Raw genomic sequence first — 288,358 nt, 5'->3', positions numbered from 1 at the left:
TTACGTCGCCAAAGAAAAATAAGAGCGAATGTGGACAGGATATGCCAACATATCAGACTGGAAGAAAGGAATTAATAATAATCAAAAGAAGCTCCTGCTAATGAAAGTAAGTAACCCTCCATAGACTGCCACTCAATGAATAGTACGATGCCAGTAGTGAGTTACAAACTTTAAATTCTATTACAAGGCGTGAAAAGTGCACTCATGTTGGAAGTTTCAGGGCACTGTTGTGTTTCAGTTAGGTCCACAAGAAGCTACCACCCGTTTTTACAACCAAATCAACTGTTTAATTTCAGGTTTGCTAACGTTTGGTATTGCGTAAAAAGCGAACAACAGAGGTTTAAAGGAAGATAGGAAAAAACGAATGCAGCAACAGAACTAAAACTATGCATCGGCGACAGTTGCAAGTAGCTGTGTCACGTGATTGCTGGTAATGATCTCCGTGGCGTAGCTTGTTAATTTGCTCGCTTGGTTTCAGGAATCATGTACCTTAATACGATGGGGATCTGATTTATTCCATGACTGTACCTGACACCTACAAGGAAAGGCGTTTCTTAAAAGTAAGATTCCACAATAAGGCAATAATACTTCTTGCAGCACCGTCCTACCACGTTCCCTGATCTCACAGTATGTTTGTTTCCCTTTTGTTTGTGAGGTTTTGTGGAAGATTACGTGTACGAGACTCTTCTTCAGCTACTCTGCGTGAACGCTGACGCCACAAAGCAACAGCAGTGAATGCAGTAACAACAGTCATACGAGCAAAAGTACCTGTTTAACTAAACCCTGGATGTGGTGCGTTCAGTGGAGCGCATATCGAGCATTTGTGAAAGTTAAATAAAGGCTTTGATCCTTAACACCATTATACCCCCAGGTTCTACGTACACACATGTAAATGACATTGTAAAACTGGGTATTTATTTCGGAAGCAAAGAATTTGTATACAAGTTGATTCTTGCAGTAAAAATTATCAATGTGTCACTCTTGACATTAATGTTATTAACGGTATCTCGCCGCTGTTTTCCTTATTTTAAGGAGTCACTGTATTTTGTACACAACGATGGTCCCAAAATATATATTTTAGACAAAACAGCGAACAACTTTGTAGTTCTTTGTGGTCGCCTGTTTTCTGTCTTCATTCACTAGAAGTTACTGTCCACTGAAGCGAAAAAATCGTCCGAAACACGCTGTGTATCAATCTAATGATCATGTGCAATGTGCATTGACCTACAAATTATGTGCTGCGCACTTCTTTACCTGCAGTATGCCGCAATTTTCATTTGTTTCTCAATTGATAGCGGACTGCCAATTTAACGCCTGCCTGGATCTGTCTAAAATTCGAAACTATTCTCCACTTAGTTACAAGCATAATTTAGAGTCCATCGTTAAATGGAGAATTCTCTGACTAAATGAAGATTAACGATTGCCTACTGTTCGTACTTAGAATAAAAGCTGTAAACCTGATCACAAAAGCTGTAATTTCAAAGCGTTATTGTAACTGCAGTAAACATCAAGGGAAAGGCTGTAGGACGCTTGTCACTGGGGTCTTCACATTTAATTTATTTCCATTCCGTTCCGTAGCCCTGCTGGCATTCCCGGCGTCACGCATGACGGAAGCTCATCAGTAATGCGTCATTATACTCCACGTCGGCCTTCTGCCAGTGTTGTTTCTACAGCGATGGCCAACGGTACAAGGTGAGAACGTTATGGCCCTTCCAACCAACCTGTCACTGAAACAGCTCACAGTTCATCTATGCTCTTAGAATCACCTGCCAGTGTTGAAACATAAACTGATATTTTTTGTGATCTTTCAAGATGCTTGATTGTGTAGATCATGTCACCCTCCTAGAAAAACTCAAATGTTACGCAGTAGACGGCTTTACACACAATTTGTTTGAACCGTACATAACTAACAGAATGCCAAAAGTTGTGGCATATAATTTCCGCAATGTCAGAAAGCCAGAACATTTTAGTAACTAAAAAAAAAAAAATACAAATGAAGTCCCACAGGGTTTTGTTGTGGGTCCATTCCTACTTCTTATAAATGTTAATGACCTTCCACTTAACATTCAACAATCAAAATAGGTACTTTTTGCAGACGATCCTAGTGTTATGGTAAATTCCGTTAGATAGAAAGCAACAGAACAGTTAGTAAATGATATTTTCCAAAGAATTATTAAGTGGATCTCTGAAAATAGACTCTCTTTAAATTTTGTAAAACAACACCTCATTCACTTCTGTACAACAAACAGAGTCACACCAAATGCTGATGTAGCACAGGAGTCGGTAAACAGTGTAGAATGCAACAAATTTTTGGAGGTACGTATTGGTGGAAACTTGAACTAGAAGAAGCATATTACTGAGCTTCTGAAACAATTAAAAGTTCAGCTACTTTCGCTCTTCGATAATTGCTAACCTTGAAAGCAGTTGTATCACCCTACTGATATATTTTGCATACTTCCACTCCGCTATGTCGTACGGAATAATTTTCTGGGGTAATTCAACACCCAGAGATAAAGTATTCATTGCACAAAAGCGAGCAGCAGGAGGAATATGTCGTGCTTACCCAAGGGTGACATATACGTAGCTTTTGAAAGAGCTAGGCATTTCAGCTGCTTCGTTACAATACATATATTAGGTAATGAAATTTGTCATACCTACTTCATAACAATTTGAGAAAAACAGTGATGCCCATTCCTACAACACTAGAGGGAAAAGTGATGTTTATTATCCATTGTTAACGCTGTCAGTGGCTAAGAGAGAAGTTCAATATGCAGCAATGAAAAACTTTTCATCAACTGCCGAACAATATAAAATGTCCGACAGGTAGCGAAGCAAGTTTTAAATCTAATTTGAACAACTCCTCCTATCCTGTTCATGAATTTCTACTTAAAAACTCTAGCCAGAAGAAAATCTAGTTTTTTCAGGGTGATAGTTATTGAACTATAGGAAAAAGAACGTAAATTAGTTAGAAACTACGGCGTGCACACATCTTATTCAACATGTAAGCGTCACCACATGTATTTGGATTTAGGTTATGACATGTTCGATATGCCTGCCATCACCGGCGATGTTGTAGCGCCGACGAACAGCGAAATTCTGCATGACCCGCTAATGTATGAGAACATCGATTCTGTCGCCGCCCTCCTGAATGGCTATTTTCATCTGAGCCACGGTTTTGGAGTTATTACTGTACACCTTGTCTTTAATACAGCACGCCCTAAAATAGTCGCATGAGTTCAGATCCACGGAACATGGCGGCCAATCCAGGCGCATGCCAGTGTTCTCTGGGTACCCCAAAGCCAGAACGCGTTCCTCTAGTGCTCCTCCTGGACATCAAATGGTTCAAATGGCTCTGAGCACTATGGGACTTAACATCTTAGGTCATCAGTCCCCTAGAACTTAGAACTAGTTATACCTAACTAACCTAACGACATCACACATATCCATGCCCGAGGCAGGATTCGAACCTGCGACCGTAGCAGTCGCGCAGTTCCGGACTGCGCGCCTAGAACCGCAAGACCACCGCGGCCGGCTCTCTGGACATCAAACACTCCCCTTCTTCGATGGGGTCGAGCTCCGTTTTGCATGAATCACATCTTGAGGAAATCGGGGTCACTTTGGATAATGGGGATGAAATCATCTTCCAAAACCTTCACGCACCTCACGGTAATCACCATGGCATCAAGGAAAATCGCACAGATTATTCCGTGACTGGACACGCAAAATGGTTCAGATGGCTCTGAGCACTATGGGACTTAACATCTGAGGTCATCAGTGCCCTAGAATTTAGAACTACTTAAACCTAACCAACCTAAGGACAACACACACATCCATGGCCGAGGCAGGATTCGAACCTGGACACGCACCCCACACAGTCACCCGCTGAGGGTGAAGAGACTTCTCGATCGCGAAATGCGGATTCTTAGTCCCCCAAAGGCGCCAATTTCGCTTATTGACGAACCCACTCAAATGAAAGTAGGCTTCGTCGCTAAACCAAACTATATTCACATACCAATTCCCATCATGCCCCGATGTCAACTGTGCTGTTTGGACGTCCTAACGCAAACCGTTCAGAATTTATGGCGATTTTATCTCATATAATTCAATAATTGTCTACCTGTAAGTGTAGTTGCACGTTTAGGAATGAAATGTCAATTTGTTCATCGATGTTAATACTAATCAAGCTTACATATCCTGTAAAGTGACTCGTTCTACATCATTTCTATAACTGAAACGTTGAGATGATCTATGGATTGTGCAATTAACTAACTAAGTAATCCCCCCTCCGCAGACATTCGGACAAATCACTGACACTGTGTCCAGTAGAGTTCAAGCCGTCACAGAAAAGATAGCTGGACACTTCCCTTGTTAATGTACACTAACAGGTGCCCGGGTACTTTTGATCGGTTAGTGTACCGCTTTCGGTTAACTTTTAAGGGGGGTAGGACGTCAAACGGGCCGACTTGGAGCAGGAGAGGCACGACAGGATATTTTAATTTCCACTGTCTATACTTTTACAAAAAAATTCATAAAACTTTGTCAGCATGACCAGGAAGGATTCAGAATTCACACTCATAGAAGTGGAAGTTCGAAAACATAACGAAATGATTTTTTTTACATGTGAAATTTCTTCATTTTTTCACGTACTACCATACTTAAAGGTGTATGAATCCCTAGAATTTTCCAAATCTATTAAAAACTGTGGTAAAAAGTGAGGTAAATAACTAAAAAATTTGTTTTTTTTCTTTTCTAAACATGAAGTTTAAAATATAACATTTCATCCTTTTTTCATAAATTAAATAAATTCTAGAGTTTCATACATCTGTGAGTATGCATGCTGTGCAAAATTCATCGAAGAATCTCTCTAACTTATGAAGAAAAGTGTACCTATAGCAACAAACGCAGCCATTAGTAAGTGAAAAAATTATGACATTGCGCACGTAACAAAAATGTATTTCGTTATGTTTTCGAACTTTCACTGCAATGAATGTGAATCCTGAGTCCTTCCTGGTATTGCTGACAAAGTTTTATGAATTTATTTGTAAAATAAAAGACACTGGAAATTAAACTGTCCTGTGATGCCTCTTCTGCTCCAAGTCGGGCCGTTTGACGTCCTACCCCCCTTAGAAGCTTTTTTTCCGGTCAGTTTTCGCCCTTCTCTAGCTTCACCCCTGGTGACGGACTATCTCTCCAGCCCCTCGGTACAGCCCTGCGTAAGAGGTAAATAGGTACATTTTTTCCACAATACAATAAATATTAACTATCTGTGACGCAGCGGACAGCGTCCGTCAAACAGTAACAAACGACCCGTGTCACGGAAATGGCTTCCTGTCGGGTAGGTGGGGCAAGAACAGGTTGTGGCAGCTGCCCTGGAGCGTCACTTCCTGCCCCGCCGCGCGACCGTAACTCAGAAATGCCTATAATGTAGGTATTCATTAGTGGAACACAGACACACTTCGTATTCATGTCATAAATGACGGCCGCGTGCGTGTCTGTGTTTTCAATAATGAAACGACGCATACCTACAGGACAGCAGAAGAATTTCTCCGTGTCCGAGGCGGTCTAATCGGTCCAAATTATATTGTTAGGCGCCGGGATAACAGTCACGAGCTATGAATAATTCCCCCCCCCCCCCCCCCGCCTCCCCTCGCCGTCTCCAGCTTTCAATGAATACCTGATGAGGGCGTTGGACGGCGCCGGCCGCGACCCGAAGAAAACGGAGCAGCAGAAGCCCCGAAATGGGTCGTTAGGGCTGTGGCGGGGAGTCCTCCGACCCGGCAAGCCGCGGGCTGTTGGCCGCCACCGCGCGGCACTTAGCCAGGAATCCCTGGGCGCTGGCGGGGTGGCTTTCCGGGAAAGAGGCGACTCCCGAGGACGACCTGTCCTACGGCACTTGTGGTCGCCGTGGCAGCCCTCGGGTCAGTAATGGAACTGGGCCCGCGCGCCTTCTGCCGTATAAACGCCTCCTGCATAAGAATCGTTCCTTTCCCCTGGCGGTTACAAAGTAATGAGGGAAACAACGTGTGGGCCTTTATCCCCTGGCCTACCTTCCCTCATTTACGTGCAACGCCACACCTAATCACCATTGTGCTGCTGGTCACGGCTTGCACAGATGGCCGGGGATCTTCACTCTCCCTACAAGAGTTTCGAATTCATTGCTCAAATTACTTAACCAAAACACAGTTAAATAGTCAAATAACCACATTTCCATCGGGTCGGTTATCAGTATTTTGTTTTTACTGTTTGGCAGAGCCTTCACCTTAGTCAGTTGGTGTTAAGGTGAAAATCGTCCCAGACGCATTACCATTCGTTCAGATAGCCCTTGCATTACTGATTTATCGTAGTGCAAAATGGCTCATGAACGATTTGTAAAGAGCTGTGTTTAGAGCTCAGCTGTGTACTAGTGCGAAATGTTGGCAATGGGGAGGGCAGAAATGGAACGATTAACTGAATGAAAATATGGTGAAGGATATCAGACGTATTAATCGAGTAATCAGTGAAGAAGATCTCCGTAGTTTCGCCGAGAGAACAAGAAAAGGAAAGAATGGCAGAAGGAACACACTGAAGTTAGAATGGTTGGGCAGATATTATGGCATTGTACAGCGTGCGCAGTACTCGGAAACATGGCCAAAATTCAAACTCACAATTTACACGAAAACTGATATAAATGTATAGTTTATGTTAGGGAGCAAATAATAGTCTTTCGGAAAATTTCACAAAGGGATCTGTAACTTTGCTTCTCTGATTTGCTTGGGAAGTCAATTTTCTATGAAAATCCTAAATACGCATCGTTACGACAGTTTCTCGAATGTACGTTTCCTTATTTCTTCTGTTTTCCTGACTAGATTTTGTCCACTAGTGGAATGGAAGTACGACGGAGGGCGCTATAGATTTTATCTGTCGTTGACGAGCGAAGTACTATAGAAAATGTGTGAAATTAAGTAATTCATCTTTTCTTCTCAACCATCAAGTTTCCTTGAAAAAACTATTTTATTTCTATGATCTTCGAGATTACAAAAGAAAATGCTTTCCTTGTCTGTGAAGCATTCGTGACTCCTTAGTCAAGTAATCTGAGACGATTCTGCCTCCACGCATGCACTTTTTTCTGAATAACTTATATGTCGTGATACTTTCTGCAGCAATCTCTAATCTAATCCGATGTATCAAAAACAGGAAGTGAATAAGTTGAACTTCCTTTCCTTTTATGTAATTATGTATCTAATAGTTATTATGTATATTCATTGTATATTTATCATAAAAAATGTTAATATTGATCAAGTTTTAGACTTCTGTTATATTTTATATCACAAAAAACGAACATTTAGTGTGAATATAAGTGGCAATCCTAACTTTTACTTTACGTAAGGATTATTATTTAGAGTAAACCAACATTTACATTATGCGTACGCCTGTATCAAGTGATATTGCGGGAAATGGTAGTGCTGCTGATGTGAAGTTTTCACGGAATGGATTGGTAATCAGGGGCTCGTATTCTTAGCCAATCAAACGATTGTAATAATACTTATAAAATGTATTTCTTGTGCAAACACACAAAATGAAACAATGCCTATTGACATTAACAAACAAAAAGTAGGGTAAATTATAATGTCAGTTGTGTTGGTTGCAGGATTCTATTGCGAGTCTTTTACGGGATATAATGTTTTTAAAAGTATCCATACCGACAATTCTACAATACGCTAGTTATATGGATTCTGGCTATTAACGAGACAACTGACCATCACTCGAAATGATCACCGGCAGCGACAATACACGCTTTCAGTCTGATATGGAACGACTGCTGCACACGTGTTGGCATTTCAGCGGAGATGTCCGAGCAGGCTGCAGTAATACGTCGTTACGTATCACCGGGTTACTTGGTTTGACGATGTAGAAAGCGTCTTTCAGGTTTCCGCGCAGGAAAAAGACTACAGGCGTCAAATCCAGGGAACGGGATAGTCAAGGTACAGATTCTCTACGTCCAATTGAAACGATCTCTCTCTCTCTCTCTCTCTCTCTCTCTCTCTCTCTCTCTATGAGTTTATTATGAATTTATAGTTCACAAAAAGATTCTGGGACATAACTATTAAGCGAAGCTTTCCCACTGTGCCACGGTAAAGGAAATTACTGAGTGTTGTACACATCCATGACGGGCGAGAGAAACATCCATAGAGGGCAAAAATAAACAAAACATACGAGAAAATGAAATTAATTATTACTAATAACAAATGCGAACTAAGCATTCGTTTACGTCGCCGTCCAATAATTTCTTGGGGCAGAAGACCAGCAGGCTAGTGAAACGACGCCATCCCCATTATTCGAAGGTAATTGACCGCAGTAGGCTAATAGATGTTATCACAGGAATCAATGAGGCTTTGTATCCCACAGAGAAAAGCACCGCTGACTGGTAAGAGAAAGTTAAGTACATAATCACGGCTTGTTTCTTTACCGACACTATCATTGTTTATTTCCATTTCGTTCTCTTAGCAAATCTCTCTGGCCAAACGATATCATTACTATTTTAACTACAAAACATATTTTTCTACATAGAAAAGAACAGAAAACATCATTTTACTATAAATACTGTTTTGAGATCACTTTGGGGCAAGGCATAAATGTCTTTCGTAAATAAGGATCATATATAACGTTTCACCATCCAGTTATTTGGAAAAATTCATGAAGTCACAGTATAGAACTTCGTACCTTATGGGCCGAGCAGCCATCATGTTGATACCTGAAGTTCCTCCTAGCCTGCAGAGGAAACTCTTCTAGCATCAGTTGGGTGGCTGCGATACTTAATCGCGTTCAGCATTTCGCCTATGGAATATTGGTGTATGAGCTGATAGTTCACCATCCCAAACACACGTTTATACTCCATGGACGCTGAAGTTCCACCTGACGAAGCCAATGGGTATTGTCAAGAGACCAATAGTGCATGTTTTGCTGGTTTACCTGATCATGATTCGTAAATGTGGCTTCATCACTAAACAAGATGCATGATAAATCAGGAGTGTCCTGTCTTAATCCTCATGTACACCAATTAACACGAATCTCATAATTGTTTCCTTGCAGCACTTGACGGAGAGAGATTTGATAATGATACAACCTATGTCGATGAAGAATGCGTAGGACACTAGCCTAACTCATGCCACTTCCTCTTGCAATTAAGCAGGAGCTGAAGTACGGATCGACTGCAACTGTAGCAAGAATATTAATTCCCTCCCCCCTTCTGTCATCACTTGTTTCCTTCTGTTAGCTTGTTTTGGTGTTACCTTACGGTATCTCGTAAACGACTTGCACTAGAATCTAACAACAAACACCACTGTCAGTCTACTTTTCACTACTTTCGGGTTGTTGTCAATAGGTATTGTTCCATTTAAAGGAAGTGTGTGTTTGCACAAATAAACCTTTCTAAGTGTTATAAGAATCTGCTTACTACCTAACAATACGAGAAGCTGACTACTATTCCATTATGTGGAAACCGCACGTGATTAGCACTGTACATTTCCGCAATATATGCCGTGCAAGACTTAGGTGATCTCCCTGTATATTAACAGTTTGTGAAAATGTTGTAAGCCGGCCGCTGTGGCCGAGTGGTTCTAGGCGCTACAGTCTGGAACCGAGATGCTGCTACGGTCGCAGGTTCGAATCCTGCCTCGGGCATGGATGTGTGTGATGTCCTTAGGTCAGTTAGGTTTAAGTAGCTCTAAGTCTAGGGGACTGACGACCTCAGATCTTAAGTTCCATGGTGTTTAGAGCCATTTGAACCGTTTTTTGAAAATGTTATATATACCTCCAGGAGTATCGTCCATTTTACCATGCACCACAGCTTCCATCGCTAGAGGTCAGCACGGACAAGAGAGACGCTATCTGCATTTGCACCTCATCTGATGGATTTTTATCTGTGGGTATGAAAACACTGTAAACGACTTTAACCCATTCGGTATATAGGCGGTAGATTTATCCCTGACTTGAATGTTCTCGTAGTTAACAGTTCATTTACAGAGAACGTAGAGGCCTATCATATATTCATGATACGTTTGTCAACTTACAATTTTCTGTAAATGTGATCGTTGAATTGATTTTGATATATTATTTGCTGTAGAATTCTTCCTCAGCTTTCTGAATTCCTGTGAAGTCCTCTTACATATTTCCGTCATATCTTGCGTATTGTTAAATGTAAAACACGCAGTTAGTTTACCAACTGTAAGTTTATACACTTTACTGTTAAATCAAGTAAACATGCTAGATCTTTCAATGTAACAAGCGTTGCATCATGTACTTTTAAACATTTTTAAGAGATGTGTAGATTGATTGACTGATTTTGTACTGAATATTAATTATGATATGATGATGATGATGTCCCATACTCCGACGAGCGTGGGGAACGATGCGGGGGGCCCGCACCGCCGACTAGGCAAGGTCGTAGCGGAGGTGGTTTGCCATTGCCTTCCTCCGACCGTAATGGGGATGAATGATGGTGATAAAGACAACACAACACCCAGTCATCTCGAGGCAGGGAAAAAAATCCCTGACGCCACCGGGAATCAATCCCGGGACCCCATGCGGGGGAAGCGAGAACGCTACCGCAAGACCGCGAGCTGCGGACAATTATGATATATCTGATACAATGAAAGGGGTCTCTTCCACTTTTTTTCTCCATTTATCTTTCCTTGTTATTACGTTTATGGTTTCTGTGTCACATGAAAAAGTTCTTGGAAAAGGAAGAGGTATGGAGCGCGCATGTTAATAATTCATTTTGAATACCAGTAACCCTTTTTCCTTCCTCTCCTTGTCCCTGAATGGTATCTGTAAGTGGGAACATGTTGGTGAATGAGTTTGATACATGCCGGTTGTGCGTTATAGTTTCTTTTCTCTCGCGTACATAATACCAACATTTTAGAGCTCCTCAGTTTAGCACTCTCTTCTTCGGTACAACTGGCTAGAGGGTGCCCCACTCTGCTTAAGAAAAAAAGAAAAAAAAGGTCCTCGCGGCAACGTCAGAATCCGCCGCCGAACTGTGAGTAAGGAACATGGCGTGGTACAGTTTCATTCGAGTCAGTCAGGTTTAGCGTTAAGGAATCATTCAGCTATTTCATTTATCGGTTGTGATATGTTTTTGATTTTATTCGCGATGTAACTAATCTGCTGTGACTTGGAAATAAGCAAACTTAATATTGCTCTTTGTTCTCATCGGAAGCAGCCCTTACCTTCAGCACTTGTGCCTGTTAACTTGAATCTTTTCATGTGTATCTAAAAATTAATTTCTCTTAATTCGCAAGCCTTATATTTCGTGGGAACAAATATTTTAAATAAAATTTTCGGGATGGGAAGAGTTTAGTGAACTTCTGTGACGAATCTCAGTTTTATATCCGCGTTGTGAAATTTTGTTACTGATTAGAACGGTAATCGTCTTCAGCCAACTACCTAAGGTTCTCGTGTGTGTTTCCTTTAAATCATAGCGGATTTTGCAATCTTTTCCATGTGTTGGCTTTTAAATCTTTGTTTCATGCGATCACGACATGGTTGAAAGTAATGATTTCGTGATCATTGACAGCAACAGACCAATGTAGTGTACGAAGAACGAACCCCTCTTTGTGTGGCAGGAACCAAGTTTAGATGATTTTGAATGTTGCAGATTTTATTAACAACTTTATATGGCCAAAATACCAATGCAGAGAAGTGCAACTTCCATTTTGAAACACTTCAACGGTCATTTTCCTATCAGGATACAAACAAACGGCGTCTAAATCAAGAGAATAGGTAAGAAATTTTGTCCTTATACTGATAACGTCCGTAAGGATACGCGAACTTATGGGATATTAACATTATAACGACGAAGTGTCTTACCTGTTCTCCTCATCTGGAGACGTCATGTTTGTATCCTGATACGCAGATGACTTCTTAAGCGGTTTAAACTAGTAAACACTCTTTTCTACTTTGCGATCTGGGCCAGATAAACAGCATTGAAGTTAACAGATCGCTGTCTCCGTTTTGACTATGACGAGGTAATTATAATTAAGTGAAGTTACTGAATTTAGTGACTTTTGTTGGGACCACATCTCGTCCTTGCATACAATTTCAACACCTGACGTGCTGCCCAGGGAAAAATAAGCATTAAAAGCTTGCTCTTGTCACATATGTTTCAAGATTCTAACCAACCTAGAAACATACTCATCCTAACAGTTATAATTAATCATCTGCAAATGACATAAATACTGATGTAAAGTTATTCACTACACTGTCCTGACCCACTAATACAAAAATGTACTTATACTCTACAACCTGTAGATATGCAGAAGAGGAAAAGCTCACTAAAGATTTTTCGCAAGATACAGAAATGAAAGCGTATTACGTGAAACTAAGTGTTTTAATTAGTAATATGTGTTATCGACTTTGTGTGCGCGCTCTGCGAACCCACTGTAGGCAATATTTAAACATTTATGTAGTGCATTGACGCCTTCGATTTGATTTAAGGCATTGCCGCCACAGCTGGTCATTGTAGCCAGCAGGCACACGAGGCAGTCAGCGTGTGTCGGGACGTTTGTCCGGAAAGGCCATGAAGGCCCGACGGTACCGACCGGCCGCCGCGTCATCCTCAGCCCACAGGCGACGCTGGATGCGGATATGGAGGGCAAGTCGTCAGCGCACCGCTCTCCCAGCCGCATGTCAGTTTATGAGACTGAAGCCGCTACTTCTCAATCAAATATATCCTCATTTTGCCTCACAAGGTCTGGTTGCACCCCGCTTCTCAAACACAACTTAACTGATCTGTGCTTCTTTTGTAAGATTGTCTTTCCTGACATTTCGGCGCCAATACTTATAAACTTTATTGCAGTACTTCTGAACTTACGTGTATAATAAGTAACAATCAAGAATTAGTTATGGCCACTCACGTACGATTAATAGTTGTCAAATGTAAAGTGAAACTGGCTATTTTCATTGAAGAATTTTTAGAATGTACGAGACTACATTTTTGGATTTGTATTACGTTGTCGGAACTCGCTTTGCTACTTACGTAGTTAAGGTATTCAGGTACGATTGCTGCATCGTTGACAGTGAAAGGCTGCAGCCTATGTACTGCCGAAAGGTGGGTGTGTCGTCCTGAATTTTCAATGCACCATGCACGTTTTTATTTCGTAATGCGCCATGTACATGTATACTCAATGCGGTCCAATATCATTACAAAAACAGTAGCAATATATCGATAAAGTACGAAGTCGTTTACACTTGCAAATAATTTATAACGGTTCCCTTTTTTTTCGAACGAGGAGACTCCTTTCTCGAGATCTGCTTGCGTGGTATCGCATTAGCAAAACTTCACAGTAGATAAAGCTCCGTACTTCGCTCTTTACGGAACAAGGTAGTTAGTTGCGAAAGTAACTTCTGGAGTAGCGCAACACAATGTTACAAGGCCATCGCAGTTCATGAAGTAGAGAAATGATAAAACAGGAACATCCCGCAAGAAATTCGAGGCAGTTCACGAATGATGCAGTTGTACTTAGAAGAAACTGCAACAACAGAAAACTGCATCGAAATTCAGGGAGACCTGGAAGAGTATCGACGACTGATGTGGCGAGTGGCAGTTATCGCCAACGTAATTTGTGTATGGCAAATTTAACTTAAATAAAATTGCAGCTGTACAGTAATCATTTATTCACGACCGATTTCGCTGTGTTAAAGCAGCATCTTCAGGCAGTAGTGCATAGAAAGGAAGGCATCCCTGTAATCTATATATCTAAAAAGTAATTAAGTACAGCAAATAAAAGCAAACCTGAGTCAAAGCACTTGCAGTAGTGTCACATAGATTAACACACACACACACACACACACACACACACACACACACACACACACACACACATGCACACACACACACATACACACACACCGCCCCCAACATTGGTAGTCACAGAATTCAACCCCATGAAAAGGGGAAGTCGTCGACAAATAATAACTAGCAGAGCACTTGGGTGAATAGTATAGCGGATGAGGTACTAAAGCAAAGACATATGTAGTTAATGCAATAAATATGGTTAAAGTGTAATGCAAGGAGCATAAAATAAGATACATCCAGAAGAGCGCCTGTCTGAGGAACCAGCCCAGTTACTACAAAGATAAAAATACCCCAGAATGATAAAATTATGCAAGATTAAAAATCAAGTAGCGAGAAGTTAATTAAGCTGTTGGATCTACAAATGCAGCCATATGCAAATTGAATGCAGATGAAGGAGTAACTGTATTAAAAACCTTATGAGGTTATTAACTTTATTTAAGACCCCTACCAAAAACTAGTAAGAACCGAGAATGAACATCAAGTAATAGGGGACCCCATTTATAGAGGTAAATCTAGGAACCAGATGAACAGATTAATGAATTACCTAATATAACGTGAATGTCCATATAACCAATACACAAAATTTCTATACCCTGTAGTTGCGCGAGGGTAAAGCAGTAGAGGCGGGCAGATGTATACTAAATTGGCATGGATCGCCATACGACCGAAGACGCTAGTGTACGATGAAAGATCACAACACGTGATAAGTGCGGTGGGATTTTGAAGGTTTGGGAGCGCCTTAACGATCGAACATTGTATCTAAGAACCAAAGAACGCTGTAAAGACGAAGCCGTATCATCAGGAGAGGACGCTGTATTAGTGGGAGTGATAGAAATATAAATAGTGAAGGAAGAAGGAACCAAAGGTGAATACCAAAGTCGTGGAATCCAAGGAATCACACATTCCACTTTTAACTAATCGGAATTACTTAGAATACCGCTGTATCTTAGCTCCATTTGGTTATTTAATGTATAGAGTGGGAGTATGAACATCAACAAAAGCAAAACGAGGAAAAAGGAATGTAGTCGAATTAAGCCGTGTGATGCTGAGGGAATTAGACTAGGTAATGAGACACTTAAAGTAGTAAATGAGTTTTGCTATTTGGGGAGCAAAATAACTGATGATGGTCGAAGTAGAAAGGATATAAAATGTAGACTGGCAATGGCAAGGAAAGCGTTTCTGAAAAAGAGAAATTTGTTAACATCGAGTATAGATTTAAGTGTCAGGCAGTCGTTTCTCAAAATATTTGTATGGAGTGTAGCCATGTATGGAAGTGAAACATGGACGATAAATAGTTTGGACAAGAAGAGAACAGAAGCTTTCGAAATGTGGAGCTACAGAAGAATGCTGAAGATTAGATGGGTAGATCACATAACTAATGAGGAAGTATTGAAAAGGATTGGGGAGAAGAGAAGTTTGTGGCACTACTTGACCAGAAGAAGGGATCGGTTCGTAGGACATGTTCTGAGCCATCAAGGCACCACCAATTTAGTATTGGAAGACAGTGTGGAGGGTAAAAATCGTAGAGGGAGACCAAGAGATGAATACACTAAGCAGATTCAGAAGGATGTGGGTTGCAGTAAGTACTGGGAAATGAAGCAGCTTGCAGAGGATAGAGTAGCATGGAGAGCTGTATCAAACCACTGTCTCGACTGAAGACCACAACAACAACAACAGTGGGAGTAGGTTCTTACAGTGAATAATCTCAACTTCCTCAAGGACGTTGGGAACCAGACCTTTCTCCTGACTCTACGTAGTAGATAAATTGTACTTCAGTTTTGTGAATACATGTCACATTTGGCGGGGTGTGCGCTTCAGCATGACCTCGAGGTGGCCAAATGACCTACCAGTGTGGCTGATAGATCTCATTGGACAAGTTGTAAGTATTGTGTGTAAATAGGCGGGTAGAATCATTGATGTTCTTTTATACTATTTGTTACAAATGACTGACACTAGCAACAATCGTGAAATATTTAGAAAAATCCGTATGGAGCGAATTGACATGTACGCAATTGTAGGAAAATCAGATGTGATGCTGGGATCCTAAGGTAACTCATCCACGGAAAAAGTGGCTTCTAAAACAATCGTTCGAGCAACTTCTTAGTATTGCTGATGAATATCGAATCTCTTATCCAGTAAATTTATATAGGAAGTAGAGAATATCGAAAGAGTAACTGCGTTTTTCGTCACAGGTTCGTATAGGGTGTGTGGTGTCACCGCCAGACACCACACTTGCTGGGTGGTAGCCTTTAAATCGGCCGCGGTCCGTTAGTATACGTCGGACCCGCGTGTCGCCACTATCAGTGATTGCAGACCGAGCGCCGCCACACGACAGGTCTAGAGAGACTTCCTAGCACTCGCCCCAGTTGTACAGCCGACTTTGCTAGCGATGGTTCACTGACAAATTACGCTCTCATTTGCCGAGACGATAGTTAGCATAGCCTTCAGCTACGTCATTTGCTACGACCTAGCAAGGCGCCATTACTAGTTACTATTGATGCTGTAAAACATGTACTGTCAAGAGCGATGTTCACAAATTATGCATTAAAGTTAAGTATTCCAGCAGCTACGTACGTTTTTGGCTATTCTCATTTCCGTGTCCTGTTCCAGACCTCACGCCAGCCTGCGTGAGCTTAAACGCGTGCCTTTCGGCCTCCTCCTAGTGTATTGGCTGTCTTGCCAATCCACAACAGGGTGAACTTCTCACTCTGCCACTCTCGTGAAAGAAGAGATGTGCATTTACTGTTTAACTTCCGAGTGCTGAGTTCCAGGAGAAGCTATTCAGTACAATACATACACTCCTGGAAATTGAAATAAGAACACCGTGAATTCATTGTCCCAGGAAGGGGAAACTTTATTGACACATTCCTGGGGTCAGATACATCACATGATCACACTGACAGAACCACAGGCACATAGACACAGGCAACAGAGCATGCACAATGTCGGCACTAGTACAGAGTATATCCACCTTTCGCAGCAATGCAGGCTGCTATTCTCCCATGGAGACGATCGTAGAGATGCTGGATGTAGTCCTGTGGAACGGCTTGCCATGCCATTTCCACCTGGCGCCTCAGTTGGACCAGCGTTCGTGCTGGACGTGCAGACCGCGTGAGACGACGCTTCATCCAGTCCCAAACATGCTCAATGGGGGACAGATCCGGAGATCTTGCTGGCCAGGGTAGTTGACTTACACCTTCTAGAGCACGTTGGGTGGCACGGGATACATGCGGACGTGCATTGTCCTGTTGGAACAGCAAGTTCCCTTGCCGGTCTAGGAATGGTAGAACGATGGGTTCGATGACGGTTTGGATGTACCGTGCACTATTCAGTGTCCCCTCGACGATCACCAGTGGTGTACGGCCAGTGTAGGAGATCGCTCCCCACACCATGATGCTGGGTGTTGGCCCTGTGTGCCTCGGTCGTATGCAGTCCTGATTGTGGCGCTCACCTGCACGGCGCCAAACACGCATACGACCATCATTGGCACCAAGGCAGAAGCGACTCTCATCGCTGAAGACGACACGTCTCCATTCGTTCCTCCATTCACGCCTGTCGCGACACCACTGGAGGCGGGCTGCACGATGTTGGGGCGTGAGCGGAAGACGGCCTAACGGTGTGCGGGACCGTAGCCCAGCTTCATGGAGACGGTTGCGAATGGTCCTCGCCGATACCCCAGGAGCAACAGTGTCCCTAATTTGTTGGGAAGTGGCGGTGCGGTCCCCTACGGCACTGCGTAGGATCCTACGGTCTTGGCGTGCATCCGTGCGTTGCTGCGGTCCGGTCCCAGGTCGACGGGCACGTGCACCTTCCGCCGACCACTGGCGACAACATCAATGTACTGTGGAGACCTCACGCCCCACGTGTTGAGCAATTCGGCGGTACGTCCACCCGGCCTCCCGCATGCCCACTATACGCCCTCGCTCAAAGTCCGTCAACTGCACATACGGTTCACGTCCACGCTGTCGCGGCATGCTACCAGTGTTAAAGACTGCGATGGAGCTCCGTATGCCACGGCAAACTGGCTGACACTGACGGCGGCGGTGCACAAATGCTGCGCAGCTAGCGCCATTCGACGGCCAACACCGCGGTTCCTGGTGTGTCCGCTGTGCCGTGCGTGTGATCATTGCTTGTACAGCCCTCTCGCAGTGTCCGGAGCAAGTATGGTGGGTCTGACACACCGGTGTCAATGTGTTCTTTTTTCCATTTCCAGGAGTGTATTTCTACGCACACGCAGCAAAATGAAGATTGTGGAAATATCAGAGAAATTATAGTATACTACTGGCCATTAAAATTGCTACACCACGAAGATGACGCGCTACAGACGCGAAATTTGACCGACAGTAAGGAGATACTGTGATAAGCAAATGATAAGCTTATCAGAGCATTCACACAAGGTTGGTACCGGTGGCGATACCTACAACGTGCTGACATGAGGAAAATTTCCAAACTATTTCTCATACACAAACAGCAGTTGACCGGCGTTGCCTGGTGAAACGTTGTTGTGATGCCTCGTGTAAGGAGGAGAAATGTGTACCATCACGTTTCCGACTTTGATAAAGGTCGGATTGTAGCCTATCGTGATTGCGGTTTATCGTATCGCAACATTACTGCTCACCTTGGTCGAGATCCACTGACTGTTAGCAGAATATGGAATCGGTGGGTTCAAGAGAGTAATACGGAACGCCATGCTGGATCCCAACGGCCTCGTATCACTAGCAGTCGAGATGACAGGCATCTTATCCGCATGGCTGTAACGGATCGTGCAGCCATGTCTCGATCCCTGAGTCAACAGATGGGGACGTTTGCAAGACAACAACCATCTGCACGAACAGTTAGACGACGTTTGCAGCAGCATGGACTATCAGCTCGGAGGCCATGGCTGCGGTTACCCTTGACGCTGCATCACAGACAGGAGCGCCTGCGATGGTGTACTCAACGACGAATCTGGGTGCATGAATGGCAAAACGTAATTTTTTCGGATGAATCCAGGTTCTGTTTACAGCATCACGATGGTCGCATCCGTGTTTGGCGACATCGTGGTGAACGCACATTGGAAGCGTGTATTCGTCATCGCCCTACTGGCGTATCACCAGGCGTGATGGTATGGGGTGCCATTGGTTACACGTCTGTGTCACTTCTTGTTCGCACTGACGGCACTTTGAACAGTGGACGTTACATTTCAGATGTGTTACGACCCGTGGCTCTACCCTTCATTCGATCCCTGCGAAACCCTACATTTCAGCAGGGTAATGCACGACCGCATGTTGCAGGTCCTGTACGGTCCTTTCTGGATACAGAAAATGTTCGATTGCTGCCCTGGCCAGCACATACTCCAGATCTCTCACCAACTGAAAACGTCTGGTCAATGGTGGCACAGCAACTGGCTCGTCACAATACGCCAGTCACTACTCTTGATGAACTGTGGTATCGTGTTGAAGCTGCATGGGCAGCTGTACCTGTACACGCCATCCAAGCTCTGTTTGACTCAATGCCCAGGCGTATCAAGGCCGTAAATACGGCCACAGGTGGTTGTTCTGGGTAGTGGTTTCTCAGGATCTATGCACCCAAATTGCGTGAAAATGTAATCACATGTCAGTTCTAGAATAATATATCTGTCCAATGAATACCCGTTTATTATCTGCATTTGTTCTTGGTGTAGCAATTTTAATGGCCAGTAGTGTAAATATGGAGGTTTATCAGCAGCAGTTCTTCCCATACCCCATTAACGAAATTTCACATAGTTATTTGGTAGCGCCCGAAGATAAAGCTTTAAGATTCGAAAGCGGTTCTGGAATAAATTACGAAAATCACCGGCAACTGCGGAGGATTTTTACTCTATAAACGAATCATCAAAAAAGGGGGAAATGAATCATTGTGGGAGCTAACTTCTGCTTCACACCATAATGTGGTTATTAGATACATGTAGACGTGCATGGAAATGTTACTAATGATTAATGTACTTTATGAATGGATGACGCTGGAAAAAATGGGGTGTTCTAACGTGGGAACGGCGCCAGCCCATTAACCGCGATCTCCGTTCAAACGAAGAAATCTGTAAAAGCCGAGGCGTGTTTATTTGGGCGTGCAGAGACGTATAATGGGTATACATTAATGAGCGTTGATCAGCCTTTACGCTTCTCTATGCTACAGTATTTTTATTTCATTATCCAGATGATAACAAAGCAAAATAGATGTACGTAATTTTTGTTACGAACACTGCTAAAGGAATTACATAGACAGGAAGGAATTAAAATTATGAAAGAAGAGAGAAGATTTGCAATTCAGCCTTGATGCATGCGGGCAGGATCAGTTATACAGCAAAGACGAGAACCTAACACCGACTGATTTTTCTTCATAGGAGGTACATTAAACGATATTGTCAAAGTTCTCGCAATATACCACTCATTTAAAAATATATAAGAAAGAAGACAGACAATTGCAAATTAATCCATGCAAATTTTAAAAATGGATTTAGGCTACATATTTAAGTACGTTCCATATCTCCTCCTAAACCAATTTACCGATTTCAACCAAGGTTGGTGCACATGTAACTTACTGTCTGGAAAGAACCACTGTGGGGATAAGAATCACACAACTTCGGAAGGGTTTGGGGGTGAGGGTGGAAAAGCAGTGTAGCCCACGATACATGAATACCAATAGTTCAGTCATCCAGTATTTGAGAATGAGGGCACTTGGAGCCTTGCAACAAAATGTACACATTATATCAAACCTTTACGAAACTTTTTCTCGCCGACGGCCCCAAGAAAATGATGAAAGATATAAAGTATAGGCTTACTACGTTTTCGCTGTTCATGGAGTTAAAATGCCGCATGAAGCATCACGTTTTAATTTATCGCTTCTTTACTACTAACTGTATTCGTGACACATTTTGCAGACAATGCAGACAATATTCACATACACCACTGAACGCACCAGAAAAATTATCATACGACACTTAGTTCAGGAGATAAACACCGAGATGCCTGAGAAACTACCAAACCAAGCAAGACGTTTAAATTCATTACCTCGTTGCTACTTACTCAATTCCTAACACTTTTCGCCGGCATTGTTTACATCCGCCACTAAATGTACCTGCGAACATGTAGCACGGTACGGCTCACAGTTCAGGAGGTCTGCCAGGCTAGCAGCTCGGTCTAACACGCTGTTTCCCGAGCGGGAAGGCATTCCGGTCCACTGCACCAATGCACCCTGCGGATTAGTGTCGAGGTCTGGTGTGCCGGCTAATCTGTGGGTGGTTTTTAAGGCAGTTTTCCATCTGCCTCACCGCATGTGGGCTGGTTGCCCTTATTCTGTCTCAGTTACACTATGTCGGCGACTGCTGCGCGAACAGTCTCCACATATGCATACACCATAATTACTCTACCACGCAAACATTTGGGGTTACACTCGTCTTGTATGAGACCCCCGGGGGGTCGGGGAGGTGGGTGGCCCACTGGGGCCGAACCACGCAATAGCCCTGGGTTCAGTGTGGTGTGTGTGTGTGTGGGGGGGGGGGGGGGCGGCGGCGATGGGGAGGATGGACTGCTGTGAGCTGTTGTGGGGTTGTGAACCAATGAGGGCTATGGCGGGACGAAGCCTCTCCGTCGTTTCTAAGTCTCTCGTTCAATACACAATCCACACACATAGTTCAGGAAGTATGACATCAAATACAGTGATGCGTGTAAAACAGCTGCATCATGCATAACGTATTCATTTATTACTTCTTTACTACTGACCTGTTCATAACACATCTCACATGCAGCAGACATGTATGACACTGGATGTACCTGCACAATTGTATTATCTACAGCACGTATTTCGGGACATATGACGTTATAAACATTGAGCTGCGCGAGAATGAAATTGCTGGGCGGAACTCACTAGACACACAGGTGAAACGTGTGACAGATACTTGTCTAATATGTTAAATGTGAGTAAATTATATTTGACAAGTGCGTGTGAAAAAATCCACGGGTAAAAAGGTCATCATAAACCTCTGGAAAAATTTCAGTCAAAATTGGTACACATAATAGTCACAATCTGGATAGAAATACCAGCCGGCCGGAGTGGCCGTGCGGTTCTAGGCGCTACAGTCTGGAGCCGAGCGACCGCTACGGTCGCAGGTTCGAATCCTGCCTCGGGCATGGATGTGTGTAATGTCCTTAGGTTAGTTAGGTTTAATTAGTTCTAAGTTCTAGGCGACTGATGACGTCAGAAGTTAAGTCGCATAGTGCTCAGAGCCATTTGAACCATTTTTTTTGATAGAAATACTCCAGGGTTGAGAACCACCAGCTTCCCATCGAGGTGAACGTGATAATGTGGAGAGACACTGGGGGAGAAGGAGATGAATAGATAGCGAGGGGGAAGGAGGAGAGAGACATAGAAAGAGGAGGAAATGGACGGATTTAGTGAAGGGGGAAGGGGATGGAGAGAGGGAAAAGGAGGCAATGGGTAGAGAAAAAACGTAGGAGATGGGCAGAGACGGGAGAAAGAAGAGATGGCAGGGAGAGGGCCAGGAGGAGATGAACACAAAGAGGGGGAGGAGGAAAGGGACCGCGAAAGAAGAGCTGGAAAGAAAGAGAAGACAGCTGGAGGTGGACGAAGAGAAAATGGAAATGGAGGCAGAGAAGGGAACAGAGGTGAAAGTCTAATAGATGAGTGGAGTAAATACATACGTGGGCAATGCCGAGTATTCAGCTAATAATTATGAAAAGTTAATATAACTGTTTCCGAAACAATAATTGTAGCCTCTTTGTACTCAAACACACCAATAGTAAGTTTTTACAATAGTTTTCTTCTTCCTTGCAGACTGTGTGGCAAGGGGGAAACAGCGTAAACATTTTTGAGGGAATCAACAACGAAGCACATTACAACTATTTCCCATTTAAATCTTATTTTTTGGGTAAACTGCATATGCTAAAACATTATATTTACTGTTCTTCGTTTACTTTACCTAGGTATATTTTTTCTGAATTTTTTTTGTTTGCTGTAAAATTGGGAACAACTTTTGATGGTGTTATTTTAGCTATGATACCCAAAAAATCATCTATTTTTGAGCTCCTTTAGACAAGTGTTTATTTCAAAGAGGACGGGACCACATTAATATACGCGCTGAATGAATATCACTTCTTTTTCAGAGGACAATTTCTTGAATTTTAGAGATCTTTAAAGGAGATTTTAATTCCGTATTTCTTTTTGTAATTTACTAAGGTGATCGGTCATATTATCCGTATAGGGTTAAAAAATTCTGTTGCGGTAGTTATTTTGTGATAAATGTGTTTACACTATGCTCATTCTGTACACAGTTGATGAACTAGTGAAATGCAACTAGTTAATCGGTTTGTCTGACTGGTTCTGAAAATGACGACTTGCACCTGTGTTGCGTTCCTAATTCTCTGTTTTTGTGTGCAGCACGTATCTGGAAGAATTCACTGGTGTTATACCGTTGCCCGAGGGGAGCCCAATCATAGTTTCCACGACTGCATCCTGTCAGTTAAGTACCACAGGGCGAACCTGTCATAGAAGCTCGCTAGTCAGGGGCTTCTATCGTTAGCCAATAAAAAGAGTGTAATAATACTTAGAATGTATATTTTTTGTGAAATCACACATTCATTTAAACGTAACAATGCATATTGTCATTAACAAACTAGAAGTAGGGTAAATTATAATGTCAGTCGTGTTTGTTGCAGGCTTCTAGTGCGAGTCGTTTGAGAGATATAGTAGTTTGCAAAGGTCCCACACCGACACTTGTACAGTTCCTGTAATAGCACACACTGAAGAACAACACAACTGCATAAACTAGTTCTGTGGATCCCGACCAGTAAGGAGGCTACTGATCATCGCAGATTCTGTTCAAAGTGACCACCGGCTGCGGCTATACACATTCCCATTTTGGTATGGGATCGATGAAAGGAGGAAGTACAAAAATGTTCCGGGAGACTCAGGAATACAGAAATACAAATCGCTGAGAAAGTGCATGGAAGCTGAGACGAAATGGCTGCATGAAAAATGTGAAGAATTCGAAAAAGAAAGGATTGTCGGTGGGACTGACTCAGCATACAGGAAGATAAAAACAACCTTCGATGACATTAAAAGCAAGAGTGCAACGGGAATCCCGCTTTTAAACGAAGACGAGAGAGCGGATAGGTGGAAAGAATACAGTGAGAGCCTCGATGTGGGAGTAGATTTGTCGGATGTGATAGAAGGAGAAACAGGAGTCGATTCAGAGGAGATAGGGGACCCGGTATTAGGATCAGAATTTAAAAGAGCTTTGGAGGACTTAAGATCAAATAAGACAGAAGGGATAGGTAACAATCCATCAGAATTTCTAAAATCGTTGAGGGAAGTGGCAACAAAACGACTATCCACGTTGGTGTGTAGAACGTGTGAGTTTGGCGACGTACCATCGTCTTTCGGAAAAACATCATCCACACAATTCCGAAGACGGCAAGAGCTGAAAAATGCGAGTATTATCGCACAATCAGCTTAACAGCTCATGTATCCAAGTTGCTGAAAAGAATAATATACATAAGAATGGAAAAGAAAATAGAGGATGCGCGAGATGGCTATCAGTTTGGCTTTAGGAAAGGTAAAGGCACGAGAGAGACAATTCTGACGTTGCGGTTATTAATAGAAGAAAGACTAAAGAAAAATCAAGACACGTTCATAGGATTTGTGGACCTGGAAAAAGCGTTCGACAGTGTAAAATGATGCACGATGTTCGAAATTCTGAGAGTAATAGGGGTGACTATACGGAGAGACGGGTATTATACAATATGCACAACAGCCAAGAGGGAATAATAAGAGTGAACGACCAAGAACGAAGTGCTCGTATTAAAAAGGGTGTAAGACAAGGATGCAGTCTTCCACCCCTACTGTTGAATCTTTACATCGAAGAAGCAGTGATGGAAATAAAGGAAAGGTTCAGGAGTAGAATTAAAGTTCAAGGTGAAAGGATATCAATGATACGATTCGATGATGAAATTGCTATCCTGAGTGAAAGTGAAGAAGAATTACACGATCTGCTGAATGGAATGAACAGTCTAATGAGTACAGAGTATGGACTGCGAGTAAATCGAAGAAAGACGAAGGTAATGAGAAGTAGTAGAAATGAGAACTGCGAAAAACTTAATATCAGGATTGATGGTCACGAAGTAGATGAAGTTAAGCAATTCTGCTACCTAGGCAGTAAAATAACGAGTGACGGACGGAGCAAGGACGACATCAAAAGGAGACTAGCAATGGCAAAAAGGGCATTCCTGGCCAAGAGAAGTCTAATAATATCAAATATCGGCCTTAATGTGAGGAAGAAACTTCTGAAAATATACGTCTGGAGTACAGCATTGTATGGTAGTGAGACGTGGAATGTGGGAAAACCGGAACAGAAGAGAATCGAAGCATTTGAGACGTGGTGCTACAGATGAATGTTGAAAATTAGGGGGACTAATAAGGCAAGGAATAAGGAGGTTCTGTGCAGAATCCGAGAGGAAAGGAATATGTGTAAAACAGTGATAAGGAGATAAGGAGAAGGGACAGGATGATAGGCCATGAGAGAATGACTTCCGTGGTACTAGAGGGAGCTGTAGAGGGCAAAAACTGTAGAGGAAGACAGAGATAGGAATGCATCCAACAAATCATAGAGGACATAGATTGCAAATGCTACTCCGAGATGAGGAGGTTAGCACAGGAGAGGAATTCGCGGCGGGCCGCGTCAAACCAGTCAGAAGACTGATGGAAAAAAAAAAAAGATCGGAACGACTGCTGCCCACGTAATAGCATTTCAGCGGAGATGTCCAAGCAGACTGCGGTAATACGTTGTTGGTATATTCTTGTAGACACCGTCTTTTAGCTTTCCCCACAGAAAGAAATCTACAGGCGGCAAATGCGGGGAAAGGGACGGCCAAGTACACGTCCTCTGCTTGGAACGCAACGACTTCGAAACAATTCGTGAAGACATACTGTAGTATTTCGCGCACTATGGGCCTGACAGCCATCATTTTGTTATCACAGGTCCCTCCTAGTCCTCAGATGAACGTCTTCTGGGTGCATCTGCGGAAGATGGTCTATTAGAAGGCTGAGATATGTGTGTGCGCCGGCCGGAGTGGCCGTGCGGTTCTAGGCGCTACAGTCTGGAACCGAGCCACCGCTACGGTCGCAGGTTCGAATGTTGCCTCGGGCATGGATGTGTGTGATGTCCTTAGGTTAGATAGGTTCAATTAGTTCTGAGTTCTATTCGACTTATGACCTCAGAAGTTAAGTCGCATAGTGCTCAGAGCCATTTGAGCCATATGTGTGTGCGATCAATGTTCTGCCTATGAAAAATGGCTATGCTCTATGAATGGGAAAAATTGACCCTTAAGAAGAGAGACGAAAAGAGAATAGAAGCATGTGAAATGAATTTCTTTATATATGTGGCTGGATAAACTCTGATGGAGAAAACAGATAGGATGACATCCGAACTGAACAGAATATGCAGAATATAACCGATATGTTGTTGTGGCCTTCAGTCTGAAGACTGGTTTGATGTAGCTCTCCATGCTACCGTATCTTGTGCGAGCCTCTTCATCTCCGAATAACTACTGCGTTTACCATTCTTCTGACTCTGAATACTGCATTCACCTCTTGATCTCCTTCTACAATTTTTACCCCCCCATTTCCCCGCAATACTAAATTGGGTATCTCTTAATGTCTCAGAATGTTTCCTATCAACCAATCGCTTCTTCTAGTCATGTTGGGTCACAAATTTATTTCCTAGGCAATTCTGCTCTGTACGTCATCATTAGTTACGTGATCTACCCACTTAATCTTCAGCATTCTTATTTAGCGCCACATTTCAAAAGCATCTATTCCCTTTTTGTCTACACCGTTTATCGTCAATGATTCACTTCCATACATGGCTACATCCCACACAACCATTATGAGAGAAGACTTCCTAACACTAACTAACACTAACTATACTCGATTTAACATATTTCTTTTCTTCAGAAACGATTTTCTTGCCATTTTATATCCTCTATACTGCGGCCATCACTATTTATATTTATTTTCTGCCCACATATCAAAACTCATCCACTGCTTTAAGTATCACATTCCCTAATCTAATACTCTCAATATCGCCTGATATAATTCATCTACATTCCATTATTCTTATTTTGCTCTTATTGATGTTCACCTTAAATCGTCTTTTCGAGACACTGTCCATTCCGTTCAACTACTCTTTCAAAGCCTTTGCTGTCTCTGACCGTGTCATCAGCAAACCTCAAGGCTTTTATTTCTTCTTACTGAACTTTGATTCCTCCTACAAATTTTTCTTTTATTTCATTTTCTGCTTACCCGTTGTACAGATCGAATAACATCTGCGGTAGGCTAAAATCCTGTCTCACCCCTTTATCAACAATTGGTTCCCTTTCATAACCCACGACACTTATAACTGCCCCCTGGCTTCTGTTCAAGGTATAAATAATCTTTCACTCCCTGTATTTTGCCCCTGCTGCATTCAAAATTTTAAATTGGCGTAATAAAACAATATCAATTAAGACTGAAAGAAAATATAGACCGTATGCCAGGTCCAAGAATCACTAAAGCCACAGAACAACATATACCAAGAGGCAAAAGATCTTTAGCACCGCCGGCCGCGGTAGTCTCGCGGTTCTAGGCGCTCAGTCCGGAACCGCGAGACTGCTACGGTCGCAGGTTCGAATCCTGCCTCGGGCATGGATGTGTGTGATGTCCTTAGGTTAGTTAGGTTTAAGTAGTTCTAAGTTCTAGGGGACTGATTATCACAGATGTTAAGTCCCATAGTGCTCAGAGCCATTTGAACCATCTTTAGCACCAATGAAGAGATGGCTTGACCTTTTTTTGAAGGAGACGACATACGTCTCGTCACTGTCGTCCTGTTGCCAAAGTCTACATTGGAGATTGAAGTTCAAACTCAGTGTGTGCACTTCTTTATGTATCTCGGAGATTTGCCGGGAATCATCATTTTAGAGTTCGGGTGATCGTCTTCTTGTTCTGATGCTACTACAGGAATTCTTAAGCTTTAAAAGCGCGGGTGATTACAGGAAAGTACTTACGGGAAACCGTCATTATAATTGCAGCAGCGCCATCACCGAACAATGTACTCTCTCCGGAATACCTTCAGTACGTGCTGGCCTGAGACGCCAGCGAACAGAAGAAAAGCTCCGCTGCGTTGGCCACCGAGACGCGTGTAACGCAGCATGACGCCATCAAGGGCCGCAGCCGGCTGGTACAATCGGAGATGCCGACTCACGATGCTAAGGAAGGGCCTAAAATAGTTACGCTGCGTCATCCTCGAGATGACCGCCGATTTGTAATTCGAACGGAATCTTCGCGGAAATAAAATGCCGCTATATAATCAGAATTCTTGTGGGGTCTACTGTTGCGATAAGACACGCTTTTTTATGCACAGTGGTACAGTAATCCCCTCAAGTTTCCATCAGATTATGGAATCTAGCGGTTTCACCTCGTTAACTGTGGAAAAGGCCCTACTTAAATTTTGCATATACTAATTTGTACAGAAACCAGATGGCAGTTATAAGAGTCGAGGGGCATGAAAGGGAAGCAGTGGTTGGGAATGGAGTGAGACAGGGTTGTAGCCTCTCCCCGATGTTATTCAATCTGTATATTGAGCAAGCAATAAAGGAAACAAAAGAAAAATTCGGAGTAGGTATTAAAATCCATGGAGAAGAAATAAAAACTTTGAGGTTCGCCGATGACATTGTAATTCTGTCAGAGACAGCAAAGGACTTGGAAGAGCAGTTGAACGGAATGGATAGTGTCTTGAAAGGAGGATATAAAATGAACATCAACATAAGCAAAACGAGGATAATGGAATGTAGTCAAATTAAGTCGGGTGATGCTGAGGGAATTAGATTAGGAAATGAAACAAAGTAGTAAAGGAGTTTTGCTATTTGAGGAGCAAAATCACTGATGATGGTCGAAGTACAGAGGATATAAAATGTAGACTGTCAATGGCAAGGAAAGCGTTTCTGAAGAAGAGAAATTTGTTAACATCGAGTATAGATTTAAGTGTCAGGAAGTCGTTTCTGAAAGTATTTGTATGGAGTGTAGCCATGTATGGAAGTGAGACGTGGACGATAAATAGTTTGGGCAAGAAGAGAATAGAAGCTTTCGAAATGTGATGCTACAGAAGAATGCTGAAGATTAGATGGGTATATCACGTAACTAATGATGAAGTATTGAATAGAATTGGGGAGGAGTATGTGGCACAACTTGACAAAAAGAAGGGACCGGTTAGTAGGACATGTTCTGAGGCATCAAGGGATCACAAATTTCGCATTGGAGGGCAGCGTGGAGGGTAAAAATCGTAGGGGGAGACCAAGAGATGAATACACTAAGCAGATTCAGAAGGATGTGGGTTGCAGTAAGTACTGGGAGATGAAGAAACTTGCACAGGACAGGGTAGCATGGAGAGCTGCATCAAACCAGTCTCATGACTGAAGACCACAACAACAACAACGATGTCACGAAACGTGGTATCCTGGAACAAAGATTTTCGTGACAGTCGGGTCACAATTTGAAAATAATTGTGCCATCCATAAACATAATCTCGTACTAACTAAAATACGGATAAACTGCTCACAACAGAAAGTATTTAATTTTTGAAGAACAACATTTTCCCACCTGGCTGTGCATAAAAATTATGTTTTTCACTACCGGTTTCGGGCATTGCCCATCGTCACATGTGTCTGAAAACATAGCAACACACTGTAGCAAAAACAGCTAAACACATATCGGGTACCTGTTTTGGACACACCATTACCCAAACATTACATTTATATATGGCTACAGTTAAAAATTTTACGAAACACACTCGTCAAACATCCTCTTCTACAATATAAAGATGCATAGCATGAAAGTGCTTATGGAAAAAATACTATTACGGCGTTCTTTAAATGCCACATCCAGCCAAAAGCACTAAGAAAACAAATCATGCAATATATTCTCCGAATCACACTGTATACATTCATTCAAAGAAATATCTTGTGTTCAATTTCCGTTGAACATTTCGAACTGTCAGTCAGGGAATAAAAATACAGGCATCTTACAACTGTCGACGCAATTTCAAAAATGTTTATCTCCTAGTAACAGTAACAGTAAAGAATAATGCTAATAATCGATGTTACACATAAGCATCTTTATGGAATGTTTAGCACGTATGTCGAGACGTATTTCGTGGACTGAACAAAATTATGTACCTCTTATATATTCAATAAAATATTGTTAATCGATGTAATACTATGTCGAATAGCACTTCAGCTCGTGAAGTAGAAAAATGTGTGAAAATATGTCCACATTCCTCACGTAAAACACAGTGTTCACAATTGCAACATGTGACAAATGTGGAGAAATGACGAATGCAATCAGTTGTGGCCAAAACAACCTTTTCAGGTGTCATAAATAACCGTGCGCATATAGAGAATAATTGAAACAGTGACAGCAAGACATAAGGTGAAAACGAATAACATTAAGATGTCAGCCTGTATACGAAGTTGTACATGAAATATATCTTTTACCGCACAGTGTTTGTCTATGGGATTGTGTAATTTTTCATGGTTGTTGATGGCACAGCACAACCGTCTCTTACAGTACCACCATTATTTGAAAAAATAGACAGGTGAGACAATTAGAAGAGGTAATCCTTACCATAGCATAAACTCATCAATTTTCATTGGAATCCACGTACATAACGAATACATTTAATATAAAGCAAAAGAAATTTACATAGTTCATTCGTATAAGATTGTCGTTTGTTGTTGCGTTGCTCAGTCACAAAACTAGTTTGATGCAACTCGTCATGCTACTCTACCCTGTTCGAGCCTTTTCATCTCCGAATAACTACTGCAATATCCATCCTTCTGAATCGATTTGCTATTTTCAGCTCTTGATCTCCCCCTACGACTTTTACCCCCTACACTTCCCTCCAACACTAAATTGATGATCCCTTGGTGTCTCAGAATGTGTCCTATCAACCGATCTACTCTTTTGCTTGAGTTGTGCCACAAATTCCTAGTCTTCCCAATACTAATCAGTACCTTCTCATTAGTTATGTGATCGACCCATCTAATCTTCAACATTCTTGTGCAGCACCACATTTCGAAAGCTTCTATTCTTTGTGTCTAAACTGTTTATCGGCCATGTTTCATTTCCATACATATCTACACTCCAGACAAATATCTTCAGAATAGACTTCCTAGAACTTAATTAAATCTATATGTCAACAAATGTATCTTCTTCAGAAATTCTTTGCTTGTCATTACAGGCCAAATTTCACATCCTCTCTACTTCGGCCATGGCAGTTATTTTGCTTCCCAAATAGCAAAACTCATCTACTACTTTAATTGTCTCGTTTTCTAACCTAATTTCCCTAGCATCAACTGTTTTAATTCAACTATATTCCATTATCCTTGTTTTGCTTTTGTTGATGTTCGTCTTACATTCTCTTTTGAAGACGTTGTCCATTCCGTTCAATTGCTCTTCCAAGTCTTTTGCTGTTTCTGACAGAATTACAATGTCAACGGCTAATCTTAAAGTTTTTATTTCTTCTCCTTGAACTTTAATTATGCTCCAAAATCTTCTTTGATTTTCTTTACTGCTTGTTCAATGTACACGCTGAATAATTTAGGGGACAGGCTACAACCCTGTCTCTCTTCCTTCTCAACCTTCCCTTCCCTTTCATGTTCCCCGACTCTTATAACTGTACAAGTTGTAAACAGCCCTTCACTATCTACATTTTACCCCTAGAGCCTTCAGAATTTCAAAGAGAGTATACCAGTCAACATTATCCAAAGCTTTCTCTAAGTCTACAAATGCCATAACATAGATCTGTGTTTCCTTAACCTATCTTCTAAGATAAGTTGTAGGGTCAGTATTGCCTCGCGTGTTTCTGCATATCTCCGGAGTCCAAATTGATCTTCCACGAGTTCGGTTTCCACCAGTTTTTCCATTTTTCTGTAGTGAATTTGTATTAGTAATGTGAATCGGAGACTTATTAAACTGATAGTACCGTAATTTTTACACCTGTCATCAACTGCTTTCTTTGGAATTGGAATTCCTATATTCTTCTTGAAGTCTGAGGGCATTTCGGCTGTTTCACACATCTTGTACACCGGGTGGAAGAGTTTTCTCATGGCTGGCTCTCCCAAGGCTATCAGCAGTTCTCACGGAATGTCGTCTACCACCGTTGCCTTGTTTCGACTTAAGATTCTTCAGAGCTTTGTCAAATTCTTCTCACAGTATTGTATCTCCAATCTTTGAAGTTTATCTCCCTCATATAGACCTTCTTCAAACTTTCAACTTTTGCACCGTTGCCTAAGACTGGTTTACCGTCTGAGCTCTTGATATTCTGTTTTCCCCAAAGGCCTCTTTAATTTCCCTGTAGGTGGTATCTATCTTTCCCCTAGTGAAATATGCTTCTAACTTTTTCATTTGTCCTCCAGCCATTCCTGCTTAACCATTTTGCACTTCTTGTCTTTCACATTTTTTAAACGTCTGTACTCCCTTTCGTCTGCTTCATTTGCTGCATTTTTAAATGTTCTCCTTTCATCAATTAAGTTCAATATCTCTTGTGTTATCCAAAGATTTCTATTAGGCCTTGTCTCTTTACCAATCAGATCCTCTGCTGCCTTCACTATTTCATCTCTTAAAGCTACCCATTCGTCTTCTACTGTATTTTTTTCCCCTGTTCTAGTCGTCTGTTGCCTAATTCACTCTCTGAAACTCCTAACAACCTCTGGTTCTTTCAACTTATCCAGGTTCCGTCTCCTTAATTTTCTACCTCCTTGCTATTTCTTCACTTTTACTCAACAGTTTATAACCAACAAATTGTGGTCAGAGACCACATCTGTGTCGTCGTAACTGCCGTCTGCCTCACGTCTGCTGTGCAGCGAGCTACGTTAATTTAAGTATTAACAATATTTTTCTTACTTGTCGCTTCTTCTTCCGTGTGTTTTTGCTTTTAGGAAGCTTTAATTGTCGAGTGCTAGTAATAGTGTTCCATAGATTTCGTGTTTGTTTTGAATACAGTCAGGGAGAGTACCTTTAGTTAGCCATAGTGCCAGTAATGCTAGTGTTCGTTTTCAATACAGTCCAGAGACGGGTAGTGCTATTTTCACTGTTTTCTAAAAGAAGTGTCCAGTAACCTCAGTTTAGTCAACTATCAGCCGCCTTTAGTGAATTAGCAGTCTAATTAAAAGTTGATTAACTCTCTACAGTAAATTGATTTCTTAGGATGGATAGGATGTGTGACTGCTGTGTACGGACGCAGGAGGAGCTGGCCACTGTTCACGAACAACTGAACGTGTTGATGGCCGCAGTCAGCCCGCTTCAGGCTGCTGTCTCGGAGTGTAGCGGCAGTGGGGAGTCTGGTGCGTCGCATGGTAAACCCCAGGTGTTACATGCTTCACCCACTGTCCTTGCTGTCGAGACATCTTCGCGGGTATCGGGCGCGGTTGGGCCACCCTCTCCCCAAGGGGAGTGGCGGGTTCAGCGGCGTTCGCGGCGCACGAGGCGGAGGGTCAATGTGGAGGCTGGCCGTGTGGCATCGCCCGCTCTGCCTGCGAGTGGACATGTGGCCGCTCCTTCAGCAAGGTCCGAGCAGGCACACGGGGGGAGGGGTTTATTAGTGATTGGGAGCTCCAACGTTAGGCGGGTGATGGAGCCCCTTAGGGAAATAGCGGAAAGGTCGAGGAAGGACAGTGTTCACTCTGTCTGCTTGCCGGGGGGTCTCATCCGAGATGTGGAGGAGGCCCTGCCGGCGGCGATAGAGAGCACTGGGTGCACCCGGCTGAAAATTGTTGCTCATGTCGGCACCAATGACTCCTGCCGTCTGGGTTCAGAGGTCATCCTCAGTTCATACAGGCGGTTGGCGGAGATGGTGAAGGCGGAAAGCCTCGCTCACGGGGTGGAATCTGAGCTAACTATTTGTAGTATCGTTCCCAGAACCGATCGCGGTCCTCTGGTTTGGAGCCGAGTGGAAGGCTTAAAGCAGAGGCTCAGACGATTCTGCGGAGATAGGTCAGGCGTGCACTACACGCTGGAAGCGACTACAAGGGTAGCGGAGTACGTGTGGAGTGCACATGTGGGTTTTTTAGGTTAGAGAACTCCCTCCCTAGGCCCGACAAGACGCCTCCTGAGACGCGGCAAGGTAGTAGTAGGCAAAATGCAACAGGGAATAACAATATTAAAGTGCTAACAGTAAACTGCAGGAGTGTATATAGAAAGGTCCCAAAACTGCCTCTCATTAATAAACGGCCACAATGCCCACATAGTACTAGGGTCATAAGGTTGGCTGAAACCAGACGTAAACAGTAATGAAATTCTAAACTCAGATTGGAATGTATACCGCAGAGACAGGCTGGACAGTGAAGGGTGTTTATAGCGATAAGAAGTGCAATAGTATCGAAGGAAAATGACGGAGATACGAAATGTGAAATAATTTGGGTGAAGGTCACGGTTAAAGCAGGTTCAAACTTGGTAATTGGATGTCTCTATAGGCCCCCTGGCTCAGCAGCCGTTGTGGCAGAGCACCTGAAGGAAAATTTGGAAAATATTTCGAGTAGATTTTTCCACCATTTATAGTTCTGGGTGGAGATTTTAATTTGCCGGATATAGACTGGGAGACTCAAACGTTCATAACGGGTGGCAGGGACCAAGAATCGAGTGCAATTTTTTTAAAAGCTTTATCTGAAAACTACCTTGAGCAGTTAAACAGAGAACCGACTGGTAGTGATAACATGTTAGACTTTCTGGTGACAAACAGACCCGAACTATTTGAAACAGTTAACGCAGAACAGGGAATCAGCGATCATAAAGTGGTTACTGCATCGATGTTTTCAGCTGTAAATAGAAATATTAAAAAAGGTAGGAAGATTTTTCTGTTTAGCAAGTGACAAAAAGCAGATTTCAGAGTACTTGACGGCTCAACACAAAAGTTTTGTCTCAAGTACAGATAGTGTTGAGGATCAGTGGACAAAGTTCAAAACCATCGTACAATATGTGTTAGGTGAGTACGTGCCAAGCAAGATCGTAAGAGATGGAAAAGAGCCAACGTGGTACAACAACAGAGTTAGAAAACTGCTGCGGAACCAAAGGGAACTTCACAGCAAACATAAACATAGCCAAAGCCTTGCAGACAAACAAAAATTACGCGAAGCGAAATGTAGTGTGAGGAGGGCTATGATAGAGGCGTTCAATGAATTCGAAAGTAAAGTTCTATGTACTGACTTGGCAGAAAATCCTAAGAAATTTTGGTCTTATGTCAAAGCGGTAGGTGGATCAAAACAAAATGTCCAGACACTCTGTGACCAAAATGGTACTGAAACAGAGGATTACAGTCTAAAGGCCGAAATACTAAATGTCTTTTTCCAAAGCTGTTTCACAGAGGAAGACTGCACTGTAGTTCCTTCTCTAGATTGTCGCACAGATGACAAAATGGTAGATATCGAAATAGACGACAGAGGAATAGAGAAATAATTAAAATCGCTCAAAAGAGGAAAGGCCGCTGGACCTGATGGGATACCAGTTGGATTTTACACAGAGTACGCGAAGGAACTTGCCCCCCTTCTTGCAGCGGTGTACCGTAGGTCTCTAGAAGAGCGTAGCGTTCCAAAGGATTCGAAAAGGGCACAGGTCATCCCCGTTTTCAAGAAGGGACGTCGAACAGATGTGCAGAACTGTAGACCTATATCTCTAACGTCGATCAGTTGTAGAATTTTGGAACACGTATTGCGTTCGAGTATAATGACTTTTCTGGAGACTAGATATCTACTCTGTAGTAATCAGCATGGGTTTCGAAAAAGACGATCGTGTGAAACCCAGCTCGCGCTATTCGTCCACGAGACTCAGAGGGCCGTAGACACGGGTTCCCAGGTAGATGCCGTGTTTCTTGACTTCCGCAAGGCGTTCGATACAGTTCCCCACAGTCGTTTGATGAACAAAGTAAGAGCATATGGACTATCAGACCAATTGCGTGATTGAATTGAAGAGTTCCTAGATAACAGAACGCAGCATGTCATTCCCAATCGAGAGAAGTCTTCCGAAGTATGATTTCAGGTGTGCCGCAGGGGAGTGTCTTAGGATCGTTGCTATTCACAATATATATAAATGACCTTGCGGATAACATAGGAAGTTCAGTGAGGCTTTCTGCGGACGATGCTGTGGTATATCGAGAGGTTGTAACAATGGAAAATTTTACTGAAATGCAGGAGGATCTGCAGCGAATTGACGCATGGTGCAGGGAATCTCAATGTAGACAAGTGTAATGCGCTGCGAATACATAGAAAGAGAGATCCCTTATCATTTAGCTACAATATAGTAGGTCAGCAACTGGAAGCAGTTAATTCCATAAATTATCTGGGAGTACGCATTAGGATGATTCCGTTAGTACGAGTGAATGTAATAACGCAGAAGGAACACTGTACTCAATGTGAAATCGGTTTGAACACCGCAGTATTTTATTATACGTGGTTCTTTTGGAGGTGTTTGCCCTTGCCTTCCACAAACGTTTGAACTGACTTACCAAGCGGGCCGATATCACAACAAGAACTACGAAACGCACACAAATAAGTTTAGGAGGTAAGGAAGGATATCAGCAAAATAACAAAAAATTGTACGATTGACAAACGATTGAATTCCAGATCTTTGACTTTGTACCTTGGCACTCACTGGTTAAGCCATCAAGAAACACGTGTTTTACGTTATATCAGTTGCCCACTCACTCATTTCTTCGTTAATTCGTTGTGCTCCACAAATGACATCACGTTCACTGCACTCAGTAACGTAAAATATGCAGCCGAAATGCACGAAACAAAGTTAAGTACCGATATATGGTTCAAGCAAAGTTTTGACGTGTACGATTAGCATGTAAGGTTACTCCAACGATACGAATGACTTTAACAGTTTGGCTGAGTTGAATTATATTATATTAACTAATTCCTTTATCGTGTCATTTCATCTCGTTTATCTTTTTTCTTATTTGCATCTGCTTCTACTGTATAAAAATCAACCCGAAGGTTGTTGTGATCAGCACAGTGTTTTACTAGTCATTGTGCTGTTGGAGATAGTATGCCGCTGTTTTCCTGTAACTTCTGAACTTACAGGAGGAACCTTCATTTAATACTGTCTCAGAATCACAGTGCAGCTCGGCGTTTTTCGCATAAACAAACGTCTTCGAAGGTGAAAGAAGTGGTAAGTGGCAAAAAAAGTGTTATAACTGAAAAGGGACTGAATGATAGACCTTTTGAACTTATGTAGCACTCGCAGCTATCGTGCGTCAGTGTATATTGTTTAGCAGAGAGGATTTTCGTCTTACTATTTGTTAAGGATTCTTTCAGTACAAAACGTTAATCGTGTGATAGTATGAAAACTGATATTTTCTTCTCGAATCACTTCATTCGCTAGAAGTAAGTAGCGTATTACTTTAGTTCTAGATTCCTCATTGAAAAATGCCGTTTGAGTTTTTGTAACACGAATTCCGCAAGAGATTCAGTATGTTTCACCTGGGCCAGTGCCACTTTATATTTTTTTCTAATTTAATGATACTCTCTCGTACTCAAGAAAACCTATAACAGTTAGTGGAAGTTTTTTTCCTGAGAGTTTCTTCGAACAATATTCCATTGCAGGTTAGGACTATAGAAGTATTTCATGGACGTTCTTTCTCGCAGACGAACAGCTAATTTTTCGCGTATTAATAAGTAACCGATGCTATCATGTTACGTTATTCGCTGTTCTCTTCATAAAGAGGGACGCTTCTTTCACTAGACGTTAGTAGACCTTATGTTGTCCACCATTATCAGCAGGTGACATATATTTTTTTCTTACGGTCATGCGTTCTTTTCCTATCACAACAATGTTCACAAGAAGCTTCTGTTGGAGTTTGGTAGACCAATTTGTTGTCACCTTTATTGGCAACTGTTTACTTACATTCGTGCTTTCTTTGCCTATCACAGTTTTGCCTTTTGACGACCCGTGCTGGCCATTCAATCGAAGCCTGGGGCGTTTTGAGTCTAGAAATTCTCTTGTTTCTAGGATAACCAATATGCTGCCCAAAATTCCGGACTTCTCTGTGTGCCTTAGGTTTTAATGGTCCTACAGACTGCCTACAGTATTAGTGTTGGGACGATTAGTTCGCTAACTTCCAAGGAAGTGGACTACGTTCACTTACCATTTTAAACTTTCCGTATTTTATAATCGATTTGCGTTTCGTTCTATCTTCCCTCTGTACTGTACATGGCATTTTATGAGAACGAATCATAGACTTTCACACTTTCCTATCTAAATATTCCTCGCATTTCGTTGAAATGCGGTGCTGAATTACATTCCTTAATACTTTAAACTATGTTGAAGCGCCAAACAAACTGGTATAGGCATGCGCATTCAAATACAGAGATGTGTAAACAGGCAGAATATGGCGCTCTTGTCGGCAATGCCTATATAAGACAACAAGTGTCTGGCGCAGTTGTTAGTTCTACTACTGCTACAATGGCAGGTTATCAAGATGTGAGTGAGTGAACGTGGCGCTATGGCCGGCGCAGGAGTGATGGGACATAGCATCTCCGAGGCAACGATGAAATGGGGATGTTCCCGTACGACCATTTGAGGGGTGTACCGTGAATATCAGGAATCCGGTAAAACATCAAATCTCCGACATCGCTGCGATCGGAAGAAGATCCTGCAAGAACGAGACCAACGACGACTAATGAGAATCGCTCAACGTGACAGAAGTGCAACCCCTCCGCAAACTGCTGCAGATTTCAATGCTGGGCCATCAGCAAGTGTCACCGTGCGAACCATTCAACGAAACATCATCGATATGGGCTACCAGAGCCTAAGGCCCACGCGTGTAACCCTCATGTCTGCACGACACAAAGCTTTACGCCTCGCCCGGGCCCGTCGACATCGACATTGGACTGTTGATGACTGGAAACATGTTGCCTGGTCGGACGAGTCTCATTTCAATTTGTATCGAGCGGATGGGAGTGTACGGGTATGGAGACAATATCATGAATCCATGGACCCTGCATGTCAGCAAGGAACTGTTCAATCTGGCGGAGGCTCTGTAAAGGTGTAGTTCGTGTGCAGTTGGAGTTATATCGGATCCCTCATACGTCTAGATACGACTCTGACAGGTGACACGTACGTAAACATCCCGTCTCATCACCTGCACCCATTCATGTCCATTGTGCTTTCCGACGGACTTAGGCAATTCCAGCAGAGCAATGCGACACCACACACGTCCAGAATTGCTCCAGGAACACTCCTTTGAGTTTAAGCACTTTCTGACGACAAGTGCATTAACTTGTAGTGGATCGATCAGTATCTTGAGGAAGCGCGTGATTTCCCTCATGCTCCTATTCCGTCCAGCATCAGACTATTTTCTCATCTGAGCACCCGTACCGCATGCCCAGTCATCACATGATACGACGAACCGGTCCCAGGCGGATCCACAATAACACCGGTTGCAACCTCTGACAGGTGTTGGTAACGACATCGCACCTCACACGAGCATGCAGCATTCTCCGTGGGTCCTCACAGTGCTATCTGATCCAGTGATCGCCCAATATGCAGGGTGTTCCAAGAGGAATAGTCACTATTCACAAATATGAAAGGAGCGATCATTCGAATGGAAAGAGTCCCGTAATCACCAAAAGAAGAAAAAATTGTCCAGTAAACATGGGCTCTAACTTGCATACCTTCAGCGCTATGAGCACATGTTCAGTAGGAGAAATTTTTCACTGTAGCGAAGATAAAGAAGCACTTTAAGCCCGTCTTTGCTGGACTTTTCTTGTTATGGTCCATATTACCACCTCTAAAAATGTGGGAAACAAAGAACTTGCAATACAAGAGATTTGGTTCACAGAATCTAAGATGAAATAGTGCTCATAGTTCTCAAGCTATACGTTTTAAAAGCCCATGTTTATTACACTTTTTATTTCAAATTATGGTTCCTGTAACATCTCTGAATAATGACCGTTCGTCCTTGGGCATCCAGTGTACCCTGTAAGGTCTCATAACGTTATCACGTGCTTCAACACTAATGCTTCTGAAGGCAATTCTAACCGTCACAGATCATTGCAACTCAAATCACTTACATACCTGAACCCGATGATACGTGAGCACAACAGACAAGTATTTTGTCATCCCCAGGAAGCATCTCATATCGTGTAACAATCCCGCGAGGTAGAGTGTCACTCACAGATGATTAGATCCCATGGAATTCCCAAACGGGAGAGAAGGGAGGAGGATGGTGTTAGTTTCACCTGTTGTTCGAAGCAGTCTCAGATATTTTCTGTGGATTTGGGTGATTAAGTGAATCAAAGATGGTGTGATAGGGAGGTGTGTTCGTAAAGCTAGGAACGTATGTGTGCAGCCCTGTGAACACGGCTGATATCGGAAATTTCTCCAGCATACCCGTCACTAAGATGCAAAAGACAGGGCAACACTTGGTCGCGAGGATGTTGAAATAAATACCGTGGTTCATGGTCACGGTGACCTGAATGTACGAGCGTACACCACAGTACGAAAATCACCACGAAAACATCACAGAACCAACCACATTTGGGGTTAAACGCGTCGTTGGACTGGCGATGTACTCGACAGCTCGCATCATTTGAAAAGAGACAAAATCGCGACACTCCGTCACAGTACACGCCTCCAGTCAGCTACTGCCCGGTTTTTGCGTTGTTTAGACCACTGAAGACGTACAGCTTTGTGTTGACCTCTTTATCTCAGAGTAGCACTTCCGCCCTACGTCCTAAATTATTTATTGGATGATCTCGAGTCTCTCTCTTTCCCTACAGGTTCTGCCTTTTACAACTCCCTCTTATGCGATAGATGTTATTCCCTGGTGCGTCAGCACATTTCCTGTCATCCTGTCCCACCTTCATGTCAGTTTTTCCACATGTTCCTTTCTTCACTGATACTGTGAAGAACCTTCTCGTAACTTATCCTATCAGTCCACCACCCTGGACGGCAGATGATGGCTAAAGTGATCGCTACAGCAAAAATCTACTAATACCAGTATTCCTGGCTCCTGTTTTGATCAGAATCGAGGTAGAATCTTCCTACATGTCGCTCAGGGGCCTGAAGATGTCGTAGTAAAACGCTGAAACTGGTAGCCAAACAAAACAAGTTTGGAAACTAGAGGGCTCCAAGGTCCATGACATCCTGTATCGAACAGCCGAGTCCTACAACCATCTCTAAAAAGATGGACATACAGAGTCTTCCTGCTTCTGTCACGCCATCGGATGGTTCCTCCTCTCGAATACGCCTTCAATGTATTCTTTCCACCTATCCGCCTTCCTGTGTTTAACAGTGGAATTTCCATTGCACTGCTATGCTGACACCCTCGCTTTTAGTTTCACCAAAGATTGTTTTGTCTCTTGAAACAGTCCATTTGAAACCAGTTCTTTTTCTATGTCTTCACAGTTTTCTCCTGCAGCCACTTTGCACTGGTTTTCCTGCACTGCCTACTTATTCCATTCTTAAGTGACTCATATTCCTGTTTTCTTGTCTTTCCCCAGCGTTTCTGTGCTTCCAACTTTCGCCGACCAGTTGAAGTATTTCTTCTGTTACCCAAGGTTCTTCGCTGATTCCTTGCTTGGACCCATGTTTTTCTTTCCATATTCTGTGACTGTCCTTTTTACAGATGTCCATCCCTCTTCAACGGAACTGTTTACTGAGGCATTCATTATCACGGCTTCTTTACCTTCAGAGAACTTCAAGCGCCTCAAATCGTTTCTTAGTACTTTAGTATCTCATTTCTTTGGACACTGATTCTTCCGGACAAGTCTGAAAAAATTCAGTCCACCTTCATCAATACTAGATTGTGATCCGTGTTTGCATCGTCGCTTGAATCCAATATCTGATTTCCGATTCTCTGTCTGTCCATGATATAATACAATTGGATTCTTCCCGTGTCTCTAGACCTCTTTCAAGTATAATTCCTCATCTTGTGATTCGTGAACACAGTATTCACTATTACCGTCTGAAATTTACGGCAGGACTGAATGCATTTCTTCTCCTCTCCCATACCCATTACCGCAATTCTTTCTTCTACTCCTTCCCCACCAACCGCATTACGAGTCCCCTTGACTATTAGATTTTCATCTCCGTTTGCATAATGAATTAGCCGTTCAGTAGCCTCATGTACTTCCTCTATCTTTTCATCTTCCGGGACGTCGGTATGCATTCTAAATTACTATTGTCGGCGTCGGTTTGCTGTGAATCTGGTGAGAACAACCCTGTCACTGAACTTTTCACAACAGTTCATTCTGTGCCCTACTTTCCTATTCATAATGAATACTACTCCCGTTATACCGTTGTCTACTACTATTGATATTATTTTATATTCGCCTGATCAGAAACCCATCTCTTATTTCAATTACACTTCACTGGCCCCCACTACATCGAGACGTAGCTCTTGCATTTCGGGAGTCGGATTCTGCATGTTTCCTACCACGTTCAGACTTCTGACATTCCACCGTCCGACTCGCAGTATGTTACTTTTTCTTTGGCTGTGCAATACTTTTTTCGTAGTTACCTCCCGCTTCGCAAACCCCTCCCCTAGCTGCGAATGAGGAACTAATACGAATTTTTTTTGGCAATGATCATCATGACATTTTCTAAATTACAGGCCACATTTTCTGTTGATACCCTCAGTGTGTCTTTAATGCCGTTGTTTCCATTGCTTTCCACATCCTCATGCCTTTAGTCATTGCTGATTCTTCTGCATTTTATGGTCGATTTCCCATGCGAAGGGCAATAGGGTATCGTCAAGACGTTGACAGAACGGAGATGACTTCTTACAGCAGAAACATTCAGCAGTCGTTACTGATGATTTTTACTCAAAATTTAAGCAGCTGCTTGGAGCGCACCCAGGACCGAAGACTTCGTCTGTTAATCAAAGACGCTGACCCTAGACCAAAGGTCCTGCAAGGTGTCCGATCCCAGACGGCCATTGCACGTCGTTTCCTTCGCACTGTTCATACGGAAACTGGTTAAGATGCATATGCATTCACTTAAAATAACTATGACTGTCAGATCTGAAACCTGTTTTCATCGATAAGACGTGAACCTCACCTCCTGTCCTTCTCAGGATCTTTTAGGACCACCGTTCTTATGGTGTATTCCATGGCCGCGATTGGTACACTGTTCGTTCTAGGTTCGTTGAGCAGTGTGCAGTGACACATCAACAAATGGGACAACTTCATTCACGGTATGATCATGGGCACAGACAAATACGACAGCTCCTCTTTGTCACATTTGCACGTGACCCAGCTTACTGCGTTAATTCTGTGGTGTCACAGATCGATACCACCCTCATCCCCGTCTCAAAGTTGGCAGTGGAAAAGCACGTTTCCGACAGATGCTAACAAAAGTCGTGCGACAACCGAGCAGATCCAATGATGCGCGCCCGGTGAGCCATGCCTCCAGCAGCTCTGGCTATGAGCACCCTCTGTTGTGGCAGCAGCTGTATGGACCAGTCTTCGACAGTCTTTAGCCTTCGACAGTTCGGTCATGCATTCATAGTGGGAGTCTCATATTGCACGATGCTCTATAATTTGATTATTGAAACAGCTGGTCTTTGTTTAAGCTTTTGTAAAGTTCCTTCGCAACACTTGGAGACAGCTACAAGTTAGTAAAATTTTTGTTTACTGTATTTAAGTGTTCGCTAATCATTTCTGCTTTTGTCCAGCTTCCCTACGACGACAGCTGCTACATTCCTCTGTTGCCCAGCTCTAGTTACCCTTGTCTACGAAGTAGTACACAAAAAACTCGAAACAAGTACCTAAACAACATTTCCCTGCAACGATTTATGTTAGTGATGGAGGGCCAAAAATCATCTGGTACCATTCAACATCATTTACAGCGCTTAAAGCCTCTAGTGTGTTTTTTGAAGAATGTGACTAATACTTGTCTGGTAAGTCTAGTTGTACAAAGTTATGTATACCTCGCGTGATTTCTTCGAGTTGTTTCACTTTCATTTATCATTGAGTCTACTAGCATGAAAAAGAGAGTTTTATCTTTGTTCGCATACCTTCCACAGATTTTGTGAATGTATTCTACAGTATATTCTTATAGTATCAACATCTTTACCTTGCAGTAATCTACAAGACATTCACTATGAAGATATCACATGCTCTCGATGTTAATGTGCAATCTCTCCTGGCAAATGCCGGGGTGTTTCCTTTAAAGGGAGCGACCAATTTCCTTCCACTTCCTTGCATCATTACAAGCTTGTACACCGCCCCTAATGACCTCGATGTCGACAGGATGTTGATTCCTAATCTCCTTTCCTTCCTAGAATCGATGTACTACTTTGCACACAATTGCAGAAAATAAATAATAGTTCAAATTGAGAGAAACAGGCCTTTCACCTCGCTCCCTTCCTCCCAGCCACTACCAATTACTGGCCGTCGTTATACAACGTTAGCAAGCAACAGCGATAATTTTTAGAGTACCGGTCTATAAGAAGTCAGAAGCAAAAACACTGGCCCAACGTGGCACTGACCACAGCGTTGCCATTACCAGGGTACGCAACAACTAGCACGTGAGACAGAGACCACAGCACACTGGCGACTGCGAAGTACTGTCCGTATCATTCTGTAGAGAACACATCACGCAGCCGCCAATCTTGCTTGCACGCCACTGTAACATAGGGCTTTTACGTTACGGGACGTTTCATTTCTCCAAGGACATTCTCTACGAATTGAGGCGATAAAGGGCTGTAGATAGGTGTCCACTGGACGGTGTCTGATTAAATCTCGCAATGATGCAGTGAGAGGAGACAGTGCGAGAGCGAAAGCTGTCTGTTGGGATGTATCACGAGGAGGGGCGAGGGAGTCAGGAAGCCCGTTGGTAGCAAGGGGTCAGCGGCAGGGATGGGTGACCTGCGGTGCTGTGCCGCTGGCAGCTTTCCCTGCAGATGGCCACACTTTAGCGCCTGGCGAAAGCGTATGACCCCAGTGGAGGGCCATTCGCCGACGACCGCCTTGCAATCACGTCACGTACACACATACCCGTTCTCTCTCTCTCTCTCTCTCACGCACACAAACTCACTCACACACACACACACACACATACACTCACTCACTCACTCACACACACACACACACACACACTCACACACACACACACACACACACACACACACACACACACACACACACACACACACACGTACACGCACATGCACGCATGTACACTCGTACGCACTGTTGCTTCCAACTAGAGGACAATACTGGCCTCCTTTAAAAAGTACTATGTTTCCAGACGAAGTTTTCTCTCTTCTGCAGAGTTAGAGCTGTCTTAAACCTGCCAGAATTTGCGAAATTATTTCTTCGACTTAATACGGCTGTAGATTGCCGGTAGTATCTGATCCTTCACAAATACGTGCGTGCATGTCCGAAGGACATTGTCGAGTACTCTACACACACACTGTTAATACAGACACTGCGAACCTATAATCTTAATGTTACAGTGCAATGTTTCGTGCAGTCACCGAATAAATATCTAAGAAAAGTGTTCAACGATTGTGGAACGGCAAGAACAAGCCTACGAGGGATTCAGAAATTTGAAATTGAGAGCTTATAGGGCTACTTTACTACAATGCGCAACAGTATTAAAAGGTCATTTTTTTCTAAACATCGTAATCCCCATCCATTGTGACGCTTCCTCTGTAACGGTGCAAAAGCTTGTCGTCCTGCGACGTCACCTTCGGACCCTACGACCCTACGACCAAATTTCACCACAATTCTGTCCAGTGCCACCGTGGACATATCACTCGATCGAAAGGCCGTAGCACCACCTCTTACGCACATTTCACCCCTTTATTTTGACGTCTCTGTGACGGAGATCAGAACCGGGATGCCCAGCGTTGAAATCACGCTGTTATTTTGTGAGCGGCCGGGGAAAACATTTCAGCCACTCCACCGCTCTGAATCGGCACGTACAGGCCACAGGGGGTGGTATAGAAATCGTCAATGACACCACCCCCTTTCATGGGGAGTCGATTCCCGCACATTTCGTGGTCGAAAATGACAGCTAGCACCCTCGGGTGGTTCAACCCTTCTCTATGGACAATGTGGGGCTGCGTATCAATTGAATGTGATCGTACCCGTTTGGAGTGCAGCCGACCAGGATTCTTGCTTTCTTGTACAGATTGGAACCACTAGGGACGGTTCAGAACCATTCGACGAAATCTGAACGTAATCCATAACACCTAGGAACGTTTCTGATTTTTTCGCTAGGGGATGTGAGATTGACACCTGAACACTACTGGGCATTAAAACTGTTACACCAAAAAGAAATGCAGATGATAAACGGGTATTCATTGCACAATTATATTATACTAGAACTGCCATGTGATTACATTTTCACGCAATTTGGGTGCATAGATCCTAAGAAACCAGTACCCAGAACGACCACCTCTGGCCCTAATAAAGGCCTTGATACTCCAGGGCATTGAGTGCAACAGAGCTTGGATGGCGTGTACGGGTACACCTGCCCATGCAGCTTCAACACGATACCACAGTTCATCAAGAGTAGTGCCTGGCATATTGTGACGAGCCAGTTGCTCGGCCACCATTGACAAGACGTTTTCAGTTGGTGAGAGATCTGGAGGACGTGCTGGCCAGAGCAGCAGTCGAACATTTTCTGTATCCAGAAAGGCCCGTACAGGACTTGCAACATGCAGTCGTGCATTATCCTGCTGAAATGTAGGGTTTCGCAGGGATCGAATGAAAGGTAGAGCCACGGGTCGTAACACATCTGAAATGTAACGTCCACTGTTCAAAGTGCCGTCAGTGCGAACAAGAAGTGACCGAGACGTGTAACCAATGGCACCCCATACCATCACGCCGGGTGATACACCAGTATGGCGATGACGAATACACGCTTCCAATGTGCGTTCGCCGCGATGTCGCCAAACGCGGATGCGGCCATCATGATGCTCTAAACAGAACCCGGATTCATTCGAAAAAATGACGTTTTATCATTCCTGCACCCAGGTTCGTCTTTGAATACACTATCGCAGGCGCGTCTGTGATGCAGCGTCAAGGGTAACATCAGCCATGGTCTCTGAGCTGATAGTCCATGCTGCTGCAAACGTTGTCGAACTGTTAGTGCAGATGGTTGTTGTCTTGCAAACGTCCCCATTTGTTGCCTCAGGGATCGAGACGTGACTGCACGATCCGTTACAGCCATGAGGATAAGATGCCTCTCATCTCGACTGCTAGTGATACGAGGCCGTTGGCATCCAGCACGGCGTTCCGTATTAACCTCCCGAACCCACCGATTCCATATTCTGCTAACAGTCATTGGATCTCGACCAACGCTAGCAGCAATGTCACGATACGATAAACCGCAATCCGACCTTTATCAAAGTCGGAAACGTGATGGTACGCATTTCTCCTTCTTACACGAGGCATCACAACAATATTTCACCAGGCAACGCCGGTCAACTGCTGTTTGTGTATGTTAAATCGGTTGGAAACTTTCTTCATGTCAGCACGTTGTAGGTGTCGCCACCGGCGCCAACCTTGTGTGAATGCTCTGAAAAGCTAATCATTTGCATATCACAGCATCTTCTTCCTGTCGGTTAAATTTCGTGTCTGTAGCACGTCACCTTCATGGTGTAGCAATTTTAATGGCCAGTTGTGTATAAATAGAACGCCAAAGCGTCTCTCTAAGACCCGTAGTTTCTTCACTAAGAGTTTTAGACATGCGCCTGTACAGACAGACGACGTGTGGGACGTCCTAGGCGCTGGCAGACCGGCAACCCCTTTGACATCCTCCGATTCCGGATGGCCTACCGTCAGGCGCGAGGACGGCAGCATAGGCTGCCAGCCGGCACTGGTAGTCTTCCCTGCGGCATTTTCTGCCTAATCTGAGAGGTGGCGTGTCTCTCAGACTTTTTCCTCGCCCTCTTGTAAGAAGACCGCGTGATTTCAACATTAGATGTCGCGGCTCTGACCTCCATCGCAGAGGCGTCATAGAAGTGGTGAACTGTAGGTGAGATGGGGCGACACGTTCTCTGTCGTATCGGGTATAATCGTAATGAAATTTTGTGCCAATATGACAGTATTAACCGACCTTAAATGTCACATGAACTTCTGAGCTGTGGCCTTTTTTGCTAGTGTCGACACCTCACCGTCTGAAGCGCCGTGAAGTCTGAGGGAGATGTTGCAGAGCGACACTTCTTTCACCATTACAGAGGAAGGATGTAAGCATCTTTGAGCCAAATTTCAAACTTAAGTGTCGCAATGGGGAGGAAAAAACGATCCTTTAATTTTGTTGTACAGTGTAAAAGGCACAGATGGAGGTGAACAGGAGATGCGTACGGAATTCTGCAAGTTGTATACAATCTGACAAGAAGTGGGTCCCAAGTTTTAGAGACGCGTTCTTTGGTGCGACGAAGTGAGTTTTAAGGTGATCAAACACAAATATGTCTACTGGTATTCTACGAAGCCCCATGTGTTCATGGCAGGACAGGATTTTCAGTTGTGGTTTAAGAGAGCCTAATTTTTTAATGTACTATCAGCTCTGTAAATTACCTAGACATGCATCAAGAAGTGTTGTCAAAACTGCAAAATATTCCAATATTTGAACATGTACAGCTGGTTAAGAAAAATTGTTATGGCGCCAAAACGGGACACCCCGCATTATGGACTTACAGCAAGAGTCTTCCTACAGCAAACTTTTGATCAATGGATTGGCAGATGGTGTGCTACTGAATGGCCTCTACGAACCCCATATATCACAAATGTTCAAATGTGTGTGAAATCTTATGGGACTTAACTGCTAAGGTCATCAGTTCCTAAGTTCACACACTACTTAACCTAAATTATCCTAAGGACAAGCACACACACCCATGCCCGAGGGAGGACTCGAACCTCCATATATCACACCCAAGAATATTTCAGTCTGTAGCGTCCTCAAAAATGAGGTTTGTTCCATCAGGATTAATGATGTTGATCATTTGAAGAAATGAATCTAATTGGAATTTGAGAAGCTACTGTCCTGGAAGACTTACTACAAAATTTGTAGATTAGTGTGGGAAAGATGCCATGTTTGCTTCGAACAGCACTGAAACGACTTTTATCATCTTTTGAATGTTCCGTCAACCCCATATTTATTTCTCTGTTGATGAAGAATTCGGATTTTCATTTAGTAAGTATTGCAGCATCAAACGCATTTTATACAGCTGACTTATGGCCCACCCCGTATGTTAACGGATCACACCTGAAACTCCTCCGGTTTGCTGATAATATTATAAAGCTCTATTCGAGTGCAGGTAAGTTTCAATAACAAATAGTGGCACTTATACAGAAAGCGTGAAAAACAGCTCATGAAAATTCATTACAATAAGTCACAAAGAATGTATAATGAACACACCGACAAGAAAACAGTGCAAATTAATAGGAAGTCATATAAGTATTTCGCATGTTTCTGTTCTTGTGGCGGTTTAAAACTAACAATACGTTTGAAAGACAGACGCCTGTCGGCTTAAGTCACTTGGTTAGTTACAGATATTCAGTCACGGCTCGCATCTTCTTGCCAGAACGAAGTATTGTTGCCAACTCGAGAATGTGCAAATCCCTGAAGCCAATCTTTATGCACGATGGTTCCAGTACGTCGGCTGTTCAATGTAAAATATCAAAGCAAATACATCTTCAGCCGTCTACATTCCCTATTTCATTTTATTCATGCTACAAGTTGCGGCGCTACATTACGCCATCTTCAGGCCTCTGTGTAAAGACAGCAGATATAACATGATAAACTACATAAAAAATGGTACACTTTTAAATTTATAAATCAAATTATAAACAGTGCTTAAACGTAGTAAAAGCATAACTAAAACCAAAGTGTACAGGCAATGACATCAAAGTTAAAAATAAATTAAGGAATAAAACTATAGAACAGTTACACACTGTATGAATGTAAACTAGGGAGCAAGATATATATGGCATAAAATACACTCCTGGAAATGGAAAAAAGAACACATTGACACCGGTGTGTCAGACCCACCATACTTGCTCCGGACACTGCGAGAGGGCTGTACAAGCAATGATCACACGCACGGCACAGCGGACACACCAGGAACCGCGGTGTTGGCCGTCGAATGGCGCTAGCTGCGCAGCATTTGTGCACCGCCGCCGTCAGTGTCAGCCAGTTTGCCGTGGCATACGGAGCTCCATCGCAGCCTTTAACACTGGTAGCATGCCGCAACAGCGTGGACGTGAACCGTATGTGCAGTTGACGGACTTTGAGCGAGGGCGTATAGTGGGCATGCGGGAGGCCGGGTGGACGTACCGCCGAATTGCTCAACACGTGGGGCGTGAGGTCTCCACAGTACATCGATGTTGTCGCCAGTGGTCGGCGGAAGGTGCACGTGCCCGTCGACCTGGGACCGGACCGCAGCGACGCACGGGTGCACGCCAAGACCGTAGCATCCTACGCAGTGCCGTAGGGGACCGTACCGCCACTTCCCAGCAAATTAGGGACGCTGTTGCTCCTGGGGTATCGGCGAGGACCATTCGCAACCGTCTCCATGAAGCTGGGCTACGGTCCCGCACACCGTTAGGCCGTCTTTCGCTCACGCCCCAACATCGTGCAGCCCGCCTCCAGTAGTGTCGCGACAGGCGTGAATGGAGGGACGAATGGAGACGTGTCGTCTTCAGCGATGAGAGTCGCTTCTGCCTTGGTGCCAATGATGGTCGTATGCGTGTTTGGCGCCGTGCAGGTGAGCGCCACAATCAGGACTGCATACGACCGAGGCACACAGGGCCAACACCCGGCATCATGGTGTGGGGAGCGATCTCCTACACTGGCCGTACACCACTGGTGATCGTCGAGGGGACACTGAATAGTGCACGGTACATCCAAACCGTCATCGAACCCATCGTTCTACCATTCCTAGACCGGCAAGGGAACTTGCTGTTCCAACAGGACAATGCACGTCCGCATGTATCCCGTGCCATCCAACGTGCTCTAGAAGGTGTAAGTCAACTACCCTGGCCAGCAAGATCTCCGGATCTGTCCCCCATTGAGCATGTTTGGGACTGGATGAAGCGTCGTCTCACGCGGTCTTCACGTCCGGCACGAACGCTGGTCCAACTGAGGCGCCAGGTGGAAATGGCATGGCAAGCCGTTCCACAGGACTACATCCAGCATCTCTACGATCGTCTCCATGGGAGAATAGCAGCCTGCATTGCTGCGAAAGGTGGATATACTCTGTACTAGTGCCGACATTGTGCATGCTCTGTTGCCTGTGTCTATGTGCCTGTGGTTCTGTCAGTGTGATCATGTGATGTATCTGACCCCAGGAATATGTCAATAAAGTTTCCCCTTCCTGGGACAATGAATTCACGGTGTTCTTATTTCAATTTCGAGGAGTGTAGTAAGGAAAACATAGTAATCGATTGCCAGACTTACATGTTATGCATAGATAACCACGGTGTCACATATTCACAAACAACCAGTATGTATTGCTAATGTCAATGCCCGTGAATCAACTGAAGCAAAACAATCAAAGTCATATACTGATGAGTACAAACCCAAGGTAAAATATTTATTTATATGTTGTTACATAATAGTAAAATGTAAAACCACTTATTGGAGGTCAACCTCACATTAACTACCTGTATCACCATGTACCATATACTAACAATAACTAATAAAATAAGAACATAAAATTACATCAACATAATCTATCAATCAGAGATTCATAAGGAGCCACATACTTAATAAAGACGTTTTTAATGAGCAAAACTGTGAAGCTGATGTAATATACAGTAATGCATTCCCACAAAGCAGTCAGAATTGAACGTCATATGGAAAAAGTCATAACCAACATTATCATGAAAGTGGGAAATCTGATGGAAAGCTGGCGTGTGGCTAGGCGATATACCAAACTGTAAACTGTGAAGTAACTCCAAATAAAAGTACTACAGTATACCATATACACAGAAAATCAGAAAGACACACATTTATCAGAAAAACCAGCGTCACAGAGAAGCTGAAAAAGCTGAGGTGGCAGATCCTTGGAAGAGAGACGCCAACTGTCCGTAGAAATGGTACTTAAAAAGTTTCGATAATCTAGGAATGTACTACAGCCCCAAAACAACACACCTGTAGCGACAGCGAAGACGACATCGAACTACACTCATGGAAATTGAAATAAGAACACCGTGAATTCATTGTCCCAGGAAGGGGAAACTTTATTGACACATTCCTGGGGTCAGATACATCACATGATCACACTGACAGAACCACAGGCACATAGACACAGGCAACAGAGCATGCACAATGTCGGCACTAGTACAGTGTATATCCACCTTTCGCAGCAATGCAGGCTGCTATTCTCCCATGGAGACGATCGTAGAGATGCTGGATGTAGTCCTGTGGAACGGCTTGCCATGCCATTTCCACCTGGCGCCTCAGTTGGACCAGCGTTCGTGCTGGACGTGCAGACCGCGTGAGACGACGCTTCATCCAGTCCCAAACATGCTCAATGGGGGACAGATCCGGAGACCTTGCTGGCCAGGGTAGTTGACTTACACCTTCTAGAGCACGTTGGGTGGCACGGGATACATGCGGACGTGCATTGTCCTGTTGGAACAGCAAGTTCCCTTGCCGGTCTAGGAATGGTAGAACGATGGGTTTGATGACGGTTTGGATGTACCGTGCACTATTCAGTGTCCCCTCGACGATCACCAGTGGTGTACGGCTAGTGTAGGAGATCGCTCCCCACACCATGATGCCGGGTGTTGGCCCTGTGTGCCTCGGTCGTATGCAGTCCTGATTGTGGCGCTCACCTGCACGGCGCCAAACACGCATACGACCATCATTGGCACCAAGGCAGAAGCGACTCTCATCGCTGAAGACGACACATCTCCATTCGTCCCTCCATTCACGCCTGTCGCGACACCACTGGAGGCGGGCTGCACGATGTTGGGGCGTGAGCGGAAGACGGCCTAACGGTGTGCGGGACCGTAGCCCAGCTTCATGGAGACGGTTGCGAATGGTCCTCGCCGATACCCCAGGAGCAACAGTATCCCTAATTTGCTGGGAAGTGGCGGTGCGGTCCCCTACGGCACTGCGTAGGATGCTACGGTCTTGGCGTGCATCCGTGCGTCGCTGCGGTCCGGTCCCAGGTCGACGGGCACGTGCACCTTCCGCCGACCACTGGCGACAACATCGATGTACTGTGGAGACCTCACGCCCCACGTGTTGAGCAATTCGGCGGTACGTCCACCCGGCCTCCCGCATGCCCACTATACGCCCTCGCTCAAAGTCCGTCAACTGCACATACGGTTCACGTCCACGCTGTCGCGGCATGCTACCAGTGTTAAAGACTGCGATGGAGCTCCGTATGCCACGGCAAACTGGCTGACACTGACGGCGGCGGTGCACAAATGCTGCGCAGCTAGCGCCATTCGACGGCCAACACCGCGGTTCCTGGTGTGTCCGCTGTGCCGTGCGTGTGATCATTGCTTGTACAGCCCTCTCGCAGTGTCCGGAGCAAGTATGGTGGGTCTGACACACCGGTGTCAATGTGCTCTTTTTTCCATTTCCAGGAGTGTATTTACAACTAGCACTGCGCCATCTAAGCAGCTATTCCTCGCACGATCCACACACCGACGGAACGGTAATAAGACCTAATACGTGTTGCAATGGGAACTACTCTATACCGTGCACGCAACATTAGTTTTTAGAATACACACTATATGATCAAAAGTATCCGGACACCTCCAAAAACATACGTTGCTCGTAATAGGTACAGTGTGCTGCCAGGTACTCCATATCAGCGACCTCAGTAGTCGTTAGACATCGTGAGAGAGCGGAACGGGGCGCTCCGCGGAACTCACGGACTTCTAACGTGGTCAGGTGATTGGGTGTCACTTGTGTCATACGTCTGCAAGCGAGATTTACACACTCCTAAACATCCCTAGGTCCACTATTTCCGATGTGATAGTGAACTGGAAACGTGAAAGGACACGTGCAGCACAAAAGAGTACAGGCCGATAATTGAAGAGATTCGTAATGTGTAATAGGCAGACACCTATCCAGACCATCAGACAGGAATTCCAAACTGCATCAGGATCCACTGCAAGTTCTATGACAGTTAGGCAGGAGGTGAGAAAACTTGGATTTCATGGTCGAGCAGCTGCTCATAAGCAACACATCACGCCGGTAAATGCCAAACGACGCCTCGTTTGGAGTAAGGAGCATAAACATTGGACGACTGAACAGTGGAAAAACGTTGTGTGAAGTGACAAATCACGGTACACAATGTGGCGATCAGATGACAGGGTGTGGGTATGACGAATGACCGGTGAACGTCATCTGCCAGAGTGTCTAGTGCCAAAAGTAAAATTCGGAGGTGGTGGTGCTATGGTAAAATATGGTCGTGTTTTTCATGGAGGGGGTTTGCACCCCTTGTTTTACGTGGCACTATCACAACACAGGCGTACATTGATGTTTTAAGCACCTTCTTCCTTCTCACTGTTGAAGAGCAATTCTGGAATGGCAATTGTATCTTTCAACACGATCGATCACCTGTACATGTTGCACGGCCTGTGGTTACATGACAGTAACAACCCTGTAATGGACTGGCCTGTACAAGTACTGACCTGAATCCTGTAGAACACCTTTGATATGTTTTGTTACGCTGACTTCGTTCCAGGTCTCACCGACCGACATTGATACCTCTCCTCAGTGCAGTACTCCGTGAACAATGGGCTGCCATTTCCCAAGAAACCTTCCAGCACCTGATTGAACGTATGCCTGCGAGAGTGGAAGCTGTCATCAAGGTTAAGGGTGGGCCAACACCATTATACAGGGTGGTCAGAAAATGTCTGAAACGCTTGTCGTGATGTTGTAGGGCAGATTGCACTGAGACATAAATGTTAAGAAAAAAAGGCGATACGTTGCGCCGTTTCCGAGATATTTAGCATTGAAATTAGCCAAGAAGGTCGTTGGGCGCGCGAATTCAAGTTTCTGCTAACCAAACAAAGCACTCGTTTGGTAACACCGCTCTTGGCAGGCCGCTTGAATGTGCGCACGCGACGCCCCGATTGGCTACATTCAGTGTTTAATAACTCGGAAACGGTGCAAGGTATCGAATTTTTTCTTAACATTTATGTCACGGTGCAACCTGCCCTGCAACACCCCTCAGTTGGATCGAGTTGGCCTTTGGCCGGGCTGCGGTGAGGACGCGCTGTTTGTGTCCCTGCCTTGGAGCGAGCGCTCGTGTTGGTTACATCTACTCCGCCGTTTCGCGCGTGCCGTACTCAGCATATAGATCACCATGGCGCACCAATAAAGAAAATCAACGCTCAAATTTACGTTCCGCAACAAATTTGCGCGACCCAAAGAACTTGAAGTCTAACGAATCCTACGAGAAGAGGCAAAACTCCCGGCGACCGACATTCTTGGCCTTCACTTGTCCACTGTGAGCAGCATCGTATATGTCAATATCATCAACGACGCAAAAAGTGAACGCCTTCGGGAGACGAAACAGGGCCTCCGTTTCTGCCATGCTGATGGCAATGTAAAGACTGTGCACGTCGATTACTCTGGCATGGGATTTCGCACGACCAGACTTTTCGAACTTCCATTCGAACTACCGGCGGAGGACGTCGTGTCAGCCCTGCGCCCCTACGGCACAGTGCATAATCATGTTGTTGTTGTTGTTGTTGTTGTGGTATTCAGTCCTGAGACTGGTTTGATATAGCTCTCCATGCTACTCTATCCTGTGCAAGCTTCTTCATCTCCCAGTACCTACTGCAACCTACATCCTACTGAGTCTGCTTAGTGTATTCATCTCTTGGCCTCCCTCTACGATTTTTACCCTCCACGCTGCGCTCCAATACTAAATTGGTGATCCCTTGATGCCTCAGAACATGTCCTACCAGCCGATCCCTTCTTCTAGTCAAGTTGTGCCACAAACCTCTCTTCTCCCCAATCCTATTCAATACCTCCTCATTAGTTATGTGATCTACCCATCTAATCTTCAGCATTCTTCTGTAGCACCACATTTCGAAAGCTTCTATTCTCTTCTTGTCCAAACTACTTATCGTCCATGTTTCACTTCCATACATGGCTACACTCCATACAAATACTTTCAGAAACAACTTCCTGACACTTAAATCTGTACTCGATGTTAACAAATTTCTCTTCTTCAGAAACGCTTTCCTTACCATTGCCAGTCTACATTTTATGTCTTCTCTACTTCGACCATCATCAGTTATTTTGCTTCCCAAATAGCAAAACTCCTTTACTACTTGAAGTGTCTCATTTCCTAATCTAATTCCCTCAGCATCACCCGACTTAATTCGACTACATTCCATTATCCACGTTTTGCTTTTGTTGATGCTCATCTTATATCCTCACTTCAAGACACTATCCATTCCGTTCAACTGCTCTTCCAAGTCCTTTGCTGTCTCAGACAGAATTACAATGTCATCAGCGAACCTCAAAGTTTTTATTTGTTTTCCCTGGATTTTAATATCTACTCCGAATTTTTCTTTTGTTTCCTTCACTGCTTGCTCAATATACAGATTGAATAACATTGGGGAACCCTGTCTCACTCCGTTCCCAACCACTGCTTCCCTTTCATGTCCCTCGACCCGTATAACTGCCATCTGATTTCTGTACAAATTGTAAATAGCCTTTTGCTCCCTGTATTTTACCCCTGTCACCTTCAGAATTTGAAAGAGAGTATTCCAATCAACATTGTCAAAAGCTTTCTCTAAGTCTACAAATGCTAGAAATGTAGGTTTTTTAATGAATATATATATATATATATATATATATATATATATATATATATATATATATATATAATGTAAAATGAATGGATGAAAATGGGGAAGAAATGGCTTTAAATATTTTTGTTATTTACTCTTTCAGAACGAACTTTGTTGTAGAACTCTTTTTTTTACGTGTGGTAATAAAAATTCATTTAGACAGAATTAAGCACATTTAAAATTACATGAACATTAGCAGCCCTCTCATGCTGATAAATTCAAACTAACTGATTAATAACATTTATGACTTTGAAAATTATTTAAATTAAATTTTTTACGTATTTCGGCCTTGGCACACATTTTCTAAATTCAGTGGGTTTTTAAATATTTACTGAATTCTTTCCCGGCGTTAGCTATGGAACACAAGACTGTCTCTGTTTGCATAAAATGGTTAAATATTGCCAAGCCGACCTGAACGTTTAATCATCATTGACAAAACACACTTCACTATACGTTTAAGTTATTTGCTTTAGAAATTGAAAGAACCAACAGATTAACAACTTCAACGTTAATTATCCGCCTATGAATGCACAAATGTAAAACCAGTAATAAATTCCGTCAGCCTCAGGATCGCTGTAAAAGAAAAATATTTCGTAATTCACTGCTAATTTTACCTGCTCCCGGTTTACGGGTTTGGTTAATTTTATAGCGGAACAATTTTTTAAATGTGCCGCCGCTGCAAATCGGTCGCGGCATAGCACAGCAACACCAACGATAATCGCTAAAAGTGCTGAAAATTCTTTAAGAAATATTATGGATGACATGGGCAAGCTAATTTGCATTAGTAATACACAATTGTGATAAATTATAATGTATTTAGACCACAACAATAATTAAAATTACACACCTTTATAATTTCTCCTCTAATTGCGGCTAAAGACAGATACAGACAAAAGAAGTCTACTCATGCATATAATGCTACGTCACAGGTTCCTCTCTCTCTCAGCTCTCGAGGAAGACGATAAAGAATGCACATTATGTAGTGCTATTTATACTATTACTGATTATTAATATCTCTTTGTAATCTTACAACATTATTTTCCTCTGTGGCTATATTTTACATTTTTTCATCGCAGATATTAACATACTTCGTAATTACATTATGAGTATAGAAATATTACAATCATAAATACTTCGAGATTATTATTACAGAAAATATTACAATAATAACCAACGTCCTTTTTACAAAATTAAATAATATTTTTTGTTAAACAACTACAGTACATACGAATTGCTTCATAGCCGCGTACATAGTACAATTAAACGCCATTTCAGTTTATTAACAGTGTGTTTGCTGCCAGGGAACGTTACAGTTTGCCTTTCCTTAATCTTTCTTCTAAGATAAGTCGTAGGATCAGAATTGCCTTACGTGTTCCAACATTTCTACGAAATACAAACTGATCTCCCCCGAGGTCGGCTTCTAGCAGTTTTTCCATTCGTCTGTAAAGAATTCGCGTTAGTATTTTGCAGCTGTGACTCATTAAACTGATAGTTCGGTAATTTTCACATCTGTCAACAGCTGCTTTCTTTGGGATTGGAATTATTATATTCTTCTTGAAGTCTGAGGGTATTTCGCCTGTCTTGTACATCTTGCTCACCAGATGGTAGAGTTTTGTCAGGAATGGCTCTCCCAAGGTTGTCAGTAGTTCTAATGGAATGTTGTCTACTCCGGGGGCCTTGTTTCGACTCAGATCATTCAGTGCTCTGTCAAACTCTTCACGCAGTATCATATCTCCCATTTCATCTTCATCTACATCCTCTTCCATTTCCATAATATTGTCCTCAAGTACATCGCCCTTGTATAGGCCCTCTATATACTCCTTCCACCTTTCTGCTTTCCCTTCTTTGCTTAGAACTGGGTTTCCATCAGAGCCCCTGATATTCATGCAAGTGGTTCTCCTTTCTCCAAAGGTCTCTTTAATTTTCCTGTAGGCAGTAGCTATCTTACCCCTAGTGAGATAAGCCTCTACATCCTTACATTTGTCCTCTAGCCATCCCTGCTTAGCCATTTTGCACTTCCTGTCAATATCATTTTTGAGGCGTTTGTATTCCTTTTTGCCTGCTTCATTTACTGCATTTTTATATTTTCCTCTTTTATCAATTAAATTCAATATTTCTTCTGTTATCCAAGGATTTCTACTAGCCCTCGTCTTTATACCTACTTGATACTCTGCTGCCTTCACTACTTCATCCCTCAGAGCTACCCATTCTTCTTCTACTGTATTTCTTTCCCCCATTCCTGTCAATTGTTCCCTTATGCTCTCCCTGAAACTCTGTACAACCTCTGATTTAGTCAGTTTTTCCAGGTCCCATCTCCTTAAATTCCCACCTTTTTGCAGTTTCTTCAGTTTTAATCTACAGTTCATAAGCAATAGATTGTGGTCAGAGTCCACATCTGCCCCTGGAAATGTCTTACAAATTTAAACCTGGCTCCTAAATCTCTCTCTTAGCATTATATAATCTATCTGATACCTTCTAGTATCTCCAGGATTCTTCCATGTATACAACCTTCTTTTATGATTCTTGAACCAAGTGTTAGCTATGATTAAGTTATGCTCTGTGCAAAATTCTACCAGACGGCTTCCTCTTTCATTTCTTAACCCCAATCCATATTCACCTACTATGTTTCCTTCTCTCCCTTTTCCTACTCTCGAATTCCAGTAACCCATGACTATTAAATTTTCGTCTCCCTTCACTACCTGAATAATTTCTTTTATCTCATCATACATTTCATCAATTTCTTCATCCTCTGCAGAGCTAGTTGGCATATAAACTTGTACTACTGTAGTAGGCGTGGGATTCGTGTCTATCTTGGCCACAATAATGCGTTCACTATGCTGTTTGTAGTACCTTACGCGCACTCCTATTTTTTTATTCATTATTAAACCTACTCCTGCATTGCCCCTATTTGATTTTGTATTTATAACCCTGTATTCACCTGACCAAAAGTCTTGTTCCTCCTGCCACCGAACTTCACTAATTCCCACTATATCTAACTTTAACCTATCCATTTCCCTTTTTAAATTTTCTAACCTACCTGCCCGATTAAGGGATCTGACATTCCACGCTCCGATCCATAGAACGCCAGTTTTCTTTCTCTTGATAACGACATCCTCTTTAGTAGTCCCCGCCCGGAGATCCAAATGGGGGAGTATTTTACTTCTGGAATATTTTATCCAAGAGGACACCATCATCATTTAATCATACAGTAAAGCTGCATGCCCTCGGGAAAAATTACGGCTGTAGTTTCCCCTTGCTTTGAGCCGTTCGCAGTACCAGCACAGCAAGGCCGTTTTGGTTAGTGTTACAAGGCCAGATCAGTCAATCATCCAGACTGTTGCCCCTGCAACTATTGAAAAGGCTGCTGCTCCTCTTCAGGAACCACACGTTTGTCTGGCCTCTCAACAGATACCCCTCAAATGGTTCAAATGGCTCTGAGCACTATGGGACTCAACTGCTGTGGTCATAAGTCCCCTAGAACTTAGAACTACTTAAACCTAACTAACCTAAGGACAGCACACAACACCCAGCCATCACGAGGCAGAGAAAATCCCTGACCCCGCCGGGAATCGAACCCGGGAACCCGGGAGATACCCCTCCGTGCTGAACGGAGTCCGCCAGGTCCGAATATAACTTAAGAGACATGTACTTCCATATCTGAATATCGGTGGTTGCCGTGTCATCGTCATCTACAACGGGCAACCAAAGACCTGCTCTGGTTGTGGGAAGGAGGGACGTCTCAGATCCGAATGTATCCAACGTCGAATCACGCGCCTGCCGCCGGCTGACAAGGACCCGCCATCGCTGCCGACGCTGCTTCCTGTGACTTATATAGCAGCCCTCACGGCCGCTACAACTTCACCACGACAGCCGATATCCAATGTTGAGTTGCCGCTCCATCCTCCAACACAGGGCGATGACGACACATCCGTTCTACATGTTACGGATTCAACGATGGCGCCGCCCCCGTCGATGGATGACGCGTTACGTGACGATAGCCTGGCAGTAGACTCGCTTATTGTGCCAACAGCAGCCTTTGTGCCGGAACGTCGTGAGTCGTTGCCATCGTCTGACACAGAAGGACACACCAGGAAGCAACGCTCTCCGAAGCGAGGGAAGCGGAGTCGGAGAGCGACTTCCGAACGGGATGCGACACAGCCTCCAGAGGAAATGCAATCCGAAAAAAAAAGGAAGTAGGTTACAGTACGCTTGTTCACCCACTGCTTGAATACTGCTCAGCAGTGTGGGATCCGTACCACATAGGGTTCATAGAAGAGATAGAGAAGATCCAACGGAGAGCAGCGTGCTTCGTTACAGGATCATTTAGTAATCGCGAAAGCGTTACGGAGATGATAGATAAACTCCCGTGGAAGACTCTGCAGGAGAGACGCTCAGTAGCTCGGTACGGGCTTTACTTAAAGTTTCGAGAACATACCTTCACCGAAGAATCAAGCAGTATATTGCTCCCTCCTACGTATATCTCGCGAAGAGACCATGAGGATAAAATCTGAGAGATTAGAGCCCACACAGAAGCATACCGACAATCCTTCTTTCCACGAACCATACGAGACTGGAATAGAAGGGAGAACCGATAGAGGTACTCAAGGCACCCTCCGCCACACACCGTCAGGTGGCTTGCGGAGCATGGATGTAGATGTAGATGTAGACGAGTACTTCACCTTCAATGACGACACTACAACAGAGGCAGTCGCCATTTGCTGCAGTGTGGCACCGCCGAACTGAGGACAAATCACACATATCCATAGTGGCGCAATCGGATGCCAGTATGCAGGACAGATGCTGCCCACCACATTCTATAGTGCAGACCCCCATGCCGTGCCCTGAGGAAGCTAGGGAAGCCGATCCTGCTCCGAGTTCCCCGGCGTGGGCAGATGACCACGACGACGACGGCACCATGCAAGTTACGCGAACAGGGCCCACGCCATTGGCGCTGACTGTCTAGAAACGACTACAGGTGAGGTTTGGGAGGATGCGGAGGAGCCAATACATCGGAAGCTCCATAGACATTTCCAATCTCAATGGATGACTTAGCACCTGCGGTTGGACAACAAACCTCAATACGATAAGGGCGGCAGTGAAGATCCAGTTGCTGCGTGAGATGCTTCGTTCTTCGGTTGTTGACATTCCTGTGTTGCAAGAAGTGTATATAGCGGCTCTCCCCGTCTTTTGTGGTTATGTGACACCGGCGGACCGAAATGGCAGCGGTACGGCAATACTAGTGCGCGACGGAATTGCCATCGAAGAAGTGACTTACCTTCCGTCAGGCAGGGGGCTGGCGATCACAGCACTGGGCACGCGCATAATTAACATTTACGCTCCATCAGGAACTGACCAACACCGCGAGCGTTCGAAGTTCTACTCGGAGGATATCACCCCCCTCTTTATTAGTCGCTTCGATCAGTGTATCTTCGGCGGCAACTTTACCTGTGTACTCCACCCCAAAGACCAAGTCCCACATTTCTCGCCGGCCGCGGTGGTCTAGCGGTTCTAGGCGCTCAGTCTGGAACTGCGGGACTGCTACGGTCGCAGGTTCGAACCCTGCCTCGGGCATGGATGTTTGTGATGTTCTTAGATTAGTTAGGTTTAAGTAGTTCTAAGTTCTAGGGGACTGATGACCACAGATGATAAGTCCCATAGTGCTCAGAGCCATTTGAACCATTTGAACCACATTTCTCGATTAGTCAAGAACTTCGGCTAATGGTTCAAGATTTGCTTCTCACCGACACTAGGGAGAAAATGCATGATGACCGTCCCGGACCCACATACCTTACTAGTCGCTAAGCCAGTCACCTAGACCGCATTTATGTCTCACGAGCTCTAGCGCTGGGAGTGTTGGACGCCGAACGTTGGCCGCTTGCCTTCTCCGATCATAGCGCTTTCATATGCACGGTTATTCTACAGCAGCAGCGGATATGGCGCAGCCGTGGACCCTGGAAGCTGAATGTGGCACACCTTCAGGACCCGGAATGCCGTCAGATTATCGCTAGCACATGGATGGAGTGCGAACGTCGTCTTCCCCGATATCCTTCGACTCTAGCATGGTGGATGGAATGTGCAAAACCAGCGTTTCGGCTTGCGCTAACACAATATGGAAAAGACATCGCAGCGTGGCATCGTCACACGTTGGACTTATATTACACAATGCTCTGCGAACTCGCCACCCAACCACCGTCACCAGACCGATAAATGGAAAGCCGTCGAATTAAATGTAAAATATTGTCTCTTACAAGGCAACGTTTGGAGGGGGTCGTCGTGGGGTCGCAACGTCAAGACCGAGCGGGAGGAGAAAACCCGCCTATGCATCACATCGTGCACGACACCCGCCGATGCCGACAGCAGCTGATCACGGATCTCATTTTGCCCGATGGTAGGGTCGTAATGACTCAGGCGGCGGTTGCAGAAGCCTGTCACCGGTTTTACGAAGAGGTGACTACGGAGGACGCGGACGATCACGACATACTGCAGCACGTGTCGCACACCCTCGACAACGCAGCAGCGGCGTCACTTTTAGGTGGACTGACACGGGACATCGAGGATGCGCTTAACAAGGGAGCACTCAACAAGTCGCCCGGGCCAGACGGACTGCCGCTCGAGTTTTTTCGGACTTTCCGCGATCTCATGATGCCCCGATGGATCACCATGTACCAGGAACTGATGATCCCCGGTTCCCACGTGCCACCTGGATTCGTGGAAGGTCTCCTCATACCGATACACAAGCGTTCCAGAGGTCGGATGGTTGAGGACTTCAGGCCAATTACAATGCTAAACTCGAACTATAAAATCTTCGCCCGACTACTCGTCAACCGCATAAATCAGGTTCTGCCACTACTCCTATCCATGGAGCAAACGACACAGGGCGGAGTGACCAACATGCAAACGGCAACCAGCGAATGCAGGGATTTAATATTCATCGCCACATTCTGTCGCCTTCGAGCTGCTCTGATCTCCATTGACTTCGACCACGCGTTCGACAGAGTTCACCACAAGTTCCTTCTGTCAGTTATGGCCCGCTTGGGCTTCCCGCTTGACTTTCTTGACATCTTTCAGCGACTTTTCTGCAGAGCTGCATCCCGTGTACTGGTGAATGGATGGATTGCGGGTCCTTTGCCGATCCGACGGTCAGTTCGCCAAGGATGCCCACTCTCCACGATCCTTTACGCGATCGCACTAGAACCACTTGTCGGAGGATTGAAAAACAGGCTCTCGGGCGTGTCGTTAGGGGATCACACCTTTCACTGCAGAATATATGCTGATGACCTTCTATTACTTGTCCGATCTGGTGAGGAGGTACGATCGGTGTTACAATGGATCAATCGGTACGGATTGGCAATGGGCAGCGTCATGAATGTGGCCAAGTCGGCAACGATGCCCATTGGGAGATGTCTACAGGATGGCGCGTTAGCCCCACTCCCAATAGTCAACAAGATCCGGTTCTTGGGCATAACATTTACACAGGATGTGCGCCGCACAGTTGCCATGAACTGTAAACGATTGCTACAGGCGATACGCACAGAAGTTCGCCGTAACCTATTTCGACGGATGGACCTCCTACAGCGTGTGGAACACCTCACCCTTCATTTGGCGACTAAGATGATCCACATGGCTCAGGTTCTACCATTATCGATAGCGATGGCGCACAGACTGCAAGCAGCATTTGGATATTACCTTACTGGTCGACTCCTATTCAAAGTCCGCTACGAAACACTCATCCTCCCTCCGCGTGAAGGACTGGGACTTACAAATGTACGAGCGAGAGCTACAGCGTTATACTTGTGCACAGTGATGAAGTTGTGGACCCATCAAGATGCTTCCCTTACGGGATGTCTGTTAGAGGAATTGATGCGGACGTCTCTTCTGCCACCTGTCACGATTGCGCACATTGCTGCCTCACTCTCGCACCTCTCGCCAGACCTTCCCAACACTCGCACTCCCAAGGCGATACACATTTACAGTTTCCTGCTAAGGTCCATCCCTCGCAATGTGACTGAGAGGAAAAGCCCGACCACCCTATGGCCAGCAGTGTTGAGAGCTGTCCAGAAGCCGTTCCTCCCCACGCGGGTACGAGCAACGTGGTACCAGGTTGTGAACGGGAAAGTTGTAACACGACATAGGCTGCATGCAATTGGGATGACGGATTGCCACCTTTGCCCACGTTGACACCTTGTGGATATTGATGAACACCGCTTAACACGTGGATCGGCGTTAGAGGTATGGCTGCGAGTGCAGAAGATCCTTGCCTGTTATACCTGCGTATCGCGCCTCTCACAATTGAGGCACGGATTCTCCTTTGTCCGGAGGATACTTATTTCCCGCAAGCGAAGACTCACGCTCTCACATGGTTTAAATGCAAGTCCATGTACAACTTCTTTCGAGATGATGAGAAGATGGTACTTGATTACTGGCAATTTCTCCAGAACAGTCATAGCACACTTGAGCGTACAACCCGATACCAACAGCTATTTGCGAACTATTTGCGCAGTGTCTTCGATAACTCCCCTCACAGTGGGGGAGTACCGGGCAGGGGATGACCGCCGTTATGGAACTCGACACGCTGCGAAATGTTTATCAACTTGGAACATGGAATCTGTACGCAGATGGACCATGCACATGGAATGGCGTGCATGACTAGCTTACATTTTTCTTTCTGTATTATCTATCATTATACGATTAGTTTTAAATTCCATTTCATAGTGTCGAAGGTACTCCTGTTCTGTTATTGCTATAATGTAAACTCTAATTTTGCTTGTCGTAACTGACAGACGCCTTTTTTCTAAAAAAAAAAAAAAAGTCTCTAGTACGAATTTCGCTGGTGCTACTTTTTTTTTTTTTACTCCCTTGTGATTCTAACAATAGATTTGTTATGACTGCAAATCTTCAATATTTAATGATTCATGTATTATTTACATAATATTTATCCTGTAAAAAGGATGATAGAGTACTTGCCAGGGAAAAAAATTATAAAAAAAGCTGGATAGAGCGTCTGCCATTTAAGCAGGAGTCACGGTTGGGGCACACATTTTCAACTGTCCCCGTTGACTTATATCACCGCCTGTATGGTTCAAATGGCTCTGAGCACTATGGAACGTAAATTCTGAGGTCATCAGTCCCCTAGAACGTAGAACTACTTAAACCTAACTAACCTAAGGACATCACACACATCCATGCCCGAGGCAGGATTCGAACCTGCGACCGTAGCGGTCGCGCGGTTCCAGACTGTAGCGCCTAGAACCGCTCGGACACTCCGGCCGGCTCGCCTGTATGCAGCCACGGGTTTTCATTTCATTGCAACCATACTGAATTCCAGTATTACCGATGGAGGGCGCCACGAACTTGTAAGTCATTTTCAGCCAGGTGTTCGGATACTTTTGATCACATAGTGTACACAGAATATCAGAAACACATTCATTCAATCAGAAGAACCAAACGCAATTGCCGCTATATGACATGTAAGCGTTATATAGGTTTAAGACAGAGGATAGTGTGATCTAAGACCAGAAAAAGATATCAATAAAATTTTCGTACAGTAGAGAATAAATCCCCATGTCGTGTATTAAATACTGGATTATAGTGAGGGGGATATCGACATGCTAATGAGGACAAAAGTTATGGTGTGAGTATTTATGCTTCGGAACCAGGTGTATGTAATTACCTGTGACGTAGTTTACCCAAAATATGCAAGCAACACATCACGAGGCAATATCAGTAAAGATGGACAAACGAATAGGCCCAGTAGATGAATGAAAAAGGAAGATGATGAAAAACAAACATACAGGGAACAATATATTTAGGCTGTACACCTACTCAGTATAGAATTAGAAATAACGTAGAAACACCTGTATGGGATGTACTAGAGCAGAATGCGAGGGACGGGCATATCAGTAATGAGGCCAACCAATGTATCAAATGTTTCTCATATATCTCAACAAATCAGCTCTAAAACAAAAACTGTGTCACTGTATACTACACAATGTATAATTTGTCAGTTGCTACCTTCATGAATATTTGGTTAAAGGAGAACATGGGTGTCAAGAGATAAACCAGAACACTATGTCGCATATTATCCGAACAACCACAAAAACTAATAAAACTGCAGACGCGCGGAAACAAACAACTGTCATGTAACATGAATCAGCGTAAGAGGGAAGAACAAGCAATACGGACACCGTAATGCCAACAAATGTAGTGTAGTAACCATCATGGTTACAGTCCAAAGAATGAAAGCAAGCAAGTGAGTAGATCAAGGCGACGTTCACTTACGTAATACGAGACTTGTGAAAATCTGGAAGGGTTCTTCAAGAAGACACAAAACATATATTTTGTTCCATGAATAGTAAGGGCTGTAGTGCAGCTTAGAAAAATGACATTAATAACCAAATAGGAAACACGTGTGAATAATTACCCCTGTGTGTAATGAAGACCAGTAAAACAATATCACGTGCAGCTACACGCCGATAGTACAAAACTGTTAGCGAGAAGGACAAAAATTACGGTTTACAACTATGCATCGTTCGTAAAATGGTATCCCACATATACAGTACACTCGAAAGCACTGCAAACATCAATAGTAATTCATAACCAGAAAACTACGTCAATGTATTTTAATACACTGGCAAACACAAAATTAAACCAAGTCACCGTACTTAATGCGGAACAATCCTAAAGGAAAGAAGCAGGACACACATACCACAAAGAATTGACTTGGTATAGAGACATACTTTATGAAGACCAATCTTAAAAGACCAACAGTGGTCATGGTATACGAGAAAACATGTGTGAATGAATGCAACGCACACGGACACGAACCAAAAACGAAGGATCAGAAAAGAAAATGTAACCACATTATACTGAGGACAACCCATATAAAGAGGATACACGCGTTAGAAACCACCGATAATACATGAACGATACATTGAAAAGAGTTTAAACCAGAGACATGAAACTCATGTCATCGACACGTAAAATGATAAAGAAGTGGTAATGTTGTAAATATTTAGGCTTGCTACTCTATGAGCATTTTCAGTAGATTATATCAGTTTCAGTGTGTCGTGTGAGACGGTTTCTTCGAACTACTCTTACTGACTCAACAATCTCCACTAGTTTGTGCTACGACTTCTAATACGTCATGTTTACGTGTCCCCCCCCCCCCTCCTTTTCAACTAAGTTTCTTTGTTTGGTCACCTGCGTTTCTACGGGGCTTGCTGAGTTAGAATTTTTTGTCTCTACAACATTGCGTTGTCTTTATCACATTACGTGTTGATGACATGGGTTTCATGATTTGTTTTAACCTATTTACATTGCAACGATGTATTTATTATTAGTCGTTCGTAATACAAGTGTTCTATTTATACGGGTTGTTCTCAGTCTGATATGGATACACTTTCTTTTCTGAGCCTTCTTTTTTGGTTCGTGTCAGTGTGTTGAGCATTTATTCATATAAGTTGTTACTATACGATGACCACTGTTGACGGCTTGTGCTGCCTTTAAGATTGGTCCACATAAAGTACAGGGGCTTGGGTTCCAATTATGGGTGCAAGCTAACGTAAGGTGGCCACATTTCGGACTGCCAAAAAGAGGACATGTTCCATGTTTTAGGATGAAAAAAGAGGACATTTTCTATTTCTTAAAGTTATTTCATAAGAAACAAAAAAATAAAAACAGCACACACATCTCACATACCTACAACACTTTAGGACTCATGTACTGGTACTGACTCACCTCTCTCAATTATCATGATCTTGGTCTTTTTCTTATTCACTGGAAACTCTAGTTTCTTACTTTCTCTCTTTATCCAGTAGTCACTTCATTTCGACTTGTGCTTCTTGCACACCATGGTAGCATCAGCGGATCACAAATTACGGATTCTTCGTTCTCCAATTCGGATACTACCAGTTCAGCCATAACGATAATGCTCGAAAAAACATATGACATGTAGATGAAGAACCGTGGAAGCAGCAGGTGTTGTGAACCGGAGGGGGATATTGTCACAGAGTTTGAGCGTTGTGCACGACAAGTGTGCGTAAACTAATGAAGAAAAACTTCAATTGCATCATCAATATAATGGCGACGAAATTTAATTGACGAAATAATGAGTGCGAAGGCGATGCCAGCGAACTTCACAACAATTCTGGAATCAAAATAGGTTTCGAATTATCGATAGGAATCGACCATTCCTACAGCTCCGAAGCTTCATATTATACAAAGCTCCTCAAGTCTTGCTGCAGCTCTGAGTCTAGTGCTGAATGTTCTAGGTCTCGGGTGAACACTTGATAGTGCGGTAGAGTACAGTAAGTAGAGCCACCAGAAAGTCGGCGACGAGAACGCTAATCTGTGTGAAGTAGTTTACGATAACACACAAGAAAACCTCTACGTGCCTGACGCATTTTGTAAAACTTCTCAACTTTTTACTGTGTACGCAATATAATTCATACTGTTGGTAATGTCGCAGACTGTCAATGTAAAAATTACTTCTCGATGCACATGTCACTCAGTGTTCTCAAGTTTCCGTTGATGCACACATAGCCCAAAATGTAATGAGTTATCGGTGCAGAAATGTTGTTGACGCGCGTATGCAGGGTGAATCGTAATCAACAACGAAAATTGGTAGGGGTGAAAATGTACGATAAAATAAACTAAATTTTCTGGTCATCATGGCTTCACGAAAATCCTGCTGCGAAATGAAATGATGGTATGGCATTATTGGCATGTAGACACCACGTGGAACTGTTAGCCCGCCTGGTACAAGTCTCTCTGTTTGACGCCACTTAAGAGAATTGCGCATCGATGAAAATAGAATATGCTATTTGTTAAATGACCAAAGGCTGTTGTGGCAACATAATTCGCCCCTTTCTGTGCCCAAGTTAGATATAGCCCACAATAGTGAAGAGCATCTTCTAGTGTTGTAGCTACGCACTTTGCTATTATTTTTGAACTAGAATGGTTTATTGATAACAAGTTTCGTAATTGAATATATGTATTGTGAAGGCAGTGTGAATATCCCCAGGTTCTTAAATAAATGTCTGCAAAGTGATCTTGCGTGAGCTCCAGCTATTATTCTGGTTACACGCTCTTGTGCAATGAATACTTTTTCTATTAATGATGATTTTCCCTAAAATATGTCATGTGAAAGCAGTGAATGAAAAGAGGCTTAGTTGGCTAATTTACTGATATGTTTATCACCAAAACTTGTAATAACCCTAATAGCGTAACTAGCTGAACTGAAACATTTCAGCAAATCATCAATGTGCTTCTTCCAGTTCAGTTTTTCATCAATGCACACACCCAGAAATTTCAAATATTCTGCAGCAACATACTTCGGTTCAAAGTCTATATTTACAAAACGGAATATACTTTGTTTACTCAAAATTCAGTAAGAGCCGATCTGCAGAACACCACTAAATAATTTTCTGAATGACATTAATTAAAATTCCCTCATCTAATTCTTGCTTGTTGGGTGTGATTGCTATATTTGTTCGCTCCTCGTAACTGAGTGGTCAGCGCGTGGGAATGTCATGCCTAACGAATCAGATTCGATTTCCGGTTGGGTGGGAGGTTTTCTCCGATCAGGGACTGGGTGTTGTGTTGTCCTTGGATGTAAACAAATAGAGCCCGCCTTCACGTGGCGGGACACGGGCAACAGTGTGAGTGGGGACCGGAGACGGGGTGGTGTACTTCCAGTCACACCGGACCCCGGACCCAGTCACAGCGGCTAAGTGGCAACATACGAACCCACCATAAGAAATTAGACGGTGGGTCATAAAAAATAAGCAGCTAGTGAAAAAAAAAGTGTCCTTGTCATCATCATTTCATCCCCATCGACACGCAAGTCGTCGGCGTGGCGTCAACTCGAAAGACTTGAACCAGGCTAACGGTCTACCCGCCGGGAGGCCATAGCCACACGGCATTTCCATTGGTATACTTGTATCATCAGCAGAAAGAACTAGCTTTTATCTCCGTGATTAGTAAGTTGCAGCCACTGCCCTATCAGGTGCTGTTAAAGTGTGATTACAAGCCGCCACTGAATTCAGTATGAAACATTGCCCTTGTTATCAAATGTACTTGAAATGTAAAGATCGGATTAGATTAGATGCCCTTTCATTTCGGAAAGTCCATAGAGTGGAGATCTTTCAGGATGTAGATCATATCTGAAAAAAAAAAAACACAAACAAATATTTACAAGGAAAAACAAATATACTAATGTATCTTACACAGATCCCAGGTGAAATCTTCTTCTTGGATTTGGAATAAGTCAAAAACAATCTTAAACATATTTTCATCTAAAAGGTAATAAATAACCTGTCACAAGACATGTAAAGTTTCGATACACATGATAAACATGATAATTCTTAGGCTACTGAATCCATGCTGTAACCTCCCCACACGAAAAATGTTAAATAAAAATGGATATGGAGCCAAGTGTAGCCTGCCCAAAGAATAATAATTAAATTAATTTTCTAATAATATTGTAACCTCTGAACAAAATTGGGTCCCATTTATAGTCTGTGTGCAGAAATGCATTCACATTTAATGTTACCACAAAATTCTTTTCTCATTTAATGTCAAGTTCGAAACAGAAAAATTCCTAAACACCAAAATAATAAAAAAGTTTTGTAACCTGATGAATTTTATGAGGACAGCGGCGCTGACCTTCGGCCCTGTATTCTGAATAAAAAAAAGCAAAAATTCTTACCTCAATAAAACTGCAATTATATCTGCTCTTAATTAGTCATTTTTCGACCCAGCTTCGTGCAATGCTGGCGTATATTTTTTTATTTTTTTTTGATTCTTGGAAGCAATGACAATGCATTGGAAATTGAAATGAATGCTTTTCTTTAAAAGAGTTACTTTATATTATAAAAATTATTATTGGGACATTTTTTTCTGAACAAATTAAATTACAATTAACATACATTATTAAATATGCGCAAGGCTGCTTCTTTACCTTCTACAACAATACTCATCCTCCAGAGTCCTGACCAGAGTCGCGAGCAGAGCACACCGCCGACTCATGCCGACTCCACCAGACTACTACTGTCCACTACTCGACTACTACTGTCGACTCGCGCAGTCAAGCGCAGACTAGCGACAAGCAACAACTAACGACATACTACTTTCTGGTCAGAGATTCTATCATGCCTCGCCCATCGCCGGCAAAGCATACGTCTTACATAACCATCCACTGGGGGGGGGGGGGAGGGGGGGGGCAAAAATTTGGCAGCGATGGTGAGTCAATTGTCCTTGCCATGAGCAACAAATTTTTCTTAATTAACTAAGTTTACAATCACAGAATATTTACATATATATAAGTGCAGAACATGAAATAAAATATAGTGCACATGCACTGAGTACAGAACATATCAGGCAATGACAAAATGTATACACAATGAGTACAAAACATATTAACAAATGGCAAAAGTGCACACGCACTGCAAAACTCTCTAGCATTTTTAGAACAAACAAACATATCAAGGAGTGAAATAAAGTGCACACGCACTGTAGAAGTCTTTAGCATTTTTACATATCATGGAGTGAAATAAAGTGCACACGCACTGTATAAGTCTTTAGCATTTTTATATAACATATCATGGAATGAAATAAAGTGCACACGCACTGTAGTACAGAACATATCACAAAATGTATACGTAATGAGTACAAATCATATTAACAAATGACATGAAGTGCACACGCACTGTAGAAGTCTTTAGCATTTTTACATAACATGGAGTAAAATAAAGTGCACACACACTGTAGAAGTATTTATCATTTTACAAGAATTAGGAAAGGAATGGGAAGGATTGCGTCATGGTTGTAGCACTTTAGGTTGCACGCAGATGCACTGAAAGTCCATATCTTTCTATAGAAGCACAACACCAAGTGAGAGAATCTGAAGTTCTTTTCCGTGAAGTATTAATCAGTGTAGTCAAGACACTGAAATGTCGTAATAACATTCCATGCTATCATGTTGGTAGTACACTAGGTACACCAAACAGTGGGACCATAATAACATCTCCATCGCTCAAGGTGGTGGACAGCATGTCGTGTCAACACCATGTTCTTGTAAAGTACACCAACGTAGAATTAGTGCAAAAACCAAATATAGTCCTCCATGGTCATGAGGATAGACAGGACAAACGGATATTGCAGTAATTTCTGGTAATTAGGTCAGAATGTGAAGGACATTAAGTCACATAGTAGTCTTCATTGAGAATTACACTAGTCTAACAACTGATTTGAGTAATTGGTGGCACTCATCGCCCAGTTACTGAACATTTCTGTACCATGTATGTAGTATTACAGAATAATGTTCATAAATTATCTGAATATAGTAATTATTGGCACTCATTGGCCAGATACAAAGCATTGTTTTATGCATTATTCAGAAGTCATCATTCAAAATGAGTTAATTATTGGCATAGCATTTATACATAATTAATCTAATTATAGTAATCATTGGCATCATAGGTCATCTTATTACAGTAATCAGTGGCATTCATTGGCCAGCTACAAAGCATTTTTTATGCATTATTCAGAAGTGATCATTCAAAACAAGCGTTAATTATTGGCATAGCATTTATAGAGTATAACAAAAATATTATTTACAGACCTTATGCGCATAGTATTTATGCATTATTACAAAGCATCATTCAGTATTATTCAGAAGTCATTATTGAAGTGACATACTATTCAGAGCTGATCAGTATTACTCAGAACTCTCTTAAACTGGTAGCATTATTTGGGACTGGTAATACATTTTTTTTTTTGCTTGCAATGCATTGCGTTGGGATCGGTAATTAATTACTGGGGAATAACAATATTTGCTTTTGAGTTATTGCAGCAAATGAAGATGTGTAACGTCATGAGTCATGAGTCAGCTGTAGCAAGGTTATGAAACAAGTAGAGTATATGTGATCACATTCATAAATGACATAGGTTTAATGAACAACTGCTTATAGCACATTAATTTCATGAATAATTTCTCCTGCAAAATATACAAAAATGGATTATTAAACTGAAAGAAGAAACGCATATTATGCTGAAAAATAGTGAACTTCGAATTAACAGGTAGTGAAATGTGTATAAAAAATATATATGTTCTCTAGCTGTCCTTCCCAAAATCTTCAGTCATCGTACCATGCGATATAAGACATACTGTCAAAACGAACTGCAACAAATACTTAAATAACTACATAGCATCTCTTAACTAACAGTAAATATATGAACTTCATCATTATCCTCATCTGTAAACAAAAAACTTCATTATCCATATTAACATAACTCCATTATTATCATCACCTGAAAAGAAAAACTTCATTATCCATAGTAGCATATTCTTCACCATTATTCATCACCATTCATTATCATCTGCAAAAAAGTCGCTTCATTATTCATTATACAACTATTCCTTATTTCTAGCATATTTCATCACTAAAACTAAGATGTGTAGTTCCGTTTGACAGCCTGAATCAATCGCCTCATATTCTGAAAGAAAAAAATAGTTAACACTACTATTATACGATGTGTATAGTATATTCTTGTTAATGCTTGTTAATTCTGATCCATTTACTCTTCGTCACGAGGTATTGCATCTTCTTTCGTTCAATCCGAAGGTGAAATTCCCATTTCTGTTTAATTTATTTCGTTTACACGTTATTTCTTTCTGAAAATGATGAACAAAGATTAATGTCTTGCATTTAATTCATATACCCATTAAATAAAAACTGGTTTACAGTAACATAATTGAGCATACAGCATAGCATGACAGAAAATGTAATATGTCAAAAACATCGACAGTGTTCAGAAGCAAAAATGTACACAGTGTATCACAATGTAGCAGCAAAAAAAAAAAAAGTAAAGTAGTCACGATGTTGAGATATCATAAGGCAAAAATGTTAAAGTCAACTGGTATTTGTTATATCTGAAATATTTCATAGTGCATACAAACAAAACAGGAAAACAATCATACATACATAAAAAATGGAAAATATGCACGGTCTGATGTGTAACAAGAAAAGCGAGTTGCTAACCTTACCTTGCCGGGCACCTGCCAAGAAAAAATACGACAATCATCAGTAAGTAGTCACATAAATATAATTGCATAAGTGGTCAAAAAATGTGTAAGTTCATCTGGAAAAATGTGCACGGTCTGATGTGTAACGACAAGAAAAGCGACCTGCTAACCTTACCTTGTCGGGCACTTGCCAAGAAAAAATATGATAATCATCAGTAAGTGTTCATGTGGATATAATTGCATAACTGGTCATAAAAAAATTAGGAAATGGCATTACAGTGTGATAAATCATAAAGTATCTTCATTCAATAAAAGGTTTGATGTTCGACATGTGGTGGTTCCCTTTGGTTTTTCTGGTTCTCAAAGTTTCGACGTGTACTACATTGGGGTGAGGAATGCTGCGAATCCGATATGGACCTGCGTATAGAAGCTCAAATTTACTGCATCTACTCTTTCTTTTGTTGGATAAATAGTGTGTACGTACTAATATCTTCTGTCCAATGTGAAAGTCACGGCGTGTACAAACCTGTTTTTGCTGTCTTCTCCGGCGCTCTGCGGCACGTTTGATGTTGTTCAGCCCAATGTCAATTATTTCATGGTGTCGTAGTCGACGAGATGTAGGAAAGGTTACTAATTCTTTAATTTTATTAGGTGGTTCAACATTTTTCAGTATAACAGACGGAGATAGCATAGTAGATTCATTTGGTATGGAATTAATTACATCCTGGAATGAGAGTATGTGTGTGTCCCAATCAATATGTTTTTTATGGCAGTATATTCTACACAGTTTACCAATTTCTTTCATTAATCGTTCACAAGGGTTCGAAGAAGCATGGTACCTGGATATATAGATCGCAGAAATGTTTCTAGCTCGTAACATACGTGTCCATATAGCAGTTCGAAACTGTGATCCATTGTCGGACATTACTTTCAACACATGCCCTACATGAAATAGAAAATGTTTTACAAATGCTTTCGAAACAGTTTTAGCAGTAGTTTTGCGTAACGGAGTGAAGGTAACAAATTTTGAAGTGAGTTCGACAGCGACAAAGATGTAGCAAAAACCTCTATTAAGTCTGGGAATCGGACCAAAAATGTCTACAGCGGCCATATGTCTCAATTTAACAGGTACAATGGGATGTAATGGAGGAACATGTGAAGTCGTGTCTGATTTAGCTTTCTGGCAGATTTTACATGACGCTAAAACTCGTCGTATACGTTTCTCAATGTTGGTAAAATAACAGTTCTGTCGCAGTATAAGAAAACATTTTCTGGCTCCGTAATGTGCGTAACTTAAATTTGTATACCAGGTTAATTTGTTAACAAGTTCGTCAGGAATGCATAATAACCAATTCTTGCTGTCAGGATGAGAACGGCGAAACAGAATGTCATTGCGTACAGTGTAATGGTTTCTAATGGTAACATTATTCCTATCTTGCCAAAGGTGTTTAATTTCTTTCCACACGTTGTCTTTACTCTGCTCTTGTGCTATGTCTTGTAATGACGGCGAAATGAAATTTTCAAATGCTACTTGATGAATGTACATGACGCTGAAATTTACTTTGCAGAAGTCGGTTGCGATGTCTTGCTGATTGTTGTTAAGAGAACGGGATAGTGCGTCTGCTACAATATTTTGTGTGCCGGGAATGTGAACAATTGTAAAATTAAATTCCTGCAAATAAAGTTTCCATCTACTTAATCTGTCGTGTGTAAATTTAGCCGAAATTAAAAATTGTATCGCTCTATGATCTGTGTAAACGGTAGTGTGTCTTCCATAAAGAAAATGGCTAAACCTGGTAAAAGCCCATACAACACATAATGTTTCAAGTTCTGTAACGGAATAATTTCGTTCAGCAGGTGACAGAATGCGACTTGCAAAAGCGATGTTTTTAATTACTGTACAACCATCTTCTTCAATTTCCTGAAAAATGTGTACGCCTAAAGCGGTGTTAGAACTGTCGGTGGCAATAGAAAAATTTCTGGTAAGGTCTGGGTGCGATAAAAGTGGTGCATTCAACAAGGCTTGCTTCAGGTTCACAAATTCAGAATGTGCTTGCCTATCCCAGGACCAAATAGTGTTTTTACCTGTCAATTGACATAATCGAGGGGTGTCTAAAGCAGAGTAATGAATAAATTTACGAAAAAAGTTAATTAAACCCAAAAAACTGCGTAGTTGTTTCTTCGTCGTAGGAACAGTAATGTCACGTAAAGCTTGAAGTTTTTCCGGGTCAGGCGTAATGCCCTCTACTGAAATTACATGTCCAAGAAATTTTATAGAAGTGTTACCAAAGTGCGATTTACTGGGATTAACTGTGAGTCCTTGTGCACGAAAAGTTTGCAACAGTCGTTCAAGAATCAGATTGTGTTCAGACCAGTTAGCTTCTGCAATAAGAATGTCGTCTACGTACGTTGTGATTCTGTCTTTAAGTTCTGTCGGAAGTATTGTATTCAAACCGCGAATAAAAGCTGCTGAAGAAATTGTTAAACCGAACGGTAATTTACAAAATTGATAACAGTCACCAAAACAGAGAAATGCTGTGTACTTTATGCAGTTCGGATGGAGCTGAATTTCCCAAAATCCCGATTTTAAATCTAATGTGGAATAAATAGCAGTACCATGAAATTTCTGTATAAGTTCTTCTAGTGTCTGTGGGCGATCTGTTTCATTAATAATAATGTCATTGATGTGACGCGAATCAAGTACGAGGCGAAGTGAACCGTCTTTTTTCTTAACAATATGGAGCGGGTTTATGTACGGACTAACTGCCGGTTCAATAATTCCTTGGTCAAGCATAGCTTGCAATTCTTTCTTAATTTGTTCTCTATGAATATACGGAATGGGATAATGCTTGGCTTTAAATGTGTCGTGCTGTTTAACTTGAAATTCATACATAAAACCGGACATAGTACCAGGAACGTTGTCAAAAACTGGAGCTTGCTGTAAAAGAATTTTGTGTAGTTGCGCGCGTTCGTCGTCTGTATTTGCACAGCTCTGTTTAACTTTATCAGAAATTATCTGTATAACGTCATCGTCGGCTTCGTCTGGAGTATTATAGTTGTGTACGTACGTATCTGTGAACAATGTGAAATTACAGTCTATGTTACGTGATGCGGAAATAACCTCTGTACGATTAATTGTTTGTTCTTCCGCAGATAAAGAGTGCTGAAATTCTAAAGCCAGTTGTACATTTTCATCCTTTAACATTAAATAGGAATTTTGAAAATCAATAATTGCGTCGTGTTGTACCAGAAAATACGTACCTAAAATAATGTCTGTCGTCAATAAGGGAATAATACAAAAATTTGAGTGAAATGTATGACCTGCAATACAAAATGATAAATGTGTCTGTAATTTTACATCCACTCCTTTACTAGATACTGCTCCTTTTACTTTCGTTTTGCCTAATGGTACGTAGGATAGGTATTCTCTTTGTTACACTCGTTGAAAGTTTCTTCGTTTATAACTGACATAGGTGATCCAGAATCGATTACTGCTGAAAATTTCGATGATCCTATTTTTACTTCGATGACAGGGTGTGAAATGGTTTTTTGAACAACTGGTCTTTCCTGCAAAAGAGCGTCTCGGATGTCGTCAAAAGTAATAACATTCTCGTGAACAAGATTCTGCGTGTCAAAAGTGGTGCTTGCGTTGCTGGAAGATGCGACCTGTACAGTATCTAGTCAAATTCTATCTGACGTGTTATTATTCTCAGGAGGATGCTGCGGCATTTCAACTATTTGAACCGTTCTGTTATTTCTTCCTGACGTATTACGTTCTGGATGATACCTACTGACTGGTTCATTCATGATAATATGTTGTTGCTGATGTTCTTGCTGCTGATAAGACCGACTGTTATTAAACGTACGCTGAAAATTGTGCTCATTATTTTTTCGTCTGTCATGATAGTCATTTATATACGGTGCATTGCGATACGAATTGAAATAGTGCGTTTTCTGTACATACTGATTTCCTTGTTGCTGTGTGTTACTATTTGTTGGAGCTGACGCTATACGCGTACGCGGCAAAACATTAAAGCTTGGTTGACCTTGTGCATTACATTGTTGGTTAGGTATGCTAACCGGTTGGTTTTGTTGCTGTTGTTGCGAAAAACCTCTATTGTTACCAAAATGTGGTTCCTGTTGCTGATAATTTTGACGATACTGATGATTAAATTTTTGTCTGTTATTAAAGTTCTCATGGTTATCATTTCTGGAGCGTCTAATGAAAAATTGTCACTTTTGGTAAAAACTTGTCGTATCAGGTTTTCTTTACTCATTCTTAATCCTAGATAGAGCAATAGTTGAAGAGCTGTTTTAATAGATATAAAGGATAGTAGAAGAGAAGGCAGCAGTGCAGAAAACTAAAAATGAAACAGCACTACTACGGCTCGGGGCCCTGTGCACGCTACGGCACATATTCATTAAAGCGTAATGAAACCCCTGAGGTCAATTACGCGCTGCAAATAAATTTTAGCTTTTGCGCTACAGGCAATGCCGGTGAAAATTCAAAAGTAAATTGTTGTATCCAGTCCAAAGCTAGTTTCTGCATTACAGGTAATGGCGGTGAAAGTACAAAAATAAATCGACGTATCCAGTTCAATGCGTGTACCTGTGCTCTGTCATTTTCAAATACCTTAGATTTTTTTACGGATAAAAATTGCTTGTAATCGTTATCGTCTCTGAATGTGCGAACAGGTTCACGATTGTATAAGAATCTGTTTGTCTGTGTCTTTTCGGATTTTAAGTCGCGTACTCTCTGTAAATTACCTAAGTTATTCTGGCTGTGTGAGTGTGACAAATGTTCGCAACGTGGCGTATGCTGTGACGTGTTAGTGAGTGAAACATTTTTCATTTCTGTCACTTTAAAACATTCGTCAACTTTGCTGATTTGTTGTTCAAATTTCTTATGGACTTCCGTATCCAGAGTGTGTGAAAGTTCTGGTGACATTAAATTAAACTCGTCGCGTATCTGTGTTGCGTTTTCTGAACATTGTTCAGTGACTGCATTAATTTCATCTCTAAATGATTCTGTTGTGCCTGCATGTCTATTACCTAATTCTTGTGCAACAGATCTAGTTTCTTCACTATTGTTTGTAGCACAAGTCTTAGTATCCTCACGTAATTGTTCTTTAGTACCATCACGTTGCACGGTAACGGCTGTAATCTGTTCACTAAGTTGTTTGTTCTGTTCGTTAAGGTTGTCATATTTTTCATTCTACAGTTTGAAACTTTCATTAATTAGTTCATTAAGTCGTTTGCAATGGTTGTCGAAATTTTCATTAAGTTGTTTGTAATGGTTGTTAAGTTCACATGTAATGTTACCACAAAATTCTTTTCTCATTTTATGTCAAGTTCGAAACAGAAAAATTCCTAAACACCAAAATAATAAAAAAGTTTTCTAACCTGATGAATTTTATGAGGACAGCGGCGCTGACCTTCGGCCCTGTATTCTGAACAAAAAAAGCAAAAATTCTTACCTCAATAAAACTGCTATTATATCTGCTCTTAGTTAATTTTTCGACACAGCTTCGTGCAATGCTGGCGTATATTTTTTTTTTTTTTGGTTCTTGGAAGCAATGATAATGCATTGGAAATTGAAATGAATGCTTTTCATTAAAAGAGTTACTTTATATTATAAAAATTATTATTGGGACATTTTTTCTGGACAAATTAAATTACAGTTAACATACATTATTAAATATGCGCAAGGCTGCTTCTTTACCTTCTACAACAATACTCATCCTCCAGAGTCCTGACCAGAGTCGCGAGCAGAGCACACAGCCGACTTATGCCGACTCCACCAGACTACTACTGTCCACTACTCGACTACTACTGTCGACTCGCGCAGTCAAGCGCAGACTAGCGACAAGCAACAACTAACGACATACTACTCTCTGGTCAGAGATTCTGTCATGCCTCACCCATCGCCGGCAAAGCATACGTCTTACAATGCATTATCGAATAGAAAAACCATGTTACAAACTTATTTACATTGTAACCTCCCAACAGATAAAAAATGTAAGTATAGCATTCATTCACATTCAGCGTAACACAGTTAAAAATACCTCCCAACAGTAAAAATAATTATATCATTCACTTTCAGCGTAACCTCCCAAAGAAAAATTCCGTAACCTACCAATCATACAATGTGAATAGCCTCCTAATAAAAAATGTGACTCATATATAACCTTTCAATAACTGACTATGAATTTAAACTACTAAATTTTGGACGTCAGCAGTGCTGCGTCATGGCCCTGAAAGATCATTCTGAACAAACTGAAAAATCATTACCTCAATGAAGTCGCCGGATAACGCGATAAATCTGCTCCTATAATAAATTTTTCTGTCACAGCCCAGCGCAATGCTGGCCGATAGATTTGTCATGTTTAAAAAGAAACAAATGATTTTTCTTTACAATAATCGGAATGACCATGGATTGGAGAAATTAGTAAATTCTTTAGATTGAGATGAATGATTGTCAAAAGTTAATTTTTATAAGAAAGATTACTATTAAGAGATTTTTTAAAAACATTTACATGGGACTTGATATAACAATAGTACATATGCGCGAGGCTGTTGGAATATTCGCTATTGTAGTGTTGGGCAGTTGGATGTGAACAGCGCGTAGCGTTGAGCAGTTGGAGGTGAGCCGCCAACAGTGGTGGATGTGGGGAGAGAGAAGAAAGTTTTGAGATGTTAATATGATCGGACGAGCTGGACGTGTGTCCGTCAGAAAAATGAAATTTGCCAAACTGGATGTCACAAATTATACATATATATTAAGACTTTTGAACATTATTAAGGTAAATACATTGTTTGTTCTCTATCAAAATCTTTCATTTGCTAACGATATGCCTATCAGTAGTTAGTGGCTTCCATAGTTAGAATATTTTATTTAGCTGGCAGTATTGGCGCTCGCTGTATTGCAGTAGTTCGAGTAACGAAGATTTTTGTGAGGTAAGTGATTTCATGAAAGGTATAGGTTATTGTTAGTCAGGGCCATTCTTTTGCAGGGATCATTGAAAGTCAGACTGCGTTGCGCGAAAAATATTGTGTGTCAGTTTAGTTTTGATCAGAATAAGTAAAGACAGAAATGTCTGAGTACGTCCAGTTTTGCTCAGCTGTTTGAAAATCAAATAACGTAAAAAGTTTACCAGCACAGTAATTCATAATTTTTCTAAGGGGACATTTCAATTATGATAACACGTGCATAAGCTAGTACCATGTGACAATTTGCTAAAAGCCGAGATCAACCTGTTATGGATATTAATAAATTTTTAATTTTGAAGAAAAGTTCACAGTCCCTTGGAATGATGGTTTTCACATACAACATGGATAATCTGTAAGTCTGTGAAGGCACTACACAGGGAAAGAATTTTCTTCGGCAGGGACGATAGTAAGAAACGATGTGCTAGGTCTATTAAAAGGATGGAAAAAAGTATTTAATGAACGAAAAAGTTATTTAATAAAAGTGGAATGATGTTTGGGCAATAGGTGAACCGACTCCTTTAGGGCGACTACGTGAAGAATAGCCACAGGAAAAGTTGTCGTTTCCTTCGTGTCATCTCTACTGCTGGTATGGAACATACAAGCCGGTGAAGCAAAGTTATTTCACCGCGAAGTTGCTGCTGAGAGACCGCGAGGCCGTTATTACCGTCATACGAGTAGCCGATTGTGAGCTTCTGTCTGCGGTATCGGATAATAACTGAGTTGCTCCAAATTTTACAGCCATCGTGGGTGTTCCAAAGCACCATCACTGACGAGCAGTTTCATTTCTTCAAGGCAGTGTCGGTGCTGACTTGAGTGTGCTTCAGGTGATTTCACTGTGTTGAACTATTATACCACCCGAGTCGCCCTCTTGAAACCACACCAGTCGGAATTCGCTTAAAGGCGTGCTGTTTGATAAAAGGGGTCACATAATAACTGATTATTCATTGGTATATTTATTCTAATGATTAAGCGATGCAGGAGATGCAAGGCGGGCTCATATGGTGGTTGAAATAAAGCATCTTGAGCCTTCAGCTGTACTCGTGCAACTTAATTTTTAAGCCCGTTTCACATGTTACAAGCATAATCACTGGAGAAAAAGCTGTACAGTGAAAAATCAAAAACCTTAGCATGAAATAGAGCGTGATCATACGTTCCATATAAATAAATTCCATGATGTCTATAGTACACATACAAAGAATAAAATTAACTATATGCGATTCATACAGATAGTGTTTTATAGGTTGTACGTGTTGTAACATCGTTGTTTTTTCAGTTTTAGAGTTCTAAAATCTGTTTTTATTCCATGTAGATAAAAATTAACGGCATGGACTGTTGGGGCTAATGTCGAATGTGAAAATCATCTTTTGGGGCAAGGTCCTCAGGGGTGAGGGGTTGGTTTTCGATAGTTACTACCTGAGGATTTTGGTATAAAACAACAGTTATAATTCAGCCTGTTTCAGTAGACGCCTGTTGGAACTGAGATGGTCACTGAGGCTTTTAAATGAGTTTTTTTAATGTTACATTATTTTGATTTACTGTTGGTATTTTTTTAAGAAAAAGTTTTTCGTGGTAATTCTCAACGGCGCCTTTGAACTGTGTTTAGTGTGATTATTGGCGCCTTAAAAATCTGAAGTTCAAATTTTTTTTACTGAATCCTTAGCGCTCTTTTTTTGGAAGTACATGATCTTCCAATTATTTTCGGTGGCGCGTTTAAAAGCCCAAAAGCTACTGCCTAATTAGATACATAGCGCCATGAATTTATTTCGCAAGTCATTCACTTAATGTGGGCAGTGCTTTTAAATAATGCTTCGCAATCTTGTATAATTGTAGTAAATGTTTGGCTTTTGAAGTTGTTATTTTTCTGTTGTTTAGCACACCACGATCCCCGCTTCCTATGGAGTCTCGACTCTACCGCAAAATTGTGCTCATTTAGACTTGCTAAACTAGAACAAATGCAGCTTACGGATATTCTTTTGACCTAGTTGTTGTTGTTGTTGTTGTGGTCTTCACTCCTGAGACTGGTTTGATGCAGCTCTCCATGCTACTCTATCCTATGCAAGCTTCTTCATCTCCCAGTACTTACAGCAACCTACAACCTTCTGAATCTGCTTAGAGTATTCATCTCTTGGTCCCCCTCTACGATTTTTACCCTCCACGCTGCCCTCCAATGCTAAATTCGTGATCCCTTGATGCCTCAGAACATGTCCTACCAAACGGTCCCTTCTTCTTGCTTTTGACCTTAAAACGTTAAAACGTCTCCTTCACAGCAATTCACAGGTTGAAGATGCAGATACGTTGTTGAGCAGGAAAGATTTTAGCGTTCTCCTTCCAATACAAGCGCATCTAATGTACAGGTTGTTTGACTTGCAGTGGCAGCCACAGCTTCGGAGAAAAGCCTCGATGTTCCAACGCGGACTGTAGGCTGTTTCTGGAGAATGCCGCTCCCGCCGTGGTGGCAGCAGAGATCAGATGGGGCGGAGCTGCCTGTGGTGGGGGACAGTCACGTGACCCGCGGCGCCGGGCGACGGTAGTGGGGATGGAGCAGCTGTAGCTACTCGGGTGGCAGACTAACTTTCAGTGCGTGCTCGAACGCACGCGGGGAAGGTGGGATTTCTGAGAGGAGTAAGAGGCGTACATTGGATCGTGCTGTAACGAAACTTCTATTCCGAGGGAAGGACATCGTTCCATAGAGGCAGCGTCAACCTATATGGTGTGTCACGACACTATGCAAGCACCATCTCACTCTATCCGATGACGCAGTCAATGTCGTGAGTAGAGCAAGTGAGTCAATGTGTCAGGTATCTCGTTTTAAAGTTATAGGAAAACGTCACTAACGAGCGGGATACATATTTACGGTTACTGAGTAAAACCACGATCGCACGCTTTGTTTCGCTTGCCAGTAACCTGAAGTGGAGCATGGGAGGAATACAAGCAGCGAGCAGTATTTTTTTGTTTGATGAAGTGATGCGCGTCATCCGTTGCACTTAGGTTTGGAAAGCACAGTACTCACTCTTGCTACCGGCGCGGACGCTTGCAACTGCACTTGTCGTATCACTGTTTCACCCGAGCACCGCCGCGCGCTACGGCTCTGCGCAGAGTGACCTATTGTGACGTGTGTCCGCTATGTGAGGAGCAGCTGATCGGAGGACACCATCATCTCGTCTCCCGATGGCTGTGAGTGCGGGCAGGTCGGCTTCGGCGGCGACGCGCGTGCTGCTGCTGGCGCTGTCCTGGAGCGGCGCCGTCTCTGGAGCCTCCGGTGGCGCTGCGGACTCGCTGGAGGACCCCACGTGGTCCCCTCTGGCCGTCGCGCACTGCCGGGCCACGTGTCTGCGACAGGTGAGCGAGCGCGCGGAATCAGCTTCACTGTTTAGAAAGACCAGCACGTGCTGCAGCAGCGAAAACCTTGCATGACAGTAGCCATCGTTTCACGTAAAAAAAAATGTATTATGTCACTAACAGAAACTACAGTCTGAGTGTAAATGGTTCTACTTTGCAGCAGCGACTAGAACTGTTTTGTTTTGCGAAATGTCTGGTTTTTCGACTGGAAAAAAATCTGCTTATGTACTCTTTCATGCTTGGAAAACATGGATCCTGCCGAAAATTCTCTTTTTCCCTCCGTATTTCCTCGTCCTGATACTGCTGTTTTCGTTAGGAAAACAGTAGTGTTTAATGTGTTATACATTTTCAAAATACACCCATACAATGACATATATACTGAAAACACAATATGAAAGTCTACGTTAATTGTGTACGCACAGACAGTTCAACATTACTGCACTGCCGCTACATCGATGTGTAAGTCTCCAGGCCAGTTTTTCTGTCTTTATTTGAAGGCTAATCTCGGTAACTACTATAGGGATTGTGATACGGCATTCACTAACAGTCGACCGATTCACTACGAAGATTCGTGTCTATAATTTATAAATACTTCGTGCGAACTGGCTGAACTATGGTGAATTAAAGTGCTTCCAATGTGTGTTTCTGTTTGTATGTGAAGGCTGATCTCAGGAACTACTGTAGGAGACTGTTTTCAGTAACAAACTGATTCACGAGGAAGGCGTGTTTGCATATAATCTACTACTGCTATGTTAGATAAGACGTCCACTCGTAGATTCTTGGTGCTACCCGTGCCAAGGTGAAACGGGTCACTAGTTTCTATTTTACAAATGACGTAGTAGTTGAGTAGTGGCGTCATAAATAAAGATCTCTTCTCTCTCTCTCTCTCTCTCTTACTGGACCTTTGTAAATGATATATATATATATATATATATATATATATATATATATATATATATATATATATATATCATTTACAAAGGTCCAGTAAGAGTTAGAGTATTTGATGGTGTACTGGCTGTTTTTATAAAGGTTGCATGGTGGTTTTTGCTTTTGTAAATGATTGATCGAAGATCCTCGACGGTATAAAAATGGCCCAAATCTGTGTGGGACTGTACGATATTCAACGAGTTTGCCTCTAGGTTCCCCTGACATAACAGTTTATGTTCACGAAAACCTGCCAAACCAGATTCTTAGCGTCTCTGGGAAAGTACCTCCTGGTTAGCGACGATGTGTTTTGTCTGTGTTCGGACACATTTTTGAACAAGTGTTCGAGGAGGTACACACGGAGTTATACTTCCATGCAATAGAATTGTTTGTGTAGCTACAACGAATGTTTCATTTATGGTATGGTGGCTTAAATACCGGCTGTTTGTACAGGACGGCAATTATACGAATCGAAGCTTCATAATACTTACAGGATTTCTGGATTCCTCGTGGAAAATCTGTCGTTTGTATTATGTGACATTTTCTCGAGCTTACCGCCGTCATCTTGAAGCGTCTGCCGGCTCAGGAAGTCCGGTGTACCATAATTGCGAAGTGTAAGTGGCTAGACTTGTTTCCTGTATCTGCGCACATTTGATATCCGCTATTTTTATACAGTACCAAAGACACTTAAGCGGCATCTAGAACAATATGACTGTAGCGTAGGTATGTAAAGAAAACCACTACACTTACGTTACACTATTGACTAAAGCCGGCCGCGGTGGTCTCGCGGTTCAGGCGCTCAGTCCGGAACCGCTTGACTGCTACGGTCGCAGGTTCGAATCCTGCCTCGGGCATGGATGTGTGTGATGTCCTTAGGTTAGTTAGGTTTAAGTAGTTCTAAGTTCTAGGGGACTGATGACCACAGATGTTAAGTCCCATAGTGCTCAGAGCCAGCCATTTTTTTGACTAAAATCGCTGGTAACAGTAAGTCCTATAAAATACTTAGTAGTAACTGTACGGACGGTCACTTAAAACAGTGGGAAAAACAAGATCCGGGCTGAGATTCATTGGGAGAAAATGAAGAAAATTTAGTTCATCTACGAAAGAAGCGGCTTGTAAAACACTTGGTCGACAGCTTCTTCAGTACTGTACATTAGTCTAGGACCCTTGCCAACTAGGGTGAATAGATCAATCAAAGAGTACCAACCCGGAATCGTTTACTGAGCGCTAAAGTCTGGAAGAGATGCCCAGAGATGCTGACAGACGCTACGAGACAGGTGTTGTGCATCGCGGAGAGATTTTCTCTTGAAATTCCGGGAAAGTAGGTAACGGAAAGACTCTAGTAACATAGTAGTTCCACTCACACACATCTAACGAAATGGTGAACCGGCAAAATCAGATAAAGTAGGGCCCATGCACAGCTTCAATGAGAATAATTCACACAGGAGCCATTTGTGAATGGAACAGGGAAGTGAAGACGAGATAGTGGAGCCAGAAGTACCTTTCTCCATAGTGTAACGTCGCAGTGACGCTTCGTTAGCTAAGTGTTGTGACTGCAGGTGAATTGCACTTCTCCAAACGTGTTACTGCTGAACTGTGTTTAACCTCCAGATTTACCCATGACGAACTCATATCGACATCCTCTTTCACACCTTTCAACAGTTGTTAGCCTTAGTCATTGCAACACAACTTCAATGTTATGCATGTATTAAAAATTTGATATACTGCCACGTTTCATCAAGCAAGGAATATATTTAGCTAATTATTGCGCGTTCGATGATACTAAACACATTTATCGTCCAGTAGTAAACCGGAATCACGGAGATGAGCGACAAAATGTGCATATTCGTTCCATTTCAGTATTCTGAACAATCGGATGATCGGTTTATGCAGATATCATCTAGATAAATGTTAATACAACATCACAGCTATGATTAACAAACCGTAATATATACGTCAGGAGTATTGTTTTAGCATTTATGACAAAATCTGCCATAGATTTAGGAAAGCTGTGCAAGAACAGACAATAACAAAGGCATGCTACGTAATATTCAGTAGCCAAGACTCCGACAGTCTGTAAACGTCCTTTGCAAGAATGAACAGACACGAGCTGATTGTCTTTATAGGATCGAGCATGCTTGTCTTTCTTCTTCGGATGCCCCGCAAATCATGAGAGCTCGCGTATAATTTTGAGTTCTGAAGCCAAAGCGCTAAAAGTGGTTTACTTTCATTTGAAAGTGTGTTTTCTGTTCAATATTAATAAATTTATGGTTCCTATGGAGTTAGACTGTAAGAGTATTCGATCAGGGTTCAACTTTTGTTAAAGATCGCATAAAAGATACCTAGTACGCCGTTAAATATATTGTAGAGTGTTTTTATCAAAAATAACGCATTCCCCATAAATGAAAGTGTAACTGAAGAAGACAACATTACGCTATCTGTGGTAAAATGAGTAAAGTAATAATCAAAACAATTTTTAAAGTTCCTCTAAAAGTCAAAAGAAGCTATTTTTGATTAAAAGCTTTCTTTGTATTGTTACTGACGACGATTACTCACACAGTTTGTGAAATACTTATGTGCTTGTATTCCAGTGGTGACTCCGCCACTAGGGTCAAGAACAAGGCGCGGGAACTGAGAGGCAGAAGAATAACTGCTTTCACTTTCGTTAGAGTAAGCGGTGTTGCAAGCTGGAGAAGCACACACGCACGCACACACACACACACACACACACACACACACACACACACACACAGGAAGAACGGACAATACAATCAAGATCTTCGTAGCGCTGCTTACGCGGGATTGTTCAGCGCATTACGTCGTTGATTGAATACTCAACCTAACGACTACCCTCCCCCGAAATGTTACCTCACACTGCAACTAAATTTCGCAACAGGTTTTCCTTACAAAATGTGTAGGATACGAAATACTTATTAGTTTCAGCTTTTGTGTTATTTTGTTAATTTCTATTCTTCTGACTTTATAAAGCTTATAGCATTTTACATCATTTCGTTGGAAGAGAGAATAGCTTCGATTCACTAGATCCATTACGTGGAATGCGCTTTACGAAGGTGGTGAACAAAACTATGTTTGGAGTCGGGGAAAGAGCAACGGCATCTCAGGAAGCTACTTACGTGTCGGTTTAGTATTCTGTTCATTGCAGAAGGAGCTAAACAAGAATGTGGTGTATTGTATCACTGGACCGCACCTCCCAGCTGAAGGCAGGCGATGGAAATGCCGAAATTAATATGAATTACGGTATTTGTTCCCTGACGTAAAACGAAGACAGAGTCAGTTCTCAGGAACTGTGGTGGAATCCTGCAGCTTTCTCATAAATAGTGCTATTCATATGCCCACCGCGCGCCGTATGACATCGAGGTATCGGATTTTGTGTAGCCCATATCGATTGTTTCATTGACGTAATGTAACATTACAAATACAAACGCGAGAGTTACAGAGTTGGTATGGTTTTGCATTTTTGTATGCCTGAAGTGACTATCACTAACGGCAACAGTTCGTGTATGGCGTGGCCGAACTTGAAAATTACTCAGTGCTAACAAGTAACTGGCAGGGTCAACCAGTTCTCAGGTAGCAGGCAGGCATGGGTATACGCTAATCTACATTAAAACAAACATTCCTGAACGATTACAGTAAAGCGTAATTTTCTCATATCGCACGTACTGCTTCACGTCGCTTTAAAAGCGGCCACGTCTAAGCGCTCTTTGCTTTCAGTCGTTTAAGGGTGCTGTCTGTCATAATCGACTGATTCAAATGGTTCAAATGGATCTGAGCACTATGGGAGTTAACATATGAGGTCATCACTCTCCTAGAACTTAGAACTACTTAAACCTAACTAACCTAAGGACATCACACACATCCCTGCCCGAGGCAGGATTCGAACCTGCGACCGTAGCGGTCGCGCGGTTCCAGACTGATCGACTGCTTCGATGTTTCTGTAGGTATTGTAACCGGTGTGATGCTATCATGTTCATATGACATGTGAAGCGACATGTTAATTAAGTCAAACTTATAACCACAAGTCCTTCCTTACTTCGAGTTGCCGGCCGCTGTGGCCTAGCGGTTCTAGGCGCTTCAGTCCGGAATCGCGCTGTTGCTACGCTCACAGGTTCAAATCCTGCCTCGGGCATGGATGTGTGAGATGTCCTTAGGTTAGTTGGGTTTAAATAGTTTTAAGTCTAGGGGACTGATGACCTCAGATGTTAAGTCCCATAATGCTTAGAGCCATTTTACATCGAGTCGCTCGGTAGTTCGAACTTAACTAAATCTCAATAACTGTGTTAAGAAATTTTACAGTGAATTCCAGTACCTTATTTGTATGCGAGGGCTATTTACATTCTTTTCGTAGTAAATATTGGCTTATATTTATTGCGTCGTGATTAGTCAACCGGCAATATTTTATTGCAAGCCTTCCTGAACTCACACCCTCTTATCACCTTTTGCAAATGTCGGAATAATCTCTCACTGCTGTTAGAACATACTTATTAATTCACTCATATTTCTTGTGAGCAGGAGCAATCCTGTTACGCTTACTGCCAGCCGATGTTATGCTGCTTTCGATGATGACTTACAGTCCACGGCGTCGTAGCAGATTCCCCAGCAATTTACATTATGCACGGCTAGTTCCGTAATCCTTGTGGATAGTAAGCGGGATGTAAATCATGAAGTCCTTGAAGATGGGTTTTTCTCTATGAACCAATAGACACCAAGAAGAGCTGATGTCATGCAGTCGCGGTGGAAACAACGCGGGCAGAAGGCCGATGAGGGGATAATGAAGCATTGCTGATGAGCTTCCGTCATGCATGACGGCAAGAATGCCAGCAGGTGTACGGAACGGAATGGAAATAAATTAAATGTGGAGACTGACTGCAGTGACAAACGTCCAACGGCTTTCCCTATATCCTTCCTGGTATTACAGTAAAGCTTGAAATGGCAGCTTTTTGTTATAAGCTTTACAGTTTTTATTCGAAGTGAAAACACGACATAGTCGTTAATCTTCAATTCGTCGCAGAGTTCTCCATTTCGCGATGGACCCTACGTTATACCTGTAAGTCGGTAGAGAGTTATAATGCATATTAGACGCACCCAGGTAAGAATTAAATTAGCTGTCGGTTGTAAATTAAGGAACAAATGTAAAATAAAATACACTGAGGGAAAACAAGTCTGCTGTATAAAATTTATTTGAGACTCAACATCTACATCTACGTGGTACAGATGATCAATATAAAGAGTTCGTCATACTTCGCAAGACAATTTCTACCCAAATGAAGATAGAAATTTATGCATAGAAGTGCAAAACATTTATTTTGAAAACAACGACCCAGTTTTAGAAGGATGTATCTCTTACATACAAGCCGTAAGACCTTGGGGTACTTATTACAGTTATGTTAAAGGTAAAAGTTTTCGTTTATCTCTTATAAATGTTCGACGTTTTTCAGCTCAAGTCGTAATTTAAGATGGGCTGCTGATATGAACTTGGATCACCTCCATTAACATCTGAAAGCACCTGGCAGCCCTTGCGAGTTTTGGACTGTGATGGCAATCTAATCAAAGGTCAACGTTTGGGGTCAGGAGTTAGGGGTGGGATGGAGGGTGTATTGGAGGAGTGTGGTTCACAGGCGCATGACGATGTGAACGTATAAAACAAGAAAGTAACTGTATAGGCAAAATAAATGAGCGTGCTCACTAATGTAGTAAAGAAGGGAAGAAGTTTTGTTACATGTTGTATTTGGTAGTAGAAAGTAGTAGTAGAAACATTGTGTCATGTTTTTGTGATTGTGTCGTACGAAAAGGAATGTGTTCAATGATAGGATACTGGGAAAATCCAGTTGGTCTACAATGGTGACTGGTTGCAAACGTTCTTACAAAACAGTCAAGCGACCAGTTGCAGAAAATTGCCCTGATTGTTCGGCCCCGTATCAAATAAACGTAACATACCAAGATTGTACTAATTGCATCGTGCACAGAATCATTAAACATTAATCTTTTCTCGTGCTCCATATGCGATTGGAACGGCAAGAAACTCTAATATGTAGCAGAATGAAACGTACTCTCTACCATTATCACTGTAGCTTACCTACTGTGGATGCTCATGTAGAAATGGTTCAAATGGCTCTGAGCACTATGGGACTCAACTGCTGAGGTCATTAGTCCCCTAGAACTTAGAACTAGTTAAACCTAACTAACCTAAGGACATCACAAACATCCATGCCCGAGGCAGGATTCGAACCTGCGACCGTAGCGGTCTTGCGGTTCCAGACTGCAGCGCCTTTAACCGCACGGCCACTTCGGCCGGCATCATGTAGAAACGTCGGGATGGCTCCTGTGGGATAGAACAGATTTCCTGATTCATCCTCCTTGAAATTTTTTAAATTTTTTTACTGTTTTTATTTTATTTTATTTTATTTTATTTTATTTTTTTTGCATCTATAATGACTTCTTTCTTCGTAAATGGTTCATCATCCCTTTCGCATGTTCACAACTGTGTTCTTGTCCGAGACTTCCGCCAGCAACCCTCTCGTTTCCGCAGAACGCTCGGCGTGCCGCGGCTTGAGGCAGCGGTCACCTGTGACGTCACACTAGTGCTGAGGTTGCGTGCGGGCCAGCGCTGGAACAACATTCCGTTTTATCTCTATCGACTTCTATTGCCCTTCTCGTCCGACCCGATCGTTCATCAAAATTTCACCGCAACACTTAATCGATAGCAGGTGCCTTAAGCTTACGTAACACGGATGCAGGTCAGCGGGGGAAAGGCGGGGAGAGGGGGGAGAGCGGAGCACCTGTTGTGACTACATTTAGACGTTAACTCTAGAATTTTCTGTCGCCCTGACGTCAGTAAGCGTGAAATACGCCCCACCACTCATCTGCGCACAGTGCTCCTTAATTACCGTTCATATCATAGCTTAAAATAAATTGTCGCTGCTATTGGCATCGACTGGATCGTCAATGACGTATTTCTTTCCTTAACCTAAATGTGGCATCTCGCTTTACCGTCAGGTCTGGTGGCGCGTGACTCGAAACCGAGAGGTGGCCAGATCAAATACCGGCCGGACCACTTTGCGTTTAAACTAATCTTCCACTCTCAACGATGCGAGGAGTTGCCAGGAACGAGACGGGGTTCGCGTTCCACGTTTAACTCTACGTCACGCTGTTCCAGCTGGATTTGCGGGATACATTAGGGACACGCGAGACCCCGACGTGGCATCCAATTAAAAGACTTGCACTCGGCCACTGAACCGGACTCTTATTATTATTGAGCTTCACTCACGCTATGCGTCATTTCGAAATGGTAAAAAGAACATTCGAGAAATATGCTCATCATTCGAGGAATCCACTTCACAATGCACGATTAGCGTTTGCAGTTGTTTGGTTACTTTCATGTAGTTCAAATGTATGACGTATCTGGAGTCATTATATATGCGTACGGTTATTTTAAAATCCGTCGTGTGTGACGAAACTGGTGAAGTTAAAATCGCTGCAGTTTCTCTGTTAGAACTGTAATTGTCACAGATCGAAAAAAAAAAACGTTTATAAAATAAGATTATAATACAACTGGACGAAATATTAGCAACCATATTAAAAGAGCTACAACTAGACGAAATATTGGCAACCATACTAAAAGAGCACTTGGTCGCTTTGCAACGCAGCAGAGAATGTAGAACTACTACCAGTCGATGATGTGAGCCCCCACTGATGACGCAAGTCATGACAATGAAGTGCTATGTTGGTGTTAGTCTGTCGTGTACTGTCAGTGCTGTAAGATGTGTCCAAGTGGAACGTGACCGAATGGCAGAAGGAGATAGCATGTTTAGACCTGCCGAGGACTACAACGTGAGTGCCGTTGCCCGATTTGTTGCGTTGATACAACGTGGACTGTCCAACGACTCTATAATTAATCTACGTCTACATCTACATAATTACTCCGCAAACCATATTACAGTGCATGACGGAGGGTACTTTGTACTGCTACCAATCATTTCCTATCCTGTTCTACTCCCAAATAGAAGTAGGGAAAATCGACTGCCTAAATGCACTCGTAATAGTCATAATTTGTCGCATCTTATCTGAATGGTCCTTACGCAAAATATGCAGTAGTGACATTAGAACCACTATACAGTCGGCCTCTAATGCTGCTACTCCAAATTCGCACAATAATGCTTTGGGCAAAGAGCACATTCTTCCCTGCAGGGATTCCCGTTTGACTTCACGAAGCACCTCCGTAATACTTGAGTACTGACTGAACTCACTGTTAACAAATCTAGCAACCCGCCTCCGAACTGCTCCAATGTCTTCCTTGAATCTGACCAGGTGGGGATCCCAATCACTCGAACAGTACTCAAGAATTGCTCGCACTATCTTTCTATAAGCCGTCTCCTTTATGGATGAAGCTATGCTTTCCCAAAATTCTCCCAATAAAAGTATATCGAGCATTCACCTTCCATGCTACCAACCTGACGTGCTCATTGCATTTTATATGCTTTGCGACGTTACGCCCTGACTCTGCCAAGCTGTACCCTACTAATACTGTATTCGAACGTTTTTCGAATGTTAACTTACATTTTTCTACACTTACAGCAAGCTACCATTTCATTTGATGGGGCTGTTCTGCAGTCTGGAGAAAGGGCATACCACTCGCAGCTATGTACACTATGAGATCAAAAGTATCCGGACACCCCCAAAAACATACGTTTTTCATATTAGGTGCATTTTGCTGCCACCTACTGCCAGGTGCTCCTTATCAGCGACCTCAGTAGTCATTCAATATTGTGAAAGAGCAAAATGGGGAGCTCCGTGGAACGCACGGACTTCGAACGTGGTCAGGTGATTGGGTGTCACTTCTCTCTCATAGGTCTGTACGCGAGATTTACACATTCCTAAACTTCCCTAGGTCCACTGTTTCTGATGTGACAGTGAAGTGGAAACGTGAAGGGACACTTTATCTACATCTACATCTACATTTATACTCCGCAAGCCACCCAACGGTGTGTGGCGGAGGGCACTTTACGTGCCACTGTCATTACCTCCCTTTTCTGTTCCAGTCGCGTATGGTTCGCGGGAAGGACGACTGTCTGAAAGTCTCCGTGCGCGCTCGAATCTCTCTAATTTTACATTCGTGATATCCTCGGGAGGTATAAGTAGGGGGAAGCAATATACTCGAAACCTCATCCAGAAACGCACCCTCTGGAAATCTGGACAGCAAGCTACACCGCGATGCAGAGCGCCTCTCTTGCAGAGTCTGCCACTTGAGTTTGCTAAACATCTCCGTAACGCTATCACGGTTACCAAAGAACCCTGTGACGAAACGCGCCGCTCTTCTTTGAATCTTCTCTATCTCCTCCGTCAACCCGATCTGGTACGGATCCCACACTGATGAGCAATACTCAAGTATAGGTCGAACGAGTGTTTTGTAAGCCACCTCCTTTGTTGATGGACTACATTTTCTAAGGACTCTCCCAATGAATCTCAACCTGGTACCCGCCTTACCAACAATTAATTTTATATGATCATTCCACTTCAAATCGTTCCGCACGCATACTCCCAGATATTTTACAGAAATAACTGCTACCAGAGTTTGTTCCGCTATCATATAATCATACAATAAAGGATCCTTCTTTCTATGTATTCGCAATACATTACATTTGTCTATGTTAAGGGTCAGTTGCCACTGCCTGCACCAAGTGCCTATCCGCTGCAGATCTTCCTGCATTTCGCTACAATTTTCTAATTCTGCAACTTCTCTGTATACTACAGCATCATCCGCGAAAAGACGCAGGGAACTTCCGACACTATCTTAAGCTAAGCATTTGACAGACTTTTTTCCTTGTTTTGGTCCATGCTACCTCCTTCCAAAATATGGAAAATAAACAGCTTGCAATCGAAGAAATAAGTTTTACAGTATCGAAGTGCTCATCGTTCTGTAGGTATGCCTTTTTTGAGTCCGTGATTTTCTGGTTTCGGTCTATACTGCCCCTTTGTAGTTTGTCAGTGGAGTTCTGGAGATGCAGAAACCAAAAAAAGTTACGTATTTGAAGCTAAGCAGCTTTTATAACATATCGTTTACGGTCGCAACCGTTGCCTAATCGGTTTCCCGGGTACCCCGGAAGTCGGCTGTCCTCGAGCCTGGAGAATGGGCAAGGACCCTCTCGGCAAAATGAGGGGTGGACTTGACCGACTCTGCTGTTTTCAAAGCCAAGTGATTTTCTCGGGAAAGTCGTTTCTTTGTACCTTTATTAAAAGAATCTTTTCATAGGCTTGGCTGGAAGCAGCACCTTACATAAAAAAATACGAGCATTAGCAGGAAATAGCCAGTTGAAGTGCTATCTCCTGCTCTGGAAGCTGACAGGCCGAAATTTCGGCAGTCTGAAAGTCGTTATGTGAACCCTCTTTCAAGTACAAGTGTAAGCGCAAAGCAGTCATGTAGCTGTAGATGTAGGTTAAAATAGTTTCGTGCTGTAGCAGCTCGCAAAACTGAGAGCCATCCCTCTGATACCCAGTGACCAGTAAAGTTGGTTTACCGTTTTTGAGAGAAAAGGATCTACTTTGAGCACGTGCTAGGTGGATAGAGATCTCGTATCTCAATATGGGGCTTCAGCAAGCTGGTCAAAGTGTTTCATAACAACGTCTTATGGAAGACAGTAAAATCCATTTGTTGCAGAGGAAACTGTTGTGGTTTTCACATGTGTCAAATGGTTCAAATGGCTCTGAGTACTATGGGACTTAACAACTGAGGTCATCAGTCCCCTAGAACTTAGAACTACCTAAACCTAACTAACCTAAGGACATCACATACATCCATGCCCGAGGCAGGATTCGAAGCTGCGACGTTGCGGTCGCACGGTTCCAGACTGAAGCGCCTAGAACCGCTCGGCCACACCGACCGGCTTTACATGTGTCCATCTCCCTTGTAACTGTAGTTTATCTTATTTTGCCTATGGATGAGATACTATAACTGACTTGCAGATTAAATAGGCCAACAGCTTGTGAGTCTCTTAAGGAGGTTAGAATCTCTTTCCGTGAGTGATTGGAATGACCAGACAAGTTTTGCAAATATACGAGACGAAGAGAAAAACGTTTTATTACGTGCTCGAGATGATTCATTGTGACATTGAAAGGTAAGATTACAAATACTCTGCACAACTTCAAGTAAATACAGCAAACCAGACGTACGTCAATTAAGCTTCCGTGAGTGTCATTTAGCGTATGTGTAAAAGACAAACACAAATTTTATAATAAGATATTCCGAACACCTAAAGCACAGAAAAGTGGAAACACATACACCAATCCCCATCCTGTGGCTAATCCATGTCTCTGCAATATCCTGTCTTCCAGAATGCCTGTCCTGCAAGTTACGCAGGGGAACTTCTGTGAAGTTTGGAAGGCATGTTATATACTGGTGGAAGTAAGGCTGCGAGGACGGGTCGTGAGTCGTGCTTAGGTAGCTCAGGTTGTAGAGCACTTGCCCGCGAAAGGCAAATAACCCAGGTTCGAGTCTTGGTCCGGCACACAGTTTTAAACTGCCAGTAAGTTTCATATCAGCGCACACTCTGCTGCGCGAGTTAAAATTCGTTCCGGACATACGCATCTGCAGACCACCTCATGTAGCATGTTGCGGAAGTGAAGAATAAGAACCAATACTGGAGAGGTCGTAATTTGGGACGAGAATGATTTCTAGTAGAGACAATTGAAGGTTCTATTCCGGGTAAAAGAGGGAAGGACTGAAGAAGAGCCAGATGCTGAACGACGTCAGTAGACGGGAAAGAGGGTACCGAAGAATGAGGAAGGAAAGTAGAAGACATAGAAGCATACAGTTCTACGAAGTCTTAACCAAATGGTGGCCTTAAGAATGCCAGTAAGCAGTAACAATAATTCCTGGACAGGTAATTACAACCTACCAGAACTCAAAGCAAACAGTGAAGCTTGACTTTGTCCACTACAGAAACTTTAACTACTTCCAAAATGGACATACGCCATCTTTCTCGTTTGTAAACCACAATTTTCCGAAGTTATAATCTAAACCTACAATTTCCGATGCAAGTTTCGCCTGTGTTGCAGATGACATATTGATTAGACATGAGGCTGAAATGTATAGACAGCCCCGAACATGCATGAGGTAACGTAAGTTAACATTCAGTAAACTACTACTAAATTTCTAACTTGTTAGAAAACCGTAGTTTCGAATAAAGTAGTGATTTCAGGCCACACATTCCGAGACATTTTTTTCTATTATAACCTTACTCGTCCTCAGGATGTTATGGTTTCCTTCTTTTTCGTAGGCCGGTATTACACCATCAAATTTCTTTGTCAAAGATTTGATCAAAGATGTGATCAAATATTCCGTCAAAGGAAACATACCTGGGTGAAGCCGTGGGTTTTACGACGACACAGCATTAAAAAAAATTGTTACGTGAGCTTATAGTGGAGGACGTCAAGTCGTACATAAATTACTTAACAATGGATGAGCATCCATTTCTGTATGTGCTCAATGAAGTGTATCCTCAAACCGCAATGCACAGTATTCTTAAGAACTGCTACATCTGCAGAAGACAGGCTCACTATAACACTCCGATTCCTTGCTACAGGAGAAGGTTAGGTTAGGTTAGGTCAGGTCAGGTCTGGTCAGGTCTCCAATCTTCTTAATCTATTTTTGTATTCAGCATGCCTCACGTTGTAAAGCGCCTCATCAGCTTCATACATCTCTATTAATTTTGTAGTTGTCGCCACACACCAATTCTATTTACCGGCAATGTTTATAAAAACACTACAGACGACAGAATGTGCAGCGATGCTAGCGCTCCATGTGGTAACATGTCACATTGCAGTGAACAGAAGACAAGCGACTTCTTTGATCAAATCTACAGCGAGACCCTAGATTTGATCAAATATTGGACGACATTTGACAAAGTTCCCTATTACACCAACAAATATCTTTGACAAAGATATTGGACAAAGATATCTGACAAAGAAATTTGATAGTGTAATACCGGCCGTACTAAACTAAAAAAGAATTTCTCAAATGAAAGTTTTGCATGTTGTAACGTCGGCCGAGTCGGCCGATTCGACCGAAGAGAATAACTGATTTGAATTCCACCGCCCGCCTTGTTCGGCCGGTCGGAGCCAGTGCGAGCGCAGCCAAAGCTGTACGGTAAGGTCCAAGGCTGCGGGCGCGTGTGCGAGTAGCTTCTGCGGTCGCCAAGGCCGCTCCTGGGACGAGACGAGAGCAGAGGAGACTAGCTGCCCCTAATTACTGTGCGCCGAGCCGCGCTGCGCTGCGCTGCGGGCCAACAACCGTAACGTATACCCAGCCGCTGCCGCTGCTGCTGCTGCTGCTGCCTCTTAATCGCCGAAAAAAGAAGGCGACGAGAACGGCGGGCAGGGGAAGGAAAGGCAGCACAAAAAGGAGCAGCAGGGGCGGCCCGAAGGGGTACACACACATACACGCACACAGTGATCGGCCGAGACCTTGCTGCAGCGTCCTTGCCCGGCAAATGTTTGCAATGAATCTGCGTAGGGATGTACTGGCGGTAATCAAGTGAGAAAGCACAGTGGTCCCGTAAACAGCGACCGCTTTATCATTCATTGGCTGAGCTGGTGGCGGACATAGATTCACTGGTAGGATACTGGGACCATACAGTCCGGTTATAAAAAGGAGATGGGCTCCAAAGCATTCAAATACCGAGCCAGTGCGTACGACCCACTCCACATGGAACTAACAGGGGACGTAGAACATATACACCGCCCATCCAAAAATTTCCAGGCTGATTTCATACCTTGCGTGTAAGTGACATCAGGGCAGTAACTACGATGGCAGTTTTCAGTAACAAGTATAAACAATATACCGGCTAATCAAAAAGTCAGTATAGATTTGAAAACTTAATAAACCACGGAATAATGTAGACAGAGAGGTAAAAATTGACACACATGCTCGTAATGACATGGCGTTTTACTAGAAGCTAAAACAAAAAAAAAGTATTGCTAGAGGCGTGAAAGATCCCTTGCGCGCGTCGTTTGGCGATAATCGTGTGCTCAGCCGCCACTTTCGTCATGCTTGGCCTCCCAGTTCCCCAGACCTCAGTCCGTGCGAATGGCTTTGGGGTTACCTAAAGTCGCAAGTGTATCGTGATCGACCGGCATCTCTAGGGTTGCTGAAAGACAACATCCGACGGCAATGCCTCACCATAACTCCGGACATGCTTTACAGTGTTGTTCACAACATTATTCCTCGACTACAGCTATTATTGAGGAATGATGGTGGACATATTGTGTAAAGAACATCATCTTTGCTTTGTCTTACTTTGTTATGTTAATTATTGCTATTCTGATAAGATGAAGCGCCATCTGTCGGACATTTTTTGAACGTTTGTATTTTTTTGGTTCTAATAAAACCCCATGTCATTCGAAGCATGTGTGTCAACTTGTACCTCTCTACCTACATTATTCCGTGATTTATTCAGTTTCCAAATTTATACTGACTTTTTGTCACCCGGTATGTGCGTGCAGCCACTCAGTCGTGGGGAGGTACTTTCAGTAGTGAATGTGATACAATAGTACGTCAGTGTTGTTTTGTCGCAAATTACAACTAGGCAACGTCTCTTAAGCCAAGGGTTTCAAGGCGTCCTCCAGAATTTTTTGAGAAAGAGAATAGTGTGTGCAAAGTTTATCGCTCATACTTTGACTCACGAACAAAAACGACTCGTAAAAGGTCTACGGTTTTTTGATGCCATACCCGCCATTCAAGTCAGTGTCACAAGTGTGTTGAACAACAACCAGAAGAAGGAATTTACTGCCAATTTCACATTGTTATATCAACGTTCTATGGGTTGTACTGAACTGGTTCAAATGGTTCAAATGGCTCTAAGCACTATGGGACTTAACATACGAGGTCGTGAGTCGCCTAGACTTAGAACTACGTAAACCTAACTTAATCTAAGGACAGCACGCACATCCATGCCCGAGGCAGGATTCGAACCTGCGACCGTAGCAGCAGCGCGGTTCTCAACTGAAGCGCCTATAACCGCCACAGCAGTCGGTTGTACTGAACTGGCCTGGAGACTATGTAGAATACCTGAAGCATTAAAACCAACATCTTTTCTCAGTCGAGCAACTTTTTTGACTGACGGAATACACGTGACCGTGTACGGAAGCGACACAGAGAAGCTGAAAAAGGTGAAGTGGCAGATCCTTGAAGAGTGACGCCAACTATCCGTAGGATGGTTACCTAAAAAATTTCGATAACGTAGGAATATACTACAGCCCTAAAATATCACACCTGTAGCGATAGTACCGGCCGCGGTGGTCTAGCGGTTCTAGGCGCGCAGTCCGGAACCGCGCGACTGCTACGGTCGCAGGTTCGAATCCTGCCTCGGGCATGGATGTGTGTGATCTCCTTAGGTTAGTTAGGTTTAAGTAGTTCTAAGTTCTAGGGGACTGATGACCTAAGCAGTTAAGTCCCATAGTGCTCAGAGCCATTTGAACCATTTTTTTTTGTAGCGATAGTGAAGACAAGATCAAACTAATTACAACTGGCACTGAGCCATCTAAGCAACTATTCTTCCGACAACCCACACGCCAACGGAACTGAAATGAGTCCTAATACGTGTTGTAGTGGGAACTACTCTATACCATGTACGCCACATTAGTTTGTAGAATATAGGAGCTGATGCGACAGTTTAAAATCGTGAGGTGGGCCTATGCCAGATCCAGATTTATCGGAAAATACCTGAGAACACCTGTCGATGGTTCCGAAAAAGAAATTTCCTGTAATTTCCGGAAAACTACTTTCGACCATGAAGTTTCGCTCCGGTCATGTATTTTTGACTGTATGTCAGTTTATTCAGTGCTCTTAAGATAATAGTTAGGGTGTTCTTCCCAGTGTAATACATAAGAAGCAGGAAATATCGTGGCGTGAAGTTTACAACGACCAGCTGCAGTGCCGAAATCTATTCGGACAAATATCTCAACAGTTACGGTTAATGTAAGAAACCTCCATTAATCCTTTCGGTGACTAACTTGTATTCATATGGCTAACTGGAGACTATAGTGTTTCGACGACTCTACACCAATCTTTACAAGTAGTTCACAGGATGTTTGCGAAAACTACTCACTTGTTGCATCCGTAGTGGTGTAGCTGCAAATAAAAGGTGGCGTAGAGAACAGCTGAGCAATCTGCAGCGCTGGAAAGAAATAAAATGGATCAGAATACTAGAGCAACGTTCATCATTACTATTCGTGCCAGGTGGGATTCATGCAGTCGTCGTCAGCTGGACTGAATGGTAGCACTACAACACAGAATTATATAACTTCAGTACGACGTCACTGCCCGTAACGTTGCCCTGTTACGCTACGAGAGAACAACGTCACGCCGTAACTAAGCGACGTCTCAATTTTCACGTACCACTTTGACGTCAGCAGTAGCTATGACGACCGACATGCTATTCGATATCAGACGTAACATACAACTGTCTCTCATGCAATGTCAACTGAAGGACTTTAAGTGACGTCCAATGTACTCGTAGATACGATGGATTTACTGACAAATACTGGTAAAAGGCACAGGTGTCAGAAAGACGCAGATGTTAGCCCTTCGGAAGAACCTTTAAATGCTATTCCTTGTCTCTCAGCTGAACATTTCGAGGGGCAAGTTACTTTTGTAATGTTATAGCAAAACTGATACGAGTGGTACTCATTATATGTGAATCCTATATAAAAAGTACTATTATCTTTTGTTGAATAATGCCTTCTTACAAAATATAGTAGGCTCAGCATTTTTACGCACTGTGTAATATGCTACCCTGGACGAGTTATTTTAAAGTACTTGCACGTATCGTTACAAAAGAACCACACCAAATATCTCATACAGCATCGAACTCTTGTCACTACTACTTGGACAGTCCCTGGCCTACAGCATGGTTTACAAATTTTCCTTTCTTACCTCAATCACCGTCAACTTCTTGCTGCGTCGTCGCGAGCTAGAAGTACTGACTCAGTACTGTTTTGCCGAGTCGCTGAAGAGCATCCCAAACGATGCTGTGTGCAGTGCCTCACTCATAAGTCGAATGTTAGGTTGCACAGCGCCTCGCCAAGATCCACCTGGATTTGTACCACTTGGCAGCAAGGAATGTTGAAATCTATAAAGTGTTGTTCGCCGATTTGTGTGCCGTTCGAGGTATGCAGCAATGGCATTACCTTATTCAGTGTGAAGTCTGCTGAAACGGTACACCCGCAATGTACCGATGAAGGCGATAATCGAAAAGCCTTTCGTGACTGGGACAAACTAGATGGTATGTTAAGAGTTGAACGTATCTCAGCATTAAAAGTAGCTGTATTAATATTTTGTCCAACGTCAAGATGGTGAACAGTGATGCATAACGAAACTTTGTAGTACATTGAGAGATGTTGTGTTCAATCTGCAGGGTGTTTTGATACAATTCTCCATGCAAAAGTCAAGTCTTTCCATCTGTGCGTAATATTAAAACCCACATCCACTGGAGCCTTGATTCACTCTGCAATGGTGGACCCCCCCCCCCCCCTTCCTCAACGTCGCCCCTTGCTTCCATCCACGACTAAAACTTTCCTCGATGCCTCAGCAGGAAATGCCCTATCAACCTATCCCTTCTTCTACTCTAATTACTCGATCTGCTCATCTAATCTTACGCTTTCTTACTTATCGCAGTATTTCATAAGTTTCTATTCTTCTCTTGTCTATGTTGTTTTCGCCGTTGTCTCACTTGCCTTTAATACTACATTCCAGACAAAAACTTCCAGGAAATACCTTCTAACATTTAGATTTATGTTAGATGTTAAGTAATTTCTCTTCCAGAAAACTAACTTAAACTAACTTACGCTAAGGTCAACACACTCACCCATGCCCCGAGGGAGGCCTCGAACCTCCAGTGGGAGGGTCCACGCAGTCCGTGACATGGCACCTCAAACCGTACGGCCACTCTGCGCGGCTATTGCACCCCAGAATTAGAAAGTGTGAATTAGAAAGTGTGTATTACTACAGATTCAAAAATGGTTGAAATGGCTCTGAGCTCTATGGGACTTAACATATGAGGTCATTAGTCCCCTAGAACTTAGAACTTCTTAAACCTAACTAACCTAAGGATATCACACACATCCATGCCCGAGGCAGTATTCGAACCTGCGACAGTAGTGGTATCGCGGTTCCAGACTGAAGCGCCTAGAACCGCTCGGCCACACCGGCCGGCACTGTGAAGTTTACCTACGATTATTTGCGCTAAGCCATTGTTGGCCTTTTTTGTGTTGTATTACATGCAGTGTTGCAAACTTCATCATTCGACAAGTCACAAAGATAAGTAGAACTTTTAACTCATTTGTGTGACTTTGTTACTCATTCGTTGGAGTGCTGTAGTACGTCTCCTATCTTGTTACCTGACCCTGTGACACGGCTTTGTAACAGTGGCAGGGAGATATCTTCGTAGCGGTGTACTGCACCAGAAGCCGTTTCACGATCCCTCAAGCTCGGCCTACAGTAGCTACAGTGGCAACTCGGCCTCCAAAGAAATAATGACGAAGCCCTTACAAAACTGGTGATAAGGGTTTACGGAAGTTCCCATGAGAGGTGCCTACCGAGTTATCAGGCAAAGATATTTTTCAGTGCGAGACCACGGGGTGGGGCCTTCCACGATCCGGGTGGATCTCGGCAGGCACTCCTTTTCTTGTAATAGTCAGGGCCTGACTGTTTGTGACATTATATCTCGGGCGCCATTTAGTGGTTCAGGCTCATGATGTTCGCATTAAGACACCACCTGTACAGAGTAGTGTCGTCCGCATACAGCGCTAACGCAACCCTACCTTCGGTGTGTCGGAGGTGTAAAGGAAGTACAGCACGTGGCCTAGAACGGACGCCTGCGGCACTCTCGCCTGCTTTTTTGCCTCGCTGTTGATGCACCGACTCGTACGTGGAAGGTCCTATCCATAAGGTAACTGACACTGGCCCGGAAACCACCGAGTCGAAAGTTCCAAGCGAAAATCGTTTTTATACCTGTGACAGTGGAGGACATACCGGTATTGTTATTTGCAAGACTGTAGAGTAGGTAACTTTCAGAGGTAATAATATGGATTAAAAGAAGAAAAAAATGTCCGTGGGCTCTAAAGTGCATGTGTTGAGAGCTATGAGCACTTGTTCATTTTCGCCACTGTGAAACATCCCCTGAACAAGTGCTAATAGCTCTTAAGATATGCATTTTGGAGCCCGTGTCTACCTGATATTTTTTTCTTGTTTTGGTGTTTCAGGTGTGCTGCAAGGGCGTGTTGTAGGACCGTTGCTATTCACTGAACGTACCCAGACATTTCGCTCTTTACCTATTCTGATCAACACTAAACTGATACAATATTTTTAGCGCAACGCAATCTGACTTTCAATAATTCCTACAATAGAATGGCCCTGACTAATATTAACCTATACCTTTCACAAATCGCTTACCTCACAAAAATCTTCGTTACTCAAAGTACTGCAATACAGCGAGCGCCACTACTGCCAGCTAAATAAAAGATTCAAACTACTGAAGGCACTAACTACTGATAGGCATAGTTAGCAAATGAAAGATTTTTATAGAGAACATAGAATGTATTTACCTTAATAGTGTTCAAAAGCCATAATATATATAGCAGTTCATGACATTCAGTCTTACAAATTTATTGATTCTGATGGACACACGTCCAGATCATCCGCTCTCAAAACTCCGCCATTTCTCTCTCCACATCCACCACTGCTGGCGGCTCACCTCCAACTGCGCAACGCTACGAGCTGTTAACAGCCAACTGCCCAACACTGCAATAGCAAATTTCAACAATGCCAACCAGCCACAGACTGCTCACAGCACAGTCAGTGATTTTCATAAGGACCTACCTACAGCCTACTTACAGCCTACTTACAAGATGATAGATAAGCTCCAGTGGAGGACTTTGCTAGAGAGACGCTCTGTAACTCGGTAAGGGCTTTTTGTTGAAGTTTCGAGAACATACCTTCACCGAGGAGTCAAGCAATATATTGCTCCCTCCTACGTATATCTCGCGGAGAGACCATGAGGATAAAATCAGAGAGATTAGAGCCCACACAGAAGCATATCAACAATCTTTCCACGAACAATACGAGACTGGAATAGAAGGGAGAACCGATATACTCAAGATACCAACCGCCTCACGTCAGGTGGCTTGCGGAGTATGGATGTAGATGTAGAAACTTGCCTTTCGCACAAGCTTAGTGCCAGTACTACCGGTATATGTATTCTTTGTCAGAGGTATAGGAATGATTTTCTCTTGTAACGTTCGACTCGGTCGTTTCCAGACGAGGGTCACTTACCTCAAATAGATTCTTCTTCATCATCCCTGAAAGTTCGTAACATCACCACTAAGCTGTGAATGTGCACTAGAGTTGGGCAAACTCGTTCATCCTTGGGAACTAGTTCACTCCTGATCGTTCTTTTTTGGAAACCGTTCATTTTTACTTGTTCACCGTTCATTTGTGCTTGGTATATGGTTCTTATGAAAAACTGAAAACTAGTAGTGTAGGTGACTGAAGGATGGAGGACACCAAGAGGGGGTACTTGCCTCTCCCCTGGAGTATAGAGTTTTTATTCATTACAGAATTCTTAAACACTTTTAGAAGTAATTTACGTGATTCTGCAGAACCTCTCGTTTTGCCAACTGTAGCGTGGCGTGGCTGATCGCAGGAAATAATATAGGGTGGCGCACGGAAAACCGTCCCCGAGTACAGACTTCTCGCCAATTACGGACGATGTGTTGCCCGTTACGAGCAGATACAACGAACAGACAAACATGTAATAATTAGGCAGTGAAGAAATAACAAGCTAATGCAAGCAACAATTGCGAAACAATCGATGACGATGTGTAGAGAGCTGGAGAAGAGAACATGAAAATCTCACGCGACGCGCATGGGCTATAGCTCATGTAGTCTTGTAAACCTGTTGGTGGCTGTTTCCCAACTTAACAGACCACAAGTGTCTTGTATGAAGTTCTTCGTTTCGACATACACTACATTGCTATGCTACGTTGTAAACAATAATCGTTTACACCCGGTATGTACTTCACGTTGTCTCTGAATTCGTAGGCGAAGTAGAGACTTTATGGAAGCATAAAATAAAATGTGGTTTTCTCATCATACTAGCGTCACACGCTTCGTAAAAATGAAGTTTTTATGTTGCAATATTAAAGTTAATGCAGCAATAATAATAATAATAATTAAGTTTGCAGTAGTAAAGTTTTTGGTTTGGAAGCTCCTTCTGAACGAATGTTTTTGAGATAATAAGTAAATACGATTTAATGGCAATCTATGTCTTTTCAAATGGAGAGGCACCGCTTTTCCTAGTGAGCCAAAATGACCCACAACCCACTTTTTTTTTCAAAGAAACCTAACTAGCAGGTAATTCAAATTGGAAACAACCAAACTTAAAAATAATTAGAACCTTCCTAAATGTAATATTTTGTACATGAAACATACACGAAAATCGTTTTATATGAATTTTTTTCACTGAAAATTAGGCAAATTATTGGAAGTTAGTTGCTAAATCAAGTCGATGAAACCAAAATATATTTGAATGAAAAAAAAAATAATTAAAATAAAAACTTGCCTTGTTATAAGTATGTCTTCTGCTGTTCATCGATATAATGAAATGAGCTGATATGCCCTTTTGTTACCTGAAAAGACGTACCTATTAGATACAACGTAATTTTTGTGTAATTTACATAACTATAAAATACTTTTTGATTGCCGCCCGTGGACGCTGAATTGCCAGAACCAAGTGCAAGAACAGTGTGGAACACATGTAAAATGGGCGAGCGCAGTGAACGAAACGAACAACTGGATACTGAACTAACTAGGAGCATTCGGCAGTGTAACTGGTCACGCGAAGAACGAGTGCGGCCGAGGGAGACCGAGACTGAGACGAGCACGCGACCGAGGCTGGAACGAGAATTGCCGAAGTGACCGCCGCGACCGAACTGAACTAATGAACTACGAACCGTTCGTTCCTCATTCCCGGGAACTATAAGTAGACCGCCGCGACGGAAGTGAACTATGAACCGATCGTTCCTCGTTCCCGGGAACTATAAGTAGACCGCCGCGACGGAAGTGAACTATGAACCGATCGTTCCTCGTTCCCGGGAACTATAAGTAGACCGCCGCGCCCGAAGTGAACTATGAACCGATCGTTCCTTGGAATTCGTTCCTCGGTCCTTTCGTTCATCTTGGTGAACCGTTCCTTCGTACCCGTTCCTTCGCGAACTACCCATCTCTAATGTGCACGTGTGGAGACGGGTGGTCGGTGACGGTAGGCCAGAGCAGGCGTGATGCAGCAGCAGCGCGGCGGCATAGTTCGGCGCCCACGCCACACCGCAGCATAGCACAAGCACACGACCGCGTCGCTTCGACTCCGGCTGCGGTCAGGCGTCGTGCCGGGGACCCGGACCGCGAGGCAGCTCGCCTCGCCGACCAGGGACAGCCGAGAGGGGCCGCGCCGCCCCCGGCCGTAATTACACGGGACCCGACACGACGCCCCGCGGGAGTGCAGGTGCTGCTGTCACGACTCTGCTCTCCCCGTCCCTCTCTCCCTCTCTCTGACACACACACACACACACACACACACAGTGAACAAGACACTCGACATGAAACGCTGCTCCAGCTTACCGCCGATCCCGCTTTGAGCAGACAGGTCTCGTCTTCTCTTTATATGCTGCAGTTCTTTTTCGTGCAAAAGATTTCGTTTACCATTGTACCTGCATCCGGCGGCGACGATGAGTAGCTAAAGTAAGCACGGCACAGCTGGTGTTCAGCTGTAATCGGTCGGTATGGTTGTGGTTGGTTGGCTGTGTGTGAAGTCTTAGGGGACTTAACTGCTAAGGTCATCAGTCCCTAAGCTTACACGCTACTTAACCTAAATTATCCTAAGGACAAACACACACACACACACACACACACACACACACACACCCATGCCCGAGGGAGGACTCGAACCTCCGCCGAGACCAGCCGCACAGTCCATGACTGCAGCGCCTGAGACCACTCGGCTAATCCCGCGCAGCTATAGTTGTGGTGGCAGACCTGCAGAGTAGCCCGAGGTCAAGGTCATTTCGTGTGTCAGTTCGTGAAGCCGAGGAATGCGAACGCCAGATTGAATCTGTTGTTACTGGTTGGCCTGTAGCGTATGCTAATGTTTACGTTCGGGCCGAGTTTAATCAGTCGATTTCAGCCGAAAGCCGCGTGTACCGTACTCGCTTTGGTTGCTCCTTCTAACAACCCTGCCACAACAAAGGTCAACATTTAATAATGATTGTGGTGTTGCTCGCGCTGGTAAATACTGCATTTTCGGGCAACAACAAAGTTATTATGTGGCAGGTGTCATTAGAGCACAGTTAATAAAGTCATTTCATGTAATAATAAATAAATTAGGCACTCATCTTTTCGTGTTTCCCACGCTGGTCTCGTTGTAAAATCAAGGCTCAATCGTCGAAAATCTAGGTGGTGATGATTTCAAGCTCGGATGCAAAGAGGCCTAGGTTTTATTCAGCTATATTCAAAAGTTTTATAGATGTGTTTCACAAACCATTGTTGAAGATTAAACCTCTGAAAGTTAGCACAATGGCGATGTAAAAAAAGTAATCAGCACTCCGAATTCAAGTTACACTTCTTTTTTATTGCTTTTGTTGCAATGGCACGTAACACACAAAACATCACTTCACAATACAAAACATACTTGAAAACATCTTCCTCACTGATAAAGTTCACATTGTATAAATAGGCTACAATATGCGTCTTTCCAACATAACGTCCAAGACTTAACTTTTTCAAGGTCCGACTCTCTAACAAACTAGTAATCGCCTACGCGCCCAAAAATCAGAGTTACAAGTACGTCGAAGATCATAGTGACAAAAGAAAGAATACACATAACAATAATATCATTGCATCATAAACATGTCGATGTATCAAAGTAGCTCTACATTAATGAAATCAAATCTGAATGTTGTCTCAGAAATATGTCAACTACTTTACAGAAACAAAGTAGAATGTTGCTGGTACCGAGAAGTTCAGGTGAGGTGCCTTGATGGTTACGTAATTCAAGTACCATTAGATCCTGCAGCGATGAAGAAGCAGAGGCGTGTCTTCAACAGCTGGATAAGGATTTGGTTATGACCAGCACAGGACATACCGCTGGGAGGCAGTCAGACAGCGCAGTGGTTAGACACTGGACTCGCATTCCGGAGGAAGACGGTTCAATCCCGCGTTCGGCTATCCTGATTTAGGTTTTCCGTGATTTCCCTAAATCGCTCCAGGCAAATGCCGGGATGGTTCCTTTCAAAGGGCACGGCCGACTTCCTTCCCCGTCCTTCCCTAATCTGATGAGACCGATGACCCCGCTGTCTGGTCTCCTTCCCCAAAAAAAACCCAACAACAACAACAACAACAACAAGCAGTCAGACAAGAGGCTTCGCGCCGAGCTGGAGTGCGCTGTAGACGCCGACTGTGTTGTATTGTGACCCGCTGGAACAAGGCGGCTTGTGCAAGTCCATCACTGTGTACATCAGAGGTAATATGTCTTGTGACTGTGGGAGGGCACAAGATGACTTGTAATTTTGTCATATGATGACATGATGGAGACCGTGGCTGTTGTTTGAAGACAAATGTGTTAGGACAGCACAAATGTGTTAGGACAGCAACCAGCCACAAATTTACTTTCAGTTCCTTTATTCAAAGGGTACCGGTACCGGTTTCGAATCGTTGTGATTCATCCTCAGACGGTTTACACGCTTTCTTTATGACATGTGGTGTGTTTTTTACAGATTAATTGTCCTAAAATATAATTAATACATAATTATAAACACGCCACACACAGATGGTTGCGTTACAGATTTTTGTTGCATGTGACTTACGTGAAACGTCGGTTTGGAGTGTTTGTTTTCATCACATTCGTCCAACAGATGTGAATACATTCCCACTGCATTCTTATTGTTGCACACGTAAATTGTTCTCACTGAACACTTTAGATTTGTCACTGAGAGGATTTCTACTACGCACCACATGTTTTGATACATACAGAGAGCTTACAATCATATGAGTATCAAAGATGCTATGATATATCGTAACATTTGACGATGATGTCCTATGTTTGGAAAGTATTATATATTCATTTACGCAACTGTAATGCCTTTTACACTAGTACAGAGACATTGAATTTTTGAGTCCAAACCGACGTTTCACGTAAGTCACATGCAACAAAAATCTGTAACGCAACCGTTGTGTGTGGCGTGTTTATAATTATGTATTATTTATATTTTAGGACAATTAATCTGTAAAAAAACACACCACATGTCATAAAGAAAGCGTATAAACCGTCTGAGGATGAATCACAACGATTCGAAACCGGTAACGGTACCCTTTGAATAAAGGAACTGAAAGTAAATTTGTGGCTGGTTGCTGTGCTAACACCATCAACAAGATGACTTATTTAGTATTGTGCTGCTTGGCACTGTCACGTCGATCAAATACAGTGTGAACTATATGGAAATAGACGTAAATTAGTTACACACTACAGCGTATGTACACTTTATTCAGCATGTAAAAGTCACTACATATATTTGGATTTAGGCTATAACATGTTAGATATTCCTGCCATCATTGGCGATGATGTCGCATCGACGAATAGCGAAATTCTGCATGACCCGCTGAAGTGTTGTCGATGACCTCCTGAATGGCTGTTTTCAGCTCAGCAATGGTTTTGGAGTTATTGCTGTACACCTTGTCTTTAATATAGCCCCACAAAAAGGAGTTGCATGCGTTCAGATCCGGAGAATATGTCGGCCAATCGAGCCCATTTCAGTGACCTCTGGGTACCGCAGAGCCAGAATGCGATACCCACAGCGCTCTTACAGGACATCAAATACTCTCCTGCTTCGATGGGGTCGAGTTCCGTCTTGCATGAGCCACATCTTGTCGAAATCAGTGTCACTTTGGGTAGTGGGGATGAAATCATTTTCCAAAACCTTCACGTATCGTTCGGTAGTCGCCGTGCCATCAGGGAATATCTCACCAATTATTCCTTGACTGGACGTTGCACACCAAACAGTCACCCGTTGAGGGCGAAGAGACTTCTCGAGCGCGAAATGCGTTTCCTCAGTCCCCCAGCTGCGACAAAAAAGGAAAAAAAAAATGGTTCAAATGGCTCTGAGGACTGTGAGGCTTAACTGCTGAGGTCATCAGTCCCCTACAACTTAGAACTACCTAAACCTAACTAACCTTAGAGCATCACACATATCCATGCCCGAGGCAGGATTCGAACCTGCGACCGTAGCGGTCGCGCGGTTCCAGGCTGTAGCGCGTAGAACCGCTCGGCCACTCCGTCCGGCACGCAGATGCACCAATTTTGCTTATTGACGAACCCACCGAAATGAAAGTGGGCTTCGTCTCTTAACCGAACCTTGCATGCTCATACTAATTCCCATCATACCCCGCTGCCAACCATGCACTTTGGACGTGATGACGTAAACCGTTCAGAACTTGATTTCATATAGTTCAATAATTGTCACCCTGTGTCTTAGGCGTGACTGTGCAAAGCAATCTGAAATAACGGTTCCATAATTTCTAACGGACCGCGACATTTCTCTTAAAATGGCTAAAAATTGACGTAGTATGGAAAGCAGAAACCGAAACGAACTGGTACACTTCTCTTGAGCTTAAGAAGTGAATTAATTAATGAAAATATTATCTTGGGTTTGTAATTAATACTGTCTTCAGCTATACCAAAATAACTGACCTTTGAAAGTTCATTGCATATAATAATTTGACAGTGTCAAACGCTTACACTGATTTCAAAGTTGCTTTAGATTTTATTCTGCCCAGAGTCATATTTTTTGCTGCTTCGGAATCATTATAATGTTTGCAGCTTAGCCAAGAAGTACACACCACCGATTTCAAATACATTTGATGTTTAATGGTATGATAGCACATTGCTAATTCCACTGCTGTTACTGATTAAACGAATTGGAAACAAAATAGCAGTCCGTTTTTAAGTGCTGTTAGAGTACACGTTTGATGTATGTTTTACTGTAGCTGAATGATCCTTAATATCTGCTCTTCTCCTAAGAGCAATGGAAACACAAACGCAAGTTACACATTGTACTTCAGGTCACTTCTCCCTCCTTTTATGAAGAACCATTCTTCTGAATATTTTTCTTGGAATCAACACTTCCTCCTTCGCATTTTGACTTCACTTCACCAAACAGTCAAACACTTTAATAACAAATTAATCCGATACGACTCAGACAGAGAAAAAGGGAACCAAGTTGCTGCAGAACTTAAACTGGACTGAAGCACGGAAGAATAATGAAAACACAGTCGGCACTACAATGCATTAATAATCCTTAAGGGGCACTAAGTCAACTGTGATAATAGAAACTTTCATTATTTAGCTTAAAAGCCGGCGTTGAAATACAGATCCACGCAAAAATGTGGAGAAGATGTAGATAGTGTCAGAATATATCTCTGAAATCCGAAACCCGGGAAGGAATGCAGTCCTGAACTATTTTTACAGACACCGATTTCTGTAATCTGAAGCCAGGATTGTCCCTTTGGCAACCTTTTCTGAAATGGTTTGAGTACGTCAGGGCGGTAGTAAGGAAGGCGGTCGGTGGACTCCGATTTATTAGGAGAATATTAGAAAAGTGTGGTTCATCTGTAAAGTAGACCGCTTATACAACAGGGCGACCCATTCTTGAGTATTGCTCAAGTGCTTGGGATCCCCAGCAGGTCGTATTAAAGGAAGATGTTTCAAATGGCTCTCAGCACTATGGGACTTAACATCTTTGGTCATCAGTCCCCTATACTTAGAGCTACTTAAACATAACTAACCTAAGGACATCACCGACACCAATGCCCGAAGTAGGATTCGAACCTGCGACCGTAGCAGCAGTGCGGTTCCGGACTGAAGCGCCTGGAACCGCTCGGCCACAGCGGCCGGCTTAAAGGAAGACATCAAAGCGATTTCGAGGCAGCGGCGTGCTGTTGTGTCCGTCACTGATAGGTTCGATCTACACGCGAGCAGTATTAGGGAGATGCTTCCTGGCCTCAAATAGGAATTGCTGGACGGAAGACGACACTATCGACAAAGTTAAAGTTCAGGGAGTTAATGATAGTTTCTGCAGTCGCGAACGTATATTTTGCGTAATGACGACATATTATAGCTGATACGGAGGCAAATAGCCATTTGTCCCTCACTCTAATTACGAGTAGAATAGGGAGGGAAATGACCAGCAGTGGTACAAGGTATCCTGCACCGTGAGGCATAGGGTGGCTAGCAGATTCCAATGGCTCTGAGCACTATGGGACTTAACTTCTCAGGTCATCAGTTCCCTAGAACTTAGAACTACTTAAACCTAACTAACCGAAGGACATCACACACATCCATGCCCGAGGCAGTATTCGAACCTGCGACCGCAGCGGTCGCGCTGTTCCAGACTAGTGGCTAGCAGAGTATGTAGGTGTATACAGAAGATCACTACTACTTACGTCCGCCCCCAGTAGCAGAGTGGTAGTCGGCACGGTAGCTCAGCGTGTTCGGTGGGAGGGTTAGCAGCCTTTTGTAATAAAAAACCTGAGCAAATGGATCAATAACGAACTTCAACGGGTGTCATTGGACGTCCGCCCCGAACAAGGCAACGAACATGAACGAACACAACGAGATAAAAAGAAGAGTGGTCAGCGCGACAGAATATCAATCCTAAGGGTCCGGGTTCGATTCCCGGCTGGGTCGGAGACTTTCTCCGCTCAGGGACTGGGTGTTGTCCTAATCATTATATTTCATCCCCATCGACGCGTAAGTAGCCGAAGTGGCGTCAAATCGAAAGACTTGCACCCGGCGAACGGTCTGCCCGACGGGAGGCCCTAGTCACACGACATTTACATTTTACTTCTACTTGCGAAGGTGTTCGGAGCGCACCTTACTAGCCCAGTGTTGACGACCAATTTTTCTGTATTAAATTTCTCCTTGGACGTAATCTGTTGACGGACTTTGTTTACAGAACGGTAGGCTCACAACTTGTGTGAAACCATTCGTTCCCATTTCCCGGCTGGACCGAACTCTGAACGTGACCTTTACGTTGTCCTGCTAATCCATCATCGTTTAGCGGTTGTGGTCTCGAAACCAAGCACCGCTTTGCATGACTCGCGTTCTTTTGCTTGAGGGACTCCCGTTCGGCGCGTGTATCTAGCAGAATACACAATTTTCAAAACGCAGTTCACCACTGTACGTGGAAGGCGACTCGAAAGTGGGCGAACTGTTCTAGGTGTAATAACGAAACTTTGTGTGGCTCATTGGTCGACTGCAAAACTTTCAACTGCATGCCACTTTGGCGACATGCTTGTCCCTAATCTATCAATGGGTGGAATGAGGACCTGCAGTTTAATGTGGAATCCAAATCGCATGTCATTCCTCATATCGCTGGCAGGCGAAGGATATTATTAAAGGTTGACGGAATTCCGGAGACCGACCACGATTCGATTCCGTGACCTCACGGTTTCAAGACACTCGCTTTACTGCTGAATCTGCAGCTCAACTGTACTAGATATGACTGACAGAAGCAAAATGGATATAGAGCAGTGGTTGCTACTCTGGAGAGTACCCCTGTGAAGGTTAAGAGAAACCTAGTGAAGGGTAAAAATAAAGATGGTTTACGAGTCCAGATTCTTTTTTTTAACAAATAATTTCTGTTATGTCTATTTCGTTCGAATCTTGGTATATGGGGATCTAGCAACACCGAAGACGCAGAGACATCAAGTTTGGGCGTATCTCTGCGACGGACGCAATGGATGCAGCGTACACCGGCAGAGGCGGTTGCTCTGCGTGGAGCCTCTGGTGACAGATGGCGCATAAAACCCGGCACGCGCGGCTAACGTAAAATCCGCTTCTACCCGACGACATCGACAACAGAACTTCGGCACGGACAGGCTGTGGATCTTGGCCTGCCTAGGTCTCCGACAGATGTCCCTGCGCTCACAGTACTGTGATCCCGTACGGTTGTCGCCATTCAAACAGACGAAGTAAAGCAGCAGCTCGTTATATCCTCCAAGTGACACTTGCATTGAAATTTTGGACGCTATTTCTGCCTTTTGTTCCTTCGTAACTGAGAACTTGCCAACTTTGTTCTCGCTACTTGCATGGTTTTTATAAGAAGTAACAACTTCCCATCAGTAAACGGCTGGATGTGTGTGTTAAACTGGTAACACTTGTCGAGTTCGCTGGCTCAATCAGTAAATATGAGGTTTCACTCCCGCTTTGGTACTACGATTTTTTTATTTTCATTTATCGTTCTTTTTACCTCTAGCAACGATTGGTTAACGTGAAAAATGCCAAATTGCATCGTGCTATGGACTTAACGCTAAACTAAATAGCACAGTTCTCATTTAGGTTAGTCGAATGCTTAACATTCATTCAAAGAATGGGCCAGCTGGTGCTTTGTAAAGAATTTCTTTTTTAGACGCCCTTCTCAAGAGCTCTTGTGGATGAATATAACATTTGAGTATTTATATTAATCAATATTTATGTTAATCAATATTTATATTAATCAATCAACCTTATATTGAATAAGAAGTGAATTACTGCAGTAAGTTAAACCATAAAAATAAAGCAGTTCTAATGATGAAAGATAAATAAAGTGAATCTCTAGCAGTTTCTACTTTACAAGCATGACATGATACCGTGCGAATTCCTGGGACGAAGTACTGATCGTGTGCAAGGCTTTTCGAGATAGAACGTTTCCTGAACAGCCGAAATGCAGACTTCTACATCAAAATTCTTCACAAAGCCGCCAGTTGCAAACAAATGTGAATATGTAGAGAAGCACTAACACTATCACCGATTTTCATTATCACAGCTTGATTTTTTTCAACGTGGAAATTAAAACTTTATGACGACCCATCGGAATGTTTTGTAGGACTGAATATTTTTTGTACTCTTTACTTTTTGGGGGGGGGGGGGATGGAGGGAGGTGGGGGGGGGGAGGAGTTCACCAGCCCTGTCACTCTTTTGAATTACGAATTCTTCTCCTTTGCCAATCTCTTCGTCTCAGGGGAGTATTTATGTCCAAAGTCACTGTCGAATCAGCAGAGAATTTCTTAATTTCTTTTTTTTATCAGTCTATCCAATTTTCTGTATCTTTATGTAGTATCAGACATCAACCTCTTCGATTCTCTTCTTTTCTGATTTTCTCACATTCATTATTCACTTCCATACAATGCTGTGATCCAAACATACATTTACAGACGTTTGTTATCCAAATTAGGGCCGATGTTTGATGCTAGTTGACTTCTTTTCGGCAACGTGTCATGTTTGCCTGTGCTACTCGGTCTTTTATTTCCTCTTTCCTCCGTCCGCCATGCGGTATTTTGCTTCGAAATTAGCTGAGTCCCTTCGCTTCGTCTACTTCGTTGTCCCCAATTTGTATTTTGAGTTTATCGCTGCTCTCACTTCTACTATTCATTACTTTCAACCTCATTATTTGCTCATTAGACTGTTAATTCCATTCAAATGGTCCTGAAACTGTTCTTCACTTTAATTAAGGACGTCAATGTCATCTGCGAATCTTATCGTTCATATACCTTAATCATGAGTTTCAATCCTATTAGTGAACCTTTCCTCTAGTTCTCCCATTGCTTCTTCGACGTATAGATTAAAAAGTACTGGCAATTAAACATCAGGGGGTGAAAGGCTACATTTCTACCTCATACCTTTTACCAAATTTTGGTCACTGGTGACATGACTGCACTTCCATAGGCTAACGTGAATTCTTTGAATTTGCCGCAGCGGGTTAACTTATAAGGCTAGGGATAGGTATCTAGTGACGTCGTGGCAAGGAGGTCATCTAATTACCAAATGAAAAAAGGATTAATACTGAAGCTTGCCAAAGAACAGACATTAGTATAGAAGGTGAATCTGCCCTCAAACTCTCTACGACATAACAAGGCCCGAAACTATTTCTCAATTCCGTGATCGCACCTACTAGTAACTTATGAGTCTCCCCAATTTTCTGCCTAAGGCCGTGTCATCTTACCAAACTCTACATGTAGTGGAGGAGACGTCATGATATGCTGCTAAGTGTTGCTGGCGGAGAGAAAGTCAACCTTCGTGGGCTCACAGTGACTAAGTCTTGTAGTCGGCGACCGGAACAGAAGTCTCCGGTTCATCGGCCGGATGTGAAGCATGATACGTTCTCCAGACCAACTTTGTCTCCCTTTTGGAGCGGCAATCCGATGATTTTACAAAACTTTTCCCCATGGCAAAATCGCAAATAAATCAAGAATTTCCAAATTTGCAATGTTAACCAATGGAAGGACTCAGTTCTAAACAAGTCTTCCCGACATCTCAACTCTGCTACCGCCAGTCCGCTGGCCTATGTTTTTGGACTTTCTGGAGGCCAGCGCTGGACTCAGTTCTGAATAGGTCTTCCCGTCATCCCCGCTCTGATACCGAATTCTCTCTCTAGCCACTCATCTGGCTTATATCTTTGGAATTTCTGGAGGCCAGTGCTCGGCGCTTTATTTTTTTACAATGCTTACTGGTTTCGGTCAGAATGTGACCACTTCAGGCCACATATACAGCGACATTAGACAGTGGCTTTGAGTGGAGGTGGTGCTATTACTCCACTGCTGCAGTTGACGTTTGTGGACGAATAAAACTGGTTTCGTTCGTCGCCACTGCATGCCATCATGTAAGTGGTCTGAAGATAGTCACATTCTGACAGAGGAGAATGTTCTCAATCCATTTTTGAAGTTACGCCTCGCTTCGGCCACCCACTAAGCTCATCGGGTGGTCCGACTGCTCTCACGCTACGCAGTATGAACAGCTGGGAAGGCACCAGACTGCACATAGTGCGAAACACAGCATGGCGACTGCCTCGGACTCATCGCGGCCAGTATGCAACATCCGTCAGTGCCCTGCCCAGCAACTTTTACGCTCAGCCACAGTCAAACTCGGATACCTACCATTGGCCATATGGGTACAGAACGAGAACTCAAACTGTGCGACCTTTTAGGACTCTCCCTTCGAAAAAATTACCGGAAGATCTTCATTCGACTTCCAATATAGACGAAAAGAAGACTCTAAATGACGTCCTCATTTCCGCAATCACTGAATATTGCTTTCTACTAAACGTAAGAATATATCAACTAGCTTCAGTGAGACTCAAATCGAAGTAACGAACAACCTGACAATAAAAACTGAGACATATCAGTCCAGCAGTTGACTATCAAGTATCACTTTTCCAATCACAGCACGTTTGTTCTTTGTCTTCCATCCCTATTTTTTCACTATTTGTTCTGTACATATTGTATATTACCCCTCTTTGTCTATAGTTTACACACATCTTCCTGAGAATTTAGAACATCTTGCACCATTTTACATGGGCGAAATCTTTTTCTAGATCAATGAATCTTATGAATGTATCTTGGTGTTTCTACTTGCATTATTAAGCGCAAAATTAGAAATGCGTCTCTTGTGCCGTTACCTTTCGGGATCCCAAACTGATAGTCATGTGACGGGTTCTGAATTTTCATTCGTAATCTTCTGTACATCATTCCTGTCAACAGAATTGGATGCATGAGCTATTAACCTGATTGTGCAATAATTCTCTCACTCATCTGGCCTTTTTCTACGTACGAGCCACGGTTGTGCAATAGTTCTCACACTTGTCTGCCATTTCTCTACGTATGAGGCGTAGGTGAGACAAAAGAGACGTCAGATTCGGACGAACGTGGTTGAATTCACCACTACATACGGCGCTCTGAGGCCGCTGTTTAATTCAGTGTTTGAGCTTCCGGAAGAGACACACGCATCATGGCTATCGGTAGCTGTTATTACACTGTAAATATTTAACTCCAACGAGCAAAGACAGAGTTTATACGCGCAGTGACTTGAAACAAAAAATCGAGAAACGAAAGAAAACAAAAAATATTAACTGTGAACAATAGCGGAGCGCCCGCGGGGGTAGGAGGGGAGTGGTTGGGGGGGGGGGGGGAGCCCGGCCGGAAAAATACGCGGCCACTCGGCCGTGTGTTAGCAAAACTAATAACACGCTCACGGCGTGGCGTTCACGTGTCGCTCTTTTTGCCGCTCCCCGCCCGTGGGCGCGCGCGCTGCGTCTCACTCGCCGTCCTGCACAGTTTATTGAACAAAACGCCTCCCGCACCCGACGCCGCGCCGCGTGGTTGCGTGCCTGCCTATTCCCAGAATTGGAATTAAAAATTGAGAGGAGGCTTTTGGAGCGCCATTCTGTTGATTGAACAATGCATGATGAAACACTCAGAGGTGCTAACGGATCGAGAGCCTGTCCTCTGTTTTCGGGAACATAGCGATACGAGACATTATACAGACAAGCTCTTCGCGGCGATGAGTTACACTGAGAACTACTACGAAACAGAAGCGACGTTTCGACCGTGTTTTCATCTGCTCTCATCCTGATGACAATTTAGGTATTTTCTGTCGATGGTCTTGCACAAAACGTGAAGTTCCGTACAAAGAACTAGACCACTAAACTAAACTCTTTTCGAACATACCGTAAACGACCGACGATAACGTCCAACCGCCGTGTCATCCCCAGCCCCATAGGCTTCACTGGATGCTGGTATGGAGGGGCTTGTGTTCAGCACCCTGCTCTTCCGACCCTTGTCAGGTTTTGTGACCCCAGCCGGTACTTCTCAATCAAGTAGCTCCTCAATTGGACTCGAAATGCTGAGTGCTGCACACGCTTGCCAACAGCACTCGACAAACCTCGGCGGTTACCCATCCTAATGCTAGACTGGACATAAAAGATCGTTGGCATTCACCCCAGTATCAGCACCAGGCAGGTTGTGAGACACCCCCCCCCCCCCCCCCACGCAAACACACACACATACCTCCTCACACCACTTGTTACCTGGCTGATCTTACCGTTACAATCACGGCCACAGATCACACCTCAGGAGCCAGTGCTTATTAATCCAGTTAGGCAACGGAACATGATGAAAACTTGATCTCTTATAGGTGTCCTGAAAGTCTGTATGCTGTGTGGGTCTCATTGAACTTCTACCTTCTACCTGTGGACATGGGATTCATTGACCGTGAAAGTAAAATCGCACAATACGATAGATTCATAATTTATTTCACAAACTGAGTAGTAAATCTTCCACGGATTGTACATTTGTTATTAACAATTTCGATTCAGATAATACATGGATGGTTACATCAATGACTAACTAGATGTTGTCATCTCGACTATTAGTGATACGAGGCCGTTTGGATCGAGCACGGCGTTCCGTATTACCCACCTGAACCCAGCGATTCCATATTATGCTAACAGTAATTGGATCACGACCAACGCGAGCAGCAATGTAGCGATACGATAAACCGCAGTCGCGATAGGCTACCATCCGACCTTTATCAAAGTTGGAAACGTGATGGAACGCATTTCTTCTCCTTAGACGAGGCATCACAACAACGTTTCACCATGCAACGCCGGTCAACTGCTGTTTGTGTATGAGAAACCTGTTGGAAACTTCCCTCATGTCAGCACGTTGCTGTGTGTGCTCTGAAAAGCTAATCATTTGCATATCACAGCATCTTCTTCCTGTCAGTTAAATTTCGCGTCTGTAGCACGTCATCTTCGTGGCGTAGCAATTTTAATGGCCAGTAGTGTACATCATACACTCATCGTTGCAGTAATCAGGCTGTCAACCAGGGAACGCCGTAAACCTCACATAGAGACAGAAAAACACATCACAGGGCTTTAAATTACGTGTATTTACGGATACAGCAGCAGCGACAATATTAGGGCGGGCACTTAGATACTATCAGATATCGTCGCAATATAACTGGTGTTAAGAAAACAAAGCACACATGAATTACTATTGTTATAGTCCACCCCCGGTAGCTGAGTGGTCAGCGCGACATGATGTCAATACTAAGGACCCGGCTTCGATTTCCTGCTGGGTCGGAGATTTTCTCTGCTGAGGGACTGGGTGTTGTGTTGTCCTAATCATCATCATTTCATCCGTATCGACGCGCAAGTCACCGAAGTGGCGTCAAATGGAAAAACTTGCACACGGCGAACGGTCCACCCGACGGGGAGGCTCTAGTCACAGGACCATTGTTATACACCGAAAAAAGTGGACTAAGAATCGAACCTTGTGGGACATGAGAGAGTACAGTAAATGTTTCCATGGAAATTTATCTGAGGGACGTGCCGTTTTAAGGTAGCTGCACTGCACTATTTGAGGAATTCAACAATCAACAGTATCAAAAGCGTTGCTGAAATCGATGAGGGTTGAAATGAACACTTGACGACTGTCCAGGGCGTGTTTCAAGCCGTTGGCCACGTAGTAAACGTGTTGATTTGAGACCAGGAGGGAAGGTTGTGACTCCCAACAAGATCTGTAGTGAGCCGGGCCCCCCAGACGCTGCAGACTGGACAGGTAGGGTCTACGCACCCTGGGGTCTGCCGTCAGCCGGGGAGACGCTGCTGCCGGTGCTGCCGCCTCCTGGCGGCGCTATAAACCAGCCGGGCGGCGAGTCGGCTCTGGCGGCCGGCCAGCGCCGTGACACAAAATTATGGGCTGTCCGTCGAGCCCCGCGGGACACGCGAAACGCAATACCCGCCATTAATTCCCTAATGCACACACACTCCAAACACACACATACACACACATGCACGTCTGGCGGCCGCGCACGCGGGACGACCCAGGCCCAGCCCACCGCCGGCTGCTCCTGCGCCTCTGTCTCTCTCTTTCTCTCTCTCCCTTCCTTCCTCTCTCTCTCTCTTTTTCTGTTTATTCGTCCGGCACCGCCCGGCCCTGACAGCTTCTCCATTACTCCGAAATAATTTCTTTCATTTAGCCTCCCACCGCCCGATCGCTCAGCAGCTTAGCTGGGCGGCCCGTCAGGCGTACGTGTGGGTGCGCGCGCGTGTCTGTAATCCAGTAATGGCGGCGACGGCAGTATTGAAAATTAATTTCGCGTGTAGGCGGAATAATTGCATTTGCGTCAGCGGGACGACAAGCGGGGAAAAAAGGGAGTACAAAAAAGCACAAGTTGCGCAACGTGCGGTGGTGGGGAAAAAAAAGTGTTTGAGTGACACTACGTATGTGTACATGCATGCGTGCATATGTGTGTGCGTGTGTGTCTGTGTGTGCGTGTGTGTGTGTGTGTGTGTGTGTGTCAGACAGAGAATGTCCGTGCGTATGATGGGACATAGAGAAGGATCGGTCGTTGTCAAACACGTACTGCATACACTGGCATGGCGAGTTTATTTACAGATACTGCGTTGTGGGGACGATCGAACTGTGTGCGAGCGCAGTGGCAGACACGGCACCAAGCGCCCCCGTCACTCACGGGCTGTTTATAGATCGCACGTGCACGACACTTGCTGAACGCTTTGTTGCGGTCCTTCTGTGCCGATAAGCCATCGCGTAATGGTGGTAGATGGAAATGTATAGCGGAAACACTTCAGAACTTTTGAACTGGTGTCTGATGGGCCGGCCGGAGTGGCCGAGTGGTTTTAGGCGCTACGGTCTGGAACCGCGAGACCGCTACGGTCGCAGGTTCGAATCCTCCCTCGGGTATGGATTTGTGCGATGTCCTTAGGTTAGTTAGGTTCAAAAATGGCTCTGAGCACTATGGGACTTAACATCTGAGGTCATCAGTCCCCTAGAACTTACAACTAGTTAAACGTAACCAACCTAAAGCCATCACACACATCCATGCTCGAGGCAGGATTCGAACCTGCGACCGTTGCGGTCGCGCGGCTCCAGACTGTAGCGCCTGGCAGGCAAAGATAATATATATTTGAGCCACCCAGGATATTTTTCGGTCGGTAGAGATAACTACCAAAATCATTCAAACATATGAATATACACAATTTAAACAATGCTGAGAATCATTTAAATACGTATAATTGCGGAATATATGTGTGCAAACAAATCGTAAATTCAAATTGTTTCGGCTGCTCAAGCCGAGCCGAATCGGTGGCTCTGACCGATGTTTCGGCAACGATTTTGCCATGCCATCTTCAGATAAGTACTGGGGAATGAGGCGCTGGTCCACTAGATATCCTTTATTTCCCGTATTTTGTAAACGGTCACATCTCTGGAACTATCTGTCTTACGCTGATGCAATTTTGCAGGGACATTCAGTGGTATACGTGGATACTGCCAGCAAAATGCGTTGTGAATAGATTCAGTACTAAAAAATTAAATAAATTAAAACGTCATGGGTGATGTTGCACTTTTACTGCATGAGCAGCGAACATGTAGTAGGCGATAACTTTCTTCTTTTCTTCAATTTTTAACAGGTGTCGGCTAAAAAAATGTTCGTAAGAGTTTGATATTGTGTTTAAATTCTGTCATAACTGTATGAGATACGGAAAATAAAAATTTTGGTGCCCGTGGAAGCCATTATGTGGGGAACCTGCAACTGCGACCGTGCCTCGGGCTAGCCTTTTAGTAATACAGGTAGGCACAGTGCTCACACTTGTTAAACGCGTACGATTGGGATCTTTCACATTATAAAGTGTCATCATTACTAACTTATTTCTTAGTCACGTCTACAAATAAAGGTGCATTTGCCTTAAAACGTTACTCTTTACAGTATATAGAGCGTAAATTCGCCGCCGTTGCAATATCTTTATAAGACCAATTAAAACACTGTCTTTTTATAACCACAAATTGTGGATAGTCAGCAAAAGGACGCTCAACTACTTGTTGAACATGTTTTAATTTTGGTAAATCAACAATACACTAAGACAGACGAGCCTATAAATCGGTATTTTTTTGCCAAACTTCTTTTACTTGTTTTTCCATATTTTCTAGATGGGGCGCAAAGCATCTGCAGCACTTTGTTTTTGTGGTTAATGTCTTCTCTGCCAGTAGCTTCTTCATTAGTTGCTAGTATACTGTTCACATGTAAAATCTCATATATTCCTTTAGAGTAACTTCGCTTTTATGCTCGAATTTTTCTCTTATTATTAGGCTCATTACTACCCCTTAAATCAACACTGGAGGATGGGAGATGCTGAGTAAGAACACCTTTGAGCTCCAGTTACCTTTCGGCGAAAGGTTCAAAAGCTAACTTTATAAAATCCCTTTCATAATCTGAATCAGAAAAATGTACTGAGCATACACAAGGAACTGATGTTCAACCGGATGACTCGGGTCGGTTACAAGCATTTACCCGTTATTGTTTCATCTCATTGTTCTTGGGAGATACATGAAACTTAAATCCCAACAATAGTTAAAGTCGTTCTTATCGTCAGCCCCTTGAGTTAGGGGAATGGAGCCGTGTTCTGGGGACAAAGTAACCGCTGAGTCATCACTGGATTCACACTCCTAGAATTCCTCAGTATGGCAAGCGCAGAACTTCATGCCTTAATGTGACAGAGAATATGTTGACACCCCAGTGAACCAGATTATAATCCTCATCTGCCACGTAAAAGTGACGGCAAGTGTCTTTGGTGATTCAACCCAGAAGGAAACCTGAGAAGAATATCAACTATGTGCAAGTCGTGTATTGTACCCAGAGAACTATGTGCACTATTCAATGTAACGCTTACTTCCGTAAAAGATTATTAAAGAGTAAAGAAGAAAAATGTTACTTGGCATTGTCTCATGGCAAATCCTGATGGGATGCTCAGCCACATAATGAGAAGTAATTCTTTTTATCTCCTACCTTGACATCTTTCATTTACAACATGTGATTTTACATACATACTCTTAAGTATACGTGTTTGGTATAGGTTGCGACGACGATATGTAGAAAAATACATACTATTAAGTCTATGTGTTTGGTATAGGTTGTGACGACGATATGTAGAGTGTAGTGAACAGAGAAGACAAAATTCAGTGGGAGCACATTAACCAATTCCTTTGCAAAAGTAGAACGGATCCCCTGATGTTCCAGTTTTCCTCAGACTGGCAGATAACCGATCACATTCGTCGCACTTCATCACTATGAAACTCACTGAGATTTTAGGAGCACTGCGGGACGTGGGCACGCAGTATGGTGATCGGAAATATGAACCATTGCTTTTACTCCCCTTGTCGGCCAAATACTCGTGATGAAGTCTTGTGCACTAGCCGAGATTTCAAAGGACTATCTCTGTGTAGCAACCAGTGCGAGCGTTGAAAGATGCATCATGCAGCTAATACGTCTGCCAAAGCGGATATCAGATCTCTACAATAGTGCAGTCTGCTGACCAGTAGAAAGTAAAAATTCTAACGTTTTTCAGTGCATGCCTGAACAAAGCTGTTAGTTCTAAATTCGGCAAGTTTAATATGAAAGAAAGTATCGTTGTTAGGCTGACAAAAGTGCTTCGCCCTTAACGTGGCTACTTCGCCCTTAAAATCAAACCATTTCAGATGCGTTGCTACAGAAGAATATTGAAAATTAGGTGGACTGATAAGGTAAGGAATGAGGGGTTCTCCGTAGAATCGTCGCGGAAAGGAATATATGGAAAACACTGACAAAATGAAGGGACAGGGTGATAGAACACCTGTCAAGGTACCAGAGAATAGCGTCCATGGAACTAGAGGAAGCTGTAGTGTATAAAAACTGTGGGGGAAGATAGAGATTGAAATACATTCAGCAAATAATTGAGAACGTAGGTTCAAGTGCTACACTGAGATGAAGGGGTTGGTACATGAGAGGAATTCGTAGCGGCCCGCACCAAAGCAACCAGAAGACTGATGACTTGAAAGCCGAAGTCAGTTCTTCTTTAGACAGTACCACCAGACCCATAAACTTCCACTAAAGTATCACTTTCGTCATGCAGGACAAATTGTAGAAAATGGGCTTCTAGATGCGTGGACACCATACAAAAAAACTTGGAAAAACTGGAAAAAAAAACTTGTTCCTACGTGCAGAGAGAGGAATGCGGTTTCTAAGATATTCTCAGATTTTCATACAGGAGGTGTATTACTGCGGGGCCCGCATGGTTCACGATTCGATTCTACTGAAAAATATTTTTAATACCTAGTCATATTCTTAGGTGCAGCGTGGAATGCTCTTGAATGTCTGTTTGTAGTCCAACTAGAGAAATCAGCTTGTGTCATATACGACTGGAAAATGGCATGGACTGAATGGAGATAAGGGTGTAATATCTCGTTCACAACGAAGTCTTCAGAGACGAAGCTCAAGAATGGAATGGCGATGGGTGGGGAAGGAAAGAGACAGCGTTTTTCTCAAAGGAACCATCGTTGCGTTTCGCTTAAACATTTCGGATGAACAACAAGGAATTAAATCTTGATGACCGAACGGGGATGCATGAGTTCTTCCATTTTCCATGCCTTAAAGGACACGAATTCTTTACAGAAGAGTGGAAAAACCGGGGGAAGTCGACCTCGAGAATGATTAATGTAGGAACTCACGAGGCTATATTGATGTTACGTCTCATCTTATAAGATAGGTTGAGGAAAGGCAAACCTACTTTTATAGCATTTGTAGATTTAGAAAAAGTTTCTGACAATGTTGACTGGAATAACCTCTCTGAAATTCTGAAGGTAGCAGTGATGAAATACATGGAGCGAAAGGTTATTTACAACTTGTACAGAACACAAACGGCAGTTATAAGAGTCCAGGAGCATAAATGATAAGCAGTGATTGAGAAGGAAGTGGGACAGGGCTGCAGCCTATCGCCTATGTTATTCAAACTGTACAGCGAGTTACCCAATCTATTCATACAGCAAGCAGTAAAGGAAACCAAAGATAAATTTGGAGTAGGAAATTTCAGGGAAAAGAAATAAAAACCTTGAGGTTTGCCAGTGCCGTAATTCAGAGTCAGCAAAGGACTTGGAAGACCAGTTGAACGGAATGGACAGTGTCTTGAAAGGAGGAAATAAGACGAACATTAAGAAAAGCAACAGAAGGATAATGGAATATAGTCGAATTAAATCAAGCGATGCCGAGGGAGTTAAATTAGGAAATGAAACACTTATATTAGTAGATGAGTTTTGCTATTTGGGCAGCAAAATAACTGATGGTCACCAAACTAGAGAGCATATAAACTGCAAACTAGTGATGGAAAAAGAGAAATTTATTAACATCTAATGCAGATTTAAGTGTCGGGAAGTTTTTTCTGAAAATATTTATATGGAGTATAGCCATGTATCGAAATGAATCATGGATGATAAAGAGTTTAGACAAGAAGAGAATAGAAGCTTTTCTAATCTGGTGCTACAGAAGAGTGCTGAAGGTTAGGTAGGCAGATCACATAGCTAATGAGGAGATGCTGAATGCAACTGAGGAGAAAAGAAATTTGTTGCACAACCTGGCTAGAAGAAGAGCTCGGTTGATAGGAAACATTCTGAGACATCAGAGTGTCACCAGTTCGGTACTGGAAGGAAGTATATGTGTAGGGGAGAGTGGGGGGAGGGGGGGTTGAGCGGGGATTAAAATTCTGAGGGGAGACCAAGAGATGAATGCAGTAAGTAGATTCAGAAGGATGTCGATTGCAGCATTTATTCGGAGACAAAGAGTCTTGCACAGTAAAGAGTAGCATGGAGAGCTGCATCAAAGCAGTCTTCGGACTACAACAACAACGACAAAGGAAGGAAAATATTCAGGCAGGGATGTGTTACAAAACAGCTTCCTGCAAAATAACGTCGTATTTACCACTGTAAGACAGTCGTTCTAATATTTCCGCTGCCTGGGTGGGCCGAAAACATCTCAGCTGCTTCTCGTATAATTCGAATCAGTCCTCCGAAGTGTTTTGATGTTGTAATAACAGACGGCGGTGAGCCCGCGTTGACACATTAAGTCGAGATCGTAGTTCAACAACAAAAAGAAGTAATAATCATAATAAAGAACGGAACAGAAGACAGGATTGTGAAATATAATTCGAACGGAAATCCTCAAATAATCCAGCAGCGAGCCAGCTACGTAAACTTGGAAGGCAGCCTAAACAGTATGTTGCCGCTGGGCACTGTGCCAGCGCCTCGGTTCGATGTCGCTATACCTGTCCACAGCTCTTAAAGCGCACACGGTTACACTCAGCTATTTCAACAGCTGCGGTACGTCACCTGATTCCTAGCGTTGCATACTGGGGTGGTACATTCCTCAAGGATAATTCACGAATCCGAATTGGTGGAGCATTTCTGGCAGAGACTATTCTTGTGGGTGGGCTGCCCACTAAATGCCGATAATGAGGATTACTTACATTAGATTCTTCCAGTTTTTGGCAAATAGTGCTCAGTAGCGAACAAACAGTGCGTGGGCAAAGAGATCATGGGAAGGCACTGGGGCACAAGTCGCTTATTGGCGGCTGAAGCCTACGTACAGGCCTGGTGAAACGGGATTCCTGTCGACTCATATTTAGATACGTAGCACAGTAGACCGTCGATCGCCCCCATAAGACTGGGTAAGTCAGGCGTCGTCGTGCGTCAAACGCGTATGTTTTCCCCTTGCTGCTGTTAACGCGTGTAGAAATATTGTTTCTACGATACTGAAGATTCACACTAGACACTGTTAACGAAGGAAACCAGAGATGTGTATTTCAGACATGCTCTGACCCACACGTTTTGCACCGATTATCATTCAGTATTCAAAGCCAGTGGCATCGCGACGTGCTGCCATGTTCGCTACTCATCTGTCTGTGGCAGCGGTTGAGGAATAAACCGCATGTTTCTAAGAACCAACCCAATGGGTTAAATTGTGTTTTGCCGGCCGGAGTGGCCGAGCGGTTCTAGGCGCTACAGTCTGGAACCGCGCAGCTGCTACGGTCGCAGGTTCGAATCCTGCCTTGGGCATGGATGTGTGTGATGTCCTTAGGTTAGTTAGGTTTAAGTAGTTCTAAGTTCTAGGGGACTGATGACCTCAGCAGTTAGTGCTCAGAGCCATTTGAACCAAATTGTGTTTTTGTAGAAAGTCCTGATATAAAACCCAATAAGGAAGTAATAAAAATTCAGAAAGGACCAAGCACTAGACTCTTTCACTATCTTGATAAAATGTTAGATCCACTATTCAGAGGGGAAGATTAACAGCTGAACAAAAAGAAAGTGGGGAAAACTGGCTGATACAGATGCATCAAGAGTGGACTGGAAATGTTTTGTCTTTTGGATTGCTCAATTTGACTACTTTCCTGTCATGATTTTATCTGATATTACCTTATCGAAAACCCTCATTTCTTACCCAGCCAGCACTGCATCAATTCACTACTTATGGGCTTGTTTGGTCAAAGTTAAGAAACAACTCGGGAAAGAAAAGAGTCGTGTAATTAGTAAACATGTACCAATTGATGCATGCTTTCAAAAGGGACTTCATTGTACTTTACAGTCTTTACGCTTCTGCAAAAAGTTAAAATTGTTTTTTCTGGAAGTGTAAATGTTATTTAACTGTGTTTCTTATATTGCATGGGGACCGGTGGCCTTTGTAGTCTAGTCCCTTCAACCCCCACAAACCAACCAATCTAATATTGGAAGAAAAGTTAAAACATGTTGTGATAGCCCGACATGCAACCTTGCAGATGAAATGCGCCCACACGCTACACCGTTCTTCATTTTATTCTGGTCGAGTAAAATTCGACAAGCGAAACAGCTTGATAGACAGTAGAATTTGTGACTATTAAAATACGGTAGTGCACGATGGTGAAGGCTCGAGACGTCCAAAAGGATAAAAATGCTGTACGAACATAACACATAATATCACATCGACGTCGAGGTCACTAAATATAATACGAGCTCTGTAAGTAAAATACTACACAGGAAAAGCTACCGTGTACAGCGATTTACGGAAGCCGCGGAAAACCTAGGTATGGCGGTAGACCCTCTTCCTAACACCGGCGCTTCACCCACTACATTCCTCCTAGTCTTCAAATGGGTCTGAGCATTATGGGACTTAACATCTCAGGTCATCAGTCCCCTAGAACTTAGAACTACTTAAACCTGACTAACCTAAGGACATCACACACATCCATGCCCGAGGCAGGATTCGAACCTGCGACCATAGCGGTCTCGCCGTTCCAGACTGAAGCGCCTAGAACCGCTCGGCCACCAGCGGCCGGCCTCCTAGTCTTCAAGGGACATAACAGCATTCGCGCTGACACGAGTCGACAGGTAGCTGACACTTGACAGAATTTGTAAATGTCGAGAGGCTGACAGAACGCTCCCAGATGTACCTCCCGAGTGGAAGATGCTTCCCACAGCTGTAAACTTCTGGAAACAAACATTTAGTCGAGGAAAATAAAAACGTTACGCTCTAGCTTTATTCGTTGGAGAAACAATGAACGTTAAGATATGCAGCACCTGTCGGATCGAATAACTGTACTGAAGATTGGCTCTGAGCGCTATGGGACTCAACTTCTGAGGTCATTAGTCCCCTAGAACTTAGAACTAGTTAAACCTAACTAACCTGAGGACATCACACACATCCATGCCCGAGGCAGGATTCGAACCTGCGACCGTAGCGGTCTCGCGGTTCCAGACTGCAGCTGTACTGAAGAAACTGGGCTTCAGATCTCCACTGGTCTAGGTTTTCTACAGTCTTTCTTTCTTTCTTGTGCTTGTGCCTTTTTCCCACAATGAGGCAGGGTTGGCATGGTTAATCGAATTTGGCAAGGTTAATTGAAGGGGCCCTTCCTGCCGCCAACCCGTACCCCCAGACGGAATTAGTGTATCCCAACTGTCTGTGTCCAGTGTAATCCATGGAATAGTGCGAATGCGTTTAGATGTCTGCGAGCCGTGTAACTGAGGCGGAACGTGGGGACCAGCCCGGTATTCACCTAGTGGGATGTGGAAAACCGCCTAAAAACCACATCCAGGCTGGCCGGCACACCGGCCTCCGTCGTTAAGCCGCCGGGCGGATTCGATCCGGGGCTGGCGCGCCTACCTGAGTCCAGAAGGAGCGCATTAGCGCTCTCGGCTAACCTGGCGGGTGCTAGGTTTTCTAGTCTCCCTGAATTATTTGAGATACAGGTGAGGACTGTACCGTTTAAAAGCTACGCCCATTTTCCCAGTCATCCAACTGAACTTTTACACTAGGATGTTCGATTCTACGAAAAAATTTCAACTGAAAATTTTAGTTTCATTCTTCACCGTGTCTTAGCTGTGTTTCTGTGCCATATATAGTCTTTAAGTGCAGTCGGATGCTAGGTGCAGTCATATCCTAAAGATATTTGAAGATTCAACGAAGGCAGTTCTCACCACTCATGTACAAGGTATATAGGTTAGAGATGCACTCAACACAAATGTTGGTTTCAACACCATGTTGTTTTACTAGGCAAGGTCCTCTACGAGATGGCCTGCCTTTGCCTTTGCCTTTGAACTGGCACAATCAGCTAGTTATTTGAGGAACTGCAGATTAATGTGGGCTCAGAACTAAGCTAACGCGCAAGTAATACAATGAACGCTTCGCTACGAACAGTGGTGTCGCAAATGTCGGTCGGTGCTGGCTTGGGCTGGCCGCAGAACTCTCGTTTCAGATACGCCACTGCGAGCTGTCATCAGATGTCCGCAACGAGGTAGACGTTCTGTGTCGACAGTGCCTCGGCATGCTAGACAGGTGTCCTGTATATCATCACCACTTAAACATGACAACTGCTTTGTAGCGACGGAGACGACGTATGTCATCAGCGCGCTGGTAAATATACAGTTCCTATAAAACGTGCGTTCCGACATCTTCAAATACTGATAAAAAGGCGCGCTGTTTGTTTGACGCCGAAGCTTGATAACGTCACGAGCGGGTCGGTGTGACGGCTGGAGGCGTCACTTTCTTGCTCCCATCGGGCCTGCGTTTACGTCGGAGCCGTGCCGGAAATAGCAGCTCAGTCGGATCCGGCCTAAGCACCGGACGATAATTATCTGAAAAGAGACCCCTCGAAAACAGGCTGCGTCCATCCACGAGCCTAGAGATAGACGGATTTTTAACTACAGCACTGCAGGCTGTTTGAGGGTTGACTGTAGGAACTTACTTCCTTCAGTGGAAAATTTTTGTCCATGGACGGTAATATTCACGCAATTTACGGAAATCAACACGAAGGAATTTTATGCCGTATTTGTCATGCCCAGAATGCCTGTCCTTATACAATGGGTGGACAAAATTATGGAAACACAAAAACACAACACATTACCTTGCCTGATACGGCGTAGAAAAACTGTTGGCAGTCAAAAAAGCTTCCAGTCTTCTCGGAATGGATTAGTACAGGTCCTCTGTGGTTTTCAAGAGAATAGACTAGCATTTTTCCCACAACATATTGTACTGTATGGAACTGCTGACCCAGAAAAGACAGAGAGGCTTCGTCCCCGCCAGAGCCCTCAGTGGTTCACAACCACACAACAGTCTAACAGCAGTCCACTCACCCTACCGCCGCCCCACACCGAACCCAGGGTTATTGTGCGGTTCGGTCCCCAGTGGACCCTCCCGGGAACGTCTCAAACCAGACGAGTATAACCCCAATGTTTGCGTGGTAGAGTAATTATGGGCGGATTGGTGCCGAGGATTGGCACGCTTTCCCGCCCGGAAAGCAGTGCGTTAGACCGCACGGCTAACCGAACGGGCTCCCACATCGTAGATACTGTTCTGGTAACAATGATGGAAGTGGGTAGAGATCACGCCGAAGTAGACCATAAAGATTAAACAACTTTTCAGATCGGGTGACTGTGGCAGCCAGGGAGATCTGCGACGGTTCAACCCCGTGCTCACAAAACCAGTTCTGGACGATGCGAGGTATGTGGACGGGGGTCCTGTAGTCTTGGAACACAGCATCGCCAGAATAAACATTGTACGGTAGTATAGACCTGGTCAGCCAAAATGGGTCACTTAATCCATGGCAGTACGTGGACCTCGCAAAGTAACCATGGGGCACATGGAACACTACAACATGCCTGCCAAAATGACCACCGAACCCACACCACGTATCACCCTTGGGACGTAAATTCGGCCAGGAGTTGGAAGCCTTGCGGAACAAGACTAGTCGTACCAAATTACTTTCTTCCATCTTTCTTCCATTGCTCCTGAGTTCAGGTTCTATGGCTTGCATCACTGATAAGTGGTTTTGGAATTCCAGCTCGCCTTACAGTTCCCGCTTTTGGAGGTTCTTTCGTGTTGTTTTTGTGCTATCACGGTTCACGAGTGCGACATCCAGTTCTGCAGCGGTTTTTGCAGCTGTCGTCGAGAACTGGTTTTGTGAGCACGGGGGTGAATTGTCGCAGATCCCCCGGGCCTCCACAGTCACCAGATCTCATTATTGTTCAACTTTATGGTCTACTTAGGTGTGATCGCTACCCACTTCCATCATCGTTACCAGAACAGCGACTGCGCTCTGCGAAAAATGGTATTCGGTTCCCTTTAAAACCACAGAGGACCTGTACTTATCCATTCCGAAACGACTGATAGCTTTTTTGTCTGCCAACGGTTTTTATACACCATATCAAGCGAGGTAATGTGTCATTTTTATGTTTCCATAATTTTGCCCACCGATTGTATAAGGGTAGGTATTCTGGGTATCTTAATTATCGTCACAGTCCTCTTCAACGAGCGTCCATCACGATTGGTCAACATACAGTTTCGCCTACGTTGTGATTTAGCGGATGATGTTTTTTCGATTTCCCTGTATGCAGTATAAATCTTCGATTCAGTTTCACAATAGAAATAATTCCAAAGCCTAGATCGCTTTAATACTGTTTACTGGATAACAGGTTTCAACACACTATAGGTGCCATCATCGGATCTGAATCTAACTTTATTATGTTGAAACCGGTTATCCAGTAAACAGTATTTAAGCGATCTTGGCTTTTGAATTATTTCTACAACAGAGTGATCGCCCCACTGCGTGCTATGTGTTCACTGCAAAACAGTTTCACAAGTTGCGACATGGTCGAGAATTGAACAGTGACTCGAAAATAGAATAAATTTCCTTTACTTCGCGCCTATAGCCTCAAACTTTTAAGTCCTTAGACTACCGGTTTCGGTCAGGAATGACCATCTTCAGATCTGTTTTATAAAAACGTGTCCCAATATCTTGGAGCCATCATGGCTCTTGAAACACAAAATACTTCGACTACGCTGGTTTTGGAAGCAGCCACCTTAAGAGCACCAACAATTTGCTCAAGTTCAGTATCATTCACCTCCCACATAGTGCATTCTCAAATACGCAGAACACTTTTCTGAACAGTTGCAGCGTATTGTCAAATACAATAGTGCAACCTGCAGGCTTGTTCAGTATCTGTATTTATGTTAAAGCATGCATTCCTCGTAGTGTTTCGATATTTTTGTCCAACCACTCTAGATCTGTTCTTGAAAGATGTTCAAAGATTGCACACTGTCGACGTATTGCAAATAGCGGCAATTAAAGAAAGAGACACAGCAAGAATAGTCTCAGATTTGTATGATAGTTGGGAAAGGATCGTGGATATCGTGAAAACATGAACTGTCAGACGGTTGAAGATAAGCGCCCACTCTCCTGCGAAAGTCTACACAGAAAGTTTACAAGAACCAGCGTTAAATATGAAATCTGGGAATATACTACAATTCCTTACGTCACAAAGACCAATCCTACACGAATTTAAGCAATCATTTCTCTTGCGCTTCTTACACAGTTGTATGTGGAAGAAACTGCAGTAAGTGATGCAATGGTGAGTGCCCTATCCCATGCACTTCACATTGTGGAGCATAGTTTTATATAATGGTACATAACTGTCACTAGTACGTTAGAAAACTCTTACCATGGGTAGTGTCGATATTCAGATAATGATGTGCAGTGTTTCGTGATGCTAAGAGAGAGCGAAATGGAACATAATGAGCTTTTCGCTCTGGAGCGAAGTATGCGCTGATATGAAACTTGGTAGCAAATTAGAACTGTGTGCCGGACCGAGACTCGAATCAGAACTTTTGGCTCTACTGACTGAGCTAACGAAGCCAATTCATAATCCTCCTGAGTTTTACTTCCGCCAGTACCTCTTCTCCTACCTTCCAAACTTCACACAAACTCTCCTGAAAACCTTGTATGACTAGCACTCCTAGAAGAAAGGATATTGCGGAGACAGCCTGGGGGATGTTTGCAAAATGAAATGTTCATTCTACAGCGGAGTGTGGAACGTGGGAGTCGAACTACTGACGGAAGTAAAGATCTGAGTAGTGGTCATGAGACGTACTTGGGTAGCTCAGTCGGTAGAACACTTGTTGGCGAAAGGTAAAAGCCCCCAATTCTAGTCTCCGTACGCCACAAAGTTTTAATCTGCCAGGAAGTTTCATATCAGCGCGAACTCCACTGCAGAGTGAAAATTTCATTCTGGAAACACATCTCAGGCTGTGGCTAAGCCATGTCACCACAGTATCCTTTCTTCAATAAGTGATAGTCACGCAAGATTCACAGGAGAGCTTCTGTGATGTTTGGAAGGTGGGAGACGAGGTACTGGCGGAAGTAAAGCTGTGGGGACAAGTCGCGAGTCGTTCTTTGATTGCTCAGTCAGTATAACATTTGCCCGCAAAATGAAAAAGTTCGCGGTTAGAGTCTCGGTACGGCTCACAGTTTCAATCTGCCAGGAACTTTCAAACTGAAATATGAAACACATAGCTCCGTCCGAAGAGGCCTCGGAAGGCCCAACGGTATCGACCAACCGACGTGTCATCTTCAGTCGATAGGCGTCACTTGTTGTGGATATGCAGGGACATGTGGTCAGCACACCGCTCTCATGGCCGTTGTCAGTTTTCATGACCATAGCCGCTACTTACTCCTCAGTTGGTCTCACAAGGGCTGAGATCAGCCCACCAGCCAACAGCGTTCGGCAGACCCGGACAGTGACTCATCCAAATGCTAATCCAACCCGACAGTGCGTAACTGATCCATTTTTACAAGATTGCACAAGAAGACGCAACCTGGGAGATTATCCTCAAGACATCAAGCTAAGTACAATTAAACCAGCTAACCAGTCTTCGCTGTGCCATATTTCGATACCATGTTTGAAGGCGAAAGCAGAATATCGTTGTATACGCCCCAGGTGTGTGTGTGTGTAACAGAGAGAGAGACAGAGAGAGAGAGAGAGAGAGAGAGAGACAGAGGTAAGGTCCATGATGAATAAGCGTGGATACAGAGATAGTTAAGGTGGCAAGTAAAGCAGTACATGGACTCACTCAAGCCTGTAGTAATACCCATATATGCTGTAACAACGCCTTTGCACCACACGTATATGTCCAAACCACGTAACTGACAATTACTACGCTGGAAGAAGTGAAAACATTCTGTGGAAAGTTCTGTGGTAATAGACCGTTCTGCTTCGTACAAGAGAGAACTAAGTGCACAAAAAATAAAAGCAACTGAGGGGGTCTTCAGTTCCGTTAGGATGACGACTGTATTTACCTCTCTAAAGGACGAATAAGATATTGTGCGGCAACTGCTTTTGAAGGATGCAGAACTTCATAAAGGAGAATAGAAAGTAATTTTGGAAGATTGTGCTTTAATTGCAAAAGTTTCCTCCTGACTTTGAAATAGCCATTGTCACAGCCGTGTGAGGAAAGAAAGACATTTAATTTGACGACCAACATACAAGAATTTAAAACAAAGCTGTTGTCTGAACACTGCTGCCGGCCGTGGTGGCCGTGCGGTTCTAGGCGTGTAGTCCGGAACCGCGTGACTGCTACGGTCGCAGGTTCGAATCCTGCCTCGGGCATGGATGTGTGTGATGACCTTAGGTTAGTTAGGTGTAAGTAGTTCTAAGTTGTAGGGGACTGATGACCACAGATGTTAAGTCCCATAGTGCTCAGAGCCATTTTTTTGAACACTGCTTCGAGGTACAGGTACATGACCTTTATCATTGATTCCGCGGTGAACAAGAAACGAAGTCAGGTATACGAAAGCCTTAGTTAGTTAATTACTTAGGTACATGTTCCATTGGTCATTTGAACGATTGTTTTATCAAGTAATACGGAACGAGTCAGTTTACAGGATGTGTATACATGCTTAGTGTTAACGTTAATGTACTCACTATTGTTTTTAGTCGTACTTATAATTTTTTTCTTGTTTCCAGTTTTTAAGCAGAAATTCGTCAATGGAAAGGAAGGAGTTGTTCAAGAGAAATGATTATGAATTAGACTTAAAAATTTCTTTGCTACCCGTCTGGCACTCTATGTTATTGACCAAATAATCAAAAATTTTCGTTGCTGCATACTGAACTCGTTTCTGAGCAACTGACAGCCTTGACACTGGGTAATAAATGCCATTTCTGCCTCTAATTATGCAGTTATGGAAATCACCGCTCTTCTCAAGTTGTGATGGATTATTTATGACGAATTTCGTTAATGAATATATGTATTAGGCACTTTGGAAAACAAGTTATTCTTATGTCCATCAGGAAAGAGTGAATAGGAGTGTCGTTGTTTCTTCGTAGAACACTGTACCGATATCGTCATGATCTCGTATGTTAGATATTCTGTGAACAAGGGATCGAAGTGTCTGAAATTTTATACTGTACAATGTAGCTGCTATTTAAGTGGAGTGATAAGAAATAACGGGATTCTCCGCAGAAACGGCAAAGAAAAGAATATAGGGCACCCTAACCGGAAGAAGGGACAGAGTATTTTGAAATGTGTTAAGATCTCAAGGAGTCAAGGAGTAGCTTCTGTGGTGCTACAGGCAGTCGTCGAGGAGAGAAATTTTAGCAGAAGGGAGAGAACGGCTTATCTAGAACATATAACTGAGGTAGTTGCGTGTATGCGCTACTCTGAGATGCAGGTAAGCAGACGAAATTGTGGCAAGTCGACCGAACAACGATGGCATAAAAAAGTTGAAGTTCCGGAATAATATCGCTAATGTGACAGCACATCAAAATATGATATACCGACCACTCACCACACAACACAGGAAATGAACAGAGAATTCCATTTCAATTGATAGAAACTAAACACCTACGCTCACCCACTCCTCTCTCTCTCTCTACACACACACACACACACACACACACACACACACACACACACACACTCGTACACAGGTTCTTTTTGGGAGGGGGGGGGGCACTTCACTCCTAAGGTCATCAGTCCCTAGGGTTACACACTACTTAACCTAAATTATCCTAAGGACAAACACACACACACACACACACACACACACACACACCCATGCCCGAGGGAGGTCTCAAACCTCCGCCGGGACCAGCCGCAGAGTCCATGACTGCAGCGCCTTAGACCGCACGTACACAGGTGGTAAACGCACACAAAGCTGTACATGTGTTCGCAGGAATCAGAAAAAAAATTACATACGTGCATTAACAGTTGCACAAGACAAGTTTATAATTAAGCAAAAAATGTAAAAATATAGATATAGAATTAATCAGATCAGCCATGTGGTTCCGAACATGACATCTTCCAGAATTAGTAATTCAAAACGAAAAAAAAGAAAAGGAATTACACTGTCCGCAAAGGCAAAGGAAATATGACATTAATACAAATATTAGAGAGCAGCTTGTACCTTGGTTCATATCGCATCGCATTTACCCCTTGGTCGGAGTCGTGAAAGCACCTTGGTTCTCCGAAACCCCCACAAAGTTCTCGAGGGCGACCGACCGTTCCGAGCGCTAAGCCTCGTTCGGAAACGAGCCTCGTTATACGACGAGCAAATATATCGGTCAATCAAATATTTGACGCTACCTCTTCGGAGCGGTCCTATTAATCTGGGAACCGTGTTAAAAGGGCAACGGAATTCTCAGCTCGGCCGTGGGGTCTCGTCGTTCCTGTTCGGAGCCGTGATCGATAAAAATTAGGAGCGCGTTTTCCGCGGCGCGGTCTATGGCGTGGCTGCCCCGTTAACGGGAAAATAAATGTGAGAGATTGGGAAGCGCGGCGTGGGCTCGGGGGATCGAGGCGTCGTATCTCTGCCTTGTTAAGGTGTTACCGTTAAACCGTGAAGTCCGTGCGGCCGGGCAGATTCGTTTATTTTCGGGCGCCTTCGTGTCGGACTTCACATGCTCCGAGCGCGCCTTCTCCGTTCTTTGGAGGGACCTTCTTTGTAAAAGGCTCCGTTTTTTGTTTTCTTAGTTATGTAGCCATCACAGCAGCGGCGAACCACTCCGCCAATGTTTCACACTTCAGCGCGAGAGGGCATCGTCGCGATAAATAGCGCCCGTGAATAGCAAAACATGCACGACTTTCACACTTTCGCGAATCAACATCCCTTTTTGCTACTCCGCTGTTACATGGTGCTTGTCGATGGAAGTTCAATAGCAGGATCTGAAAGCGAAGTGCTAACTCATCGGCCAGAGGCCTGTTTTAAACACCACTGCCCTTTGCTAACCACTTTCTTGCGTTACCTTAGTGTCTGTGAAGCAGCGCAAGATATTTGAAAGTGAGACTAAAAATAATTGTCTATTTCATCTGTCTGAAAGAATTAAAATTGTCATTTTCGTCACCAGAAACATTTACTGGAGTACTTCAATATTGGAGCCTTGGATGTACTTCGATCAGAGTCGGTGGGCAACCCTACAGTAGCGTAGAGTAGTCAAAGAAAGGCACACAAATATCAGACATTATATTACGTATTTGGTCGGTTTTATCTTTCGCCAAATACACAAAGCTGTAGCCGAAAAAAAGGGTGTTTTTAATCACTGCTTATAGAAATTCGCACTGTCACCTAATGAACAAAATATGGGCGTAAACAAAATCAGACCAACTGTGTGATGCATATTAAATGTATTCGCATCTGGGAATATGGACAGTAATCAGCTTTATAATGGAATAATGACAATGAAAATTTGCGCCGGACCGCTACTCAATCCCGGATTTCGCGCTTATTGCGAGCGGCCGCCTTACCTTTTGGCTATCCGAGCTGGGGCCAGGCCCAAACTTCCGTACGTCGCTAAAAATGTGTCTACAACCTGTTGTTGTAAATCCATCACGTATGTTCCTGTACAGGGGAGACACTTTAAAATCGCAAATAAATACGATTTGCGAAGGAACTTTCCATTGTAATTCGGAATAACACAAGTACTGTAAAATCGTAACTGGGACTGATGAGTTTCTACCAAACAGAACACAGCGTGTCATTCTGAACGGAGAGAAGCCTTCAGACGTAAAAGTAGCTTCGGTCATGCCTCAAGGGAGTTATAGGACCAGTACTTTTCAGAAAATACAAAAATAACCTCATATACAAATTATACAACGAGGCCGACGATACTAACCTGGCTGACTCCTAAACTGTTCTTGCCATATTGCCCCACAGTACCGACTGTAGTTGATACACAGCTCAAACGTCACATTTACTTAGTGTTATCTCGAACGTTTGTTTCCATTTGGCCAAAAATTTGCAATCTATTTCAATCATTCTAGTTCGCTGCCATTGTCACAAAATACATCTCAATGTTCAAATCTAGGCATCTTCAAGTATCCTAGTTCCAAGAGGTAAGCCATTATCAAATAATAATGGACTGCTGCGCTGCAAGTGTGCCAATCCACAAATAAAACAACATTCATGTATATATGCAGACTGAAGCGACGAATGAAAATTGGCAGCAAGGCTGGGATTCAGGATGAGATTTTCACTCTGCAGCGGAGTGTGCGCTGATATGAAACTTCCTGGCAGATTAAAACTGTGTGCCGGACCGAGACTCGAACTCGGGACATTTGCCTTTCGCGGGTAACTGCTCTACCAACTGAGATACCCAAGCACAACACACGCCCCGTCCTCACAGCTGTACTTTTGCCAGGACCTCGTCTCCTACCTTCCAAACTTTACAGAAGCTCTCCTGCAAGGTTCGCAGGAGAGATTCTGCGAAGTTTGGAAGGTAGGAGACGAGGTTCTGGCAGAAGTGAGGCTGTGAGGACGGGGCGTGAGTCGTGCTTGGGTATCACAGTTGGTAGAGCTGTTACCCGCGAAAGGCAAATGTCCTGAGTTCGAGTCTCGGTCCGGCACACAGTTTTAATCTGCCAGGAAGTTTCAAGACTGGGATATTTCGGATCAGGGTTCCTGCTCACTTGGTAGATGCGCTAACCACTACACCACCCTCGCACGATGGCTGGGGCGCTATTCCAAAACAGTTGGAGAGCTCCTGCAGTGTTGTTACAGTTTAGGGGCAATACCAAGTTGGCTCAGACGCAAATGGGAATTAGGATTGAGGAGGAAGGCGTGATAGGGCAGTCCATGCAGTAGTGCAGTGTCACTGTGCTAGGGTGGCGTAGCGGTTAGTGCATCTGCCTAGTAAGCAGGAGACAGGGGTTCGAATCTTGGTCTTGGTACAAATGTTCATTTGTCATTTCAGACTGCATGTATAAATCATAGATGTTTCAGACTTGAAAATATCTCTGGAACCAAACAGTTTCATTTCATTAAAACAGTATTCTTCGTACAACTCTTTTACGTGCTTGGTGAGATTTTCAGTATTGACGCCATCATTATCAGGTCGAATCTCTAGTTTATTTATTTATTTATTTTTTTGCATTCTTAAACATGCTGCACTAATGTAATTTAAGAAGTGAAGCGAAAACGGACCAGCTAGTTGCTGACGGTGTGAACATCAAAACGGTTGGAGAATGTTATAAATTTATTTATTTATTCACTCAGCATCGATGATGTGAAGGTTGTAGGTAGCGCAATAAATATCTCGAAAGATTCACACCTTAATGTTCTGTTTGTGAGTTACGATCAAGCCTCGCCAAAGCCGATGGAATAGCGTCATTAACGTCGTGTGGTACAGGGCTGATTATTTTTTACAAGCAGCTTGCGGATGCAACTCGTCAACCTGCCTCGGATAAGCCAACGCAGTACCCACTGTGGCTGAGAGAGAGAGAGAGAGAGAGAGAGAGAGAGAGAGAGAGAGAGAGAGAGAGGAAACCGCAAGAATTGCATGGCAAGGCTACAGGTGAGGAGAGAACCTGATGTGTGTGGAGAGGGGAGGTAACAACTGTGAGAAACATAAACTACTTTGCTGCCGAGCTGAGGAAACTTATTGTAGTTTGCTTGTGCCTATTGAATTAAAGCGTATAATGGCGCGATCTTGAACAGTGAAACAAATAACATACAATTTTTTTGTTCTCACTCGGAACGCATGCATTTCGAATCTGAATTGTTGTTACTGAAAGACTGACTCTGAAGAGAGAGAAAAGGATCGAGCCATGGTGTACGTTTCAGGCAGTGCGCCCGAATGGTTCAAATGGCTCTGAGCACTATGGGACTTAACATGTGAGGTTTAAAAATTGGCTCTGAGCAGTGTGGGACTTAACTTGTGAGGTCATCAGTTCCATAAACTTAGAACTACTTAAACCTAACTAACATAAGGACATCACACACATCCACGCCCGAGGCAGGATTCGAACCTGCGACCGTAGCAGCAGCGCGGTTCCAGACTGAAGCGCCTAGAACCGCTCGGCCACAGCGGCCGGCTGCCTGAAGGCTCAATATCCTTATCTTTATGTGCGAAATGTGGAATTTTGAAGTCCAGGCCGAGACGAAGCCTTAGCTTGTTAGGTTCGAAACATTTCGGCTTGTACCAGCATATGTAGTTTGTCATAATCGTTCATCTTTTCTTCTTGTGATTGCTACCCATTCCGCAGCAGCGTCACAACAGTGACGTCTTAATAATAATGTGCATATCTTGCTTAAAATGACGTAATAGTAATGGTAGACGTGTCTTTTGTTGCAGTTCTTGCCGACCAATGGAAAGGATTCTTCCTGTAAGCTGCACCGAGATTGCTTCATGGTAAGGCTGTTATTAAGCTTACGTAAGTGACCCGTAGCAACTAAGGCCTCTGAAAGTTAACCCTTGCTCTCCACTCAATAGTACTTTCATAAACGAGCCGCATCGGTTCTTAGATAAGTCTGAAAATGTTTTAGGCTGTACATTCCGTTTTGTAGAGAAACCTGGCAAGTTAAAAATAAAAAGTTGGTGGCACTACTTACAAAATGACAAGAAAAGTAAATATAAATCGTGTGTGTTAGCTCTGTGTTTGTCAGTTAACAAACATCAGAAGGTGTTTTCGACTAGCAAATGGGTTAAAAACATGGCTGCCACCATACACTTCTGAGTTAAGTACAGGATTCTTAAGCCTAATAATAAACAATGGTTTGATGAGCGGGTTGAAGGCGTACAATGGTATCCACTTGTATTTCTTATAACCATTACGAAAATCTCCTTTTCAACAGTAAAACTAATCAATTTTATTCACATTTCACCAAGATACTATTGTGGCACACCTCTGATGGAAGAATGTTCTTCATTATCTTTGTGGGTAAATCCATGTAGCTGGAATTTTCGATTAAAGGAAAATGAGGTTTCGAATGCTATGGTTCACAAATGTATTTGTGGAAAAGTGAAGCAAGAGCAGCGGAACAAATTGTAAGCACATATCGTTCTCTAGCGGCCGACGACCATGGTATGACAGTCAGTGGGCTTCAAGGGATGCCTACAAAATTAAGTTCTGTTAAATTGTCTTCTATTTCATCAGCCTTGTGAGCATTAAGATGTTATTGTAAAGGTAATGTACCGAATAACGTGATGACTCTAGGTTCGTGTGAAGTATCAAAATAGAGTGCGAGTTTAAACTCCACTCATAAACACATAGACAAATGCCGACGGAACGTTTATTTCTCTGCTGCACCTTTCAGCACGGGCAGCATAAACGATAACAGCTACTAAATGTCAGAATTACTTTGCTTCTCGGTCAAAAAAAGCTTTTAGCGCCGGCCATTCACGTGTTTAAAAAGATAAACAGAACGTTGGAACATTACGAGTTCTACAAAATCAGTGTTTATGTCCTCAATCTGACAACTGTTATCGTTTTCGTAAATTTATCGCTGCTGTACATTTCTATGACAGACCTAAACAGATTCCGACTGCTTTTCAGTTCCGTGCCGTATTAATTGAATAATAAATATTAGTGAAGTATAGAATTTTCTGCTACTGTGTACTTATAATTTTCTTTCCTTTTAGTCGCAATTTAATGTTGCAAATTAATGTTTTCATTTTGTTGTTTTGTTGGTTTATGTAAGTGACCAACGTACTTTCCATATACTCAGAGAACTTACACAATGTACAACGTCAAAGCTCTTCGAGGCTGTGACACCCATAGCCGGCAAGCACCGATTGATGTGCGAAGGATTAATGCCCGTCTGCTGCATGTGAGGAACTTTTTCCTCGAAGCAAGTTATCTAATTGACGAAATCAGAATCAACACGTGTACCACAGCGCGCGACATCATACTTGAAGGGAAGTTAAATTAGGGCAGAAACAAAACTGAAAAGAAATTACCTAATTGTGACTGGAAATCTGTATGGCGGATCATCAACTATGCCGGGCTATCTACAGACGCTATTTCCGCATGGTACAAAACAGTTAACAATGTCATCAGCACCAACGAGAGACTGTATGGGATCGGTTTAAACCAGACACACCTTTGTGGAAAATGCAATCTGGTGGATACACTCATCCACAGATTCACCTGTGGCGGCGATGTGAATAACTGGAACTGGATCAGGCAACAAATCGCCTTTCTCAGCAGATCCTCGACGGAATATATAACGCCATCGCTCCTCCAGAGACCAGAAATGACGTACTTTTCGAAATTAAAAACCAACGCCATTAGCTGGTTACTGGGAAAATATGTTAGTTATGTCATCAACAAACTTGGGTCGGACAACGAGATAGAATTCCGCGTTTACATGAATTGTGAATACGCAAAAATCAGCACCTATCGCAACCACAAGAAGCACTACGGCAACATGCTGAAGATCATTTTTGAAAGAATAGGTGTCGGTTAAATATGTGGAACCACTACAACACCTTGAACGAGAACGAACAGAAGATAATTAAAAGTCACTTGTGTTCTTATTATTATTTACTATTACCTTGCTTCCGGAACTTACACGAAGAGTTTTTTCAAAACATTTTGTTCAGAATTACTCGTTTTCGACTTCCAAAGTATTTGTGTGATTCAAGAAGAATTGTTAAGTTTTATCAGTGTTCAGTTTCTACTCAGAGAAGAGGTTTCTTTGTCTTTCTTACATCGGAGAATGGGAGTTTTGTGTTAAGATTTCTGTACACTTAGCGCTGTGACCCAACATGGGACTTGAAAAAAGAAAAAGAAAAAAAGCGGTCTAAGGGGAAAAACAGTCGTGGTCTAGCCGGTAGATTTCAAAACCCAGCCACTCAGGTCCCGGGTTCAGTCCTGGGAAACGGCGAGGAATTTTCCTCTTTCCCTTCCCTCCAAGACAGCCTCAGGTCCACTCAATCTGCCATCAGACTGAATGCAGGGGATCTTTCCTCAGGGATGAAAGGCAGTCGGGGCTAGTGCCGTGGCGAACGAAAGGCTGCACTCTACCTGCAGTCAGCAGTCAGGCGAGAAGCCCATTCATGGGTTGAGCTTCCCATACATACAGAATACTTGTGGCTAGTCGCACACGAATGTTAATTTTGAAGCTTTTTTTTTGTTTTGTGTGTGTGTGTGTGTGTGTGTGTGTGTGTGTGTGTGTGTGTGTGTGTGTACTGCTGTTTAAGCGTGAGATGACCCACTGGAAAATGTACTGTACTGGACACGAATTCCTGACCGCTGTGGCTCAAATCCTCGTTCTGGCCATGTCGGTACTCTTGTTACAATTTGTTAAAGTTCTGTAAGCAAATCTTATTGCTTAGCTTTACATGTTCGTGAAGGACGTTGTCTATATATTTGACCATATGGCTGTACGTGTGTGTTAAGATTTCTGTACACTTAGTGCTATGACCCAACAGGGGACACGAAAAAAGAAGAAGAAAAAGAAGCGGTCTAAGGGGAAAAAAGTCGTGGTCTAGCCGGTAGATTTCAAAACCCAGCCACTCAGGTCCCGGGTTCAGTCCTAACTTTCACTCCGCTGTAGGGAATGGTGGTGTTCCTTTGACGTACAGCTCATCATGTTCAGCAATCTGTCCTGCTAGAAGACTGTGATGTTCCATCCAACTTTGCACTTAATGAATGTATTTCAACTCTTCTTTAGGACTTTTTTAACACAAAAATTCACCAAACAGCCGTGCAAATTGAGAAGTTACTTTATTTTACTTTCGCTAACAGTTTCGGCAATTGAATATACCATCTTGAGAGGTACATTAGGAGCCTGAAGATGGTGTATTTAATTTCTGCAACTGGTAGAGAAAGTAAAATAAAATAACACCACAATTTGCACAGCTGTTTAGCGAATTTCTTCGTTAAATATTTGACCAGCCTCTGTCCCGTGTCCACAATCGTTCAACAGCGACTTCCTCAGAACAGTCACTGACTTAATGGGTGTGCTACAGATTAGGTGATCTAGATTAGATTTTTTTTCTGGCAGTTATAATGGCTGACAAAGCTTTGTTTATTGAAAAAGTCAAGTTTCACAGTTGCTCAGATTCACTCCCAGCTATACACTATAGTCAGAAATATTTTTCAAAAATGGCTCTGAGCACTATAGGACTTAACATCTATGGTCATCAGTCCCCTAGAACTTTGAACTACTTAAACCTAACTAACCTAAGGACATCACACAACACCCAGTCATCACGAGGCAGAGAAAATCCCTGACCCCGCCGGGAATCGAACCCGGGAACCCGGGCGTGGGAAGCGAGAACGCTACCGCACGACCACGAGCTGCGGACAGAAATATTTTTCACTCCCTGAAAGAAGAGTCTTGGTACTTGACATCACTGACGCCAGCTTTCAACAGCATACCTCAAACGGCAGATAGCAAAAGCAGCAGTCGTCTACATAACTACGACGCGTTGCCATAGAGACATATTCAGTATCACGTTGCGTGATCGGTCGAAGCAGACGCGTGAAGCAAACGCGACAATCTCTTTTAAATGTCAGGGCTCTTTATTCATGGTAAAGACTATACACTGAGACGACAGAAGTCGTGGTATCCCTCCTAATACCGTGTTGGACCTCCTTTTGCCCGGCTTAGAGCAACAACTCGACCTGGCATGGACTGAGCAATTCGTTGGAAGTCCTCTGTAGAAATATAGAGCCATGCTGCCTCTATAGCGTCCATAATTGTGATTCACGATCTGGCCTCTGGTTTATGTCCCTTAAATGTTCAATGGTATTTATGTCGGGCAATATGGGTGGCCAAATCATTCGCTCGAACTGTCCAGCTCATTCTTAAAATCAGCCCCGCTGACATGGTGCGTTGCACCCATAAAATGTCCATCGCTGATTGGCTGCAAATGCTCTCCAGCTAACAGAACGCAATGATTTTCGGCCAATGCTTGGTTCATTTGGACAAGACGACCCAGTCCCTTCCATGTAAATATAACACACACCATTATGGAGCCACCACCAGCTCGCACAGTGCCTTGTTGACAGACTGGGTACATAGCTTCACGGAGTCTGCACCGCACACGAACCCTACCATTACACACTCGAATCCTACCATCAGATCTTATCAGCTCAAAGTGGGGCTCATCTGTCCAGGCCACTGTTTTCAAATCGCCCAGGATCCAACCGATGCGGCCAAGAACCCAGGAGAGGCGATGCAGGCGATGTCGTGCTTTTAGCAGAGGCACTCTCGTCAGTCGTCTGATGCCATCAGTCGTCTGATGCCATAGTCCATTAAAGTCAAACGTCGTCATATTGTCGTAAAGGATACGTTAGTTGTACGACCCACAATGATTTCTGCGGTTATTTGACACACTGACAACTGTACGAACACGCTTTTGCTCTCGGTCGCTGATGAAGACCGTCGGCCACTGCGTTGTCCGTGGTGATGTGAAAAAGTGATGTGAAAAGTCTGAAATTTGGTAATTCTCGGCACCATCTTGACACTGTAGATCTCGGAATAGTAAAGCCGGCCGTTGTGCCCGAGCGGTTCTAGGCGCTTCAGTCTGGAACCGCTCGACCGCTACGGTCGCAGGTTCGAATCCTGCCTCGGACATGGATGTGTGTGATGTCCTTAGGTTAGTTAGGTTCAAGTAGTTCTAAGTTCTAGGGGACTGATGATCTCAGATGTTAAGTTCCATAGTGCTCAGAGCCATTTTGATTCACCTGAGTACAAATGATAGCTCTGCCAATGCAGCCGGCCGGTGTAGCCGTGTCGTTCTAGGCGCTTCAGTCTGGAACCGCGTGAGCGCTACGGTCGCAGGTTCGAATCCTGCCTCGGGCATGGATGTGTGTGATGATGTGTGTGTTGTCCTTAGGTTAGTTAGGTTCAAGTAGTTCTAAGTTCTAGGGGACTGGTGACCACAGATGTTAAGTCCCATAGTGCTCAGAGCCATTTGAACCATTTTTTTCTGCCAATGCACTGCCCAACATTACCCTGAGTAAGCGATACTACCATCATCTAAATGGTTCAAATGGCTCTGACCACTTAACATCTGAGGTCATAAGCCCCCTAGAACTTAGAACTACTTAAAGCTAACTAACCTAAGGACATCACACACATCCATCCCCTAGGCAGGATTCGAACCTGCGACAGTAGCGGCCGCGCGGTACCAGACAGAAGCGCCTAGAAGCGCTCGGCCACAACGGCTGTCACTAGCATCATTTGTATATGTGCATATCGCTATCCCGTGACGTCACCTAAGTGTAGTTCAAGCTGTAGGAAGTAACAGGCAGACTACCCTCACCAGGATAATGGGTTGCAGTGCACCACAGTCACAAACCAGTCTGTAGTACCACAGTAATTAAGGTTAGCACTTGAAGCGTCCAATATACATCAAGAACATGAGAAGAGAAATCCGTAAGGTATTTGTAACTATCTTGCGCGAAATAGGGCCCTTGCTCTACGTTTTATTTGACGTCATGAAATCCCTTACGATCAGAGTATCACAGTAGTTGACTGAAGTTAAAATCTTCTGGGTTATTCGGCCGCGTCATGTTTCTTCTACAATGTTCGACGTTTCGACCCCTCTGCTGGGATCTTTTGGTGTCCACTACTGCTAGAACACTGTCAGAGGCGAGTGTCGTGTCCACTTATAAAGGCGGAATCTTCTGGCGTTCGTGCTGGAGAAGTGATAGTATTGGTTAAAATTATGTTGCTACCATTGGTGGGCCATAGTCATAGGCTAATACAGAAGAAGGGGCGTTGGTAGCTCATCTCCTGTGGATACCATTGGCGGTCATCGTCATTGGACAGAAAGGCACTGTTCCACACTTATGCTGGAGTAGGGTTATTGGTTGAAATGCCTGCTACCGCTATTGGTTGGTCGTCATAAGTGGCTAGATTCGAAACGGACAGAGCACGAGAGGGAGAATGTTTACCCAAAATATTATTGTCCCCCTAGGTGACTTGCAGCGCCTTGTTTATGCCGCCCACACACCGCGGCCGCGTATTTACTTCCTTGATGGCGGGCAGCCACGATGCCGGAAGCCTGTGGCCGTCCTCTCTATTGAAATTAGATGAATTCTTAGAATTTTTAACCGCTTCTCGGACCTTTCTTCTATAAATGTTTGTTTCTTTAGCCAGTACACGTACGTTATTAAAATCGATGTCAGAGCCACAGTTCTCGTGATGTTCCGCTACTGCCGATTTTGCACTTTGATTTAGCCGCATGTGCCGTTCGTGTTCCTTAATGCGTTCTTTAACAGCTCTTCCCATTTCGCCTATATACACTTTGCCGCAGCCACAAGACACTTGATAGACGCCTTCATTGTAGAGGTAATCAGGTGCATCCGTTTTCCGTCGGAAAAAGTCTTTTATTTTGTTTTGACTAAAGAAAGATGTCTGAATACCCTTTTCCCTTAAAATTCTGCTTATGCGGTCAGTGACCCCAGAAACGAACGGTAACCTGACGGAGTGAGAAGGCGGTTCCTCGTCATTCTTATTAGCGGTATAAACATTCCGCCTAAAAGCCCTGTCGATTGAATAACTATCATACCCATTTGCCTTCAGTGTCCTCTCTAAGTGTTCTAGCAGTAGTGGACACCAAAAGATCCTGAGGAAGATCCCAGCAGAGGGGTCGAAACGTCGAACATTTTAGAAGAAACATGACGCGGCCTAATAACCCAGAAGATTTTAACTTCAGTGACAACGGCCACGAAAGCCTGCAGACTTACATATCACTATAGTTACATCGTATGACTAGACTGCTCTAACAAGGAATGTCCATTCACTTAGCTTCTGAAGGCATTCGACTGAAAGTGTCTGTTTCACACCCAGTTGCCGCTAAGCGTTTCAGCAGCTCTCTTTCCTCCTCAGCAACGTGATACCGTCCCCGCCACGCCCTGTGCATTCTTCATACGTGACACGCTCCCATACGTCTCTGCGGCGACGGCGGGCGGGGTTCTACTTTGCTGGAAAATCTCATTGTACCGACCGGGGCACCGGCGACAACAAACGACCACCACGACAGCCACAAATCTCGACCCAGCGGAACAAATGCAAATGGCGGCGTGCGGCCCGTTATAAAATGTCTCGGCTTTGCGTGTCAAAACTTTCTGAATTACGAGCTCGAATTCTTTGCGTCTACGCAACAGGATTGCAGCAAAATAAGCCTTAAGCCGAAGAAATAATGGAGATTTCCCCTTTTAGTGGAATTGATGCCTGCCGTGATCTCTTAAATAGCGAGGTGGTATTAATCTGCCCAAGAATGTGAGCTGTCGGGGCCAAGGGAGCGGTTGCGTTAGTGTGAAAAACGGGGGCGCAGAAGCATTGTGTCCGCAGGTTTCCTCTGTGGTGCAATCCCATTTAGACCGCAACTGTGCAAACAATTTTGAAATAAGAGAAGGTAGAATATAAAGTACAGTTAATTTCACAGACGTACTTTTGTTCCCGTTTGTTGGACTGTCGATGAAGTATTGATACTCATTATTTATTCTTTGAATTTTGGGCATAACGATCGAACTGAGTGGTTCTATATTCACGAAACATAAATTCCACATGTAACATAGTTATGATGGTGAAACGCAACGGGAATTCAAGTAATTCATGTACACATATTCCGCCTGTTTGTGTCGAGGAAGGGTGGCTCAATACAGTTTGAAGTTCCGTCCTTTGTTCTGTTTCGTATGTGTATGGTAGCAGGGTATTTGGCTTGTCTATCTGTTCCAACTCATTGGTCGATGTAACACTTCGCAGATTTAAAGTCCATCTGCGTTCATAATTTGTTGAGAAGAACATGCGTACCTTGAACCTCCAACTTTGCTAGTAATGGATCTGTTGTAGATGTTACGTCCTTCTCTATCGATCTCTGAACTAACTTAACATCCACTTGTATGAGGACCTAAAACTTAACTTGGATTAAATGGAGCAAGCTGAATATTGTAACATTAATCATTAGCAGGGATTAAACTCCGAGCCTTTGTGTTGCAGATCCACACCCACTCACTCAGCCACCGAGACACATAGTGTTGAATTTAGCTTCTGAGGCCATAACTACCAAGTATGGTGTGTGAAAAAATTTTAAATGTCGACAAGAAATTTACATTGTGGTGGAACCATGATATTGATATTTTCGTAGCGGCAGTGGCAACTAATTCGCGGTGTGGCTAGAAAAAAACCGGACTAGTACTGGTGAAACAATAAAACGAATGCAATAAGGCTGAAAGTCGCGTGGCCTGTCACGTGACTCTCGCTCCGCCTACTGCTCGAGTTTCATCTGCCTCCTGCACTCAGTCTGCCCGTGGCGTCTGTTTTAAGTAGTTGACGTTTTGTCTGTGCGTCGGAAAATGTTGAGTGTACAGAAAGAACAGCGTGTTAACATCAAATTTTGTTTCAAACTAGGAAAATCTGCAAGTGAAACGTTTGTAATGTTACAACAAGAGTACGGCGATGGTTGTTTATCGCGAACACAAGTGTTTGAGTGGTTTAAACGATTTAAAGATGGCCGCGAAGACACCAGTGATGACACTCGCACTGGCAGACCATTGTCAGCAAAAACTGATGCAAACATTGAAAAAATCGGTAAACTTGTTCGACAAGATCGCCGTTTAACAATCAGAGCAGTGTCTGAGTTAACAGGAGTTGACAAGGAAAGTGTTAGGCAGATTCTTCATGAAAGTTTCAACATGAACAAAGTGTGTTCAAAAATGGTTCCAAAGTGTCTCACAATTGAACAGAAGGAACGCCGAAGAATGATTTGTTCTGACATCCTGGAAAACGTTGAAAGTGATCTCACCTTCTTACAAAATGTTATTACTTGCGATGAATCGTGGTTTTTTACTTACGATCCCGAAACTAAACGCCAATCGATGCATTGGAAAACTCCTGGTTCTCCACGACAAAAAAAAGCACGAATGTCAAAATCGAAATTCAAGGCAATGATGATTGTTTTTTTTTTTTTGACATCAAAGGGATTGTGCACATTGATTGGGTACCAGAGGGACAAACAGTGAATCAGCATTACTACATTAGCGTCCTGGCTACCCTACGTGAGCGAGTACGGAGAAAACGGAACGATTTGTGGAGAAAAAAGTCATGGATCCTTCACCAAGACAATGCCCCAGCTCACAGTGCGTTGTCAGTGAAGACGTTTTTGGCAAAACACAACATTCCCATCTTACATCATCCACCCTACTCACCTGATTTGGCCCCCTGTGACTTTTTTCTTTTCCCTAAAGTCAAGTCAGCTTTGAAAGGAACTAGATTTGAGACTGTTGAAGCAGTAAAAGAAAAAGCGACGGAAGTAATGTATGGACTTACCGAAAATGATCTGCAGCATTACTATGAGCAGTGGAAAATTCGTATGGAGCGGTGTAGAGACCGAGGAGGAGAGTACATTGAAGGAGATAACATGAAATTGTAAATAATTGTAAATAAATGTTTTTTCCAGCATCAGTCCGGTTTTTTTCTAGCCGCACCTCGTAATAAAAAAGTAAAGCGATAGGCACGGAACATTTGCCTTCAACGAAGATAATTCCCTAACATACAACATCCTGTTCAAGACACTGCTGTTACGAGTCGCTGGGGAAGGTGGAATGCACACGCTGATCACAAGTTTCTGCAGTTGTGGGATTCCAGCCGTTGTGGATTAGCTACCACGCCATTTCCATAAATCACGTCAGACAACTTTAACGACGTTACTCTTGGCTCAGTTAAGCCTGAGACGTTTCTCTACATCCTGATGTATTTGAGAAAAATTTTCTTTATTACGTGAAGAGAACGTATTACAGTATTTGTAAAGCCTTCGTTGAGAGCTACGTAACACCTTCACACCTCTTCAGGCAGTGAACTGATCCGAAACCTACCTTTTAGAATTACGTAGATCTAAAACGAATCGAAAAGAATACTCTGTTGACCATTTAAATCAACTGAACACAGTAATACAACATTCCCAAAGACAACTGGAGAAAATGAACAGTGATGCGACTCTCAGGAGAATGGCTCAAGACATTACAGACACAAAGCTCAAACGGACTTGATATCTTGATTCTAGTGTTCTAAGTAATAAAAATGTAAAATAATACTGGCAAATATTTCCTCATGTTCGGCTTGTAAACATTACCTGCGATATGTACTTATTGGAAAAACAAGTATATCTCACTCGAAAACACAGATCATTCCCTTTCTTTAAAATCGTAGACTTTGGACAGTGCATTAGGCGTTTCACACTGCCGGCGTATGAACACAGGGACTTCTTGCACAGCAAGTGATTGCCGACGAACTGTAGATTTATATCCTAGCCAGTGAAATCCGTGACTGCAGTCGCATTTGGCACTACCTGAGGTGCAGTGCCCTAACCAACTTTTATCCTTAATCATACGTATTTTATATACGTGCAGGAGAATAACACGGAACGTAAAGAAAAGGGTGAACAGTACACTGCTTCATCTCGGAGTCCAAAACTGAACAGTAAAGCCGTGTTCTTTCAGTTGGACTGCACAGATCTCGGTGCAAAGTCGATTTGGTACAGAATTTTTGTTTACGTTAAATGCGGACGAATGTCACAGTATCGTGAACGTAGCGGTCCCGTTCAAACGCCAAAGTTACCGCCCCACGGTAAGAAGTTATTAAGTGGACATTTACAGCTGTGTCATAACGATATTGTTCGCCAGTGAAAGCTGTTCGGATGCCAGTGTAACGACGTGGGACTGACACACTGTGTTGAACAAAATTTTTGACGTAGACAGACATACTGTTTTACTTCCGCTAAATTTCGAGAGGAATCTCTTTACAATAATATATAATTAAATTTGTTACCATTACCAAGCACTGTAGATTGTTGACCATATCTGTGAAAAGGTAAGAAGCAATAACGCCAAGTTGCCCTTCCCATTCCTACGCTGGCCGGGGTGGCCGAGCGGTTCTAGGCGCTACAGTCTGGAACCACGCGACCCCTATGGTCGCAGGTTCGAACCCTGCCTCGGGCATGGATGTGTGTGATTTCCTTAGGTTAGTTAGGTTTAAGTAGTTCTAAGTTCTGGTCATAGGCGCCAGTGTCAAAAAAATGTAGGTTGCTGGTTGATCGTCGTTTTCTCGCGTCACACCGAATCGTGCTCTACCGGCATTTTTAGTGCACAAAACTTTCTTCTGGTCGCAGTTTAAATCTACTCTGAGAGGTAGTTGTTTATCAGGTTCACTGGCCGAACACTCTGTTTCACGGGGTTTCCGGCTGTGTTGTGTCTCTTACCTGGCGATAAATAACTTGCAACGTGGTCCTTTATTTCGCTTTCGACCATAACTGCCAAGAATGTGACAGCAATTTTTATAACGGGACAAAAGAAGCTGTAACCTTATACTGCCCACGCAGAGAAACAGAAATTTAGTGACTTTGCACCTCGCCGTATAAACGACGCTGGCCCGACGAGAAAAGGAAAAAAAAAAAGGAAAGCAGGCAGGGGGAGGAGGGACCCTGACTCAGGACGTCACGGCGAGAACGATATCGCGTTTCAGCCCGGGGCGCAGCCGTCGCCGCCGCCGCCGTCGTGGATTCGGAAAGTCTCGCCTCAAAGTTACCACGGCTTTCGTTCTTTACGTGGCCATGACTTTAACTTCACCCCATCCTATAAAACAGTAAATCCTGAAAGAAAGAAATCGTGCTCTGCAGTTTCCGTACTCTGTACTTTCTTTTTTTGATATGGTTCATGAGCCACAGTGTGGTGTTGAAACGTCTCCTTAGAAAAATTATAGATGACTGTGCTTAGCTGACACACAATATTTTTAGCGCAACGCCGTCTGACTTTCAATAATCCCTACAAAAGAATGGCCCTGACTAACAATAACCTATATCTTCCATGAATCACTTACCTCACAAAAATATTCGTAAAACTCCGCCATCTCTCTCCACACATCCACCACTACTGGCGGCTCACCTCCAACTGCGCAACACTGCACGCTGTTCACATCCAACTGCCCAACACTACAATAGCAAATTCCAACAATGCAAACCAGCCACAGACTGCATTCAGCACAGTCAGTGATTTTCATATAGAGCGCTACATGGCGTTACCAACATAAAAACCTAAACAGCCTACTTACAGTGTCTTACACAAGGACAACTTCTCAGTACGAAATACCACACATTTGATATGAACTGTATTAATGCTGTCGCAAGAGGTGGAAAATCAGGAGTCACAATCATTTAAGTTTTAAACAACTTCATTTTTCCACTGGTTCCTTGCTATCTACACAGTCCAGTCACATTAATATGACCGCCGCCTATGTTCGACGTCAAAGTGCAATTACCACCCACAGATGACAGGTGGCAGCACTAGCAGTGGAGGGCGTATAAAAAGTGTCGAAGGGACACTTCCTGTAAGTCTTCTTCGATTTCACTAACGATATCGTGTCATCAGCGAATCTTATCGTTGACGTATCTCCATCCGGAATTTTAATCCCGCTCTTAAACCTTTCTCTTATTTCCGCCATTGCTTTCCAATGTGTAGTTTGAACAGTAGTAGACGAAAGACTACATCCATGTCTTACACCCTTTCTAATTCGATCACTTCGTTCCCGCTCCTCCAGTCTTATTGTTTCTTCTTGGTTCCTGTCCATACTGAAATGATAGCGAAACTTTATGTACATCTGTACAACCTTCCTTTCTTTCCTTCCACATATTATAATGGCGTCCAAAATAAACCGCTAAAGAGAAATGGGTGGTAGATCTACGACGCACAAGGGCTTCTTGCAACGGCACCCTCCAATTAAAGCGATATAACACCAGGTGTTGCAGTAATCTCCTAAGCAGACCAGGCTGTAAAGCAGTGCGATTTCCTTTCCATAATTTCACGATTAACTGTTTCCCGATTGCGTTGTTCGAAAGTCTCTGTGAAAACTGAGCCGGCCGGAGTGGCCGAGCGGTTCTAGGTACTACGGTCTGGAACCGCGCGACCGCTACGGTCGCAGGTTCGAATCCTGCCTCGGGCATGGATGTGTGTGATGTCCTTAGGTTATTTATGTTTAAGTTCTAAGTTCGAAGTTCTAGGGGACTGATGACCTCAGAAGTTAAGTCCCATAGTGCTCAGAGCCATTTGTGAAAACTGAAAGAACAATCGTTGTATATTCTCTTAGTCTCCCAACGAAAGCAGAGCTGTAGAAAAAACTCTTGTCTGTGGGTGTCGTCTGCTCGCCGGTATCCGCCCGTATTGGAATCTGGCGCTCGTGTTTGGTGTGGGGTTGTATCGGAGCAGGTAGCGTCTCCTATTTAGGGGCAGGGGGCGTGGGGCGAGCGCCCGCCGGAAAGTGGAGCTGGGAGGCTGCCGTGCACAAAACAGGGCAGCTCGGCTCCAGCCATCCGCGGCGTGCCGGCCCCGGCGCTGCTCAAGTCGAGCGGAAAATTGCCGCAGGGTGGTTGGTAGGCGTGGGAGGGTGCCGGCGCGACCTGCCTCCCGAACAAAGGAGTAGCCTGTAGGCGTCAAGGCTGCCACCATACCGCGCCTCGAAGACGCGGCGGCTTAGCCGCGTTTTAATTAACTGCATGCTGGTCTGGGTTTGTGTCCTGTTGGCGGCAAAACCAGTGAGTTATTTGCCGCTGGTCTTATTTCGACTGTGGAAATTTAAGGAGAATTCGGAAGATTTGGGCACTGTGGACTAATGCATGATTCCGAGACACCCACACTTTGCCTCGTTAATAGCCATCGACCTACTGTGCCATCTGCCCCCCCCCCCCACCCCTTTATAGTTGTAGATACACTACCGGACATTAAAATTGCTACACCACGAAGACGACGTGCTACACAAGCAAAATTTAACCGACAGGAAGAAGATGCTGTGAAATGCAAATGATTAGCTTTTCAGAGCATTCACACAAGGTTGGCGCCGGTGGCGACACGTACAACGTGCTCACATAAGAAAAGTTTACAACCGATTTCTCATACACAAACAGCAGTTGACCGGCGTTACCTGGTGAAACGTTGTTGTGATGCGTCGTGTAAGGAGGAGAAATGAGTACCATCACGTTTCCGACTTTGATAAAGTTCGGATTGTAGACCGTGCTGGATCCCAACGGCCTCGTATCACTAGCAGTCGAGTAGACAGGCATGTTATCCACATGGCTGTAACGGATTGTGCAGCCACGTCTCGATCACTGAGTCAACGGATGGGGACATTTGCAAGACAACAACCATCTACACGAACAATTCGACGACGTTTGCAGCAGCATGGACTATCAGCTCGGAGACCATGGCTGCGGTTACCCTTGACGCTGCATCACAGACAGGAGCGCCTGTGATGGTGTACTCAACGACGAACCTCGGTGCACGAATGGCAAAACGTCATTTTTTCGGATGAATCCAGGTTCTGTTTACAGCATCATGATGGTGGCATCCGTGTTTGACGACATCGCGGTGAACGCACATTGGAAGTGTGTATTCGTCATCGCCATACTGGCGTATCACCCGGCATGATGGTATGGGGTGCCATTGGTTACATGTTTCGGTCACCTCTTGTTCGCATTGACGGCACTTTGAATAGTGGACGTTACATTTCAGATGTGTTACGACCCGTGGCTCTACCCTTCATCCGATCCCTGCGAAACCCTACATTTCAGCAGGATAATGCACGCACGCATGTTGCAGGTCCCGTACGGGCCAATCTGGATACAGAAAATGCTCGCCTGCTGCCCTGGCCAGCACATTCTCCAGATCTCTCACCAATTGAAAACTTCTGGTCAATGGTGGCCGAGCAACTGGCTCGTCACAATACGCCAGTCACTACTCGTGATGAACTGTGCTATCGTGTTGAAGCTGCATGGGCAGCTGTACCGGTACACGCTATCCAAACTCTGTTTGACTCAATGCCCAGGCGTATCAAGGCCGTTACTACGGCCAGAGGCGGTTGTTCTGGGTACCGATTTCTCAGGATCTATGCACCCAAATTGCGTGAAAATGTTATCACATATCAGTTCTAGTATAATATATTTGTTCAAGAATACCCGCTTATCATCTGCGTTTCTTCTTGGTGTAGCAATTTTAATGACCAGTAGTGTATTTCTCCTTTTCGTTTAGGTGAATGGCAACTGTATTTCCAGTTTGCTTGCCTAAATATAGTCCGCAAACTTAAACACTGGAAAGTGTGCAGAGTGCCTTCCTAAAAACGTCGCGATCCCATTGCGGACTGAGGCGAAATCCCGAGAAGATTTTAATGCACAAATTTCAGCATTTTTCGTAGGGATGAAATTTATATTGTCTCATAATCTCAGCCATCTTCTCTTTCAAAGTTTTATAACCACATGTTGCCTCACGTCGGTGTCCATTGTTTGAGAAAAAAGGTGTCGTTGCTGTATAAGTGCAGACCTCATGACACGCTACGAAAAACTTTGGCATACTGAAATTATTGTAACTCACCGACCACATTTTCTTTTTTGTTTTTATTTTACAAATATAAGGATTTTGACCAACTGAAGAGAATGTAATGGTGAAATTGGTTTTAATATTGAAATTCAAATGGTTCAAATGGCTTTAAGCACTATGGGACTTGACATTTGAGGTCATCAGTCCCCTAGACTTAGAAATACTTAAACAGACCTAATCTAAGGACATCACACACATTCAGGCCCGAGGCAGGATTCGAACCTGCGAGTGTAGCAGCAGTGCGGTTCCGTACTGAAGCGGCTAGAACCGCTCGGCCAAGCGGCCGGCCGGCAACAAGGACGTTATCGTGTCAGCAATGCTGTACTGATCCTTGTGCCATGGTTTTGTTGCTAATTTCTGTCGGCGTTGTTACTAAAACAGCACTCATCGGTCTTCCCGTCTTCTATGATAACATAATACAGTATTTCAAACTAATGCAAATTTCAGCCGCGCCGAGTAGCCGCGTGGTCTATGGCGCCTTGTCACGGTGCGCGCGGCGCCCCCTGTCGGAGGTTCGAGTCCTCCCTTGCGTATGGGTGTGAGTGTTGTCCTTAGCGTTAGTTAGTTTAAGTTAGATTAAGTAGAGACCCATGACCTCAGCAGTTTGCTCCCAAAGAAATTTACCACAAAAATGCAAATTTTAGAAATAAAAATTCCTCCTTTTTAAAAAATGGTTCATTTAAAAAAGAAAAATTTAAGCACTGCTGTTATGGACATTGATATTTAGATATTTTTAATTAGTTATTAGTAAAAAATGGAAAACAACTGTTATAACCGAGACCGGTTACTCAGAACTAAAATAGCGGTGTCGATTTTAAGAGGTCGGTTGTTCCCATCAATAGGTTAATCTAATCCTGTTTTCAGAGACCTTAGAGGTGCGATACGTAAAACATTGTAATAGATTCGTAATTCTTCAATTAGTAACGGTGCTTAAGAGTTCGTAAGCTGCAACAGGAAAGTTGACGTCTACCGGTTGTAGTTTATCAACATCTCTATGAGGCTCTCACATGGGATGAACAAATCTGTGACCGTTCGTGCTTCCCTTAATTATACATTATTCCCTGAGTGCTATTTCGTATGGGTTGAACAAACTTGTACAGTACTCTAGGGTAGGTCACACGCGTGTTCGGTAAGCAATACCTTTTGTAGACTTACTGCGTTTTCCCAGTGTTTTTCCAATCAACTATAGTCTATCCCCTACAAATGGCTGCACTACAATTTTCTTGTAGGAGCTGACCTGATTCCAGTTGTGACTGATTGAGATTTTATAATCATGGGGTACTATGTTTCTGTGTTTTGTGAAGTAAAGAGTTTTACAGTACTGAAAATTCAAAGTAAGTTATCAACCTTTACACAATTTTGAAATTTTGTGAAGATGTTCTTCTTAGCGTTCATCCTAGTACGGTGTCCGCTGTGCTCAAGATTTTGGAGATTTTATTTTTTAACATTTCCGCCAGATGTCCTTCCTGCCGTTGCAGTTATCGGTTTCTTAAGGGAAGGTAAACGAGAACATCACCTGTTTGTAAATCGCGCAAACTTGCTTCTGTATTGTCTTATTTTTGACACTGAGTGTATTGTAACACAACAGTGATAAGTGACATCTTTCACTACACGATGTCCTCTTTTCACACTTTTGGCCCTTCATGTTTTAATCGCAGTGATCTGCTCCTGTTCTCTAGGTTTCTTTTTTTTTTTATTGGAGCTTTAGTTATGACGCTTCCGACGTCCACCTTACGGTACATAATCCTGAGTTTAGCCATTCAGTGGTCATCCTCTTGAGAGGTTACAGGACTAAGGGATTTACAACCTGGCTGTTCCGATATCGTATATTTTCTCCAGCTTCATGAAGTGGAAGATCAGTGAATCATGTTCTTGTTTTCTCGCTGTTACACACTAAGCAGTAAAAGCATTTTATAAAAGATATTTTTGTATTCAACACAGTCACCTGAAGGTGCCCCTGAAATGGTGTAAAAGTGGTTGTGGTGCCTAATAAAGGAATCAGTAAACAGCTTATGCAGAAGAATTTTCATTCATTTTTCTAAAATGTTTCAAAGTATTTTTTGATGTTCTTTTGAGAATTTTGGAATTTTTCTTACAGTTTCAATTTATTTCAAGTTTTTATTTTGTAGGTCGTATTTTCTGAGGCTGAAATTTGGGACCAGTCCAGCATTTGTTTTAACGCGCGTGAGAAACCACCTAAAAAGTACACTCCGGCGGCCGGTGGTCCAGCCACGGTCGTTAATCCGCTACGTGGATTCGATCCGGGTATGATTCACCGTTCCAGGGCTGCAGCTCTGTCCGAGCAGGTGTTAGAAATTCATCTGACTGAGTATTTGAGTAGCTTTTTTCAGACCGTGCTTCATTATAGGTAGCTTCATCATCTGCAAAACGTCTGAGTTTGCTCTTAATGTTGCCTTTCAGGTCATTAACATACAACTCGAGGACAGAAGTTGCCAACACATCTCCCTCTGGCACGCGTGAAGTTAATTCTACATTACATCTCTGTCTCGCTTTTATACACACACACACACACACACACACACACACACACACACACCGGCGCGCACTTCCTCAAATACACAATCCACATGCATGCTCGAAAATAAAAAATAAAAAGAGAAAAAATGGAAAAACGGCGGTGGTGTCCAGGTAATGTCCGGTGTAAATGAGGTGCACTTGAGCACCGAGCAGAACCGGTTCCTTGCCACTTTCCGCTGTACTCCCTGTTCTGTTGCCAAAACAAACAGCTGCCGTAACAATTTGCATGCAGCCAACATCGCCCCAGCGTCTCAGAGAGAAAAGTGTTCCTTTTTTGCAGCTCTCACAACCACTTCCAGCTCGTTAAGCTGACGTGCGAAGTTGAACATACAGTATGTGCGTGTTTATACCTGCAAACAGAAATGTTAATTTTTTTATTTTCATTTATTTATTTATTTTTGCTCCAGTTCCAGTTGGGAAACGTTAAGGCGCATCTCTGCCGCTATGTCAATTCTGGACGGAACGTACAAATAGCAGATAAACTGCTTCAGTGTTTTACGGGCGTCGCGTCGAATAATGTTGTCATAGATGCACAATATTTCTAGGAGACAGCTGATCGTCATCATCAGGTGCTTACTGACGTGTCGCTGCAGCCGCTCGGCAATACGCAGTATGTGCTGGCTCGCTAGAGAAGCGCAAGCGCCAAGGGGTGGGGCTATCAAGTCATCGTAGACGAATCATAGAGCACGGCGACATCCAGTGCCCCCTGCTGGAGACACGGGCCACGGTCTACGCATGCGCGACGAGGGAAAAGCTCGGCCGCAAATCACGGCCCAGCGTGCGCACAGGCGGTGTGTTGGCGCCCAGAAGTGTGTGAACTTCCATTCTCCGTCTGTGTTGACTCGGTTTCGTCATCTGCGACCGACGATGGCTTATTGCCCCCAGTGCTGGTTCCCATACCTCTCTGAGTTCTAATCCCGTATCTCTATTAATCAGATCGTTACTTATATTTGTTTCGACTGCTCCTTTAAAGATAGAGTCCCTTTACGAGAAGGCGGAAGAAGGGATATTTGTATCTCCCTAGCGGACTGTGGATGCCGTCGTCGTCTATGATCAACACCGACTCAAAGGAAGGCCTCGGCGCTTGTTCGTGACGTCACGTCAGCTAGGCACGGCGAACGCCAGGTCTGTTGCGAGCAGAAACGCCTGGGCGTGCTTATCACTATAAATCTCTTATTTTTGGACAAAATGTTTGGTATTGTTTTGGATTCTGCAGTTTTATTTAGATGAAAGATTTTCTTACTATCGTAAAGCTACAAAGATCATAGTTCTGTATTACTGAATCCTGTCCAAACAAACGTAGATCAATATGAGAAGATGCTTTGCCCCATTGGAAGCTTCGGAAATTTCACATTCAAGTAACTACATTTACTTGATCCATTTTGCTATCGAAACTTACCCCAACCCCGTTACAATGAACTCGTTTCCTTTATTTATTTATTTTCGCTTGACATCGTCACTGGAAATGAGAACTAATGTACATGTGGAAAGCCCGCATCTCGTGGTCGTGCGGTAGCGTTCTCGCTTCCCACGCCCGGGTTCCCGGGTTCGATTCCCGGCGGGGTCAGGGATTTTCTCTGCCTCGTGATGGCTGGGTGTTGTGTGCTGTCCTTAGGTTAGTTGGGTTTAAGTAGTTCTAAGTTCTAGGGGACTTATGACCACAGCAGTTGAGTCCCATAGTGCTCAGAGCCATTTTACATGTGGAAATGTCCAACTGTTGCCAGTCATTAGATTACAGTCGTTTTCAACGAAAGGAATACTAAACAGGAAACAAAATAGCTTCATACATCGAAAATACTGCTGAGCTTTAACTTTTTTAAACATGCACATTAGAAAAGATAAATTTTCCCCTCTTGTAACGGAAAGGAGAAACTTTATAAGATAAAAAAATTTTATTTGATAAAACAAGTATCCCTCTTTTGCCTCTTCTTCTGTCCCCCACCCCCTCCCCCAACGTGTACAATCGCAAGATATTTCATTAACATTCAGTGCTCCTCACGCTATAGTCAACCAAGATACCTAAAGAAGAGCACCAATATGTTCACAGTTTCTTATAAAAGCAACCCAGTACAAACGCAACTTCCTGAGATTTACAAATAAGGCAAAGAAGCACGAATTCTGTTGCTGCTGGACCATGAAGTTGTTTTTGTATGTCAATCCTTAAAACAGGTGGAAATTTAAGTTCAGGAGTACACTGTTTGTTAAGAACTGTAATGAATTGCACAATTAATTGATTGCAGAAATCTCTCAGAACAATGTGTGTTGGTGAACTACCGCCAATAGTTTCACATTTTCCTGTGTCAGAGAGGGAGACACCACCATTATGAGTATGCCTGCAACAGACCTGGCGTTCGCCATGCCTAGCTGACGTGACGTCACGAACAAGCGCCGAGGCCTTCCTTTGAGTCGGTGTTGCTATGATACGTCTAAGATGATGTCATAGCCTCCCCCTTGGCGCCTGCGCTTTTTTAGAGAGCATGATCATACAGTATAATGGCGAGTGGCTACAGCGACACCTCAGTAAGCATCTGACGACGATGAGCAACATCTGACGTTGAAACACTGTGCAGCTTTCACAAAATTGTCCGTTCGCGACGCACGTAAACCACAGATATAATTATTACGTCGGGAAAGACTGAAACAGTACAGCATAGAAACTATTAGCATTAACTGCTATTTAAAATGACCGTCAAACAATGAAAATGAATGAGGTCAATACCTTGTAAACAGAAATTTGTAAACAAATGGTTCAAATGGCTCTGAGCACTATGGGACTCAACTGCTGTGGTCATTAGTCCACTAGAACTTAGAACTACTTAAACCTAACTAACCTAAGGACATCACAAACATCCATGCCCGAGGCAGGATTCGAACCTGCGACCGTAGCAGTCGCACGGTTCCGGACTGCGCGCCTAGAACCACGAGAGCACCGCGGCCGGCAAATTTGTAAACAATCCATAACAAATTGAGAAAGCTGTTAAACATAGGAACGGAGTCGCACTCATACTACACAAAAAGATTACTACCTATAATTGTAGCTGAAAAATACACACTGTACCGACAGTAATTGACAGGCGAAGTACTGATGCTAAGCTGAATTCGCGTCGACCCTCTGTCCATAGTCATGTTGTATAAATGGAGATGATGTTTTAACTACTGACGACGCCTTTGGCACAATTGTTTTCTTAATCTCCATCGCAGGATGTAATTTTAGATATTTTACTTCTGATGAAGGTTTACTTACATATACCGAAACCATGGTCAAGAATTTTAATAAATCTTTATCCTGCAACTGTTTTGGCTGTCATCATTTACCTTTGTTGTTGTTGTGGTCTTCAGTCCTGAGACTGGTTTGATGCAGCTCTCCATGCTACTCTATCCTGTGCAAGCTTCTTCATCTCCCAGTACCTACTGCAACCTACATCCTTCTGAATCTGCTTAGTGTATTGATCTCTTGGTCTCCCTCTACGATGTTTACCCTCCACGCTGTCCTCCAATGCTAAATTTATGATCACTTGATGCCTCAGAACATGTCCTACCAACCGGTCCCTTCTTGTCAAGTTGTGCCATTCTATTCAATACCTCCTCATTAGTTATGTGATCTACCCATCTAATCTTCAGCACTCTTCTGGAGCACCACATTTCGAAAGCTTCTATTCTCTTCCTGTCCAAACTATTTATCGTCCATGTTTCACTTCTATACATGGCTACACTCCATACAAATACTTTCAGAAACGACTTCCTGACTCTTAAGTCTATACTCGATGTTAACAAATTTTTCTTCTTCAGAAACGATTTCCTTGCCATTGCCAATCTATATTTTATATCTTCTCTACTTCCGACCATCATCAATTATTTTGCTCCCCAGATAGAAAAACTCCTTTACTACTTTAATTGTCTCATTTCCTAATCTGATTCCCTCAGCATCTCCCGACTTAATTCGACTGCATTCCATTATCCTCGTTTTGCTTTTGTTGATGTTCATCTTATATCCTCCTTTCAAGACACTGTCCATTCCATTCAACTGCTCTTCCAAGTCCTTTGCTGTCTCTGACAGAATTACAATGTCATCGGCGAACCTCAAAGTTTTTATTTCTTCTCCATGGATTTTAATACCTACTCCGAATTTTTCCTTTGTTTCCTTTACTGCTTGCTCAATATACAGATTGAGTAACATCGGGGAGAGGCTACAACCCTGTCTCACTCCTTTCCCAACCACTGCTTCCCTTTCATGCCCCTCGACTCTTATAACTGCCATCTGCTTTCTGTACAAATTGTAAATAGCCTTTCGCTCCCTATATTTTACCCCTGCCACCTTCAGAATTTGAAAGAGAATATTCCAGTTAACGTTGTCAAAAGCTTTCTCTAAGTCTACAAATGCTAGAAACGTAGGTTTGCCCTTTCTTAATCTTTCTTCTAAGATAAGTCGTAAGGTTAGTATTGCCTCACGTGTTCCAACATTTCTACGGAATCCCAACTGATCTTCCCCGAGGTCCGCTTCTACCAGTTTTTCCATTCGTCTGTAAAGAATTCGCGTTAGTATTTTGCAGCTGTGACTTATTAAACTGATAGTTCGGTAATTTTCACATCTGTCAACACCTGCTTTCTTTGGGATTGGAATTATTATATTCTTCTTGAAGTCTGTGGGTATTTCGCCTGTCTCATACATCTTGCTCACCAGATGGTAGAGTTTTGTCAGGACTGGCTCTCCCAAGGCCATCAGTAGTTCTAATGGAATGCTGTCTACTCCGGGGGCCTTGTTTCGACTCAGGTCTTTCAGTGCTCTGTCAAACTCTTCACGCAGTATCTTATCTCCCATTTCATCTTCATCTACATCCTCTTCCATTTCCATAATATTGTCCTCAAGTACATCGCCCTTGGATAAACCCTCTATATACTCCTTCCACCTTTCTGCCTTACCTTCTTTGCTTAGAACTGGGTTGCCATCTGAGCTCTTGATATTCATACAAGTGGTTCTCTTCTCTCCAAAGGTCTCTTTAATTTTCCTGTAGGCAGTATCTATCTTACCCCTAGTGAGACAAGCCTCTACATCCTTACATTTGTCCTCTAGCCATCCCTGCTTAGCCATTTTGCACTTCCTGTCGATCTCATTTTTGAGACGTTTGTATTCCTTTTTGCCTGCTTCATTTACTGCATTTTTATATTTTCTCCTTTCATCAATTAAATTCAATATTTCTTCTGTTACCCAAGGATTTCTATTAGCCCTCGTCTTTTAACCTACTTGATCCTCTGCTGCCTTCACTACTTCATCCCTCAGAGCTACCCATTCCTCTTCCACTGTATTTCTTTTCCCCATTCCTGTCAATTGTTCCCTTATGCTCTCCCTGAAACTCTGTACAACCTCTGGTTCTTTCAGTTTATCCAGGTCCCATCTCCTTAAATTCCCGCCTTTTTGCAGTTTCTTCAGTTTCAATCTGCAGTTCATAACCAATAGATTGTGGTCAGAATCCACATCTGCCCCTGGAAATGTCTTACAATTTAAAACCTGGTTCCTAAATCTCTGTCTTACCATTATGTAATCTATCTGATACCTTTTAGTATCTCCAGGATTCTTCCAGGTACACAACCTTCTTTCATGATTCTTGAACCAAGTGTTAGCTATGATTAAGTTATGCTCTGTGCAAAATTCTACAAGGCGGCTTCCTCTTTCATTTCTTCCCCCCAATCCATATTCACCTACTATGTTTCCATCTCTCCATTTTCCTACTGACGAATTCCAGTCACCCATGACTATTAAATTTTCGTCTCCCTTCACTACCTGAATAATTTCTTTTATGTCGTCATACATTTCATCAATTTCTTCATCATCTGCAGAGCTAGTTGGCATATAAACTTGTACTACTGTAGTAGGCATGGGCTTTGTGTCTATCTTGGCCACAATAATGCGTTCACTATGCTGCTTGTAGTAGCTTACCCGCATTCCTATTTTCCTATTCATTATTAAACCTACTCCTGCATTACCCCTATTTGATTTTGTATTTATAACCCTGTAATCACCTGACCAAATGTCTTGTTCCTCCTGCCACCGAACTTCACTAATTCCCACTATATCTAACTTTAACCTATCCATTTCCCTTTTTAAATTTTCTAACCTACCTGCCCGGATAAGGTATCTGACATTCCACGCTCCGATCCGTAGAATGCCAGTCCTCTTGAGTAGTCCCCGCCCGGAGATCCGAATGGGGGATTATTTTACCTCCGGAATATTTTACCCAAGAGGACGCCATCATCATTTAATCATACAGTAAAGCTACATGTCCTCGGGAAAAGTTACGGCTGTAGTTTCCCTTGCTTTACCGTGATAAATTCAAATTTATATTCTTCTGTCCTTTCGATATGTAATTTATCTTCATTTTCCTGTCCTTTACAATACAACAGATACAATCGCAAGTAAACACAGTACACTATTGAATACCTCCATCGCCTACCACACTTCAACTAAGAATGTATCAGACTGCGCAGAGGCAAACACTGTACCACAAAAAGGCCAAAAATTGTTTAACAGTAATATAACTTGCTCTCCCTTTGACGTGTGCAACGATAACTTACAAAAATCAAAATGACATACCTCCCCCCCAACTTACAAGAGCTACTTCAAACCAGTCTTCGGACTGAAGGCGCAACACCAACCAAAACAGCAATGTCAGCATGTAGGAGCACATGTGCAACTGGTCTCTCTTAAGCCGTTCGTATTCCCTTGGGTTGTGGCTTGTGAATCGATACACACGTGCTTACTGCTGTTTTATAGGACATTTACACTGGTAAAACGGCCGGAGCTGAAACCTGAGTTCCTCCTGGCGTAGAAATTGTTGAAACAATTCACGGGAATGCAACTGGGTGACATTTTCGACAACAGTAGTAATTTCGACAAGTGGATACATCGCCATTTTCAAGGCGTAGCTACGATGAGAGAGAGGTGTGCGATGCCCACTTTGCAGTCGGCTTTCGCCCGAATTGTTATAGTGAAAGGCAGATTAGACGCGCGTTGTGCTATCGACTAATGCTGAATTTGATAAGCGATTAAATAACTAAGTGACACCAACGCATACGACATTTTTGCTATAAGCAGGGAACATATTCAGCAGAATTGGCAGTATATCTCGGATTGGGCCTCTTCTACGGTCTGTGAGAGATGATATCGGTTTGCGAATGGCGGATGTCTATCGTATTCATCGCAGTTGTGTCATATCAAGACCGTGAAGGACCAGTGTGTACATCATTAACGTCACAGAGGCGTACAACAGCGGAGCAGATCTACTACTGCTGAAAGTTGCCTCGATACCTGCCATCGTATGGAATATAACACACTCTGGCGTGCACTTCCGGCTATTGAATAGTTTTATTAAGACAAAGAGACTGAGAATAAATTAACAATTGACCTTATTAAAAGAGATGAGGGTCTTTGCCGAAGTTGTGCTTCGAATGCTGGTCAAACAACAGCGGCACGGAGTTAATGTTACTTACTCACCCATTGGTAATTAGTATTCACTAGCGATAACCTCTGACATTACTCATCTTTGCTTCTGTTCTGGCACTACTTGTTTACCGTGTGTGTGTGTGTGTGTGAGTGTGTGTGTGTGTGTGTGAGGGGTTTCCTTTTTTCTTCCCGTATATGCCTTATTAACCTTCAGACGCTCGCTCGAAGCAAGCGAAGTTCGCTTTCGCGCGACGTCATTTACACTGCTATGAGTTGATTTTTGTTTCTGAATGTCCATGCGTTATTACATCGAGCTACAGGATGAAATCAGTCAAGGATTTCAAGAAATCATTTGTTTATGTTAAAGAAAAGGTGATTTTTACAGACAGAAAGTGTAAAAAAAGTTATTACATCAAAATACTTATTGCATGAAAAAACTTATTACTTAAGGACATCATGAAAACTTCAGGATATAACAAGAGAGATCATCATCAGACATTCTGTAGAAACCACGCTTTGAAAACATGCCAAAAAGAGAGAAAATACTAAATAAAAACATCAAAGCAAATTTTTCCTACAAAGCAATATAAATCATCTAAAAATGTCTTTCTCAGGAACCTTGGCATCAGAACCCTATTTTCTAAGACAATAATTATACAAGAAGCAAAACAATCTTACGTTTGTAGTATGGGAAATTTCAATCACAAACCTTCGGCCTTAACATATTTCTTTTTCAGCACACTGATGGCAAGTTACTTCTTGGTGAAGTGGTTTTTCAGACTTTTTTTTCACATTAATGACAGACAGCAGCTGTTCTGTTCTTTTTTTTTTTTTTTTTTTTTTTACTCGAGCCACAGCAACTGCAAATTCTGGCTCTTTTCGAACCCGAAGCTCATGGTGCGGGGTAGTTCGTTGCATTTTTCAGGAAACACTCGTAGAAGATTCCACAGTGTTTCTTGGTGCTTCAAATTTTCTTCCATGAGTCTTAATTACCAATTTAAATGTATATTTTCGTCTAATAGTTTTAACATTAGGATAATTATCGCGAAAATCATAAATGAATTTGTTGCAGGATCGTCAAGTTGCAGAAAAAATAAGACCATCGTTCATATTCTTCTCATTCTCGAAGCAGAGCACTTTGCACGCCTCAGGTCCCCACTGTCCACTCCTCCTTTAGTAGGATTGTAGTCTGTGATCTGATAAGGCTTTACAGTGTCGCTGCCCGTACTGTTCGTATCGTGCATGACCGATAGAGCTGCAACGGCTTTCTTCTTTATTGTGGCTATGGGAACGAAATTTTTCTGTCCTTCAATAATATGATTTCCAGGAACCAATTTATAATGCTCAGTAATAAATTCGGCTGATAGACCAATCTTTTTATTTTCTAAGTTTTCTAAGTTTCTAAGAACATCAAACCGTTTGCTAGCAAATATTTCGGAAGTGGATAACTATTGATAGAGTTGTCCGTAGTAATGTTACGATTTTACTGTTTTATTTTGTCAACCAGTAGCACAACTACAGCGTAAGGTCAATTTTACAGACGGCCAGAGTGGCCGAGCGGTTCTAGGCGCTTCAGTCTGGAACCGCGCGACCGCTACGGTCGCAGGTTCGAATCCTGCCTCGGGCATGGATGTGTGTGATGTCCTTAGGTTAGTTAGGTTTAAGTAGTTCTAAGTTCTAGGGCCTGATGACCTCAGAAGTTAAGTCCCATAGTGCTCAGAGCCATTTGAACCATTTTGAACCAATTTTACACGACAAAGATCCCAATACTTGCTTCGAGCAATAAATTCGTACGCGCGCCGCACAAGGCGTACATATTCATTTCGTATTTCGCAGGTTTCTTTGCCATATGCTGAATGAAGGAGATAAACATCTCACCTACTGTCACAATTCACCAAGGGAAGAAGATTTTCCCGAATAAATGCTAACATGTCAATATGTATTCGGTCTTCTCAAGTGTTTGCTTTATCAAATCGGATGCATCGCATCAAAAATCGGGAGCTCTTCTCACTGAACATGGCCCGTACGATAGTGAATCCGAGACTATTTTTAGCGAAGAATCCGGACAAATTTGTATGGTTTCTGCGTTCTACAGCCATCAGAAACAATGCTTGAAAAAATGACAATATTTGAACTCTGATGGTACGGATATAGTCTTTCACGACCCTCTGGGTGGGTGTTTGTTTTCATCTCTGTGATATTTTTATATTTTACTTTTTTTTTTCAGTCGTCAGTGTTCCGACTAATTTGATGTGGATAGCCACGAATTCCTCTCCTGCGCTAGCACTTGGAACCTTAGTCCTCGATTAATTGTTGGATGTATTGCAGTCTCTGTCTTCCTATACAGTTTTGTCCTATATAGCTCCCAATAGTACCATGGAAGTCATTCCATGATGTCTTAAAAAATGTCCTGTCATCCTGTCTCTTTTTCTCGTCAGCGCTTTCCATATATTCCTTTCCTCGCTGCTTCTCTTGAGAACATTCTCATTCCTTACGTCATCAGTTCACCTGATTTTCAACATTCGTTCGTAGCACAGCATCTTAAATGCTTCGATTTTGCTCCCACAGCCCATGTTTCACTACCATACAATGCTGTGCTCCACACGTAAATTTCTTTCGCAAATTAAGGCCTATTTAGACTATTATCTGTTAAATTAATCGTGAACACGACAAGATCCTGAAGAGGATTGCAGCTGATGTGTCGAAACGTCATTCGTATAGAAGAAATATCTTTCTCCACAAACAGCAAACTTGGATACCACTTACCTCACACAGTGAACACAAACAAGCCAATAACACAATACAGTGGAATATATAGATTACAATGTAACAGTTGCCCTGCTTTTTACATAGGAAAAACTGGAAGAACCTTCCACACACGGTATAAAGAACACACCGATGCCTTCCGACTAAACCATTTTGAAAAATCTACAATAGCTAACCACATGTATATTAATAAACACAGACTTGACGACATCCACAACAGCCTAACTGTACTTCACACAGAACCCAACAGTAAAAAGCTTAATCTACTAGAGCAGTTAGAAATAATGCTACACAAAGAAAAATATTCCGAAAACTTGTTGAATGAACAAAGAGAGTTTAACAGCCCCAATTTTTTCTACACCTTTAAAAGTTTATTTTTTCCGTAATAGTACAAACTGCTGACAACCTACAACATGATGTCAAATAATTATTTTAATAATACCTGGGTACTAATAATACTATATCATATTATCTTCTGTGAAACAAGAAAATCGAATTTATTTAGAAGTAAAACATCTGTATGAACGAGAATCTTTGGCATGTTTACGTTCTGCTACTATAATGTGCGAAAAAGTGTGTGACTATGTATTTATATATCCTAGTATGTACTGCAAAATTAAAAATGTATATTGTGTATACCAACTGCACAACAGAAGCAGACATCATACAATGTTAAACTGTAAGTTATTTTCATATTATTAACGCTGTTAAACTTATATCTACAATGTACCATGTCGTAACACAAAAATGTAATATCAACAGACAAACAACTAAAAAACCTCATGTAAATCACTGAAAAGCACCTGAAGATGGGCCTCCAGGGCTCGAAATGCATAGTGCAGTAAATAAACGCAACTTGTGACTGAAGGCGGTTTGTTCTTCATTTTACGAAAATCGGTACAACCTAATAGCCAAGAAGTATTTCAGTGACACCGGAAGAATTACAGTTCAAAGAGTTTCCACGGCGACACACATCCCTCCGCTCAGTCCGTCAGTGGGAGAAATGCTCGCCGGAAGTGGGGAGTGACGGCTGTCATACGGCGGCCGGCGAGCAGAAGAGATGAGGCACTTAGGCGGGAGGTGAAGGCGGCCGCCGGCAGAGACTGTGAGCGCCGGCAGCTGCCAGACATCCGTTCACCACCTGTCGTGGCGCCAGCAGCCTCTTGTCTTCCATTCTCTTGCCTTCTCTTTGCTGCCCCCACCCAATCACTCCGTTCCATTCACTCTCACAGCCGTCGCCAAGCGCCAGGTGCAGGCTATCAGCTTTTCATGGCTTCCAACTGGACTAAATATCGCACTGTCTTGCAGTACTCCGGCGCAAGAGGACGCTAACAAGAAACAATTTCCTACTAGGAAACGTACTTAAGCCGTCCTCACACGGGAAGAGTTAGCCGACGTTAACGTGGAGATGGTTCAAATGGCTCTGAGCACTATGGGACTTAACTTCTGAGGTCATCAGTCCCCTAGAACTTAGAACTACTTAAACCTAACTAACCTAAGAACACCACACACATCCATGTCCGAGGCAGGATTCGAACTTGCGACCGTAGCGGTCGCGCAGTTCCAGACTGTAGCGCCTAAAACCGCTCGGTCACTCCGGCCGGCTGACGTGGAAATGTACGGGTTTTGTGACCTCAATTCCGGTTGATGCACGTTCAGGGTCCATTGCCTCTCGTGAAACACAAAATAACTTCTCCCTAATTTCGGCAACGCGCCACGAAAGGTTGGACCAATAAGAGTCAAGAAAGCTCACTGTCTCACTAGCAGAACTCACTAACTGCCATACTGTATTTGTCGTTTTCCGTTGAAGACTATATTTGGTGGGTTTCATATTGTAACTTGCAACCTATGAATATATACTATTCCTAAGCACTGGCGTATTGACGATCCCTCGAAAACGCGTCCTCATTGGTACGATTTGTTGTAAGACATTGGTTGGATACGTCATATTACTGGTTAAAGCATTTAATATTTAGTTATTTTCGTCTTTTAACTCGGGTGTTGTAAAAGTACGCTGTTTTAAGGCAACAGCAAATGGAGACTCATTAAAAATGCGTCGTTCGTGGTAGAGTTTATTATAAAAGATGTCTGTTTTAACTTGAGGCAACTAAATATCTCGAAAACTACGAATCGTACGGGAAAAAAATTGTAGGTAAAAAGTTATCAGTAAAGGAGACATCTGTCTGTGATACAACCGGACACCTCGTAACCATTATTTCTGCGTCCGCGGGGTCACTTGGGATCCCCCCCACAATTTTCATAGCATATTCCCATTCTACTGCTAAAAATACTTACTGTTTTCTCAAACTACTGTTATCCATTCGTGGTGGATGGATCTACGATCGCAGGTTCGAATCTTGCCTCGGGCATGGATGTTTGTGATGTCCTTAGGTTAGTTAGTTTTAAGCAGTTGTAAGTTCTAGGGGACTGATGTCCTCAGATGTTAAGTTCCTTCGTATTCAGAGCCATTTGAACAATTTTTGAACCAAACACAGAGTATTACGGAAATCACTGTGGACACACAACACGTCCTCCCAGCTGAATGTCACTCCGCGCACTGACTCATCAGATGTGCAGCTCTCGCCACCTAGCGGTGCAAAGATCTACTACTCCTACTCTCCAGATGGCAGCACCAGTCGTGAAAACTTCAGATTCCACCTCGTACTATTGTACCTTCCATTTACGATGTAAAATTTAAACCATTGCGAGTTAATGCTTGATACCGATGTTCAAACGTTACTTGAGAGTGTTGCAAACGTAACCGTAAAGTGCAAATAATATAGCTAGACATTGACATTTCGCTACCTGTTTGGTAACGTAGTTTTCTGTCAGTTACTGCGTTGACTGTGGTGAGCCCCGAAACCATCGGATTGCTTCGGTGGCCGTCCTCGAACCCTGCCATCTGGGTGACTGCTCTCTGTGTGTTTCCAGCCAACCGCAGTAGCGCTCGCTCTGGTAGCTAAGCAGCTACTGGCGGAATACAAACAACAGCCAGAGGCAATAACGTAAAATGTCCACGAAGTGACTGTGACAGGTGCGCCTGCCATGCATACTCACCGAAATCAAGCACCACATTCGTGACACGCAAGGTGACTCAACAAAATCGAACATCACGATGAGAACACAAAACTGTTACATCCACGTCGTTGTTCCTGGATCACGCTAAACGTAGTTTCTAACGAGTCATGGAAAGAGCTAACCGTACTATAGTTTACAGTCAAATTTGCAACACTAAAGTAGATTTCGAGGACAAGTACCAACCTTTAGAACACAAAGATTTACATTTGCATTGTAAATGAAATATAGAATCATATGCACCACTTCTTCATTGCAGGAGAACGCACACTTGACATTCAATTCACAACTCCATCAACCACGAATGGACAACAATGGTTTGAGTAAACCGTACCCATTTTTTGGCGTAGATCCGAGTTTACAACATAAATGGAGCGTTCACTTTTGAAAACAGACATTTGACCCCGGCCACGCAGGAGAGGTGCTGAAGAGGTGGTTGGATGTAGCACAAACACTTGTCACCTTTACTGATATTAGCTTTTCACCTAGAATATTTTAAGTGTGATGCGTCTTTTTTGAGATATTTAGTTGTCCAAGTTTAAGACAAAAACCCTGTACAAGGTGCGATGAAAAAATTTCCGTTTGAGGTCGTTGCTGCAACGTGTGCGCAGCGTAACGCAACTCTCATGTGGGTGTATGAGCACCGACATTTAAGCAGGCATTCGTGCCTTTCCGTCGTGCGTGCCGTAAATGCGTGGAAAAAAAAATGTTTCAAATGGCTCTGAGCACTATGGGAGTTAACGTCTGAGGTCATCAGCCCCTTGAACTTAGAACTACTTAAAACTAACTAAGGACATCACGCACACCCATGCCCGAGGCAGACTGTAGCGCCTAGAACCGCTCTGCCACTCTGGCCGGCTAAATGCGGAAAAGTGAACTACAGCGGCGTTATTAAGAAATTCGTCCAAACAGAACCAATGTGCTGTTATTATTCTCTTGCCTGCCAAAGGACAAACACCGGTAGATATCCATCGGAGAATGCAGAGTGTCTCTGGGGCAGCGTGACTGTCCCCTCGTCCCAAGAAGTTCAAGAACCACTCATCTGCTGGAATGGTGATGGTGCCCTGTTCTTTGATTAGCGATGGCGATTGCTTAACGATTTCAAGGCACCTGGTGTCTCCATCACTGGGGAATTGTACTGCGCAACGGCGTCAATTAATACTAAACGTCTGGAGAAACTGTGTCAAGGGGTGCTGCTGCTTCATGATACGTCACACCTCCTTATCGGATTGTTTTAACGCAGAAGTTACGCTAAACATGGGGGGGGGGGGGGACTCTCGAAACCCGCCCTATAGTCCCGATCTCTCCCCTTGCGATCGTCACGCCTTGGTATCCTCGAAGAAGACCGCCAAGGGTCGACGATTCCTGTTGGATGAGAGTGTGCAGCAGACACTTACGTACTTCTTCACGCAGCATGACACAGTGTTTTACCAAACGTGTATTTTCAACCTGGTGCGTCGGTGGCATGACAACCTCAATCTTCACGCCGATTTTTGCTGATTGGCATACTTTTTCTGGACTGTACGGGCTTCGAGCGGAATCTTTCTAGTAGCCCTGATAGATCAGTTACATCTGTTAATAATGTATGACGATTAAAGCCTTCAGAAGATCGTAATTAAAATAGCAGCATGTTTATTGTACTAAGTTCAGAATAGCGCGGCTAATAGAGGCACCATTACAAAATAAAGTGTAGCGAGTTCAGATGTTCGTGTAGCAAAGTTTCTTCTCACCTCCGTGTTTTCTAAAAGACTCTGCGCCTTTCTTATTACATTAATAGAAATAAGGTTGTTTCTAACCTGAAAAACCGAAATGTGACGTGACAAAATGTGACATATTAATATACTACTACGTTATTCATTTATTGCGTATATAAGAGAAACCATCTAAAAAATATGTGTGTGAAATCTTATGGGACTTAACTGCTAAGGTCATCATACTACTTAACCTAAATTATCCTAAGGACAAACACACACACCCATGGCCGAGGGAGGACTCGAACCTCCGCCGGGACCAGCGGCACAGTCCATGACTGCAGCGCCTAAGACCGCTAGGCTAACCCCGCGCGGCAGGAAACATCTAATACAGGCCACTGAAGATGCTTCATCAATGAAAGGAGCAAAATGTTTATGGGAAAAACAAACAATCAGCTGCAAGTATGGAACATACCCCCATGAATAATAGTTATATTTTCTGTACTATTCAGTGTTAATGTAAGTGCAATATCTCCCTCTGCGATGTTTTAGAAGCTAATGTCCTTACTGACTGGACATGGAACTTTTCTTTTTGTCTTAGAACATATTGAAGTCTCTATTTATGTGTATGACAAGTAGCGCAACATGACCGTTATATGGACAAGGGAGGAAATGTGCGATTTAATTGAGCTAACTGAGGATTTATACGCGCATACATTTTCGTAAACAAACTGCGTGGTCTAGGAAACAGATACAGTCGACAGCTGCTGTTGGAGAGCGCTTCAGCTGCAAATCACTTTAACAAACACGTCCGATATGACGCAGGCGCTGCGTTTCGTGAGGTTGGATTTCCCGTCAGCGTCCACGGCAGCGTTCCCTGCCTCGGCCCGTATGAGGAGGGCTTTAGGAAGGGCGATAAACATTGTAGAGGGAGACCAAGCAGTGGATACAGAACGCAGTTTTAGATGCATGTAGGTTGTAGCAGTTGCTCAAAGATAAAGAGGCGTACGTAAGGCAGACTAGCGTGAATAGCTGATGAAGCCAGTCTTCAGATTGAAGACCACAACGGTAACAACAGGGTGTCGTGTTGTTAGCCTATTGCTTAGCTTTACTGACAAAGATGTTGCTGTACACAAATACACTCCTGGAAATTGAAATAAGAACACCGTGAATTCATTGTCCCAGGAAGGGGAAACTTTATTGACACATTCCTGGGGTCAGATACATCACATGATCACACTGACAGAACCACAGGCACATAGACATAGGCAACAGAGCATGCACAATGTCGGCACTAGTACAGTGTATATCCACCTTTCGCAGCAATGCAGGCTGCTATTCTCCCATGGAGACGATCGTAGAGATGCTGGATGTAGTCCTGTGGAACGGCTTGCCATGCCATTTCCACCTGGCGCCTCAGTTGGACCAGCGTTCGTGCTGGACGTGCAGACCGCGTGAGACGACGCTTCATCCAGTCCCAAACATGCTCAATGGGGGACAGATCCGGAGATCTTGCTGGCCAGGGTAGTTGACTTACACCTTCTAGAGCACGTTGGGTGGCACGGGATACATGCGGACGTGCATTGTCCTGTTGGAACAGCAAGTTCCCTTGCCGGTCTAGGAATGGTAGAACGATGGGTTCGATGACGGTTTGGATGTACCGTGCAGTATTCAGTGTCCCCTCGACGATCACCAGTGGTGTACGGCCAGTGTAGGAGATCGCTCCCCACACCATGATGCCGGGTGTTGGCCCTGTGTGCCTCGGTCGTATGCAGTCCTGATTGTGGCGCTCACCTGCACGGCGCCAAACACGCATACGACCATCATTGGCACCAAAGCAGAAGCGACTCTCATCGCTGAAGACGACACGTCTCCATTCGTCCCTCCATTCACGCCTGTCGCGACACCACTGGAGGCGGGCTGCACGATGTTGGGGCGTGAGCGGAAGACGGCCTAACGGTGTGCGGGACCGTAGCCCAGCTTCATGGAGACGGTTGCGAATGATCCTCGCCGATACCCCAGGAGCAACAGTGTCCCTAATTTGCTGGGAAGTGGCGGTGCGGTCCCCTACGGCACTGCGTAGGATCCTACGGTCTTGGCGTGCATCCGTGCGTCGCTGCGGTCCGGTCCCAGGTCGACGGGCACGTGCACCTTCCGCCGACCACTGGCGACAACATCGATGTACTGTGGAGACCTCACGCCCCACGTGTTGAGCAATTCGGCGGTACGTCCACCCGGCCTCCCGCATGCCCACAATACGCCCTCGCTCAAAGTCCGTCAACTGCACATACGGTTCACGTCCACGCTGTCGCGGCATGCTACCAGTGTTAAAGACTGCGATGGAGCTCCGTATGCCACGGCAAACTGGCTGACACTGACGGCGGCGGTGCACAAATGCTGCGCAGCTAGCGCCATTCGACGGCCAACACCGCGGTTCCTGGTCTGTCCGCTGTGCCGTGCGTGTGATCATTGCTTGTACAGCCCTCTCGCAGTGTCCGGAGCAAGTATGGTGGGTCTGACACACCGGTGTCAATGTGTTCTTTTTTCCATTTCCAGGAGTGTATAAATGTTCAAATGTGTGTGAAATCTTATGGGACTTAACTGCTAAGGTCATTAGTCCCTAAGCTTACACACTACTTAACCTAAATTATCCTAAGGACAAACACACACACCCATGCCCGAGGGAGGACTCGAACCTCCGCCAGGACCAGCCGTACAGTCCATGACTGCAGCGCCTAAGACCGCTCTGCTAATCCCGCGAGGCTACACAAATATAACAGCAAAGATTTTTCATTCATCAGATAAACTAATTTCTAATACTTAATAAACAAACGAATATATTCACAATCATAGAACATCGTAATGTAATTCTGGCAAATCCATTTACATTGGTAGGCTTCTACTACTGATAAGTTGTGAAGTTAATAACTTGTTAGCAATGTAATTTTGCCGCTGTCTACATCTACACTACACACATACTCTGCAAGGCACTATACGGTGCAAGGCACAGTGTGCCTTGTACCACAACTAGTCATTCCCTTTCTGTTATACTCGCAAATGCAACGAGCGAAAGCGACTGTCTGTATGGCTCCGTAAGAGCTCTAATTTCTCTTGTCTTTGCAATCCTTACACGAAGTGTACACTGGTGGTTGTAAAATCGCTGTGCAGTCAGCTGCAGACGCCGTTCTCTTCAATTTTCTCGATACTGGTCCGCGAAAAGAACGTCGCCTTCCCTCCAGTGATTGCCATCGCGGTTCACGAAACATCTCTCGCTTGTTGATCGAACTTAGCAGTAACACGTGTAGCAGCACGCGTCTGACTGGCTTTGATGTCTTCCTTCATTCCGACCAGGCTGGGAACCTAAACACTCTACTGATTTTCAAGAACGGGTGCATTAGTATTCCAGATGCGGTCTCCGTTATAGATGAGCTACACTTCCCCTAAAATTCATCTAACACGCCGAAGTCGATCTTTTGATTTAATCGAATTGAATGTGCGAAACAGCATCTGCACTATCGTGCAATTTTCTACATTTACAGCAAGCTTACATTCATCACACCAAGTAGAATTTTTATATATGCATCCTGCATCCTCCTACAGTCACTCGACGTCATCAGTGTCATCAGCAAACAGCCGCAGATTACTGCTCACCCTGTCAGATCACTTACGTATATCCATATTATAAAAATGTGTGTGTGTGTGTGTGTGTGTGTGGGTGTATATATGTGTGTGTGTGTGTGTGTGTGTGTGTGTTCCACATCTCCTCCTGAACCACTGGATAAATTTCCACCAAACGTGGTACACAAACCCCTTACAGTCAGTCAACAATTCCTGTGCAGATAAAAACCACCTGCCTACCATATTTCAGGAAATATGACGTCGTAAACAACGATATCGCACTGTAGTTGTAAACGTCCGCCTTCAATTGATAGACAAGGAGATCTGCGAAAAATTGCCATGTAATGCAGGTCGTATAAATTTATTACTTACGTGCTACAAACTCTATTCGCAATAAATTTCGCATACAGCTTCCACGTATACCGCTAAATGCTCCTACAAAGTTATACACTCCTGGAAATGGAAAAAAGAACACATTGACACCGGTGTGTCAGACCCACCATACTTGCTCCGGACACTGCGAGAGGGCTGTACAAGCAATGATCACACGCACGGCACAGCGGACAGACCAGGAACCGCGGTGTTGGCCGTCGAATGGCGCTAGCTGCGCAGCATTTGTGCACCGCCGCCGTCAGTGTCAGCCAGTTTGCCGTGGCATACGGAGCTCCATCGCAGTCTTTAACACTGGTAGCATGCCGCGCCAGCGTGGACGTGAACCGTATGTGCAGTTGACGGACTTTGAGCGAGGGCGTATAGTGGGCATGCGGGAGGCCGGGTGGACGTACCGCCGAATTGCTCAACACGTGGGGCGTGAGGTCTCCACAGTACATCGATGTTGTCGCCAGTGGTCGGCGGAAGGTGCACGTGCCCGTCGACCTGGGACCGGACCGCAGCGACGCGCGGATGCACGCCAAGACCGTAGGATCCTACGCAGTGCCGTAGGGGACCGCACCGCCACTTCCCAGCAAATTAGGGACACTGTTGCTCCTGGGGTATCGGCGAGGACCATTCGCAACCGTCTCCATGAAGCTGGGCTACGGTCCCGCACACCGTTAGGCCGTCTTCCGCTCACGCCCCAACATCGTGCAGCCCGCCTCCAGTGGTGTCGCGACAGGCGTGAATGGAGGGACGAATGGAGACGTGTCGTCTTCAGCGATGAGAGTCGCTTCTGCCTTGGTGCCAATGATGGTCGTATGCGTGTTTGGCGCCGTGCAGGTGAGCGCCACAATCAGGACTGCATACGACCGAGGCACACAGGGCCAACACCCGGCATCATGGTGTGGGGAGCGATCTCCTACACTGGCCGTACACCACTGGTGATCGTCGAGGGGACACTGAATAGTGCACGGTACATCCAAACCGTCATCGAACCCATCGTTCTACCATTCCTAGACCGGCAAGGGAACTTGCTGTTCCAACAGGACAATGCACGTCCGCATGTATCCCGTGCCACCCAACGTGCTCTAGAAGGTGTAAGTCAACTACCCTGGCCAGCAAGATCGGATCTGTCCCCCATTGAGCATGTTTGGGACTGGATGAAGCGTCGTCTCACGCGGTCTGCACGTCCAGCACGAACGCTGGTCCAACTGAGGCGCCAGGTGGAAATGGCATGGCAAGCCGTTCCACAGGACTACATCCAGCATCTCTACGATCGTCTCCATGGGAGAATAGCAGCCTGCATTGCTGCGAAAGGTGGATATACACTGTACTAGTGCCGACATTGTGCATGCTCTGTTGCCTGTGTCTATGTGCCTGTGGTTCTGTCAGTGTGATCATGTGATGTATCTGACCCCAGGAATGTGTCAATACAGTTTCCCCTTCCTGGGACAATGAATTCACGGTGTTCTTATTTCAATTTCCAGGAGTGTATCATGCTACCACAGATGCTTCAGGAGATATAACGTCATAAACACAGAGATGCCTGAAAAACTGGCGCATTGAGCATGATGTTTAAATTTAAAACTTCTGTGCTACAAATTCTATTCGCAACATGTTTTCAGACAGTATCCACGTATCCCGCTGAACGTACCTACAAAATTATATCATTGTGTGACACAAAGATCAGAAGATACGAAGTCATAAACACTGAGATGCGCGGAAAACTGTCTCATCATGCATGACGTTTAAATTTATTCTTTCTTTGCTAATAACTCTATTCGCAGCATATTTCGCAGATAGTACCCACATACGACGTGCGGCAATGAAGTAATGAGACTGATTTTCTTGCAAGATGTGGCAACCCTGCAGGCTTGCTTTGTCACAATATCGTTGACCTTGGTCTACAAGCTGCTTCTAGTCCAAGCGGCACATCGATGCAACTAATCAGTCGTGAGTTGTGCTATAATAAGTTAACACGTGTTTGTGTCTCTCGTCACGGAAATGGAACCGCATAATATTGCGCAGTGGTATGCTATTTCTTTTTGTGTTAAATTGGGTGAAAAAGCGACGACAACTTACGGTAAGCTTCAGAAGGCTTTTGGAGAGGAGGTAATGTGAAGAGCTCAAGTTTTTCGTTGGCTTAAAATGTTTAGTGAAGGCAGAACGAACGTTGAAGAACAAGTGCAATGCATGCTTATGTGTTTCTTTGATTCCAAGGGAATTGTTCATAAAGAGTGGGTGCCTCCGGGACAAACAGTTAACCAATTGTACAACAGAGGAATTTTAGAAAGACTTTGTAAAAGAATTCTTTGTGCCCGTGCCAACATTGCTCATATTTGGATTCTGCATAACGATAATGCGACATCCCATACTGCTCTGTCAGTACAGCAATTTTTAACCTCAAAACAAATTTCAGTACTACCACAGCCACCTTATTCACCAGATATCGCTCCGTGCGACTTTTTTCTATTTCCAAGAGTCAAAACGGCGGTCAAGGGACACCATTTTCAAACAACACAAGATGTCCAAAAAGCTGTGATGAGAGTCTTGGAGGATATTACAGAAGATAAGTTCCAGTAATGTTACCATCAATGGCACAAACGCTGGAAAAAGTGTGTGCAATCAGAAGGGAACTACTTTGAAGGAGACAACACTAAACTTGACTAAAATGGTAAGCAACATTTTTTTTCACATCAGTCTCGTTACTTCATTGTCGTACCTCGTATATCACTGAATGTACCTACACAAATATATCACAGTACGGCACATAGCTGAAGAGATATGTTACAGACACTCCGTTGAAATGTCGCATCATGTATGAAGTTTTAATGCATTTATTCAGCCAGCTTAAGGAAATGCCCGACACCGAGCAGCGCTTTTGACAGCTTGCAACTGCAAAGCACAAACGGCTGTGGGCGAAGTCAGTGGTTGTCTATAGAGCTATGAAGAACCGTTGACACAGGGACGTTAAGAAAATCACGTTGTAGGTACGTGAAGCAGCTGTACCCAGCGTGCAGAAACTGTAAGATTCTAATGTAAAATAGGCACAATGAGTAACCGAGCAATGCCACGCTTTTCAGCTAATAGAGAATAAGAACCCTCCTATCGTACTTCGCTGGGACACTCCTGACAATATCACTGTCGGTGGTGAACACTCGCTGGTTCAGGGCAACGCACTGGCTAGCAGAAGCTTTTCTGTCCGACGGAATTTTATTATATTCGAGCATAGAACATGGTTTGGGAATGGAAGTAGTATGCGAGCCCCTTGCCCTCTACGCTGTGAGACACCCTCGTTACAGACTACCATCTTGTAAGCCGTTCCATCGATTTTCCAGCTTCTTAGGGACACAAGTTGCCTAGCACCCAAGTGTCCAAATAATTACATTCTTACATGACTACAGCTTTTCCTTTTTGACTGCCACCTGGCTTATTTCGTGCTTAGTGAGTACGACCTTGTAGGGACATGGTTAAAGAGTGAAAAAGAATTTAATAGAAGGAGAAGAATGTTAAGGTATACGGAGAGTTCGATCTCGAGTGTTGTTGTATGGCATTCAAGCTCTTTGTGCGACCGCACCATTAGGACAGGGGTACCTTTTTTGTTGGTTTAAAGGCTGATGGGCACGGCCGTCCGAGCATAACGTAACGTTTGAAAAAGCAGAGCTAAAGATAGTTCCCAACTGCGTGATTCAAGGCGAAGGCGTCGTCCTTATTACTGAAGTATTCGGCTGTTATTGTTTTCCAGTCGTTACGCATTTAGCTCTGCATGAGCAACTGCCCGTGAAGGGATACGTACTAGCAATACACCGGCCAAGAAAAATGCGAAGCTCCGTATGTCTGTGACGAGGGTCTGCAGTCACAAAGAGTCCCCATAAAAACGAGAGCGCAAAAAGTATTGAGCCATTTATATTTAGAACTTAATGTCCTCTGTATCATATAACCCGATAAATCGGGAAGTTCAAACACGAATGCATTTATAATCGGAGTTAAAACACGCCTTCAGTATGCCCATTGTTTGGCTGCGGTAGTGTTTCAAGACAATTATCCATCGTCGACGCGATTTCTTGCACTATACTGCAGATTTTCCATATGCTAACGCTGAGTTCCTCTGTATTTCCGGGATGCTACGGATGTCAATTTAACAGCTCGTGCATCCAAGTTGTTGACAAGAATAATATGCAGATGAATGGAAAAGAAAACTAAGGATCTGTTAGATGACAGTCAGCTTAACCTTTCGAAAGGTAAAGACACCAGAAAGGCAGTTCACTGATAATGGAAGCAAGACTGAAGAAAAATAGACATATTCATAGAATTTTTAGACCTGGAAAAAGCGCTCGACAAAGTAAAATAGTGCAATATGTTCGAAATTCTGAGAAAAATAAGGGTAAGCTGTAGGTAAAGACGGCAGCACACAATTTGTACAAGAACCATTTGGGAACGATAAGACCTATGGCCAAGGACAAAATGCTCGGATTAAAAAGGTTGCAAGACAGGGATGTAATCTTTCGTCTCTACTGTTCGATTTATACATCAAAGAAGCAATGACGGAAGTAAAAGACAGGTTCAAAAGTGGGATTAAAATTCAAGATGAAAGAATATCAATAAGATTCGCCGATGATGATATTGCTATCCGTAGTGAAAGTGAAGTAGAATTACAGTATCTGCTGAATGGAATGAACAATTTAATGAGTATGGAATATGGATTGAGAGTAAATCGAAGAAAGAAATCAGAACAGTGAGAAACTTAACTTCAGAATTGCGGATCATGATGTAGACGAAGTTAATGAAGTCCGCAACCTATGCGGGAAAAAACCCATGATGGACCGAGCTAGGAGGATATAAAAAGCAGGCTAGCAGTTTCAAAGAGTGCATTCCTGGCCAAGAGAAGTTTACTATTGTTAGACATAGGACTTCGTTTCAGATAGAAATTTATGAGAATTTACGTTTGGAGCCCAGCATTGCTTGATAGTGAAATATGAACTGTGGGAAAACCTGAACAGAAGAGAACTCAAGAATTCGAGGTCTGGTGCACAGACGAATGTTGAAATTATGTGGACTGATAAGGTAAGGAATGAGGAGGTTCTCTGGAGAAACGCCGAGGAAAGGAATGTGTAGAAAACACTGACAAGGAGAAGGGTCAGGATGATGGGACATATGAGGGAATAATTTCCATGGTCCTAGAGGGAGCTGTAGAGGGTAAAAATTGTAGAGGAAGACAAAGACTGGATTACATCCAGCAATTAATTGACGGCTTAGGTTGCAAGCGTTGGTCTGAGATGAAAGTATTGTCACAAGAGAGGAATTCATGTAGGGCCGCACAAACCAGTCAGACCTTAGCAAAAGATCTGGCTGAGAACACGAGAAAATTCTGGTCGTATGTAAAAGGCCTCCATTCTGTCGCTTCTTGACCAGTCGGATGTGGCAGTTGAAGATAGCAAAACGAAACCCGAAGTTTTAAATTTCACGTTCAAGAAATCGTTCGCCCAAGTGAACCGCACACACTTACGGTCATTTGACCATCGGACAGATTCCCGTATGGACGACGTAGAAATAACCATACCTCGCGTAAAGAAGACTTAAAGATTTGAAATCAAATAAATTACGATGTCCAGATAGAATACCAGTTCGATTTTACAAAGCGTACTCTACGGCATTTGCCCCTTATCTATCTTGTATTTATCGTGAATCTGTCGCCCTGCACGAAGTCCCTAGTGACTGGAAAAAAGCGCAGGTGACTCCAGTATATGTTGTTGTTGTTGTTGTGGTCCCCATCCTGTGCAAGCTTCTTCATCTTCCAGCACTTACTGCAACCTGCATCCTTCTGAATCTGCTTAGTGTATTCATCTCTTGGTCTCCCTCTACGATTTTTACCCTCCACGCTGCCCTCCAATGCTAAATTTATGATCACTTGATGCCTCAGAACATGTCCTACCAACCGGTCCCTTCTTGTCAAGTTGTGCCATTCTATTCAATACCTCCTCATTAGTTATGTGATCTACCCATCTAATCTTCAGCACTCTTCTGGAGCACCACATTTCGAAAGCTTCTATTCTCTTCCTGTCCAAACTATTTATCGTCCATGTTTCACTTCTATACATGGCTACACTCCATACAAATACTTTCAGAAACGACTTCCTGACTCTTAAGTCTATACTCGATGTTAACAAATTTTTCTTCTTCAGAAACGATTTCCTTGCCATTGCCAATCTATATTTTATATCTTCTCTACTTCCGACCATCATCAATTATTTTGCTCCCCAGATAGAAAAACTCCTTTACTACTTTAATTGTCTCATTTCCTAATCTGATTCCCTCAGCATCTCCCGACTTAATTCGACTGCATTCCATTATCCTCGTTTTGCTTTTGTTGATGTTCATCTTATATCCTCCTTTCAAGAGACTGTCCATTCCGTTTAATTGCCCTTCCAAGTCCTTTGCTGTCGCTGACAGAATTACAATGTCATCGGTGAACCTCAAATTTTTTATTTCTTCTCCATTGATTTTAGTACCTACTGCGAATTTTTCTTTTGTTTCCTTTACTGCTTGCTCAATATACAGATTGAATAACATCGGGAGAGGCTACAACCCTGTCTCATTCCCTTCCCAACCACTGCTTCCCTTTCATGCCCCTCGACTCTTATAACTGCCATTTGGTTTCGCTCCCGGTATTTTATCGCTGCCACCTTAAGAATTTGAAAGAGAGTATTCCAGTCAACATTGTCAAAAGCTTTCTCTAAGTCTATAAATGCTAGAAACGTAGGTTTGCCTTTCCTTAACTTTTCTTCTAAGGTAAGTCGTAAGGTCAGTATTGCCTCACGTGTTCGAATATTTCTACGGAATCCAAACTGATCTTCCCCGAGGTCGGCTTCTACCAGTTTTTCCATTCGTCTGTAAAGAATTCGTGTTAGTACATAAGAAAGGTAAAAGGACGGATCCGCAAAATTACAGACCAGTGTACCTAACTTCTGTTTCCTGCAGAATCCTTGAACACATTCTCACTTCGAATATAATCAACTTTCTTGAGGCTTAGCAGCTTATGTCATCGACTCGGCATGGTTTTAGACAGCATCGCTCGTGCGAAACTCAGCTTTCCCTTTTCTATCATGATATACTGAGAACTGTGGATGAAGGACAACAGGCAGATTCCATATTTCTAGGTTTCCGAAAAGCATTTGACACGGCGCCCCATTACAGGCTGTTAGCGAAGATGCGATCGTATGGAATAAGTTCACAGACAGATGAGTGGCTCGAAGACTTCTTAAATAATAGAATTCAGTATGTTGTCCTCGACGACGAGCATTCATCAGAGACAGGGGTATCGTCAGGAATGCCGCAGGCAAGTGTGATAGGACAGCTATTGTTGTCTCTATATATAAATGATTTGGCTGGCAGGGTAGGCAGCGGCCTGCGGTTGTTTGCCGATGATGCCATGGTGTAAGGTGGTACGTCGAAGTTGAGTGACTGTAGGAAGATAAAGGGTTAGAAAAAACTTCCAGTTACTGTGATGAATGGCAGCTAGCCCTAAGTATGAAAAAATGTACGGTAATGCGGATGGGTAGGAAGAATAAACCTGTAATGGTCATTCAGAGTATTAAGTGTCCTACTTGTCGCAGTCAAGTCCTTTAAACATCTGGACTTAGCGTTGCAAAGTGATATGAGGTGGAATGAGCATCTGAAAATTGTGGTAGGAAAGGCGAATTGTCGACTTCTGTTTATAGGCAGGATTTTAGGAGAGAGTGGTTCACTTGTAAGGGAGACCGCACGCTGGTGCGACCTATTCTTGAGTACTGCTCGAATATTTGTGATGCGGGCCAGGTAGGATTGAAGGACGGGATCGAAGCAATTCAGAGGAGGGCTGCTATATTTGTTATTTAAGGTTTCGAACAACACGTAAGTGTTACGGTGATGCTTCCGGACCTCAAATGGGAATCCCTGGAGGGAAGGCAGCATTCTTTTCGTGAAATACTCTTGCGCGTAAGTACCACGGAGATAAGATACGAGAAATTAGGGCTCATATGGAGGCGTATGGACAGTCGTTTTTCCCTCTCTCTATTTCCAAGTGGAAGAGGAGGGGAAATGACAAGTAATTGTACAGGGTAGCCTCCGCCACGCACCTTACGGTGGCTTGCGAGGATCTATGTGGACTTAGATGTAGGTGTAGATGACTGATGACTCAAAAAAGGGAATTTCTAAAGCTACTTCGTATCTTGAGGAGCTTGATTGTTCTCTCACTGAAGACATGGACTAAAGCGTTCAAGAAATTTTCGCAACCTCTGTACGGCGAGAAATGTCATTGCATGTACTCCCAAAATACAGTGACATACTTCGTCTAGGAATATCGCTTTCGCTATGTGAGCGTCTGACAAATAGATTTGATCGTCTTACTGCGCATTCTGATAATGCAGTGGAAACTATTATCTGTGGAACCTGACTTTCCATTACGTTCATGGAGCACACTATCGACGGTCCAGTTCCTTCGATGGGCCGACTCAATCTCTCTGTCGATATTAAAATAGGTGCATACCCCGCGTTGCCAAAGATTCACCATATTATTGACAAGTTTTTCCACGAAGACACAAAGCAACAGTGAAAAAAGATAGGATTTGCACAGTGGTCTTGTAATTGACTAGTATTAGTGATTCAAACGTCATATTGACACGGTAATAATGATTAACGTTCTGCAGCTCTCATTGGAAATTATAACCAGTTCATATCATTCTGTCATATTCAAAAGATAAGGTTAAGTGCTGTGGACACAGACTACGTACTGTTAACCGAAGCAATGCGAGTTGCCTTGAATCAGCCACATCGAATTTTATCTAATCCCAGGCTTAAGTAGACCACTATAAATAAAATTTAAGTAATGGTTTTCATTAAAGGCTTCCGCCCTCCCCCCTTTTTATGGCGACGTCTCTACTTTTAGCAAGCTTGGTTTCGAATACATGTTATTCGGTTTCAGATGACAAAAAAAAAAAACCTCCTACAATGAAAACTGAAATATGTTGACATTTATTTAGGTGTGTACAGCAATTAAAAGCTAATACACTACTGCCCACTCACGGAAACTGCTTGGCCTAATGAATGAAACCAGTCGCCTTGGATTAGGTCTATGACATATGTTTTTATTTTTCGAAGATTTCATTAACCGTGATTATTGACGACTTCTGTGTCTGTTGTAGTGAAGTGTAAAAGATGAGGTTCAAGTTACACTGAAAATATTGTTATTACTACATTTGTGAGGCTTTTATTACACATTTTCTTTAGGTGTCCCACTGATAGGATCATTTCCTTTCGTACATACCGTACTTCCTATTTTATGATCGGACCAACGAAATTAATTACCTACCGTCAGCGAACTACATGTTCTCCGGACTGAGTCGTTTTTATCAACCTCTTTAACGGTCTGCAATCTCGCCCATCCATGGTCAGTGCATCGCTGGAACACGTTTGCATGTAGTAGCGTCGTACTTGTCGAAGAATCCAAATGTCAAATTACACTGCCTTAAAATAAGAAGGAGAACCACCCAAAAGATATGGTGGAACGTTATTTCAACCTCATATACGTACGCACCATGGACGGTTGCGTAAATGATTTAAAGTTGCAGTTCTCTGTGACAAGAACAATGGCCTTAGCTTTGTTTACGTTTAGTGCTGTTACCACGCGCGATAGGGTATATTAGGGACGTGAATAGCGTCAGAGTAGAGTGATCACTGTAAAAGACACGGGGATGCCGCGTGGTCGTGTGAGGCAGTGTTGTCAGCATCTGACAGACTGTGGAAGGGATTTTATTGTGGGTCTTAATTTGGCCAGCTGGTCGAATCATGCAGTATCCAGATTTGTGGGCATTCGGATGTGACAGTGGCCCGAAGTTCGACGTCACGGGAACGTGATGGCTGGCATACACGTCATCAAGTATCTGGTCGACCACATATGGCCACAGCAAAGGACGTTCGCTGTGTTGTGCACCAAACACATCGTAACCACATCTGCGACTGCCACTGGAGAACAAGTACTGGACTCGCTCCAACATTCTGTGTCATCCCACACCATTAGTGGGAGACAAGCAGCAACCGGTCTATGTAATTACTGTCCGTTAGTTAGCCGGCCGCGGTGTCCGAGCGGTTCTAGGCGCTTCAGTCCGGAACCGCGCGAATGCTACGTTCGCAGGTTCGAATCCTGCCTTGGGCATGGATGTGTGTGATGTCCTTAGGTTAGTTAGGTTTAAGTAGTTCTAAGTTCTAGGGAACTGATGACTTCAAGTGTTAAGTCCCATAGTGCTCAGAGCCATTTGAATCATTTTTTTTGTCCCGTAGTTATACTGCCGTCAGCATGAAACACAGACGGGTCCCGTGACCGTGAAATATGGTCACTTGCACACCACCGGCAGGTATGTAAATGACTGGAGCTGGAATTGTCTGCGACAAATAGAAAGGTCACCAGGGTCCATTAGTACTGTTTGTGTTTAGAGTTCTTATAAGGCCTTAGCATACTGATGGTGTCGTATTGTGTTCAGCTGTGAATTACGGTTCTGCAGTAAGCCGGATGACCAGTGTCGGCGAATACGGCTGCGATCTGGTTCAAAATGGTTCAAATGGCTCTGAGCACCATGGGACTTGACATCTGTGGTCATCAGTCCCTTAGAACTTAGAACTACTTAAACCTAACTAACCTATGGACATCACACTCATCCATACCCGAGGCAGGATTCGAACCTGCGACCCTAGCGGTCACGCGGTTCCAGACTGAAGCGCCTAGAACCGCTCGGCCACCGCGGCCGGCAAGTTCTTTGTTAATTTGACTTGCTATTGTAATAACTAAAATAACGTGACGTTCCGTCTCAACGCCGGAAGATTTTCTTCGTTTCCTCCTGTCCTGGGAGCTTCCCTTTTTTTGCTAGGCAGTGTATAGCTGGCGCCAAATCTCTACGTCCTATAGCTTGGCCCTATTACATTCCAGAGATATCTAGAATGAAACGTTGGTCAATGCAAACTACTGTTCTCTTTCCGGGTGACGGATTTCAGTACTTGCATTAAGGATTAATGCCCCACTGATGAGGTCACTGGTTCAATTCTTGTATGTACTGGGATGCCAGTTAGCTACCTTTGAACAGAATTGTGTCAGTATTGGTTTCTGAACTTGAACAGAGAGCGAGCTAATGCGACAGGCAATTGTATTCAGCATTCGTTGCATTTTAGTTCTGAAACTGCAATGAATACTGAGCAGTACACCACTGATCCCTGAAATTAAATCTCTTAAACGAAAAGGAGTCAGGGTAGGTGAGGAAAATTGTGATGTAAACCCCACCTCATATAGCAGTTATGAAAAGCAATTTCAGTGATTAGGGATCTTCGTCCGAAAATATGAATTAAATGTTTTATACTTCATATTGGAGCTGTGCCGCAGAATCTAAATCTAACCATTACACCGAAATCGGAATTGTGAGTCTGTTTCCTGCCACATCAAAAGAAGTGAGTCAAAGTCTCTGAACATCGTGTGTCAATATTACATTATATTTTATTACATTATAATACGTTTTATGGCCTGCAGTGAAGCGATAGGCGTCAACCAGGCAGCGCTAAGGATTATGGCGTGGCTTTAGAAAGTGCTTGGTCAAGCTCAGTCACTTGCGAGTAAAGCAGATTATGTTACGAGTTTAGAAATGCTTAAGTTGCCTTTTGATATGTTAATAATGTGTATTGTTCAGTTATGAAGTGCTTAAAAACTGATTCTAACAACGCTGGTAGATAATTTATTGTGTTAACTTGACAGACGTACAATGATTACGTATACTGCAGAACGCATTTTTCTGTTTTATTTGACGGAATATGATTATAATAAAAAGTTGCAGCTATCCCTATACATTACCGACTTCATTATTTCCATGAGGTAAAAGCCTCGACCTGTTTCACTGTAGTTCCATAAAGACCTATCGTCAAATGCAGCGAACTCAAAATCTACGCGTCGCCATTGTGGTGGGCAACGACATTTGAAGACGACAGGTTGGTGGAACTATTCCACCTTTTTAGTGTCTTGTTCTGATGTGGGAAGATAACAACTACACCACTTACACGTCCTGCAACTACTGTACAAAGGGAGACAACAACGTGCTATCCGTGGTAACAAAGAAAAGGAAATAGTGCCGTGATCCTAAAACTAAGTGCTCACATTCAGTCCACGTGCCATTTGTTATCCTCATATTCGTTTTCTGATAAGGAAAGGTGTGCTATATCTTGATTTCGCCGTAAGTGCGAAAGCTCTTTCGAAATATGTTCTGCACAAGAAGGTTTCATTTACTGGAGAAAGTATCCGACTTTTTGTCGGACAACTGTTCGCGTCGAGGAACTACATTACTGGCCATTAAAATTGCTACACCAAGAAGAAATGCAGATGATAAACGGGTATTCATTGGACAAATATATTATACTAGAACTGATATGTGATTAAATTTTCACGCAATTTGGGTGCATAGATCATGAGAAATCAGTACCCAGAACTCTGGCCGTAATGATGGCCCTGATACGCCAGGGCATAGAGTCAAACAGAGCTTGGATGGTGTGTACAGGTACAGCTGCCCACGCAGCCTCAACGCGATACCACAGTTCATGAAGAGTAGTGACTGGCGTATTGTGACGAGCCAGTTGCTCGGTCACCATTGACCATACGTTTTAAATTGGCGAAAGATCTGGAGAATGTGCCGGCCAGGGCAGCAGTCGAACATTTTCTGTATCCAGATTGGCCCGTACGGGACCTGCAACATGCGAGCGTGCATTATCCTGCTGAAATGTAGGGTTTCGCAAGGATCGAATGAAGGGTAGAGCCAGGGTCGTAACACATCTGAAATGTAACGTCCACTGTTCAAAGTGCCGTCATTACGAACAAGAGGTGACCGAGAGGTTTAACCAATGGCACCCCATACCATCACGCCGGATGATACGCTAGTATGGCGATGACGAATACACGTTTCCAATGTGCGATCGCCGCAATGTTGCCAAACACAGATGCGACCATCATGATGCTGTACACAGAACCTGGATTCATCCGAAAAAATGACGTTTTACCATTCGTGTACCCAGGTTCGTCTTTGAGTACACCATCGCAGGCGCTCCTGTCTGTGATTCAGCGTCAAGGTAACCGCAGCTGTGGTCTCCGAACTGATAGTCCATGCTGCTGCAAACGTCGTCGAACTGTTCGTGCAGATGGTTGTTGTCTTGCAAACGTCCCCATCTTTTGACTCAGGGATCGAGACATCCTGCACGATCCGTTACAGCCATGCGGATAAGATGCCTTTCATCTCGACTGCTAGTGATACGAGGCCGTTGGGATCCAGCACGGCGTTCCATGTAACTCTCCTGAACCCACCGATTCCATATTCTGCTAACAGTAATTGGATCTCGACCAACGCGAGCAGCAATGTCGCGATACGATAAACCGTAATCGCGATAGGCTACAATCTGATGTTTATCAAAGTCAGAAACGTGATAGTACGCATTTCTCCTCCTTACACGAGGCATCACAACAACGTTTCACCAGGCAACGCCGGTCAACTACTGTTTGTGTATGAGAAATCGGTTGGAAACTGTCATGACAGCACGTTGTAGGTGTCGCCACCGGCGCCAACCTTGTGTGAATGCTCTAAAAAGCTAATCATTTGCATATCACAGCATCGTATTCCTGTCAGTTAAATTTCGCGTCTGTAGCACGTCATCTTCGTGGTGTAGCAATTTTAATGGCCAGTAGTGTATAAAACAGTTATACGAACTGACGGCTGGAAGAGTTCAGCGATCAGAAGCTTCGAGTGTTCCTCGCCGCCTGTAACGGCCGGCGTACCCTACCCTTCACGAGGGGAAAAAACCAATAACAACTTTGGGCGGGCGCAATTACGAAGGCGGCCGTGGCAGCTGGCACACACACCGCACTCCGGCACGGCACACATTCCTCGAGGCGCCTCGGACCGCCGCCAACCCCAGCAACCGCCGCCAGATGGCAGCAGGGTCGGCAGGTGGCGGCGGACCGCCGCCTCCCCAATCTGTGCGCCTAATAACCCCCGCTACCTGCCTCAAATGCGCAGCCGGCGGAGGATTTGCTGCTTAGATTTTTTTTGCCGCTGGCCCCCGGGGGTGAAGGCCAGGTGACAGGTGCCCGATTGACGGGCTACCTGCAGCGGCGGCGGATGCTGCTCCACGTGGCACTGCGACCAATCGGAGTGCTCCGGTAATGGGGCGCCATCTGGCTGACGCCTGCAGATGCGCTTCGACGTGGTGCAGGTAAAGGCTGACCTTGCTTGCTCGTCGATTACCACGGAAGGAAACGAAACTTTTTTTCTCCTCTTCCAGCTCTCTGAACAGATTGTTCTCGACGACCGTACGCCACGAGCTGAATGTTTATTCATTAACTGCAGCTACAGTCAAAATAGAATGTTAAGCTATTCATGAGGGTATTACGTTTCAAATAAACCGCTTATGGCTTTGTAGATTTAGTGGGCTATTTCTCAAAAGATTCATATGCATATGTTCTTTTTACAGGTCTTGATGCCAAAATTGTTTCTTTTTTAAGATTTCATTCTTTCTAGTGGCCTCACACTGTCTATTTATCTTCTGTCTTCATCTCTTTGGTATGTTAGATTTATTTTCAGCAGTAGTATGTGCTACTTACTCTTTCTTGTGCTGCAGTTCTAATAATAATTGAAACCAATTTATTAAAGAAAACTCTCATCGTCGCTCTTGTTTGCCTTCTGTGTTACATTAGTTTGTTTGCTACGCAAAATAATTACTTCTTCTACGGCTAGATTTAGCACCCTCCAATAGGTGTTTTTGATATTAACGACTCATTGCCATAATTTATGAAAACGATAAATAACACACAGGTCTTCGCTGGCCAACTGGACAATAGTCGGTAACTTGTTCGACATGTACTCACTGTTCGTACATTCTCTAGCATGAATAGTATCGCAGCCTAATAAGGAACAGAACAGAGCGGTCAGTTGATTTCAGTGGGCATAGCGAAGCAGATGAGCAATACGGGTCTGAAACCTCCTAAGTACACTACATTATCAAAAGTATCCGCACACCTTTTAGAGGATACTGATGTGGGATGAGTGAGCCCTCCGCCTTTGTGACGGCGCTCTTTCAGTGAGTGAATGTCTATGGAGGAATGCCATTCCATACTACCCTTCAACAGCCGAAACCAGAGAAAGTAGTGAAATTGAACGCTGGGATCTAAATCGAAGTCGACGTTCAATCGGTCTAACTCATCTGAGAAGTATTTCATTGGTTCAGGTCGGGGATTTGGGCATGCCAGTCTATATCAGGGACGTATATTTGTCCACAAACAGTTTCCTCACAGAAGTGGCGTTGTGGCGGAGTGTTTTGTCATGCTGCTAAAAAAAGTCATCTTCACGGAACATTTTCTCTACTGTACACAGTATACAATCTGTTAAGTGTGTTCATATCCTTACTCATTTAGCATTTTCTTCAGTGCAGTAAGAGCAACACGCTCTAAGCATCTAAAACACCCCATACAGTAACACCACCATTTGGCATAAAACACTATGGCAGGTAATGTTTTCCAGATCCAGTCTCTGTTGATCCATCATGGTCAAGTAATTATCAATGAAATTCACCAACAGCCATGTACACACATCAAAAAAACTTTTGCATCACCTCGGTTCCGAGAGCTCCGGAACCTGTACAGAAAATTGCCATAGAGATCAACATTAACATCATTTCCGCCCTTTTTATTGCTCATGAAAACCACACATTGCATGTTGTACCACCAAACAGCGAGACCTTCAGAGGTCCATATTGCTTTACACACCGGTACCTCTAATACCCAGTAGCACGTCCTCTTGAATAGATGCATGCCTGTATTCGTATGGCATACTATCCACAAGTTCATCAAGGCACTGTCCCATTCCTCAACGGCGATTCAGAGTGGTTGGTGGGTCACTTTTCAATCTATCTCAGGCATGTTCGATAGGGCTTATGTCTGGAGAACACGCTGGCCACTCTGGTCGAGCGATTAAGTTCTCCTGAAGGAAGTCATTCACAAGATGTGCACGATGGGGGCGCGAATTGTCGTCCTTGTGGACGAATGACTCGCCAGTAAGCTGCCGATATCGTTGTACTATAGGTCGGAGGATGTCATTCACGTATCGTACAGCCGTTACGGCGCCCTCCATGACTACCAGCGGCGTACGTCGGCTCCAGAAATGTCACCCCAAAACCGCAGGGAACCTCTACCTTGCTGCGCTCGCTGGACAGTGTGTCTAAGGTGTTCAGCCTGACCGGGTTGCCACAGTTTGAGATATGACACGATGTCCTGTGGGTGCACGAAAAGCATTATTCAACATGGTGGCGTTGCTGTCAGGGTTCTTCCGAGCCGTAATCCGTAGGTAGCGGTCATCCAGTGCAGTAGTAGCCCTTGGGCGGCCTGAAAGAAGCATGTCATCGACCGTTCCTGTCTCTCTGTATCTCCTCCATGTCCGAACAATATCGCTTTGGTTCACTTGGAAAAGCCTGGACACTTCCCTTGTTGAAAGCCCTTCCTGGCACAAAGTAACAATGCGGACGCGATCGAACCGCGGTATTGACGATCTACGCATAGTTGAACTACAGACAACACGAGCCGTGTACCTCCTTTCTGGTGGAATGACTGGAACTGATCGGCTGTCGGACCCCCTCCGTGTAATAGGCGCTGCTTAGCATTGTTGTTTACATCTTTGGGCGGGTTTAGTGACATCTCTAATCTCCTCCTCCTGGGATTGGTTTTGTGTCTGTGATACAATATCCACAGTCAACGTCTATCTTCAGGAGTTCTGGGAACTGGGGTGATGCAAAACTTTTTTGATGTGTGTAAGTGAGATGTTTTTTATTTTGACTATCAGTTTTGTCATTCGTAAATTCACGACATCCTGGAATATATGGCACTGTATGACAATATCGTTCAGTTTTGAGACATGCATGAGGGGCGTGAAGATGGCATAGTCGAATGCCGACACTCGTAGTCAAAATAAAATAAAATAACATCTCAATTACAAGGCTGTCGCGGAACTTCATTCATAAAAACCAAATCTTTCCGGTGGGTTGCCACAGGATGTAGCTTGACTCACCACCCATTTCCAGTCAACCTGTGTCCAACGGCATCGCTCTTTACCCCAGCGCTCTCCACATCTCTCTTAGCATGGCTACAAAAAATGTGTGTTTTCTAAGGAGCTACTCTTCCCTGTACCCCTTCTTTTTGGCTTCTCAGGCACAATCGTTGTGCAAGCTGGACTTCGAAACTCACGATTGATTCATTCCACAGATTTTATATTTTTTCTAAGTATCCTCCGCAATATTCGAGATTCACTCAGAAGATTACATGCGATTTTTTATAAGTATCCTCCGCAATATACGACGGACCCTGCCCGTTGGTATATAAGGTCTCCCTGGGCTTGGTTTGTGGTTAGCACACTGGAATCGTATTCGTGAGGACGATGGTTCAAACCCGCGTCCAGCCATCCAGATTTAGGTTTTCCGTGATTTCCCTAAGTCGCTTCAGACAAATTACTGGATGGTTCCTTTGGACACGACCAATTTCCTTCCCCATCCTTTCTTAATCCGAGCTGGTGCTTCGTCTCTAATGACCACGTTGTCGACGGGACGTTAAACGCTAATCTCCTCCTCCTGGGATTGGTTTACCAGTGGTTATCACTTAGCGTTTCCACTTCACAGTCACGTAATGAACTATCAGTCTGGGCAGGTGTAGAACGGTTCAGACCTCCGGGATAAATCAATTGCTCGTGTGACATCTAATGACGCGTCCACGTTTGAAATCACTGAAATCTCCGGACTGGTCCATTCTGCTGTGACTGCTCCTCTACTGACAGAACAGTACATCCTGCCCCTCTTGACATCTAACTGTAAGTTCCACGTTACATCTGATCGGGCGGTATATATCGAAAGAACTGAGCACTTAACCTAATAATGGAATGTTGTAGATATCATATCGGCAACTAATTCTCACCCCCAGAGGGCGTCCTCCGTTGACGAGGAGACCTTTCTTTTCATTTCCTCTTTTATAACAGAAGAATAAAGTAGTATCATTCCATTGTGCACCTTTACGTGGAAATTGGTCATCAGTCATAAGAAGGAAAACCTAACACAACTGGCTAAAATCAGTCCTGTGAACACGGGTGCTTTCGAAAACCGTTCGCCCAATGGGCAGCTACTGGACGATACATGTTCTTACAGAAATATAGCTATTAAACAAATATACTTCTCTCTGGTCAGCAGTAAACATTGCGTAGGTTGATGATGGTCTTTGAGTGACATGAAGCGAAGATTATTATTTTTTTTTCAAAGATTGGTTAATGAACCACCGAGCTCTTGCTTCGGTTCTTTTCTCCAGAACCCACTCGGAGCTGTCTGTATTACATCCAATGTCCGTGAGTACTTAGCGAATCATGTCGGTCGTTATCGGTGACAGTAACTTGCGCCGCAAGCCTGGTTCGTTCATTTTGTTACGACTTCCCATAAACATAATACGGCCGTAACTCCAAGTCTTGCGCGTCGTCCCTGCGGTATAAGCATAATAAACGCCCATAGAGGGTCCTCTAAACTGCTGCAGCAAGACTATAATATTCGATGAAGAGCCAATAAATTTAGGCTACTATAATGCAGCTGCTCAACGAACGACGACTCACTAGTAAACAGGATGCTTTATTGGAAAAGATGACGAGGTGTTTAACGATCGGCCTTCGCCTGCTCCGTAACATAACCTCAGCCACTTTATTACGCCGTCTCACGCGATTCCGGAAGAGCGTATTAGGTTCGGGCACAAGTAATGCAATTTACAAGTCTGTAGTAACTACACAACAGTGTCATAAAGGTTAGTCTAATAATGTAGCACTAAATTCAGTTCATATACAAATGGTCTTCGGTGACAATTGTCGGCGACGACACCGCTGTCGAGGTATTTGAGTACGGCGTATCAATGTCTTGAACACTGAGTATAGGGCACGCATAGCGTCTTCTTCTCTGACTGGTTTAATGCTCGGCAATAAAGAAGGGCATAATTGTATACAGAGTAGATTTCACTTCATGTTTTCTTCCATACGAGTGATGTCAAATTCAAGTGGATGCGAAACAAGATGTTAGACGATAAGTGCATATAAATCCTATAATGCCGTGCACGCTCCACCGCAAAGTTATTCTTTCCAGAAACATCAACTAGGCTGCAACTAAGCTGTTTTACTGCGATGTCCTTTCCCCGAGAAGTGCTAGTCTCCTTAGGTATGCGGGATAACTTCCGAGAAATTTGGAAGGAGGTACTGAGAGGAGGGGGCGTTCGGGATTTTTTCATCGGTGGAAGGGCTGCTAAGCAATCTGAGGACTCGTGAGGACAATTAACGAAATACTCGACCGACCGATTATTAGCGTGAATGAATGTGTGTGTGTGTGTCTGTTTCTCATTATTTTTGTGACGAAGACTGCGTCCGAAAGCTAACGTGTACGTGTCTTTTAATTGTGCCTATCCGCAACTTAACGTGTCATCTTTACAGTAAGTAGCAATCTATTTTTTCCTTACATTGCTGAATCTAGAGAAAAAGCTATGATAGAAGAACCCTAGGTACAGCTGACCACGTCCTACTGAATGATCAGGTTTGTTTCACGTTCTTAGAAGGGACACCGTCTTCAGCGCTCCTAAAGCTAGTGTGAAAAGAAAACTGGACATAAAGTACCCCAGCAATAGAAGGAAGCTACGAAAGCTCACTGAAAAATCACCATAAAGTTCGTCGTCTCCTCCACGTATTATTCCTAGCAAAGACATATTCCTTTCTTTTTCTTTCTCTTTTATATTCTTATTTCCATTCCCGTTCTAACTTCATATTACTATCTCTCCTCTTTAATTATTATTTTCACTACTTTGGCATTCATCAACTAGGATCACGTTAAACTTCAATTCCTGTTCTTACTTCGTTGTTTCTTATTTTTCCAGTACACCTTCATCTTCTCCCCCAGCTTTTCTCTTTCATCTGTTCATGTTGTTCCCGATTTCTTACATCCTCTGCCTTGTAAGCCTTCTAAATATACTACTTTGTTCGTAAAGGTTTTCTTTCTGCTACGTACCTTTGATATTGTTTCTTTCTGCTTATTTTCTTATTTTTGTAATATAAGAAATACAAGTAATACAGAAATGCAAGAATATTTGTTTCGTCAATCCGTTCCGGATAATTCAGTAGAGTAGTCTAGGGAAACAATCATTGCTTTGCCATTACTTCTGACATTTTCTACATCTTTTCATAGATGTCGTTAGCATCCAGCCGTCTGTAATTTGCGTAACACTCATTATGTTTACAATCAGACGTCTTTCCAGTTTCTCCGTTCTGCCCCGCTTATAGTTTATCGTTAAACAATTAAATGTTTATAAACATTCTGGTCTACCAAGGTGTTACGCATTTCTTGTTGTAAATGTTTTTCGTCAAACCGTTTGCTCTTTCCTTTTTATCAGCTTGTATCATTATTATTATTGTTACTATTACTTGATACCCACATTTCCAGATCTAAAAGTATCGTAGCTAATGCAGTACAACACTAACAATGAAGGCACTTTTATTACGAACACCAACTTACAGGAATAAGGAAACTTAACCCGTGGAGGGTTTACATAAACACCGAACATTCCAGAATATAGAAACATTAAAAATATAAGAAATTTCGAGAACCGTCTAGGAAAGATAAATATCGAATAACAAATCGTCGCTGGGCGCTGGGTTTAAACTAGTGACCCGACGCACGCTGGCGAGCGATGCTACGCTGCATTGCATGGGGCGCGTCTAAAACCATTATTATTGTTGTTATTATTAGATTTCATGTAATATTAGTTGAAGTTCATTTCCATTTGCAGATTTAATTGGTAAATTGCTAATAAATAGGGAACAATTTTTTATGTACTGAAAAACATTAAAATATTTCATTTCTTATGTAGAAAATATATTTAAAAAGTATGCATAAAAATGCAAAACTATTTTGTTTCAGTATTATAAAGCTGTAAAAATTACGTTACGAAGAGAACCCACCAGTCTTCCTGACGTGGTAGTGGGTAGTGGATTGAAACAACTTTCTGCTGCAGTGAACCACCAGAATTTTCTCAAAGTTTGCCATCACAAACCGATATCGGTTGTCTCGAAGCAATGCACGATACAGAGAGAAGGACCTTTCAACATCTCCTACTACATATTTCTTCGAATGAAGGTCACTGGCATACACATTTTCGGTTTCACGAACATCTACTTCTCCTTCCAAAACCTTGGCAATTTTGCACGTAATATGAAATTCACCATTTTTTTCGAACACGTTTTTAAATTTCTACATAATAGTTTCCACTTTTGTACACTAAGTAAACTAATTTTTTTCTCAATGTCATGCCATTCATCAACTGTCTCAGTTAACAAGCTGGTTCATGTTCTAATTTTTTGATAGAGCGAAACAAAAAACTCACATTTGAAGATCTGAAATGTAAGACAGTTCATTTTTAGTGTACCATCGTTGAGTAAGATGTGAAGAATTTCAACTGAAGATGGGTCATCCGTATTTCGCTCATCAACTGCTGATTTAAAAGTTTCAAAACTGTTTGCATAATACGCTGCTGCTTCCAATCATGTCCCCCAACGAGTAACTATGGGTCCAGGTGGAAGTGAAAGATCTGTAGTTTTGACTAAACAAATCAGTTATTGTTGGCGCTCTTGCAAACTCCTTTCTGTCATTTGACATCAATTCGTTCAATTTAGGATACGATATACGTATTTGCTCACACACTCAGTCTAACCCATGTGCTTACTATACAAGGTATGTTATCACGTGTGGGATGCTTACAGAAAGGCATCTGTAACTAAGGGCTGAACTTAATCAGATTTCACCCCATTCGGCCGTAACAACAGCAGATATTCTTTGAATAAGCGAGGCATTGTTACATGATTCGATGTTGATAGTTCTTTACATGGCAATATAAAACACAGCTTGGAAACCGTTTCACAATTTTCTAGAACATTTACCAGAACATAACCCACTTTCCTACCGCAAAAAATCTGATGATTCGTCAATGCTTACCCAATTTTCTTTTTATTTTCATATCGTACTCTGATCTTCTTGGCATTTTTTCGTAGCAGGCAAGCACATAGAATTTTTTTTTAAATATCGGTTCTTCTGGTGTTTCGGGATTTGCTTGTTTCGTAAGACAAATTCTGAACCATGAGCTTCTCATTTTAAAGGTAAATCACACGAAAGAAAAATGTGCATGATATCTGCGTAATATTTGGAACTTTTTGAAACTAGGATATGTGAAGAAACTGCTTTGCCTAAAATAACCTGTCTAGAAGTTTTACGTGAGACGGCTTTTCGATATTTACTAACTACCAAATGCTGTGAGACTTCGGCTATCTTGTCTGCATTCACTGTTTACTTACATTTCTGAAGAAATAGAATTGTTCCATCAGTTGAAAAACTGCCATTACGTTCGGCAACATATTGTTTCGGCATTATATGGCCAATCACTTCACTTAGGATGACGCATTGTATAGACAATCTGATTTAAGCAAGAGGATGGTAATGATTGTTGGGTGTAATGCGTCAGCCGTCAACATCATAAATAAAAATTTCCCGATACAGAGAGCGAAGCTGCACGTGCTGTGGAACTCACTCACAACGCATTGTGTTTAGGAATGAGGTTCATTCAAACTACGTTCTCCCAATATGACAACACACGAGACTTTTTTTCCCTCCAATTTCAAATTAGTGACAAGGAAAAGTGACTGACTGTGTATTTTTAGCAAAATTATTTAACATACTTTTTTACAGAAAATATTACAAAAATGTATATTTTATATGAAAAAAATCGTATACGATTGGACTGTGCTGTTTCGGGAACTTCTGACTTAGTTACACATACTTAACGACAAGCAAAAATACAAATAAAAATACGTTCCTACCAATAACATATGGTTACAAGAAAGGAGACGCACACAGCTATTAGTCTCAATTCCATTGCTCTTACAGATGTATAGGCAGAAAGAAACCTTTTTGTTTCCTTATGCCTACACACCTGTAAGAAAAGATGGTGACATGTCCTACCGCGAATCTGTTGGATTGTAACTGAAATGCACTGAGGGTGGCTATTTACAACTGAAATTTAGATTTGCAAGAATAATAAAAGGTAATGGGACTGCGACTGATAATTTGTGCCTCTCCTTCGTTATAGTCTACGATCGTTGTGCACAACGGTTCCCTATGGAATCTAAGTTGGTTACTTATGGCTACTTCTTAGCAAGAAAAATTGCAGCAGTGTACCCTTGCTGTTTCAATAAATAACAATACGAACGTTTGCATTTTTTGGTACAACGTTCATTTCATTACGTAATTAAAAACAGCCAGTTTAGTGAGATGCGTGTTGGAACATTGCCGGCTGGAGTGGCCGGGAGGTTCTAGGCGCTACAGTCTGGAGCCGCGCTACCGCTACGGTCGCAGGTTCGAATCCTGCCTCGGGCATGGATGTGTGTGTTGTCCTTAGATTGGTTAGGTTTAAGTAGTTCTAAGTTCTGGGGGACTGATGACCTCAGAAGTTAAGTCCCATAGTGCTCAGAGCCGTTTGAACCATTTGTTGTAACATCAGTAAAGATAAATAATTGTAAATAAATGGTACTGATGGGAGCTGTACAAGGGAAAAGCTGAGAAAATGCTAGTATGATATGAAGACGTGGCGCACCTATCAATCCATTCTGACATCTGTTGGCATACACAAAAAAGTGGTAGGATAGTCACGGCAATAAGATGCAACATCAGATGGAGAGTCAAGCGTTTATGTGCTGAAGAGCACCATGCTCTGCGGGATGGCCTGTAAGTCAAGGGGATATCGCCTGATGCAAGTAGGTCGGCTTAGAGGGATATACAGCCTAAGCCTGCAGCCGTGGCACTCGCAGAGTGGACGCCCCACTGCTGGATCTGTGCGGGCCCTTTCGTCACGCAATCAAATTGCGCTCCCCCCCCCCCCCCCGCCCCCCTGCCCCCCAACCTCTGTCCGCCGCGCTTGGCCCGCACATGCGTGCACGCAGAGGATGCAGCGCGCACCCACGCCTGTTAATTAATTCAGGCTTACCTCGAGCGGGCCGGGACGGTACACAAACCCTTTTCCCGGACTGCAGCGGCAGCAGCCTTCCCTTCCGGAATTTACGGAGAGTCCGCGGCCGACGCAGCGGGATTCGGTGGAGATTACTGTTAAAGTTTCAGTGCGGCGGATGGATGGATGGGGCGCGCTCGCACGCGGCGCAGGGTGGGGGGCGGGGCTTAAATATTAAGGCCGGCCTCTCTGGGCGGCTGCAGAATTATTGACGAGGCTCCGGAACGCCGGAATGCCCTCTGGGAGCGGCGGCTGCGGTCGCCGGGGCACGGTGGCGGAGGGCGCGTCCACGTCAGGGTGCTCAGCGCCCGCTAAAGGCCTCCGGCCTGACAAATTCTCTTTAATTCCTCGACGCGAACGCTTTATTGGATACCCTGTGAAACGCGATCCACATAAAATTCTGCAGACTGTCGGAATGTCGTCAGTGTAAATCCAGCCCTCTGTGGCGGTAATACGTAACATCGCAGCATCGAGTTTACGCGGAGGGGGGGGGGGGGGGGAGGGGGCATGGACGGGGTGTATGTCCTGATTCAGGGCTGCAGAGGACCATTCTGTTTAAATTCCAGAGAGTGGCAGAAAGGAAACCAACTAGCTCATGCCATCATTGAAAGATCCTGGAAACGTGTTCCAATTACACAGGGTGACAAAACAAAAGTGAAATACCTAGAAGCCATGGTCGGTTGTCAATGTAACTTAGTACACGCACATACGAGCAGAGCTGCAGTTATCTGTGGCAGGTACACCAGCCACCAGAGTGCGTTAGTGTTGTTGCTCAGCCAGGTTGGCTTATGTGGTACGTGAACAGCACTAGATATCACGTGATAGCTCTCAAGGAGACGGAGAAGCCGCCTACTTGTATGAGACAGGGTTATGAACACTTGATAGTTTCAACGGGTCTCCATTTGACCGGATGGCTGAATCGCGCAATATTCGCAGTTCATGGACACTGAACTGAGACAGTGGCCCGATATTGTATGAGCTGTGAAAGCGAGTACTGGTGCATTTGACATCTTTGGCCGCACCTGGCCTCCACAAAGAAGTTTCGTCGTATTGTACACCAGCATGTAGTAACCTCTTCACACAGGCGCTTGGCAGCTGTCAACACGTAATGAACTGACTGAAACTTTCTGTGTTTCCTGCGCCATGGGCCTTAGACTAGCTACAGCCAGATTAGGAAATTACTGTCCCTTGCATAGGCTGCCGTTAACACAAACGGTTTCATTTGGTGTGGTGGTGTGACCTGGAACGCAAGGACTGCTGGCAAATGGCGTCGCATAGTGTTCAGCGATCGGGTGATCATGGCGGCGACTGGGGAGAGGTCCCATTCTTCCAACGTTTTGCTGCGACACAGCGGTGTTACTCTTGGCATCACGGTATAGGGTGCCATTGCGTATGGCTTCAGGCCACGACTGGTAGTGATTGATTGTGCGTCACGAACATCATGCTCTTTTACGTGGTACCTCTCATGCGACAGTGCCGACGTGCAATTTTTCAACAGGATAACGCCCGCTCATACAGGGCAGGTCTTTCTATGAGCGGTCTGCGTGGTGTTGAGGTACTTCTGTGACTGGCAAGTTCCCCATATCTGCCCCGGATCTGTGGAACCAGCTCGGACGTCAGCTGTGTCTCAGTGCCACAATCCGGGATATCAAGAACTAGCGCCATCTTGCCTCAGAAGAGAATACAATAGCAGTGCATGCTTCCAAAGCAGCCGGGGTGAAATGTCCTACTGATAAGCGAGTGTAAAGTGCCAATTTCTTAGTACATTTCACATGGTATTGTAATCACTAACATAACATCACACATTCTCTGAGCCCGTGGAGTTTCATTCGATTCCTCATCCCCTTCTGGATATCTATTTTTTTATTTTATTTTATTTTTATTTTTTTTACGAGCAGTGTATTTGATGTACAAGGAGATGCGGACTAGACAGTTTAGTTTCACTTAGGTTTTTGCATTTTCCGTGAATCTTTTTCGCGACAAGACTCTATGATGTGGATCGTCCAAAGGTGTACAAATGAGATAAAATGAGTTAATGGAAGTCTTCGATGCCACCTGCCGGCTTTCACCGACGACGTCATCTATGTGGATGAGTTTAAGAATCTAAATTTTGAATTTTTTGGTAAGTTCCTATTTTTGAATTCTGTCATAACCAACTCATTAAGAGGTTTCACTATAAATGTCTCGGCTGGAAGGCGATCAATGAATTCCATATAAAGAAGGCTTCAGATATGAACTTTGGTATTCTTTTACCGCATGTAGGTACACTTGACTACTAGTTTCCGTTTCCGCAGGACCAAACAGCCATCTTAAGAGCCACATGTACGGGTTACGAAATCATGTTGTGTGATAAAGGGTATATTTGTTTCCGTACCATCGTAACGGACTCATAATAAAAAGAGAGTAGAACATTAAAAAAGAAAACTGTGTCCTCATGGTAAGACGGTTGTACGAATGTGACACATCATGAAGTGGCGCATATATCTCGGTGGACTGCTAGCTACATATCTGAAGCTTTCTTTGGGAAGTTTGATATTATCTTACAGATTTACACAGTAGGTCAAGTATTAGAAACTGTGTACATGTCTTGTGACAGTGCAAATCAATGTGCGAAAATACCCCGTCTATATTCATCCAGTACTTGAGAATTAGAGCAGTCAGTGAGTAGGAACAAACTGTGCTCATGATCTCAGGTCTGTACGAAACCTGTTCTCATTGAATACCCATAAAATGATGAAAGAGAAAAGTTTATCGCGTTCTACATTTTGGTTGTTTATGCAGTAAAAAGTGTCGCATCAGGAATGTTCCAATTTATTGCTTCTTTACTACTAACTCTCTTATCAACACATTTTCCATACAGTATACACATATACCGCTGACTGTATTTGCAAAGGTGTACCATTTTACGACACTTAACTCGGGAGACATAAGTCACATTAATTGAGATGCGTGAAAAACTAGTTTTTTTTCTTAAAACTTAGCGTAAATTACCCAGACTACTCTCATGAGAGCACATGGCAGTTTCCAACAGACTTTAAACATAATTTCTAATCTTTTATTAACCTCTTCTCGCTTACATGCTTGATGTCAAATATTCAGCACATGAACTCATTTGTAAAGAAATCGGAAGCCTGAAGCTGTTCTATACACAGAAGTTCGAGTCTTTAAAGCATTGTTGACTTACTGATACAGAATTAAACAGTTATTCTTTCCGGACTCTTAGTCCACCACTTCGTCGTCAGTTATTAATTCCCCTAGAAAGCAAAGAAATATGCACATGACGATACGAGTTTTTGGCCATCTGGACAATGCTCTGGGGGAAAAGAAGAGAGAACTGAGAAAATGTAAACGAAAGATAAGTAAGTCTCTACATGATTCCACATGGTTTTGATGGGCAGCAGGCGTAATTTTATGTTCAGTAACTTAACTGATTTCTTTGACAGCGTTGTATTTGTTTGATTATTTTATTTCACGTTGGTAGATTACTAGTCATGCGTCTACATCGAAAAAAGTTATTGTTGTAAAAGAAATTAGCATATTTTTTAAAGAAATTAGGAAAATATTTCATGTTTTATTAATAAAAAATGGCAGAAGAGTCAAAAGAAATACTATCACACCCTCTGTACTGAAAGTCATTGCCCCACTGTAAAACTGTCGGTTAGCTAAAATGTGCCCACATAGAATACTGGTCGAGCGTGGAAAAACTTTCAAAAACAAACAAGCAAAGACAGTCACATATTTGTACGAACTATTTCTCTACTGTACACAGTATACAATCTGTTAAATGTGTTTTTCATATCCTTCCTTGGTTCAAATGGTTCAAATGGCTCTGAGCACTATGGGACTTAACATCCGTGGTCATCAGTCCCCTAGAACTTAGAACTACTTAAACCTTACTAACCTAAGGACATCACACACATCCATGCCCGAGGCAGGATTCGAACCTGCGACCGTAGCAGTCGCGCGGTTCCGGACTGAGCGCCTAGAACCGCTAGACCGCCGCGGCCCATATCCTTCCTCATTAGGCATAATACGTGAACGTATTCATGCCAGTAATAAAATTAGACATGTATAGAGTCGATGGTGACAATGAAATAAGTTCTTACCGCACTGTTCTTTTATTCATACATTAGTCTGTTTTACACATATTGAAATACGTTGTATTGGCCTGAGACTCTACTCACATTAGAATAAATGGCGGGTCTAGCCGATGACTGTATTTAAATACATTACAAATTTAGTAAAAGCTTTGCCAAGCTACGCAAAGAAAACTTTACAGGACAAATGTTCTTCAGTGTATGGACGGTGTTTCTAACTATTTGCGTCAAACGTGTAGGGGTGAAGGATCATGTCATGTGGAACAACTGTAAGAGATTTATGCTGGCTAGCTGGGTCTATTAAGCAGGTGTGCAGCATCTTCATATTACCTACCCCAGTAAACTGATATCATTATCGACCAGAAAATCTGCATAATGTGTCTTACTAAGCGCAGAAAGTTAATTTAGAAGCGAGGCAGGAACACGATTATCCCCTTCCACACAGGGGCAACACATAATGCATACACACACCACAGTGTATCTAAAACCTGCCGTCAATCAGCGGCATAACCAATATCGAAAGACACCTAGCGGCGCAGGTAAGCGTCAGCAGATGTTTTGTCTCGGAAAAAAAGTAGTTCCCTAGAATGTAATCTATCACCCCTAGACGTGTGGTGCAAAGACTCTGAAAACCCATGGAGTTTGTGAACCCGAAAAATCTTCAAATGCTAGGTGCAAGGTTTTCATATTCTCTCGCTCGCTATGCTCAAACAACTGGACCTACAGAAAAAATGAACAGAACCTTTTTGTAGGAACTTAACTCGCTCGCTATGCTCAAACAACTGGACCTACAGAAAAAAATGAACAGAACCTTTTTGTAGGAACTTAAATGTAGTTGAATCTTTTACTGCGATACTTTCTCGTTAGAGGCCGAATTACTAAAGAAAAACGTACAAAAGTGATCTTCAGATACATTTTTTCTGAAAACCATGTCCCCCAGCGAAAACATATCCCACTAAAAATTTAACTTCATTAAATTTTCTACAGAAAGCTCCAGTTAATTTTTTTCTGTAAGATTAACAGTTTTTATTTTGCGAGCGAGGGAATATGAAGTTTCTTACATGGTTTTTTGAAGGTCCTGAGGGTTACGTAAAACTTATCAGTAGGGGCAACTTAATCAACCTGTACTGTATACAAAGGTTGATCAGAAACAGTCTAAAAAGCTTGTAATGGTATTGCTGAGTAGATAGTACTGAGAAAGAACTGTTAAGGAAAAGAATCGATGCACTGCCCAGTTTCCAATTTAATTAGCATTGAAGTTAGCCAGTCATGTCGCTGCGTGCGCACATTCAGGCAGCGTGCTGGAGACAGAGTCGCCAAACGTGTTCTTCGTTTGGTCCCCTAAAACCGAACTGGAGAGCGGTACAAAAATCGAACGTGGGGCGGTAGCAAGGATCGACCCTGAGCCAAAGACCGAGCAATGTCCTGCGCTATCATCTACGTTACGAGAACTAGCGGCACTAACTCTACTCGCACAACGGCCTTATTTACTAACGCCCATGCTAAATAACTCGGCGCAACGTATCGCATTTTTTTCTTGAGAATTGTTTCTCAGCACTACCTCACCTGCAGACTTTTTATGGTCACCACGTGTATGTTTGACCAATAAAGATTACGTTTTGTCGATGGTAAAACGACCACAGGTCTTTATAAAGATGTTTTTGTCAGTAACATGTACTGCACAGGGTGACAACAGACTTGGAATAGCGTACTTTTTATCGATATCATAATACTCAGCTTCCCAAAACAAGGACAATTTCACAGCGATCAGAATTTAATCAAGCTGATTTTTTCGAACTGCTTAAAGCCCACAACTTTTCGAACACTGATATACGAGTACTAGGCGAGTTCGCTGATGAAGTCGGCGATAACATTCCACCCTGATACAGGAAGAATGGAAATAAATTTCACCTTCGGCGTACTAATACTTAGTGGAGACCTCCATGAACGGTTACATGCAATAGTACACGAAGACAGTGATAACGTTAATGGTTTATGAATGACATTTTTGGAGCGAAAAATACTGAACGACCGGAATGTTTTGGACATATAGTGCATTTTTCCGTTACTTCTGCTGCCAGCATGACCATTGCCATTTGCTTTATCTGATCTGTCACTGGTGAGTTGTATTGTGGTTCCTTCAACAGACCCGTGTCCGATTTCAACCCCCATCCTTGCTCTGCCCTGTCGGCAATATTGTGGTTGTGAATAATCTTGAAATAATATTTACGTTCATTCTGTTATTGAAGAAATAAATGCTGTATTTTTCGTCCCCAATTTCTTTCACAAGGGAAGGTAGTTTTCTTTCATCAGAGCTTTTTTTGTTGACATCATAGCTGTTGTTAAGTTTCGTTTTTATTCATTATTTACCCATGACGCTTTCTTGTTTCAGTGTTGGGAGAACTGCGAGTTGTTGCAGTCTGATTGGTCGGTGTGGGGCTCCATGTGCTCCGAGCAGAGTGTCTGTGTAAGTATAGCTGAAGCTTATGTATAAATATATAGCTTTTTCTTCTTAGCACCCACCACATGCTCCGTAAATAATATATTTTGGCGAGGACTTGGTCTGTGTCAGTCGAGTGCTACACGATTATTTAAATCGCAATGATGAAACTAGTTTCTCTCAGGTCTGTCTACAGCCTCTTAACGAGTATTTTGAATCCGTGATTATGCCCGTTTCAGGTGAATCGTGGATTGAATATGTTGCAAAAGAATGTACTCCGGAGGTACTAACTTGAATGCTGCAAGGATCCTGGCATACACTAAGCGGACATTTGAAATTCCATCTTGTAGCAGACATCTTAATTGTGTTAAAGTTCCATTCGTTCTTCGGTGTGCAACGTTTCAATCTCATTCACATTATATTAGCAACAAAGCTCTGCAACTGAAAAGAAATGTAGGTACCGAGTACGCGTTCCCATCACACACAACTGTAAAACGGTAAATGAACATGTATGTCTCTCTAGTATAATGAAATATGTAACTTTGAAAATGTTCCCATTGTGACACTTCCATGTGATTATTAGATGATTTTTATTTTCATTCGATACAGCAATCATAAAATATGGTGTGATTTCGATAGAATGTTTTGGATCTGAAATTACTACATTTCGATATGTGAAGGCGTTTTATGCAGCGTTCTAGCTCGATTTCCATATCTGACAGAAAAATAATTCAACGTTTGAAATGTACTTGTGTTCGAATGCTACAGAATACATACTCGGCTATATCGAATTTGCACCCTGTACACGATTTGCGTCTCTAGTTTCGTTGATTTTTGTTACTCGCATTTGGTTTTGACATATAGTGACACCTCATTGCTTTTTGTGTTAACCCTACCAGTTTTCCACACACAGCATTCAGTTACTAAGTACGTGATCAGAAATATGTCCTTCGTATCTGAGAGAAATTTCGTCTATTTGAAACAAATTTTGGATTCATAAAAATTCATCTACCGTACAAGGCTTAAGTCCCCCATGATATCCGCTACTGCTTTTTAGAGATAAAATATTCCGTCTACAAAACCTGACGTGTTGTTGTTGTTATTGTGGTCTTCAGTCCTGAGACTGGTTTGATGCAGCTCTCAATGCTACTCTATCCTGTGCAAGCTTTTTCATCTCCCAGTACTTGCTGCAACCTACATCCTTCTGAATCTGTTTGGTGTATTCATCTCTTGGTCTCCCTCTGCGATTTTTACCCTCCACGCTGCCCTCCAATACTAAATTGGTGATCCCTCGATGTCTCAGAACATGTCCTACCAACCGATCCCTTCTTCTAGTCAAGTTGTGCCACAAGCTCCTCTTCTCCCCAATTCTGTTCAATACCTCCTCATTAGTTATGTGATCAACCCATCTAATCTTCAGCATTCTTCTGTAGCACCACATTTCGAAAGCTTCTATTCTCTTCTTGTCTAAGCTATTTATCGTCCACGTTTCACTTCCATACGTGGCTACACTCCATACAAATACTTTCAGAAACGACATCCTGACATTTAAATCAATACTCGATGTTAACAAATTTCTCTTCTTGAGAAACGCTTTCCTTGCCATTGCTAGTCTACATTTTATATCCTCTCTACTTCGACCATCATCAGTTATTTTGCTCCCCAAATAGCCAAACTCCTTTACTACTTTAAGTGTCTCATTTCGTAATCTAATTCCCTCAGCATCACCCGACTTGATTCGACTAAATGCCATTATCCTCGTTTTACTTTTGTTGATGTTCATCTTATACCCTCCTTTCAAGACACTGTCCATTCCGTTCAACTGCTCTTCCAAGTCCTTTGCTGTCTCTGACAGAATTACAATGACATCGGCGAACCTCAAAGTTTTTATTTCTTCTCCATGGATTTTAATACCTACTCCGTATTTTTCTTTTGTTTCCTTCACTGCTTGCTCAATATACAGATTGAATAACATCGGGGAGAGGCTACAACCCTGTCTCATTCCCTTCCCAACCACTGCTCCCCTTTCATACCCCTCGACTCTTATAACTGCCATCTGGTTTCTGTACAAATTGTAAATAGCCTTTTGCTCTCTGTATTTTATCACCGCCATCTTCAGAATTTGAAAGAGAGTATTCCAATCAACATTGCCAAAAGCTTTCTCTAAGTCTACAAATGCTAGAAACGTAGGTTTGCCTTTCCTTAATCTTTCTTCTAAGATAAGTCGTAGGGTCAGTATTGCCTCACGTGTTCGAATATTTCTACGGAATCCAAACTGATCTTCCCCGAGGTCGGCTTCTACCAGTTTTTCCATTCGTCTGTAAAGAATTCGTGTTAGTATTTTGCAGCTGTGACTTATTAAACTGATAGTTCGGTAATTTTCACATCTGTCAGCACCTGCTTTCTTTGGGATTGGGATTATTATATTCTTCTTGAAGTCTGAGGGTATTTCGCCTGTCTTGTACATCTTGCTCACCAGATGGTAGAGTTTTGTCAGGTCTGGCTCTCCCAAGGTTGTCAGTAGTTCTAATGGAATGTTGTCTACTCCGGGGGCCTTGTTTCGACTCAGGTCTTTCAGTGCTCTGTCAAACTCTTCACGCAGTATCGTATCTCCCATTTCATCTTCATCTACATCCTCTTCCATTTCCATAATATTGTCCTCAAGTACATCGCCCTTGTATAGGCCCTCTATATACTCCTTCCACCTTTCTGCTTTCCCTTCTTTGCTTAGAACTGGGTTTCCATCAGAGCCCTTGATATTCATGCAAGTGGTTCTCCTTTCTCCAAAGGTCTCTTTAATTTTCCTGTAGGCAGTATCTATCTTACCCCTAGTGAGATAAGCCTCTACATCCTTACATTTGTCCTCTAGCCATCCCTGCTTAGCCATTTTGCACTTCCTGTCAATATCATTTTTGAGGCGTTTGTATTCCTTTTTGCCTGCTTCATTTACTGCATTTTTATATTTTCTCCTTTCATCAGTTAAATTCAATATTTCTTCTGTTACCCAAGGGTTTCTACTAGCCCTCGTCTATTTACCTATTTGATCCTCTGCTGCCTTCACTAATTCATCCCTCAAAGCTACTCATTCTTCTTCTACTGTATTTCTTTCCCCCATTCCTGTTAATTGTTCCCTGATACTCTCCCTGAAACTCTGTACAATCTCTGGTTCTTTCAGTTTATCCAGGTCCCATCTCCTTAAATTCCCACCTTTTTGCAGTTTCGTCAGTTTTAATCTACAGTTCATAACCAATAGATTGTGGTCAGAGTCCACATCTGCCCCTGGAAATGTCTTACAAATTAAAACCTGGTTCCTAAATCTCTGTCTTACCATTATATAATCTGTGTGATACCTTTTAATATCTCCAGGGTTCTTCCATGTACACAGCCTTCTTTTATGATTCTTAAACCAAGTGTTAGCTATGATTAAGTTATTCTCTGTGCAAAATTCTACCAGTCGGCTTCCTCTTTCATTTCTTAGCCCCAATGCATATTCGCCTACTACGTTTCCTTCTCTCCCTTTTCCTACTGATGAATTCCAGTCACCCATGACTATTAAATTTTCGTCTCCCTTCACTACCTGAATAATTTCTTTTATCTCATCATACATTTCATCAATTTCTTCGTCATCTGCAGAGCTAGTTGGCATATAAACTTGTACTACTGTAGTAGGTGTGGGCTTCGTATCTATCTTGGCCACAATAATGCGTTCACTATGCTGTTTGTAGTAGCTTACCCGTACACCTATTTTTTTATTCATTATTAAACCTACTCCTGCATTACCCCTATTTGATTCTGTATTTATAACCCTGTACTCACCTGGCCAGAAGTCCTGTTCCTCCTACCACCGAACTTCACTAATTCCCACTATATCTAACTTTAACCTATCCATTTCCCTTTTTAAATTTTCTAACCTACCTGCCCGATTAAGGGATCTGACATTCCACGCTCCGATCCGTAGAACGCCAGTTTTATTTCTCCTGATAACAACGTCCTCGTGAGTAGTCCCCGCCCGGAGATCCGAATGGGGGACTATTTTACCTCCGGAATATTTTACCCAAGAGGACGCCATCATCATTTAATCACACAGTAAAGCTGCATGCCCTCGGGAAAAATTACGGCTGTAGTTTCCCCTTGCTTTCAGCCGTTCGCAGTACCAGAACAGCAAGGCCATTTTGGTTAATGTTACAAGGCCAGATCAGTCAATCATCCAGACTGTTGCCCATGCAACGACGGAAAAGGCTGCTGCCCCTCTTCAGGAACCACACGTTTGTCTGGCCTCTCAACAGATACCCCTCCGTTGAGGTTGCACCTACGGTACGGCTATCTGTATCGTTGAGGCACGCAAGCCTCCCCACCAACGGCAAGGTCCATGGTTCATGGGGGGGAAACCTGACGTAGAATGCGATTAACACCAAGGAAACTCATGTTCATTTGATATGTATTAAGATTCTACAAATTTTACAAACGAAGTATTCTTAATTCTAATCGGACTTCGGGGGTATAGATTTAATTCCCGATATCTGCTCATAATTATAGCTGTTCTACCCTGCTCGTCTTCTCATTCATAAAATAGTAGCTCACGAATTTCTTACCATTTTGCTTACCACCTGTCCTTCGTCCTGATAACGTTTTCCCACAGCAGGAACTGTGTAACTGTTCTACTTTCTACGTAATTACTCATCTTATTTCGTATGTTGCTGGCATATGACAATAACATGATAAGAAATCGTCTAAAATAACATGAAGATGCGGATGATTTTTGATAGCTGGCCAAATTTGTTACTTTGAAAGGTTTGTTGAAGCGACTAGAGGCTATCGTATAGTGAGGCGGCATTTTCCCGGCCAGTGGCATACTTTTATATTAATTTCATTAATGAAATTCTGATGGCGACATCACACTGATAATGCCAAAATGTACCCATTCCCAGATCAAATGTCACTGTATGTCAAACGAACAGTTTAGGTGTGTGATTACTAGCAGCAAATGTACTTCAAAAAGATGATTATTCTGACAAGAAATTCCTTAACTTTGACCCGTCATAGAGAGGATCGATGCTCGAACAGTGTGATGGTAACAACGATGGCAGCAGTGTTTACTCAATTGGTCTCCGCCAGGAAGAAGAAGAGGGAGGCGAATGGGAACGTGGGCGGTAACTATAGCCAAAGCCGTGGAAATGACAGGTCCATCGGAAGAATGGCGCGATAGAATTTTGTGGGATCTGAAAACAGGGAACTGCTGATAAGCCGAAACGCCCGCTAAGGTAAAGTAAGAAAATTCCTTAACTCAGAATTTAGTCAGACTATCGTTGGTCCTCTATTTGAGAAATCGATATCAGGAGACAGCACGGAACTCAGAGACTGTAACAGAAATTAGATAAACTGGAGAACGTTAGCTGCGTGTAAGGCTGAGCTTGTATAGTGTCTCAAAAACACGTTATTTAGCCTAAATCGGTGAGGAAAGTAGCGTAGGCACTGGAAAGCGCTATCGGATGGAGGACCGCTGATAGATGACTTCGGCGTCGCCTGTCATCCGGGCGGGAGGCGTCTGCAGAGAGGGCCGTGCGCTGAGGCCGCAGACTGCTTCCACCTGTTGCGCCGCGACAAGTTGTCTCGTCCAGAGGCGGCGTGACCCCGCTGCCCTGACTCCTTGTCACAGCACAGCACAGCGGCGGACGCCTTGCCACCTGTTGCTCTGCGCTCTACTATTATTACCTTCCACGTCAGCTGGGGACGGCGATCTGTATTACCTCTCTTCACGACAGCGCGTCCGTAATTGTTCCAGTTTTGCTCTGGAGCCTCTCCGCGCCGAACTTGCATGGTAGCCAGCATAAAAAGTTCCAGTGCCACGACTGAGAGAGGGTTTTTAGCAATTACGGATTTACAGAATGTCATACGTCTGGGTGTGTGCTATCAGTAATACTGTCCAGTCCAGGAGATAGCGGATATGCTTAGAGCAAAGAAATTCCAGTGGCAGGCCGTGGTCCTCATGGGTATTGGGTGCGCTGGCGGATTAGGTTGCCAGCAACGACTATTCATGTATAGGTGCAACGACATATTGGTACAGTTGCTGGGTATCGATATGTCTCCAGGGCCAATCGCAGTGGAATCCTCCCTCTAATATGCCAAAGTCATCGTCAGAGAGGTCTATTTGATTACGGTAGTGTAGATTATTGTGTGTTTTATGGGTGTGTTACACATGTTGACGGATTTCCTGTTACAGTCGGATGCTAAACTTATAAACATAGGTGGCAGAGCGAGTTAAATTTTCTTATATACAGAGACACGCCGACACCATGATTGCGTTATTCAGTTTGATTTTCCCACAGATGGTTCGTTTTCCTCACAAAAAAGTGTTTGTAGCCGGTTATATTTGTACCTGGGGTTGTGAACGTAGTTCACCAGATTCATAATAAAGAGTTTATTGTTTCGAGTAATTTTACAGTCATGTGCACAGTTTGTTGTATACCTCCATGAGGGCCTGCAGGCGTAAAATTCACTGTGCATGTCTTTCCCAATTCCATGTTCACACGAAGTCTTCGGGTTGTATAGAGCATGTTACTGTCCTAGCAAAACTCAAATTTTGCGGAATTGATGGTTTTACGCACAGCTGACTTGAATCATAATAAACGGAATGCGAAAGGTTGTGGTGAATAAGTCAGACGATATTGGAAAAGTAGAAAATTTTGTGAGGGAAAAAAAGTTACGAAGGGAATCCCATAGGTTTCAATTTTGTATTCACTCCTATTCCTTATGCGTGAGTGATCTTCCACTTAACATTCCACAAGGAAAATCGGTACTTGTTGCTGTTTATATTAGTATTATAATAAATCCGGTTAGAGGGAAAGAAACGGAAGAGTTGGTTAACAATATTTTCCAAAGAAGTGTTCTCTAAAAAACGCTATTCCTAAATTAAAAAGAAAAAAGTTGCTGAGCCTCTCAAACATTTGAGTTTAGCTACTTTTGCTCTTCGTGTAATTGTTAATCTTCGAAACAGACGTATCAACCTCCTGACATACTTGCATATTTTCGCTCAATAAAGCCTTACGGAATAATTTTCTGTGTTAATTCATCATTTAGGAAGAAATTATTGATTGCACAAAAGCGAGCAGTAAGAATAATGTGTGGTTTTCACCCACGGATGTCATGCAGGTACCTAGGCATCTTAACTGCGCCGTCACAATACGTATGTTCGCTAGTGAAAGTTGTCATAAATAATAAATCATAGTTTTAGAATAACGGTGATGTCCATGCCTACAACGCTAGAGGGAAAAATAGCTTTTGCTACTCATTGTTAAAGCTGTCAGTGGCTCAGAAAGGGGTTCAGTACTCAGCAACAAAAATTTTTGATCATTTACCCAATAACATAAAATATCTGAAAGGTAGCGAAGTAAGTTTTACATCTAATTTAAAATCATTTCTCCTGGACAACTCCTTTTCGATTGACGCATTTCTACTTAAAAACTGGTAGCCAGGAGAACTAAATAAATAAATAAATAAATAAACAAAATAAGTGTAGCTGCATGAGTAAGACTAAAAATATTTAATGTGTTCTTTAATGCTAACACTAATTGTGAATACATATCCCGTGAACTGAACGTTCACATCATTTCGTTAGAAGAATCATTCAAATGATTTTGGAACTTGTAACTAACACCCATTTAGCCATCAAACAGCAGAAATTAACGGATAACCTCGATTTGATATCAGTTAATCAGGTAGGTAAACAACAGTGGTTTTGGCCCCCGGTTGCTCGTGTTAGTCCAGTTAAGCCAGTATTCTTGAAGGGAAGAAGAAGTTTCTTTGCTGAGTCATTGTTAGATACAGTCTCTTCTTTTGGCCACCAGTGCGTCACAGTGAAGAGTAAATGTGGTGCAGTTTCATCACCCGCACCACATAGTCTATACTTAGGGGTTTGTTTATCTATTGCCATTGTGTAAAGATGTTTTTTGAAGTTCACATGACCACACATAATACTTACCTTGAGATTAATCAGCCTCCTGCTCAAGTCTAGGATTGCAGAACTTCTCCCTCAACATGATTTGGGTTATCATTAGCCTATCATGTGTCTGTTTTTGAGCTCTTAGTCCAAAGTTCTACGTGCTGCATTTTGCTCCAGCTATGTGTTAACATTTTATCCACAAATTCATGGTAGGAATGTTCCGGTCCAACAAATGGAATCGTTTCCACTGTCTTGGCTAGGCTATCAGCTTGTTTGTTACTAGTAATACCTCAGTGGCCAAGGACCCACAGCATGTCTACCCAGTTACTTTCTCCTAACCTTACCAGGGATTCTGCAACGATCTTGGCTCTCGTTGGTGGGGCTAATAGAGATTTCATAGCTGCTTGGCTGTCTGAATCAATGCAGATTTTACGAACCTTGTGGCATCAACGTGGATTCTCGCAGTGATAGCAAGTACCTCCACCTGGGATACCATTGCCAGCTTCCAGAGAGAGACTGCGCTCTCTAGTACAGGCTATATTACGTACATCCCGGCCTCAGCGCCTTCGTGTGATTTCGGCCCATGAGTAAACCAAACTGTCACGAGAAAGGTATCGTGGCTCATTCTCCCATTGCTTCATACTTGAAACTGCGACATTTAAAGGATTATTGAATCACCGAAGTTGTTTTATAGTGAGCCAACTTTTGTCCGACCATTCCTACACTCCTGGAAATGGAAAAAAGAACACATTGACACCGGTGTGTCAGACCCACCATACTTGCTCCGGACACTGCGAGAGGGCTGTACAAGCAATGATCACACGCACGGCACAGCGGACACACCAGGAACCGCGGTGTTGGCCGTCGAATGGCGCTAGCTGCGCAGCATTTGTGCACCGCCGCCGTCAGTGTCAGCCAGTTTGCCGTGGCATACGGAGCTCCATCGCAGTCTTTAACACTGGTAGCATGCCGCGACAGCGTGGACGTGAACCGTATGTGCAGTTGACGGACTTTGAGCGAGGGCGTATAGTGGGCATGCGGGAGGCCGGGTGGACGTACCGCCGAATTGCTCAACACGTGGGGCGTGAGGTCTCCACAGTACATCGATGTTGTCGCCAGTGGTCGGCGGAAGGTGCACGTGCCCGTCGACCTGGGACCGGACCGCAGCGACGCACGGATGCACGCCAAGACCGTAGGATCCTACGCAGTGCCGTAGGGGACCGCACCGCCACTTCCCAGCAAATTAGGGACACTGTTGCTCCTGGGGTATCGGCGAGGACCATTCGCAACCGTCTCCATGAAGCTGGGCTACGGTCCCGCACACCGTTAGGCCGTCTTCCGCTCACGCCCCAACATCGTGCAGCCCGCCTCCAGTGGTGTCGCGACAGGCGTGAATGGAGGGACGAATGGAGACGTGTCGTCTTCAGCGATGAGAGTCGCTTCTGCCTTGGTGCCAATGATGGTCGTATGCGTGTTTGGCGCCGTGCAGGTGAGCGCCACAATCAGGACTGCATACGACCGAGGCACACAGGGCCAACACCCGGCATCATGGTGTGGGGAGCGATCTCCTACACTGGCCGTACACCACTGGTGATCGTCGAGGGGACACTGAATAGTGCACGGTACATCCAAACCGTCATCGAACCCATCGTTCTACCATTCCTAGACCGGCAAGGGAACTTGCTGTTCCAACAGGACAATGCACGTCCGCATGTATCCCGTGCCACCCAACGTGCTCTAGAAGGTGTAAGTCAACTACCCTGGCCAGCAAGATCTCCGGATCTGTCCCCCATTGAGCATGTTTGGGACTGGATGAAGCGTCGTCTCACGCGGTCTGCACGTCCAGCACGAACGCTGGTCCAACTGAGGCACCAGGTGGAAATGGCATGGCAAGCTGTTCCACAGGACTACATCCATCATCTCTACGATCGTCTCCATGGGAGAATAGCAGCCTGCATTGCTGCGAAAGGTGGATATACACTGTACTAGTGCCGACATTGTGCATGCTCTGTTGCCTGTGTCTATGTGCCTGTGGTTCTGTCAGTGTGATCATGTGATGTATCTGACCCCAGGAATGTGTCAATAAAGTTTCCCCTTCCTGGGACAATGAATTCACGGTGTTCTTATTTCAATTTCCAGGAGTGTATATTTACCACATTCATTATGTTAGTGTGGGGCTATGGGTATCCTAAAATTTCCATGCTCCTGCCGCTGCTTGTATTTTAACCCAAAGCTCATGGTCTACATCGCAGCAATGGGCGTGCTACAGTCCCGCCACTCATGGCAAGGCAGGCCAATCTCTACACCTTCTCGAACTAACTGCTAGACTTAACAGAATTTCAAAAAATTCGTCCCATTTCACAAGACTATATGTTCTGCATGGAAGAAGATAGAAACTAGATATAATATTTACCTTACGCATAATGCACTAAGTTACTGTTTCCAAACACGGCCAACTAGTTTTACAAGCGTATATATTTACACAAGCTTGAGGTACTTATCGCAATTATGTGTGTGACCAACGTTTTCATTTACCTTTCAGAAATGGTGAATGTTCCCTCCATCTGACACACGACAGATATCCAGACGATAGTCAAATTGCAACCACACTTTAGCGAGCATCTCTTGAGCTGCTGTATTCGTTGCTGTTACTGTAAAGCGTCGCATTTCACTCAAAGTTGCCGGATGAAGATACACATTGCCACAGAGATGGACTCCTTCATAGCACCTCGTACAAAAATATCATATATCAGGCGACCTTTTGACCAGTGGTGCAACTAGAGATCCATAGGCACCTTACGGCTATCCATCGTTGCAGTGTCATGCTCTAGCCGAAAGTCACATCATACAGTTGTATCTTAATTGCTCCTGTCGGAACGAAGAAGTAAAATGCCTTCAGTTGCCGTGTCATGGCAATCTCGACTCGACACACATTGAGCATAGGTAGTTAAACGCACACCAAGGTGACCGCTAACGACAGGCAAATGAATCGGCAAGGAAGCGAGGTACACTTTGTCTCATTGCGTAGCTCAAAATCTCCCCCAAAGTTCTATCTCAATTCGTGTAGAAGGTATAGTCTTCTAAAACCGTGTGAATCTATATGAAATAACTGAGTGGACTAGTTTACGAATCGCAGCAGCCGACTCGGAACGTAGCACCAGGACCTCGGAAGATGGACGGCTGCTGGCTGACAGAAGTGATAGCGGCGTCGAATTCAGCTGGGACGCGCCGTGCCGAGCTGACTCGGTTTCCGAGAAGTGTGGCTGGGTCTCGCGGCGAGCAGCGGAAGAGCGGGAGCTTGTAGTGAGTGCAGATGGTGGCTCACAACAGCCAGATAGCTGCGTCTGCTGCCCGGAGGTTGCGCAGTCCGGTGTTGTCTTGGTTTCCGAGAAAGGAAGGCGGATTAAGGTGTAGGTTCGTGCTTCTCGAGAAGTCTGTTACACGATGGTGCGGCGAATAGCTGAACAGCCGGAACTTAGAGCGAACACCTTGACGTTCGGTAGGCGGTTGCGGGTGGACAACAGATAGCGACGACAAATTCAGAGAGTGCGGGCTAGACGTTGTTGTGTTGATTCCCGAGAAGTCTTTTCCTGGAGAGAGTACGGACAGTGACTGCGCCTTGTGCCGAGTGGCGTGCATGCAAGACTCCGCTCGGAACATTAAATTTATTGCGAGGGCAATGTTATGGATTTTTAATTTAATTTCAGTCATTCATAGCTTGTTGGGATTGTGTTACGTACTCAATGGATAGAAACGGAACCCCTATAGGATCACTTTGTTGTCCGTCCGTCTGTCAGTCCGACTTTTCAAAACCTTATTTCGCAAAACTGAATCGACGTATCAAGTTGAAAATTATGCCATATATTAAGGTCTACGGTCCCCTGGACATGTAAGGAAGTACAGCTTTTAAGTCATTACAATCAAAAGATACGGCTATTAATGTAACATATTTTGATACCCAAGCATCAAATACCATAGGGTACATTCCGTTAGCCTACTTTTGTATCTTGCCTGGATAGGCGGCGCGTGTGTCTGCTCCTGTGAACTGATTCTGTAATATAGGCCGAGAGTGAGGGAAGCGAGCAGGAGCAGGAGAGGTGAAGCACTTTGGTACTGCATATAACTTTGAGACTTTTAATACAGTCCAAAAACCCAAGTAAATATCAAATGCATACATAACTATGGCTAGGATGAGCACGTAGCCTTAGTCAATGTCTAATCCTGTGAAGTTAGGATGACTGTTCTGTTTAATCCCAAAGCTAACAAATACTCGTTGCTGTCCAAACTTTAAGTGAACTTAACTAACACAAAGTCTCAATAGCAAGCTAGCCCACTCGATAGTAGAAGCGATATTTCCAGGCCGCCTGCTCTTGATGAAATGAGGCAGAAATCAAGACGGCTCTCGCTGAGCTCGACAGCGTCGGCCAGGGGGCGCTGTGGTCGGCGTAGTTAGTCTTCTCTCGTAGTGCCAACTTACGAGAGCGTGCACCTACGTTGCGGCACCGTAACTATCAACGCCACACCTACAATCGTGAAATTTGTCATGAAGCAGCGTTTCACTGTAAAAGAAAAGGTAAAATCGTAAAACTGTGAATTTCTTAATTGTATCGCACGAAAAAAATTGTCAACTATTTTTTGACTGTCTGTGTGTTATCCGTCCGTCTGTTACGCCCTCTTTTTTTCAGGAACAAATATACGCATGGAGTTTACTATGTAAAAATATGAAACTCTTAAGTCAATGCAATCAAAAGATCCGGCCATGTTGATGCAAACTCATTAAGACCTATAGGTTACTTCGCCTTGACGTAGAATCATGAAATTCGGCAAGAAGAAAGGTTTCTCAAGATGGTTCAAATGGCTCTGAGCACTATGGGACTTAACATCTGAGGTCATCAGTGCCCTAGAACTTAGAACTACTTAAACCTAACTAACCTAAGGACACCACACACATCCATGCCAGAGGCAAGATTCGAACCTGCGACCGTAGCGGTCGCGCGGTTCCGGACTGAAGCGCCTAGAACCGCTCGGTCATTCCGGCCGGCGTACAACTTGTATTGTGAAAAGCCTTAATCGGGCATGTCAGTATTCTGATTGAGAACAAAATATAGAAATTTATTACTCATCCTATAAAACATGAAAAATACTGTTGTATCTGACTGCGATTTTAAAATGTTCTGTAACATCGCCTAACAATTAATACTGCACGGAAGAGACAACTTGTCTAGTATTGCCGCTGTAGCTGCGCGAATATTCTGCATCCAACAACATGCTTAAATAATTCAAAAGAAATAATGCGCTCCATGCAGAGTGCAATTCATGGTCACAACTACTGATGCGACTACTGTCCCCTTTTTTTATAGTAACTAAATGATCAGGAGGGCTTTGGTAAACAGGCCATTAGCGGTGTAAAATATGAAAGGAACAAATAAAAACTTTTAGTTTTCTATATTCTAAAAATTAACGATTCAGACACTGTCAAACTTTACTCAGACGTTTCTTTTCCTTCGACAGTTCAAGTAGCAAAAACTTCAGTTATTCAACAGTGTCTTTAACCAATAATAAATATCTGAACACGACGAAAACACGAATGTTACTTTCAATGTTGTTGTAGTTGTTGTTGTTGTTGTGGTCTTCAGTCCTGAGACTGGTTTGATGCAGCTCTCCATGCTACTCTATCCTGTGCAAGCTTCTTCATCTCCCAGTACCTACTGCAAACTACATCCTTCTGAATCTGCTTAGTGCATTGATCTCTTGGTCTCCCTCTACGATTTTTACCCTCCACGCTGCCCTCCAATGCTAAATTTGTGATCCCTTGATGCCTCAAAACATGTCATACCAACCGATCCCTTCTTCTAGTCAAGTTGTGCCACAAACTTCTCTTCTCCCCAATCCTATTCAATACCTCCTCATTAGTTACGTGATCTACCCACCTTATCTTTAGCATTCTTCTGTAACACCACATTTCGAAAGCTTCTATTCTCTTCTTGTCCAAACTGGTTATCGTCCATGTTTCACTTCCATACATGGCTACACTCCATACAAATACTTTCAGAAACGACTTCCTCACACTTAAATCTATACTCGATGTTAACAAATTTCTCTTCTTCAGAAACGCTTTCCTTGCCATTGCCAGTCTACATTTTATATCCTCTCTACTTCGACCATCATCAGTTATTTTACTCCCTAAATAGCAAAACTCCTTTACTACTTTAAGTGTCTCATTTCCTAATCTAATCCCCTCAGCATCACCCGATTTAATTTGGCTACATTCCATTATCCTCGTTTTGCTTTTGTTGATGTTCATCTTATATCCTCCTTTCAAGACACTGTCCATTCCGTTCAACTGCTCTTCCAAGTCCTTTGCTGTCTCTGACAGAATTACAATATCGTCGGCGAACCTCAAAGTATTTACTTCTTCTCCATGAATTTTAATACCTACTCCGAATTTTTCTTTTGTTTCCTTTACTGCTTGCTCAATATACAGATTGAATAACATCGGGGAGAGGCTACAACTCTGTCTCACTCCTTTCCCAACCACTGCTTCCCTTTCATACCCCTCGACTCTTATAACTGCCATCTGGTTTCTGTACAAATTGTAAATAGCCTTTCGCTCCCTGTATTTTACCCCTGCCACCTTCAGAATTTGAAAGAGAGTGTTCCAGTTAACGTTGTCAAAAGCTTTCTCTAAGTCTACAAATGCTAGAAACGTAGGTTTGCCTTTTCTTAATCTTTCTTCTAAGATAAGTCGTAAGGTTAGTATTGCCTCACGTGTATGCTTACAGAAATGTGAAAAAATCGATCCAATGCGCAAGAAAACAATAACTAAGCGAAGCAAAAGGACAGATTACCAAGACTCCTCGATAACTACAAAAATCTCCTCTGACGCTACTAGCACGGTCAGGGAACAGTGTGACCTGTCCTGATGCGCGGCTTCTCTCCACGCTAGGCTGCGTCCGTCTCCTCTTAACACTGTTCTCTCGCTACCACTCAGGATAATAATATCTTAGACTTGGAGTTCGCGTATGCACGCAACAGGGGAAACAATAGCCAACTTAAAAAAAAATAGATTTGAACATACAGCTTTCAAGTGTTCCGTGTTGTTGTGAGTGCATTATGTCGCAGATAACCGATATCGACCGCGGGAAATTGATTCGTTTTCGTGTGGTGGTTCGCACATCTCGCATCGTCCAGCACTGGTTTTGTGAGCGCGAGGACAAATTATCGCATCTCCCCAAACCACCACAGTTGGAAGTTCTCAATATCTACTGAGCATTTGTGGAGTATTTTGGACAGAAGGCTGCATGACCGCTAACCACCTCTGCCACCCCTATCTGGACTTGCCATTACGTTGCAGGCAGACAGGTATGTTTCCCTTGAAAACCTCACGGTACCCTTGTTTATCTATTCCGAGACCAGTGGAAACTGTCCTGAACGCCAAACATGTTTCCGGCGCTGTATTAGACTTGGTTATAAGTTGTGTCGGTAGTGTTTCCATGTTTTTGTCTGCCCCCGTACATTTGCGGCCTCGCAGCCCCCGGCGACTTCCACTCCACAGCTCACCGTGCCAGTAAACCGGCGTGACGGCAGCGTGTGTTGTGTGCCCTTTTGCAGTTCCCGGGCTGCCGGCAGGCGTGCCGCTTCTTCCGCGGCGGCCAGGGTGGGGACGGCGGCTCGGGCCCGGCGCCGCCCCCGCAGCAGCAGACGCCGGTGGCGCAGACGCGCGCCCTGCCGCTGCTCGCCGTCGCCGGCCGCGACCTCTTCTGGCCCTGCCGGCTGCCCCGCGACGCCACCGGCCCCAAGGCCGCGCCGGGCGACGCCAGGCTCGTCTACGTCGTCGTCTGGAGGCCCGACGACGCCTCCCACTGGCGGCAGGTCACGCAGGTCAGCCTCCCACACACTGGTCGACTCCCCCGCACATGCGGATACACTCACAAGCCATTCTGTTAACTACTTCACAGTTGTCTATGCTCTGAATCAAAATTAATTCCAGGTCCAATTTATGGATGTCCATCTTATTGAACGAACTAGGGACATGATGATACATATGAGAAAAAGTACCTCCACCGCTGTATCTTGAGAATGTCTTTATTCTATCACGGGATTAGATTCGGCGGCACATTACAGCCATCCACAGGTCCCACCAACGAATATCCGATCGCCTTGGCGCATTTACTATTGGATCCTTTTTATTAGCACACGTCTGCTAGCTTCCATCAGGAGTCTATACAGGACACTAGTGTCCTCTGTTCAGAGGATTTTTCTTGCCTCTCCAGATGGCTCCATGTATCGCAGTCTTAATCGTTCGTCTTGTTCGGTTGTTACCCTTAACATTTTAGCCTCTTTTCTCTTTCCTCCTCCCACACTCCAGTGGCTTCTGCGTGTCTGACTTTGGGACTGGACCATAACTTGTCTACATCACCTCCCTCTTTATCCAGGGCAGGAACTTGTTTCCAATTTCAGATTGATATCTGTCCTCTTTAAGTAGATCTGTGTTTATCTTCCGGTCTGCATCTCTTCTCCTGCAGTTACTGCATTTTATCCTTTCACGAATAGTTGTCCACACAAGATACCGGTCTGATGCTATATTTGCATCTCTTTTAGATTTTACATTGTCGATACCAATTCTGTGTCTAGCATCCACAAACATGTGGTCTGTTTTGTTCTGTGTGTTTTCTTTGGGTGATTTCCAGATTATCCTCTAACGTTTTTGCGAGGAAAGTTGGTGCTCATAATCCGTAGGTTTTTTGATGTTGCCAGGTTGACTAATCTCATTTCGTTGTTGTTGGAGGAATCGTGGAGACTATGCAGGCCAATGTAGTAGGGTCTCAGGATGGCCTCTTTTCCTGTTTTGGCACTGGCATCACCTAAGAACTTTTTCACATCGTACGATAATCGTCTACATATACTGATTCCATATCTTCGTAGAAACTATCGTTTTCATTATGGTCATTATCTTCCGTATGTGCATGATATGAGACCATTGTTAGGTTGTAAAACTTACCTTTCATTCTTATCCGGCATATTCTCTCGTTGACAGCCTTGAAGTCCATGATACTTCCTCTTATTCTGTTGGCTGCTGCAAAACCAACTCTAAGTTGATGTATACCTTCTCTGCTTCCACTATAGAAATAGCAGTAGAATTTATTTTCATGCATCTCTGCACAGGCCATCTGAACTCTTGCAGTGCCAGTATGTGTAGCCTGTACCTGTTCAGTTCTTCATCCAGCAACTTCACCACTCCAGGAGGGTAAAGTGATCTTACGCTCCAAGTGCCACATTTCAGACTGTGATTGTTCCGTAATATTCTAGCATTAACCTTTCACTTTCTGGTGTAGTTTCCAGTTTCCCCATACCGAATCCGAGGCTGTCTCTTGGTATTTCGTAACGATTGTCTTTTTTATGGTGTGCATGAGTTTGCCCCACGCCCAGCCGCCAACCTGGAGTACCAGGGTATCCCTTTTAGTCTGCACTCATATAGAGTAAAAAAATGGGAAGGTTATAAGTACAAGATCAAAAGTATATTCTTGTGCACGTACACATAAAGTTCAGATTACACTGAAAATACATTAAATCGTTAATAGAAAACTTTACTAAAATGTCATGTCATGTGTGTAACTAAAACTTCCTAAGTAATACGATATAAAAAAAAGAACGGGAGTCATAAAATATTCAAGTCATTTATTCATGTGTTAAAATCAAGAAACCATAAACCATACATGAAGGAAATATGACTGTAAAACACCAGAGGTCATAAGGATATCCATTAATTGATCTTACATAAGTATATATAAGATGTTAACCGCTGTCTGAAAAAAAAAAGTTTGACTTTCAAGATGCTTCAGAATGTTCAATGGCAATCAGAACCGTCAAGGATTTGCTTACAGCTGTTGAAACGACTGTCAGATAGAATGAGCAACACGTTGATGCACTGCAAGAAAACAGAAAAAGTACATTTAATTTATGGAGTGAACGTAAGTAAATAGCACGAGAATAGAGCAGTCCCAGCATCACCCGAAAGAAACCTTCCAGATATTAGAAAAAGAAACAAGTGTGGAATCACGTAATCGGTAATACCTATACAAAGCCAAAAAATACGATACTGAAATATTTGAGCTGTATAGCCGTATCGTCAACTAAGAGACGCCAAAATCAGGACCAACAACACAATAGACTTAAAGAGAAACTTCTCTTAATAATGTTGTATTTAAAATTTGCATGCTGTGTGATGTGGGATATGTAATGTGGTGTATTTATGTGTCAATATGTATGGCGTTGAAGTGTTTGTATGTTGCTTTCTACCCAGTCCTATAAATTTATCATTTAATGTCGGTATTTTCGTATCGATTATTTTCGATCACCGCTGATTAACGTCGATGATGACATAGAATCACCATCGACCATTTGCTAACATCGCAGATCCCTAACCCCAAACTGCGAGCACCTCTCTCTAAGGCTACTTTCGAAGTGTATATTTTTGTAGTAACATTTATCGATTAAAGTAATTCTCCAAGATGCAGTGCAGATTTAGAGCACAGAGTTAATCTGTTCTAAAGTATTACAAGTTGACAATAGAGAAAAGTACAGTAATCGTTCGCAAAACACGTCGTTTTATTATAACAGATCAAGATTACAGTTACATAGTCATCTTCAGTTCATATGACAACAGGTGACGGTTCAAATAAGACTCCTGTGAGCTCTGCACCAATATTGTTTACTACGCGACACTCTGTTGTGTTATGCACTGAAGATAGCTATGTAACAATCGAAATCTAGACCTGCTGTAATGGAACGAAAGAGTTCGCCATCGACAGCTGTTATTTTCTTAGTTGTCTATAGTCAGTGATCGCTGCACTGAAGTCTCGCATGGGTTCCAGTCTGATTTTTATAACTTGCTTGTCTTTCAACTTTTGCACAGGACAATTCATTTTACTTGGGCGCCCTGTTAAAACATCGTTACTATGTTCCACAAACCACACTGATGTACTCATGTGCCTTATTTTATTTCTCCTATGTCTGTCTTTCTTTCATAATTCAAGTGTAATCCCCTGGTTGAGCTGTTCCTAACTTAAGTCGGTGTTGATACCTAGATGTAAGGCAGTAGCTGTTAGCAGCGTTTCGGCGACACGCACATCATCAGCGCGCTGCTGGCGTTTTGCAGACGGAGCAGTGCGGGGCGCGCGTGCCGTCCGCCTCCGGGTCGGCGCGCGTGCTGGCTGTAGACGCCGGCGGCCTCCGCACCGTGTACAACCCCGCCTGGGCCGCCCCCGCCGCCTCCCTGGGGCCCGTAGCCGCCCGAGACCTGGCCGGCGCCTCGATGCGGCACCCCACCCCTGCGGGACCCAGCACCGTCACCGGGGTAAGCTTCACGTTCTAAGAAACTTCACGTACTGCGGCGCATTTCCGACAGGCTTCAGTGCCAACCACTAACAAGTGTGGATCTGTTTCAATGAAAGTACTTCCTGCTGGCATCGACCGACGTTTGTTTAGTGATCTTTATACCTCTTCGAAAGCAATAGTGACTGGCATTGTCAAAGATTGACCCTCTAACGCTGGCGACGGTTTGGAGTCTACCCCGCGGCCACAGATTATACGAGGATGAGTCAAGTGAAAACCTTAAATTTAACAAATCGAAATTTTGCGCCGTTATCCTGTAAGTTGGTAAGCGTGCTATAAACAGCGTCCTGAATGGCATGTAGGTGGCAGCATAGTGCAGATGCACACATACCGTCGCAGTATCAGTATAAAGATGGCCGCCCCCACTTGCGATTTGCGCCAGGGAAGAACAGTGTTCTGTTATTCGGTTTTTGCATAGTGAAGGTGTGAAACCTATTGAAATTCATCAGCGAATGAAGGTTCAGTACTGTGATGCATGTTTGTCACAGCAGCAAATCTACGAAAGGAGTAAGAAGTTCGCAAATGGTGCGACTTCGGTGGAAGATGCTCCTCGTCCAGGTTAGGCACAACGAGTTGTGACTCCACAGAACACTGCAGCAGTTGAAGCCATAGTCAAGGAATACTGCCGAGTGACACTGAATGACGTTGCATCATGTTTACAGAGTAGTCATAGGTCAGCACACCACATTGCGCAGGATGTGCTCCAGTTTCACAAAGTATCTGCAAGATGGGTGCCACGGCAGCTGACTCCTGAAACGAGAGAACGACGTGTTGATGCTTGTGAAGAACTTCTTCGGTACTTTGAACGAGAAGGTGATGGCGTCCTTGCAAGAATCGTTACTGGGGACGAAACCTGGGTTCACTTCCACCAACCGGAAACGAAGAGAGCGAGCGAGCAAGGAATGGCGCCATTCCTCATCACCAAAACAAAAGAAGTTTCGAACAGATCCATCAGCAGGGAAGGTTATGCTGACTCTCTTTTGGGACGAAAAAGGCGTCATTATGGAGCATTACATGCCTAGAGGGACCACTGTCACCAGTGTAGCATACACAGATCTCCTAAAAAATCATCTGCGGCCTGCAATCAAATTAAAGCGACATGGATTGCTGTCAGCAGGTGTCCTTTTGCAACATGACAATGCAAGGCCCCACACTGCCCGTACAACAGTTGCAATAATGTTTGGACCACTCAAAGATGCAATGGGAGGAAAGAAGTTCCGTTCTAATGAAGAGGTACGCCACGCGGTGCATGAGTGGTTGCGCGGACTACCAAAAGAATTTTTTCTAAAGAAATTTATGCACTTTGTAAGCGGTGGAGGACTTGCATTGAGAGAAGGGGAGATTATGTTGAAAAGTGATGTAGCTTTGTACCAATTCTACACAATAAATAATATTTTAAAAAATATTTAAGGTTTTCATTTGATTCACCCTCGTATGTATAGTGGAAATGGAGACGTTCTGATTGCCAACTCCCACGTATGTCAGGAAAAAAAATAGATAACCCCGGGACAAGTAAATTCATGTAAGAAACACAGGTCCGCAGATGTCAGGAAATACCCCAAAAGCGGGTGACATAAGTTCAAATGTGAAGTCCCCAGATGACATATTCGTACGTCGCCGCACATGCAGTGATTGAGCCTATTGGCCTGTCGCAGCTGATCATCCAAACCTAACTTTAATATTCATGTCGGTGTGACGCTGAGCCTACGTGCGCTACTTCAGCAAATGGGGCTCAGGGTTCGAATCTTGCGTCCGGTAGGCAGTTGGTTTTTCATTCCCTTAGACAAGTATGTGTTTACATTGAGGTAAAATTATTTCATTTGCGGATCTCACGTTCTCCACTGGTTTATTGAAAAGCATAGTACAACAAAAAACTACCGTATTGCGTCACAAGTACAAGCTTCTGAATTCCGTCGTTACCAGAAAATGGCCTTATTTCCTTCACTAAAAAAGTCTGCAAAAAAGAAAAGAAAAAAGGAATGACAAAAGCAAAGACACGTAAAGTAAGAACAGCTTTTGCCTGGTTACAGAGAGGACAGTAATTCTTTGACTTCTGCGTTTTCAAAAAATCACATTTGCAAAAGGTGTTCGAAATTTAACCCTTCGTGCGGCGATGTGTAGCACTGCCCCCTTACCAGTGAATGTAGGATCACAAACACCCCAACCGCTACACGTGCGGCGTGGTATGTCATCTAGTGACGTCACCTGTTCAACATTTGTCATCCAGTTTTGGGGTATCTCTCGACATCTGCGGCTCCGTGTGACTCATGTTAAATTACTTGTCGCAACGGCGTCTGCGTCGCTTCACGTGTTTCCAAACGTTGATAAGAATCACCTCGTATAGTCCTGACATTGGCAGTCTGGGGGCGACGTGCGATGTATTGTAACTGAAGACAACTTCATAAGCCAAGATCGCTAAAAAAGCATTTTATTGGATGACCAGTTTCGACAGAGCTACACTATCATTATCGGATCTTATACTTCTGAATGCAATAGAAAGCGCATGCAGTGCGAAGCGATTAGTAATAGTGATGATTAATATGTTGTTAAAATTCAAAAGTATATGATTCGATGACGACTGCCTAGCCTTGTCGAAACCGGTCGATCCAACAAAATGCTTTTTTTCAGCGTGACTTAGGGAAATTTTCTTTTTACGTAACTCATTTACATCCAGAAAATTGAGAAGGTAGTCTGATACCTTTGGATTATGCTATTCATTGTATTACGGTATAAAAATTACGGCAAATTAGAAAATGAACACTTCATTAAGAACGTTCTAAGTACCATACCAGGAAACTGACTGATAGTAGCGGCCAATAGGAAAGTTTTTGCAGGTTGCCAATAAGAAAGTTTTTGCAGGTTGATTCTTGCAAAGAAGAAAACAGCAACTAGCTGCTCTTAATAATGCTGTTTTTCTTTCAAAAAAGCGCCGTTACCTATTTCGAACCGAAAGGTTCTTCGTCAGACGGCTGTTTATGTGTATCAGCTAACGTAAACAACAACAGAGGTAATATACACATGAGCCGGCCGAAGTGGCCGTGCGGTTAAAGGCGCTGCAGTCTGGAACCGCAAGATCGCTCCGGTCGCAGGTTCGAATCCTGCCTCGGGCATGGATGTTTGTGATGTCCTTAGGTTAGTTAGGTTTAACTAGTTCTAAGTTCTAGGGGACTAATGACCTCAGCAGTTAAGTCCCGTAGTGCTCAGAGCCATTTGAACCATTTTTTTAATATACACATGAACAGCCGTTTGCAGATGAAGCTGTCGATGCGGAACCGGTAACGGCACTATTCGAAAAAAAAAGAAGTAAATAACGACTGGCTGATTGCTGTTCTCTTGCAAGGATCAGATTGTGTTTTGTACTTAGCCATGGTCTCAAAATTTTAATTTTCAACAAAATAGCAGGAAGAATGTTTTTATTGTGCCATTCATACAGAGACACTGCGTTGTAGTTGTGAGAACACAACAGAAAAAGAGTAAGCTTTTCACTTGTACAGGGTGGTGCAAATAAGTGTCCCGGAGAACAGAGTTGCAGGGTTCAAAGAAACACAGGAGGGCAAAGGATGATGCAGTGCTAATCTGACTATAGCAGATGCTGAAAGTGACCACCATTCATCTCTTGACATGTCTAGGCCCTGGTCAGTAAGCTGCCGAAGGCGGATCGAATCTGGACTGCTGGAACTGCTGCAATCTCATCCGAAATGTTCTGCTTCAGTTCATCAACACTATGAGGGGTGTTGCGGTACACTTCAGACTTGAGGATTCCCCACACAAAGTAATCGTACACTGACAGTTCAGGTGAGCTGGGTGGACAGCCAGGGCCACGACCAGACCGACCTCTGCTAACAACTCCTTCATGGCATCCTGTTGGACGTAGCTGTAGGTCTTTTCCTCCTCCTTCAACGCTCATACAAGTTGTATCCACTCGTCTGGGCCAATTTTATTCGCCCACCTTGTAGAAATGTGTGGTCAACAGAAACCACTCAATATCTTTTAAATTTTGGAACTTCAGAGGTAAGCATATCTTGACATAAAGACCAGGCGCCATCCTTTAATGTATGTTTCAATGTCTCTGTCCTTCTTTTGCCAGCTGGATAAAAGCTCGGGACATAAAACAGATTATCGAGAACACAATAGCACTGAAAACGCGTTTTACGAAGAAATGGCTTTTAAAACGTTCTGCATTTCCACTCTTCATACGTACCTATTGCACCAACGTTTCAAGGCTTTTCCCTGGTCCTTAGCACTGTGATTTTCCCTATATAACCTGCAACAATCGCTCGCTGCAACTCGGAAACCCATGAACCGCATACCTCAAGGCATTTTGTCGTTCCGTATTTTTAATTTTTGTGAATCTCTATTGCTTACCTGAAGAAACGGGCGTAGTAGCTCTCCTCCACAGCGGAAACCTGCGTGTTGGCGAGTTTTATTATATGGTTGGTCTCATACACGAAGTAAACTTTCCCGCAGTCATACACATACGCTGTAAATTGATCGATGAAAGCCGTATACCTTAGCACAACCAAAACGCAATCTGCAGAGTGCACCTTGCGTGCCGTAGCCTGGGCGTAGCCTAGCGTTATCTTTAAGACTGGTGACCATGCCCCTGCTTTTCCCTCTGCTGTAATTGGTTTTCTCGGATGATATGGGGAAGCTTCTAGTATAGATAGTAACCAGGACCAGATGTTACGTCAGGATGGAAAAGATTACGGGAGGACTCCCGACAAGGCCAGAATAGTTGTTAAAGTGGTACGTGACAGAAAAATGTGCTGCGTTGGCAAATATATTTTGCTTAGGTTGCGATCAGTAGCAATCGTTGTCATTCCGTATGACAGAAATAAAACCACTGTTTTAATTACTACTTTCTCAACTGTGAATTACAAAGTAAACAAAGAACTTTGAAGCAACAAGAAGTTTGCTGAATGTTCGCACGCTATCAAAATGGTTCAAATGGCTCTGAGCACTATGGGACTTAACTTCTGAGGTCATCAGTCCCCTAGAACTCAGAACTACTTAAACCTAACTAACCTAAGGACATCATACACATCCATGCCTGAGGTAGGATTCGAACCTGCGACCGTAGCGGTCGCGCGGTTCCCGACTGTAGCGCCTAGAATCGCTCGGCCACTCCGGCCGGCCGCACGCTATCGATTTAGTTTTCAGGATGCTTGCGTGTCGAATAGAAAAACAAGTGCGCTCTGCAGGTGTAGATGTCTCTCTAGAATTAGGGAGTCGAGATGGAAAAGGAAATTGCCTGATGTTATTTCTTAGAGATTTTAAGAGGGCAGTTCAAAAAATAAAGGCAATAGTAGTGAGAAAACGATATTGTGAGTAGCATCAATCATTTTTGTAATCTCCCCAATCTTTATGCACTTGATAAGCTTCCCAGTTCCGTCGTGGAAAAAAAGCTTTCTTGGATTCACTCTTGGATCGCCTGCATGGTCTCGCAATCCGACGGTGCTGCTTCACCGGATCAAAAAAGTGGAAATCGGTTGGAGCAAGGTCAGACCTATACCGTATATGCTCCAGCAGCTGAAAACCAAGATTTTGAATGTGCTGGGGGAGCGTCATACTGAAGCAAAATTACACCTATTGAGAGGTTTGCCTTTGCTTCTGGGTTTCAGATCTGGCAGTAGCTCATAGTTGCTTACACTCTTTACTGTTTGATCTTTAAGAGTGTTTTAGAAATGGCACCGTATAATACCGTAAAGTGCTCTTAAAAATTTCTTTAGTAACCGACCGATTCCAAAGAATGTCCTCCATCACAACTTCGATTAACAGCAAGAGTTATAAGGGATTACGATGACGTGTAAAGAGCAGAATGCTAAAAAGAAGATCGGAAACCGCATAGTCGACTTTTCGACACTATGCTCATTTTTTTTGTCGTCATTGTATTCGAGTGTAACTCTTGTTGTTAACCTGAGTGGTGCTGGAAAAATGTCTTTGATCGAACCTGTTCGCTCATTATAGAATACTTCCACAGTAGCTTAGAGTCTTACGTAATGTTGCTTCAAAACTTCGTCAAAGTTGTATTAAGAGCACAACCAATAGAAGCATTGTCATTATAAACTTTTTATAGAAGCTTACCTTTCTAATTTTTTTATGTAGCCGAAGACGGATGTTAACACACGACGCGCTACTGCTTACTCTGATTCGTAGTGCTGAACACATGTCTCATCAATGGTCACTGTGCGACTGAGAAATTCTCCTTCCTCTTCGGAACGCCTTAAATGTGATTCAGACATTTTCGAAACGTTCTCGTGCGTCTATTTAACATCATACACAACGAACACAAACTAGAGGATAGTTTGAGATTCATAGACGGTTGCAAATGATCAACCGTGATAGTTGTTTAACTGATGCGTAATATCATCAGTCCTGCCAAGGCAATAATCACAAATCATGAGCTCAACTGACTCGATATTCTTGTTCATTTTCGATGACCTCTCCGAATGCTCTTTCTGCACTTTTAAGGCGATTTTTCCATCTGGAAGACAGATACACTTTCAAAAGTGTTTATCCACTCGCAAATGTTTCGTCCGCTGTGATAGTTACCTACGCATGGCAGCTGCGTTCTGCACATAATCTCCGCAGCTTTAGTCTCTTCAGAGTTTTCTGCTAATTTCTTCCCCGGTGGATGCGGACAAAGGGTAACCTATAATACAATATCGCTATGATCAGTGCTGCCCACTGAACCAAAGTAAGTAACGTACAGAAAAAGTAGCATTTCGTTGTTGGCTTACGGAGCAGAAGAACAAAATTTCCTTTAGTTAATTAATTTGCTCGCGTACTTCTACCTGTTATGTTCGCACCACGAGATATCCGGTGTCAGACGAGGAGCATCTTTAGAGGGGAGCCCTCTGTGCGCATGCGTAACACCAGTAGCTAATTCCTGGCGGAAAGCATTTGCCTTCTCAATGATAGCGTGCTAAGCAGGCAGTGTTGGTTGTCCAACTGTAGCTTCGGCGACCACTGACACTTCTACAAGCTGTTGCGACTCCCCATGTTGCAGGTTTTGTATAACGAGGTCTCATGAGGCGGCAGGCACAGATAGGACACCTGAAAGCTTGAAATACAAAAGATGTGTTTCTGTCAAGGCTGTACTATGAGCCTTCTTATAAACGTAAAGGGCGTGCCCGTACTTACTTAGTATGAGATTATTCAAGTTAACTTTTAAGTGTACAGGTATGTGAACTAAATCAGGATTCACCTGTCAAACGCCGCGACTCCTCGCATTAAATTCCCAATGGCTCCCCGGTCAAACATGTGGCACTTCACTTCGAAAAATCGCTTAGACTGTTTTCAAAGGACGTTAACTGGATATTGACAATTTAAAGTAAACCGGGACCCATACCAATTGCTTTGCTTCCTATAGACAAACGCGGTTTTCTGAGCTCTTCTAGCTGGGGGAATTCATTTTCAGATATATTTATTCGTCAACGATACTTTACAGGAAACATACAAGATACCGTAAGATCCTTACCTTCTGATAGATGGCTTACTGTCGCATCATGTCAGGCAAAGGTATGCAATTACCGCAGGAGATTTAGCGGGGCATTCAGAAGTCAAATGAACAAATGCGTATTTTTTTTAAAGTACGAATGTATAAATTTGTTTGTCAAAATACTTACACTACTAGCAACTGCTTATAACCATAATATGCTATCTTTTAATATTTAAGTTCTGAGTTTTGTTTCACCATGAATCTCAACTTTTATTCTTTTTTAAACACTGTTGTTCATAATGGTGTCAATAAATCGTCTAACCACTGGTGGGCTTGTTAGTGGAAGTTACGGAGTTCAGTTAATTTTGGCCACGCTTACACTCGACTTTCTTGGTTGCACATGCTGATGGTTCAAATGGCTCTGAGGACTATGGGACTTAACATCTGAGGTCATCCGTCCCCTAGAACTTAGAACTACTTAAACCTAAGGACATCACACACATCCATGCCCGAGGCAGGATTCGAACCTGCGACCGTAGCGATCGCGCGGCTCCAGACTGAAGCGCCTAGAACCGCTCGGCCACTCAGGCCGGCACATGCTGATGTAACACACAAAATAAGTTCCACTGTTTTCATTTGAAGACTCTGTTGCTCTTTGTCATTTTGGTTCGTACGTTGATGTCAGATTACGTTTGGGCCTGAAGATGACGCTTTTTCGCGTCGAAACAGGTAGCCTGTTTTGAACAAACGACGTCTGAATTACAATACAGCTGTTGGTGTCAATTTACATTATACAAGTACATCAAAAAAGGTTCATGGGGAAGGCCAATAATAATGTCTGGCGCTAATAACAATAATAAAGAAGATTCACAAGTCTGTTGATTATCATAGTAAATTTGAAGCCGTACTTAGAGTTATTAGTAACAGAAAGGATAATGAAAGAGAAAAAAATTTAAAGCGGCATTATCAGTGTCTATGTGTATCTGCACATATGATCACAGTGATTGTAGGCACGAGTGATACGGTACTTTTTGATTCCAATTGCCGGTTGAGAGGTGGACTTAGAATGTGTTTGCCTTGTGTTGTTTTGCAGGACGGCAGCGTGTGGTCGGTCGAGGTGCTGTCTGTGATCCACCAGGGAGTGCTGGTGATCGCAGAGCTGTCGTGGCGAGCGCCGGACAAGGACCTGCTGGCCACGCGACGCGACGGGGGTTCCCCGCTGTACCTGGTCACGTGGGAGGTGGACGGCGGGGGAATCACCGGGAACCTCTACACCGACTCCTCCTGCGTCACGCTCTCTCTCTGGCCTGACACTGTATTTCACATTCGGGTAAGTTTTTCATGTTGTTAGAAACACACATTATATTTCAGAGACTCCACTGAAAAAAACATGAAGTTGTAATACTATATGAGCACTGTAAGCAAGCAGTTTATGTAGGGGCTTCTGGGAGCGAATGTAAAGAATTCTGTATATTCGTCCACCCCAACTGTTCTGCCTTTCGCCTCCCCGCCCACCCATTCCGAACTATCAAATGTAAATGTTAAATTATAGCACTTTCACTGTTTTGCAGACGTACTGAAGACCTCAAATCACAAATTCGATAGCTGGTTCAAGCAAACCACAGTGTAATTTTGGCGTCTTTTGATACTCTTGCCCATAGAATTCTTGTTAAAATGTCAATTTGGGTTTGGCTGTGTGTATGTGTGTGTGTGTGTCTGGTGGTTTATTTAGAAACTGCTTTTCTAATGTAAGATACAAGAAGAGAATAGAAGCTTTCGACATGTGGTGCTACAGAAGAATGCTGAAGATTACATGGGTAGATCACATAAATAATGAGGCGGTATTGAATAGGATTGGGGAGAAGAGGAATTTGTGGCACAACTTGACAAGAAGAAGGGACCGGTTGGTAGGACATGTTCTGAGGCATCAAGGGATTACAAATTTAGCATTGGAGGGCAGTGTGGAGGGTAAAAACCGTAGAGGGAGACCAAGAGATGAATACACTAAGCATATTCAGAAGGATGTAGGCTGCAGTTGGTACTGGGAGATGAAGCAGCTTGCAGAGGATAGAGTAGCATGGAGAGCTGTATCAAACCAGTGTCAGGACTGAAGACCACAACAACAACAACAGCAACGTAAGATACAGATACTTTCCTGCCACGATACAGTGTTATCGGCAATGGAAATGAATTCTCTGTTCTAATTTACTTAGAAAAAAATTGGAAAAAGATAAATTGACGCCTTCAGTGGTAAGGCAGGTTTGTAAGCATGAACTGTTTGTATTATGCCAATAAAATAAAAAAAAGCGCTGACCGAATTGACGATCATGTTAAGCAGACATATCAGGAAAAGGTCTTGGTAGCTACTGTAGCTATGTCCACAAGATGAGGTGCGACATAGTCGCAGCACAATTTTCCCTGTGATTCAATACTATATGTACATATTTTTATTTTTGTTGCTGTATTACGCCAGGAAAAGTCCAATGAATATACCTTTAATATAAAATGCGCAATGTTCCAGGAAGACTGGTAAATATTGCATTGCAGGTGCAAAAAGACATTTTTATTTATAGCACTTTAACCAACGAAATTAACGAATGACAACGCTATTTGCTAATGACCATCTTTTCAGATCTGACAGCGAGGACATACTTCCGCATTTAGATTTTATTATACGCAATAAGGTTACCGCACCATAATCATCAAAAACGACACTGTACCGCAACACCACCGGTACACAGGTTCTGTGCCTGGTTGCCATGGGATCAAAAGCACTGGAACTACAGGATACAGAACACATTCGTGACTCAACCAATTTTTAATTCCTTTTATTAATTCACGCAAGTATATACAAAACATTGAATTTTCCTTTGAAACAATTATAAATACATTCACCCTGTTTGCAATCAGATATTGAAGGATCATACAAATGCCTGTTTTATGGTTAATTACAACAGCATTAATCCTTGATTTAGAACAAATTATTTAAAGAAGTGAACAATTATCGGAACAAATAACAAATTTCAGCGCTTGTCTTAAGGAAAGTTACTAGAAATCATTAATTCTGATTTTTGAACAAATTCTTCAGAGACATGTAAGTACCTGAACAAATTCTGAATCATCACTGCTTGGGTTAGAGAAAATTACCAGTGAAGAACTATCTTAATAGGAGCGAACGCATTCACACATATAGCAAACTCTGCTTATCAACAAGCCACCAGTGCCTGATGACATGTCACAATGGGACGCCTAACAAATGGGAGCTTCAAGTATACAAGTGTCTAAAGAGTGAACAATACCAGAACCCGGACACATTTCTTTAAATGTCAGGCCAGAACAAACAATTAACATGGTGTGCATCCAAACGTATTACAAAGTCACCCAATAAGCCCATTGGTGGAACCGACCCCAAAAGTGCAGGGGAAGAGGGAATTATTTCACTGGCCAAATGAAGTGCACTAAGACATTTTACGACAAGGAAGCTACTGTGGTAAATCACTGCGGAAACCCACAATAACGCGGTTAAATCCATGGTCCCTCACACTGCAACACATTACTATAACTACCTTCTAACTCGAGGAAGGTGCAGTAACCTTTTCAAAACTTAACAAAGCAAAATGTTCTAAGTAAGATGCAGATGTCAAATATGGGTGAATGCTCCTCCCATAAAAGGTAGGCACAACATTTGGCGAAACAACATTATTATACAAACGATGATTAATTTAAACGAAGGGAGAAGCTCAGCAGTCTTGTTAAGTATAAACATGCCACGAAATACTCTAAAATAAAAAGAGTCAGCTATTAATTCCTAATGGAACTTACAGTCATGGACGCTGGAGTAATAGCTGGTTAACCGACAAGACAACACAGTGTAATGATCCAGAGTTCAATGAATACTTCGTATAAAACAGCCTAAAATCGGCAAACATGACAAACATGTGGTGACAATAAGTTGGGGCTCCAGCGTGATAAACAGAACGTGAGCAGCCGCATGCAACGCAGGGTCGGGACACAAAGGTGTTTCCGAAGCTTATTGCCAATAGAATAAACTACCAGCAAAATTTCTTCAGGACATTAAGCATTAAGGCAACACATTAAAATGCACAGCAGTGGTCTTACAAAAAAAAAAGAACACTAAAATTTAACACACCTCAGAAAAGGACACATTAGTGGCCTTTCAAACTAGGAAGGCTCAGTAGTGATCGCAGTCCTACCTCTAATACTTGTGCTTTCAAATCCTCGGCTAGACGAAATTCGTAGTTCCGAGCACAAATCGAAACGGGGTGGAGTGACCATAGTGCAGATGGTCTCAGATTTAACGGGCACACTGCATTCAATGATATTGCACAGACTTTTACACAGTGAGCACGAAACGTTAATGGTGAGGAAAGTTGTCAAAGCCGCTCATGCGGCATAATGATGAAAGCAGTGTCTTTCTGCTGACCAGGCGATTCCACCTTGATCCACCTTGATCCATTTATGTTGCCTTCACTAACCACCACCGAAGCATTCCCCAGGCACTCGGGCTACATACCACGCACAAACCTCAGGATCCACAGAACGCGACCACGTGACCACAATACAGACCGAGCCGACCGTTACTCTCTGTCGCTGTAAAGCCGCCCTCGTTCTCCCATCCTCACTCCGAAACCGTCTCAATGTTCCCGACGCTTCCCGCCTCCTCCATGGACCATGCTTCGCACTCGCTATCTCTGGACAAACATAACCACTTCTGGAGCGTGATGCAAGATATTGAAACATACCACAGCTCAACCATTTTCTCATACTTCACTATTGTTACTATGCATGCTGGCAAGTAACATTCTCCAGGTATCCTTCACACCCAAGGTATGAATGGTTTATTCTACAATTACTGCCAGCATTTTGGAGGGTTTTATTTCTGGAGCCACCAGTCCTCCAGAAGGAAATCTGATTGCAATGGAGTTGGAGAGGTCGTTAGGATTTCTGAAGTGTTGGGCAAGGGGCTAGGAAAGCAGCATTATAAACATACTGAATGATGTGGGCTGCGTGGAGTGGCTTTTGGCATATCAACAATGTAGAGAATATACACTATGTGATCAAAAGTATCGGGACACCAGGCTGAAAATGAAAAATGAAAATTACGTGACGCCCTCCATCGGTAATGCTGGAATTAAGTATTGTGTTGACCCACCCTTACCCTTGATGACAGCTTCCACTCTCGCAGGCATACGTTCAATCAGGTGCTGGAAGGTTTCTTGGTAAATGGCAGGCCATTCTTCATGGAGTGCAGCACTGAGGAGAGGTATCGATGTCGGTCGGTGAGGTCTGGCACGAAGTAGGCATTCCAAAACATCCCAAAGATGTCCTATAGGATTCAGGTCAGGGCTTTGTGCAGGCCAGTCCATTAAACGGTTGTTATTGTCGTGTAACCACCCCGCCACAGGCCGCGCATTATGAACAGGTGCTCGATCGTGTTGAAAGATGCAGTCACCATCCCTAAATTGCTATTTGCAGTGGGAACCAAGAAGGTGCTTAAAACATCAATGTAAGCCTGTGCTGTGATAGTGCCACGCAAAACATCAAGGGGTGCAAAACACGATCACACCGTAACACCACCGCCTCCGAATTTCACTGATAGCACTACACACGCTGGTAGATGACGTCCAACCCGAATTCGCCATACCCACGTCCTGCCATCGCATCGCACACATTGTGTACCGTGATTCGTCACTCCATACAACGTTTTTCCACTGTTAAATCGTCCACTGTTTACGCTCCTTACACCAAGCGAGCCGTCGTTCGCCATTTACCGGAGTGATGTGTGACTTATGAGCGGCCGCTCAACTATGAAATCCTAATTGTCGTCGGTCTCTGCCGGTCTACAGACAAGGATTACATGTCTCTTCACGTTTGCAGTTCACTATCACATCAGAAACAGTGGACATAGGAGGAATGTTTAGGAATGTGGAAAGCGCCGGCAGCGGTGGCCGAGCGGTTCTAGGCGCTTCATTCCGGAACAGCGTGACTGCTGCGGCCGCAGGCTCGAATCCCGTCTCAGGCAGGGATGTGTGTGATGTCCTTAGATTAGTTAGGTTTAAGTAGTTCTAAGATCTAGGAGACTGATGACCTCAGATGTTAAGTTCCATAGTGCTCAGTTTGAACCATTTGAGTGTGGAAATCTCACGTACAAACGTATGACACAAGTGACACCCAATCACCTGACCACGTTTGAAGGCCGTGAGTTCCTCGGAGTGTCCCATTCTGCTCTCTCACGACTACTCATGACTACTGAGGTCGCTGATATGGAGTACCTGGCAGTAGGTGGCAGCACAATGTACCTAATATGAAAAACGTTAGTTTTTGGGGAGTCCGGATACCTATGATCACATAGTGTAGGAGAGAGCTGTGAGGTATATCTTCAGCAGGGTAAATGGTTTGGGTATTATTATAAGTAGGAAAAATAGGTAGTTCGATAGAAAGGAATGAATGAGGCAGACATGGTTGGTTGTATGTGGATATGTCTGGAGTTTTAAGAGGAGACTGTAACGTCAACACAGTGATAGTCGCTAACCCCGCCCCGTTCCTCGCCCTGACATTCCTCTTAAACTTGTCCACGACTACTCCCGCGCCGTTTGGGATGTCTACCGGCATTCCATACACACCCAGGTCGAACACCATGACCCTACCCTCCAATCTCCCGCTGACATCTCCTGAACTGCTGCCTTCCTCTACCATCTCTTGCCTGACGCTGTCGCCACCCATATCTCTACCAAAGCCATCCACCCTCACTGCCCGGCCCTGCCCCCACAGGCCGTCCTTCGTGAGTCCCGTCGCCTCTACCGATCCTTCCTCCACACTCGTAACCGGTACACATTCACCAGCCACCGGCAATTACAACGCCACACCCACAACTTGCTTACTGTGAAGAAACGCCGTGCCTGGCGACAGACATGCACACAACTCAACGCCACGCTCCCGAAAAACTCTTCCAAGTATTGGTCTGCTTTCCACCGTCTTACTGGGAGCCGCCCTACCCCGCAGTACCCTCTCCTCCTTGATGATCGTCCCTTTCCTGACAACCTCAGTAAGGCCAACCACTTTGCCTCCCACCTATCCGATGTCTTTTCCATTCCAGATGATCCCCAATTTTATTATTCCCTCTTCCCCAACGTCATCGAATGTACGGATACCTCCACTCCTCCCATTGCTCCTAGGTCCCAGTACTTGGGTCACACACCACCATCAGGAGTCAACACTCCCATCACTACACAGGAAATCGGCTTCACACTCTGCACTAAACGGAACACCGCTTCTGGCCACGACTGTGTTACCTACCGCCATCTCAAACACTGCCCTCCCTCCTTCTTGCCGTCCATGCCGCCCTCTACAACTTCATCCTTTCACTCGCTTCTACCCCGACCTGTTGGCCCCCCCCCTCCCATTACCTAATGTACTCCAAACCCAACAAGCCTTCATCTGATGCCTCGATCTGATGCCTCTTCCTATAGCCTTATATGTCACACCTCGGTGTTTCAGCAAGCTCTTGGAATCCATCCTTACCCGGCACATCTGTCACCACTTCCACCGATATCACCTCCTCCCCAACACCCAATGTGGCTTTCGGCCTTCCTTCTCTTCCGATGACCAACTCCTACACCTCACTCGTCTCCCTCCAGCTTAACTCCCGTCGCTCCGCCATTTCTGTCTCCATAGACCTCAAAAAGGCCTACGACCGTGTATGGCATCCCAGTGTGCTGTTTAAACTCCAGACCTACTCCCTTCCTATCAACTATGTCTGTCTGATTGCCTCCTTCTCTCCCACCTTCCCTCCTACGTTACCATCCATAACACTGATTTCCGCACCTTCTACCCCTCCAGGGTGTGCCCTAGGGCTCTTCCCTCTCCTCTACCTCCTGTACATGGCAGATATGCCCCAATACCCCCTCTGGTCCATCTCCTACAGTATGCCAATGACACCGCCTTCCTTGCCCTCACTCCTACCCTTCCAACAGCCCCTACGTCTTCTCCAGAATCACATAGACCTTTTTGCTACATAGTGTAACCAGTGGCTCCTCAAAATCAATCCTGTCAAGACGCAGGCAATTATCGTAGGTCGTACCACTTACTCATTCTGGCTTCTTGATTTTTCCCTTACCATCTGCCCTCGTCCTGTCCACCTCCCCCCCCCCCCCCTCACCTAACTTGGACTCACCATTGACCATCACCTCACCTGGATCCCTCTGTTCTGTCCAATCCAAAACCCACAACTCCTCTCTGTTCGAACATGGGGGTTGAACCCCTCTACCATCCTCCACATCTACAAATCCTCAATCCGTCCCATCCTCTGTTATACAAGTCCCACCTGGATTTCCCCCCCCCCCCCCCCCCCAAAACTCTATAAGTCCATCAGATCCTAAGAGCCATGCACTCTGTCTCGCCTTCCATATATGCCTCCTGTCCCCCTCACAGATCCTCTATGACCTGATTCCTTTCCCCATCTGCTCCTTTTCCTCGAACATGTCAGTGTCGTGTACACCTCCCGCCGACTTGATCCCCCTCATTCCCTGGTTGCTCCTCTCAACCCCCAGCCGCTACCGCACCTTCACCATTGTGTACCGCCTGCCCTCCACCTCTGCACCCTTCATCTCCTTTCCCGAGGTGGCTTCCATCAACTGTCCCTCCTGGATGATGCCCTCTCTCCCTCCATATATCCCTCCTATCAACTATGATCCTCCCTCCCTCTGTCCTTTTCCAGGACTCCTTCTCCCCCTCTTCCATCCTGTTTTTTCTCCACCTACCCAATCCTTCACTCCAGTCTCTCCCCCAAGTCCTTCTTTCACCTCCACTGTCTTCCCTACTCCTTTCTCGCGCTCCAACCTGCCTTCCCCCTTTTTCTGTGCCCTCTCCCTCCATTGGCTCCTCCCCTTTCCCCCCTCATCTGTCTGGGTCCTCCCCCCATACCCATATGCCTTCATACTCTACAGTGCAGTGTTTCCCTTGAGTGTCCAGTGTTGTGTGTCCCCTTTTTACAGTGCTGCGAACAGAAACCAGACTGTCGCCGTGTTTTTTTAATTGTGTCTGTCTATTTCCTAAGTGTTTTTAATCAGCATTACTAACCTCCCTGTTTTTTATGTTTTCTTCACAACTTCTTCGCCATGTACCAGTTATAAACACGCACTGTTTTATCACCTCTTTTTATTGCTATACCTCATTATGTTTTTTAACTTCATCTGTAGGCTGCAGAGCTGTGCAGAGCTGTGTATTGCGCTGCTGCCAGCCCCCCCCCCCCCCCCGTCCTCTGGGGGGAATCGAAATACAATAAAGGGAAAAAAAAAGCCAACACAGTCATAGGTATTTTCGATAGCAAGGGATCCCAATATTGCAAACCATCGGTTCCTGTAGCTTATGCGATAGAAGTAGTGTGAGATAGAAAGGTTGGTGATCGGAGGAGAAATTTGGACGAAAACCACATTGGCTAACCGAAAGTAAGTGCTGGTTCAGTTGTCTGTCGATGCATTGGGAGAGAACCCTCGGGCAGGAGGTCATGAAGAAATAACACGTGCTGTAGAGAATGACCACACCAGTAGACTTTTCTTCTTCCCTGGAACTATTCCGTCTTCACTTTTCACTGCTACTTCGTTCTGCGTCTTCCTACGTCCCTTCTTCCTCCTGGCTGGTAATGCATGGTCTGTAGTGGGATTTTCTCTACACTCAGGTATGTCACAGCAGCGAAGACGTACTGGACCTATGAGTCCTGCACTAAGTTTAAATCTTGGTTACTAACATCCTTTTTCCTTTGTAAAGCCGTACTTTGCTCTGTTCTCCCTCCTGAGCGAGCGCGTTCGCTGCCCGGCAGGTGGAGCTGATGTGGCACTCGCGGTCGCTGTCGCACAGCGAGCCCCTGCGGCTGGACACGAGCGGCGTGAGCGCGCCCGCCGTGCGTCGCGAGCTGTCCGCCCCCGAAGCCGCCCCCGCGTCGGGCAGGCCCGCGCCACCCCCGCCGCCCCAGCCGGCCCGCGGCCAGTGGCCGGCGCTGCCCTGGGCCTCGCTGTACGCTCTGGTGGCGCTGACGCTGCTGGCGCTCGCCACGCCCGCGCTCTACCTGCTGGCCGACTGCGCCTCCCGCGCCTGCAGGCGGACGCCCGCCCACGGCGACGACAAGTGGAGTCTCATTGGCCACGAGGAGGCCGGCGTGCACACCACCGACCTGCCAGGTAACCCACAAATCCACTGCTTCTACCGTTACTAAATTCTCCAAAACCTCTATGTGCAACTGATGCCGTATAGCTCCTAAGTTTTAGGAAGAAAAGGTCATATTTCAGAAACATCAATAGCGTCTGATAAAATAATTCTTTACTAACTCCTCGTTTCAATCATCTGGTCATCTTCAGATACCATCGAGTTATTTAGAACAGCCTATGTTGTGCGTCGCATGAAATAAAAGCCATTTTATGTCACTGCATTGTAATGTCAATAGTAGTAAGAAAGTTGTAATATAAATAATTGTATGTTTCCTGAAGGTATTAATAAAGTAATTAATAAAGATTTAATCTCTACCTCTTCGTGGATTCTGAAACATGACGTTCTCCAAGTGATCAAAAATGATTTTCCTCACTTGTGTATTTATCCATATGTTTGATGGTCGTCCCCGTCGGTGGGAAATGGGAATGAAAGCTTAAGCGTTATAAAACTGAAAAAATAGCTTTACTGTGACATAAAAACTAAGAAATAACAAAAATAGAGCAGTCTTTGTGCAAGTGGTCATCTCTGAGATCTGTGGGGTAACATTAAATACTGTGATACTCATTGCCATGAATCGTTTGAGGGGGATTCAATCAGTAACGCGACACATTTTTTTTCTGCCAGTTTTGTTGGAAAAATGCAGACTTTGCTGTTGACATCGTGGAATATTCCCGCTTCAGTCCTTGTAGTTTCGTGTTCCTATTGGTGGTGGCCAAAATAGCGTCTGTAGCTGAGGTGCTTTCCAAGCAGCCAGCTGTCACTACGAGCGGTCTAAGGCGCTGCAGTCATGGACTGTGCGGCTGATCCCGGCGGAGGTTCGAGTCCTCCCTCGGGCATGTGTGTGTGTGTTTGTCCTTAGGATAATTCAGGTTAAGTCGTGTGTAAGCTTAGGGACTGATGACCTTAGCAGTTAAGTCCCATAAGATTTCACACACATTTGAACATTTTTGAGCTATCGCTAGGTTTCTTTTGGTGGAAAACCAGAGCATCAGAGATATTCATAGGCGCTTGCAGAATATGTGCAGAGACCTGGCAGGGAACAAACGCACGATGAGTCGTTGGGCCAGACGTCTGTCAACATCACAACAAGGTACCGCCAATCGGTGCGATCACCCGCGTGCCGGCAGATGTGATTCCTGTTATGTTGCGACGTGGAGGCACTCTCATTCAAAGAGATCGTCGGATCACAGACACCTCGCTGCTCAGCTGGGTGTCTCAGTGGCAAGGCTGACATACTCGTCCACCAGCTGGGGTAGAGAAAGATGTGTGTGCCCGCTGGATTCCACGCCACCTGACAGAAGATCATAGATAGCAACTATGGACGATCTGTCCGGAAGTGCTTGCGCGTTAAGAGGCTGACGGTGACAACTTTTTATCGAACATCGTCACTGGCGATTTCACATGAGTTCATCACTTCCCACCGGAAACAAATCCATGGAGTGGCGCCACACCACCTGTCCTCCAAACAAAAAGTCCAAAGCCACACCTTCAGCTAGTAAACTCATAATAGCGGTCTTACGAGACTCTGGAGGGGCTATTTTGTTTGATGTCCTTCCTCATGGCGCAACGATCAACTCTGAATTGTATTGCGCTGTCCTCAGGAAACTGAAGAACCGACATCAGCATGTTTGTCGCCACAAAAATGCTAACGAACTTGTCCTTCTCCATGACAACACTCGGCCGGACCCTAGTCTGCGAACGCAAGGGTACTTAACGAAACTTACTGGTCTGTTATTCCTCCTCCACCCCACAGCACATTCCGACTTTCATCTGTTTGGCCCATTCACAGGTTCGAATCCTGCCTCGGGCACGGATGTGTATGATGTCCTTAGGTTATTTAGGTTTATGTATTTCTAAGTTCTAGGGGACTGATGACCTCCACGGGAAGCAGAATGTGGATGATGGGGAGGTTATTGATGGAGCAAGACGTTAGTTCCAACGTCGACCAGTAGAGTACTACCATTGCGGTCATATAGGTCCTCCCAGTACGGTGGGGTAAGACCGTCGCACTCGTCGGAGATTATGCTGAAAAATAGTGTTTTGTAGCGAAAAGAGAGGGAAATAATATGGTGTATTGTAATCCTGAATAAAATCAACGTGCTTTCAGAAAAAAAGTGTTGTACTACTTATTGAAAGCTCCTCGTAACATAGTCAGCTACTCCTTGGCATGTTGTCCACATTGCAGCCGAGACGCTGCTGGTCAGCTCTATCCCACTCTTCGACGGCGACTCTTTCTGAGGCCACTTAGAGCAGTCTGTACTAACACTGCCCGAGGGGGCGTGTTCACTGCCGGCTGCCCCTCAGCTCTCGCTATAGTCGAGAGGGCGTAACAAGGTCCCTAATGGCGGGCAACTCTCTTGTCAGCTTTCAAATGCGTAAATCGAACGGCTGAAGGAGAATACAACGACCTTCTACAGAACTCTGGCGACAATGAAACATTCACACAGAGACAAGCTCCAGTTACGTGATTGGCTGAAACACGCGCTCGAAGCTGCCATGCCCAGCCCACGGCAACTGTCAAAGATGTTCTTACGGTATCTCGACTAAAGTATAGGCAACGCACCAGGTGACTCTGCTCCACGCATTCTGCGTATGTGGCCTCTCGATTTCAGTACAGGCTACCCGCCAGGTGGCTCTGTTCCACGCATTCTCTGTTCCACGCATTCTCTTGGTCAACTCTGCCCGCGTTTGTTCAGCCAGAACTGTCACGTGTGCTACGACCTGGCAGATTCAGCTGTTTACCCGTCCCAGCGCAACTACTACCTGTGAATGCCTGGCTACCCACCTAGGGGCAGGCGAACTGGAACAGCCTGAAATACAGTATGACGACAAACCTCTAGTTTCTAATGGTATCACACAGTCGGTTTCATGTCAGCACGTACTCCAAGCGATTCCTCTCTGCTGATTCCTGCCCCCTGCAGGAAAGCACTCAAGAGGTGGCTGTGATGTGCTCTCGGAAGAGAAAGTGCATCACAGAAATGTTGACTGCAGGGCTGGTAGATTCCATCCTGATACTGCACAGTCCTCATTTATCCTCGATAGCCACGACAGGCGTCCGACATCTGTACACGGTACAAGCCGCCCAGTATGTCACTAACCCATCTCCTGGCTGCACTCGCGGCAGTGTAGCCCTGAGACCTTCATTGCCACATAGCCGACTCCAGCCTGTTGTACAGCCATCGTTATGCTTCAGAAAAATCCTGCACTCCCTGATGAAGAAATCCCGACTCCACAATTACCTGTTCCTATCACTTGCACCCCTTCTTCGCTCTTAACAGCTAACCTTAATGAACCCCAAGATGCCACACTGCCTGCCTGGATTAGGTTCCTTTCAGATTACGCCTATATAATAACCCCATACTTTGCCATCATATACAAACGCTCACGCGACGGAAGATCCTTACCTACAGACTGCATATTGTACAAGTCACGCGAGTACACAAGAAGGGAAATAGGAATAATTGTCTGAATTAGGGGTCAATGTCACTGTCGTCGGTTTGCAGTAGGATTTTCAATCACATAGACCTCTACCGTTTCGAAAATTACGTATTACCTTCAACAAAATGATCTATTCACATGACTCGGATTCAAAGGATCTAGCTCCTAGCGAATCACTCTTTATTGTTATGAAGTAGTACAAGGATCATTGAGTTAAACAGAAGTGATACGTGACGTTCCCCAAAGAAGTGTTAAGGCCCTCTGCTGTTCTTAACGTATGTAAATGAGGATCAATTTGAACAGTCATCTTAGATTGTTTGGAGGCAATTGCAAATGATGTAGACAAGATATCTCTGCGGCTACGAAGTTCTTCACACCAGCGTCCTTGCGTAAAAATTTGTCGGTTCACTTGCCGCGTCAAACTCGGATAAAATTCCAAGGTTTCGATTATATTCAGCATCACGTTCGTCAGGGACTAAAACTGACTTTCGTGAGCTGGCAAGGTTCCCACTTTTATATCTTAAGAACAGCATCCGATCGACTGGCTTACGTTAGTAAGGCGCGTACAGAGGTGGCACGCTCTACGTACACCAGTGGCCATTGAAATTGCTACACCAAGAAGAAATGCAGATGATAAACGGGTATTCATTGGACAAATATATTATACTAGAACTGACATGTGATTACATTTTCACGCAATTTGGGTGAATAGATCCTGAGAAATCAGTACCCAGAACAACCACCTCTGGCCGTAATAACGGCCTTCATACGCCTGGGCTTTGAGTCAAACAGAGCTTGGATGGCGTGTACAGGTACAGCTGCCCATGCAGCTTCAACACGATACCACAGTTCATTAAGAGCACTGACTGGCGTATTGTGGCGAGCCAGTTGCTCGGCCACCATTGACCAGACGTTCTCAATTGGTGAGAGATCTGGAGAATGTGCTGGACAGGGCAGCAGTCGAACATTTTCTGTATCCAGAAAGGCCCGTACAGGACCTGCAACATGCGGTCGTGCATTATCTTGCTGAAATGTTGGTTTTCACAAGAATCGAATCAAGGGCTGAGCCACGGGTCATAATACATCTGAAATGTAACTTCCACTGTTCAAAGTGCCGACAGTGAGAACAAGAGGTGACCGAGACGTGTAACCGAGGACACCCTGTACCATAACGGCGGGTCATACGCCAGTCTGGCGACGACGAATACACACTTCCAATGTGCGTTCACCGCGATGTCGTCATGATGCTGTAAACAGAACCTCTAGTCATCCGAAAAAATGACGTTTCGCCATTCGTGTACCCAGGTTCGTCGTTGAGTACACCATTGCAGGCGTTCCTGTCTGTGATTCAGCTTCAAGGGTAACCGCAGTCATGGTCTCCGAGCTGATAGTCCATGCTGCTGCGAATGTCATCGAACTGTTCGTGCATATGGTTGTCGTCTTGGAAACGTCCCCATCCGTTGACTCAGGGATCGAGGCGCGGCTGCACGATCCATTACACCCATGCGGATAAGATGCCTGTTATCTCGACTGCTAGTGTTGCGCGGCCGTTGGGATCCAGCACGGCATTCCGTGTTACCCTCCTGAACCCACAGATTCCATATTCTACCAACAGTCATTGGATCTCGACCAACGCGAGCAGCAATGTCGCGATACGATAAACCGCAATCGCGATAGCCTACAATCCGACCTTTATCAAAGTCGGAAACGTGATTGTACGCATTTCTCCACCTTACACGAGGCATCACAACAACGTTTCACCAGGCAACGCCGGTCAACTGCTGTTTGTGTATGAGAAATCGGTGGGAAGCTTTCCTCATGTCAGCAAGTAGTAGGTGTCGCCACCGGCGCCAACCTTGTGTGAATGCTCTGAAAAGCTAGTCATTTGCATATCACAGCATCTTGTTCCTGTCGTTTAAATTTCGCGTCTGTAGCACGTCATCTTCGTAGTGTAGCAATTTTAATGGCCACTAGTGTACATAGACTTCGCTCGCGCTCTGTATCAAGCGTTGTTACTTTTTTTGTTTTTGCTTGTCAAGTGCACTCTTCCATGCACTTGGAAGTGTTAAATGACTGATTGAAGCCGGCCGCGGCGGCCGAGCGGTTCTAGGCCCTTCAGTCCGGCACCGCGCGACTGCTACGGTCGCAGGTTCGAATCCTGCCTCGGGCATGGATTTGTGTGATGTCCTTAGGTTAGTTAGGTTTAAGTAGTGTTCAGAGCCATTAGAACCATTTGAACTGATTGAACAGTCATGGGTATCAGACGGACGACTCGACAATTCCGTGTACAGAAAACCGACTGATACGGATCTGTATCTGAAGCTTTCACCATCCACCTCAGAAAAGAGCTACTCTGAACACCTCAGTAACAGAGCAAGAATTGTTTCGTACACACCTCGGTTCCAAGATTATGCACGACGGTGCTCAGAAGCATGAGGACCGACACATGGCGCGGCTTCTATTCTGCAGTGCAACATCTAGCAAGATAGGTGAAGTCCTGAACAGGCAAGGAATCAGACCACTCTTCCTGCCTCCCAGAAAAATTTAAAAAATGTGGCGACCAGTTAAAGGTAGCCTCGGGTTAACAGCGCCGGGAATTTGTAACATTCCCTGTGGGGATAACAAGATTCAAGTGGGCCAATCTATACGAACGGTTGCTGATCGTTGTATCAACCATCATAATCATCTTACGTACAAGCATTTGGATAAATCAGTGATGACAGAGCACAGGCTATTAAGCAAACACAAGATCTTGTTTAAAGAAACTAGAATACTGGATCACCCTTCGAACTAATGGGACTCCGTGATCAAAGAAGCTGTTGAAAACAGACTTTTTGAAAACAGACTTTTTGAAAACAACTTCAATAGAGGCTATGGCCTTCGCAAGGCCTGGAAGCGTGCACTTGACAAGGATAAAACACAGAGGAATAATTCCCTCAGTTCACCGCCTGATGCGATGGATAGTGATGCAAGCAACGTTAGATAGAGAGTGCAAGCAAAGGAAGTCTACGGACATAGAGCGCCCAACCTCTGTACGCGCTATTCAGCAAATCAGATGCCGTTCTGGGGGGAGGGGGTATAAGACTGGGAATCTTGCCAACTCGCGACAGTCAGGTTTAGTCCCTGATAAAGGTGACGCTGGATCTCATCGAAAGATTGGAATTTTATCTCTATTTGACGTGGCAAGTGAACCGAAAAAGATACCTGTATCCTGCGAAAAGTGTCAATCGATCCTGCGAAAAGTGTCAATCGATTTCAAAAACTGAAAACTGTGTGGTCATCCGCATGAGTACTAAACGTAATGCATTGGCTTTCGGTTACATGATAAGCCGCCGATTCAGCTAAATATCCTGTGTAGAATTACGTAGAACGTAAACTGGAACGATCACAGAGAAAAAGTTATGGGGAAGGCGAAACAAGGAATGCGTTTTATATTTAGCACACTTAGACGATGCAACGAATCCACCAAAGACACTGCCTAAGCTACGCGTGTCCGTGTGGTACGGGATCCTTACCAGACAGGATTTTCGGAAGACATCAGTAGAGTCAAAGAAGGGCAGGTGGTATTGAACTGTTACGAAACAGGGGAGAGAGTGTATAGGATATACACTGCTGGCCATTAAAATTGCTACACCACGAAGATGACGTGCTACAGACGTGAAATTTAACCGACAGGAACAAGATGCTGTGATATGCAAATGATTAGCTTTACAGAGCATTCACACAAGGTTGGCGCCGGTGGTGACACGTACAACGTGCTGACATGAGGAAAGTTTCCAAACGATTTCTCATACACAAACAGTAGTTGACCAGCGTTGCCTGGTGAAACGTTGTTGTGATGCCTCGTGTAAGGACGAGAAATGCGTACCATCACGTTTCCGACTTTGATAAAAGTCGGATTGTAGTCCATCGCGATTGCGGGGTATCGTATCGCGACATTGCTGCTCGCGTTGGTCGAGGTCCAATGGCTGTTAGCAGAATATGGAATCGGTGGATTCAGGAGGGTAATACGAAACGCCGTGCTGGATCCCAACTGCCTTGTATCACTAGCATTCGAGATGACAGGCATCTTATCCACATGGCTGTAACGGATCGTGCAGCCACCCTATCGATTCCTGAGTCAACATATGGGGACGTTTGCAAGACAACAACCATCTGCACGAACAGTTAGACGACGTTTGCAGCAGCATGGACTATCAGGTCGGAGATCATGGCTGCGGTTACCCTTGACGCTGCATCACACACAGGAGCGCCTGCGATGGTGTACTCAACGACGAACCCGGATGCACGAATGGCAAAAAGGCATTTTTTCGGATGAATCCAGGTTCTGTTTACAGCATCATGGTGGTCGCATCCTTGTTTGCCGACATCGCGGTGAACGCACATTGGAAGCGTGTGTTCGTCATCGCCACCCGGCTTGGTGGTATGGGGTGCCATTGGTTACACGTCTCGATCACCTCTTGTTCGTTTTTACAGCATTTTGAACAGTGGACGTTACATTTCAGATGTATTACGACCCGTGGCTCTATCCTTCTTTCGATCCCTGCGATTCCCTACATTTCAGCAGGATAATGCACGACCGCATGTTGCAGGTCCTGTACGGGCCTTTCTGGATACAGTAACTGTTCGACTGCTGCACTGGCCAGCACATTCTCCAGATCTCTCACCAATTGAAAACGTCTGGTCAATGGTGGCCGAGCAACTGGCTCGTCACAATCCGCCAGTCACTACTCTTGATTAACTGTGGTATCGTGATGAAGCTGCATGGCAGCTGTACCTGTACACCCCATCCAAGCTTGTTTGACTCAAAACCCAGGCGTATGAAGGCCGTTATTATGGCCAGAGGTGGCTGTTCTGGGTACTGATTTCTCAGGATCTATGCACCCAAATTACGTGAAAATGTAATCACATGTCAGTTCTAGTATAATATATTTGTCCAATGAATACCCGTTTATCATCTGCATTTCTTCTTGGTGTAGCAATTTTAATGGCGAGTAGTGTAATACGCGAGTTGCGGAGGCAGTCATTAGAGCAAAGGCGTTTTCCGTTGCAGCGAGATCTACGAAATTTCAATCATCAACTTTTTCCATCGAATGCGAAAATATTCTGTACACGCCCATCTTCGTAGGGAGAACTGATCAGTGTAGTTAAGAGAAAACAGAGCTCAGTCGGGAAGACTGAAGTGCTCTTTTTTCACACACGTTTCTCGTAAGTGTGGTAGTGACACAGTGTGAATTTGGTTCTGGTTCTATGAACCCTATGTCAGGTACTTAAGCGTTAATTGCAGCGTAGATGTAGGTGAAGACGATTGCATGCTGTCTGGGTTGACGAACATTACCATTGTCTCCAAAAGCTAGCCCGTGGTTGAGTTGCGTTCTCTTCGTGCCACTTTTGAGCCTTTGCTTATAGTAAAGGGTCGTCAGCTGGTGTTGCTGACCGCGGGCGACCTCTGAGAAGCAGAGCTTCAGTGTCGTGTGTCTCGTAAGACCGTCTGGTTGGTCTAATGACAGTGCTGATGTATTCTCTAGTTCTTGACGTAAAGTGACAATGCGCTCGTGGTCTACCTTAAATGGCCCTCCGAAGCATGTTAAGAAACAGAACACTATACACGAAACGACACTTTCCCGTTCAAGACTGAAGACAAAGAGCGCTCTAGTGAACTGGACTGAGAACGTATTTTCTGTGGTTAAGGTACTGAGAATGTGTGGTTAGCAGAGTACTGAGATTGTGATTTGTGGGTAAAAGAATGGCTAAGTCTTGAGAGTGGTGAAATAGTTTATCTTTTGAGTGGTTTATTAAACTTAGAGCTCTGTGCTTTGAGAGAAGCGAAAAAAAAATCTAACGAATATATTCCCAGGTCACAAAATGTTCTGATTTACGAATGTTTGAGAGCACTCGGAATGAGATGGGTGACAGGAATCACTTGTATCTTTTTATCGAACGATGCCCTCTGCTAAGAATCGCATCAATTTGTCTCTAGCCAGACGTAGGCATTGGACCCTTACCGCGAAAGTGATGCGCGAACTCTGAGCAAGTACTTTTTACAACTTTATTTGAAAAAAAAAAGTCATGCATTAGTACGGTACCAACGCTACTCCTAGTCATACTACCGAGAGAGTTTTCGAGACTGCGTGAGCTAAGAAGAAGTAGACTACTAGAATCCAGTCTTCCATATTTCAGTAGTCAATTTAAAGAGCTTTTCCAGTAACAGCTTTTATGGTTAGGGCGACTTGTCGTAAACTGCTACGGCAGACACACTCTATATTTTCACAGAAGTTATCTGTCTATATCGCACTTTATTCCTTCAAATGGATAACGTGTTTCGGAAGATTGCACCATAAGATCAAAAATTTAAAGAAACAGTACATCGTGTTACGTCAAATACGAGGGGACTTCAAAAAGTAAGTTACACGTTGTTGCGGCAGGCTACGTAACTTTGATTCGATGCTACACTACGCTTCAAGCTGACACAGACACGTGGCACTATTTTCCACCACAGGATAACTACCTTGTAGTCTATTTTTCCAGGAGTGCTAGTCTTCCAAGGTATGCAGGAGAGCGCCTGCGAAGTTTTGGAGTGTAATTAAGGGGGGACTGGCATAAGAGAATCATCGAAAATGAGTTGTGAAATATGCCAGAACAGCTGAGTAGGTAACTGCATTGCCTGCTGAAGATAAGGCTCCAGCTTCCAGGTGGGACACAATTTTATTCTACGAGGAGTTTTTAAAACAGCTCTCACCCAGCCGCAGAGTGACACATTCATTGTACCTTTCCATCCCTTTATCCAGCCAATGCCGTCCGAGAAATAGTGTGGCACTTCTCCGATCACACAGATAACCTGAATATCGACTGTTATTACTATGGGATCACCACTCTCAAAAGGATGAATGTGTGTACCCCTTCCGTCTGTGTCTTGTGTAGATTGCGTGGTCAAATGTGATAAGATTTTACAAAGTATTTGCAAATCATGTAACTGATGCTTTTTTTAGCATCTTGAACATCAGTACTGCATTTTCGTGGTCGCAGCTACAAACAGAGCATTTTACACGTTGAGTGTAAGGAGTGATGACCAGAACTATCATACTCTGCAAGTTCTCCAACGTCTGCCTGTGTCAAGTTGCTTCATGCTTCTCGTGAAAAATCGCACTAGTTTGTCGTTATCTTCGCACCCAAGCAACTGCAGTATTTTGGGAGGTTATTTACTCATATAGGTCAATATTCCTGGTCTCACTCAAACGTTATAAATTATACTCAGCCACTAGACGTACACCTTGTCAGAACTAGCTACAAAACGGAAAACGGCTCAATGAATCGGCGTTATAAGCATAATTATTATTGTTTTTTTCTATTGAGAGTATCCGTCTAGTAGTATACTCCTATATTCAGTTGCGAATTTTATCGTATGCAACCTTTAATCATTGCAGATTTGTGACAAAATGGAAACAAGTAGTTAATTTCATAATTGTGGACTTTACCTTTAATCTTGTCGTAGACTCGTAAATGAATAGCGATGCATGCCTGCTCTGATGTACCTCCTGAGAGAGTAATTTATCTTTTCTTCCAATCTGTCCCCAGATTCACGGCAGCACATACTACAAGAGACGCTTCACGAATCGAAGAGGCCACTCGAAGTGCAAGCTTGACTCCTCTGACCTCAACTCTGGTGAGGGCTGTCAGCTGGAATTCAGCTGAACTACTGAGGAGTGTCTGGAACCACGTCTAGTCAACTACTTCGAGCGTTTTCTCAACAGTGGACGCCGATAGAATGGAAGGATTCCTCCTGTACATATTACCATAGGCTTCGTTTTAGTGATTGTGTTGTGTGTAACCTTGTCAGACAGAAAAAAGACAAAATACACCTTTGTAAAGTGACTGGTACGTGAGCGACTTGAATGCTTTGCTTATGATGGATTAGCATGGACTGCCAAAATATAGAACAAAGTTATCAGTGCTGAGCCGCAATGTGCAAGTGTTCTTTCAAGGAAAATTGTTCAACTGATGTCGATTGTAGATAACTGGTAATGCAATGTGTGAGCTTAGCAGACTTTACGTTTGTGAGAGGTGTTTGTTGTATAAATTGTATATCTAATGAGATTGACACTGTTTATTAATTGTTTTGTATTACCTCTCGAATGAGAACTAGAAGCATGGTCACTGTTCCAAAACCTCACAAATTACATTGCAGGATGAATGTTATTCGCAATTTTCCTGTTTACAGAGAGTAACATTCACTTTCTGGACTCCTAGCAAAATTCTTCTGCATATTTTTCCTGTGTTATCTTATTAATAGGGACTGTAATCTTCTGATTTCCTTAGTGTCATTGTTAAATATATGGTACTGAACACTGTCATAAAATCCTATAACTTACAGTTAATTTCTTATGGACATGTAATGCCTGAGAAAGAAAACATAAGTGAACTGTTTTCTACATGCTCTCTTCAATAAAACTTTTTTACAATATTATTGAATTATTTAACATTCATTCACCAGGTCTCATAAATTTGAAAACGAGAATTTTTGTTTTTTTGTAGAAAAAGAATTACTTATGAACAAACTGCACTGCTGATAACATAAAGGAGACAAAATGGAACAAAACTATTTAGTAACAACAATAGTTCTAAAAGGACAAAAAAGATGACTAGTGTTTTGCATTGAACCATTAATACGTAATATGATGACTGACCAGTTCTAACAACTTCACAATGATCCAGTATATTACTGAGAGTGTGTGATCTTTAAAAGACTAGTAGGAAGAAACCTTAGATCCTTTCACATGTTTGACAATGTCATTAGACTCCAAAGACAGTCTTAAATATGAAAAATATGATTCAAGGAATTGGTGATGTCCTGTTCATAGGAACCATATTGGTATTAGCATTATAGGCACAAAAATACTTAAGGAAAAACCTTTAATTCAGTCTTGAAATCAACATTGTCCATGGGACTTTCAACATATTCCACCAGGCTGGTGAAAATGAATACAAACATTTATCTCACTCTTTCCTCTAAAAATGCAAAGTCACTGCATTATACCCACATATTTGAGGACAGAATCATATTTAAAGCAACTAGTAACAGTAATGAATGTATACATCACAAATCTGTCTGGATATCACATACTTTGAAGAGGTCTCTGCAGAATGCTGTAGAAATGACACCAAATGTAATTCTTATAATGCAGGTCTCTATTCATAAAATACTATTGCTGTGAGTTGCTATGTTACCTAATGGATACACCCTAGGTAGTACCTTCTCTAACCAGTATTCCACATGAGCAAACCAACTGCAGCTTTACCTCTTGTTGCTTGTACCTTAGTTAACTGGGCTATACTCAGCTCCATTTAAAAGGAATAGCCCAGTATTGTTGTAGGGTTGTGCTACACTTTCATGCCCTGCAGCTGACATGTGGGAAATAATAAAATGAATTTGTGGTGCTGCAGCCAAAGAGTCTATGCATCAGATAAAAGTGTGAATTAATAAAATAAATAGTAACATTGAATAAGAGATAAATGAATATTTAATTGAAAAAAGTTCTACTCTAGGCTCTGAAATTGATGTAGATGTTGCCAAAGACTTCTGCTGAACTATATTTTTCCAAGAAGGTATATCCAAATAAACAGAAAGTGCTCCTATGATAAGCAGATATGTTACAGACAGTTGGCAGTTGACAGTTAGAGTGCTGACACCAAAGTTTTCAGATAGTCTGTGTAACCTGTTATGCTGGTCACTGGTGCAATAAATAGAGGGATTGTCAACCCCTTCGACATCAACTGCAGCCTGAAAATAGCCCATGGAAGCACCGAAACTGTTTGCAGCAAAATAAATAAAAGGACATCTGTAGGCATTTTATTTTCTCAGAATATAAATGGCCATCATCCCAAAGACCTCCTGTCAAAAGGATGGACATATAAAAAGAATAATAACCATATTAAATGCAGCAAAGTTGGGTTGAGAGCATTATGAGAATGGTAGCAGAATCCCCAAGCTAAACAGTCATCCAGAGTTTCGAAAACTAAGTCCACTCTGTGATCACAGTACACGAAATTTTCTACAGTGCAGAATAATTCAGACTTCAGCATGACAATTGATACAATAACACATAACAGATAATAAGTAGATACTCATACTCCGTATCTTCTCAATTCTTGAATTCAAGTGGAGAAGTAAGAGTAATGTAACAGACATTCACTGTCTGAAATCACTCACCCAAGTGACCAAACCATACTCGTTCCCTCAGGTATGTCCTCCTTCTTCCAAAACTGTTGTAAAAGTGTGTAGAGTTCCTCCCATTGCTGCACACTTGGAAAGGTTCTGCTTCCACATGACTCCAGCAGTATTCCATCACTGTCTACATCTCCATTGGCTGATCACCATCTGTACCAAAAATACATCGTCCTTACGTTCTACAGACATGGATTTGACTCAGCTTCACCACTTCCGGCACTAAACAAACATATTACAACAATATATAAATGAAGAACTTTTATAACATTGGTCACATTCAAAACATTCACCATAACTATAAGTAAGGTTTATTCACAAATAAATAAGCTAGTGTTCTTGTGCAAGATCGTTCACAGTAAATGAAAAAAAAAAATGGTTCAAATGGCTCTGAGCACTATGGGACTCAACTTCCGAGGTCATCAGTCGCCTAGAACTTATAACTACTTAAACCTAACTAACCTAAGGACATCACATACATCCATGCCCGAGGCAGGGTTCGAACCAGACTGTAGCGCCTAGAACCGCACGGCCACTCCGGCCGGTAGTAAATGAAAACATAATGTCAAATATTGTTTAAACAGTTATCTATGTCTGCCTGATGAAAGTATCTTTTATTACTCTTTTCAATTATGATGTCAGCAGACACATAGAACTGACCACTTTTAAATTACCACAGTTTTTAATATCTGTTGGAATCAACATTTAAATAAATTTGCAAAAACAGGAACATATTCCTTAAATAACTACACAAGTATGACGAGATAAGGGGTATTTATGCTGCATTCAGTTGCTGTGTTATTATAGAGGATACAATGTTCTGACAAAAATTTGCATAAAGGAAAAGATACAAACACATAATAAATTAGGAAATAAACTAGCAGAAGAAAATGCACCTATCAGCGCCCAAAAATGGGAATATGCCCCTGTTTATTGAAAAGACTCTTACTGAAGAGTGGGGTACCAGCTGCCTCATTCTCTTTTCCTCCCACCTTTACAAATTTTCGCAAAAATTTTGGAATCCAAACATACTTACACTATTTTTTAGCATGGAACTCACCTTGAACTCCTACAAGCTGCCCTAACTATAACTCATTCCCAGCCACTAGTGCATTGCTGTAAGTTGCTTATACTGCTCCACTATCAGTCACCCTCACTCACTCACTGATTCAGCCCTACTCATTGTCTTCTTTGTGGGTCTCTGACATTTCCTCCTGTGTCACAGCCACTGTTGACTTCATCTGTCCTACTAGTACAGTGCCCCCTCGCTATCACTGTCTCCCCCTTGCTCTCTCTCTTACTGCTAATGTCACATTCCTACCTTCCTACCGCTGCTGTCATTTCTCCCTGTTATATCTCTCTCTTCCCCATTTTCATTGTCATATTTCCTGACTGGTTATCACTGGTTCTCACCCACTTCCACTTTTTCTTTCTCTTTATTTCCCCACCTGACACTCCTTCATTCTTTTCCTACCACTATTCAACCAAGCCCCACTGCGACTGTGTCTCTCTCTTTCTCTCACACTACCATTGCCTCCTTCATTCTTCCTACAACACAACTACTGTCTAATATTTTCCAGTGTTTATCACTTTTCTGTCTCTTTGACACTGCCGCTGTCTTCTTCTGTCAGCGTAAAAAAGTGTGAATGTGTTCACAAGCCAGAGTTTTTCCAAAAATTTTTAAAGGTCGCGAGGAAGGTAGAATGAGGCAGTTGGCACCAAACTTTTCACTCAGAGTCTTTTAAATGAACAAGAACGTATTCGCTTTTTTTAGACTCCAAAAGGAGCATTTTTCCGCTGGTTCCCTTCTTTAACCTAGTGCAGCAGAGCGTGTAACTCATATGAAAAGAAATTTATTGGCCAGTAAAATTTAGACTGTTCACTTACATGAAACTGAAATAACGCAAAACTAATTTTATCCTTCACACCAGATTTTACATGCACAAAAATTTTGCATGTGCTTCAGTGCTACGATATGAGGTTCCCAGATGATAATGGATACACTTAACAGCATACTTCGTCATGCTTCGTCACTTTATAAGCTACGTTTTCGCCTAACACTGGATTTTAAGTGCTTACTTTAAATATACAGGTAAGGGAAAATTTGAACCTCTATATCTTATTTATTGTATAGATTGTGCCTCATACCGAATTTTACGTGTATAAGTAGGGTAATTTACAACCTCTCTATCCTGGAAATGGATGAAGCTATCAAGAAAATTTTCAAGGCAGTTAGAGAGCGAGGTCTTAGGTCTGTATTGTAAGAATTTCAACTGCTTGCTGTGCATAAAATCCTCGGCTGGGTTTTGGTCCGCTCTTGACGGCGAAGATACAACAAACGAAAACCCATCTTGAGGGGTTTTCCGAGAAACTACCCAAGAACTAATGCTGCCTCCATAGGTTGCATCAAACCCACCGTAGATCATATCAAATGCAAAAGGAACGAACTGATTTGCTCCACTTTCCTATGCAGGAGGAAGAGTGTAATATTCATATTTTGACCCAGTAGTGTAGGATTGTGATAGACAATCCTTCTGTTGGGTATGCATATGATGCCTAGCCCAAGGGCTGTCGAAAGCATTTGACCCCACCTTCTACCACTAACAGAAGCTGAGGTACGGGAACCATAAAGTACCTTTCTTATGCATAGCGCATATTAGGTACGCATGCTGTCGCATACATACTGATTAGACAAAACTTAGTGGCTTTTCAGGATGATAGCTATAGTGAATGTTAAGATCTGAGATAAGTGTGTTGAATGCGCCCTAAGCATTTATTGTAGCCGAAAGAGTGGGTAATAGTATGGTGTTTCGGAATCCTGAAAAAAAAAAAACTTGCTTTCAAAAAAAAGAAAAAAAAGGTGTTGCTACCTACGGATTACGGCTCGGAGAAACCCTGACAGTAACGCCGCCATGTTGAATAATGCTTTTCGATCAGCCACAGGATGCCGTGTTACTACTCAAACTGTGCGCAATAGGCTGCATGGTGCGCAACTTCACTCCCTACGTCAATGGCGAGGTCCATCTTTGCAAACGGGACACTATGCAGCGCGGTACAGATGGGCCCAACAACATGCCGAATGGACCGCTCAGGATTGGCATCACGTTCTCTTCACCGATCAGTGTCCCATATGCGTGTTTGGAGGCAACCCGGTTAGGCTGAACGCCTTAGACACCTCTCCAGCGAGTGCAGCAAGGTGGAGGTTCCCCTCTGTTTTGGGGTGACATTATGTCGTGCAGACGTACGTCGCTGGTGGTCATGAAAGGCTGTACGATACGTGAATGACATCCTCCGACCTATAGTACAACCATATCGGCAGCATATTAGCGAGTCATTCGTCCACAAGGAAGACAATTCGCGCCCCCCTCGTGCACATCTTATAAATGACTTCCTTAGGATAACTTCATCGCTCGACTAGAGTGGCCAGCATGTTCTCCATACATGAACCCTATCTGAGATGGTGCGTTTTTGGCGCCAGTTTCCATCGATCATTATTTTGATCTTTGAGTCGACTTCGGTGCTGATTTGTCTTATGCTCATATTTGGCGGCGAGGATTTAACGACAGTGCGTGCTTCTGCTGAGGGAGGTGAGCGAGAGTCACGTGGGACTGTGAAGGTAGCCAGGACTGCAAGAGGACGAACTGGAAAACGAAGGAGCGGGGCCAGCGGCTACGGCGTCTTGAGTCTTGAGGGCAGATCCACCGCTCATGGTGACTTGGTTTTCCTTGAGGTCGGAAGGACAAGCTCCTTCGAGTCTGTTATAAGCTACGCCGGCCGACTGAATTGGAGTCGCCGAGTTGCTTCGGTGGGTTGCGTGCGGCTTAATTGAATATGCCTGTGGTGTCACCGCCAGACACCACACTTGCTAGGTGGTAGCTTAAATCGGCCGCGGTCCATTAGTACATGTCGGACCCGCGTGTCGCCACTGTCAGGATCGCAGACCGAGCGCCACCACACAGCAGGTCTCGAGAGACGGACTAGCACTGGCCCCAGTTGTACGACGACATTGCTAGCGACTACACTGATCGAAGCGTTTCTCTCATTTGCCGAGAGTCAGTTAGAATAGCCTTCAGCTAAGTCCATGGCTGCGACCTAGCAAGGCGCCATTAGTTACTTCATGAATCTAAAGAGTCTCACTTGTATCATCAAGAATGCTGTATACCAAAGGACGATATAAAAGTTAAGTGTTCTAGTAGCTACGTTATTTTCTTTATCACATTCATTACGAATCCTATTCCAGACTTCGCGCCAGTCGGCGTGTGTGTACGTGTGCCCTTTCGGCTACCCGTCTCTGTGGACTGGCTGCCTTAACAGTCCACTACAATGCCAGTATACTAAAATTCCTTTGGAATTGTTTTAGTTGTTAATCACTTACCTCGGTGTCGTGACTAACTATCTTGACGGCAGACCAACCGACAAGAAGCGTGGTTAAAGACGTAGCTAGAAGTTCAACGAGTAGTCAGTTCGGCTCTGGCGTTTCAAGACACGCCGAGATACGTCCTCTATTCTATCATGTAGTTCATTTGGTAGTTTGGCGTGTAAATGTGCGCCCAGATAATTCTTGCATCTTGACTTTAAGACATGATTTTTAGCGAACTTACTAATCAAATTTTAAGGGCTGGCACTGACCAGGTAACTCACTGAGGCTACTTTGTTTCTATTCAGTTGTATTGATCATCTGTTCTCTAGATAAGATTGTGTAGATTATGCCTCAGAATATGGTCTGCCGTTGATGTGTGTTGTGTTACAGATAATAGGCAGCGGTCGACGCGAACTTACTGGGAGCAGAGCACCACGGGGGCAGAGAGATATTTAAGGCCCTGCCCTCTCCTTTACATCTTTGGTTATGTTGTCACTGTTGTGTGATTTCATCTTTCCGGTGGAGAATTAAAGCATCTGAAGTTCAATTACAGTGCAAAGTTGAGTACATTTCTATAACATGTCCTGTCTCATGGATCCCTCGTATTGATTTGAATCCTTTGTCTGCTCGCGTCTGTCGCTAATTCACACGCAATATTGAAGCGACCTCATTTTAGGGGTATTGTCATATGGTAATATTCTAGTTGTTATCATTCTAAGAACATTGTTAATTAATCAACTGGGTAAGTAAATTTTAAGATTGGTTTGATCAAAATTAAAGTAACTTCTTAATTGTTTTAGTCATCTGTATACAGTTTTGTTTAGGAAAGTTGGCTAGCCAAACCTTAAAAGATCTGTGTTCTTACCCTTAATCTGTTCCTCAGCTGATTGGAAGTAAAGAGAGTTCTGATGGGAATTGTATGGACATTTGTACTATTTAAGTAAAGCTTTACCTGAGTATATTTACCTATTCATATTCAAATTTCAAGTTTTATGGGTCTTATCCGGTTAAAGAAATTTATTTGTTATTTGTCCAAGTGATATGGCCTTGTAAGGCAGTCTAGTGTATTATTGTGATTGTGATTTTATAATGGCCGGCCGGAGTAGCCGAGCGGTTCTAGGCGCTACAGTCTGGAACCGCGAGACCGCTACGGCCGCATGTTCGAATCCTGCCTCTGGCATGGATGTGTGTGATGTCCTTAGGTTGGTTAGGTTTAAGTAGTTGTAAGTTTTAGGGGACTGATGACCTCAGATGTTAAGTCCCATAGTGCTCACAGCCATTTGAACCCATTTTATAATGCTTTTGATTGTAATAAAATATGTAACAACTACAACGGATTACTATTGTGATTTTGGTGTGTCACTACCATAATACATTCCACTATCGAACATGCCTGGGATAGATTGAAAACAGCTGTTTATGATCGATGTGACCCACCAACTACTCTGAGGGATCTAGACCGAATCGCTGCTGAGGAGTGGGACAATCTGGACCAACAGTGCCTTGATGAACTTGTGGGTAGTATGCCACGACGAATACAGGCAAGCATCTATGCAAGAGGACGTGCTACTGGGTATTAGAGGTACCGGTGTGTAAAGCAATATGGACCTCTGAAGGTCTCGCTGTTTGGTGGTACAACATGCAATGTGTGGTTTACATGAGCAATAAAAAGGACGCAAATAATGTATATGTCCTGCGCAGGTTCCGAAGGTCTCGGAACCGAGGTGATGCAAGACTTAAATATTTAGCATTTCTTTCACCTCAGTTTCATATGTGTCCTATTGTCTAGCAGGTACAGGGTCCGATATGGGCCCTAATAATTTGTTCCTTTCGTGATGGCATCGCCGCATATAAGGCCAGAATGGCGTCCTGTGATATAGCCATCCATGCTGCATTCATATGGTTCCATAGCTCATCTCTGGTGGTTGGCATTGGGTCACAGTCTGCACCCATCGTTTCGCCATATCCTACACATTTTCGATGGGCGACAAGTCTAGTAATCTGGCGGGCCAGGGCAAAAGGTTGACATTCTGTGACACCAAGAAGGCATGTGTTTATTGCAGCAACGTGTAGTTGTGCATTCTCTTGCTGAAAAATGGCGTCTCGGATGTTTAGCAGAAATCGCATGGCTACAGGTCGTAGGATCTCATTTACGCAGGTCACACTGGCCACAGTGCCCTGGACACGCACCAACTTTGGTTTTTGGTTGCACCTGACAGCACCCTACACCATAAGGCCTTGAGTTGGCGCTGTTTGCCTTGTGCGAAAACAGTCATTGTGATTCCGCTCTCCCTTTGTGCACAAGACCAAAATGCGACCATTATTTTCAACCAAACGAAATCTGGATTCATGTGAAAACACTATCTGACGTTGTTCCATAGACCATTGCCGTCTAGCACGTTTCTGCATATTCGTCAAAGGTAGGCGAAGAAGTGGACGACACGCACGTAACCCATGCCCCTCCCAATAAATGGCGAAGGACTGTCACCAACCACTGAAAGTGTACGATGTGTTACACCGATCCACTGTTGCGCCAGAGCCGAGAAACACGCAGATCTGTCCTGCAATTCCATTCTTAAGAGATGTTGATCTTCTCTTGTTCGGTGGGGGGGGGGGGGGTCTGGGTGGTGCTGCCTGGCCGATCTCGTCGTGTTCTACGGGCATCCGTGAACCCTTGAACCACTTGGCACACACCCATTGCACCGCTGAAATACTTCGTCCCACACGAGCAGCAATCTCTCGGATGTATCCATCACAGCCCCACGCTCGGCATGCACGCCCCTATCCTCGGCCGTAGTGGTGCTGTGGATGCCATGTGACATGTGTGGCAAGTCTGACAGAAATTGGTTAAGTGTTATTATAACTGTCTGTGAACCTCATGCAACCTGTCTCCAAACTCAAGAGTGAAACTTCATTGTGACAGTCATCAGTCATCAATGAGTATAGCGACCCCGAAAACTGGATATTCGACACTAACATTGATTGTTACCGAATATGTTTACACATCACAGTTACTCATCCACTTAGGGGTGGTGAAGGCGTGTTACCCCACACTATTTTCTTACAAATATCTACGGAAAGGGCATGTTACCCCACATTATTTTCTTACAAATAACTACACTAATAATGCAAATAATGAGTAATGGATGCAGAAAATTTATTGACGTTACTTAAGAAGCTCTTGCGTTAGGCTTGTACGTCACTCTCTTTTCACCCTTACGCCCATGGGATGCAATGGTTTTTACTCCCACAGTGCTTGTGGATGGAATGGAATGCTTTAGAGGCGATGTGGAACCTACATGCATCAAGACACAAAATTTCTTTTGTAGTCTACATGTAATGGCTGCAAACAATAATTGCTTCAACATAACACAGTGGCGTAGGGGAAGGATTGGTTCGTTGGTTTGGGGTATAAAGGGACCAAACAACAAGGTCATCAGTCCCTGGGGGGTGGGGGTGGGGATGAGAGTCGAATAATTTGATACATTTGTGTACTACTAAGCAGGGAAACAGACTCAAATTTGCCACCTAAGCTACAGCGAATGTGCCTAGTGCGAGATTTTCATTTTCCTCTTGCTCTCTTATACCACTGACTTCCGCTGACATTAATAAGGTGACCTTTCCTGTGAGGGTAGTGATAGGAAGAGGCATTTGAACACGTTATGCAGAAACGAATTACGTTTCAAATTCGATCTAAACTTAACGCCTACAAACTCACCAGTCTCATAGTAAGAAGCCCACAGAAAGAAAACGATTTAATCGTTAATTTGAAAATTGTGTAGTAAAATTTGCTTAAATGCCATCTTTACAATCTGTGAAGGCGCCAAGAATGCGGGGTGGAAAAGGGCGAGAGGATACTCAAAATCTTCGGCGGCACGCATGCGCCGTAGCTCAGGTGTCTTTTACAGGCCAGTTTGGGATTGTTCCTTGGCTTCACAGAATACTGGAATCTCATGTCAAATTGTTCGACTCTGCTTCACTTGCACCGCTATGGTGGGTTGTAAGCATCGCTTACACCCTGTACAGAAGACAGATTAGCCGTAACTGTAAGCGAATTCCCCATTACATTCAATGTTGATGAGGTGCTATTCCAATACAAATGGAGAGCCTCTGCAATGCTGTTTGAGTTTAGAGGGAGTACCAAGTGGGCTCAGGTGCGAACAGAAATTAGGATTGAGGTGGAATGCATGCTTGGACAGACAGCGCAGTTATTCAAAGCCAACTCAAGGCCTTATGGTGTGGGGTGCTGTCAGGTGCAAGAGTGACGTAGCAGTTAGCGCATCTGCCAAGTGAGCGAGGCACCCGGTTTCGAATCCTGGCCTTGCTAAAAAATTTTATTCCTCGCTTCAGTCTGCATATGTCCATCATAGATGCTTGAGGCACGAAAAGGTCTCTGGTACCATGTAGTTTTATTTGCTATTGAGAATTTACAGTATCTTACCTGACAAACTCGCCCCCCACCCCATCTCACCCTCCTCGCACACACGTATGTTCCACTAACTATACACTACAGTACTGTCCCATATGGCAGATACATTTTCAAAGAAAATCTCCTTCACAAATGAACTGGGAGACTAAAGAGAGAAAAAGAAAGAGAAAAAAAAAAGAACAGGGGACTGGCAACGTAACGAAGAAAGGCAATTGGCTGACATTACCAGGAATCACTGTGCCGTAAGTCGGTCGCGTGGGGCCGACCGTGGCGCTCGCCACAAACCAGATTTAAGAGCCGCGACAACCAGCAGCCCGAAGCCCCGGCCTCAGAGTTGCGTAACCAAGCAAACACGACAGATGCGCGAACTGGGTCGGCAGCTGTAGAAACAGCAGTTTCCACACATCGGTATGAAGTTACAAGCCAACGAAAAGGCGTAAGGCTGTTAGGCTCACTTTGACGAATCCGGGAAAAAGTGTACTGCGTCGTGTGTGGTCGCCACTGTCCAGTGAGTGCTGCTTAAAATCAACATCTGTCAAAAAATTAACTTGTTTCTTTTTCGTCTTTTTTCATTCTCGAGACGGGTTTAGCACTGTCCTATATTCTGTCTACTGCGTAGGAATCTCATTACCTCAGATAATCCCTTAGTACTCTGTCGCAGTCATAGCAACATCTACCTCAACTCACAGCTTGTGCGCCTCTCCACAGCCCTCCTCTACAAAATTAGCTACTCCTAGATACTTCACCACACGTCCCACCTTTGTTTCTATTCTTCTTCTAAGATTTTGCGACTGACTTTATTTGTTGTTTATTCTTTCTGTCTCCAATCTGGCTCTATTTGCGAATCTAGCGTCTACAACATCTGCATCATCTCATTAAGCATATTGTATCTTCTCATTCTGTTTCGCTCTTGTCATTTTGCGAGTTCACGTCGGAATGAAAGCCCGCCCCACTTCCCCTTCTTCCTTGATTTGAAAGCAGAATTTCAGCGTGGCGCAGCTAAAAGTATGCCATGTAAGTATAAAGGAAAAGCAGTGAAATTACAGAAACGAAGACCTGAAATGGACTTACCATTTATTAACAACAAAAAATACTTTTATAGAAGATGCCGAAAGTGATCCCCTGCAACATCAATACATAGCTGTGCAAGTGTAAGCATATTGAGAGTCTCCCGGCGTAAAATTTGGATATCGATGGCAGCAACTTCACGTCCGATGTTTTCTTTCATTTCCTGTACAGTGCGTGGATTTGTTTCATAGACCTTGCTCTTCAAGTGTTCTTACAAGAGAAAAAAAAAAAAAAAACAAAAAACAAAAAAAAAAAAACACGTTGTTAGATCTGGCGAATGTGGTGGCCATAAATGTTTGCTGATAACTCTTTCACACACACACACACACACAACACATGCCCGAGGGTGGACTTGAACCTCAGACGGTGGGAGCCGCGCGAACCGTAGCAAGGCGCCGTAGATCGCGCTGCTACCACGCGCGGCTGTCTTTCATATTCAGTGAGTTGAGCTCAAAATCTAACAAAAAGTTCCATTTATGTAACTGTGTTGAGGGTAGTGTCTAAAAACGCCGATTTTTTGATCGTGGAGTGGTTGCTGACACACATTGTTAATGTTCTCAGTTGCCCAGTAGCTCGTGTTCTGTGAAATCACATGATCAGAAGGATGAAACCATTCTTCATCACTGCTGATGTAATGGAAGCGTCTAACAAACCATCGTTGATGTTACTGAAAAGCCTCGAGCAGTAATCTACACGTTTCTGACTGTCATCCTCCCGTAATTGCCGTACGGCCGTCAAGATTCATGGCTTCAAATTAAGACTTTTCAATATCTGCTGGAAATTCCTTTTACACACATGAGCCTGTTGGGCCAATTTACGTGTACACTCCTTTGGTCTGTGAATAATTCTTCGGCGAATAGCTGTAATAACGTCTGGTGTGCGAACTGAAGTAGTTTTTTGTCATTTTATATTTTCCACATATCTGTAGGCGCTCCAATTTTTATAGAAACTCTGTTTTGCTCTCTTTGCTGATAGTGCTCTATCCGTATACTTCACCCTGAAAATTTCATGAGTTTCCCTCATGTAACCTGTTTTCACGTAAGCTTTCACAATTTCAGTTGTTTCTTCTATTGAGAAAATCATTTTGCAGACCTCAAAGAGAATCGTTTAACTTCACTGATGAGAAAACTGAAATGCTGACAGAAGAATCCTAACAATCGATTACTTCACAAAACTCTCCACTGTTATAACCGTTTACTCTATTTCTGAAGTCGAAATATTGCATTCGCATTCAAATGAGAAGCGGACTCTGTTTAACTATGCTACCCTATGTTTTCTGAATGTCTTGACATTTCATCATGTAGTCTTTTAGTATGAATCGATAAAATCTGAAACTTCCCATGTGCATATTTTTTGCATACTGAGATAATGGTGAATTATGTATCTTTGAAGGTAGCGATATTGATTATGATAGGAATACCTCATCTCTAATTAATGGTTCCAATGCTGTGAATTATTTTACTGTTTCGTTCAGAAACGCCTCATGTCCAGTGATATGAGGCATTTATACGCTTAATGAGTGGAAACATCATTTTTATTTCTCGTTGGCTTTCTTGGTCGTCTACTTCGTTTTATAAGGCCGTTGTACCTGACTGCTAAGAAGCTGACAGTCAGTAATACACAAGCGTTATATGACTGTAGTGCAGCTAATATTACATTCATTTGTCATTGCATTATTACATTGTTTAACTATTACTTCTGTATTGTTAAAGAATTTACAATATGAGTGATGCAGAACCACCAAGGAAGAGAAGGAAAGGCGTTAGCAGGCAAACGTAAATGTGATATTATAAAAGACGCGAGACAGAAAACCAGAAAATACACAAACCACAAGGGGCAGGACGTTTTTCCCAAAGCTGATACTTTATTACATTAATAAAACACACCAAAAAGTCATTTTTTGCAGATCGTTTGATGTTGAGACAATCATGGCCACACTTTTGAGCAGAAACCCCACATGTCCATTAGTTATACATATTAATATTTCGGTTTCTATAACATGTAAGTGAAATCTTTTGGGTCTATAAACAACAAACCGTGTAGTAGAAAGTTTGGGACTTTTCTGAAAAATTTTCTATTATTGATCCTTGTGATAATCACATTTCTGCTTCGCCTGCTTTTTTGTGGTAGTGGATATCTACACTCATCTACATCTACATGGATACTCTGTGAATCACACTTAAGTGAATAGCAGAGGGTTCATCGAATTACTTTCACATGGTTCTCTATTATTCTAATGTCGTAAAGCGCACGGAAAAAACGAACACCTATATCTCTCCGTGCGAGTTTTGATTTCCGTTATTTTATTATGATGATCGTTTCTCCCTTTGTAGGTCGGCATCATCATAATATTTTCGCATTCGGAGGAGAAATCTGGTGATTGAATCTTCATGAGAAGACTCCGCCGCAACGAGAAACGCCTTTGTTTTAACGGCACACTCTCCCTTATTGCGCGACACTGCAAAACGTGCTGTTCTTCTTTGAACTTTCTCGATGTTCTCCGTTAATCTTACGAGTATATCGTAATGATCCCAGACCGCGCAGCTGTGTTCAAGAAGAGGTCGGACAAGCGTAGTTTCTTTAGTAGACCTGTTACATTTTCTGTTCTACCAATAAATTGCAATCTTAGGTTTGCTTTCCCCACAACATTTTTTGTTTAAATTGTTCGTAATTGTAATTCGTAGGTATTTATTTGTATTTGCGGCCTTTAGAAGTGACTGATTTATAGTGTATCCGAAGTTTAACGGATTTCTTTTAGCACTCGTGTGGGTGATCTCACACTTTTCATTATTTAGAGTCAACTGCCAATTTTCACACCATACATATATCTTTTCTAAATCGTTTTGCTATTTGTTTTGATCTTCTGATGACTATACTAGATGATAAACGACAGTAACATTTGCAAAAAACTCAAAATGGCTGTTTAGATTGTTTCCTAAATCGTTTGTAGAGACAGGAAGCAGCAGAGCGCCTATAACACTACCTTGGGAAACGCCAGAAATCACTTCTGTTTTACTCGATGACTCTCCATCAGTTACTACAAAGTGTGACATCACCGACAGGAAGTCACGAATTCAGTCACATAACAAAAGATATTCCACAAGCACGCAATTTCACTACAAGGTGCTTGTGTGGCACAGTGTCAAAAACCTATTGGAAATACAGAAATACGTAATGAATTTGAAATTCCTAGTCAACATGACTCAACACTTCGTGTGGGTAAAGAGCTAGTTATGTTTCACAAGAATGATGTATTGTAAATCCGTGTTGACTGCGTGCCAGTAGACGGTCCTCTTCGGGGTAATTCATAATGTTCGAACACAATATATGTTCCAAAATGGGTTTCTCACTTTATCAATTCATATAATCTTCACTTGACTTGTCACAACCTAGAAATATTTATCCCTCTAAAAGCAACGATCAACGAGGAGGTGGTTTGAAACCATCGATGCCCTCCAGTGCATAGTCTTATGTTAGATGGTAAGGGCTTTCCTTCCTCCTTCCCAGGAATCGACCATCCTAGAGTAACCGAACTACTGCGGAACTCGACATTTATCACATCTACATATCACTTCCTGGAGTGAAAATCGTGGTAAGTGCATTTTAGAGGAGCAAACATTCGAACAGGGTGGACGTGAGTCATTTTTATAAATAAAAAGTACTTGTTTTTAACTATCAGACTGTTAAGAAGTATTACTGAAAGCTGTTAACATATTTAATTTTATACTGAATGAATTTTATGCTCCCTTAGAGGTACACGAGTAGCACTGTTGTTGATAAAATTTGCGACCAAATCAAAATTTGTGTAATACTGAAATATTGTCTATACTTTTTTAATTGACAGAACGTATTGTTGTCTTGTACAGTAGCACTGATTTCACAGATGCTGTTTTGAGGGACCGCCGTCGCATTTGTTTCTTCAATGCTGATGAAATGAGGTCGGTAAAGAACGCAGAGGAAATTAATAAAAAAATCATTCCAGTACAGGGTTCATTCAGCATTTTTATTGTAGCAGGGACGAACACCATTAATGATTACGTCAGAGTCTGTAGTTGCAGCGAAAGATACAACGTTGCAAATACTTATTAGAAAGAGGAAACTTGCATCACCAGCAATACTCACGACGTGTGAAATACTTTCAAGTTATCGAGAATGTACCATCAAGATTCTTAAATAGTTTACTGTGTTCAGTTTTCCCGAACTGATTTAAATATTATTACCGAAGGCTTGGTGTATTTTACTTCCTAGTCACTATAAATCGAATATAAGATTTTCCATGATTTCCTCGTTTCATTACAGCAGTCATCGAGCAGGATCTGCGCGCAGTCTGCCACATAAGATCTGCCACATAAGAGTAAATACCTGATGCTTTTCAAAACAAAAGTTCATAGTTCGCGAACAGCATGATCCAATTGTTATATTTATTGTTGTTTAAGTCATAAACCCAAAGACTGTTTTGACGCAGTACTCCTCTCTAGACGCTTCCCAGCAGCAGTCTTCATTTTCGTGAAACTACCTCCTCCAGCACCAACGATCTGTCATATACAGTGTGTCCCAAGAGGAATAGTCACTAGTCATGGATATGACAGGAACGCTTATTTGAAGCAAAATATCTTAATATGGACGTGTACCCTGTTTCCCACTGTTTCCGAGATTGAGCACATTTAATGTACTTTTTTGTCATTAGTGTTTTGTAAGTGCGAGGGGCTGAGAGTGTATCAGAGAGAAGCATCGGTTACCTGTTTGTACACGAGCTGGCTAAAGCGCTTCACATGTGCACTAATGACGAATATGCAGATGTGGCGTGTTTACAGCTTCTGCATTGATAGTGCTCCTGCTGATGTCGGCGCTTTCCGATACGTCGAATTCCTCACCTACGTTTTTTAACTAAACGCATGTTTTAATGTTCACTAAATGCTGTGGTTTACATATACAAACCTGACAATGTATTGAATAATACAGAAATAAATAACATTGTGCAATAAATGTATTACATCCCGGAAACCATTCGGAATGGAGCATACGTCCACATGAAGTCCTGTGCTTCACGTCATCGATTCTGTCATATCCCCGAATATTGACCATTTCTCATGGGACGCCCTACATACTCATATCTAGACCAATGCCAGCTATATTTTCTTACTGCAGACAGTTTTCACCAACGACTCATGACGTAATATGACCACAACCATTGTATTTCTCCCAGTCATTTCCTTTATTTGGGACTTTCTCGAGATGACACCTTCCAAGACGTCTCATTCCTTACTCGACCAATCGATCACATCTTCGAGTCATCGTTTTCAAAGGCTTCTAATCATGTATCTGTTGTTCTCATTTCTGAACCACTGTGAACCAAACATAGCTTTCAATGAATCTTTCTCTGGTCTCAAGATATGTCTTTCCAATATCTTGTGTTGTGCCTAGGAATCCGGCCTACTGGCTACGCTAGGCAAACAATCAAACAATTCGTATTAATAAGTTTTATTACAATGTGAAAATTACAAATATTCAACTCTGATAAATGTGTCGCAAGCAAGGAGCGACACCAAGATAACCATCTTCTTCAGAATACACAAGCATTAGTCTGTGCTACATAGAGATGACTAATGTAGAGGCTATCGAAGTGGCTAACAGTGACGCCGCTATCAAAGTGGGCCCCACCAGTCGCTTATGTCATCTTCACTTTGGGCCCGCTAATGTCACGTTGTCGTCCTGGACGGGACGTCGGTCAGCATGCAATTGGCTGACTTATCACAGCTTTCTCTTCCCTGTCGTTCCCGAATCGCGTGCCGGTGTTGACTTTATGCCATAACATTCCTCCCCCCCCCCCCCCAAAAAAAAAAGCGTCGGATCGTCGTCGCCTAAAGAGAACTACAATAGAGGGAGGGGGGAGGGCTACAGGGAACGTCAGACTTTCAGTCGTACCCCGCCATCAGCCCTTCCGCCCTTCGCTCTGGTGAAAACGTCCCCCGGAAAACCCCCAGAAGGGTACGCGTCCACCTCCTGTAGCCCATACCACGACATAGAAGGCGTCGACTGCTGCAGTGTGGGCGGGTCCAGCTCCATCAGAAGGACGAGAGGAGGCGGAAGAGGTGAAGGCTCCGTCTCCATGGGGTCGTCACGTGATGTTGTGATGACATCCTCTGGCGGCTACTGTGGCCACGCTGTCCTCAGGATCCGTGAACCTAGGGCAAAAGGTACAGAAGGATCACCGTGAACATGACAGTTGCGAATTTGATTTGATTGTGACGTCGGCGCTGCACTCCGTCTGGGACTGAAATGAGATACAAGCACGCGCCAAGACGACGAAGGACCTCACTCGCGCCCACTGTCTGCTGCCGCTAAAAACCTTGAGAAACACAATATCATGCGGGGCGAAGAAATACTTCTGGCCTTCCTTCGGCGTTGGGTGCAGAGGAGGGTGGATCAAACAGTGTCCGATGGCGGCGGCCATGAAGCAATTCCGCCGGTGATGGTCCGTCTCGTGGATGCGAACGATAGGAGGCGAGAAACAGTTGCAATACTTGATCCCTGGTGTGTGCGGTACGAAGTTGGGCCATGTGCTGGTTGAAGGTTCTGACAAAACCTTCCGCTTTGCCGTTGGACTATGGATGGAACGGTACACCAGTTAGATGCTGCATGCCACTGCGTTCAAAGAATATTTCAATTTCGTTTCAAGTGAACTAAGGGCCTTTGTCCGACACTTTGACTTCCGACAAACCTTCGAGGCAAGAAATAGAGGACAACGCCTGAATTGTGCTACGTGCCGTCGTCGAGTTCATTGGTACAGCAACAGAAACTTGCTGTAAGAGTCTACCACAGTCAACCAATGAATGTTTCAAAAAGGACACGCAAAGTCTACGTGCACACATTGTCACGGTGATTGTGAATTGGGCCAAGCAGAAAATTTTTGTGCTGGAGCGGACTGATTTCCCGCACATGTGTGACACTGTGACGTCATCTGTTCTATTTGGGTGTCCAAATCCTGCCAAGTACAGGTTCGACGCACTAACTGCCTCGTATAAACAACCCCCACGTTTCCTTGGTAAAGTAACTGCAACACGTCCTTTTGCAAAGCTTTGGGGATCCACACACGTGACTGTCCATTGTCATTTTGAACAAGAATCAAACCGTGCTGTACAGTGAGGCCGACGTGGAAAGTATTGGTGCATTACATAGTTGTTTATGCTACGCAATGAGCGAGGCGAAGATGTGCGTATGCATTTTAGCAAAATATTCAATCCTGAATCAGCTTCCATGGACTGTGCAATTTTCCTATAATCCGGAAGAAAGGACTGAAGCAATTGGTTGGTTCAAATGGCTCTGAGCACTATGGGACTCAACTGCTGTGGTCATCAGTCCCCTAGAACTCAGAACTACTTAAACCTAACTAACCTAAGGACACCACACACATCCATGCCCGAAGCAGGATTCGAACCTGCGACCGTAGCAGTCGCACGGTTCCGGACTGCGCACACATGGGGTTTGATATTCTTCGTCTAGCGGCATTTTAAGATATACGTCGCGCAAATCAAGTTTTCAAAAGTAGCGACCAGCGCCTAATCTGTCCAAGAGATCCTCTGGGTGTGGCAACGGATAAGTATCAATCACAGTTTGTGGGTTGACTGTAGACTTAGTCAACAGAAAGGCGAAAGCGATCTGAAGGTTTGGGTGGCAAAACCAGTAGACTTGCCCACTGACTACCTTGTATGGGCGCAATAGCTTCAGTATCTTGCAATTCTTTAAGTTCAACAGCGATTTTTTTCCGTAATGGAATGGGAACAGTTCTGGCTCGGCAAAATTTCAGCTGGATATTGTTTTTCATAGTAATATGTGAAACAAAATTGTTAGCCTTGCCTAAAGCTTCAGAAAAGAGCCCAGGAAGTTCTTTCAGCAAGTTAGCTACACTGTCTTTGGCATTGAGTGCAGTCATTGACAACACATTGCCATGGATTTGAAAGCGTAACAAATCAAACGAATCAAGGCCAAAAATGTTCCCACAATGGCGTGATTGTAGCACAGTGAAAGTCACAGTCCGCGTATGCGAGCAATGCATGGCAGACAAAGTACATTTTCCGACAATGGGAAAGTCTTGTCAATTATAAGCAGTCTGGTGCATGCTAGTTTTAAACAGGCGTGAGGAGCCCAACGTGTTACGATTCAGCAATGTAACAGAGACACCCGTGTCCAACTGAAATTTCACACATTTGCCACTAAGATGCAAACGAACAAAAAGTCTGTTGGACTGGCGTAGCACTGAAGGAACTGTATGCTTGCTAATTTTGCTAATGCCTGCAGCAGGATTTGAATACACTGGATTGATTACATGGGCCTTGTGACTAGATTTTTGTGAGTGGGTAAAATTCTTATGTTTGCTCCGTAGCAAACATACAGATTGTACGTGACCTTTCTTGCCACAAGCGAAACACTGTGCTTGTCTGGACAGGCAATCTTGGCGTTTGAGACGTGAATAGCATAGACGGCATGACTTAATACTGTTCTCTGATGTAGCTGCCTGTTTAGAGAACCGTTTACGCGGCTCGGTGTGTTGCTGCCTACTGGATCGGTCTTGAGCAAGGGACGGCTCAACCCGACAAATTGGTGGCTGCTCAAATTTATCGGTCGATATGGCACCTGAATCATACTGATTTAGAATTTGCATTACGTGATGAAATGATGGATCTGGCTGTTTCAAAATCTGTTCTCTTAGATTGACATCAGTTACACTGTACACGACTCCATCATGCAACATAGCATCCGAAAATAAAGCACCACAAGCACATATGAATTTGCATTTCCTCTTCATACCTTGAAAATCTGCTACCCACTCGCGGTGAGTCTATTCTGACCTATTCTTGCAATGAAAGAATTGGTACCTAGCTGCCACCACATTCACTTGTTAGTCGTAATTGTTAGTTAGGTAACTCACAACCCGAATCACAAGAAGTTCGCTTGGAGTGGCGTTAGGGAACAATTTCTGAATGAGGCGAAAGACTGCACTTCCTATCGTAGACAAGAAGTAATGTAGTTTCACAATACCTGACACGTTGTGTGCAGTGATGTGGGCTTCATACTGTTGCAACCGCTCGAGCCATTCGTCTTCTCTTAAGTTAAACTGGCGAAAATGCAGTATGGCACTCGCAGCTACAGTTGCTGCGTGTTGCATAGCGCTCTTTTCTCGGTTTGCGAGTAACCGCCGTACCGTATTGAGAAGGGTTGCAATCTGCTTCGTCTGAAACTGAAACATTTGTGTTAGCTGCACTGCATCTATCGCTTGCAGCTGAGGCGCCTGTGCAGGGGGCTGGAGAGGTGGGTTGCTCAGTTTAGGACAGGCGGACACAATAAGAAGACAATGCAAGTAATACACTCCTGGAAATGGAAAGAAGAACACATTGACACCGGTGTGTCAGACCCACCATACTTGCTCCGGACACTGCGAGAGGGCTGTACAAGCAATGATCACACGCACGGCACAGCGGACACACCAGGAACCGCGGTGTTGGCCGTCGAATGGCGCTAACTGCGCAGCCTTTGTGCACCGCCGCCGTCAGTGTCAGCCAGTTTGCCGTGGCATACGGAGCTCCATCGCAGTCTTTAACACTGGTAGCATGCCGCGACAGCGTGGACGTGAACCGTATGTGCAGTTGACGGACTTTGAGCGAGGGCGTATAGTGGGCATGCGGGAGGCCGGGTGGACGTACCGCCGAATTGCTCAACACGTGGGGCGTGAGGTCTCCACAGTACATCGATGTTGTCGCCAGTGGTCGGCGGAAGGTGCACGTGCCCGTCGACCTGGGACCGGACCGCAGCGACGCACGGATGCACGCCAAGACCGTAGGATCCTACGCAGTGCCGTAGGGGACCGCACCGCCACTTCCCAGCAAATTAGGGACACTGTTGCTCCTGGGGTATCGGCGAGGACCATTCGCAACCGTCTCCATGAAGCTGGGCTACGGTCCCGCACACCGTTAGGCTGTCTTCCGCTCACGCCCCAACATCGTGCAGCCCGCCTCCAGTGGTGTCGCGACAGGCGTGAATGGATGGACGAATGGAGACGTGTCGTCTTCAGCGATGAGAGTCGCTTCTGCCTTGGTGCCAATGATGGTCGTATGCGTGTTTGGCGCCGTGCAGGTGAGCGCCACAATCAGGACTGCATACGACCGAGGCACACAGGGCCAACACCCGGCATCATGGTGTGGGGAGCGATCTCCTACACTGGCCGTGCACCACTGGTGATCGTCGAGGGGACACTGAATAGTGCACGGTACATCCAAACCGTCATCGAACCCAACGTTCTACCATTCCTAGACCGGCAAGGGAACTTGCTGTTCCAACAGGACAGTGCACGTCCGCATGTATCCCGTGCCACCCAACGTGCTCTAGAAGGTGTAAGTCAACTACCCTGGCCACCAAGATCTCCGGATCTGTCCCCCATTGAGCATGTTTGGGACTGGATGAAGCGTCGTCTCACGCGGTCTGCACGTCCAGCACGAACGCTGGTCCAACCGAGGCGCCAGGTGGAAATGGCATGGCAAGCCGTTCCACAGGACTACATCCAGCATCTCTACGATCGTCTCCATGGGAGAATAGCAGCCTGCATTGCTGCGAAAGGTGGATATACACTGTACTAGTGCCGACATTGTGCATGCTCTGTTGCCTGTGTCTATGTGCCTGTGGTTCTGTCAGTGTGATCATGTGATGTATCTGACCCCAGGAATGTGTCAATAAAGTTTCCCCTTCCTGGGACAATGAATTCACGGTGTTCTTATTTCAATTTCCAGGAGTGTAAAAATAAGCACACAAGCAAAGAAAATTTCTTCAACGCCCATCTAAAAACACTGAATAGAAAAAACTCTACAAGAGACACTGTTAAAAAGATAAACACCTCCTGCAAAAAAAAGACAATGTAGAATTAAGGCGCCAGCAAAACACAAAAGCCCACCACAAAAAAACAGAGAATCTGTGGCAGTGGGTGGCACTGTAAACAGGTCATCGCTGTAGTACTCATTCACCTTATCGCAAGTGTTATTAATCCATCCTCTTCGTCAGTGCTGTTGTGTCTAGGAATCCTGCCTACTCGGTACGCTAGGCAAACAAACAACTCTTATTAATAAGTTTTGTTACTATGTGAAAATTACAAATACCCAACTTTGATAAATGCGTCTCAAGGAAAGAGTGACATGAAGTTAATAAGTCTTCTTCACAACAGACAAACGTAAGTCTGCGCTACATAGAAATGACCAATACAAAGACGAAGTGGCTAACGTTGACGCTGCTACCCAACTGGGCCTCACCGGTTGAGCGCGGCGCTTATGCATCTTCACCTAGACGCCGCTGCTGTCACGTTGTCGTCCTGGAAGGGAGGTTTGTTAGTGTGTGATTGGCTGACATCTTCTCACAGCCTTTTCTTCTCTGTCGTTCCCGACTGACGAACCGACGCTGACTTTACGCTACAGTGTCTTGCACCATTTTAAATTGTCGAACGCTTTTTCTAGGTCGACAAATCCTATGAAGGTGTCTTCATTTTACTTAAACCTTGTTTCCGTTGTGAAGTCAGAACTGCCTCTCGGGTGGCTTTACCGTACCTAAACACAAAGTCATTGTCATGTAACAGATATATATCTTTTGCTTTTTTTGTGTGTTAGTTCTGTCAGCCAATTGTTCGCTTCGTTGAGACTTTAAGTTCTTTGTATGAAAATTGTAACACTTACCTTCGGGACTGTGTGGACGATACTTTTCCGAAAGTCTGATAGTACATATCCTGTCTCCGACTCATCTGCCACTTTCCCAAATGAAATTCCGAAAGTAAGTTGGTTAGCTTAGCGCACCCCAGACCATATGGACTCGTGCGGGACCAGTGTTGGTTCAAATGGCTCTGAGCACTATGGGACTTAGCATCTGAGGTCATCAGTCCCCAAGAACTTAGAACTACTTAAACCTAACTAACCTAAAGACATCACACACATCCATGCCCGAGGCAGGATTCGAACCTGCGACCGTAGCGGTCGCGCGGTTCCGGACTGAAGCGCATAGAACCGCTCAATCACCGCGGCCGGCTGGGACCAGTGTGTCATTGGACAAATGGATTCTTTGAGACAGCACTCGTCAGGTCTACGTCGTACTTTCAAACGACCATCACATTTGTGCAGGCAGAATAGGCTTTTACCACTGAAGACCACTGCCGGCACCAAATGAGCCATGTATGTCGATGTGGGTGTGGAAGACGGACATGCCCTTAGTCCCACTGGTAGTATCTGGTTCTCAACAGTTCATGTTGACACGTCTATACTGTATTATGGAACATTTTTGTATCGCCTTCGTTAATCGATCGTAATTTCTTCTGTTATGCAGTGTTTCTTTACGATTGCTTTCCTTCATCACGTTTGTTCAAATTTTTTGATTGCCCTTTTAGACATTTCCATTTCTCTTCAACTGAACCACCTACTCTGAGCACCTATAAACTTTGAAAACCTTATCGTACCTCAAGAGTTCCGTATCTCATTTCCTTTCACATTGATTCTGCCGACGATTGTCATAAACTGAACTGTGTCACGTATCTGTCTCTGCTCATGTCTATGCTTACAATCCGTTAACTTATTTCCGAATGATTTAATCAAGCAGAAATCTTCCCGTGTCTACATGCAGTTTCCAAAAATACCTACTGCTCTCGTTATTTTTGAACAATGTCTTTTCTATTACTCGACGAAATTTATTGTAGAACTTGGTTAATGTTTCTCTGCTCTCATTGTTTCGTAAATATTTCTTCTGTTTCTCCTTAAATACAGTGTTCTTAGCCCTCCATGATTTTATTCATCTCCTTTTACGTATTGAATTACTCGTTTCATGTCTACTCGATTACTCTACAATTAAGTGCCTGGCAGAGGGTTCATCAAATCACCTTCAAGTTACTTCTCTACCGTTCCACACACGAGGAGTGCGAGGAAAAAAGGGAACACTTAAATCTTTCCGTACAAGATCTTGGTTAAAAAAAATGGCTCTGAGCACTACGGGACTTAACTTCTGAGGTCATCAGTCCCTTAGAACTTAGAACAACTTAAACCTAACTAACCTAAGGACATCACACACATCCATGCCCGAGGCATGATTCGAACCTGCGACCGTAGCGGTCGCACGGTGCCAGACTGAGGCGCCTAGAACCGCTCAGCCACAACGGTCGGCGATTGCTGATTCTTCCGTTTTTTAGGGGTAGTTCTCCACCTGACGGGCAAGAGTATGACCCGATTCTCTGTCCGTTTCTCTGATTTGTTTGATAAGGACATTGGTAGAGCATGAGTGGCTCCATATAACGAAGCCTTCGGTGTCTTTCGCCGCAGCCCACCTGCATGCCTTCATATTTTTCTCCGGGGGGGGGGGGGGGTGGCATTTTCCAGTAGAATAATTGTCCTTGCCACAAGGCCTGAACCGTGCTACAGTGATTTAAGCAGCAGGATGGTGAACCCATTTTGATGTTTTGCCACCAGACTCTTCTCATAAAAGTCGGAAGGGGCACACCCAGTAATCTATTTGGCACCAGCGCCACACCCACAGATATCAGGTCTATAATTTATGCGAACTGCGTCAACTGTGCGCCAACATCTGGTGTTGCGTACCTCCAGAAGCCTACCGAAGACGTGTCGATACCAACTTCGACGAATGTAATTGATTTCCCTCAGCAAAATTTCTCACTGATCGAGAAACAACTTGGCCAAATGTAGTAGTGTCCAGTAATAAAATTAATATTACTCTTTCAGGTCGTCATCTTTTATATGTCATAGACAAGCAGCCTGGAACAAGATGCAACGTCGGTCCACTCAACTGACTGCAGTCCAAAGATGTTACTTATCTTATTTCGTTGAGTATTATGTGCAAAGTATCCAAACTCATTTCCGCAAAACGACTTCTGACAATATAGTGAGAAACAGAGGTCCCTTACATATATTTTCCACATATTGCTCTCCTAGAACTATCTAGTATGCAGTGCTTCATGAGGCCCCTCCTATTGTATGAGGTTTCTTGGTTTCAGCAATTCGATGAGCGATTCGGTGTGATGCTGTAAGTCGGCTGTTTAGGTTCGTATATTGGTAACGCCACGTAGCGCTCTGTATGAAAATCACTGGCTGTGCTGTGTGCAGTCTGTGGCTAGTTTGCATTGTTGTCTGCCATTGTAGTGTTGGGCAGCTGGATGTTAACAGCGCGTAGCGTTGCGCAGTTGGAGGCGAGCCGCCAGCAGTGGTGGATGTGGGGAAGTGAGATGGCCGATTTTTGAGAATGGATAATCTGGAGGTGTGTCCATCAGAAACAGTAACATTTGTAAGAATGGATGTCATGAACTGCTATATATATTATGACTATTAAGGTAAATACATTGTTTGTTCTCTATTAAAATCTTTCATTTGCTAACTATGCCTATCAGTAGTTAGTGCCTTCCGTAGTTTGAATCTTTTATTTAGCTGGCAGTAGTAGCGCTCGCTGTATTGCAGTAGTTCGAGTAACGAAGATTTTTGTGAGGTAAGTGATTTGTGAAACGTATAGGTTAATTTAGTCAGGGCCATTCTCTTGTAGGGATTACTGAAAGTCAGACTGCGTTGCGCTAAAAAAATATTGTGTGTCAGTTTAAGCACAGTCATGTATAATTTTTCTAAGGGGACGTTTCAATGCTTCAAGAGCACCTCCTGTTGACTGTAAAAAGTAGCGTCACCAATCCATGTTTGAACATTACAGAGCAGCTTCTTTGAGCTTGAAGAATTCAATGACTTTTCCAGAGAACTCTGCATGACTTCTTTCAAAGTGGTCTTTTAATTTATCAGGTTTCATACTCTCTGCTGTTAACTCTTCACTGCACAGAACACATTAGCTTAATCAACTATCACTGTAAAATCCCATTGGAGAAAAACTTCTTTCTGCGATTTTTGTCACCAAGTTGCATGGTACCTCATTTCAGGAAGAACTGGCTACACCACGAGTACTTAAGAGCAAGAAGGTACCCATGGTGCATTTTTGGAACAAAAAATCTTTGAGAAAATAACATTATGAAGTATATAATGCAACTGATGATTACTGGAAGGAGTGATCCAAAGGTTTCCGTTCGGAGGCGGCACAGTTAATAGATATGGCAGTCAGGTAAAATCGTTGTGAGCACTGAGGCAGCCATCCCACTGACGCACAATATTGAAGATATCCACTTGTTAAAACACCGTGTACAGCTGGGTTAAGAAGTCCGTAATTTCCTGCTCCACATCCTCGTCCGATAGGAAACGTCGACCACTCAAGGAGTTTTCTAAGGATCCGGATGCGTTTTAATCTCATGGGACTATCAGGACTATAGGGCAGCAGCGCGAGGGTCTCTCAATTAGTTTGCGTAATTTATGCGTTACAACAATTGCGGTAGGTGCACGTGCGTTACCATGAAACAGCAGCACCCGCGACATACACATTCTCCTTTCTCCCATGGATATTTACCGGTGTTCAGCAGCCAAGAAAGAAAAAACACTACGTTGGTCATGTTGGGAGGCATTTTGTAGTAACGTCGTCATAGTTACGGCACGCACGTGGGAAAGACACAAATAAATGTTACTGCTTGTGTACCAGCCTCGGATTTGCGCCACACTGTATGTAAGTAACAGCAACACCCTCAAAAGGAAACTTTTTGATCGCCTGTCATATACTGATTCGTTTGGTTTACATCTATATGCAACTGAATTAATTCAATTTCTATTTTTCCATACACATTTCTCTTGAATTTATTAGGAAGCAGCTTCAGAGGCATGAAGTATACACACATTCAAGTGCTGCTCATGCAGTTATTTGGCTGGTACATGGACCTAATCTCAATATCGTCAATATAGTATTGCTACAGTCTGTTCGTCATGTTTAACAAGAACGTCGATATTGTGTTACGTATTGTCTGGCAGCACCGTGTTTGCATCCGATGAAGACAGGGGCGGAGATAATAAAACCATACGATGCAGTAGGCTTAAGCCTAGTCCGCAATTCGATGCAAAGCTGCGACTCATTGTCGCAGAGCTGCTTCTAGTCCGCACTG

General features: G+C 43.6%; 1 protein-coding gene and 1 long non-coding RNA gene across 2 annotated transcripts; both read left to right on the top strand.

Moving 5' to 3' along the window:
- Nucleotides 1–84,269: 84,269 nt before the first annotated feature.
- On the top strand, nt 84,270–248,548 carry LOC126199578 (uncharacterized; the record flags this gene model as incomplete). The annotated part of the gene is made up of 7 exons (XM_049936502.1): nt 84,270–85,042; nt 143,589–143,645; nt 211,754–211,828; nt 227,352–227,621; nt 230,899–231,096; nt 239,669–239,905; nt 248,414–248,548. Coding segments are annotated over exons 1-7 (1,143 nt in total), but the record flags the coding sequence as incomplete, so codon positions are not given.
- A 3-nt stretch (nt 248,549–248,551) lies between these two features.
- LOC126198591 (uncharacterized) lies at nt 248,552–260,706 on the top strand. The gene is made up of 2 exons (XR_007540088.1): nt 248,552–248,771; nt 259,813–260,706. It is a non-coding gene; the product is annotated as an uncharacterized LOC126198591 (long non-coding RNA).
- The last annotated feature ends 27,652 nt before the right edge of the window (nt 260,707–288,358 follow it).

Source organism: Schistocerca nitens, chromosome 8 (genome assembly GCF_023898315.1).
Source record: "Schistocerca nitens isolate TAMUIC-IGC-003100 chromosome 8, iqSchNite1.1, whole genome shotgun sequence".
NCBI lineage: Eukaryota > Metazoa > Arthropoda > Insecta > Orthoptera > Acrididae > Schistocerca > Schistocerca nitens.
Note: the sequence above shows the minus strand (reverse complement) of the source record. Positions and strands in the feature narration are given on the sequence as shown.